The sequence below is a fragment of the Cnephaeus nilssonii genome (genome assembly GCF_951640355.1).
Source record: "Cnephaeus nilssonii genome assembly, chromosome: 10".
Taxonomy (NCBI): domain Eukaryota; kingdom Metazoa; phylum Chordata; class Mammalia; order Chiroptera; family Vespertilionidae; genus Cnephaeus; species Cnephaeus nilssonii.
Window position 1 is genome coordinate 2,830,441 of NC_137081.1, and position 283,318 is coordinate 3,113,758.

Sequence of the window (283,318 nt, forward strand, 5' to 3'; positions counted from 1 at the left end):
GAGCACTCGGGAAGGGAGGAGAGGGGGCTCCCCGGCCTCCCCCGGATGGCGGTCCCTCTGTGCTCTTCCTGAACCCCTTTCCCACACAGCGCCCAGTGCCTGAGGCGAGGAGAGGGGAGGACATCAGAAGCAGCTAAAGGCCAAAGTGTTTCAAAAAGACGGACATCGCAGAGGGGGCACCGGTGACCTGGGAAGGACGAACGCCAACATTCCAGCAGTCAGCTGAGTCTGATGGGAATGTGCACGAACTCCGGAGAGCCCAAGGAGAGAAAACCTAAGTGCCGTGTCAGATCGGTTAGAAGATCAGAAGGTCCTCTTTTCAGCAAAGCTGAGTCTGCGTGGACCGGATCCAGGGAGTCGTTTGTTTTAAAACGGGCGGGAGCTCCGGCGCCTTGGCCCGGCCGCCCATGCGTGTGTCACGGATGCTCCCACTTGTTCTGACAGACGCCGCCCGCACAGACAGGCCGCGCACGGACAGAGGTCTTCACTGCCGTAACCCCCGGCTGTGACCCAAAGGAAGGCCCGTCCCCTCTGCGGGCCAAGGCCTGCTCCATCGGTTAGGACATCAGAGACGCCGCTAACGTCCAGACTCCGTTATCCCGTGGAGAAGGCGATGCCCTTCCCAGCCTGGACATGGGCTCTGAGTTTATAAATGAAAAGACGGCGCCAGCAGGGGGCGCTGCAGGCACGCGGAGCCCCAGGCTCATCTTCCCGTTGTCGACACATCCCTGGGCCTTGGTCCTGATCCCCCGCGGCCCCACAGAGCCTCTCTGTCCCCAGGGTGATCTGACGTGATCCTAAATGCACGCGGAACACCCATCCCGAGTGCCTCCTTAGTCTTGTTTCTTTTCCTTGATCATTTTCCTCCGTGGACTCTCAGGTCCTCCTGGATAATGAATTTATCCAGTTAGCTGTGTTGGCTTTTTCACCTCTTAGAATTGTGGTGGATATTAAATAGTGTCTGCTTCTTTAACTATATGGGATTATATTCTAACAAAACACAAAATTCAAGACTATCCTGAGGGGTTTTCTTAAAGCCTATGAGCCTAGACCAGGCGTCCTCAAACTACGGCCCGCGGGCCACATGCGGGTGTTTTTGCCGTTTTGTTTTTTTACTTCAAAATAAGATATGTGCTGTGTGCATAGGAATTTGTTCATAGTTTTTTTTAAACTATAGTCCGGCCCTCCAACGGTCTGAGGGACAGTGAACTGGCCCCCTGTTTAAAAAGTTTGAGGACTCCTGGCCTAGACCATGTATTCGCCTCTTTTAGAGTCAGTGCGCCCATCCCTGAGGCTGCTAGAATTCTACTCACTGCTCACACTCCCCCACGGTTACTCTGCTGGGTGCATGAAGTCATAGGGACTAGTTCATAAATCCACGAGCAGGGAGGGATTTCAATGCCAGTTTTAATTTCAAATATCCTGTCTATTGTCAAATTATATGTTTTTGCTCTGAAAACATAGTAACTATCCATATAACCTAGAGCAAGCGTGTCAAACTCACAGCTTGCAGGCTGCATGCAGCCCACAATGGATATTTTTGCGGCCCAGCCAATATAACGGTATGTAAGAAACGTTGTAATAAAAATTTCATAACTTAATTTTTACAATATCCTGTTATACATAACTATTAATGATGAACTACAATGTTTGCTAATGACTGATGACTATAATCGTGCTGCATTCATTTCCCTTACACGCAGGCGCACCGTTTCTCTCCACTAATACCAGCAGCGAATATTTTAGCAGCCGATGGCCACGTCATTAGTCTTGGACTGACTCGTTTGGTGTGCGCAACGGGAAATATTTCGCTTTCGGAGAACAAGAAAAATAGGTTTATTTGCATTACTCTTATTAATTTGTGCAGTTATTCAGTGTCTGGTAAGTTAATGTTCAAGAAAAAATACTAATTTTTATTAAAATGTTCTATTTTATGTTAACGATGACTCATTTATTTCAGCCCTTTGTATTGAGCATGTCTCTATCGAAACAAACCTACGCTTCTCTGAAAAATGGAAGCTTTTGTTTTTTGCAGCCACATAAGCTTAAACCTTGTCTATTCATCCCGTGTTCGCCTGTGAGGGTGACATGCTTGACGTACAGAGTCAGGGTTACTCCCAGAAAGTCAGAGACTCCCCAGAGGCCTGTCTTAGAATTCAGTCCTTAGTCTTGTGGGGTTTTTTTTAAGTCCTTGGTCTTTAATCCTGAATCGTGGGACCCTTTAGAACTCCAAAGAGGTTCAGTCTGCCCCAAAGCCTCTCCCCAAACGCCAGCATGTGTTTATGCAAAGCCTGACAACGGCTGCTTTGTGCCAGGAGCCAACGGAACCGAACTGGTGCCACGGAGAGCGGATGGACACGGCACCTGTGTGACCCCATCGTCCACAGGGGCTTCGCAGCCATGCGCTGTGGGTCACGCGGCGACAGAGGCCGCAGCCGTGGGTGAAGGATGTGGACAGGACACGCGTGCACATCAGGGCAAAGAGGAGTGTTCATAGTAGAAAAAGGTCGCCAACTGCTAAACTAAGCTAATCATCCATGTGCCAGAATAAGAAAATAAATCACCTGGGACGCCCTATAACCGGTGGGGAAGCTGCAGGGTTTGAGGGTGTAGACGTAAAGGTTTGCACTCGCCGCCCCGGTTTTTAAACTGATGCCTGTAATGGGGTCATGTCTCCATGTCTTCACCCACGATTTCACTTCATTTTGGGCTCATTTTTATGTGCGTGATCTCTCCCCTCTCATTGTCTTTTGGGAGTAAGTGTCCTGTGAGTTCAAGGTCAAGTTTGGCCCCGGATGTGATGGTTCAAATGTCGCTAACGGAGTCCAAACACAGCGGTCAGGGTTCCCTCCCCGGGGCTGCCCTCCCCGGGTCCCCGGCCGGGGCGCCTGGCCCTGGGACCCAGAAGGTGGGGAGGCCGGAGGCGGCAGAAAGGCCAGCGAGCTGCTCCGCGCTGCTCCCCATCGGCAGGAAGGGCTGCCCCTCGTGTCCCCAGGGCCGTGGCTCCCAGGGCAGCGGCTCTGAGGCGGCCCGGCCTGTCTGTCCCGCAGGAGCCCCGTCCTCCCTCCGCGGGGAGGGCGCTCCTGGGGCTCGGCCGGCGCAGGCTGTGGGGCTGGGAGAAGGCGGCCTGTGGCCGGGAGGAGAGGGAGAGGGAGGAGGGGGAGGCCTCAGCCACGGGACGAGGGCCCCCCCCCCCCTCCCGTGGGCTCCAGGCGCCTTTCTCAGAGCTGCGCTTCCGAAGAGCTGGCCGAGGGGACCTGCGCCCGGGAGGCGTCCGCAGTGACAGGGAGACAGTGCCCCGCCCGCCGGTCAGTCACGGCTGCCCGCGTCGCAGGAGCAGAGGGCACCTCGGCCAGTGGAGCTCAGAGCTCAGAGCTGCGGGCCGGAGCCCGCGGCCGGCCGGTGAGGGGCAGGGACTCGGCCCCACAGACGGCGGTGATGGGCCCAGACACCCCCCTCCCAGGCCCCGCGTCCAGTTCCCGTCTGCGCCCATGGCCTCGGGGAGCCGCTTCCCGTCCATGCTCTGACTCCCTCGTCTCCGTGTGTGTGTGTGTGTGTGTGTGTGTGTGTGTGTCTGTGTGTGTGTCTGTGTGTGTGTGTATGTGTATGTGTGTGGGTGGGTGTGTGTCTGTGTGTGTGTGTGTGTGTGTGTATGTGTATGTCTGTGTGTGTGTCTGTGTCTGTGGGTGTCTGTGTGTGTGTGTCTGTGTCTGTGTGTGTGTGTGTGTGTATGTATCTGTGTGTGTGTCTGTGTCTGTGTGTGTGTGTGTGTGTATGTATCTCTGTGTGTGTGTGTGTATGTCTGTGTGTGTGTGTGTCTGTGTCTGTGGGTGTCTGTGTGTCTGTGTCTGTGTGTCTGTGTGTCTGTGTGTGTGTGTGTGTGTGTGTGTGTCTGTGGGTGGGTGTGTCTGTGTGTGTGTGTGTGTATGTCTGTGTGTGTGTGTGTCTGTGTCTGTGGGTGTCTGTGTGTGTGTGTCTGTGTCTGTGTGTGTGTGTGTGTGTGTGTGTATGTGTGTCTGTGGGTGTGTGTGTGGGGGGGGGTTGTGTGTGGGTGTGGGTATGTGGCCCCGTCTGTCCCCTCTGAGCCGGCCAGGCCCTGGCGATGAACGAGCCCTCCTCCAGGTCTGTGCCCCCAGCACAGAGGACGCGCAGGGCACAGGGGCCGCACCGCTCCCCCCACCTCCCCCGTCTCCCCCCTCCCCTCCCTCCCCCCCCCCCCGCCTGCCTGTTACACGGGGCAGGGGACTGGCCTTGTGCTTTGCAGAGAAAATCATACACAGTCAGCAAAGATCTGCCGCAACCTTTAAAAACCAACCGTACGAACCATCTGCGTCTGCACCCACCGCCTTCCTCCTCCCCCTCCCCCTTCTCTCCTCCCTCCTCCCCCCTTCCTCCTCCCTCCTCCCCCCTTCCTCCTCCCTCCTCCATTGTGACAGCGCAGGCTCACCTCACAGTCTGTCCGTTTGCTCAGAGGAAACATCCCGATTCTCAGCGTGACCTGCACAGCTTCCGCTCGCTCTCCAGCCCCATCTCCTGCCCCTCTCCCTCGCGTGTACCCTTCAGTCCTGCGAGACTGTCATAGGTGCTTTATAAACATGTTTTGGATGAATGGATACATTTTTAAACCGTTTATGTGACAAAATCAGCACCTAGTTTATGACTTCTAAAACTATGGGAAGTTCGGCCGGTGTGGCTCAGTGGTTGAGTGTTGACCTCTGACCCAGGAGCAGCGCTTCTAACTCTGTGCTAAGGCGGGGACCTGGGTCCAGAGCGCAGAGGACCCTCAGAGCGCGGGGGCAGGTCTGCCTGGGTGCCCGGCAGGATCCCGGTGGATGGAAGGGGCGGCCGGGGGCCAATGTCTCCCCAAGGCCCGCGGCGGGAACCGGCAGACACAGGCCGGAGCCGCTCGGGCGCTTTGCTTCTTTCCACCCAGAAGTGAGATCAGCTTCCCGCCCGCGGGAGTCCCATGGCTGGTCACCGGATTCCCGGGAGAGGCCGCGCCTCAGCGTCCGTGGCCATCAGCCAGCGTCCCGGGCCCATTAGCAGCAGCGGCTGCATCAGCGAGCTGGCGGGGCTCGGGTTCCACGGAGAGTGCCCTCGGAGGCTTTACCATCGTCCTCGTCCTCACGGGGCCTCCCAGCAGCATCTCCCCGGCGCCGGCTGGGCGGCCAGAGCGAGTCCTCCAGGGCCCACAGGGAGGTCGCGGCGCAGGCAGTGATCGTCTGGGCCTTTCACGTTCGCCCTTAAAATAGACACGCATCACAGCACATCGCCACCGGCAACAGACTTCATGCCGGGCTGTGTGTGTGTGTGTGTGTGTGTGTGTGTGTGTGTGCATCCTAAAAGTGCGTAATGTAGTTTTTGTGTGTTTATAACTTTTACACACGTGTGATCACTTTGGTTCTGTTCAGTTTTTCACTCGACATGGTCTTAGATCCCATGCTCCTATGTCTGAACGGCATTCCCTTCTCACTTTGCATGAACGTGGTACGGCCCTTCCTTTACTGAGGCCTTCCTGCGACCGTTAGAATCCTGTCACCTTATCCGCAGCCCTCCGCGTCCACATCTTCCCATGCGCTCGCTGTTGGTGTCAGTAAGGGGGACTGACTGTTGTTGTTAACTGCTGTGACACCTTATTTTCATATGTCAGTGTCATGATCTACTTTCCATGTGCTTGTTGGGGTGTGGCTCTGTGGGCCAGGCCTCCGCGTTGTGTGTCAGCCATGAGGAGGGTCTTCCCGCCGTTCCTGGGTGTCGAGGATGCTGTGAAGCGTTCCCAGCACGATCCTGCCGTGCGTTGACCACCAGCAGGAGGAGAAGTCTCGGTCTTGGGAAGACGGATTGAAGTCAGGGAGTAGCTGGATGGATTGGAGGTCAGGGAGTAGCTGGACGGATTGGAGGTCAGGGAGTAGCTGGACGGATTGAGGTCAGGGAGTAGCTGGACGGATTGAAGTCAGGGAGTAGCTGGACGGATTGGAGGTCAGGGAGTAGCTGGACGGATTGGAGTCAGGGAGTAGCTGGATGGATTGAAGTCAGGGAGTAGCTGGACGGATTGGAAGTCAGGGAGTAGCTGGACGAATTGGAGGTCAGGGAGTAGCTGGACGGATTGGAGGTCAGGGAGTAGCTGGACGGATTGGAGGTCAGGGAGTAGCTGGATGGATTGAAGTCAGGGAGTAGCTGGACAGATTGGAGGTCAGGGAGTAGCTGGATGGATTGAAGTCAGGGAGTAGCTGGACGGATTGAAGTCAGGGAGTAGCTGGACGGATTGAAGTCAGGGAGTAGCTGGACGGATTGAAGTCAGGGAGTAGGTGGACGGATTGGAGGTCAGGGAGTAGCTGGACGGATTGGAGGTCAGGGAGTAGCTGGACGGATTGAGGTCAGGGAGTAGCTGGACGGATTGAAGTCAGGGAGTAGCTGGACGGATTGGAGGTCAGGGAGTAGCTGGACGGATTGGAGTCAGGGAGTAGCTGGATGGATTGAAGTCAGGGAGTAGCTGGACGGATTGGAAGTCAGGGAGTGGCTGGACGGATTGAAGTCAGGGAGTAGCTGGACGGATTGGAGGTCAGGGAGTAGCTGGATGGATTGAAGTCAGGGAGTAGCTGGACGGATTGAAGTCAGGGAGTAGCTGGACGGATTGAAGTCAGGGAGTAGCTGGACGGATTGGAGGTCAGGGAGTAGCTGGATGGATTGAAGTCAGGGAGTAGCTGGACGGATTGAAGTCAGGGAGTAGCTGGACGGATTGAAGTCAGGGAGTAGCTGGACGGATTGGAGGTCAGGGAGTAGCTGGATGGATTGAAGTCAGGGAGTAGCTGGACGGATTGGAGGTCAGGGAGTAGGTGGACGGATTGGAAGTCAGGGAGTAGCTGGACGGATTGGAGGTCAGGGAGTAGCTGGACAGATTGAAGTCAGGGAGCAGCTGGATGGATTGGAGGTCAGGGAGTAGCTGGACGGATTGGAAGTCAGGGAGTAGCTGGATGGATTGAAGTCAGGGAGTAGCTGGACGGATTGAAGTCAGGGAGTAGCTGGACGGATTGAAGTCAGGGAGTAGCTGGACGGATTGGAGGTCAGGGAGTAGCTGGACAGATTGAAGTCAGGGAGCAGCTGGATGGATTGGAGGTCAGGGAGTAGCTGGACGGATTGGAAGTCAGGGAGTAGCTGGACGGATTGAAGTCAGGGAGTAGCTGGACGGATTGAAGTCAGGGAGTAGCTGGACGGATTGGAGGTCAGGGAGCAGCTGGACGGATTGAAGTCAGGGAGTAGCTGGACGGATTGAAGTCAGGGAGTAGCTGGACGGATTGGAGGTCAGGGAGTAGCTGGACGGATTGAAGTCAGGGAGTAGCTGGACGGATTGAAGTCAGGGAGTAGCTGGACGGATTGGAGGTCAGGGAGCAGCTGGACGGATTGAAGTCAGGGAGTAGCTGGACGGATTGAAGTCAGGGAGTAGCTGGACGGATTGAAGTCAGGGAGTAGCTGGATGGATTGAGGTCAGGGAGTAGCTGGACGGATTGAAGTCAGGGAGTAGCTGGACGGATTGGAGGTCAGGGAGTAGCTGGACGGATTGGAGTCAGGGAGTAGCTGGATGGATTGAAGTCAGGGAGTAGCTGGACGGATTGGAAGTCAGGGAGTAGCTGGATGGATTGAAGTCAGGGAGTAGCTGGACGGATTGGAGGTCAGGGAGCAGCTGGATGGATTGAGGTCAGGGAGTAGCTGGACGGATTGGAGGTCAGGGAGTAGCTGGACGGATTGGAGGTCAGGGAGTAGCTGGACGGATTGGAGGTCAGGGAGTAGCTGGACGGATTGGAGGTCAGGGAGTAGCTGGATGGATTGAAGTCAGGGAGTAGCTGGACAGATTGGAGGTCAGGGAGTAGCTGGATGGATTGAAGTCAGGGAGTAGCTGGATGGATTGAAGTCAGGGAGTAGCTGGACGGATTGAAGTCAGGGAGTAGCTGGACGGATTGAAGTCAGGGAGTAGCTGGACGGATTGGAGGTCAGGGAGCAGCTGGACGGATTGGAGGTCAGGGAGCAGCTGGATGGATTGAGGTCAGGGAGTAGCTGGAGTTCCCCGTGGGTTCTGAAGCTCTCCTTGCAGCCCCCGCTGCTCCGTCCTCACAGGCCGCCTGCCTGCAGGGGAAGCTGCGTGTGCCGTGGAACCCATGCTCACGGGCTGCGCAGGGTCAGCACCACTGCAGGGCCCGCTCCGCCGGCGGCTGGCATTCGGCTCCACACGCATGCTGCCTGGACGGTGTGAGCAGCGCCGGGTTCCCTATCTCGCAGGCGTTCTGGGGAGTTGGTGTGGTCTGTGTGTCACACTTTAAAATTAAAATCGGATGCTTTCTTATTGTTGGAAATTATTTTTAAACTAGAGGCTTGGTGCACGAAATTCCTGCACTTGGGGAGGTGGGTCCCTCAGCCCGGCCTGCGCCCTCTCACAGTCCGGGAGCCCTCAGGGGATGTCCGACTGCTATGGAGGCGGGAGAGGCTCCCGCTACCTCCACTGCACTCGCCAGCTGTGAGCCTGGCTCAGGGCTTCTGGCTGAGCGGCGCTCCCCCTGTGGGAGCGCACTGACCGCCAGGGGCAGCTCCTGCACCGAGCGTCTGCCCCCTGGTGGTCAGTGCGTGTCATAGTGACCAGTCATTCCACCATTCAGTCAATTTGCATGTTAGCCTTTTATTATATAGGACAGTGGTCAGCAAACTGCGGCTCACGAGCCACATGCGGCTCTTTGGCCCCTTGAGTGTGGCTCTTCCACAAAATACCACGTGCGGGCGCGCACGTACAGGGCCATTGAAACTTCGTGGCCCATGCGCAGAAGTCGGTTTTCGGCTCTCAAAAGAAATTTCAGTCATTGAACTGTTGATATTTGGCTCTGTTGACTAATGAGTTTGCCGACCACTGATATAGGATATCTAAGCATTTCCTCTAGAAAACTTGATAGCTGTCTCCCCCTCCAAACTCCCAACAGACCTCAGCGGTCATTCACGGAAGGGCACACTTACGGGCACGTCCTTTAGGGACGGGTTCAAAGGGTTCAGGCGCATCAAAAATAAGACACTCTTGTTCCGTGTCCTTATTTTATTTCTGTTTACCTCTGGGTTTCTCTTTAAAAATAGAAAGTGTCAGATTCCTTTAAAAATATGTCTCCAGACATTAAAGAATGAGTGTGTGTGCCCTAGCTGGTTTGGCTCAGTGGATAGAGCGTCGGCCTGCGGACTGAAGGGTCCCGGGTTCGATTCCAGTCAAGGGCATGTACCTTGGTTGCGGGCACATTCCCAGTAGGGGGTGTGCAGGAGGCAGCTGATCGATGCTTCTCTCTCATCGATGTTTCTAACTCTCTATCCCTCTCCCTTCCTCTCTGTAAAAAATCAATAAAATATATTAAAAAAAAAATGGGCTAAAAAAAGAATGAGTGTGCGTGTGAAGCTCATTTGGGGAACCACCAGGGAATGCCTACAGTGATCACAGAAACTGAACCTCCAAAGCGTCAGCACCGTGAGCTGCTTCCTCGGCGGGGTCGTGGGGCACAGAGGGAGAGGTGTGCACTTGCCATTTAACTGTCAGCCCTGCATTGAGACCAGAGGCTTACAATACCCAAGGAACGATTGATCGATTGATTGATTGATTTTGGTTTTTGGCTGCACGATCATGTGCTTTGTCCTGGAAGACAGCTCTGAAGAGGCTGCCTGCGGATGAGTAGGGGCTTTCTGACCGTTTATTGCTTTGAAAAATGGTGAAATGGGAGAGATCTGTAATACATCCACAATAAAGAATATCCTCCTATATAGTAAGGAGCTAATATGCTAATTAGACCAAACAGCTGAACGACCTTCCGAACATCCTTCTGGACGCCCTTCCGGACGAAGCCGGGGCTGCGAGGGCCGAGCCCCTTGCACGAATTTTGTGCATCGGGCCTCTAGTTAAAACAGAAAAGAAAAAGAAAAACAGTGTATCGGCTACAGAACTTAGGTGCTACCCAGCTGGCGGACAGACTGAGTCCGGCTCATGCCCACGTGCGTCCCCAGGAGGAATGGCACGTGGTTAGCCATCCGGGTGGTCAGCTGCTGTGAACAAGGTTCCCGGGGAGCAGCGGAGCTGAGACGCCGCCTCGCGGGGAGCGTGCTGTGGAGGAGAAGGGCTGCCGGGCCCTGGCTGAGGGGACGCCTTGGCACCCTGTCTCGGGGGCCAGCCCTGGAGGAAGGGGGCTGGGTCGGGTCCCCCAGGCCGCTCAGTTCATGGGCCCTTTTCACCTTATCCGAAGCTTCCGCTCATCCCTTAGTTTCTTGTCTCTTTACAGATGAAGCAGGACCTGGACAGGACCATGTGGCTTCTCTCTCCGCCCTGGTTGGACTAAGTTTGTGACTTGCTTCACCAGTTCCGCCTTAGGGCAGACTTTTCCTGGCTAGCTCTTCTTCCTGTGGTTGAAGTGATTCGGATCACGCTATTCTTTAACCGAGGAAATGTCTCCTGTACCATGATTCTAGACATCGTTCTCATTACTCCGACTCGAAAAGAGTGTTCAGCTTTTTAAAGCTGGATGTAGCTTTGCCTTCTTAGACCTGGCTGTTACTAATTGTTATTTCATAGCACGTCGCATTATATGGGAAAGTGGCTGACAGCTGTGTCCCGGCTTTGCCTTTAAGTCACTTATCTTACCCAAAATATACACCCTCCAAGACATATCTCCGGGTAAGGACTCGAATCTTTTAATTACTGTGTATCTTAATCTCATTTTTAAAGCCTGCTTGTATCTTACATCAGTTTCCCTCCTTTCTCAATAATCTTTTTAAGCCTAGACTTCAAACCTTGTTTACTCCTTGTTTCTTGATTTGTTGTCGAACCACCCTTGCTCCTCAGCACTCTAGGGGTTCCTTAGCTGCACTAACTTCCCTTTTACACGGTTTTATTTTACCTGCAGAGCTTACCTATGACTCTTTTTCAGTGTTTGCTCCGCCCCAATCTTTTTCCTCTGGCGCGCTGGGGGCTTGGCGTGCACGCTGGCTGTCCTACAGGCCGTCAGACCAGCCTCGGGCTTCATCGGGTTTATCCAGAGAATCCCGTTAGCTTTTAAATCCAAGTCCCTTTTCAGGGAGTGTCTTCGTTCTTTCAGACGTACCTGCTCCTGCGTGTTGGAGTGAGGAACCCACAGTCCATGCGGACAGCTCGGGGTGCAAGCCCCAGGCAAATCGAGGCCTCGGGACAAGCCAGGGGATCCCCTCCAGCGTCACGAGGGAGGCTGTTTGGATCGCCTGGGGCTCTCTCAACAGCTCCTACAAAGCGCACTTGGGCTGACGCACACGGCTGGGCCCCAGCCTGAGCCGATGCTGATCAGCGCCGGCAGCGCCTCACCGGGGCCTCTCCCTGCCGCTCACGGATCGCGGTGGCCAGCGTGGCACCCTAAAGGCGGTTTCTGCTCAAAGAAACGTTTGTGGCAAACTGCCTTTCTATAAACTCCTGAGGGTGATGCGGAGGGAACCGTAAACCCTTTCTCCCCAAACATTCACTCTTGGGGCGGAGGAGGCAAACGAAGGAAGCAGCCTCAGGTCTGAGCCACAGCTGTGCACAGATCGCCTCTGCAAAGCTGGGAGACATACGGCGCTGGATATTCCCGAAGCCCCTCACGATCCTTTTTAACGCAATAGTGTCTCTAATGGTTCAGATGTGTTAGTTATTCCAGAAGTAATTTATGGACAGTGAGGGTACATGGTATACTGGAAAGTATCTGTAATAATAAAAGCGTAATATGCAAGTCAACCGAACGGCCGAACAGCAAAACGACCATCCAGACAACCACGTTATGACACGCACTGGTGCCAGGCCAGCCAAGGCGGGTGCAATTTGATTGGTCGGGGGGCCCCACCATCGCCTCATGATTGCCCTGCAGAGAGAGGCCCTCCGCGGAGCCCTGTGATCAATTGCCCCAAAGAGGAACCAATCACGGGGCTCCTGGACTGCGAGAGGGTGCAGGATGGGCTGAGGGCTCCCCCCACCAGTGCACGAATTTCGTGCACCAGGCCTCTAGTAATTATATAGTTAAGATTTTATTTTTAAAAATTATGTTGTATTAATATGTATAAAAATACTATAGAATCTGAAAGCATTTTTACAGTGTCCTTACTTTAAGAGCTTAATCCTTAGGGCCTGGTCAGGTAGCTCAGCTGGTTAGAGTGTCACCCCGATGAACCAAGGTTGCAGGTTTGATCCCCAGTCAGAGCACACACAAGAAGCAACCAATGAATGAATAAACAAGTGGAACACCAGTAGACCTCTCTCCCTTCCTCTCCCTCTAAAAATCAGTCAATAAATAAAGATCTCTATATAATAGGCTAATATACAAAGTGTCCCCTCAGGAGTTCAACTGGGAGAACGGGAGTTCGATTGCTCGCTATGCCGTGTGCTGACCACCAGGAGGTGGTGTGAAACATGGCGGGCAACCAGTGGTGGTGGCGGGGCACTGATGGAGTGAGGGAAGGAGGACTCAGGGAGGCAGGGAGGCGGAGTGGCAGGGGTGAGGGGAGTGACTGATATGCCCTGATCACCAGCCAGGCCTAGGGGGGGAGTGACTGATATGCCCTGATCACCAGCCAGGCCTAGGGGGGGAGTGACTGATATGCCCTGATCACCAGCCAGGCCTAGGGACCCTACCCGTGTACGAATTTCATGCACCGGACCTCTAGTCTACACGAATAAAAGAGTAAGATGCAAGTTGACCATACCTTCGCGACGCCCACCAGCCAGTCAGGAGTGAGTATGGAAATTAACCCAACAAAGATGGTGGGTTAATTTGAATATGCAGGCGCCAAAGGGCCGGGGGCGGGGAAGGATGCTGGGCAGCATGGGAAGGCGGAAAGGCGGTTCCGGGCCGGAGCGAAGGCCCATTCTTGCACGAATCTTCATGCATCGGGCCTCTAGTAAATAAATAAAAAGCTTAAGCCTTAATAAAGCCTTAGTTTTCACATCTGAGAGAAACCTCAGGTTTATTTTCAGGGCCTCAAGGATCTATGTCATCTGCATTCTAAATATCTCTAAAGGAAATGTAAAGGGTGCGTTCAATCTTATGTGCTTCTCTAACAGAAAAAAATCTTCATTTGGTTGTTACTATTCTTAAAATCCGTAATAAAGTCTCCGGATACATAACTATGTAAGGGCACCTGAGGGTAAGCTACAGAATCAGGACGTGAGGTCAACCCCAGGCAGGAAGTAGGAGTTTGGAATAGTTTCATGGGGAAGCTGAAGTTGGAGATGATTGGAGACACGAGCACGGAGGGCATTGCTCTGAGGAAGGCCCGGGGGACGAGAGCATGAGGCTCCCAGCAGCTGAGGGCTGAGAGGGGCTGAGATTAGATCCTCTGATTCCAGGCTACAGACGAAGTCAGCTTCTGGCAAAGAGAAGAGACTGAGGCAGCAATGACGGTACACAAACGAGAGCATCGGCATCGAAGGGCCGCACAGGGCGAAGAAGCAAGGCTGGTGGTTAGAGGCGGCAGCACAGCCGCGGCGGGAGACGCTCGGCGTTGGGCGCGCTGCGTGAGCGGTGCCCATGCGGGAGAAGCGGTTGGCAGGGCCGGAGACAGGGCTCTGACCGAGCGGGCCATCACTTGCGCCTCTTACTGCGGCTTCCGGAACACAGGGCCAGCACCAACATGGCACACAGCTGAACCTCCCACCCCCACCCCGGCAGGATGCCTCTGTCTTCTTCATGCTTCACGTTCCCGGGACAAGGCCTCCTGTAGGGTTTAAACTTTAAAGGGAGATGGAATTAGGGAGCTGCTGGATGGGGGGGGCGTGTGAATCAGCAGAACTTGAAAGACAATGTGTCTCATTTCTCTCTCCGGCCCTGACACCATTCCCCCAGCTTCTCCCGGAGGAACGGTGAGCTCCAGGCGCTGTGGTCCCGGTGCTCCAGGCCCTGTGGTCCCGGTGCTCCAGGCCCTGTGGTCCCGGTGCTCCAGGCCTGTGGTCCCGGTGCTCCAGGCCCTGTGCTCCCGGTGCTCCAGGCCCTGTGGTCCCGGTGCTCCAGGCCCTGTGCTCCCGGCGCTCCAGGCCCTGTGCTCCCGGTGCTACAGGCCCTGTGCTCCCCGTGCTCCAGGCCCTGTGGTCCCGGCGCGCCAGGCCCTGTGCTCCCGGCGCTCCAGTCCCTGTGCTCCCGGTGCTCCAGGCCCTGTGCTCCCGGTGCTCCATACCCTGTGGTCCCAGTGCTCCAGGCGTGTGGTCCCGGTGCTCCAGGCCCTGTGCTCCGGGTGCTCCAGGCCCTGTGCTCCGGGTGCTCCAGGCCCTGTGCTCCCGGTGCTCCAGGCCTTGTGCTCCCGGCGCTCCAGGCCCTGTGCTCCCGGCGCTCCAGGCCCTGTGGTCCCGGCGCTCCGGGCCCTGTGCTCCCAGCGCTCCGGGCCCTGTGCTCCCGGCGCTCCGGGCCCTGTGCTCCCGGCGCTCCGGGCCCTGTGCTCCCGGCGCTCCGGGCCCTGTGCTCCCGGTGCTCCGGGCCCTGTGCTCCCGGCGCTCCAGGCCTGTGCTCCCGGTGCTCCAGGCCCTGTGCTCCCGGTGCTCCAGGCCCTGTGCTCCCCGGTGCTCCAGGCCCTGTGCTCCCCGGTGCTCCAGGCCCTGTGGTCCCGGTGCTCCAGGCCCTGTGGTCCCGGTGCTCCAGGCCCTGTGGTCCCGGTGCTCCAGGCCCTGTGCTCCCGGTGCTCCAGGCCCTGTGGTCCCCGGTGCTCCAGGCCCTGTGGTCCCCGGTGCTCCAGGCCCTGTGCTCCCGGTGCTCCAGGCCCTGTGATCCCCGGTGCTCCAGGCCCTGTGGTCCCGGTGCTCCAGGCCCTGTGGTCCCGGTGCTCCAGGCCCTGTGGTCCCCGGTGCTCCAGGCCCTGTGGTCCCCGGTGCTCCAGGCCCTGTGCTCCCCGGTGCTCCAGGCCCTGTGGTCCCGGTGCTCCAGGCCCTGTGGTCCCGGTGCTCCAGGCCCTGTACTCCCGGTGCTCCAGGCCCTGTGCTCCCGGTGCTCCAGGCCCTGTGCTCCCCGGTGCTCCAGGCCCTGTGGTCCCGGTGCTCCAGGCCCTGTGGTCCCGGTGCTCCAGGCCCTGTGGTCCCGGTGCTCCAGGCCTGTGGTCCCGGTGCTCCAGGCCCTGTGCTCCCGGTGCTCCAGGCCCTGTGGTCCCCGTGCTCCAGGCCCTGTGCTCCCGGTGCTCCAGGCCCTGTGCTCCCGGTGCTCCAGGCCCTGTGGTCCCGGTGCTCCAGGCCCTGTGCTCCCGGTGCTCCAGGCCCTGTGGTCCCCGTGCTCCAGGCCCTGTGCTCCCGGTGCTCCAGGCCCTGTGCTCCCGGTGCTCCAGGCCCTGTGCTCCCGGTGCTCCAGGCCCTGTGGTCCCGGTGCTCCAGGCCCTGTGCTCCCGGTGCTCCAGGCCTGTGGTCCCGGTGCTCCAGGCCCTGTGCTCCCGGTGCTCCAGGCCCTGTGGTCCCCGTGCTCCAGGCCCTGTGCTCCCGGTGCTCCAGGCCCTGTGGTCCCCGTGCTCCAGGCCCTGTGCTCCCGGTGCTCCAGGCCCTGTGCTCCCGGTGCTCCAGGCCTGTGGTCCCGGTGCTCCAGGCCCTGTGCTCCCGGTGCTCCAGGCCCTGTGGTCCCCGTGCTCCGGGCCCTGTGCTCCCGGTGCTCCGGGCCCTGTGCTCCCGGTGCTCCGGGCCCTGTGCTCCCGGTGCTCCGGGCCCTGTGCTCCCGGTGCTCCGGGCCCTGTGGTCCCGGTGCTCCAGGCCCTGTGCTCCCGGTGCTCCAGACCCTGTGGTCCCCGGTGCTCCAGGCCCTGTGCTCCCGGTGCTCCAGGTCCTGTGCTCCCCGTGCTCCAGGCCCTGTGGTCCCGGCGCTCCAGGCCCTGTGCTCCCGGCGCTCCAGGCCCTGTGGTCCCGGTGCTCCAGACCCTGTGGTCTCCGGTGCTCCAGGCCCTGTGGTCCCGGTGCTCCAGGCCCTGTGGTCCCGGTGCTCCAGGCCCTGTGGTCCCGGTGCTCCAGGCCCTGTGCTCCCGGTGCTCCATACCCTGTGGTCCCGGTGCTCCACACCCTGTGATTCCGGCCCAGAGACAAAGGGCGTCTTATCCAGGAAGCAGCCGCCAGCTCCCTGAGACCATGCCGTCCCCCCCCCCCCCCCCCCCCCCCCCGCCTGGTGCTGCTGCCAGCCCCCCGCCTTGCCGCCCCAGGAGCAGAGACTGGGAGGCGCCCGGTGTGATCACAATGCTGATCGCTGGGGGGAGTGCATTTGTGAGCACATCGAGGCTTGCCTAGCAACCGTTGCCAGCCAAGGGCGCTGGAGCCACCAGCCTTCACTGGCATGTCCTAGGCCCCTGCGTGGGGTTATCCGGCTTCCAGTTTCCCGGTACAGTGCTCCTCAGCAGCTCCGACTCCTGGCTGCTCTGCTTCTGAGTAAGTGACTCGGTAACCCTAACGGATGGCTGTTCACCCGTCGCTGAATAAGCACCGGGCGCTCACTGTACTGGAACGCGCCTGTGGTCGGAGCTTTAATGTTTTTAAAAACCACTGCGGTCCGTTCCCTGTCGGCCTGCCACGCTGTGGCCGAGGACTGCACGTGTTTACTCCCACTCCTGAGCGCGCAGGGTATGGTGGGAACCCCCCCCCCCCCACTCCCCACCCGCAAACTTCCACCGTTTAGCTCCAGAAAGACCATCCTGGCCTCTGTGGTCGCTGCCTCCACCTCCAGCGCTGATGGGTTTCTTTCCTTGTCCCCCCAAACCGCCCCCCCCATACCCCCCTGGCAGCAGGATAGAGGTCAGAGGGTAGCAGCAAAGCAGGCGTTCCCAGAGGAGCTGGGGGGGGGGGGGGGGGAGGTGCCCACAGCCTGAGGAGGGCAGGCAGGCCTGTTCCTGGAGCAGAAACCTTTCTGGGGAGAAGGGTGCCCAGAAGGTGTAGAGGAACGTGGTGAACCCCAGCCTCACGTGGCCCTTCAGCTCTGCCCAGAGCCCGGGTCCTGGCCCAGAGCCCCGTCCTGCCCCGAGGTGCCCCTCACACTCACTTGGTCGTCCATTCACTCCCTGATCGCTGGGCTGCTCGAGTCCCCCTCCCCGGCTCACTCTGTCTGCTGCCCAGTCTCCCACTCAGTTCCACGCGCCCCCCGCCCGCCCGCCCCCCTCGCTCACCCTCCTCCCTGGGCCATTCACACATCTCCAAGGCCGCGGGTTCCTTTACTTACCCTGAAGTCTTGGGTCCATGGGGCGGTTTGCTTTCCTGATGTACAGCAGGGGCACGGGGTCGGCTTCATTTCCCAGCTTGCGGCCCTCTTCCCGACACCCCCTCTTAGCAGCCCCCCGGCTGCTGGCTTTGGCACACGGGGGCCTGGTGCCCTGAGCCCCACACGCGCTCCCGCTGGACTGTGAGTTTCATTAGCCAATCCACGTCTACGTGCGGAGGGCTGGGGGCCCGTACTGCCCTTTATCAGGGTTATTATTCGCTTATTATTTTCACGGGAACTTGAAGATCAGCTTCCCTAATTCCAAGCTGTATTTTTATTGATTGTTCCTGGGTAATTTATAAATGTAAAACACTGCTTTATGGTATTGAGTCTTCCTAGCAAAGAATACAGTGTGTCCTCCCATTTATTCAAGCTAATGTTTGGAAAATATTTATTTTTATTAAAATACAATTGGCATGTGAATTATATTAGTCCCAGGCACACAGCCTAATGATTTGATATATTGTATAGTCTCTTTTGAGGAGTAGCAAGCTCATGTCTTTTAACTTTAATTTTTAAATTGTAGCTGACATTCAATATTATGTTAGTTTCAGTGTATACTGTATTTTTAAAAAATATGTTTTTATTGACTTTAGAGAGAGGGGAGGGAGAGAGAAGCATCAGTGATGAGAGAGAATCATTGATGGGCTGCCTCCTGCACGCCCCCCACCTGGGCAGGTGCCCTGACCTCCTGGTTCACAGGTCGAGGCTCCGCTCTAGGTTCCTGAGAGGAGGGGCGGCGAGTGCACCTGGTGAGGAACAGGAGGACAGGGGGACAGGAGGACAGGGGGACAGGGGAACAGGGGGACAGGGGGACAGGGGGGACAGGAGGACAGGGGGACAGGGGGACAGGGGGACAGGAGGACAGGGGAACAGGGGGACAGGGGGACAGGGGGACAGGGGGACAGGGGGACAGGGGGGACAGGAGGACAGGGGGACAGGGGGACAGGAGGACAGGGGGACAGGGGGACAGGGGAACAGGGGGACAGGGGGACAGGGGGGACAGGGGGGACAGGGGGACAGGGGGACAGGGGGACAGGGAGACAGGGGGGACAGGGGGACAGGAGGACAGAGGGACAGGGGGACAGGGGGACAGGGGGACAGGAGGGGCCTGCAGCCTTGGGGAGGCCGGGAGACGCATCGCTTCTGCCCAAGCCGGGAGGTGAGTCCCCACCCCAAGCCCCCCTTCCCGCCCAGCCCTCAGGCCGCGGGTCATTCCAGGGGGGCGTGCGCCCTGGAGCTGGGTGAGGAGCTGGGCCTCAGGGGGGCCTCGCCTTGGAGCGGACGGGTCAGGGGTCAGGTCCGGGCGGGAGGTCGGTGGGTGCCCCCCGGAGCCGCAGGTGCGCTGAGGGGCGGGGCCAGGGCGCTCACACCGTGGGCCGCCTGCCCCCCACTCCCCGGTGGTACAGAAACCGCCCTCTGGCTCCTCCGCGCCCGCCCGGGGCCTGAGCAAGTCCGTCCGGAGGAGCCGGAACCTGCGGTCCCTTCAGGGCCAGGGACCCGCCGGTCTGTGCACGTGCCCGCCCCCGCCTGCCTCTGGGTCTGCGTGGCCTGTGCACCTGCGGGCTGTGGGCGCGGGTCCCCAGCCTGGGGCACCTCTGGGGGGTCAGGGGGTCATCCCTGGGGGGTCAGGGAGGTCATCTCTGGGGGGTCGGGGGGGTCATCCCTGCAGGGTCGGGGGGGGTGTCATCCCTGCGGGGTCAGGGGGTCATCCCTGGGGGGTCGGGGAGGTCATCCCTGGGGGGTCGGGGGGGGTCATCCCTGCAGGGTCAGGGGGGTCATCCCTGCAGGGTCGGGGGGGTCATCCCTGCGGGGTCAGGGGTCATCCCTGGGGCGTCCCCCAGCAGGCCGTGGCGCTAAGCGGGGACCCGCGGGGAGGAGGGTCCTGTGGGTTCGCGTTGAGCGGTGGCTGCGCGGGGACCTCACCGCTCGGTGCGCGGGGGCCGGCGGAGGAGCTTGGTTTCGGGGAGACGCAGCCTGGGAAGCGCCGAGGGAGAGGAGGGCGCGGCGGGTACTGTGGGGGTGCCCCGGCGCCCGGTCACCCAGCGAGCCCGTGGGCCGGACCGGCCTCCCCGCAGCGGGTCTGGGTCGGGGCGCACCGTCCCGGAGGGGGGCGGGGGGCCCCGGGACCCTCCAGGCCGGACGCCCAGGGACGAGCGGACTTCGGGGTCTCGTTCCCGCGGGGGCCCCGGAGAGTGTTGGGGGGCGTGCGGGGGCCGCGCCCCGGGCTCCCGGCCAGCCCGCCCCCCGCGGCCCCCGCCCCGGCTCCGGGCTCCGCGCTCCGGGCTCCGCGCTCCGTGCGGCCGGCGGGGAAGGGCGGGGACCCGCGAGGCGCGCGGCGGCGGGAGGAGGGGCCGAGCGCGGCCGAAGGACACCCCGTCCTCTGGCGCCCCGGCCCCGCCGCCCCGGCCCCGCCGCCCCGGCCCCGCCGCCCCGGCCCCGCCGCCCCGGCCCCGCCGCCGCGCAGCTGCCCGAGGAGCCGGTAGGTGCCCATCCGGGGCGCGACCGCCGCGCGCGCGTGTGTGTGTCGGGGTGTGTGTGTGCGTGTGTCGGGGTGTCGGGGTGTCGGGGTGTCGGGGTGCACCTGCTGTCCGCTTCGCTGGTGGTGGTTTCCGGGAGACGCGGGAGGGAGTTGGGGCGCGGACCCCGCAGACCCGGTCGCAGCCGCGCGGATTGGAGACCCGCCCCCCCCCCCCCCAGGGCCGGAGGGAGACGCGGGGCCGCCTGTGCGCATGTCCCTTCCGCGGGCGCGGGGTGCACCGGCCGGCAGGTGGTGGGAGAGGGGGCGCCCAGGGCTGCGGGGCGGGGCGGGGCGGGGAACTGGGGCGCAGGGAACGGGCCGCGCCGCCGGCAGAAGCGCTGGTCCTGGCGAAGCGGAACCAGCCGAACCGCCCGCCGCAGGCAGCTCTGGCCCCGGCGCGCCCCCTGCGGGCGGGTCCGGGACCACCGTCCGGGCCGGGCGCCGAGGGCCGGCGGGTGGGTCCGGGCGGCGGAGGAAGGAGCCCTTTTCTGAGGACGAAGCGGCGCCTCCCGGGTCCGCCCGGAGCCCCGTCCCCGGACGCTGAGCCCACGACGGCCTCGGTCCGCGCCCATCACTTCCGTCCTCGCTGCCGTCCAACAAGTTCCTAAAGGAGCCGCCTCCCTGCCCTGCCCTCCCCTCCGCCCACAGCCCAGGCCGGGGGGGGGGGGGAGCTCCCCGCTTTCCCCTCAGCAACCTCGTGGCCGCAGAACCCGTGGCCCCCGACCTGCTGCTCACCGGTGCACCTGCGCCAGCCCCGCCTGTGACATCACCCGCCTGTGACATCATCCACCTGTGACATCACATCACCCGCCTGTGACATCACCCGCCTGTGACGTCACAGGCAGGTTTCTCAGCAGAGCGGGCGCCTCCTCCATCAGGAGTCAGGACAAACATCACAGTCAAGACCGGAAGGTCCGACGTGGCACAAGCACCTGAGTCTCCTTTGCCACCGCCTCTCCCATCCCGAGCTCAGCTTCCCCCGGCCCAGGGGAGACCGAGTCTCCACGGCGCGCAGCGTGGGTGCCTGGAGTCGGCACAGCCAGGCCATTCTCTGAGCGGCAATCGCGTCTCCTTGACTCAGACCCTCTGAGCTACAGCCCCCCGCCCTGCACAGCACCCCCACACTGAATTCAGTCCTCAGTCTAACCCCCATGCGGAGCGCACGGCCTCTGTCCTCACACGGATCACCGGGTGCAATGACGCCGCTGAAAGTTTCTTGAACGCGAACCTTTATTTTCTTGTCTGACTTTAGCCTCCGATCCCGGTTCAGTGTTTTCATCCGGACTGTGGCATCGCCACCTTGTTATCCCCCGTCTGCCTGTCGCCCGCACCCCGCCAGGGACCGGTGACGGGACAGGCCCTTTGCGGGGGGCGTCGGGGAGCCCGTGGCCGGCACAGGGCCTGCTTGGAGCAGTTTTGGAGCCGGGCCCTGGCACCTACCGCTGCCTGACCTTGACAACTCCTCTTCCATGTTGATGAATTAGGTGGGTGCCCTCTGCCTTCAGGGTGCTGGCCGGGAGTCGGGGTGCCATCTGCCTTCAGGGTGCTGGGAATCGGGGTGCCCTCTGCCTTCAGGGTGCTGGGAGTCGGGGTGCCGTCTGCCTTCAGGGTGCTGGGAGTCGGGGTGCCATCTGCCTTCAGGGTGTTTGCCGGGAGTCGGGGTGCCGTCTGCCTTCAGGGTGTTTGCCGGGAGTCGGGGTGCCGTCTGCCCTCAGGGTGTTTGCCGGGAGTCGGGGTGCCGTCTGCCTTCAGGGTGTTTGCCGGGAGTCGGGGTGCCCTCTGCCTTCAGGGTGTTTGCCGGGAGTCGGGGTGCCGTCTGCCTTCAGGGTGTTTGCCGGGAGTTGGGGTGCCCTCTGCCTTCAGGGTGTTTGCCGGGAGTCGGGGTGCCCTCTGCCTTCAGGGTGTTTGCTGGGAGTCGGGGTGCCGTCTGCCTTCAGGGTGTTTGCTGGGAGTCGGGGTGCCCTCTGCCTTCAGGGTGTTTGCTGGGAGTCGGGGTGCTGAGTGCCGAGTGCAGTGCTGGCGGAACCTGGTCGGCTCAGTGGATAGCGCCAAGCGAACAGGTGACGCCGCTGAGCTCAGCACTGAGCGTATCACAGGCTGGGCCCTGAGGAGCGGCGTTCTGAGGACAGGGGGACAGGGGGACAGGGTACCCCTTCAAGAGGAGGGTCCTGAGGACGTTTGGAGGAACCCAGGAAGTCTGCCCGGAGGAGGTGGGCTTCCCCTCGCCTGGAAGGCGTGCCGATTTGGTTTGGGCAGGGAAGAGGGGAGGGGTGCTGGTGGAGAAAGGGGGCAGTAGTGTGTCTCAGCACCCGGGAAGGCAGGCAGGGAACCCACGAGCAGGGGACCGGCTGTGGGAAGGGTATAGCTCGATGGGAGAGGAAATGTCTTTGGATCAGTGAGCAATCCGATAGGTAAGAAGCACGGCTGTACAATGTTTAAGTTACACGTCCCTCTGCTCCCCCTCACACCCCAAACCACTGCACCATCAGCCACGGAGCAGGAACTCGGGGTGGCTCCTTAGGACTGGGGTGTGTGTCTCACGAGAGAATTGTTGAATTTTAAGTAGTGAACTCCCTGAACCCGTGGTCCTGTGACCGAGGGTCTGAGTGGGTTTGGACACTGCTTTCTCGTGTCTCCACATAAGAGTCATGGCTCTTTAAAGTCTCCAGAATTATCTGCACTTCCGCCTGGGACCGGATTCTGTGCCCAGCGCTCAACACTCTTTTAATGCATTATTTACGCCCCCACTTGTTCTAAAATGGTTGGAGCGGTTTCACTACGTAACATGGAGACTGATCTTGAGTGTGTAGGGAAGGGAAAAGCCTGCCTCTACCCTTTTAGACTCATTGCCGGCCTGCGGATCAGCCTGTGATAGACGAACAGGGAAGCCATTTACCCATCTCTGCCTGGGTTCGCACAGGAAGGACTCACACGCCATCCCACCAGCGGTGATCAGCGTGCAGAGGCGGGGAAAGGGGTCTGGCTGGGGGTGGGGGCTGAGGGGAGGTGACCAAACGTGTAATGGACAGGGTGGTTCAGAGCAGTGCTCGCCAGCTGGGGGCCGCGGACCACGGGCGGCCCAAGGTCTGGGAGGCCGGCGGCCGCTGGGTCAGGGAGGCCGGCGGCCGCTGGGTCAGGGAGGCTGGTGGCCGCTGGGAGGCTGGCATAGGGAGGCTGGCGGCTGCTGGGTTAGGGAGGCCGGCGGCCGCTGGGTCAGGGAGGCCGGTGGCCGCTGGGAGGTTGGCGTAGGGAGGCCGGCGGCCGCTGGGAGGCTGGCGTAGGGAGGCCGGTGGCTGCTGGGTTAGGGAGGCTGGCGTAGGGAGGCCGGTGGCCGCTGGGTTAGGGAGGCTGGCATAGGGAGGCCGGTGGCCGCTGGGTTAGGGAGGCTGGCGGCCGCTGGGTTAGGGAGGCTGGCGTAGGGAGGCCGGCGGCTGCTGGGTCAGGGAGGCCGGCTCAGTCTGAGAAAGGAGACAGTTCTACAAAAGGGAGCTGACAGCTGATGTTGGAGAACAAGGGGAAGCAGAGGGCAGCTGCCTTCCGCTCCAAACAGCCCTTCAGGTGGCGGGTTGTGGGGTGGCCAACTCTGTCCCCTTCCAGTTCTTAGTTTGTTTGCTTCTTTACCGCTGAGAGTATTGCACATGTCCCTGGTTCCCCCTTTCCCACCACCACCTGCCCCCTGCCCCCGCTGTTATCGCATTTACGGGCTGGGCAGTGCCTGTGCGCACAGGGTCTCGGGTTGATCCTTTCTTGTCTGCTGAGATTCGTCTGTCTGTCCCATGTCCGTGCCTCTGTTTCTATTTTGTTCATCAGTTTATTGTTCATGAGATTGCACCTGTGAGTGAGATCATGGGATACTTGTCTTTCTCTGGCTTATTTCACCCAGCATCATACTCTCCAGGTCCCTCCCTGTTGTCTCAAAGGGCAAGAGATCCTTCTTTTTCATGGCTGCGTAGTGTTCCATGGTGTGCACGTACCACAGCTTTTTATCCACTTGTCTACTGATGGGCACTTAGGTAGGCTGTTTTCAGATCTTATTATTATTGTAAATTGTGCTGCTATGAACATAGGGGTGCATATATCCTTTCTGATTGGTGTTTGGGTTTCTCAGGATATATTCCTAGAAGTGGGCTCACTGGGTCAAATGGCAGTTCCATGTTTAATTTTTTGAGGAAACTCCGTACTGTACATATGGCTTGAGGATGGATAAAAAGCACACCACACTGGTATGGAACACACTGCCCTGACGTGGATAGAGACAAGAATGGAAGATTCAAGAATACTTAGCCAGGCCGGTGTGGCTCTGTGGTTGAGCACCAACCCATGAACCAGGCGGTCACAGTTGGGTTCCTGGTCAGGGCACGCGCCGGGGTGGCAGGCTGGGTCCCAGCAGGGTGTGCAGGAGGCAGCTGGCCGACGACGGTCCTCTCTCAGCGATGTTTCTAGCTCCCTCTCCCTTCCCCTCTCTCTAAAAAGTCAACGAAACGTAAAATAAAATATGTCGGTAGCTCCCAGAGGGTGACGTGGAGTTGACGGGCGATCGGAGTCGCTCAGCTCTTTACATCCTCGGGGGGTGCCGGCTGCCCTCGGGGACCAGCACGAGGGCCTGTCTCCCTCCTCACCGCAGCCCGGCCGTGGGTCCGCCCACGGGAGCCGCCACTGACTGTCTCCCCGTGAGAACGGGCCTTTGTCTGCCCTGGCCCGGGCCGTGCTGGGCGCCGCTCCTGTGAAGGGAGCTTTGTCAGCGGCCACGGCTCCTGCTCACGTGCTGTCCACGGGGCTCCGCCAGACGGCAGGGCCGCGCTGGACCAGCCCCGAGCCCACCCGTACGTGCTGCTGGCCTCCAGGGAGGCTGGCCAGCCCTGCCCGTGCACCCCGACTCCTGGGTCCCACTAGCAGCGTCGGAGCTAAAGGCCCGGCTGGCTGAGACCCCAGAGTGCCCAGCACTGACCCCTGGGGTCGGGTCCCAGCAGTAACGGAGCCTTCCCGCACCGGCACGTGGACCCCAGCATCACTCCAGCGGAACCAGGTCCCCTCAGCCACCCCGAACCAGGTCCCCTCAGCCACCCCGAACCAGGCCCCTCAGCCACCCCGAACCAGGCCCCTCAGCCACCCCGAACCAGGCCCCTCAGCCACCCCGAACCAGGCCCGCCCTCAGCCACCCCGAACCAGGTCCACTCAGCCACCCCGAACCAGGTCCCCTCAGCCACCCCGAACCAGGTCCCCTCAGCCACCCCGAACCAGGTCCCCTCAGCCACCCCGAACCAGGCCCCTCAGCCACCCCGAACCAGGTCCCCTCAGCCACCCCGAACCAGGCCCGCCCTCAGCCACCCCGAACCAGGTCCCCTCAGCCACCCCGAACCAGGCCCGCTCTCAGCCACCCCGAACCAGGTCCCCTCAGCCACCCCGAACCAGGCCCCTCAGCCACCCCGAACCAGGTCCCCTCAGCCACCCCGAACCAGGTCCCCTCAGCCACCCCGAACCAGGCCCCTCAGCCACCCCGAACCAGGCCCCTCAGCCACCCCGAACCAGGCCCCCTCAGCCACCCCGAACCAGGCCCCTCAGCCACCCCGAACCAGGCCCCTCAGCCACCCCGAACCAGGCCCCTCAGCCACCCCGAACCAGGCCCCTCAGCCACCCCGAACCAGGCCCGCCCTCAGCCACCCCGAACCAGGCCCCTCAGCCACCCCGAACCAGGTCCCCTCAGCCACCCCGAACCAGGTCCCTCAGCCACCCCGAACCAGGCCCCTCAGCCACCCCGAACCAGGCCCCCTCAGCCACCCCGAACCAGGCCCCTCAGCCACCCCGAACCAGGCCCCTCAGCCACCCCGAACCAGGCCCCTCAGCCACCCCGAACCAGGCCCCTCAGCCACCCCGAACCAGGTCCCTCAGCCACCCCGAACCAGGCCCCTCAGCCACCCCGAACCAGGCCCCTCAGCCACCCCGAACCAGGCCCCTCAGCCACCCCGAACCAGGCCCGCCCTCAGCCACCCCGAACCAGGCCCCTCAGCCACCCCGAACCAGGTCCCCTCAGCCACCCCGAACCAGGTCCCTCAGCCACCCCGAACCAGGCCCCTCAGCCACCCCGAACCAGGCCCCTCAGCCACCCCGAACCAGGCCCCTCAGCCACCCCGAACCAGGCCCCTCAGCCACCCCGAACCAGGCCCCTCAGCCACCCCGAACCAGGTCCCCTCAGCCACCCCGAACCAGGCCCGCCCTCAGCCACCCCGAACCAGGCCCCTCAGCCACCCCGAACCAGGTCCCCTCAGCCACCCCGAACCAGGTCCCCTCAGCCACCCCGAACCAGGTCCCCTCAGCCACCCCGAACCAGGCCCCTCAGCCACCCCGAACCAGGTCCCCTCAGCCACCCCGAACCAGGTCCCCTCAGCCACCCCGAACCAGGTCCCCTCAGCCACCCCGAACCAGGTCCCCTCAGCCACCCCGAACCAGGTCCCCTCAGCCACCCCGAACCAGGCCCCTCAGCCACCCCGAACCAGGTCCCCTCAGCCACCCCGAACCAGGTCCCCTCAGCCACCCCGAACCAGGTCCCCTCAGCCACCCCGAACCAGGCCCCTCAGCCACCCCGAACCAGGTCCCCTCAGCCACCCCGAACCAGGCCCCTCAGCCACCCCGAACTAAGTCCGCCCTCAGCCACCCTCCAGGCAGGAAGCAGATGCCAAGTCATCGTGTTGGCAGCCCCGCCAGGACGGCTCCCGTCTCCAGGAAGCCGGGTCTCGTGAGCCGGCCACACGCTCCCTGCCCGTGTCTGCAGTCCCCTCGCAGCAGGCACAGGAGTGGAGTCACAGGCAGCGGCCGGGCTTCCTCTCTGCTCCCCACCACCCCCGAGGGGGAGAAGGGGAGCCGTGTGTTATGGGAGGAATTACCTGCTCTGGGCTTTCATCAGGAACTATTAAAATGGTGAAATGCACGTAATTTCTACCTCCTCGCCTCCGGTGGGTGCAGAAATGAGCCAACCGGGCTCAGTCTGCGGCTTCTGAGAGCTGGTCTGACCCGCCCGCTAAGGACGGTGCGCGCCTGCCCGCCTCCAGGAGGCCGTGTGGCTCTAGAGCAAGAGCTGCGTTCGGTGCGCCGTCGGAAGCTGAGCGGGCACATCACCAGGCCGCGGCCCCGACGGCCAGAGAAACGTCCAGCCTGCAGCCGAGGCCACGCAGTCAGGTCTGACGGCTCCGCAGCACAAAGCGCGCATCCTTGATGCCTGAGATTGCGGGAGGGACGGGAGGGAGGAAGCCAGGCGGCGGCGCCTTCCTGGGCGCCACTCAGCACTCAGGTGTGCACCCCACACGCCCAGCCGCAGGGACAGGCCCTTCAGCCCTTCGATGGGGGGGAGGCCTGGGCGGGAGCCCGCCCTCCTGCAGGCAGGGAGTGGGGATTGTGGAGCCCCTTTCTGTCAGCATCCCAAACAAGAGGAGGAATGAGATATTCAGGTGCGAAGCCTTTAACCTTATTTTAAGTTACTCTGAGCTTTTCACGGGGATAGCCAATTCGGCGGAAAACCAGGTGCCTCGTTTAACCCCTGGGAAGGCGCCGTCCTCTGTCCACCCGAGGGCGGCAGCCGACAGGACAGAGGGCAGCAGCGTAGGTTGGGGGCCCCCCTTCAGGGCCAGACGGTGAGCTCAGGCTCCGCAGGCCCCGGCCTGTCACACCGCTCACTGCACGGCCCACAGAGCGCAGGGCCCAGGGTGAGGCCCCAGAAGCCCCCCTCCCCCCGCTCCCATCAGACACGCCCACCCCCGAGCCCGGGCGGCAGGACAGACGGATGGGCAGGGGCGAGTGGGAGCAGCAGCAGCGGCTGTGTTTCTCCAGAACACAGCACCCCCCACAAGGAGGGGTCTAGCAACAGAAGCTGCACCGAGCGCCAGACCCAGGCCCCAGGCTGAGCCTCAGGCTGACGGCCCCCCTCACTCCACGGCGGAGCAGAGAGGGGAGCAAAGCCAGGCAGCAGCCGAACCGTGTCAAGGAGGGGACGCCGCTGTCCCCGCGGGCACCGCGCAGCAGCCGCCGAGGCTGGTCAGTGTGGCCTTTCACGTCGGGGAAAACCGGGCAGACGCGTGCCAACAAAGGAAACTCAACCACCAGCTCACACGACACGCGAGAACAAACTCAACATGGACACAGACTTCAGGGTAAGTTGCGAACCCAGAGCAGCACGTCGCAGCTCCTCTCGGGGCAGGAGGCTGCAGGGGCCTCCCCAGGGCAATGGGGACCAAGGAGAAAGTGAGCCAATGGGCGGCCCCCGAACACAGAGCCTCTGCCCGGCCACGGCGAGCAGCACAGCGAGGAGGGAGCGCGGGGGGAGGGCGTCGACAAGGACACGTCTGATAAAGGGTTCATCCCCAACATATACGGGAACTCATACAGCTTACCAGAAGGAAGACAGACAACCCAGTTAAAAAACGAGCAAAGGACCTAAAGAGACACTTCTCCAAAATGGACATAGGAAGGCCGAGGGACATATGAACACATGCTCAACGTCACTCATCACCCGAGAGATGCAGATCAAAACCACAATGTGGTACCACCTCACACCTGTCAGAATGGCCATCATCAACAAATCAACAAACGACAAGTGCTGGCGAGGATGCGGGCGGAGAAAAAGGAACCCTCGTGCACTGCTGGTGGGAATGCAGACTGGGGCAGCCACTATGGAGAACAGTATGGAGTTTCCTCAAAAAACTAAAAACGGAACTTCCATTTGACCCAGTGATCCCACTCCTAGGAATATAACCCAAGAAACCAGAAACACCAATCAGAAAGGACATATGCACCCCTATGTTCATAGCAGCACAATTCACCATAGCTAAGATCTGGAAACAGCCCAGGTGCCCGTCAGCAGATGTGTGGATTAGAAAACTGTGGGACATCTACACAATGGAATACTACGCTGCTGTAAAAAGGAAAGAACTCTTACCCTTTGAGACAGCATGGAGGGACCTGGAGAGCATTGTGCTAAGTGAAATAAGCCAGGCAGAGAGACAAGTTCCACATGATCTCACTCACATGTGGAATCTGATGAACAAAACAGACTGATGAACAAAATAGATCCAGAGACATGGGAGCATGGAACAGACTGTGGAATCTCAGAGGGAAAGCGGGGGTGGGAAGAGGTCAACCAAAGACCTTGTGTGCATCTATGCATCCCCATGGAACAGACAATAAGGCGGTGAAGGCCTGGGTGCGGGGGTGAGGGAGGGGGGTTAGGGGACATATCTAAGTTTCAACAATAAAGACTTTTTAAAAATTTAATAAATCTTTATTGTTCAGATTATTACAATTGTTTCTCCTTTTTCCCCCCATAGCTCCCCTCCACCCAGTTCCCACCCCACCCTCTGCCCTTACCTCCCCCACACTGTCCTTATCCGTAGGTGTACGATTATTGTCCAGTCTCTTCCCGCACCCCCACACCCCTTTCCCCCTGAGAATTATCAGCCCACTCCCTTTCTATGCCCCTGATTCTATTATATTCACTAGTTTATTCTGTTCCTCAGATTTTTAATTCACTTGATTTTTAGGTTCACTTGTTGATAGATATGTATTTGTTGTCCATAATTTTTATCTTTACTTTTTTCTTCTTCCTCTTTAAAGAATACCTTTCAGCATTTCATATAATCCTGGTTTGGTGGTGATGAACTCCTTTAGCTTTTTCTTATCTGTGAAGCTCTTTATCTGACCTTCAATTCTGAATGATAGCTTTGCTGGGTAGAGTAGTCTTGGTTGTAGGTTCCTGCTATTCATCACTTTGAATATTTCTTGCCACTCCCGTCTGGCCTGCATAGTTTCTGTTGAGAAATCAGCTGACAATCGTATGGGTACTCCCTTGTAGGTAACTAACTGTTTTTCTCTTGCTGCTTTTAATATTCTCTCTTTGTCTTTTGCTCTTGGCATTTTAATTATGATGTGTCTTGATGTGGTCCTCTTTGGATTCCTTTTGTTTGGGGTTCTGTGTGCTTCCTGTACTTGTAAGTCTATTTCTTTCACCAGGTGGGGGAAGTTTTTGGTCATTATTTCTTCAAATAGGTTTTCAGTATCTTGCTCTCTCTCTTCTTCTGGCACCCCCATAATTCTGATGTTGGTACGCTTGAAGTTGTCCCAGAGGCTCCTTACACTATCTTCAACTTTTTGTATTCTTTTTTCTTTTCTGGTTGGGTGTTTTTTGCTTCTTTGTATTTCAAATCTTTGACTTGATTCTTGCGTTCCTCTAGTCTGCTGTTGGGTCTCTGTATAATATTTTTTATTTCAGTCAGTGTATGTTTAATTTCTAGTTGGTCCTTTTTCATATACTCGAGGGTCTCGCTAAATTTATCGGCCTTTTCTAGGAAATTCTTGAAAAACCTTATAACCATGGTTTTGAACTCTATATCCAGTCATTTGTTTTCCTCCATTCCTTTTGTTTGTGACCTGTTTCTTTGTCTCTGCATTTTCACTGCTTCCCTGAGTTGGTAGAGTAGCTTTGTGTGGTAGGTGTCCTATATGGCCCAGTGGCTCAGCCTCCCCCAGTTACCTGAGGTGGACACTCTTGGTGCACACCTTTGTGGGCTGTGTGCACAGCCTTGTTGTAGTTAAGTCTTGATTGTTGTTGGTGTAACTGGGAGGAATTGACCTCCAGGCCAATTGGCTGTGAGGATCAGCTGTGTCTATGCCAGAACTTCTGTGTTGGAGACAGCCTTATGGGACCAGACTTGCAAAATTGCAAAAGCCTCTGTGCTCAGCTTGGATGGGGCGGAGTCTCAGGGCTGAGCAGACAGTCTTGGCTTCCTGTCAGCCCTGCCCTTGTGCACGCGCCTCCCGACCTCTGCCTTCCGTGGCTCCCCTGAGTTTCCGCCTGACAGTCCAGATTCCCCTGTAAGAATGTGGGTCCCCAGGGGCTTGCCCGGAACTGGGGTTCAGTGCAGTTGGGAGCTTCCTTCTCCCTCCCGCCAGAGAAAGCCAGCCAGGCACTCAGCCGCCCTTCCTCTCTGTGCGTGTGTCTCCGTACCTCAGCCCTTTGCAGCTCCTCTGATTCTCCATGAGCTTTTCTCTTTCCTTCTAGTTGTAGAATTTCCACTCAGCCAGCTTTCTTGTGGTTCTGGATGATTTCCGTTCCTTTAGTTGTAATTTTGAAATTGTTGTGTGAGGCAGCAGTTTAGGTGCTTACCTATGCCGCCATCTTGGTTTCTCTCGATAAAGACTTTTAAAAAGATGGTATGCTTGTGGTGTTTGTCTGCCCCCGGCTTGTAGTCGCCTGTGTAAGACCCCTGCAGAGTGAGACAGTGCAAACACAACCCCCCAGTACTCACAGGAAGTGAAGTCGCCACAGCTGGGGGTCAGCAAGGGCATGCTGTGCCCCAGGAACTTCCTTCACGGGCCGGTGGCCAGAACAGCCCGGAGCCCAGCGCGGGTCGGTCCCGGTGGCCACAGGGAATCTAAGCTAGGAGAGTCGGACTGTGTTTTCCGTGTCATCAGCTTTTCCAGATCTTGGACCAACGTTTTCCTCTTTGGTGACTGGCCACTCCCCTGAGCGCTTGTCCTTGTTTCTGTGGATGAGACAGAGCGGTCGTCTGTCACCTGGAGGACGTGTGCGCTGAGGGCTAAGGGCTGTGCCCCACTGTGTGCTGGCGCCGTGTCTGCGCCCACGCCTTCACCATGAAACGCCTTTCTCTCGACAGGCAGACACCCCACGTGAAGGGGGAAGGAGTGTGATCCAAGTGGCGGGGAGCGCACTGTCGGCGTCCCGTGGACAGGAGCTTCCCAAGATGCTGCTGAGGTAGCCCGGCCTCGAGTCGCCGTCCGCGCAACATGGGCTGCATGAAGTCCAAGCAGACCTTCCCGTTCCCCACCACCATCGAGAGGAGTGAGCCCACCCAGAGGTGTGAGCCGATCGAGAGGTGTGAGCCGATCGAGAGGTTTGAGCCGATCGAGAGGTTTGAGCCGACCGAGAGGTGTGAGCCGATCGAGAGGTGTGAGCTGTTTGAGAGGTGTGAGCCGCGGGTGCCGTCGCCCGTCACGAAGGAAGTGGAGGAAGTGGAGGTGGAGGAGGTGCAGGAGGTGCAGGAGGTGCAGGAGGAGGTGCAGGAGGTGGAGAAGGTGGAGGTGCAGGAGGTGCAGGAGGTGCTGGAGGTGAAGGAACCTACAGGGTCCAAAATCGTGGTGTGCGAGTTCGCGCACCGCCTGTCGCAGGAGATCCTGAGCGGCGCCCTGCAGCAGTGGGTGGACAGCAACGCCAAGTACGCGGACATCCCGTTCATCGAGAGCGAGGGCCTCTGCGCGGCCCAGCGATGACGCCGGCGCGACCGCGGGCAGAGTCGGTGCTAGTTTACATACATGAACCAGAGCAAAGCGTTGTATGAATAAACACATGTGACTCATCTCACGTAAAGACCGGTCCGTGACGACAGCAGGAGGAGGGCCCCTGGTGAACGGTGGCGGCCGCAGGCCCTCTCTGCGGGGGGGGCGGGGGGGGCGGTGCGGGGAGGGCTAGCCACAGGCCTGTGGGCCCGCAGCTGACGGTGCCCAGCGCAGCACCGTGTCTGAGACAGGGCGGCATTGCCAACAGGTGAAAGCGCATAGTGCCCAGGCCCAGGCGGCTTAGGGACGCCCTGAAATCACGAACACCTGCTGCTCTTTTACCCGACGCCCCACGGCAGGGAAAGGATGGTTCTGGAAATGCCTTGGCAACGGTGGTGCTCACGCCACAGTGATCAGAGGTCAGAACCACGTGGCCGAGGATGCCCGTCTCTCACCCAGCGCCCGCGTTAGGAAGCAGCTCCTGCAGGCGAGCCGGAAGCCTGCCCCTCACACTGGCGCTCCCTGGCCGGGCTCGGCGGGCTGGGGTGGCGCCGCGTCCACCAAAAGGCTGCGGGCTGGTTCCCGTCAGGGTACACACCTAGGCTGTGGGTCAGTCCCCGGCGGGGTGACCACTCCACGTTTCCCTCTTCCCCTGCCTCTCTCTCTAAGAAGGAAAGCCTCCTGGAGCGAGGGCTGAGACAAGATGCTGGGCCTCCCCCATCTGTGAAACGCTTCGCCCCGAACCTCAGGGCCCTCGGCCCGCTGGGAGCCGGTGCCTGACTTCCCGTAGGAGCATGTCCTGAGACACAGCTGACCAAGTCCTGGCGTCACGGTTAGTGCACGGAGCCACGTGCGGGACAGACCCGCACAGAACACAAGCGGGGCCTTCGGAGACGGCGACCGGCCCGCAGCCCGACCGGGGCGCGGTGCTGCGCGCACCCAGCTTCCTCCCACCGAGGTGCGGGCAGAGGCGGCTGCGGCTCACGGCACTGCCCTCGGGCGCTCACCGCCGTGTCCAGACTATTCTCGTACTCTGGCTTTCTTGGAAGCTTCCTTTAAAGAGTCAGTGCCGCCTGAGATCCTGGGGACACGCTGAGAGGGAAGGGGCGGAGACACAGCTTGTAGGGACACAGGCCGGGCTCTGGGATGGCCTTGCCCAGACCGGCCCGCTGGGGGAACGGGAACGCTAAGCCCGTGAGGCCCTTCATCAGGTCCCGGGGCTCGTCACGTCACGGAGCCTCGGCAGCGAGACCGGCTGTGGCCTCCGGAGTGAAGTCCACGCGGCGGCCTTGCAGCAGCCAGCAGGCCTCGCTCCCCCCGCAGCTGTGCTGAGCGCCGGCCGAGCTCGGGGTCGGTCGCGTGGACAGAGGTCTGTGCCGGCGTGACGGGCCACCTCTCCTGCCCGGGACGCGGTCACTCACCCGCCGGCCCCCGGCCCCAGCCCTCCCAGCAGCCAGGAGCCCCGCGGAGACAGGGAACTGCGTCCGGGCTGCGCAGGCCCGTCCTGACCGGCAGTGTCCCCACGGAGGAAAATGCGGGTCCTGAGTTTTCACCGACGCAGACGAGAGCCCAGAAGCTGCCGTTTTCCTCCCTCCGCCATCCGCCCCCGGGCCCCGCGCTCAGGCCATTTACACAGACAACACGTTCTGACAGAACACAGAGCCCCCGCCAGCGCACCGCACCGCGGCCGCACCGGAGGCCACCGCTGCGGGCTGGGCGCTCTGAGCACCGCCCCTCCGCCCCTCCTCCGCTCGGTGAACGGGAAAGCCACCTGTCCCCGTCGCTGAGTGTGACCTCTGCACGTGCCACCTCCCCGACCCCATGGCCGTGCACCCCTGGCTCCCGAGTCCTTTCTGGGGGGCGCCGCCCGCCACTCGCAGATCCTGGGAGACGCCCCTGCGTCCGGCCACAGGGGGCGCGGGGGGGGGGGGGCGGCGGGCACAGGCCCACAGCGGGCACCGCGTCGGGAGCAGCGCCGATGACAAGACGCATGAGACCCTCTCGAATAGGACCTCTCAGGCTCCTTCAGACCTTCACCTTTCCATGTTCGGGTTACTTCCTTGTAAGGGGAAAGGGCTGCTAGAGGGACGAATCGTTCGTCACCGAAAAGGGAAAACATCTCTCCAACTGGCGGCACACGCAGAGGAACGCAGATGGCCCCACAGTGAGAGGAGGGGAGGGGGCAGAGTGCGAGGGCAGCACGGACCCAGCTCCCCAGTCTCCCCTGAGGACAGGCCAGTGCCCCCCACGACACCGGCCCGGGGCCAGCACGGGCCAGGACCCCGCAGGCAGCAGAGGGCATGTCCAACCTCATTAGGCCCGGGGCCTCCCCCACCGCTGGGCCTCGCCTCCTCCCGGTCGGTTGTGGCGGGCAGCGCAGGCTGGGTGCGAGCTCCCGCCGCTCTGAGCCTCGCCATTCTCTGCCAGCTCCCCGTGGTTCTGGCTCGCTCTGAAAGCAGTGGTGAGGGGGGTGGAAATGATCTTCGTCCTGAGGAACCATTTCTGTCAGATTGCCTCGTCAGCACTGACAGTGGGCACAGTGAATGCACAGCGTGAGACCGCATCCTGGTCAGTATCACGGACATGGATGCAGAGGAGGGACTGCACTTACACAATCTGAGACATCGAGAGGGAAGACACACTACAAACCCGACCAGCAGTCCCTGAAAACAAGCCCTAAAATAAAACAAATAAAATAAATAAATAAAACAAGCCCTAGCGTAGGCCTCCTTCCCCCTGCGCCTGTGTGGCCACGCGGGACACGCCCGGCTCAGAGGCACGTTCTCCGTCTTCTTGTGCAAAACTCACGTTTTACCAGCCCGTTCTCCCTGGAAGGCTTCGCTATGAAATGGAGTATTTTTTTCCAAATATTTTTGTGGGAACACTTTTTGTAACTACAATAAAAGTCTAGTTGCAACTAACCAGCTGTGAGTTATTTGATTTCAGTAAGCAGATGCCTTTAGCACGGCCACTCCCACACTAACGCCGAGGCCTTAGGATTTCCTGCTTTTCTCACAGACACCGTGAGCAGAACCGCTCACGCACGTGACTGCGGGGCCACGGGTCCGACCAGAGCGCTCAGGACAGATGTCAGCGTGCTCCCTGTCCTGGCGCCTTTATTCCTACTCTGCTCCTCAGGTTCCTGGAAGAAGGTCCTTCCTGCCTAGCACACTGAGAACGGAATGGAAAGCCCGCCCTCTGGCCTGCAACTCCCCACCTATGGAAGGTCCAGGATAAAACCTCTGATGTCATTTTCAGTTCCACCACTTTCCTTTAAAAAAAAAAATATATATATATATATATAAATTTCAGAGAGGAAGGGAGAGAGAAACATCAATGATGCGAGAGAATCGTGGATGGCTGCCATTCTGTTCTTATGACCCTGGAATTCGTAGGGGTTCCTGACGAAGGAAAAACTGTACGAGTTACAACATAAACAAAAGCTGATCTTTAACTTCACATCCTTCTCACCTAGACCCGCAGGCCCCAAGCCTGGAACCCCTGCGTCTTGTGTGCCCTGAACACGTCGTCTTGTCAGCCGTACCAGTTACTGAGGGGTTTCTAAGTGCAAGTCCCGTGTTCACTCCTCCCTCCCGACTGCACTGGGTAAGGACCCATGGCAGGGCCCACACGGATGCTGGATGCCAACTGCAGGCAGCGGGCGGCCCACCTCGGAGCCTGGACTCCCCAGCTCCCACCTGCCGGTCAGCGGGGACCGCAGAGGAGGGCAGTGAGCCCCGCTCTGCCCAGGGAGGGTCAGCGGGGACCACAGAGGGGGGCAGTGAGCCCCGCTCTGCCCAGGGAGGGTCAGCGGGGACCACAGAGGGCAGTGAGCCCCGCTCTGCCCAGGGAGGGTCAGCGGGGACCACAGAGGGCAGAGATCCCCGCTCTGCCCAGGGAGGGTCAGGGGGGACCACAGAGGGCAGAGAGCCCCGCTCTGCCCAGGGAGGGTCAGGGGGGACCACAGAGGGCAGAGAGCCCCGCTCTGCCCAGGGAGGGTCAGGGGGGACCACAGAGGGCAGAGAGCCCCGCTCTGCCCAGGGAGGGTCAGCGGGGACCACAGAGGGCAGAGAGCCCCGCTCTGCCCAGGGAGGGTCAGCGGGGACCACAGAGGGCAGAGAGCCCCGCTCTGCCCAGGGAGGGTCAGCGGGGACCACAGAGGGCAGAGAGCCCTGCTCTGCCCACGGAGGGTCAGCGGGGACCACAGAGGAGGGCAGTGAGCCCCGCTCTGCCCAGGGAGGGTAGGGAGGCAGCGGGCATTGCAGAGGGAAGGAATGTTCGCCTTCCGTTTCCCCAGGGCGGGGAGGGTTAACTGTAGAAAACGCCAAGCTGAGTTAATAATACGGGGGAGGCAACTTCATGAAAACCTTTCTGTGCCCGAGGTTTCTAACGCTATAAAAGGAACACTTCTGTTAGTCACTCCGTCATTTAAATAGACTTACATGGAGAAAAGCCTAGGAAGCATTAACACAGTATCCAAACAATGTCGTGTTTTATTTTGACCATCTGTACGTAAGTTTACTTAGTCAACATACAAACGCCTGCCCAAAGCCGGACACGCGCTCCTTTCGGATCCCGAGACCTCACACGTCCCATCCCAGTCAGGGCGGGCAGCGCCTTCTGCAAACGGCGAGGTGGGGCGGCCCGTCTGGGCGGTGACCCCGAGGGGACGTGCACACGGGCGAGGCCAGCTGTGCCCCACACGCTTGACCTGCGGACACGGACGGCTCGTGACATGCCAGGCTCTGCTCCTTGCCCACTTTGCCCGGCAGAAGCCGCCCCCTCGCAGGCACGTAGAGCGGGCAGCGGCCCGATCGGGCACGAGCCCGTTCGCCAACCTGTTCCAAAACCTCCCGATGCAGTCGCTTCACCACCGCAAGTCGCTGCTTCCCAGGGGCCTGAAGTGACGGCTCACGTCCTCCTCGGTCACGTCCGCCAGGCGGGCCGGCTCCCACCGCGGGCTCTGGTCTTTGTCGATTATCACTGAGGGAAGAGGGGGCAGGTCAGGTCACCTCTCGCTGTGCCCAGGTCTCATCCCCGGACGACAAACCACCTGCTGCACTAGGCGTGGTTCTCCACGGCACGTCTTTCTGCGAAGCGTGAATGTGTGGAGCCCACAGATCCCGGAGGGCAGCCCCAGCCGGGCCCCGCCGGGAACCAGCCTCTGAGCGAAGCCGGGCCCCCCCCCAGCCTGGTGCTGCCTCTCCTGGTAGGCGAAGCCGTGACGGGGCCTCCTGCTGTGACGTGGCTGGGCCAGCCGGGGGCTGAGAGGACAGCAGGGGGTGGGCCCGCCGTGCCTCCCCCACCGGAGGTGAGGGGCATGGCTGCAGGGAGAGGAAGGGGCTCATGCCGACCCAGCGTGGACCTGCCTCTGCTGAGCCCACGGCCACACAGCCCTGAGTCCAATGCAACCGTCACCGGCATCGTGAGAAGCCCCCCCCAAGCCTGGGTGCTGCCATCGGAGTGCTCAGGCAGACCCCCCCCAGCCTGGGTGCTGCCATCGGAGTGCTCAGGCAGACCCCCCCCCCAGCCTGGGTGCTGCCATCGGAGTACTCAGGCAGACCCCCCCCAGCCTGGGTGCTGCCATCGGAGTGCTCAGGCAGACCCTCTCCCAGCCTGGGTGCTGCCATCGGAGTGCTCAGACAGACCCCCCCCCCCAGCCTGGGTGCTGCCATCGGAGTGCTCAGACAGACCCCCCCCCCCCAGCCTGGGTGCTGCCATCGGAGTGCTCAGACAGACCCCCCCCCCCCCCAGCCTGGGTGCTGCCATCGGAGTGCTCAGGCAGAGCCCCCCCCCAGCCTGGGTGCTGCCATCGGAGTGCTCAGGCAGACCCCCCCCCCCAGCCTGGTGCTGCCATCGGAGTGCTCAGGCCGTCCCCCGGAGAGTGAGCGCGAGGCCATCTGCACAGTCCTAAGGGAGGCCCGCTCCCCGCTGACCGCGCGGCAGGTGCAGGTGCGGCCACGTGGGGCGGCCGGGCAGGCGGGCCTCGCTGTGTTCCTCACGGCTGCATGGGAAGCGGAGGGGCTGCACGCACATGGCTGTGGCGGCCATGTGGGCCATGCTAAGACGTGCACAGTCCCTGTGAAGTGGGGGAACATACCAACATACAAACTGTGTGAACTAGACACCGCTTTTGGGGTTGAAGGTAAATGGTTAGAGCAGCAATCTGGGAACGAGGAGGCAGGCTGCCCCCCCGGGAGGGGGGAGGGGAGACAGGCATCGTTGAACGTGGACCCGGGGCTCCGTTTGGTGGCCTGACTGCGGCCCGCGTCAGCACAGGACAGTGATGGTGCTGAACATGAGTCATCACCCCAGCCGCCCTCGGAGCGCACACCGGGGCAGTGCGCACGCAGCAGCCCTGGGACTGCTTCCCGCCAGGCCCCCGAGCCTCGGCCAATGCGTCCGCCGCCCGACGTGCCCTCCTGGCCCAGGACAGAGTAAGAGCTCGGAGTCCATCTTATTCCCAACGAGCGGACGTTTCACCGCAGACACGGCAGCTGCACGGGGCCGCTCCGCCCGCAGCTCGCTGCGCTGCAGAATGACCTGCTTCTCTTCCCTCTCGCCCAGGAGACGTCGGCTCCAGGTGCTGACAGCAAACGTCTCTGACAACCACTCCCCTCATGTGCTAGTTTACTTACTCTGATGACATACTTTATAATTAGCAAATTAACGCAAAAACACCAAACCGTTCTCCTGAGCATAGATGCTCCTTTCTGAATAAAACGGCTATGCTGGGAAAGGAGGGGATATCCTTTCTCTTTAGTAAGAAGTAGATGGATAAAACCTGCATTATAATCAGAATTTAATGCTGCCCAGTTTCAACGCTTTTTCCTTAAAATCACCGACTGTATCTAAAACAACACCTGACTTTTTTAAGTTTAAGAAGGGTTGCTCTCACATAAAATGAAGGCTTTGGCAGCATAACCCAAGCGCCACACAGACCCTCCTCACACAAGAAGCCGAGGCTCTGACCCCATCGCTGGAAATGGGGGGATGCTATTTCACTCGGTTTCCTTACGACCTAGCGACCTCCTCCAGCTCAGCCCCTGTGCCTCGAAGAGGGTGAGCGCCAGGTCACTGCCGCCATGCTATCAGGCCACAAGCTCAGGAAGTTCTACCGGCGGCGCCGTGTTTCCCGAAGCTCCCGGCTCCGAGAACACAGCCGCTCTTCAGGCAGCACAGCCAGTCTCACCACAGGAAAGTGACCAGTAAAAATATGAGAGAATCAGATGTGCAAAGTGCACACAGAGGGAAACTCACAGAAGTAACCGCTATGATTTTTAGGGACATGGCATGTGCATCAAAATTATTGCAAATGTGCCAGGATCGAAAAAAATCAACCACTTGCTTCTTCTAAATATACTGGCTTTGAAGATGATAAGCAAAAACAGGAATAAAAACACTCACATATTTAACTAATTATGTCGTATGGTTTTTCTCCATGTCAGTGTTTCTCAGGTCAGGCAGGAAGGTGGCGGGGAGCGATGGCACTGCTGGGGTTTTGTCAGGCCAGTACAGAAGAGAGGGGAGGGAAGGGGAGGGGGATGGGAGGGGAGGAGAGAGGAAGGGCAGGGGAAGGGAGGGGAGGAGAAGGGAGGGAAGGGCAGGGCAGGGGGGGAGAGGAGGGGATGGCAAGGGAGGGAGGGGGGTAGGGGGGGAGAGGAGGGGATGGCAGGGGAGGGAGAAGGGAGAGGAGGGGAGGGGAGGGAGGGGAGGGCAGGGACTGAGGGCTTTATGTGGAATAAACGCACCCGAGGCTTCAGCAGCAGAATGAGTGACAAGCTCACACCGCCTCTGCCTGCGACTTTAAAAGCAGGTGACCTCTTACATATCAATTAGGGAGCAGTGAGCAGGTCATGTAAATTTTTAAAGCAATATTGGATGCAATGACTTATCTCCCCTATCTGCCAGTTGGTAATTTTTTAACTCTTGGCAATCTGTATAAAAGCCTAATGTTCACTAGTAAGACAGCAACCATCTTGGACGCACAGTGCGCTCACACACTCTGCTCCCAGGAGAGCCGAAGGAGCCGCCACTCACCTGCCCTGACGCCTTCGGGAAAGTCGTGGCCGCCCTGAAAGACAGAGGAGGGAGGGCTGTGAGCGCCCTGCTCCTGGCGCCCTCCACCGCTGAGCTCCCACTCCCATGGCACTGCCTGGCCACAGCATCAGCGACGGACCGACGGTCACCCCTCGACCACCACCCACCCCGCTGCTCCGGTGTCTCCACGCCCGAGTGGCCCGGCCCGTTGGGTTTCCAGAGTCCATTCCCGGAAGTTTCCCTATCAATGGCTTCGTGTGCATGCTCTACAATGACCACACGTTAGCTCGCAGCCTAAAACGCTGACACTGAGACCGGTTCTCACCACACAAGCTTGGCTCAGCCGGTACTCCATGGTGAGCACGTCCTGCAGGGACTTTGAGGACCCCTCTGTGAGCTGCCGCAGCGTGATCTTGAGCGATGTTGGAGACATTTTATTAATTACCTGTTAGGGGAAAGCGTTCGCTAGTTTTAGACCAACAGTTCCTTTGCTGTCTGTAACAAACCAGCTGAGTTTTGGTATAAATCGTGTTATAATGTGCTCAGATGACAGTCCTATCCGCGTGAGGCTCCCCTCCAGGCTAATCCTGCCCACTCGCCAAGCAAGGTTTTCTAATCCATGGGACCAGCAAATTCCTCTCCCCAACCGGGGAAGGGCTAGTGGGAGGGACAGGAGCAAGTGTGCCATGCGCCATCCCGGGGACACCAAAGCCGTGTGTGTGTAACGGTCAGTGAGGGTGAAGACATGCTGTCCCCCGTCCATCCTGGACAGAAAGGGACCCCGAGATGTCGAGGAGGTGGCTGCCCCTCCGCACACGAACGCGGCTACGCCCCTGGGACCCGCCCTGGAACCCGCAGGAAGCACACAGCGCCCCGAAGACGCCGGCGCGAGGAGCCGAGAGGCTCGCGGGGACAGACCCGGGACCCTCTTAAAGTCTGCCCACACCCTCTCTTCTGCAGACGCTTCACCCAGCACCAACGGCTCTCTTCTCCTGCAGGGCCGGGTGTTCCTGATGGACAATCAAAGGAGCGGCGTCTCCCTCGGCCAGGAAGCCTCCGCGGGCGTCCGATCCCACCCCACGTCACGTCACGTCACGTCACGTCACGTCACGTCACTCTGGAGCCGCGCTCCTTCCCAGAGCTCCAGGTGGCGAGTGAGAAGGAAACTCGCACTCCATGTGTGTGGCCCTCGTGGGATGGGCTCGCCAGGACCCTGTTCTGTGGCGGGGCGATCACAGCCCAGAGGAACAGAGGACCGCTGTGGGCGTCCACCCCCCAGCCCCGGGGGGGGGGTGCTTGTAAGGGGGTGCCACTGAACTTCTGTGCTGCTGCAAGGGGCACCAGACCGCCTGTCCGGCCCCGTGCCGCGTGGCTGCTGTCAGCGGAATTGCTAAGTGCACACTCAGCCACGTGGCTGAGAACGGTAACAGGAGTACCGGTTTCTATGTTGCTCTGAAACAAGAGAACCGACGTGAAGGCACACTCCTTGAAATAGAAAACGATCACCTCCATTTATGCAAACATTCCTAAAAGCTGTCAATAACGTGAATGGCCTTTGTGGTGAGGGAGACGGACAGCTGCCGCCTGCTGAGGGTGCCTGCGTGTCTAGAAGCCGGAAAGCGGTCTCAGGAGCCTAGCCTGCCGTCACTTACACAGAAGCGGCGCCGCCCGCTGTCGCTGTCGCTGTCGCCAGCTGACCGGCTGTGACTGTGGGAGATCGCTCCCTCAGGCTGAGAAACTGCTTCGGGCGGGCTCAGTGGTGGCTGGAGATGGGGCCTCCTGCTGGCTTAACCAGCTAACTGCCACTCGTCCAAAGCGGACACCGTCCCCACACGCCACGATGTTTTGAATTTAATTTTAAAAAATCAATTGGCAATAAATATTATAAAAATAAATATATTACTCACAATTCGAGTGTTCTTGAATATTTTCAGCTGAAAATTCTCACGAAAAATGATTTTAAAGTTGCTCAGGGCTGCCACTCAGGGAAAACATTTTTTTTACAGACGCGCGTGTTGTGGGGAAAGTCCACTGCTGGCGTCTACAGGCGCTTACGGCGTACAATAGGTTTAAACAGATTTCTTTCTTTTACTGGAGCCTACAGCTTAGAAAGACCATGTACTGAGCTGCTGCTCATTAGACAGAACTTACAGGTCAACGTCACAGCTGCAAGGTGACCGTCTAATACCCATGTCCCTCGTGCTTCCCCGGGACCGGAGGACCCTGGAGGGAAGCGTGCCTCCTGGGCCCCGTGACGGCCAGGAGCTGCCTCTGGCATCGGCAGTACAAGGTACTCGGGTTCTGGTGAGGTTTTGAGGGAAACAACAACAGTGGGCGCTGCCCGCCCCCCGGAGGCCTCCCTGTCCGAGAGCCCACCCCGCTCCGGCAGTGACCCGGCTTTACCTTCACCTGCTCCAGGGCAAAAGGCGAGCCATCTTGCTGTAAGTTTTCAATAATCTGCTCCACGCTGTCGGCGGAGAAGCAACTGTAGGGAAGGAGACAGGGGATGGCACGTGTGAGAGCCTTCCTCCTGTGACAGCCAGGCACCCGAGCACAGCTCCCTCCCACAGGCGGGGGAGACAGACACTGCTCTCCTTCCGGCAATGTAAACAGGGCCTACATTTTCTCTTTGGATCCTGCGTCTGTTACTTGTAAGTAAACGATATCGAAACTGAAAAAGTGGTGCTTCTAACTGCAGAGACGGCTGTCCTATTCTCCAGTAGTTTCCCTCCTCCTGTTCCTAAGCCAGTCTTCACCTCTCAGATCCTCACTAAACCCCTGGCCGAGGGGCTTGACACATCAGACCTTCAGGGAAGCCGACTTTACAAAGATAAAAGGTAAGTGAATTCAGTGATTTCTAGCCGCTCTTCCCCACTGAAAGAAAAGACGTCTTTCAGTACATGAGCCAGTGCGGCAGATCGCCTAAACGCAATGCACTGGGCTCCCCAACAGAGTGCCAAGAAGCTATTTTCAAAGGTCAGTGGAACAGAGGCTGTGTGCTCTCCACTGCAGAATTAGGTGCGTGCTCAGCACAACGGAATCCATCAGCAGGTCCCACTGACCAGCCCCGGGAGCAGGAGGACCTGGCCTCGGAGTACCTGTTTATCCTGCCCAGGTGCTCCTCCAGGACGAACGCCTTGTCCTCGTCAACCTTGGACTGTTCGGAAAGAAAAATACTGACATTAATTTGAAGTAACTCAAATCTTTTAACAATCCTCAATCCGTTCATATTCAATGATACACTGTGTGACAGGTTATCGCTTTCAGTCAAATTACACCCAACAGGCTCCTGACTGCTACCACTGTGTGTGCAAAGCTCAGACCGTGTGTCTGTTCCAGGCCAGCACCTGACAGGGTCAAAGGCCAAGAGTCCCTGTATTTTTATTTCATATCATCTATGTGGCACATGACCGTTAAGCGTGTCAGGAAGTTCAAGAACCGCAAGGACCTGGGAAGTCCTGCCCAACCCCACGGGACGCAGGCACCCCGCCAGCTCCCTGCAGCCGCAGGGATAAAGCAGTGCCCCCAAGGCCTGGGCAGCTGTGGTTAGAACTTGTCTCTAATTCTGGGCCACAAATAAGCCCTCGTGTTTCTAGCTCTAATTTACCCTCCCCCACCTTCCTCGTCCTCACACGGCAGCGTGTGCCCCTCACAACCCGGGTCCCTCTAATGCTCAAGTTCCAGTCCATCAAGGTCATTCTTGTTTTCTTTAATACGCTTTCATTGATTTTAGAGAGAGGAAGGGGGAGGGAGAGAGAGAGAAACATCGATGATGAGAAACATCCATCGGCTGCCTCCTGCACATCCCTCCTGGGGATCAAGCCCGACACCGGGCCTGTGCCCCGACCGGGAGAGGAACGGGTGACCTCCTGGTGCGGGATGCCGCCCCACCCGGGAGCCGCATCGGCCGGGATCCAGGTCCTTCTTAGCGGCGGACACAGACCTTCGCTGCAGGCGTGCTGAGCCGTGACAAAGCACGGCACGCCCCTCGCGCCCGTCTGCTGGGACACGAGGCTTTTCTAACGGACCGCGGGCCGCCGGGCAGTGCTTCCGGCTGCGCCGTCCACTCGGCACTAACGCTGCCCCGGGGCCCTGCGCCGCGGCCTCCGTCCGCACTCAGGGGCTGGCATTTCGGGCTGAAATCCCAACGTGCCCTAGCCCCACTGCGAAGCCGTGAGTCCACACACACAGGTGCTGTCTCCCTCATGGCTCTCAGCCCCACGGCCTTGAACATAAGTACCTTCCGTTTCTTATTTGGCCTTTTGTTTCAGTTCCCAAAACAACGGTGAGAGGGGTGTCTTGTTTTCCGCTTCCCCTTCCTCCCAGCCACAGCGCTGTGTTAATGAGGGGACTCGGGGAGCCCCGAAGGACGAGGGCTGGTTGCCAGGGGAACCGACCTGGGATTAGAGTTGGAACTCTCAGTCCCCCTAACCCCCCCCTTCCCCCCCCCACCCCGACAGCTCTGCAAACTCCTCCTCTGTGGGTTCTAGAAGGCTGCGTACACTTATTTAATCCACACCCCACAATGCTCACCAGGCCACTCTTCAGTCCCTTGCCCTTCCCCGGAATTAAAACCTGAGGTTAGGATGTTGACAAGGTTACCTTTGTATGATAACTTTCTAAGACATCTGCAATATTTTCTTTGGAAGGAGATTTCAGGGATAATAAATCTTCTTCTAACAGGCTCAACTAAAGGTAAAACAAAATAACAATAATAAGTGGGTATAGGAAACAGATTTGAAACACCACACAAGATACTTCAGAAACCTTATATTCTTTTTTAAATTCCTGTCTTAAATTATGATGTTCTCTTCAGCTGAGCTACTGAAGGAGATTCCCACTGTGGCTGTGCACACGCATTCCCACACAGCAGATGTTGTCTCACGAGGAATGAATAAAGGTGGGAGAGCTGAGAGGAGGAATTGAGACATTTGTCCTTGTTTCCCTCTGGCTACCGGCACGTGAAATGCGTACCACAACCCAAGATCTGAGTTATACGTTGTAACTGACTTGAACTGAAATGATAAAACTCCAGTCCTTCCGTACAGGGAGCCCTTCCTCCCGGCGTTCAGCGCTGGCTCTGTGCTGTTTGACACGCATCACACCTCTCTCTCTCTCCGCCAGGTCCCGCCTCCAGCTCGCCCCCCGCCCCCCGCCCCGACGTGTGCTCATCTGGGCTTCCTGCGCAGGCCCTGGGCTGGCAGTCGGCCGTGACCAGCAAGCTGGCCAAGAGGAGGAGGCTGTGGACCCGCTTTCTGTGCAGCCTTAGCCAGTCCCACCGTAATCCAGAGTGTCCCCCGAGTAGGCAATGGGGTGCCCGCTCTTGTGTCCTGTCACAGCTCAGGGAAGGATGAGACCGCTGCCTACTCAGTGTGACAGAGGGGCCAGAGCGGAGAGAATCTGCAGCTGCAGCCAATGTGATGGGCCCTCCTAGCCATGCAGAGGGACCTTCAACTCTGTATACTTTTCATTTATGTAACATCCCTTCCCCTTCCCCAAACACCCTGCCCCCCAAGACAAGAGCTCATGTGGAGACCCACGTGCTCCCTGAGAAGCCGAGTCCCCACGGTCCCGGGGGAGCGCTGGTGGGATGAGCTGGTCGGGCTCCTCCACCCCCCGCTCAGTGCCATCAACCAGCCCATGGGGAGCTCAGCCAGGTGTCGCAGAACAAACCCCAAATCTCTTGCTCAGATTTCTGAGGCAAAACCGCCGTGAATTGGGTTTTCTGTTACATTTAACACAAGTAGTTTCAACTCCTATGGTGAGACTGCCCCCCATTTCGGAGATGGGAAAATGGGGGGCTAAAGAGGCCACAGGCACCTGGGATTAAACCTGGCTGCTGGCTACCTGTTCCTGGCCACCGTACTAAGAAAACTGGCAACGCTGTTTTTAAAAAAAACAAAGCAACAGATACACTTCAGGCCAAGTGTTTAAGACCATATTTTACAAATGTACCTTTAAATGCATCAGGGAAACTGACAACCAAGAGAACCCTTCAAAAACCTATAACAATAAAAGCCTGATAAGCTAATTAGACCGGACAGCTGAATGACCTCCGGACGAAGCCGCAGCTGTGAGGGCCAAGCCCCTTGCACGAATTTCATGCATCGGGCCTCTAGCGTTTTTATAAAATAAAAGCCTACCATTGTACACGTAACTTTAGATTTTTACATATTAGACTTTCTTAAAGTAGATTTCTGTACAGAACGTAATTATTCATTTAAAACTATTAATGGGAGGTGCCAGGCAAGGCCGCTCTGCATCCAGACCCAGGGCCTGCACCTGTGCGGGGAACCGGACGGAGCGGAGACCTCCCCTGCGGGGAACCGGACGGGACGGAGCGGAGACCTCGCCTGCGGGGAACCGGACGGGACGGAGCGGAGACCTCGCCTGCGGGGAACCGGACGGGACAGAGCGGAGACCTCCCCTGCGGGGAACCGGACGGGACAGAGCGGAGACCTCCCCTGCGGGGAACCGGCCGGGGCGGAGACCTCCCCTGCGGGGAACCGGACGGGACGGGGCGGAGACCTCCCCCTGCGGGGAACCGGACGGGACGGGGCGGAGACCTCCCCCTGCGGGGAACCGGACGGGGCGGAGACCTCCCCTGTGGGGAACCGGACGAGACGGAGCGGAGACCTCCCCTGCGGGGAACCGGACGGGACGGGGCGGAGACCTCCCCTGCGGGGAACCGGACGGGGCGGAGACCTCGCCTGCTGGGAACCGGACGGGACAGAGTGGAGACCTCCCCTGCGGGGAACCGGACGGGACAGAGCGGAGACCTCCCCCTGCGGGGAACCGGACGGGGCGGAGACCTCGCCTGCGGGGAACCGGACGGGACAGAGCGGAGACCTCCCCTGCGGGGAACCGGACGGGGCGGAGACCTCCCCTGCGGGGAACCGGACGGGACGGAGCGGAGACCTCCCCCTGCGGGGAACCGGACGGGGCGGAGACCTCCCCTGCGGGGAACCGGACGGGACAGAGCGGAGACCTCCCCTGCGGGGAACCGGACGGGACGGAGCGGAGACCTCCCCTGCGGGGAACCGGACGGGGCGGAGCGGAGACCTCCCCTGCGGGGAACCGGCCGGGGCGGAGACCTCCCCTGCGGGGAACCGGACGGGGCGGAGCGGAGACCTCCCCTGCGGGGAACCGGCCGGGGCGGAGACCTCCCCTGCGGGGAACCGGACGGGACGGGGCGGAGACTTCGCCTGCGGCCACAGAGCTTAAGCAGGAGCCCAGGGTTCTCCTCCGGCTGCCAAAGCCGGCCCTCAACCACCGCCTGCCTCGTGAGGAGTTCTTCCAACAGCACAAGGTGCACCCGTCCCCGCACTCACCTTTTCAGAATCGACGAAGTGCGTAGCGATGCCCGCTCGGTACACATCTCTGCCTTTCAGCCTGAACCCTGTTAATGCCAGGAAGTAACCAAGCCTTCCTGGGAGTCTTGGCAAGAAATAGCCTCCGCCCACGTCAGGGAACAGTCCTGAAATTAAGTAACAAAGAGACGCAGGGCTCACAGGGAAGCGGTGCATATACCTGCCTTGGCTTTAGGGGGGCTAGCACTGAGGAAAGCACGCACATGAGGAACCTGCTGTGGCTGGGCCAGCGCCGTAGCAGGGACACAGCCCTGGCCCGTGTGGCCCGGCGGGCTGCACATCACCAAAGGCGGCCAGCTCCACGCCCGTCAGGGCACATGCTCAGGCTGTGGGCTCCATCCCTGGGCGGGGTGCATATGGGAGGCAACCAATCAAAACATCAGTATTTCTCTCTCCCCCCACCACCGCCTCCTTTCCTCTCTCTCTAAAAAAATTAATAAAATAAAAAAGGGGAAAAAGAAAACAAAACCAAATAAAACAAAGAGGACATCTGTAATCCTTTCAATAATAAAGATAAATTAAACAAAACAAAAAAATGGTTCTACCAGATTATGCATAGCAGACACAAGATGAAAACCACCCAATGTTTGTCAGTGAGTGAACAGATGAGCAAACTGAACTCTGTTCATCAGATGAAGTGTTAGCTGACAATAAAAAACGGACAGTCTACAGAAAGAGGAGACAGGGTTCCACAGAGCAGCATGGGAACCCGCACACAGCTGGGAGGGGTGCCTGCTCCCGGCAGTCAGACTGGAAGCACATGACGCATGGAGCACTGAGCAGAACACAGAGAGGAAAATAGGTAGCACTCGCCTGGGCGACTGCTCAGACCCTGCATTGAAACCTCCAGAACCTGCAAGACTCAAAAGGGTCAAACTGTTCCCAAATGACTCAGCGTCCTCCCAGAAGGAAGCTCAAGAATATGTATAAGAACGCAAAATACCCAGCACCCAACAAGGTGACGTTTGCCATGTCTAGCATCCAATTAAAAACTGCCAGGCATCTTAAAAAGCAGGGAAATGCTGCCCATAGCGAGGTGATGAAACAACCAATCAAAATGGAGCCACAACTGCCCGGCTGGGGCGCTCAGCTGGTCGGAGCACTGTCCAGTTTATTAGCATAAAGTGGTTCATAATATTCCCTGTTTCCTAACAGTTCAGATCACATTGTTGTTGAAGAAATTAACGAACTCTTGTGTGACACACAGCGCGGTCAAAATAAGTTGAAAGAACAGTAATTGTGAAAATGTGGCGTTTGTTTACCTATTGCAGTTTCTGGCATTGCAAAGAGAGACTTTTCAGTAGCCACCCGGAACAGCCCGTGAACGGAGAGTCCGACTCCCTAGGAAATAAGGCGAAGCATGTTTTAAAACACTGGAGAGAATAAAAACAAATTCATCCGCTCAGAGTATCATAAACAAATAGTCATCTTTGTATTCCACAAGAACTGCTCCAGGAGACGGCCTAAGGGAAACCCGGACCCACACTCTCAGGAGGTCGGGCTGGGTGGCAAGCGCACAGGCTCCCTGGGTCTGCAATAGGTTTGTTTAGCGAAGATGCTTTCCTCCCGCCCTGGCCGTGCTTCTCCTTCCCCAGGCCTCTCGTTCCGAACAGAAGACCTCTGGAGCTGTGACTACCCGGAACCCGAGCGTTCTTCGTGGCACCAACCGACAGAATCGCACAACCGCACAACGTTCTAGGAAGCGTCCGCAGCTTTAAGGAGAATGTTAACACATCTCACTTATGTCATAAGTTTCATCAGTAAAATCAGCAGAATCGTTTTTCTCAGATGCCGTGGGGCCAAGCATGTAACTCTTGAAAACGGTTCCTAAGACACAAGTTTAGAAAGTGAAAAGGCTGCCGCACGCCTCTGAGTTGAGCGTCACTGAGAAGGGCACCTTAACAGGCATCTCTGAATAAGCAGATCTTTGAATAAAATAAATAAGGAGTGCACACGTGATGACAAAGTATCAAAATTCATGTCAGTGTTCACACTGTAACATACATTTCCCATGTTACATCCTCTTCACATTGTTCAGAACTTCCATTAGATTTAGTTCTCATTCTTAATCCTTTCTAACCAGTGTACCTTGTCTTTGACATCACACAGTTAAGTGAGTTAAAACATGTAAATTATCTGAGACAATGTCAAGCACTAGAGTTCTATAAGTGTGAACTCATTGGAAAGGGCCTCATTTCTGATTATTCTAACTTTTCATTACATTTCCGCAGTCCAAACTCAGCCATTTAAAAGCTCTTGAAACTTTTTAAGGAAATATTAAAAAACACATGCAATTTCCTATAAATTCTTTGTACTATATGCCAATCTTATATTTTAAAAGACGATGGAAATGAATAAAATCCTTCAGTTATTACCTATATCCTTCGGTGTCAACATTTACGAAGTCAGTCACAATGTCCGATAGTCTCTGTAAAGGCCAATGTCATGTGATAGGTGTTCTATTAGGACCCGGTCAGACACCTAGGCTAGAGAACCACCATCCTTCAGACCTGCCTGAATCTGGCTGCGTGGATGTCCTACAACTAGGGACTGAAAGCAGCAGCCACCCCAGGCTGGTGGGAGGGGCAGAGACGCAGAACTGGCCGGTCCCACACCCACGTGTGGTGGATAATGGGAGAGATGTCTTGGCTGCAGAGGTCTACCCTGAGAAGCAAAGGGTTCCAGGCCCACACCAGACCGCCGCCTAGGGTTCCAGGACTGGGAAGAGACGTCCCATAACCTCTGGCTGCAAAACCAGTGGGGCTGTGGCTGGTGACACAGAGGCTGCTAGAGTCCCAGGCAGTTCCTCGTGAAGGTCTGAGAGTCTTTAGTTTTTAGTTAAATAAGAAAAAATAATCTTTAGTTATAGCTTCATTTCTGTTCCAACTACTGGATTGACTTTCCATGGAGTACTGATCATTCCTTTGTTGGGTTTCCGGCATCTTTCACATTCATCACCTCAATACTGTTCCTTTTATCCCTTTGTCCTCCACACACACGGCCTCATATTTGCATTATTCAGAGCACAGCCACTGTCCGTGTGAGTGAACGGGTGTCACTGTCCGTGTGAGTGAACGGGTGTCACTGTCCGTGTGAGTGAACGGGTGTCACTGTCCGTGTCAGTGAACGGGTGTCACTGTCCGTGTGAGTGAACGGGTGTCACTGTCCGTGTCGGTGAACGGGTGTCACTGTCCGTGTCAGTGAACGGGTGTCACTGTCCGTGTGAGTGAACGGGTGTCACTGTCCGTGTCGGTGAACGGGTGTCACTGTCCGTGTGAGTGAACGGGTGTCACTGTCCGTGTCAGTGAACGGGTGTCACTGTCCGTGTGAGTGAACGGGTGTCACTGTCCGTGTGAGTGAACGGGTGTCACTGTCCGTGTGAGTGAACGGGTGTCACTGTCCGTGTCGGTAAATGGGTGTCACTGTCCGTGTGAGTGAACGGGTGTCACTGTCCGTGTCGGTAAACGGGTGTCACTGTCCGTGTCAGTGAACGGGTGTCACTGTCCGTGTGAGTGAACGGGTGTCACTGTCCGTGTGGGTGAACGGGTGTCACTGTCCGTGTGAGTGAACGGGTGTCACTGTCCGTGTCGGTGAACGGGTGTCACTGTCCGTGTGGGTGAACGGGTGTCACTGTCCGTGTGAGTGAACGGGTGTCACTGTCCGTGTGGGTGAACGGGTGTCACTGTCCGTGTGAGTGAACGGGTGTCACTGTCCGTGTGAGTGAACGGGTGTCACTGTCCGTGTGAGTGAACGGGTGTCACTGTCCGTGTCGGTAAATGGGTGTCACTGTCCGTGTGGGTGAACGGGTGTCACTGTCCGTGTCGGTAAATGGGTGTCACTGTCCGTGTGAGTGAACAGGTGTCACTGTCCATATCAGTGAACGGGTGTCACTGTCCGTGTCAGTGAACGGGTGTCACTGTCCGTGTCAGTGAACGGGTGTCACTGTCCGTGTCGGTGAACGGGTGTCACGTGTCAGTGAACGGGTGTCACTGTCCGTGTCAGTGAACGGGTGTCACTGTCCGTGTCGGTGAACGGGTGTCACTGTCCGTGTCGGTGAACGGGTGTCACTGTCCGTGTCGGTGAACGGGTGTCACTGTCCGTGTCGGTGAACGGGTGTCACTGTCCGTGTCGGTGAACAGGTGTCACTGTCCGTGTGAGTGAACGGGTGTCACTGTCCGTGTGGGTGAACGGGTGTCACTGTCCGTGTGAGTGAACGGGTGTCACTGTCCGTGTCGGTAAATGGGTGTCACTGTCCGTGTGGGTGAACGGGTGTCACTGTCCGTGTGAGTGAACGGGTGTCACTGTCCGTGTGGGTGAACGGGTGTCACTGTCCGTGTGGGTGAACGGGTGTCACTGTCCGTGTGAGTGAACGGGTGTCACTGTCCGTGTCGGTAAATGGGTGTCACTGTCCGTGTGAGTGAACGGGTGTCACTGTCCGTGTCGGTAAATGGGTGTCACTGTCCGTGTGGGTGAACGGGTGTCACTGTCCGTGTCAGTGAACGGGTGTCACTGTCCGTATCGGTGAACGGGTGTCACTGTCCGTGTCAGTGAACGGGTGTCACTGTCCGTGTCGGTGAACGGGTGTCACTGTCCGTGTCGGTGAACGGGTGTCACTGTCCGTGTCGGTGAACGGGTGTCACTGTCCGTGTCGGTGTACGGGTGTCACTGTCCGTGTCGGTGAACGGGTGTCACTGTCCGTGTCGGTGAACGGGTGTCACTGTCCGTGTGAGTGAACAGGTGTCACTGTCCGTGTCGGTGAACGGGTGTCACTGTCCGTGTCGGTGAACGGGTGTCACTGTCCGTGTCGGTGAACGGGTGTCACTGTCCGTGTCGGTGAACGGGTGTCACTGTCCGTGTCGGTGAACGGGTGTCACTGTCTGTGTCAGTAACGTGTGTCACAGCGACTCCTGCTAGGCTGTGCTTTCACCGGAACATCAGCTCTGCTCCTGCATCTGTTTCCAGTCGCCTGTTCACCCTGTGAGTCTCCGTCTGAGCGGCTGTCTCCTGAGGGCTGTGCTCCCTCCTGTGCGGGCCCAGCCTTTCACGTGTCAGTAAGGACCCGTTCTCTCTGTCCTGTTTTCTCCTTCCCTGCTCCGTCCACATTCAGAGCTGCCGGTCGCTTTCCTTGCCCTTGCTCTGCAGCACTTTGCAGGGGAGTTAGTACCACAGACAACCCCGGCCCCACATCCCCGCTCTCAGGGCAAAACAAACGCGACAGCCAGGTTCCCGCCCGACACTGCTGGCAGCGATCCGGTTACTTATCGTAGAAAAGGGCTCTCCATTTCTTAAAAACAAGAGTCAGTGGGTTCTATTGGCTAAAAGAACTGTTAATTCCAGAAGCTAACACGGCATATAACATAAGTAAGACCTTTTTATTTTGGGTGGAGATAGTTTGAATGTGAGATAAGTGAGTATTGTATCCCAAACTTGCAAGGCTCTACAATCCAAACATAACTTTGCTTCAACGAGTTTTACTGTGTTATATTCATCGCTTCATTTCTGGTTTGTTTGTGTGTTTTTTTAATCACTTTTTGAGAGAGAGAGAGAGAGACATCGATTTGTTGTTCAGTTTATTGATGCATTCATTGGTTGCTTCTTGTATGCGCCCTGACTGAAGACTGAACCTGAAGCTTTGGCGTATCAGGACAGTGCTCTAACCAATGACCTACCTGGCCAGGACCTATTTCTGTTTAATAATTAACTTATTTCTAATACAACACACATAGTAATGATGAGAGTAAAACAGTCTACTTACTCCACCCATTGTAATTCCATGAATAAATGCAACATACGGTTTCTGGCAAGAATCTAAAAGAAAAAGAATTGTAATTAATTACAATGTTTAACATATTTTTCCCCCTAAAAAAAAACACATGTTACATGAACTGAATATTTTCCCAAGGAATTTTTTGCAAGAAATATCAAGGCAGACTCAATGTGTGGCCTGTAAAATGTTCTTCTTAAAATGACAATCCATAAACAATCCTGATCATCTGTTCATTATCATTTAACAACTCAACCCTGCAACTGGAAACAAATGAAAGCCTTGTTTAACTCAGCTCCTGAGAAATATGACTAACAACCGCTTTACAGCCCCTGATGTCTAATACACAGCTGTATTTGAAAGACCATCCCTTGTTTTCTATAGATCTCAAGTAACTGGATACAAAGAGCAGCGTAGCATAAAGAAAAAAGCACGACCAAAGTCGGAGACCCAGACTGTAGTCTCAGCTCTGTCATTAACTGCCAATTCAACTATACTCCACAGACACACTGGCATTAGGCATAAATACACTTACACACACAAGTTCCATGCATATCATATGTGTGTATCATACAGGGTGTCCCAAAAAATGTGTATACACTTTGAATGGTTATAAAGTCAGTATTTATTAACACACAGTTCATTTTCAAAAGTTAAAGAAACTATAGATATGAGTAATTTTTTTGCCAACGCCTGTTTTCAACCTGATGACCATTCTGGTCCAGACACTGCTGATAACGCGAAGCAACGGGGTCACAGACATCAAGGGTCATTTCGTTCAGCATTTGTGTGCCCTCAATTTGTCAGCTGTCACCAGTTTTGTACCATAAACTTGACCTTTTATGTATCTCCATAAAAAGGTCTGGTGGCACTTTAGGATACATTTTCTTTGCTCAAAGCTGAGTCCGACTTCAGCCATTATCTGAAATCTGTTAAACCTGAAAAGGAGTGAAAATTAACTGAGTTGTCGGCTGCTGGTCTGTATACATTTTTGGGACACCCTCTATAGAGCACGTAGACAGGGCTGTAGTAAAGACCTGGAGTGTGGTCTGGGAGGGTAGACTATGAACTAGCGACACCGGTGCTCTGCGGAGGGGTGGCGGCTGCCTCCGGGGAGAAATGCGTGATATGCCAGGGAAGCAACAAGGCAGACGGAGCTGTAACTTTAAAACGTGTAGAATCCTATCTCTTTTACATAAATGGTACAACATCAAGCAAAATGAAGTACGGATGCCTGGCCCCCTGGGCTGGGAGCAGACAAGCACTGACTGTATTATTATCCCCTGGAGTTTAACCTCTAAAGCCAGGCTCTGGAACATCAACTCCAGAGACGTCTCATCCCAAAGTTCTCCAGGAATTGGAAAATGATACCTCACTTTACCCAAAAAACTGGGACCCACGTTTTCTGTTTTCCACGAAAGCCAGCCCTGTGATCAGAATCATGTTTTCATATCGACTGAATGACAAACGGGTGAGGACAGCCTACTAATAGGAAAGTGTGAATTGCTTTGGAATGAGCAGTCCGAATAGTTTAATCAAATTTGACACATAGCATATAAAAGATTAATAAGATTATCTGCTGATTACATTTTTAGTCATTCATACATTAATGCTGCTTTTCTTGATTCCATTCTCAAAGCTCTCAGCAAAGCACATACCAATGGCATTGTTTAGCACATATTCTTCTCTGAAGAAATCCTGACTTATCTTCCGGTCTCCCTTTACAACTTCTGAGATTGTTACAAAAAGAAAGAAAGATTACAAATTTAAAAAAAAAAAAAGTGTTTTCTAATCAGTAGAATCAAATAAAATAAATTTAAAATATTGTAATCAGTAGAATCAAATTTCTAATCAGTAGAATTTCTAATCAGTAGAATCAAATAAAATAAATTTAAAATATTGTAATACCCGGGGAAAACTCTAGAAGGATTTGTTAACGTTTTGAAATTGCCCGTGCCACAGACATGTTATAGTCAGCCCCAGATCCATAGTCCCATGTCAAAACTTCAAGGGGAAATTCTTAAGAACTTCCTACAAAATGTTACACTTAAATTTAGAAGTTATATATTGCTACAAAATGCACTTTCTTTTGACTGTTTTCTGTAGCACCCGAATAAATATTTGGTGGATATACATTTATTTTGGTAATATATATCTGTTTTTTTAATTTATTGATTTGAGAGGAGAGAGGAAGGAGAGGGAGAGAGAAAGAGAGAGGGAGGGGGAGAGAGAGAGAGAGAGAGAGAGAGAGAGAGAGAGAGAGAGAGAGCGCGCACACACACACGGATTTGTTGTTCCACTTATTTATGCAGTCATCGGTTGACTCTTGTATGTGGTCCTGACCAGGATCGAACTCACAACCCTGGCACATCGGGACGATGCTCTAACCAAAGAAGCTACTGGCCAGGGTGGTGATATATGTATCAAGTATACTACACATACACACAGAGCGAAATAAATATATATATATTCCATCTAATTCAATATTTCTGCCACTTTCTTTTCCCCACAAAACATTTACTGAGCATCCACCGAGCATCGTGCACTGTCTTAGGTGCTGAAATGATGGGGACAGCGATATACTGGTAAGACAGCCGCCCTGAGTGCAGCCTGGGGAGAAGACGCTAAGATACAGGGTCGGTGCGATGCTCACTCCAAGGCTGGTGCTGCAGGAGGTGCCATGGAATGAAGGCTTCCCGAAGACACAGTCTGGGCCCAGTCTGAACCACAGAGAGGGATTTCCCAGAAAGTGACGGGGGGGGGGGGGGGGGGGAGAGGGAGGAGTACCTACATAGGCACAGAGGCCAGAAAGAACAAAATCAAGAGAGAAGCAGTTTTAAAGGACTGAAGGAGAAACATAAAAGGAGAAGCTAGAGAGGTCAGTGAGATAGTAAGACCCGTATTGATTAATAATGCAAAAGGAAACACATCTCCCCAAGATGCTGCCACGGCATGCTGCTGCCTGGCGTAACACAGAGGCGCACAGAAAATGCCTGAGTCACCACACTACCAAGTGGTTTCCTTCCTATGGCAGTCGCTGTCATCCCAGCTCCACCGCTGCCTTCTTCCTGCGTCAGTCAACACCACGCGGGCCCTCTCCCCTCCTCACTGCAGTGCTCATGCCCTCCTGTGGTTCAGGCCTATGAGAATTACCACTAACATACAAACTGAAGGGACGGGATTGTCTTCTGTATGGGAAAGTCACACAAAAACTGTTGACTATAGTTTTAAGCTAACTCCAGCCTCTAATGTGATCTTCCTTTAACGTGCTCCATTCTGACTTCTTTCCGTGGTTACTGAGACAGCCTTAACATCTCTGTCATTCTGACGCTCTCCTGATCTATGCCCCAAACTCTCCTCTCCCGTCTCTTCAGTCCCGACCACACTTGCCATTCTCCCAGGAAAGAGGGTCCCCTGCGTTGCATGCTGAAGCTCTTCCACCTCAAAGATCTTAGATTTCCTCCTAAGCTATTCTAATCAATCATTTCCATATGAAATAAAATTAATGACGTTCACAATATCATTTAAAATTTTTTTTCTGCGTGCCCACTCATTGTTCTGAACTATGATCTTGAAAAAGCTAAATTTCCTGTAATTGAAATCCCTGTTTTATTTCATGTAAACTAGACTAATTCTAGAATTTGTAACTGTATTTCCAAACAATAATATAAAGTTAGGCTTTTATGCAAAAATAGTCTAAAGAAGCTAAAAATCAATACATAAGGCTCCGCCCATCTTTAAACTGTCAAGTTAACTACATGAGAATATATTACCTTTTTAAAAATTCTAAAAAGTAACCGAATGATGGAGTAGTGGGAAAGCTTGCTAACACTTTACCCGTTCTGTTGAGGGGCACTCAGGGGAGAGGAGGGGCTTGTACCTCTGATGTCTCCCCCAGCACAGAAGGCCTTCCCACCGGCGCCCTTTATGATGATCAGGAAGGTTTGGGGATCTTGTTCCCACTTCTAAAAAGAAGACAGAATAAGCACAAACTCATTAAGATACGTGCACTGGCACAGACACACACACTTACCTGTGTCTAGGCATACAGTGTATGGATAGCTCACTTTTGCCCCACCCTGTGTATATATCATATGTGATATGTAGCATATCCTTTATAAGGTATGGACAGAAGAACGGATCCCAACTTCCTTTCTTTTCAGACGTAAATTAGAGGCTATTCCAATGAAGGCTGCCAGATGAATACACTTTGTGATCCAAATTTCATGATGGCATCTGATATCTTCGCCGTGACTTTTAGACAAAGGTTAAATATATATATGGACTTAATACGACTACGTGTTACATAAGCTTAGTAATCTAGTGAACAAATCCACCCAAAGGTTGTTGATAAACAGAGCAATCATCTTTCTCGGGCTCTGTCCTACTGACAAATTTGTAAGTGACAGAGTGAAAACACACAGACCAAATCTGAAAGTTGGGGCTGGCAAGGCCAGCTAAAAATTAAGTAGGATAAAAGAATCAAGAGCCAATGTAAATTCAAAGGACTAGAACAATGGACCAATAAAATATTAGTTAACTACAGACAGAAAAACTAACAGAGGCTCTATGAATTCTACACTTGAGAATGAAAGTACAGATGCACAAGGCAGAAATGTAGCTGGACAGGTAGTGGAAATGTGGTGTTTACAGGAACTCTCTTCTTGCTTCCACTCCGGTCCAACTCTGACCGGGAACACTTGGCTTATTTCTGTGTCGCATTTAAGAACATATTACAAGGTATTCCTACAGACACAGCAAAATGGAAGAGGGACTCGTCCAATGAAGAATGAAGAACAGGGGGCCAGGGAGAGCTAGCATTTGTGTAACACCATGTGGCTGACCGTACGAGGTCCACTGCTTGACTTCTCTCCAAGCAATGCGATGAGGCCTAGCGTCCTAGTTCAGAGCTCAGGAGAGTGAGATACATGCGATGAGCACTCTCTGTCGACACAGGCAATAAACAGAAGCCAGCTTTCAAGCACCAGTGGTCCGACTTTGAGTTATGATTCCCCTGCGCCTGCAGTTCACTTAGAATAGAAAAGCTGACGGATGGCCTTCTCCAGAAAAGGCTGGCCACACAGCTAAAAAACAGTGGTCTTCACATCAAAAGGCTGCTGCCATGTGGAAGCGGAGTAGATTTGTACCTTCACACGGGCCCCACGAGGCAGAGCCAGTATCACTGGGTAAAAGGCAGGAGGAATAGAGAGGCAGGACAGAGGAGAGATTCAGAGCCACGGGAAGTGGAGGGGCTGTCTCCTGGGGCAACGCCGCCCTGCCTGGGTGCTTCAGGGGATCCGCAGGGCCAGCGCTGAAGCTAGGAATCGATGGGCTTGGGCGCCGATCCCGGACAGCCCAATGACTCCAAGGGAAAGAATGCCAGAAATGTACTAAAGGTAATTTCAAAGTCAGCGATACAATTGCTGTGAGAAAACGACCAACCTTCAGCTGTGGGTAAATCTGCCGGATCATGTTCAGATTCAGGGCGTTGAGGGCCTTGGGTCTGTTCAGGGTGATCACCCCCGCGCAGCCCCTCCTTTCCAGCAGCACCTCCCCGGCCGCATCCGTGTGGGCGGACAGCTTCTGTGTGAGCACATGAGAGCTTTACATGGAAGCAGCTACACCAAACGCAAACCTCACACAGTGCTCAGGTAACTCCCTCATCACATGGGTAACTGCACACATCTGATAAAGACTGCTAACGTGAAAACAACTACACATACCCCTTACATCTTACATTTTACTTCTCAGTGAAAGGAGTCAACTTGGACGATGAAATACTCTTACATCTTTTATTACTGTATACCAACCAATATATTAGCTACTTAGAAAGCAAAGATGAATACAGAGGGCAAATAATTCAGACTACAGTGGCTACCAACAACTTGGAAAAAGTTGATATTTGAGCTGTGCCTTCATATATGCCAAGGAAAAAGGGGGGTGAGAATGCTACAGAATAGTACATGCAAAAACGTAGCAATGAATATTTGAAAATAAACCTGAGCAGAATAAAGGCTGGTTGAAGAATGCGTGCTGGGAAAGTAGAGAGAATGAGCAGTGTGAAGGCAGATTATAAAATGACAGGCTTCCATGTCATAGTTATGAAGAACTTGCCCATATGCTCACATGAGGGCCTCACACACCGTAACTTAATCCCCAGGTCTCGCTGCTCAGGTACTAGAGTGCTGACTAACGTAACCTGGAGTTAACATTTCAAACTACACAGCAATGCTCAGGTCTCTGCTACACACAACTAGCAAGGCTAACAGCACCACCCACTTCATACATTCCTTTAAGGACAGTGCTTGAAACTTCACGTGGGAGCAATGTGCAATACAAAACTGAGAGCCAGCTTAAACTGGAAATTTTTACCTGGAGAACGAATCCTTACTAACAAAAACCTAATAAAACCCAGAAACCCATATTTTGACAGCATTAAGGATTATCTTTTTTTAAAATATATTTTTATTGATTTCAAAGAGGAAGGGAGAGGGAGAGATAGAAACATCAATGATGAGAGAGAATCATTGATCAGCTGCCTCCTGCACGCCCCTACTGGGGATCGAGCCTGCAACCTGGGCATGTGCCCTTGACTGGAATCAAACCTGGGACACTTCAGTCTGCAGGCCGACGCTCTATCCACTGAGGCACACCAGCTAGGGCAGACACAGTGTTTAAGTCCTCCTCTATAAAATCACGTTGTGTATTTAATGTGGGATTTGGCTGCACATGACGCCTATTTATTTTGACAGTCATGCAGTCTTACATATCAATGTATCAGCCCCACACTGATAAGCATTGGGTAATGTCCACCTTCTGCTATTACAGTGATGCAGGAATATCTTTAAGCATGGATCTGCAAGCACTTGGGCCAAGCATTTTTGGCAGACATTTACAGAGGGTGAGACTTTGAGCAAAGAATATTATAGAATCTTCTACCATTAATGCCACTAGAATGATGTAAAGAAATGGATGATTTCTTTCCTGCTTGAAAAGTTCATTTCTTTCTAAAAACCTGAAAACTACTGGTTCATTATACGCCAAGCATTAGGCCAGTTTTTCAAATGAAGCACAGTATTTATTATCCATAAGCACTCCACGGTGGATACCATTATCCTCACTTTGTATATGGTCAAAAGGAGGCTGAGAGACCAAGCACTCTGCCCGAGATTAAGCGGGGGCCATGAAGCCCAGGCATTCCAACGCGAAGACCCAGGCTCTTTCCCACAGCCTGCCTCAGGCCCCCTCCCACAAGTCATGTTGGTCAAGTCTTGACACTATACGCTGGGAACCAGGGCGCACCAAGGTCAGGTCAGAGACACCTGCCAGTATGTCTCTCCTTCCCAACCTCCTAATCTAACTATGCCAGCAAAACGAAGCCCAAACTCACCAAATGTTGCAGAATGACATTAGTCCTTCTGAATGCGTTAAACCTGAAACAAATGCAGAATACAATGAACACAATAATGTGAGAAGTCACATTTCAATGTACAAATACTATACACATTGCTTTAGTCTCTTCGGAAATGTATTAAAACAAAAAGGTTTCTTTTTTAAAGGTTTAGGTAGAAGAGGGCAAAGGGGGGATAAATGTGACCGCAGCAGACCTGACTGGGGACTGGGATGGTGAACACACAGTATATCGTACAGATGACGTGTTAAAAGATTGTACACTGAAACCTATGCCACCCCAACAAATTATATAAATTATATAAAAAACAATGTCACCCCAATAAATGCAATAAAAATTTTAAAAAGGCTTAAGTCTCACTCATTGCTGGTAGAAACAAATGCACGGCCACTTTGTAAGACAGCTGGGCAGTTTCTTACAAAACTAAACATGCTCTACCATGTGATCCAGCAACTGCACTCCCTGTATTTATCCAAATGAGTTGAAAATATTTTCATACTAAAACCAGCGCCTAAGTGTTTATGGTAGCTTTATTCACAAGAGCCTAAACATGGATGTAACCAGAGGTCCGTCAATAGATAAAAGGATAAGTAAACTGTGGTATATCTATACAATGAAATATTAATAAAAAGAAGTCAGCTATCAGTCCACAAAAGGCAGAGAGGAATCTTAAATCCGTACTGCTAAGCACAGGAAGGCTTTCTGAAAAGATAGGTACTGTTCAGTCCACTAGAGGCCATTCTGAAAGAGGCACAACCACGGCGACAGTAAGAAGACCAGAGGTTGCCGAAACCGGTTTGGCTCTGGATAGAGCGTCGGCCTGCGGACTGAGGGGTCCCGGGTTCGATTCCGGTCAAGGGCATGTGCCTTGGTTGCGGGCACATCCCCAGTGGGGGGTGTGCAGGAGGCAGCTGGTCGGTGTTTCTCTCTCATCGATGTTTCTAGCTCTCTGTCCCTCTCTCTTCCTCTTTGTAATAAAATCAATAAAATATATATTTAAAAAAAAAAAAAGAAGACCAGAGGTTGCCAGAGAGAGGGAAGAACAGGTGAAATACATGCGATGCTTGGGCGGTGAATTCCATTAGCCTGTGTCATTGCCGTGGTGGAGAGAGTAGCTTGATCTTAAATGAAACCAAGATGGAACTCATCCACTAGGACCCACTGTTCAACTGACTCGGAAAAATATTCTCTGCACCCAGATATGCCCAGATGTCCATCACCACGAAAATACTGACTCCTTCATCAGGAAGAAAGAATGCAGTGAAGAATTTGAGTGAGAGGGAGCTTGAAGGAGTTAGGGTTAGCTCCTGCACATTTAAGAAAACACTGTCAAATGTTTAAATAAAAATTACTTTTCTGCCCTAGGTCAAGTGTAATTCCCAGAGACACCCTGTGCAGAGGACCAACAGCAGGCCTCACAGAAGGAAGCCCTGACCTGCAAGTCCGTTCTGTTTGCTCTCTGTAACTGTGCTGGGAACTGTGCGGGGCTAGGATACCAGAAGGAACACAAGGTGACTGGCCCTGCCTTTCTGAACTCTGCCAAAGCACAAGGCAAGATCCTACCCTACAACCATCTCCCTGGTCCCCACCTCAAGGCGGTGGATGCGGTCTCAGGGCACCCACTGGGCCAGGCCAAGAACAGGATGAGCAGAACGCAGACCGCCCGCGGCAGTCCCTGAACAAAGGCCTGGGGCCACACAACAGGAGTCAAGAAGGAAGGCATCGCTTCCCATCCTTAGCAAGAAGTGTGGAACAGACCTTGTCCCAGTGACTCCAGAGGACAATGTCGGCTCACTCACAATCCCCAAAGGGTATGAGCAGCTCTCTTATGCGGGGCAAGGTGGGGAGTGCGGTCTGTGGGGCCTGGGGCCCAGCAGTGTGTCTCTCAGAGCAGTTACCATTTCTCCTTTGTACTACAGCCGTGGGCTCCAAGGTTGTGGAGATGCCCCTGGTTGAGTGATGAAGGCTGGGAGCCAACGGGAAGAAAAGAGAAGACCATAAACTCAGAGTTACTTGGGGGCTCTGAATACTTGAATACAAGTATGAATCGGAATAGAAATAATCCTATATAATAAAAGCCTAGGTGGCATTGCTCGATGCCCTTGTGCAATGTCGTCACAAGATGGCCACCTCAAGATGGCCGCCCTCACGTCATCACAAGATGGCCACCACAAGATGGCTGGCAGTGGAGGGCAGTTGTGGGCGATCAGGCCAGCAGGGGAGGGCAGTTGGGGGCGATTGGGTCTAGGGGAGGGCAGTTGGGGGCTATTGGGCTGGCAGGGAAGCAGTTAGGCGTCCATCAGGCCAACAGGGGAGTGGTTAAGGGGCAATCAGGCTGGCAGGCAGAAGCGGTTAGGGGCAATCAGGCAGGCAGGCAGGTGAGTGGTTAGGAACCAGCAGTCCCGGATTATGAGAGGGATGTCCGACTGCCAGTTTAGGCTTGATCCCTGTGGGGTCCCAGATTGGAGAGGGTGCAGGATTTCATGCACTGGGCCTCTAGTGATTATATAAAATCTGGTAAGGAACTTAGTGGTAGTTTGGTTTGTTTGCTTTCTGCTTTGGTCCAGAGACTTTTGTGATCTATGAATGCAGCGCTCAGTGAGTTACACTTGCATTTGGTAGGTTTTTATTAACTTTCTATGAATGAAATAAAATTCTGTCTCACACATGAAACTGTTCTCCTGTTTACGCACTGCAGGAAGTACTGAAGCTGTTACATAAAACTTGCCAATCTGGCAGCACATCTTTAACCTTGCTCTGGCATTTGGGTACTGGCCTCATGAAGGAATTCAAAGTTGTTCTGACTTAAAGAAGAGAGCACTCACATGTTCTGCTGCTTAAGACAAGTTCCAAAAAGATAGAATTGAGTTAGGTTTTTAAAAAACGTTAGAAATGGTGCTCCCGGGTTAGTTCAGATTGTAAATGTCCATATGAAAACCCTCCTTAGAAAACGTCCCTAGGTAGGCCAGGGTCTGTCACTTCAGCCTGAACTCCGGGAATGACACAGTTTTAAAAGCACTGACTTTAATGACAACGTGTCAGCGCTTTGGACAAAACCCCTGTGCCTGTGCCCACCTCCAGGGCTTATGACTCCACTGGTCTTGGCTGTGACCTGGGCCTTGGCCAGGGGTCCTTAAATTTTTTAAACAGGGGCCAGTTCACTGTCCCTCAGACCGTTGGAGGGCCGGACTATAGTTTAAAAAAAACTATGAACAAATTCCTATGCACACTGCACATATCTTATTTTGAAGTAAAAAAACAAAACGGCAAAAACACCCGCATGTGGCCCGCGGGCCGTAGTTTGAGGACGCCTGGCCTTGGCTGTGTGCAAGTCTGCAGGTGATTCTAATGTGCATACAAGTTGTGGCGTCACCAGGTCAATGCCGGTCAAGGGCACGCACCTCGAATGCCCCGGTTGGGTTGCGTGCAGGAGGCAACCAGTCAATGTGTCTCTCACCTCGATGTTTCTCTGTCTTTACCCCTCCCTTCCACGCTCCCTAAAAAAAAAAATCAATGGAAAACATATCCTGGGGTGAGGATTAACAACAACAAAAAGAGAACAGCCAGTGGTCCAGAGGGGCCACGGGAGAGCAGCGGTGCCCAGAACCGTGCCTCTCAGAAACAAGAACATAACAGCAAGTGGGGTTGAATTCACGGAGCAAATTGGGGACACATCTTGAAACCCAGGTGGGGAGCGTTTTGGTTCATTCCAAAGGCAGCAGGAGGGTGCCTCCCCGAGAGCTTCGGAGCAGAGGACCGGTGAGCCAGACTGATAAGGCAGGCAGTGCGGACCGGCACGGGCGGAGGCACGTCCACCGGCCAGGCCTCTGAGAAAGTGAACCAGTGATACATGTGCGAGGACTGCCTGAACCCTAATCGGCGGGAAGAGACAAGAGGTGGGAATGCGGAGAGCTGCCACAGCTTCCGGAATCTAGGAGGACAGTGCCAAGTAAGTGAAATGCAGGTGCGAAGTAAAGGTTGCAATGCCAGCGGTGCCCGTCTGACCAGCCAGGCGCTCAGGATAGATCAAGGTTTATAAAAATAAAAATTTGAAGTTATCATCAGAGAGAGGTGCTTTATTTGGGAACAAGAACAGAAATGTCCCAGGGCTGAAATGGCACCAAGGCTCGCCAAGCAGGGCACCCGGGGCATGAGGGAGGCCCCAGGGCATGAGGGAGGCCCCGGGCCTGAGGGAGGCTGGAGTTCCCGGGAAATTACCCAACAGCTCAGCCACAGCAGAGACCTAGCTCCCCTGGGAAGCACTCCTGGGGCCCCCTCTTTCTGAATGCATTCGGGGGTCAGCCTGCGGCCCTGGGCTCCCTCCGGGCTCCGCGTTGCTAGGATGACATCCAGAGCCCTACCACTGCCCCAGCTCAGCTGGCAGCTCTGCACCTTGAAGTGGGGGGTGGGAGAAAGCCAGCCTGACCTCTGGGGATGACAAATCCCTGCCCAGGTCGGTCAACTTCGTTAATAAACGTGACTTCCCCCTTTGCCACACAATGTGGATTGGCCCACACTTTCAAAAAATGAGCAGCAATGGTAACATGTGCTGCTTTTCTTAGAACCTACCAGATCTCTCTGTGAGCTGCTCAGAGGCACGGGGCAACTAACTTCAAAGCTTTTAAAAGTAACGAAAGCGATCCTTGGAGTTCTCTTCACAAAGGGCCTGAGACTCGGTCTGCGGATACAGTGTCACCAAGCAATGGCCGTTCTTCTTCGGGCAAACACCCCCGACCCAGCCCCAGTCCCAGTCCCAGCCCCGGCGGAGGCTGAAGACCCGGGAGCTCCCTTACAGCGGCCGCAGCTGCTGCCGGGAGCGCGGGCCGGAGGGAGGGGGCGCAGCCCACCCGCTGAGACGCCTGCCCCCGGGCTCCCCGGCTCCCGGGCAGCGGCGGGGACGCTCGGGACCACCGGCCTCGGAGCCCGGTCCCGCCCCAGCACAGGGCGCCCAGCGAGGCAGGCGTGAGGCCTGCACGACCCCCGCCCCCAAGTTCCTCCGGCGGACCGTGCGCGCCCCCCCACGACACGCCACTGTTGGGCAGGGAGAAAGGGGGGTCCCGGGGAAGGAAGTCCTGCAGCGTCGGGGCGGGAGTCGGAGGTGATGCTTCGAGAAGGTGCTGGCAGCGAGGGCGGGACGCGAAGGCGGGCCGAGGGCGCCCGGGACCGGACGGGGCCTGAGTGTGGGGCCCCGAGGGCGACTCGGAACTTGAGGCCGCAGGGCCCAGGCCGACACTTCCCTCCCGCTAGCGCGCCGCCGCCCGCCGTCCACTCACCTTGACGCGAGGCCCGACATCTCCGCGGCCTGAGCTCCACACACCAGCGACCGCGCGGCCGGGGCGGCGCTCCCACAGGCGCCTCCGCCCCGCGTCCGGCCCGCCCCCGCCGCCCCGCGCCCCGCGCCCCCGCCGCCCCGCGCCCCCGGAAGCAGATGACAGTCCTCCTCCAGGGGGCGGAGCGGCCTCGGGATCTCCCGCTACGCGACGCTGAGGGGCGAGGCGAGAAAGGGGGAGGGCGGGAAGGGGAGGGGCCTGGGTGGCCGAGGGGCGGGGCTAAGGCTGCGGGCGGGGAGGGGAGGGGCCTGGGTGGCCGAGGGGCGGGGCTAAGGCTGCGGGCGGGGAGGGGGCGGGTCTGGGACGGCCGAGGGGCGGGGCTAAGGCTGCGGGCGGGAAGGGGAGGGGCCTGGGTGGCCGAGGGGCGGGGCTAAGGCTGCGGGCGGGGAGGGGGCGGGTCTGGGACGGCCGAGGGGCGGGGCGAAGACTGGGGGCTGGGAGGGACGGGGCGGGGGCGTGGTCTTTGGGCGGCCGAGGGGCGGGGCTAAGGCTGAGGGAGGGGCGGGGCCTGGAACTGAGGGGCGGGGCCTGGGGCGAGGCGGGGCGGGGCGGAAGCGGCGGCGGAGAGCAGACGCGGGCTGATTGGCAGGAAAGAGGTTTTCTCCCAGAGGCTCTTGGGAAAAGGCTTGGCGTGTTCCTTTCACCAGCAGAATTTGACGTGGGGAGCTTTTCTGGGATTTTAACCTCTTTAAATTAAAAATGTAAACTTAATAGTCTTTTCTTTGAGGACTCAATCAGACAGGACATCGATGTAGTTTATTCCTAATCCAGCACAGAGAACTTGCACGGAAGGAAGTCGCTTAATGAGTTAAAAACAGCACCATGGGCCTGTCCACTCTCCTGCGGGCCTCGGGTTTCACCAGAATGACTTGGGAACGCGAGGGGTGGCGATACAACGGGTGTGGGTTAGGACACAAATGGACTTTTGTGTGTAACAAATGTTAAGGAAGCCTCTAAAGGTTGTATTTTGAACGCTTAAGAAATTAAAAGCACTTAATACACTATTCCCTATTAATTTCATTTTCATATCGGTCATGTGATATCCAAAAGACAGATTGTGAAATTGTTAACAGTTCCCAACATAAAGCTAGGCAACCATTCCAAAACAAAATACACAAAAGGAATAAGCAATCGGGATGGAACGTTTGAGATAACAAAGTATGCAATAAAATGATTTGACACACGAGAGTCATCAGGGAGGATCCAACAACAAGTTGATTTTAAGGTCTCCCTTAGACGGCTAAACAAGGAAACATTCAGGAAAGCTTGAGAATGGAAGGAAATGAATCACGGATAATATGCTTGCTCCCACGGGTAACCTTTGTGCCAACAGCAAGAACTAACCCCAGGCCCACCAGCAGGCGCTGGGCGGGAGTGGACGAAGAATGTTCTAAGAATGTTCAGACAAAGAGCAGGGAGAGGCAGTACCGTGTCCCTTCCCTGAACTTTTTGCTCCCGGATTCCAGCCTTCAATTCACCAGAGTTAGGGGGGAACTCAGGATTCACATGCTTCCAGGCTTGTATTATACTTTATACTATCTGGGAAAGATAAGTGTGTGTGTGTGGGGGGGGGGGGAGATAACTCACATTTTATGAAGCTTAACATATAGACACTGTGTGTGTGTGTGTGTGTGTGTGTGTGTGTGTGTGTGGTGTGTGATAGACTAAGGAAAATTACTCAGGCCCAGTGAAAACTTGTTAGAGAAAAGCTTATAGTCCCACACATTGCAACGTTACTGTAAATATACCTGCCTGACTTGTTCTAGAAATGTACCTTTCCATTTAGATACCTCAGCCACCTGTGGTCGTCTCTACCACGTATTAAATTTCCCCCAGTTTATATAATGTAGTAAACTTGCACTCTGACTTAAGAAAAACTCAGAGTGTTAAATATTCCATCACAAATGTTAGAGATTCCTTCCCTACATCTTGCTAAAAATCACAGCTGAGCTTTGTCTTCACAAGCGTTATCTAATCTTTCCTAAGGCGAGCGTCAGTGATTTATATGACTTAATGAGTAAACACAGAAGTGAGATTGTGCATGGGGGGGGGTGGGGGCTGGGACCGCTTACGGCTAAATCAGCTCCAGCCCAGTCCTGTGTGGGTGGCCCACACTGTCACCTCCCCGTGAACCACCCGGTCCGTTTTACACAGGCCTCACAGATGAGCTGTAGGTGGCAGATGCTGCCAAACTCATTGTCACCCAGGGAGCTACGATCAAAGCCAAGTTCACGTTTCTGGCAGCCGATGTCAGGGGCAGCCATGCAGTGTGACCTACGTGACGACAATTGGTGACTTCAATGCTCGTTTATTTATTTTTTATTTTTTGTACATTTTTTTCTTTATTAAGGTATTACATACGTGTCCTTATCCCCTCATTGTCCACCCCCTCCAATGCTAGTTTATAACAGTCAAGGATGTGACTGAGTCCAGGAAGGCTCTGAGGCGGCTATGGTGGCCCCTCGCAGAGGCCTTGGCTAATGTGTCATTAAAATCAGATTTCTAAGGAATATTTAATACCTGGCAAGATGCTCATAGGTGATGATTTAACAACAGTTTTGCCAAACAATATGTTTAGTAACACACAGAGAGAAGATGGAAAGTTATAATCCAAGATGTTATTTCCTTCTTTACATTCACATTTTTTTCAAAATTTCTACAAACTTTTCCTCTTAATGCATTACTTTTATAACCAGAAAAAATAAATTAAAAATAGTTAATAAATTTCCCCTGAAAGTATAAATATTAAAAATATTTTGAACAAGTGGATCCTGGCAAAGAGCTATCCTATTGCTATTAAAAAGGAAATCCCATTGGCACAGTAACCAAAGGAGGATGAAAAGAACAGAAAAAAGGGCCTACAAATAACTGTGGCCTAGTCACTAATGCATAGATGACCTTAATACATGGTATGCTGTTCATTAAGGGTTAGTGGGGGAAAGATGTGTGTTCAGTGAGGGTGTAAAAATAAAATTGGCTAGCTATTTGGGGGAGAAATCAATTTAGAGCTTCTCAAAATAACTTCTATATTATTAAAGACTTACTCTTAACAATCAAATAGTAAAAATATTAGGAGTAATAGAAGTGAATATTGACCTAATTTTGGCCCAGCGGTTGCAGGTTCGAGTCCCGGTCAGGGCACTGGACACTTAAGAAGGATATCTCTTCTAGACTCTTTGACTCTCCAAAGCTGTGTTTTAAAATTGGGTTCCCGGGAGCTGGGGGTCTGCACGGGTGTCCCAACATTTGCCTCAAAGACGAGGAAGAAGGCTCCCCTCACCTGCATGTGACTTTTATCTCATTCACATGTGAGGCTCAATAGAAGAATATTTTCTTAAAAATTCCAAAATGTGAACACCACTGCCCTGTAGCATATGACTTCTCCAATAAAATGCGGTGGAGAAGTGAGGAACCAGAGCGTGTTCCATTCCCAAACTCTGGCCTCGCAGTAACTCAGATGCCTGCTCAGGAAACTTGTAAGTCACTCTACATTCCCTTGAAAGTAGTCAAAGCCTCAGGCATAAAGTCTGAGAACATCCAAGGAAAAAAATGTGTGTCCTAGGATGGTTGCCAGGCTCTTCAATCTAGCCATCTCTCCTAACGAGAACCCACGTCCACTCAGATGTTTCAACAGAAGGTTTTTTTAAAAATATATTTTTATTGATCTCAGAGAAGAAGGGAGGAGAGAGAGACAGAAACATCAATGATGAGGAGGATCATTGATCGGCTGCCTCCTGCATGCCCCCCAATGCGGATCGAACCCACAACCCAGGCATGGGCCCTGACCAGGAATCCAACTTTGACCTCCTGGTTCATAGCCAATGCTCAATCACTGAGCCACATTGGCCGGGCTCAACAGGATAAATTTTATTCGGTTAGAATTGGGGTTTGGGTTGGGTGAAGGGAAACAACTCGACATGGAGATGACAGGAGACCTGGAGGTGTTCCGGCTCTTACAACGGCAAGAAGCTGTTACCACCAGTAGGGCCGAAGGCCTAAGGCCAGGGAGTCAAATCAGCGAGCCGTGCGGTGCGGGGGATGCTGCCTGTGCCTTCAAGGACGAGAGCAGGAGAAAAGGTGGGAAGAAATACCCCGACTTTTCTCCTTCACCCCCCAGCCTCGTGTTGGTGGTTTCCATGGGCTGGTCCGACCTGAAAGTCAGCTGGCCGGAGCCCAGAGAACAGAACCCGCGCAGCCCTGCCCCTTGGGGCCCAGTCTAGCAGGAAGCCTGGAGAACGCTCCGGCAAAGAGCAGGTTGGGAAGACCAGCATGTTTATGATATGCAGTAGGGGGGCCCACAGGCCCCAAACCAGAGGCAAGCGTAACTACACGAGGGATTAATCATTCCCCAATTACATACATAATGTGCCGGAAGCCAATTCCAGCATGTCATAAATGCAAGAGTTTCATCAAAAGGTGGATGGAACTTGGGGACTCAGCAAGGGCTGAATCACATATGTTATTGCCTGTTGGAAATGGCTGAGGGCATTTCCCCAAACCTGAAAAGGATGCATAAACGATTAGTGGCTGCCAGACAGCTGAGGACATTTCAATCTGCATGGTATTGCCTCCTGCTGGCCAAACACCTGAACAGCCATAGGCAGTTTCCCCCAATCTAACAATGCCTACTGTGTACCACACCTTGGCCTTTGATGTGTAAGTCTACTTTGCCTTAGGACAATTTGTGTTAATAAAAAGCAAGGGGTCCAGAGAGACAGAAGAACTTGGTTCCTTTAGCTAAGCCTTCTCTGGCTCCCCAAAATGCCTTCCAAAATTATGTTTTGTCTCTGGACTCTTTATTAATTTACATGCAGCGCCTTCTCCAGATTCCCAAACCCTTCTAGATGCTGGATTAAGACCCCCAGCAATAATGGTACTCACAAGACCAGTGTGTGTTTGGGGAACGCAGAAGGGAGAGTGACCAACTCCATCTGGGGGAGTACATTCAGAAAAGGTTTTCTCACATTGAAAACTAAGGTACTTTGTTGTCGCCCAAGCAAAGTTTCTCTTATTTTTGCTTGAATGCAAAAACAATACGTAGTCACTCTAAGAAACGCAAATACACAATAAAAAAACACAAATATTTACAGTCTCGCTCCCAGCCTGAGACCTCGATCAACATCTTAATGTGTTTGTATCTTTTAGCTCTTATTCTATGCGTATATACACGTACGATTATGCGGTCTTTGGGATGACAACACATTTGTTGGTAAACTGTGTTTTTCCACTCAAATCACAAATTCTCATGCAAGAAACATCATCTGTAACTTGTTAAAACTTTTAAAGAACTTGTTTCCGTCCGGTTGACATGACTCAGTGGCTGAGCATCAACCTATGAACCAGGAAGTCACTGTTCGATTCTGGGTAAGGGCACATGCCGGGCTTGCTGGCTCCATCCCCAGCAGGGGGCGTGCAGGAGGCAGCCAATCAATGATTCTCATCATTGATGTTTTTCTCTCTCTCTCCCTCTCCCTTCCTCTCTGACATAAAACAAACAAACAAATAGACTTGGTTCCTCCTCTCTGGTAACTCATTTCTGTCTTCAGACACTTACCTTGCTCTCTCTCTTGGCAATTACCAAACGCACTGTGGGTGCATGTTCCTGTGGTCTCTCTACTCTTTGCACACACTCCGCCCACAGGCCATTTTCAGACCACAGCCCTCCAGCTGCTAACAGCTTTCATAGTTTTTAAAGATTAAAAAAAAAAAAGGACACACGTAAAGAGGAAAAGTAATAGAGACATATGTGGCCTCAAAGCCAATATTTGTCAATCCCTGTATTATGAACTCCAAGAAATGCTATTTTTGAGTCAAAGAATGTGAACTTTTTTGAGGCTTTGACTGCGCTCTGCCAAATTGAGGAAACATTGAAGCAACTTCTGCCCTACCCTGGCCTGGCGTGGCCATTCGCCAGGCACCTGCCCCGGGGGTGGGGGGGGTGGGGGGGGTGGGGAGGGTGGGGGGGAACTGCCCCAAAGGTTAGCTAGCGCTGCCGCTGCCGTTCTTCTGTTCTCAACCTGAGCTGCAGAGCGGTTTAAGTTTTCACTTCCCTTAAAAACAGCGCTGGCCATTTTCTTCCTCGGCTTAACTAATTTACATTTTTGCCCACTAAAAGACAACAACAGCGTATTTCTTTCTTTGTAAGACCTCTTTACTATATAAGGATGTCACGCTCTTATCTTTTATATAGATTAGGCAATTTTGATGATTTTTTACTTACCTTTAATTTTATTTAATGGGTCTTTTTGACGAAAGAAGTTAAAAATTCTATAGTCAAGTCTGCCACTTTTCTAATTTTGCTCTTAATTTCATGCTTACTTTGAGATTAAAAGCAATTCACTTATATTTTCTTTCTTTTAAAATAATTTTTTTTTTTTATTTCAGAGAGGAAAGAAGAGGGAGAGAGAGAAACATCCATGATGAGAGAGAATTACAGATCGGCGGCCTCCTGCACGCCCCCCACTGGGGATCCAGCCTGCGAGGGGCCTGTGCCCTGACGGATGGAACCGTGACCTCCGGGTTCCACGGAGCCAGTGGGCAGGTTTTCAGCACCATCTCCTCGCCCCGGGCTTCCGTCTCGGGTGGTTTGGAGAGATGCAGGTGAGAAACCCTGTAAAACAGAGCTTTCCCCCGTGCAGGCCCGGGAGGGGCTGCAGACAGGGCGTTCTCTCCCAGCCCAGGTGGGGCCCCCTCCCCCCAACGCCTGCAGCAGCCTCGCCCGCGCACCGGGCTGGGCCTGCACGTGACCATCCCCCGGGTGTGCGTGGCGGGGCCCCGGTTAGTGGGGGCCATGCAGGGTGACAGGCAGCCTCCCCCCACCCCGCCCCCTGTCCCCGCCCTTCCCCTCCCAACTCTGCTGCCCCGCCCCCCCGCCCCGCCAGTCCGAGCCCCACCCCCAGGTGCAGCCTCCTCGGGGGCACTGGGTGCCGGATGGAGGGCTCCGGAGAGGGGGTCCCACCCAGGACCGCTCACTGGCAGGGTGGCGAGGCCCACACCCGAGGGGGCGAGCACCCCGAGACTCAGCATTTCCATTAGAACCAGGGACCCGGCCGCCGGGCAGGAGGTCCCCCTTCCCAGCGCCCACCCCTGCCGGCCCCCCCCCCCCAAAGCGCACAGAAGGCGGGGGGGGGGGGGGGGGCTTTAGAAGCGAGCTGGGCCCGGCCGGCGGGGCGCAGGGGTGGAGCGTGGACCTCGGAACCAGGAGGTCAGGGTTCGTTCCCGGCCAAGGGCGCAGGCCCGGGCGGCTCCGTCCCGGCGGGGGCGGGCGGGGGGCGGTCCAGACCGCTCTCCTCGTGGACGTTCCCCCCCTCCTCTCTGACACCCATAAATGTAGGTTAACACTGAATAAAGCGGTCGGGGCAGCCCCCCGCCCGGGCAAACCCGGCGGATCGGGGACTGGGCCTCCCCACCCCGGCTCCCCGCTGACCCCGCGCCCCGCTTGTGACGCCTGCGGGCGGGCGTGGGTGCCCCGCGCCCCGGGAGTCTGGGCGGCGCCACGCGGTTCCGGCCGCGGCCCGGGGAGCGGGGAGCGGGGAGCGGCCCGGCGGGGGCGGAGGCTGGCGAGCAGCCGGGCGAGGCGGCCCGGTCCCTCCCCTGCGCCCTCCGCGCCCTCCGCGCCCGCCCTCCCCGCGGACCCCGCGCCCCGAGGCCGCCCCCCGCCCTGCGCCGCCGCCCCTCCCCCGCCCCTTCCGTTTCTGGGGGCGGCGGCCTCCGGGCCCCGCATCCGCGGAGGCGGCGGGTTTCCTCCGCGCCCTCGCCGCCGGCTCCCCCCTCCCTCCCGCCCCAGCAGGCGGCGCTCCGGCGCGGACGCAGGTGAGTGGCGCGGCCTGGGGCTCCGGTCCCGCCCGGCCCGCGATGACCCCCGGGACCCCCGGTCCCCGCGGCGAGGCCTCCGCCCGGTCCCTGCAGCCAGCGGGCGGAGGAGCCCGCGGTCCCGGCGCCGGGCGAGGGGAGCGGAGAGGGGAGCGGAGGGGGGAGCGGGCGCCGGTTTTACGGGTCCCTCCTCTCGGGGCGGAGGGGGGTGCGGGCCCGGATGGCGGGGCGGGGGCGCGGCCGCCAGGCGCCCGGCTGGGCTCTCGCTGCGCGGAGCGGTGTCCAGGCCGCGCCCTGGCCCCGGAGGGGACGTGGGCACCGGCCTGTGGCAGCGGAGTCCTGGCTCCTGGCTGGGCTCTGCACCGGGAAGGCGGGCTGTGCGACGGCAGAGCTGGGGCCGGAGCCGTGTGTGTGTGTGTGTGTGTGTGTGTGTGTGTGTGTGTGTGTGTGTGTGTGTGTGGTGGGGGGGAGCAGTGGGCCGGAGCCGTGGGGGGTTGGGGGGGGGGCAGTGGTCCTGGGTGTGTTACCACATCCGCCAGGGAGACGCGTGAACCAGCTGCCAGGTCGGTCGGAGATGCCAGGTTTAAAGCCAGTTTGAAGCCAGTCCTGAAGGTGTCCACGGCGAATGGCCTCTCAGAGCAGCGGGCTGGGCTGCGCGGACGGCCCACGGACCTGCATCCCTCCTGTCCACGGACCTGCATCTGTCCACGGACCTGCATCTGTCCACGGACCTGCATCTGTCCACGGACCTGCATCCCTCCTGTCCACGGACCTGCATCTGTCCACGGACCTGCATCCCTCACGCCCGCGGACCTGCGTCCCTCATGTCTACGGACCTGCGTCCCTCCTGTCCACGGACCTGCATCCCTCACACCCACGGACCTTCATCCCTCACACCCACGGACCTGCATCCCTCGTGTCCACGGACCTGCGTCCCTCACATCCACGGACCTGCATCCCTCGTGTCCACGGACCTTCATCCCTCACACCCACGGACCTGCATCCCTCGTGTCCACGGACCTGCATCCCTCACACCCACGGACCTGCATCCCTCGTGTCCACGGACCTGCGTCCCTCACATCCACGGACCTGCATCCCTCCTGTCCACGGACCTGCGTCCCTCGTGTCCACAGACCTGCGTCCCTCACGCCGAAGGAAACAGCTTTTGGCCCCTTTCCGCGGTGCGTGGCTTTGAAACCCAGGAAACTGATAGGGATGGCGCCGCGCAGTGACCGCAGAGGGTGGGAGGGTGACAGTAGCCCCCGAAGTGCGGGGAGCGACCTGGTCCTCACCCTCTAAACAGGGACTCTAGGGGGAGGCAAAGGCGGTGGATGTTTATTGTTTCAGTGCATCCTTACTCAGAACCCCTTTCACTGTCTAAAAAATATGTGTTTTTATTGATTTCAGAGAGGGAGAGGGAGAGAGAGAGAAATGTCAGTGATGAGAGAGAATCATTGATCGGCTGCCTCCTGGATCAAGCCCGTAACCCGGGCATGTGCCCTGACCCCGACCAGGAATTGAACCCGTTACCTCCCGGTTCATAAGTTGACACTCAACCACTGAGCCACGCCAGCTGGGTCCTCGTAAAGATTTTTTAAAAATACACAGAGCAGGTGATAATGGGCGTCCCTGCACACGCCAACAACACAGTGACCCCAGCTCCCAGCTGCCAGGACCACATGTGCAGTTCAGTGAAAACTGAATAGGAAAACCAAACAGAACCCCACAAAACCCATAACCCCAGGGGCCCCCCACGCTCCTGATGGCAGGCAGGCTGATCACCATCCGGGCCGGCCGACCTCTTCCCTCCAGACCTCCCAGAGGGGCATCCGGGGAATCTCCGGTCCCTCCCTTCACTCCCCTCCCGAGGAGCACAGCCGGGACCCCGCCCAGCGCGCGTGGGGCAGCGCGGCCTCGGGCTCAGGTGCTGCTGCTTTGCGCCCTTAGCTGTGCCTGGTCGTGAAGGTGACATGAATCACATCGCTCAGCTCGCTTCTCTCCTCGGCAGTGTGTCCCCGTGAGGTTCGTCCCTGTTGTTGGCCGGGCAGGGATTCTTTCATTTTCTCTGTTAATTCCGTGTTGTTATTGACCGTGATCTGGGCCACTTCTAGGGTTGGGTTCCCGCCAGTGATGCTGCTCATACACGTCTGTACTCGCTTTTGATGCCCACGTGCATCCGTGTCTGCCCGGCACAGGTCCGCAAGGGAGACTGCCGGCTCACAGGTTGTGCTCATGTTCAGCGAAGCGCACCCCGCTTTCCGGCGTGGCTGAGACAGTGAGTCCCAGCAGGGGGTCCACACCCACGCGTGGAGTTTTCCGTCTGAAGTCCTATTTGATGTTAAGTTGCATTTCCCTGATTCCTAAGGAGGCAGACTCTCTCTCCCTGTGCTTCCTGGTCGTTTGATGAACCTCATTTCTGAAGTTGCTTGTTGGAGTTTCCTGCCCTCGAGCTGATCCTGAGAGGGGAGTGGACGTGAGGTGTAGACGGCAGAGGGAAGGCAAGTCGACCAGACGGAACAGCACGTGCCAATGAAAGGCGTGTGGGGAGCGTGAGAGCACACGGACAGACAGTGGGAAATCGGCTACTGCTACGAAAATGCTGGATTTAGCCGGAGCCCCGGACGTGACGACAGCCGTCTCACACAGATCAGGGTGCAAGGACCGCGGAAAGTCCAGGCGGTCCCACACGTGCTGCTGGATGGCTCCGAGAGATGCCTGACCACGTCTCTGAGAGCCGAGCGGGTCTGCACGCGGGAAGGACGGCGTCTCCCAGCAGCTCCAAGGCGCTGTTTGTGAGTCCCTGGAGATGCTTGCGCGACAGCAGCCCTGTGCTGGGGCACGCGTGGCTGGGGCACGCTGGGAGCTCCTGCTGGCAGTCGCACCTCCCCCCTCCCTGGCCGCTGCGGAAGGTGAGCAGCCTGAGCCCGTGGATGCTCCCCGCTCCTCCTGCGGGGCAGCCTCCGTCCCTCGCCCCACTCCCTGAAGCAGCCCTAAGGTGGGGCCCCGGGGAAGGAGGCCGAGGCCTGGGCTGCCCGCCCCACCCCCCCCAGGGCAGGGGGAGCTAAATCCAGCCTCGGGCCTGCCCACCTGAGACTGCCGGCCGCTGCCCGGAGAGAGGGCACAGCCCCTTCGTGTGAGATGCCCAGGTGCTGCCTGGGTGCCTCTGCTGGCCTCAGGCCGCCGACAGGGCACGGCCCCCCCCAGGCCCCGGGGCTTCGCAGGCGGGAGGAAGGCCGGGTGCAGGGGGTGCACAGTGGAGGGGCCGCTGGAGTCCCGGCGGCGTGCAGGCTGCAGAAGCCGTGGTTCTCCGTGGGAGGGATGCCCACGGCACCGGACCCCCTTCCCTGCTCCGAGCGCTGCTCACTGGCACTCCCAGGCCTCCCGCCCCTGTCCCTGCGCAGAGGGCACCCCGGCCCTGGCCCACCCCTCTCCAGCACTGGGCACCCCCAGCCACAGATCTCCACACAGCAGCCTCACAGAACACCCCCCAACGGGACGATGGCCCTCCAGATCCCACGAGGCCTCGCCCACCGCCTCCACCCGGGGCGTCGCCGCTCCGGAGCCAAGGTTCCGCCCGACGCCCAGAAACTGCGCCATCAGATCTGGCCGCACCCAGGAACTCCATTCCACCCGCTCCGAATCCAAGGAGGGCCCCGCCTCGGGGATTTAGTGGGCAGAGAGGGCAGTGACCACAGCCAGCGGCTGGCCTCGCGTTTTCTCGAGAGGGCGTGGGACTGGCTCCGGGTTTAACAGCCACCGCTGTCACCCGTGGGCTCTCGGCCAGGCGCTGCGCGGGGCCTCCCCCAGAAATGTCTCGCTGGCCTCCACAGGGTCTCTGCCAGGGGCGTACTCTCGCCACTTCACCGGTGAGGAGGGAGGCGCAGAGAGGGCAAGTAAGTTACCAGGTGCCACGCAGCTCGTTCACGGCGGGGCCAGGGTTTGAGCCCAGGTTTATCGGATTCCAAAGCCCCCGGCTCCCCACGCTGCTGTTGCTCACACCTGAAGTGCGTGTACATGATGCAGAGATGAATCGTAAACCTCTGGTGATCGGGCGAGGGGACAGGATGGTCAGGAATTAGGAGAATTTTATCTTTGTGGAGAGATGGGGCTTTCCAGAAAAGCCTTCAGGGCCCCCCTCTCCGCCCCCCTTTCCCTGACCTCCTCCAGCTGAGAGCCTCTCTCTCCACTGGATGTGAAAGTCCCACAAAAGCGGGAGGCCCTTCTGCGTGACGCTGTGGTGGGTGCACACGTGGTCTCCGACGGGGAGGATATCACTCCTCCAGCCTCTCCCGCTCGGACCCGATTCGCAAGAGGCTGTCACGAAGCAGGGCTGACGCGGTGGCTCCGGGTTCGCTGCATCCGCGATGACTTGGCGGTGAGAGCGAGCCGTCCCACGTGGGGAAGGCCGCTCACAGTTAGACGGACCACCCACGTGGGCAGAGAGCCCTGCCCAGCTCCCTGCGTGGCCGGAGAGCGGCTGTGCTGGGCTCGCCAAGGTTCTCAGGCCCCTGGGTCCGAGAAGGGCATCCCCCTCGCGTTCGTCTGGGGAAGCCGTGAGCCCAGAATCTCAGGACGTGACTGGATGCGGAGACAGGGCCTCAGGAAGCAATCCGTGAAGTGGGGCCACGTGCGTGAGCCCCGATCCCCCGCCCGGTGCCTTTATAAGCAGAGGAGGCGCACCAGGGGTGTGAGCGCAGCGCGGAGAGGCCACAGCGAGAAGGCGGCCGTCCGCAGGCCCCGGGAGCCGCTCAGGAGACACCGGCCCCCAGCGCCTTGGTCCCGGACCTCCGCCTCCAGATCCGTGAGACACAGACCCTGGTGTTCAACTACCCGGTGGTGGCATTGCGGGGGCAGCCCGAGGAAGCGATGGAAGGGAACTGGGTACTGGGCAGAGCTGAGCCCTCCCTCGCCCGGAGGCCCCACAGCCGGAGGGGGGGGGGGCCGGGGGGGAGGTCAGTACGTCCGTCCGCAGTGAGGCCCAGGTTTCCCTGGGAGGACAAGGGAGCCGGGTGTCAAGTAGCGATTTCCAGGAGTCAAACAGCAACCGCTGCTCGGTGTGTGCTCTGTGCACCTGGACCAGGGATCGAACCCAAACCTGGGTGTGTGCCTTGACGGGGAGTCAACCCCGACACCTTCCGGGGGATGGGACGATGCTCCAGCCAGCTGCGCCGCCCCGGCCGGGGCCAGAGCCCTGTCTTAGGTTGCTTTCCTCTTAGCATGACAGCGGTAACATGGTTCCGTGTTACCTGTTCTCCAGGAACGTGCCTCTGAGGACCACAGAGCAGTCTACCGCACACGTCACCCGTGTTTAAGGTTATTTTCAACTTGCTGCTGTCAACGGCCATCCTTCTGGCACTGAATAGGGTCCCTCCATTCCGACTTCCTCACACGCCTCTAGGCGGGCCTGGAGCTGAGGGCTGGAGGGCAGGGCATCTCCAGGGACCCAGCTGCTTCCCGCCCCTTCTGCAAGAACGGACGGACGGACGGACGTGAGCGCCACGGGCAGCTCCGGCCGCCGCTTCCCTTCGCTGTCCTCTCATCACTGTTGAGGCTGGACATGGTTCTCGGGGTGGCTGACCCATACTCTTAAGAAAATAGCATTTAAAAAGTTATTTAGCAAACGTGTTTAACGCAAACCAGCTGTGGCAACTAACCATGAACCTCGCCCGCCGCACCGGGGGGCTCCTGGCGGCTCGTCCTCCGCCTCCTGATGGCCAGGAGGCGGCTTTTACAAGAGACAGCGGGCGTCCGTGATGATGGCAGAGAACACAGCCCCGCCTGCTGGTTGGCCTTGTGTAACCTGCAGTTCCTTGCCCTCCCTGAGCGCCAGGTCCCTCAACGTTAAGGCGTCCTGACAAACCCCCCACAATGAGCTCATGGTGAGAGCAGTTACTGACGCCTCCAATCCCATGTAGCGCCTCCCGAGGGGGAGAGCTGCTGCTCTCCTGCAGGCTGGGCCCTCGAGGCGGGCGGCCTCTCCCAGCCTGGAGGCCAGAACTGCTCAGGCCCCAGCAACGCGCGTGGTTTATGTTGCCGTGTTCTCTGAACGGCTCCTCGCTGGAAGAGCAGACAGATAGGCACAGTGGGGCATTTTTAGCTGGAGGGGCACCGGGGGCGGGACGGGGGGGGGGGGGGGGGGGGCTGGGAGACTGCCTTGGTTGCCGGCCCCGGGCGTGGCCTCCGTCTTGCGGGACACACAGTGCTCAGGAAGTTGCCCCAGAACTGGTAGGACAAGTTCTCTCCAACCCCCTCCCCCGTCGGGTAAACGCAGAACCCTGCTTCCATCCCGCAGGTGAGCATCCTAGGTCCCTGCGAGCACTTGGCTTCCTTTAGCCTGCGAGCGGCTCCCCTGTCTGTCTGCTGGGGTTTACACGTAGAACGTAGATTCCCAAACACCTTCTGGCACCGGGAAGTCAGTCCTTGGCCAAATGGATTTTCGAGACTATCAATATATATTTTTAAATATTTAAAAACAAGTTTCTGCCTGACCGGTATGGCTCAGTGGTTGAGTGTTGACCTAGGAACCAGGAGGTCAGGGTTCGATTCCCTGTCGGGGCACATGCCCGGGTTGCAGGCTCCATCCCCAATGGGTGTGTGCAGGAGGCAGCCGATCAGTGATTCTCTCTCATCACTGATGTTTCTCTCCCTCTCCCTTCCTCTCTGACATCAATAAAATAGATACAAACAAACAAACACAAGGTGCCGCCGTTGGGTGAGGTCCGGGTGGGCAGCAGGGGCCGCAGTGGTAGCCGGGAAGGTGTGCTCCCGGGCTAGTACCTGTTCACTGTGCGGTGTTCCCACGAGCTACCGCAGACCCGCGGCGCCCACCCCCAGCCTGCCCACCCTGCAGCCTGCCCACCCCCAGCCTGCCCACCCCCAGCCTGCCCACCCCGCCGACTGCCGTGCCCACCCCCGGCCTGCCCACCCCGGAGCCTGCCCACCCCGGAGCCTGCCCACCCCGGAGCCTGCCCACCCCCAGCCTGCCCACCCCCAGCCTGCCCACCCTCAGCCTGCCCACCCCCAGCCTGCCCACCCCGGAGCCTGCCCACCCCCAGCCTGCCCACCCCCAGCCTGCCCACCCTCAGCCTGCCCACCCCCAGCCTGCCCACCCCCAGCCTGCCCAACCCCAGCCTGCCCACCCTCAGCCTGCCCACCCCCAGCCTGCCCACCCCGCAGCCTGCCCACCCTCAGCCTGCCCACCCCCCAGCCTGCCCACCCCGCAGCCTGCCCACCCTCAGCCTGCCCACCCCCAGCCTGCCCACCCCCAGCCTGCCCACCCCCAGCCTGCCGTGCCCACCCCCAGCCTGCCCACCCCGCAGCCTGCCCACCCTCAGCCTGCCCACCCCCAGCCTGCCCACCCCCAGCCTGCCCACCCCGCAGCCTGCCCACCCTCAGCCTGCCCACCCCCAGCCTGCCCACCCCGCAGCCTGCCCACCCTCAGCCTGCCCACCCCCAGCCTGCCCACCCCGGAGCCTGCCCACCCCCAGCCTGCCCACCCCCAGCCTGCCCACCCTCAGCCTGCCCACCCCCAGCCTGCCCACCCCCAGCCTGCCCACCCCGCAGCCTGCCCACCCTCAGCCTGCCCACCCCCAGCCTGCCCACCCCGCCGCCTGCCGTGCCCACCCCGCAGCCTGCCCACCCCCAGCCTGCCCACCCCCAGCCTGCCCACCCCCAGCCTGCCGTGCCCACCCCGCAGCCTGCCCACCCCGCAGCCTGCCGTGCCCACCCCGCAGCCTGCCCACCCCCAGCCTGCCCACCCCCAGCCTGCCCACCCCGCCGCCTGCCGTGCCCACCCCGCAGCCTGCCCACCCCCAGCCTGCCCACCCCCAGCCTGCCCACCCCCAGCCTGCCGTGCCCACCCCGCAGCCTGCCCACCCCGCAGCCTGCCGTGCCCACCCCCAGCCTGCCCACCCCCAGCCTGCCGTGCCCACCCCGCAGCCTGCCCACCCCGCAGCCTGCCGTGCCCACCCCCAGCCTGCCCACCCCCAGCCTGCCGTGCCCACCCCGCAGCCTGCCCACCCCGCAGCCTGCCGTGCCCACCCCCAGCCTGCCCACCCCGGAGCCTGCCCACCCCCAGCCTGCCCACCCCCAGCCTGCCCACCCTCAGCCTGCCCACCCCGCAGCCTGCCGTGCCCACCCCCAGCCTGCCCACCCCGGAGCCTGCCCACCCCCAGCCTGCCCACCCCCAGCCTGCCCACCCTCAGCCTGCCCACCCCCAGCCTGCCCACCCCCAGCCTGCCCACCCCGCAGCCTGCCCACCCTCAGCCTGCCCACCCCCAGCCTGCCCACCCCGCCGCCTGCCGTGCCCACCCCGCAGCCTGCCCACCCCCAGCCTGCCCACCCCCAGCCTGCCGTGCCCACCCCCAGCCTGCCCACCCTGCCGCCTGCCGTGCCCACCCCGCAGCCTGCCCACCCCCAGCCTGCCCACCCTCAGCCTGCCCACCCCCAGCCTGCCCACCCCCAGCCTGCCCACCCCGCCGACTGCCAGCGGCCAGACTGGCGGCGCCCGCTCTGAGCCGCTCTCTCGCTCTCTTTCCCGCAGGTGGGCGCCCTCACCCGCTGGGCGGGGCCCGGGCCCAGCCATGTCCGCGATCCTGCGGGAGCTGCTCCGTGTCTCCGAGAAGGCGGCCCACATCGCCCGCGCCTGCCGGCAGCAGGACGCCCTCTTCCAGCTGCTCATCGAGGAGAAGAAGGGCGGGGACAAGAACAAGAAGTTCGCCGTGGACTTCAAGACCCTGGCCGACGTGCTGGTGCAGGAGGTCATCAAGCGGCACGTGGAGAGCAAGGTAGGCCGGGCCGGGCCGGACGGCAGGGGCCCGCCTGTGGCTGTGGCTCTGTGGGCACAGCCTGCCCCCTCCTGCCCTCCCCCGAAGGACCAGCACCTCGGGTTCAAATAAACACTCCGCTGTGGGTTTGAAGCCCCTCATTCTGACTGTGACACTTCTAGAATGTTCACTGCAGGACAGTTTGAAAATACAGGAGAACAAATAAGGAAATAAAATCAGTCACCATGCTCAGAGCTAGAGAGAAACAGACCTTCCCATTTATTGAGTTTCTTTTTGAATAAGTAGTACACATTCTCGGGAAAATAAGCAAATATCATCCCCGACTAGAGAAAACCACAGCTGTTTGGCTCCGTGTTGTTAGAATGTTTCCCTCCCATGTGTATGCGTGTGCATGGCACATATCACTTATTTCAATAGAAATGAGAAAATACTATTTGATAACTTTACAAAATGGTTTGATTTATTAAGTCTCACTTTCTGACATAATCGTGTATCTAATGCTGTAGAATTCTGGAGACTTACAGTCTATTCTAGTAGAAAAATGTTATTTATAACAGTGATTGTGATTCTAGTTATTTTAAACTGATTGGGGGGGGGACTGTATTCATAAATACTGATAATCACAACACTAACAGACACTTATAAATGCTTATTGCATGCCAGACACTGCTCTAAAGGCTTACTTAACTTCTCAACTCTTATAACAATTTTATGAAGAACTAGTAGTAATCCCGGGGAGTGGGTGAGAAAAGACTGGCACAGAGAGGTTAAGTCACTTGCCTGAGGTAACACAGCAAGCGGATGGCCGGGCCAGTTTTGAGCACAGGCCACCTGGCTCCAGAGTCTGTGCTCTGCCTTGCGGTGTGGCCTTCTATAGGATCGAATGATTACATCGTCAGGAGGACAGAGCACTATAAAGCATTGGACTAGTTCTCTACGAAATGCTCCAATATAGGAATCGGGAAGAATCATTCACTCTCTCATCATTGATGTTCCTATCTCTCTCTCCCTCTCCCTTCCCCTCTCTCTAAAAATCAACAAGAACATTTTAAAAAGAGAGAGAATCATTTAAGTGAATTCCTGACCACAGGAAGGAAGTACAAACAACCCTTTGAATCCTCTACGAACTGCACTTCTCCGTGCCCTGCGATACCTGCCCCAGTGCCTAAATGGGGCAAGTTCCTCTCTGGTCCTGATCGGGACAGTTGTGGCAAGGGATGGTTGAGCAACTGGCCTAGAAAAGTACCGGCATTCAGTTTGACGGGTTAGTGTTTGCCCTCAGCATTAGAACACGTCCAGGCAGGGTTCGCTGAGGAGGTATGTGCCGGGACTTGAACGGATAAGTGAGGCAGCCTCAGAAACGGGCTGTAGGCGGGCGGGGAGCTGGGCCCAGCCCTGGCGGACGCGCCCTGTTCTTCAGGATGGGATTGGGCCAAGCGGTCGTGGGCGCTATTAAGGCTCCTGCCCGCCTGTGAGTGGCTGAGGCACGTGTTTGAAGCGTTCCTTGCCTTCGTTCCCGGAGAACATCACTCAGATCAGAAGTCAGCCCGTGTGTGGAGGGAAACGTCTCTTACTGGAGAGGCAAAGGTTTCGGAAAGCTTCCTGGTCCTACACAGAGAAGGGTCTTACTTAGCTCTATTTTTAATTTTTTTTTAATTGATTTCAGAGAGGAAGGGAGAGGGAGAGAGTGAGAGAAACATCCAGGATGAGAGAGAATCATCGATCGGCTGCCTCCTGCACGCCCCCTACTGGGGACTGAGCCCGCAACCCAGGCCTGTGCCCTTGACTGGAATCTAACCCAGGGCCCTTCAGTCCACAGGCCAATGCTCTGTCCACAAGCCAAACCGGTTAGGGCAGCTCTATTTTTTTTTGTTTTATTCTATATTGATGCATAAACTACTGGTTCATCAAACATTTCCCTTGTTTGGCTGTATCACTTCCAACCCTGAAGGTGAGCGAGACCTCCAACAGGTGCAGGAAACACACTTGAAAATGGGGGGGAGGGGGGAGTAATGTTATCTTCTAACCCCTTCTAGCCAGTCTCAAGTAAAATCTGCGGTGCTTGATCAATGACGCTAACGTATATAAGCGACGAGGGTGCTATTTAAGAGCCAGAGTTAAAATATTTCCTTTGGAAGCATTCTAACCCTCTGGCGCGTAAGGAGATAGATGCAGTTTCTAGAAATACTTGTGCAGACTCACCAGCACAGAAGGGAGCCAGCCCTCTCCCATGACTTGCACTTTTTCTAAGGGCAGAGGAGCAGGGACGTCTTAGCAAGTTAAGTGCCGAGCCACGCTGACCTCACTGTGTGATGCTGAGGTGGGTTTCTGGAATTGTACACTTCTAAATGTCAGACCCAGTTGTGCCGTTTAGTTTGAAATGGAAAATGGAAACCTGTTCAGAATTGAACATATGTGTGGGGTTTTTTATTGTTCTTGCTTTGGTTTGTTCTCATACCCTCTGCATTATTCAGTTTCCAGGCTTGGAGGAAAAAATTTTTGGAGAAGAATCCAATGAGTTTACTAATGCTCTGGGTAAGTATACCAATCCTCACGTGTCGTTGTAAGTTTTAGTGAACGTATCCTATCCTAATTTCCAACTTACATTCTAAATGGATGTTTGGGAGCCTTCCGTGTAAACGACCATATATTCGAATATTAAGCTCCATTCAGAATTTCAGGCCATTTAACTTAGGGAAATAGGGTGTCTTAGACGTAAATCTGTGGCATTTAAGTAATGTATGACTTAGCCTTTTTTAAAAATATATCTTTATTGATTTCAGAGAGGAAGGGAGAAGGAGAGGGAGATAGAAACATCAATGATGAGAGCGAATCAGTGATTGGCTGCCTCCTGCATGTCCCCCACTGGGGATCGAGCCCACAACCCGGGCATGTGCCCTTGGCCAGAATCGAACCCGGGACCCTTCAGTCTGCAGGCCGACGCTCTATCCACTGAGCCACACTGGCCAGGGCTTGACTGAACCTTTTGTAAAGTTGAGTGGTCCTTTGGGAATCTAATGGGACTTACAGATGCCCCAGAAAGATGTGCTTCTTCTCAACGGGGCCGACAATTTCAGGCCCAGGGTCTAAACTCAAAACCCACCCATGGACCTCCTGTGATTCTGGCCGTGGGCCGGTCCGGGGCCACAGATACGGGCCTGCTGCCCTCCCCGCACCCGAGTGCGCAGCCTCCTCCCCCACCCCGCTGTGGTCCTTTCCCCCGACACTCTGGAGATGCTGTGACTGTGTGTGTGTGTCTTCCCACCAGGAGAAACGATCGTCTTGAGACTGTGCCCGACGGAGGAGGAGATGGCCGAGCTGCTGAGCAAAGTCCTGAACGGGAACCAGCTAGCGGCCGGGGCACTGGCCAAGGTCGTTCATGAGGATGTGGCCTTCGCCGACCCGGCCCTGGATTCGGTCCAGGTCGCCATTCCACAGGACACTTTGGGAATCTGGGTGGATCCCATAGGTCAGTGGAGGATTTGCTTTCATTCATTTGTTCTTTTTAGTCATCGTTGGGTTTGTGTGTGTGTGTGTGGGCGGGGGGGCGGGGGGGAGGTAGGGAGCTTAGAAGAATACAAACTGAGTATAGTTTAACTCTCCTGGAAGTTTAAAATCTTTACAGTTTGAAAGTGATCAAGAAGAGTTGGGTAGGTGTTATGACATGTTGTTATAAACACATGCATCTGTCACCTGTAACAGATATGTATACGTGTTTGTGGATCTGGGTGGGGGTGTGCACACACACGCGGGCACACGTGCAGAGCTGAGTCCCTCACCTCTGAAGGGCGTCAGGGTCCAGGCTGTACATAGGAGGGAAGAGTGAGTGGGAGCAGCCACACGTCACGGGGCACACAGGCAGTCACGGGGCACACGGCTGCAGCGGGCACCTGCCATGCGGCACCACACGCCGGGTCCTCAGCCTCTCAGAGGGAAACACAGCCCAGGTTCGGTGAGATCGCTCCCTGTGTAACCACTTCCTGCCGATCCAACGAAACGAGCAGTCAGCGCCGGTGCAGGCCAGGCAAAGCCCGTAGGACTCCCGAGCGGTCAGTATTGGAGGCCTGTGGACACGCCACCCGTTAGTGCTTTTTTGGGTCACGACTGTGATAGAACCAAAATCTGTAGCTCATTGATTATTGGGTTGTGTGTGTGTGTGTGTTGGTTTGTTTTCAATATATTTTTATTGATTTCAGAGAGGAAAGGAGTGAGAGAAAGAGAAACATCAATGATGAGAGAGAATCATTCATCGGCTGCCTCCTGCACACCCCACACTGGGGATCGAGCCCGCAACCCGGGCCTGTGCCCTGTCCTGGAATCGAACCGTGACCTCGTGGTTCATAGGTTGATGCTCAACCCCTGAGCCGTGCCGACTGGTTCCCATCTCTTCTGAGGGTTAGAATGGGGGTGGGGGGGGGCACAAACGTTCAGACAGTCGCAGTTATTAAGTGAGAAGAAAGGAACGCTGTAGGACAGAGTTCACAGGCGTGCTCATCCTCATTCTCTCCGCCATCGTGGCCTGAACCCCCTTTCAGATTCCACGCATCAGTACATCCAGGGCTCGGCCGACGTGGAACCCAGCCACGGCGTCTTCCCCCGGGGCCTCCCGTGCGTCACCATCCTCATCGGCGTCTACGACCTGCACACGGGGCTGCCCCTGATGGGCGTTGTCAACCAGCCTTTCGTGGCGCAGGATCCCGCCACCGGCAGGTAGGGGGGCGCTCGGGGCGCGTCTCGGTTTGTGGAATCTGTCACCTTAGCTTGGCTTGTTGCCGAGGGGGTCACTCGTGTGGCGTTCCCAGGACATGACACACCGGCCAGTCCTGCTGGGGCCTGCGTGTTGGAGGCCTAATTTCACTGGCCCGTGTGACGGGGCTGGCAGGGGCTTTGAAAGGAAATGGCACGTGGGCGGAGTCATGGCTCTGCTTTGGGAGAGAGCAGTCCTGTCCCCGTTCCTCGAACCCGTTCAAAACCAGGTCGCTAGGACGGTGCCCGCCCTGCCCGCTGATGCGTGTGGAATGAGAGGGGCTGTGCTTATACTACAGCCCGTGGAACTGTGACCCAATTTTAGAAGAAATTCAAAACCCAAATGTGAAAACCACCCAGTGAAAAGATGAGCAGTTCTGGCCGGGATCGGAACCTGCCCCTGGGGTGCTGTCCCTGTGAATGTGAGGGCCGCCTCGCTCCACCCTCCCGCAGAGCTTCGCGGGGCTCGGCGGGGCGGGCGCCTCCCACTGGCCTGCGCTTTGGGGTCGGCTCCAGGGCGCGGCAGGGACCGCTTGTCTCCTGGGGGTTCAGTTTTTATTTGTGTGTGTTTTTTTTTAAAATCTACTTTCACTGATTTCAGAGAGGAAGGGAGAGGGAGGGAGAGACATCAATGAGGAGACTCACTGATCGGCTGCCTCCTGCCCGCCCCACATTGGGGATGGAGCCCGCCACCCGGGCCTGTGTCCTGACGAGAATCGAACCCTGACCTCCCGGCTCACAGGTCCACGCTCAGCCACGGAGCCGCACGCAGCTGGTTCCGTGTTCTCCCTGAAGTGGGTCACACTGTTGGTTAGGGCACGTGTTTTCCTGAGCTTGGCGTTCCTGGGCAGCTGAGCATTGTCGCTCTGCAATAGTCACGAGCTAACCTCAGGAGCTCTGACGTTCCCCTCCCCGCCGCCTTCCTCCCCGCGAAAACGTGTTGGTTCTCCCTGCACGGTCACGACGGGATTAAAGGGCGCCGGGCCTGGGCGCAGGCGTCACCCTGGCCTAGACGTGTCCCAAAGCTGTCAGCGGCACAGACACTGCGTCGGCGGGCGTCCCCCAGCACCGACGGGGCGTCACCCGTGGAGGAAGGACAGGTGCGAGGGCCGTCTCGCTGCCCAAAATAACGCGTCCCTCTTCCTTGGCGTTCAGGGGAGGCGAGCTTGTGAGTGAGCAGAGAGGAGGGTAAGACAGCGGGAGGCGTTCCCTGGGCAGAACCATGTACAGGACCGTGCACGCATGCAGATGGAAGACAGACGACCTGTGTTCAGCTTCCCCTCTTAGCCCTGAGCTGCCCACGCGGCAGTAAAGCTCTGCGTGTCCTCGAGGCCCCGAACCCCACAGATAGTCCGCATCGCCCCGGGTCGCTGTGCTGATGCCGGAAACATGCAGGCAGCGCGGAGAGGTGACTCAGGAACGAGTGAGCTCCGTGGGGTCTGTCTAGGCTGAAGGGCTTGGGGATTCGTTACATTAAATACATTTTTTTCACATCGTGAGGTTGAAAGCAGCACGGATAATGAAAGGCAAATGCGAGCCCGGCCGGCGTGGCCCATGGTGGAGCGTGGCCCACGGTGGAGCGTGGCCTGTGGTGGAGCGTGGCCCGTGGTGGAGCGTGGCCCGTGGTGGAGCGTGGCCCATGTGGAGCGTGGCCCGTGGTGGAGCGTGGCCCGTGGTGGAGCGTGGCCCACGGTGGAGCGTGGCCCGTGGTGGAGCGTGGCCCGTGGTGGAGCGTGGCCCGTGGTGGAGCGTGGCCCATGTAGAGCGTGGCCCGTGGTGGAGCGTGGCCCTGTGAGCCAGGAGGTCGGGCCTGGGCCGGGGGGCTCAGCCCCAGTGCGGGCGGGAAGGAGGCAGCTGATCCAAGGTGCTCTCATCATGGATGTTTCTCTCTCTTCCTCCTGAGATCAATACAAACGCATTAAAAGTTGTAAAAAGCCGGTGGGATCTCGCCCTGCACTCACCGGAACTTTCCCCCCCCCCAACTGCAGGTGGGAAGGACGGCGATACTGGGGCCTCTCCTACATGGGGACCAACGTCCACTCCCTCCTGCCCCCCGGCTCCGAGCCGCAGACGGGCCGCCCCGGCCCCCAGGCCGAGGACACGGGCCCCCAGGCCGCGGGCGCCCCCCGGTTCTCCGCCGTCATCAGCGCCAGCGAACGGGAGACGGTGCGGGCGGCGCTGGCGCGGGTCTGCGGGGGCCGCGTGCTCCACGCCGCGGGGGCCGGGTACAAGGGCCTGTGCGTGGTCCAGGGCCTCGTGGACGTGTACGTCTTCTCCTACGACACCACCTTCAAGTGGGACTCGTGCGCGCCCCACGCCATCCTGCGGGCCATGGGCGGCGGCATGGTGGACTTCCAGGGCTGCCTGGCCCGCGGCCCCGCGTCGGGGCGCGAGTGGCCGCAGCTGCTGTACCACGTGGGCAACGAGGGCGCCAGCGGCGTGGACCACTGGGCCAACAGGGGCGGCCTCATCGCCTACAGGTCGCGCCAGCAGCTGGAGGCATTCCTGGGCCTCCTCGCCCAGCACCTGGCGCCTGCGGATGCACCTGCACCTGCACCTGCCCCTGCGGACGCACCTGCGGATGCACGGGCATAGACACCTTTCTCGGCCGTAGAAGCCCAGCTGTGCCCCTGGGCCCCACGTCTCTGTCTCGGGAAGATAGCTTTGCCTCTGGGTGGTCAACATGCGCCTCCCTCCCTGGAGGAGTGTTTTCCACTCTGTGTTCATAGAGATGTTAATTTCTGTAAATAAACCAGTCATGCAGCAGCGCACGTGTGAAGTGCTTGTGGGGTGGTGCTGTCCGTGTTGCCGCAGCGGGGCCTTTACACCTGGAATCTGATGCGTAATAAGTTCATGTGCTTTCAGCAGCATTCCTGTTATAAGAAGGAAAGCCTGGAGCCTCCTCTCCCCATCTACACACACACACACACACACACACACATACACTCATACACACTCACACACACACACACACTCACATTCACACACAGTCACACACACACACTCACATTCACACACACATACACACACTCATGCACACACACACACACTCACACACACACTCACACACACTCATGCACACACACACACTCACACACACACATTCACACACTCACACACACTCACACTCACACACAGTCACACACACACTCACATTCACACACACATACACACACTCATGCACACACACACACTCACACACACACCCACTCACACACTCACACACACTCATGCACACACACTCACACACACACTCACATTCACACACACTCACATTCACACAGTCACACACACTCACATTCACACACACATACACACACTCATGCACACACACACACTCACACACACCCACTCACACACTCACACACACTCATGCACACACACACACTCACACACACATTCACACACACACACTCACACACACACACTCACACTCACATACACACACACACATTCACATACTCTAATACTCTTACACACACACACCCTCCCTCTCTCCACTCCTCTCTCTCCAACCCTCCCCTTGCACACTCCCCTTGCACACTCCGTTCGCAGGTGAGACAGAGGGACCGAGCAGCGGTTTCTGCAGTGTTTGCACGTGCCACACTGAAGCCAGAGGGAGGCACAGGACTAGCTGCTCCTGGGCCCTCAGTGCCCGGGAACCATGTCCTGGGACCAGAGCCTCCGCTCCCCACCCCTCACCCCCACACACATCTGGCAACAGAGCGCAGTCCCGGAGCAAGTGGGAGGCCAGCCTCCGTTCACCGCCACACCCTGTGACCTCATCAGCCCTCTGCTCAGCTCTGGACAGACCCCCCACACCCCCCAAATGACAGGGATCTTTTCTTGAGCAAAAATTGGACATGGCTCTTTAAAACACCAAGCAGAGGTACAGGCACATACACATGGTCCCCGGGGGGGGGGGGGGGGGCTGGCTCCCTCCCTGCAGCCCCTGACCTGCCCCCCACAGGCCTCCCTCTCAGCCCGCGTTCCTGCCACCCTGCGCCCTCTGGCGGCCAAAGTCCATTTCTGCAGCATTTTCTTTTACAATTACAAACGCAAAGAACAAACTTAACAGTATTTTGTTGCATACAGCAACTTACTTAGTGACAGGGTTATCGTTTTTAGAGCCTGAACTGTGCTCTGTGGTTGATGGTGGACTCTCCCTCTGTACAGGAATGGGTAAAAGTAGGTTTACAGTTGTGAGTGTGCAAAACAGAATTTATTCTTGTTTTATTTATTTGAATTATAACTGTAAATCTACTTTCCCCCACCCCAAGTGTTCTCACCATTTAATGTTTAATTTTACAGGTTGATTTTTAAGTCACTGAGTTCATTCCTCACAAAACACACTGTGAAGGAGCAGAAACGAGTCTTGCTCCTGCATACGCACCAGAATGGAGAACTAGGACACAGTTCCGGAAAAAGCCTTGGTGCCTGGCCGGGTAGCTCAGTTAGATCATCCTCCTGACACACCAAGGTTGCGGGTCTGATCTCAGGTCAGGGCGCAGACAAGAATCAACCCATGGATGGAGGGAGAGAGATTTCAACACACACTCACACTCACACACACTCACACACACACACTCACTCGATGAGAGAGAATCATGGATCGGCTGCCTCCTGCACGCCCCCCACTGGGGATCGAGCCCACAACCCGGGCATGTGCCCTGACCGGGAATTGAACCGTGACCTCCTGGTTCATAGGTCGATGCTCAACCACTGAGCAACACTGGCTGGCTAATTTTATTTTTTAATTTTTTACAAGAGTTATTAGAGGCAAACTGATGACATATGCTGGGGAGCAAGAAAGATGGCAAATGCTCTCCTGTAAACTTCCACCAGTCTCCACCAGGTGTCTCTAGCAAATTTGCATGGTCACCTAGGGGACATTAAAGGCAAATGATGGCCAATTCTTGTCTTGGCTAACTTCTTGCAATGGGTCACTTTTAAACGACATCATCCTATTTTAAACACATCATTTCCATTAACTATTGTGTTTTAAGTTTTCTTTTCATTACATGCATTTTACTGGAAAATATGGGGAGGTAAAAAGGAGGAAAACCCACCATCCAAACACTACTGCTCTTGATATTTAGACAATGTCCCTAAAATTGTTTTCCTTCTAAGCATAATAGAATGAAAATTTGAGCCACCGAGTGGGAGAAAATACTTATAATCTGGCAAAGGACCTGTATCCAGAAGATATAAAATACTTCAAATCAACAAGAAAAAGACAGAAAGCCCAACTTAAAAATGACCAGAGACTCTTTACAAACGAGAGTATTTAAATGAAAAGGTGGTCAGCATCACTAGTCCTCAGGAAAATGCATTAAAACCACATAAGGGTACCACTGTTCCCCCTTCCGCCCCCCCCCCCCCCCAGCTAAGATTCAATCAGTATCATTTTTGTGAGAATTGGAGCAAGGAAAAGTCTCTTACAACGCTGGTGGGAGCCTAAGTTTATATAATTTAGGGAATATTTGGCAATATTTCATAAAGCTGAGTATGCTTATTCTGTGACCCTTTTCTAGGAACATACCCAACAGAGAGCATGTACGCATCCATCCAAAGACACGCACAAGAGTACCCACAGCAACACCGTTCATGACAGAGAGAACCTAAGCACTAAGCCAGTGCCCAGCGCAGGGGGATGCGCAGACGTGTCCGGCCCACTGAAACGGAATGAGACCACACGGATGCCCCTCCCACGCGTGATGCTGAATGAAAGAAGCAACACACCACCCCTACTGCGTGCTTCCGTGTGCACGATGCTCAAAACCAAGCCGGACTAATGGAATGTGCCGTCGAGGGCCCCTCCAGAAATGTGCTGCTTAGGAAGTGTCTGTGCTAAAGGGAGCTGCCTGGCCAAGATGACGCCCCTAATCCCGGGCTGGGCGTTAGCGCCCTCGCCCCCACGTGGGGTAGCTCTGAAGGGCCATCCTAGCGTCAGCGCTCACTAGGGAGACAGGTGGAGACTGCAGTTCAGCCCAGCTCCAGCCTCTGCCCAATCATGGTTCTTTACTCCGTCTTCCCCCTCCCTTCCCCTTCCCCCTCCCTTCCCCTTCCCCCTTCTCTCCTCTCCCCCACGGATGGGTCCCAGCTGCATGGTACCCTCGGGGTCGGCTTCTGTAGGAACCTCCTCTTCCAAGTGAGAGTGGTCGGTGCTTTTGGGGAGGTAGTGAGTGGAGAAGGGCAGAAGAGAACTTTCGGGGTGCCAGTAATGCTCTACCAGTGGTCGGCAAACCGCGGCTTGCGAGCCACATGCGGCTCTCTGGCCCCGTGAGTGTTCTAACGCCACTTCTTCAAAATAGGCTCGCCCAGGCCGAAAACCGACTTCTGCGCACGGGCCACGAAGCTTCAGTCACACTGGACGTGCGCGCCCGCACGTGGTATTTTGTGGAAGAGCCACACTCAAGGGGCCAAAGAGCCGCATGTGGCTCGCGAGCCGCGGTTTGCCGACCACTGCTCTATACCTTGATGGCAGACACACAAGTGTGACTACTTTGCAGTAATTCATTTCGTTTACTTACTATTGGTATGTTCTGTTTTTTTTTTTTAATAATTCTTTATTGATTTCAGAGAGGAAGGGAGAAGGAGAGAGAGAGAGAAACATCCATGATGAGAGAGAATCATGGATTGGCTGCCTCCTGCACGCCCCCGACTGGGGATTGAGCCCGCAACCCAGGCATGTGCCCTTGGCTGGAATCGAACCCGGGACCTTTCAGTCCGCAGGCCGACACTCTATCCACTGAGCCAAGCTGGCCAGGGCGGTATGTTCTGTTTTAATGAAAACAGGCACAGTAGGCCCTGGCTGGTGTGGCTCGTTGGTTGAACATGGTCCTGAACATGAGCCCCAGTCAGGGCACGTGTCCGGGTTGCGGGCTCGATCCCCAGCAGGGGGCGTGCAGGAGGCAGCCAATAGATGATTCTCTCTCACATTGATGTTTCTCTCTCCCTCGCCCTTCCTCTCTGAAATCAATAAAAACATATTTTTAAAAGAAAGACCACTATTGGCAGTTTAGATTTTAAAAAACCACAAAACTAAACTGAAGGTCCTTCTACCCAACTGCCTGACTAGTATCCTGTGAAAGTGTGAAGGTCAAGAGGACAGGGAAAGGCTGACGAGCTGTCAGAGGTGGGCGGGAGCTCAGGTGGCAGACGTGTCCCAGGAGGCCTGGCTGAGGCCCCGGAATAGGGAGACGTGGGCGGAAGGCGGGGAGATCAAAGCCGGGCCTGTGTGCGGGCGGGCTCCGTGAGGGTGCTGACGGCGATGATGCCAGCGCCTTCCTTTTGATCACTGTGCTATGGCTGCGGAGGACGTTAGCATCAGAGGAAGCTGGGGAGGGGAGCTCTCTGTTCTATCTTTGTAACTCCTCTGTAAGTACGAAATTATTTCGAAACAAAAGATTGGGGAAAAAGAAGACTGACAATACCAGGTGAGGGCACGGAGATGAAACGAGAGAACCCACAGGAGAGGTATAAATTCTTCAACCGCGCTGGAAAACTGGTGTTAACGAATAAAGGTGAACGCGTATATAGGCTGTGATTCAGCGACGGCACTCACTCCCAGGTGTACACGACAGAAATTCACATATGTGTGTGCCAAAGAACGTAAATAATCCAAATGTCCATCAGCAGAAGAATTAAAAAAAATATGGATTGGAAATGAAATAACCACAACAGCAGCGCTTAAAGGCACACCAGCCCCCTGCACACCCTTCCCGGCTGCACGGCAGCAGCTCCCACGCCAGGCTGCCCACGGAGCACAGGTGTCTGCCTGGCTGCTCCCGCCTCCGCCTGGTCTCCAGCCTCACCCCCCCCCACCTCCCCCTCGCCCCCCACGCGCAGCTCCTCCTCTGCGTCATCGCTGTCATCGCCGCTGCCCCGGGCTGCTCTTCTCTTTGGGGAAAGGCCTCCAGGCGCCTTCCCGCCTTCCCGGGCCTCTGCTCGGCCTCAGAGCCTCCTGCTCCTTCCCAGAGGCCTCCCCGCCTCCGATGGGAACCGGTCACCGAGTTCTCCCCGGTGCCCGGCGGCTAACTGGCTCCCCGCTCCGTCCTCCTGCTCCTGTGGGGCCGGCCTCAGCTGGCACCCAGCCGCGGCTGGCCACGTGCAGCTCCGCATCACGTAGACTCTACATGTAGGGACCTGGCTGTCCCGTCAGGAGGGCACGAACAGGCGGAGTGGGCAAGGCTAGGGCTTCCCTTCGGGCGGGCCGCTGGGAGTGCACGCGGTTCCATCCCGGACGCATCGAGGAACCCGGTGGTCCTTACGTTCACACACACCAGGTTCCGCCCGTGTAACGTGGGATAACTACGTATCTGTGAGTTCTTCAGAGGGCTCCATGAATACCTGCGGAAAGTGTGTGAGCAGCGCCGGGCACAGGGAAATCCCATGCACGTGTGAGCTGCTGTTCTTGCCGACAGTAAGGCGTTTGCTTTGTAGTTTAACAAGGATCATTTCAGCCGCCCGAGGGGCTCAGGTGGTTGAGAACCCTCCCGGCACCGATTCCGTGGGGCACACCTGGCTGTGGGCTTGGTCCCTCGCTGGGGAGCGTACAGAAGGCAGCCGAGACTGCTTCTCTCTCACACGGAACTTCCCTTCCCCCTTCCTCTCTCCGCAAGTCCTTGGGTGAGGATTAAAAAAGGGAATAACCGATTCTGCCACAGCAGACAAGAAGCACAAACGTTAGGAGGAGAAGGGACGTGAAGGAAGCAAGCAGTTGGTGAGCCACAGGAAGGCTGGTGGGTCCCGGTGGGCACCACAGTCAGCCCCTAAGGACGCAGGCGGCACTCCGAGGCGTAGGCCCCTCCCTGGCCACTCACCTACACGCTGCCCTCGGCTGAGACGTGCAGGCTAGGCCTAGTCTCCAGGCGACCTGGGGACCCAGAGCTGTGGGCAAGCTGCGCCCGTCTCCCCGCACCGAAGCTCGCGTGGACTGTGGCACCAGGCGCCCTCATCTGCCACGCCCCTCGCTCAGCCCCAACCCTGGTCCCTGCAGCCACACCGTCAGCACAGGGAGGGGATGCAGGAGAGAGCCAGAGAGAGAGAGGAGGGAGGAGGGAGGAGGGAGGAGGGAGGAGGGAGGAGGGAGGAGGGAGGAGGGAGGAGGGAGGAGGGAGGAGGGAGGAGGGAGACCGGGGCGTGGCAGGTCGCTGTGTCTGTCTGTCTGTTTGTCTGTCTGCGTCTTCTCTGAGCTTCACTGGGAGGAGGGCGGCTGCCTGCCGGAACCACGCGTGCCCTAACAAGGGATTAGAACACGCCGTGGCGTGGCCTTGAGGCTCTCCTGTCCTCTGTGAAACCATCGCAGCTCCAGTGGGCAGGCCTGGTTCCCCCTCCAGCTGACAGTCAAGAACTACCGTTGGGTCCCCCCCACAAAAACACACCCTCAGCCCCCCAATCCTTCCAGCGTCCTGCCCACCCCCCCACCTGCAGGCCAGAGGAACGCGTCAGCGGCTGTCTTCCCGCCTCTGCCTTTCGTTCAAACAGGCGCCTGTGGAGGCCGGAGGGTGAGCCGGATGGCAATGCTGTTAGGACGGCTGCTGCCGGGTCTGTTCCCTTCACATCACGTGCGGGACGCGCTGGAGCCCACACCAGCCCGAACCCCCCTCTCCGAGCCCCACACCCACCCTAAGCGCCTCCGGGGGAACCCGAGCCCCCGCCCCCCTTCCTGGCTGCGCTGGGGTCACGCTGGCTCCAGGGGAGGCCCTGCCACCTTGTCATGTTTCCTCCCTTCTAAAAGAGAGGCCTCCCCCCCTCACATCTCATGGTGTGACTGTGGTGCAGAGCGTAACCCTGGAGATGAGAGGCAGACTGTCCCTGCGCTGGGCAGTCATTCTGGAGTCACATGGTGCCAGCCGCTCATCCGGGGACGGGGGGTGCCCTGCCTCTGCTCTTGGGGGTATGGTCACAGGAACACCAGACGCTTCCTGTGCCGGCCGCCTGTTACTGCTGTTACTGCGGCACACACACACACACACACACACACACACCCCATCTCTCTCTCTCTCTCTCACACACACACACACACACACACAGCCCATCACACACACACACACACACCCCATCTCTCTCTCTCTCTCTCACACACACACACACAGCCCATCACACACACACATACACACACACACCCCATCTCTCTCTCTCTCTCTCTCACACACACACACAGCCCATCACACACACACACACACACACACACACCCCATCTCTCTCTCTCTCTCTCTCTCTCACACACACACACCCCATCTCTCTCTCTCTCTCACACACACACACACACACAGCCCCTCTCTCTCTCTCTCTCTCTCTCTCTCACACACACACACACACACAGCCCATCTCTCTCTCTCTCTCTCTCTCTCTCTCTCTCTCACACACACACACACACACACACACCATCTCTCTCTCTCTCTCTCTCTCACACACACACACAGCCCATCACACACACACATACACACACACACCCCATCTCTCTCTCTCTCTCTCTCTCACACACACACACAGCCCATCACACACACACACACACACACACACACACACACACACAGCCCATCTCTCTCTCTCTCTCTCTCTCACACACACACACACACACACACACAGCCCATCTCTCTCTCTCTCTCTCTCTCACACACACACACAGCCCATCACACACACACACACACACACACACACACACAGCCCATCTCTCTCTCTCTCTCTCTCTCTCTCTCTCTCTCTCTCACACACACACACACACACAGCCCATCTCTCTCTCTCTCTCTCTCACACACACACACACACACACACACACACACACACACACACACACACGCCGGCTGCAGGAGGCCGCCTCCCCCCTCCCGTCGGTCTAACCAGAAACACAACGGAGTGACGCTCTTGCCCAGCACCCAGGGGGCCTCCCCGCCGGGCGCCCGGCAGATGCCTGGGGAGCGCCCTCCCGCCGGAAAGGGGCCCGGGCCTGGGCGCACGGCTCCCGGGGCCGCTGTCCCCCCGCCCCGCCCGAGGCCGCTCCGGGCAGCCCAGGCCGCGGCGAGGCGGGACAGAGCCCGGGGCAGCGGTCCGCGGAGCGAGCAGGCGCCCCGAACCAGCGCCGGACCGCGGCTGTCAGCGCGGCCGCCCTCCCGGCCCTCCCCGGCGGGGCCGCGCTCAGGCTCCCTCGGCCGTCCCCGCAGCGGGGCCCGGGGGCGGGGGCGGGAGGCGCGGCGCCGACGTCCCCGCCGCAGGAGGCGGAGCGCGCACCTGGCGGCCGGGCGGAGCGGGTGCGGCGGCGGGAGGGGGAGGGGGAGGAGGGAGGCGCCGGGGCCAGCTCGGGCTCGCCGCTCCGATCGCCGCGCCCGCATCCCTCGCCGCGCCCGCCCCGCCCGCTGCCGCCCCCGCGGAGCCGCCACCCGCCGGAGATGGTGCGCGACGCCCCGACGGTCGCCGCCCGGGGGCCCCTCGCCGCCCCGCGCCCGGGGGAGACGGCGCCCCGCGCCCCCCGCAGCTGAGCGCCGCCGCCGCCGCAGGTGCGTCCGGGCCCCGCGGGAGGGACGCGCTCGGGGAGGGCGCAGGGCGGCGGCACCCAGGCCTCCCGCGGGGACCAGCCGGGGTACCCAGGCCCCCCCCACTCCTTGGGGACCAGCCGGCGGCACCCAGCCCCCCCTCCCCGCGGGGACCAGCCGGCGGCACCCAGCCCTCCCCACTCCTTGGGGACCAGCCGGGGCACCCAGGCCCCCCCCACTCCTTGGGGACCAGCCGGGGCACCCAGGCCCCCCCCACTCCTTGGGGACCAGCCGGGGCACCCAGGCCCCCCCCACTCCTTGGGGACGAGCCGGGGCACCCAGGCCCCCCTCCCCGCGGGGACCAGCCGGGGCACTCAGCCCCCCCGCGGCGCGCACCTGCTGTCGGGGGAGGGGACCGAGCAGGCCCAGCGCGGAGCGAGCGGGGTGTCTCCTCCCAGCCCCGGCCCGCCGCCCGGCCCTCCCTCCCTCGGGGTGGGCTGTCATCTTGACGGGGTGCTGGGGGCTCCAGCCCGCACCCCGCCGCTGGGCGCGGGCAGCACTTCCGCAAACGTAACCGGAGCCGGAGCCGGAGGAGCCGGGAAAACAAAGGCGCAGCGCGGGGCCTGGCGGGTGGGGAGGGCTGGGCCCCGGATCCTCCTGGGTAAACACCGGAGAGGGGGAGGCAGAGCCGGCAGCCCCAGCCACCGGGAGGCCACTGTGTGAACAGGAGGAAACTGACAGCGCCTGCTCCCCGGGGAATAGCTACAGAATCATGAGGATGATGATGATGATAATAATAATAATAATAATAATAACAACAACACCTCTCCCCCTCCCCACGCCGTCCCGGCAGCAGTGCCCCGTGCCCCCCGGCTGGCCTGCCGTCCTCGGAGCCCCAGAGGGTGGTGGGGGCCCTGCCCGGCGGCCCCTGAACCTAAGGGGCTGGTGGGGCCCGAGCGCAGCTTCCCCGCATTCCCGTCCCCCCGCGGGCACAGGTGCATGAACGCCGAGGGCGGGCACACCGTGCACTTGGCCTCTCCCACACACATTGGCAACCACAGCATTTCCCTTCACCCAAACATGTTTAACAAACGCCTCCCAGAGCTGCTGGGACGGACAGACCTCGCCTGCTGCGGGCGGAGGGAGCCCAGGATCAAAGAGCCGAGGTTGGATCCCAGTTGGTAAACAGTTGTCTGCCCAGGGGCCCTGCCTGGCCCCGTGCCTGCGCCTCAGTTTCCCCCTCACTGTTCTAGAAGTTTAGGATACTGAGGAAATCTAACCCAGTCTGACCTCAGTCTTCAGGATGGATGAATGTCAAGGGGGGTGAGCATGCGATTGACCGTCAACATGTGACAAGAGCAGACGCGCATTTGGTAGATCCTGTCTGCAGAGCATCCCCTCCCAGGACAGGGCACCTGGCCAGCTAGGGGGGCATCACTGAGGCCACTGGCCAGCTAGGGGGGCATCAATGAGGCCACTGGCCAGCTAGGGGGGCATCAATGAGGCTGCTGGCCAGCTAGGGGGGCATCATGAGGCCGCTGGCCAGCTAGGGGGGCATCACTCAGGGCACCTGGCCAGCTAGGGGGGCATCACTCAGGGCTGGCCAGGGAAAGGGGGGACAGGAGGCCGCCTCAGGGGGAGGTCAGCTGTGACGCTGTGGCTGCCGGTCATCAGTGGACAGGGAGACATTTTCAGTTACTCGGGCATCAGACAGCTGTGTGCATCACAAGCTGGAAGAGGCAGCTGCGTGGCCAGCAGGAGGGGGAAGGCGCTGGGGAGTCGGAGGAGAGAGGGTCGTAGCTCAGGAATTGAGCGGTGCAGCACGTTTACAGTAATTACTTTTAAGGCCCTTGTGTCTATGCAGTCAGGTGACTATAAGCCACGCAGGCGAACTCAGCCAGGTGAACAGAGAGAAGGCGGCGGGTCCCCGTCTGGGCCCGTGTGCCTTCGTTCACGGATCAGCCGCGGTTACCAGGCCGGGTGAGCCCGCTCTGCGGACGGCTCCGCCTCGGCACTGATTTCCAGGTCTCTGTGCGATGGGGCTCCCCCGTTCTGTGGACCCGAGGGGGAAGCTCAGAGGAAGGAACGTGCACAAACCCCGCCATCAGGGAGGGGGTTTGATTGGAGCCCGGGGCTCTGGCGCCGGAGCCCAGGGGGCCCACACGCTGCCCCTGCTCTCGCCCCCTCCACCGGCCCAGCCTGGGCTTCTCGTCTTTGAAAATGAACTTCCCTCCCACGTCCGTGTGTCGCCCAAGCTGACATTTGTCTGTGAGATTCGCTGTGTTGAAAGCGCATCGACATGAATGCACATGTGTTTCCCCCGGGGCCGCTCCGTTCTCAGGCCGAAGGCGAGTGTGGGACCGGACACAACCGGAGATGTAGCCAGAGCCAGGCCGATGGCTTTTCCGTCCTCGGGTCTGACAGTCAGCGCTCTGGTTCCGCAAGCCGCGCGGGGAAAGGAGAAGCGGTGATGTGCGGGTGTCTGCGCTGTGGTCAGTGTCGGGCGAACGCAAGATGGGCCATTGAAGGAGGAGAGTGAGGAGAGACTGCATGCCACGCTTACACCGCACACAGCACCCCGAACCTCACTGTCCCTGCACCTCACTGTCCCTGCACACAGCACCCCGAACCTCACTGTCCCCGCACACAGCACCCCGAACCTCACTGTCCCCGCACACAGCACCCCGAACCTCACTGTCCCCGCACACAGCACCCGCACCTCACTGTCCCTGCACCTCACTGTCCCCGCACACAGCACCCCGCACCTCACTGTCCCTGCACCTCACTGTCCCCTCACACAGCACCCCATACCTCACTGTCCCCTCACACAGCACCCGCACCCCACTGTCCCCTCACACAGCACCCGCACCCCACTGTCCCCGCACACAGCACCCTGCACCTCACTGTCCCCTCACACAGCACCCCATACCTCACTGTCCCCTCACAGCACCCGCACCTCACTGTCCCCTCACATAGCACCCCATACCTCACTGTCCCCTCACACAGCATCCGCACCCCCACCCCAGCACCCACAAACCTGCCCCAGCACCCACCCCCCCACCCCAGCACCCACAAACCTGCCCAGTGCTGTATTCTAGGCCCTCTGCGCGTGGCTGCGCTGTGGGGTGCTGATGGCGGGCGGAGGGGCGATGGGCATGCGGTGGGGAGCTGGTAGACCGGGCCGGCTGCTTCTGCGTCTGGGAAGGGGTGGGGTGAGCGGTGATGGCGGGGAGGGGCGGCCTGGGGTGACGGAGGACACGCGTGCTCGGAGGCGGGTGGGGCTGGGGGAGGAGGAAGGAGACGCTGAGTCCCGGCGGCCGGAGGGAGCGGGCGGCTCGGGGCTGAAAGGAGAAGTGGGAAGAGGAACCTGATTTGTGGTCACGGTGCCAGGAGAGTGGTGCGGGCACTGCCCTGCGGGGAGGCCCGGGCCGGCGCTCAGTGCCCGGCAGTCACGGCCGCAGGCGGGCTCCCGAGGACTCCGAGCCCCGCACACGGGGGGCAGGTCCCCGAGTCTGTGGAGGACTCACCCTCACAGCGGCTCGGGGCCGTGAGGGACCAGGTGGGGGGGACACACCGGGCCGGACAGACGGCCTCTCGGCGGAGCAAAGCCACAGCCCACGGAAACAGCAAACCTCGCAGGGAGGCCCGGCTCTGACAGAGAAACGCGGGCCCGTCCACGGCGGCTCCTGCGCTGTTAGAGGCCTTCCCGCCTCTGCTGTGGGCGTCCTGTGGACGTGGTCCCTAACATAGGCCTTCCCGCCTCTGCTGGGAGCGTCCTGTGGACGTGGTCCCTAACATAGGCCTTCCCGCCTCTGCTGTGGGCGTCCTGTGGACGTGGTCCCTAACATAGGCCTTCCCGCCTCTGCTGTGGGCGTCCTGTGGACGTGGTCCCTAACATAGGCCTTCCCGCCTCTGCTGTGGGCGTCCTGTGGACGTGGTCCCTAACATAGGCCTTCCTGCCTCTGCTGGGAGCATCCTGTGGACGTGGTCCCTAACATAGGCCTTCCCGCCTCTGCTGGGAGCGTCCTGTGGACGTGGTCCCTAACATAGGCCTTCCCACCTCTGCTGTGGGCGTCCTGTGGACGTGGTCCCTAACATAGGCCTTCCTGCCTCTGCTGTGGGCGTCCTGTGGACGTGGCTCCTAACATAGGCCTTCCCGCCTCTGCTGTGGGCGTCCTGTGGACGTGGTCCCTAACATAGGCCTTCCCGCCTCTGCTGCGAGCGTCCTGTGAACGTGGTCCCTAACATAGGCCTTCCCGCCTCTGCTGTGGGCGTCCTGTGGACGTGGTCCCTAACATAGGCCTTCCCGCCTCTGCTGTGGGCGTCCTGTGGACGTGGTCCCTAACATATGAGGCCTTCCCGCCTCTGCCGTGGGCGTCCTGTGGACCTGGTCCCTAACATAGGCCTTCCCGCCTCTGCTGTGGGCGTCCTGTGGACGTGGTCCCTAACATAGGCCTTCCCGCCTCTGCTGTGGGCGTCCTGTGGACGTGGTCCCTAACATAGGCCTTCCCGCCTCTGCTGGGAGCGTCCTGTGGACGTGGTCCCTAACATAGGCCTTCCCGCCTCTGCTGTGGGCGTCCTGTGGACCTGGTCCCTAACATAGGCCTTCCTGCCTCTGCTGGGGGCGTCCTGTGGACGTGGCCCCTAACATAGGCCTTCCCGCCTCTGCTGGGAGCGTCCTGTGGACGTGGTCCCTAACATAGGCCTTCCCGCCTCTGCTGGGAGCGTCCTGTGGACGTGGTCCCTAACATAGGCCTTCCCGCCTCTGCTGTGGGCGTCCTGTGGACGTGGTCCCTAACATAGGCCTTCCCGCCTCTGCTGTGGGCGTCCTGTGGACGTGGTCCCTAACATAGGCCTTCCCGCCTCTGCTGTGGGCGTCCTGTGGACGTGGTCCCTAACATAGGCCTTCCTGCCTCTGCTGTGGGCGTCCTGTGGACGTGGTCCCTAACATAGGCCTTCCCGCCTCTGCTGTGGGCGTCCTGTGGACGTGGTCCCTAACATAGGCCTTCCCGCCTCTGCTGGGAGCGTCCTGTGGACGTGGTCCCTAACATAGGCCTTCCCGCCTCTGCTGTGGGCGTCCTGTGGACGTGGTCCCTAACATAGGCCTTCCCGCCTCTGCTGGGAGCGTCCTGTGGACGTGGTCCCTAACATAGGCCTTCCCGCCTCTGCTGTGGGCGTCCTGTGGACGTGGCCCCTAACATATGAGGCCTTCCCGCCTCTGCTGGGGGCGTCCTGTGGACGTGGTCCCTAAGGCGCAGGTGGAACCAGACGCACCTTTGGGAGGGAGTTGGAATAAAAGAGTTTGTTGTTAAGCTTTCAGAAGGGTGAAAACGACACATTTTAGTTTCCTTTCCTAAATAATGAGGCTCCCCTGTGTGTGGAAGGTGGAATGGTGAGTGAGTGGCTAAAAAAAAGCTGTGGTACATGTACACTGTGGAGCACTGTGCAGCTGTGGAAAAGGAGGATCTCTGACCCTCTGAGACCGCGTGGAGGGACCTGGGGAGCATTGTGCCGAGTGAAATAAGCCAGGCAGAGAACGACAAGTATCCCATCATCTCACTCACGTGTGGAACCTAATGAACATAAAGCGCTGAGCAACACCACGGGCCCAGAGGCATGGAGGCATGGGGCAGACTGACCGATCTCCGAGGGGAGCGGGCGGAGACGGGCAGAGATGAACCAGAGAACTTGGACGCGTCTGTGCACAGCCCTGGACACAGACAGCGGTGTGGTGAAGGCCGGGGGTGGGGGCGGGCTGGGAGGAGGAGGTTAAGGGGTGGGAACGCGGAGACATCTGTAATACTGTCCACATGAGAAAAAAGCCCTGTAGCAGGTTCTTCCAGCTGTTTCTGCTGGCGTGCAGGGTGTGCAGACTTCAACTCAGCACCGCCCCTCCCGCCCCCCCCAGGCCTTTCAGGAACTTCAGGGTCAAGGCGCCCGGCTGTCACTCGGAGCTGGTGCCTTCAGCAGCGCTCTTTGCACAGCAGGCCTCAGGGTGCTGCGGGTCGGTCCCGGCCCCCGCGGCCAAGCGAGGACCCCATAAAGCCAGGCTCAGGATTTTTGCTGGCGGAGGGCTTGCCTTCAACCCGTAAAAAAAAATAAGAAAGGCAGCGTCAGAGGTGCCAGAGTTGGAAGCGCAGTGACATGAGGCGTGCCTGCGTGTATTTTAACAGTGATCAGTGTCCACTGAAAAGTCACCCAGGAAAAACATTAAGGTAACGTCTACCTGTACTTCTCAGAGAGAACCCCCAGTAACATTTTGGTATTATTTTCTTCAAGTCTTTTTTAAAAAAGGATATTTGGTATGAAGGACATAGATTTACATATATAGACTCTTACGTTACATAGAAGTTTGTGTCCTGCTTTTTTTCACTCAATGCAGTGGTCAGCAAACCACGGCTCGCGAGCCACATGCGGCTCTCTGGCCCCTTGAGTGTGGCTCTTGCACAAAATACCACGGCCTGGGCGAGTCTATGTTGAAGAAGTGGCGTTAGAAGAAGTTTCAGTTTAAAAAATGTGGCTCTCAAAAGAAATGTCAATCGTTGTCCTGTTGATATTTGGCTCTGTTGACTCGTGAGTTTGCCGACCACTGGCTTAGACCTTTGTTTCTCTTACCAGCATTTTGCAGTTTTCAACACACAGTCCTGCAGGTTTTGCTAAGGTGTCACTCATTCTTTTAGCAGTTGTAAGTGGGAGTCTGTTTTACAGGTTGGTGTCCGGTGCTCATTGCTGGTAGACGGAAACACAGCTGACGTTGTGTACGTTTGCCTTGTATCCTGTGACCTTGTTGAACTCACTCACTGGTTCTAGAAGGTTCTGGAGATTTCCTGGGATTTCCTCCATAGACAGCCATTTCAAATAAAGACAGTTTCTCTCTTCCCTTTGGGCCTGCACGACTTCTCTTTCCTTCTCCTTCCTTCTAGCGCTGGCAGGGGCGCCAGCACCACGTTGCATTAGCGTGGTGAGGACAGAGTCTTGCTCTGTTCGCTGCAGAGAGAAACAGCACTCAGTCTTGACCCACTGGGTGTAACGCCGTCTGCGGGTCTCGCCAAGGTGAGGGTCGCCTCCGTCCCTGCTTTTCTGGGACTTCTCATGAATGACTTCTTCGTTTTGTCGGTTGATGGGACCCTAGTTCTTCTCCTCGGCATCTTGATGTGGTGGTTTTCAAATACTGCACCTTGAACGGACCCATCTCGGTCACTGTGTACAGTTCTTTTCATATATTTCTAAATTTTCTGTTCTAATATTTTGCCGGGGATTTTTGCATCTATATTTATAAGGAATATGGTTCTGTAGCTTTCTGCTTGTTGGGCTTTTTTCTGAATGCAGGGTTCTGGGCGGACAGTTCTTTTCTCTCAGCACTTGAACAGTATTGGCCCCTTCCTCCTGGCGCCCATGGTTTCTGATGAGAAATCGTGGGTTTGGGAGTTGTTTTTCCCCCGGTCGGTAAGTTGTAATTCCTGTTCCGCTGCTTTCAAGATTTCATCTTTGGTCTTCACTTTCTCAAACCGCAATCCCGGAGAGCGTTTCTGGAGAAGCGTGTGCAACGTCAGCCACAGGACCTGCTTCCTCACCACTGAGTCCTCGGGGGCTGAGCACCACGTCCTGGCGCCAGTGTTTCTCCTTCATTTGGTTGGAATGGGGAGCTCCTCTCTGTTTTTCTCTAGAAACTGAATGGCTTTGGCTACCTTGACTTCCTAAATATTCTAGACTTCCCAGTTCGGTGGGTATGTTTGAGCAGTAAGACCCAGAGACTATAAATACGATTTGTTTTCAGTTCCCCATGTGGTTCAGACACAATCCCTATCCTTCGGACATTTTTGGTAGGAATCCGTGAAAAGATTCGAATGAACCTGAGCCATCAGCCCGTCGCTGGGAGACGCGATGCGTCAGTCAGTGGCCAGAAAGAACCCTTGGAAAGCTTTTGGAGTCAGTGTTATATGGCTGCAGGTGACCCACGGGGAGAGTCGCTCCCAGTCATCCTTGGCTGTCGTCCGAAACTCCTCGGCGTCCTGCGAGATGGGGCTTCATCTCACAGGCTGTCAGTGTCATCCCTAAGCCGCCCTGTCCGTTTCCCGTTACAGATCCGCCGTCACCGTGTGAGGTGGTCCTCTCCGATGGTGACGAGCCATGGCGGCCGACGATAAAGTGGCCATCCTCACGGATGACGAGGAGGAGCAGAAGCGCAAGTACGTGCTCGCCGACCCTTTCAATGGCGTTTCCGGGGAGCAGGAGCCGCCTCCGCGCGAGACGCCCTCCTCCACGGCCACAGAGGCCGCTCCCGAGGAGCAGGTGGACTGGATCGAGAGGCACTGCGTGAAGATCAACAACGACCTGCTCGTCTCCAAGGTCTTCTACTTCTTCTTCTACGCCGCCTACGGCTCTCTGTACCCGCTGCTGCCCGTGTACTACAAGCAGCTGGGCATGTCGCCCAGCCAGAGCGGGCTGCTGGTGGGCATCCGCTACTTCATTGAGTTCTGCAGCGCGCCCTTCTGGGGCGTGGTTGCGGATCGCTTTAAAAAGGGCAAAATCGTCCTCCTCTTTTCTCTTCTGTGTTGGGTTCTGTTCAACCTGGGCATCGGATTTGTCAAACCCGCCACCCTGAGGTGTGTCCCAAAGACGCCCCCCACGGCTCGCCCCGCCAACGCCAGTCACCCGCTGACCCTCCTGCCAACGAACTCTTCCTTCGTCTCTCCCGTGACGCCGCCCCCGAGGCCGCGGGAGAGGAGAGACCTGCTCCCGACTGGTGGGCCGGCGGCGGGAGACACGGGGCCCAACGCCACGGTCACGGAACCTTTCACCTTCCCAACGGCTGCCCACAGGACCAGCGCGCCCACTCTGCCGCCGCACACAGATGGCGGGACGGACCTCGGTAAGGACTTGACCTGGATCCCAAGCACTGGAGCCCCTGCCGCCCCGGGAATGGTAACCAGGGAGACCACCACGACCATGGTCGCGACCACCAGAGCTCTGCCTTCTGACCAGGGCACTCTGGTGTACGACCAACAGGAAGTGGAAGCTATCTTCCTGGTGATCTTGGTGGTTGTCATCATAGGGGAGTTCTTCAGTGCCTCCTCCGTCACCATCGTGGACACGGTGACGCTCCAGTACCTGGGCAGGCACCGCGACCGCTACGGGCTGCAGCGCATGTGGGGCTCCCTGGGCTGGGGCCTGGCCATGCTGTCCGTGGGCATCGGCATCGACTACACCCACATCGAGGTGCTCGTCCACGGGAAGGGGTGCCGGCCCCCCGAGTACCGCAGCTACCAGATCGTCTTCATCGTCTTCGGGGTCCTCATGACCGTGGCCTTGATCGTGGCCACTCAGTTCCGGTTCCGCTACAGCCACTTCAAGAGCGAGGACGGTCGGGGCAAGGAGGCGGAGGCGGCCCCGGCGGAGAGGGGCAGCCCCACCGAGTCCTCGGAGGAGGTGCCGGCCGCGGGCCCCGCGCAGGCCGCCAGCTTCTGGGACCTGATCCGCCTGCTGTGCAGCGTGCAGTACGGCTCCGTGCTCTTCGTGGCCTGGTTCATGGGCTTCGGCTACGGCTTCGTGTTCACCTTCCTCTACTGGCACCTGGAGGACCTCAACGGGACCACCACCCTCTTCGGCGTGTGCTCCGTGCTGAGCCACGTGTCCGAGCTGACGGCGTACTTCTTCAGCCACAAGCTCATCGAGCTCATCGGCCACATCAGGTAGGAGGCTTCCCGTGTCTTCTAGCTCCTTGGCTCTGGCGGGCGGGTGTGGTCATCGTGCTGGGCGGGCACGGGGCTTTCTGTTGCTTTCTCTTTAAAAAGAAGTGAATGGAAGGAAGGAGCCTCTCTGGACTCCCCAAGACAAACGAGCAGAACGTGCGCTCCTCTCAGCGGGGAGCCCGGGAGGGCGTGCTCCGAGGCGTGGGGGCGCAGCTCCGGGACGGTCACCCCGGGGCCTCCAGGCCCACCCCCTGCTCCCCTCCCCCACGCGCGGCACTAGCGGAGGCGGCGGAAGGGGATAAAGAGGGTCCTGTCTCCTCAGCCTTCAGTGACCCTCGGCCACCCGGTGTAGAGGTGTCTGCTCGGCTCCGTAGCCTGAGCGCGGCCCCCACACCCCCACTTCCTGAGAGTTCGCGGAGGAAAGCGCGTCTTATCAGAGTTTCCTGATTATGACATGCGTTTCTGGGTTTTTATCTGCCACGAACACATGGGACATTTAAACATCCTCCTCCCACTTAAAATTTTCCAGGGAGTCCTTTTGGCCAAAACCACAAAATGCCCGGTTCTCCTGTGTGTGTTTCTCCCCCGAGGTCGGTCTGGAGGTGGGCGAGCAGCGCCCTGCTCCCTGCGCCCGGCTCCACCGCGGCCAGGCCTCACGGGGGGTCGGGCACGGCCGCTCCTGGAACTGAAAGTGGCCGTCACAGCAAAGGCAGCCGTGTGTCTGCGTGTGCAGGCCGGTCTGCATCTGCCGTGCCCGTGAGAAGCCAGGAAAGAGACACGGACACGGACACGACTTGAGTAACACTGATCTCTCTTCTTGTCATTCCCTTTGACTCCCTGAAGAGAATATTTTACAATTTAAAGTTTCAACCTAGAACCATTCTTTCCCCCAAACAACTGTACTTTTTTTTTCCATGTTTGGTTTGGTTTCGCTTTGGGCGGCTGTGCCCCGTCCCTTCTTTCTCAAACCTTTGACCCCCTCGTTGTCACTAAACAAAGCCAGGCCCCGTGTGGGTGGCTCCCAGACCTAGAGTGCCCGGGCACACTCCGGGGGCCAATCTGCAGACCGTGTTGCAATATTAAGGACGTGGGATGACCTTGGCCTTGGCCAGGTCATGCGTACGTTCTCCGAGTTGTGTAGACCCGTGGTCGGCAAACTGCGGCTCGCGAGCCACATGCGGCTCTTTGGCCCCTTGAGTGTGGCTCTTCCAGAAAATACCACGGCCTGGGCGAGTCTATTTTGAAGAAGTAGCGTTAGAAGAAGTTTAAGTTTAAGAAATGTGGCTCTCAAAAGAAATTTCAATCGTTGTACTGTTGGTATTTGGCTCTGTTGACTAGTGAGTTTGCCGACCACTGGCGTAGACAGTTCTCAGACTGGGTGCCGGAGGGCCATCCACTTTCGCCATTAAAACCAGCCCTTCATTTCCGGACAGCGACCCAGCGCGGTCTGAGCAGCGACAGGAGCGCCCAGATGCCATCATGTCATCCGTCAGCGGGATTACCTGCATGTTGACGCGGTGCAGAGTGTGTGTGTCTGGGTTCTCACGTGCTAACAGCAGCTTCGTCTCTGCCTGGGCCTGTGGTCGGAGGCTCCTTTCTCCATGATAAAACCCTAGCAGGTTTGCCGTAATTGGGTAACTGCATGAGCTTACCCTCGTGCTTTCCTTTCCTGGGCATTCTGAGTCACTCGTCAGTGGAAGCCTCGGGCTCCCTTCGCTTTCCTGGTTTCGTGTACAGCAGGCAGCTCCCTGTTCTTGGAGATGTGGGGGGAAGTGGTCACACCGCTCCCGGGGCCTGCTGGGATGCCATCCATTTGTGATCACTACCTCTCTTGCATTTCAATTCCGTCCATGAAAATGTGTTATCGTAACTACTTTTTCAAGGATTCTGATCGCGTAGTGAGATTCTGCCCACGGGTTCAGGTAGAATGAATATGGGTGTGTTTTTCTGGTGAGGATTTCGGGAGCCCAGTCGGGTGGTGGTGGTTGACATTGGGGGTTTGACAGTGTGGTGGTGACAGTTTGAACTTTTCATTGGGGAAATATGTTACATTAAATAATCGATGAGAAGTTACCTTTCTGCGAATTCACAGACTTTCTGTTCCCGATGGGTCATGAGGAGGGAGCTCTCGGGGGCTCCTACAGATGCAGGTACTTTTCACCATTCTGTGACTGTCCCATGGGGGCTTGTTTTTAGGGGCCAGCACTACCATGGAAATTGTAAATATCCGAATGTCAGAAGTGGATTTTCCACAGATTCTTTACAGAGATTCATAGTAAAAGTTCATACCAGAATAGTTTTTGAAAATACAGTGTCCACTTTTGATCCACTTAGCATTTGAACAGCTCTTGCTGTGTGGGCCCAGTTTTTCAGGGACTAGCCTGTCTATCCGTGTAAACACACACACATGCACACACACATGCACACACACCCCCAACAGAGTAAATGATTTCTTTGATTTTGGCCTTGGATTTTGCCCTTCTCGGGACGTGGCTTTCTCAGGCAAACAGGACAGTGCTTAGTATTTCCACTAAAAGAGGTATAACTTCTTTTGACTTGAAATCACAGGCTTTGGAATTCACAGCAAGTACATGTGTAGGCTAATCCCTGTAAAGAGGACAACTAGCCATCTTTCACCGGAACATAAATGCCTCGTACGAGCGTACGTGACACCTCGCCGGGTGTCTCAGCAGCTGTGAGTGGTGATCAGACACGTGGCCAGTAACCACGGGTACACCTGTCAATCACTGCTCGCCAGTATCAGGCCCTCACCTCTGGTTTCCGATTTAACCTCGTTTGCATTTTAGGGGACACGCAAACCTACGCAGTCAGCTCTGACCTCGCCGGGAGGCCCTGGCACTGCGGTCGGCGTGGCCATGCCGTGTCCGCGGGAGGGGTGATGTTAACCACGCCCGCCGTTAGTTATACTTGAGGCGCTACGTGCCCACACGAGCTGGCCGTCGGCCTGGGCCGGAGGGAGCGCAGGCTGCGGGAGGCCCCGTAGCGGGCGGGGCGCACGTGTGTGCACTGAGGAGGGGCGGTCGGACCACAGAGGGGGACACGCAGCGGGGCTCGGGGGGGCTGCGTGGGGAAGGCGGGTTTGCGCTGCCGTGACGGATCTGAGAGGCCGTGGCTATCATTCCTTTTTCTTCTTTTGCTTCTCATCCTCTCTCCCTGGCTTCTATCCCGCTTTGTGCCGTTTGTCATCCCGCACCCTCCGGCCCTCGGGCCTCTCCTCGCCGGGCCGGGCAGCGCCTGATGCCCACGGCCTCTGCCTGGGCTCCCTCCGGCGGGTGCTGCCCGCGGGCCACCAGGGAGTCCCAGCTCCGGCACCCAGACCCTCCCACCGGCTCCCGAGGGTGCGCCGGGCGCCCACACTTCCCGGACCCCAGCGGCTCCCGGTGCAGCCGGGCTGCCGGCGCGGTTCCTGGGTAAGAGACAAAAGGCGGGTGGCCTGAACCAGCTCTTCCTTCCGCCCCGTTTCTAAGGGAATGTGACTTCTTCCTTACACACAACTTTGACCACAATAAAAACGGTGGAAAGACTCCGTTTTCATAGGAAATTGGAATCATTAGTTACACATGCTCTAAAGGAGCCGGTGTTACTCTGTGCTGTGGAAAAATCAAAACCCTGCGTGTTTGTTCAAGGCAGGCTGGAAGAATTTAGGCGAGAGGGCCCCCGATGATAGGACGCGGAGATGGGCACTGGGAGGGGGGTGGGAAATGGGGGGCTGAGGCCAGGGGGTGCGGGAAGGAGGGGCCCCAGCCGGGCGCAGAGCCGGGGAGGCCGTGGGCTTCACTTGTTTGCACTTAACTGCGGTGCGTGGGGCCCACCGAGTGCAGGCCACGGCCTGAGCTGCCGCGGGCGACAGAAGCCGAGGGGAGGGATGGACTGGGAAGGTGAACCTGGCAGAGGGGTCTGTACGCAGAAAGTGAGGTGGAGACCTCCACGCATCAGCGTGGGCTCCCCGGGATCCCAGAGAAAACTCAGAAGATTCAGAACTGGGGAGCCCTCTGCCTGCAGCGCTGGGTCTGTTTAGCTTGGAGTCGGACCGTCCGGTCGGAATGTCCAGCACAGCTGACGATCGTAAGCCTGAGCTTGATGGAGACGAGAGGGCTGGGGGCACGGGCTTACCCAGGAACCCGGAAAGATCGACAGGCAGGCGCCGCGGGAGAAGAGAGAGGGGCTGAAGATCAGTCACGCTGTCTCCAAGCTCCGACGCCCACGTTCCCGGTCCCGTTGAAACGTGGCCTGTGCGTCTTGCGTGGAGCGAGCGCCCTCAGATGGAAGCGTGCTCTGTTCCGAGGGGTCGTGCCGCACGCTGCTCACTGTCCCGGGCCCACGCCCCGCTCCGGTGCCGCCGCCTGAGCGGCCTCTGAGTGTCAGTGGACTGAAGACTCAGCAGGGAGGGAGGGCAGGGACGGGAAGAGCAGTGAGAGGAGCAGAGATGGGGGCAGAGAAACGTGGAGAGGGGCCAGGGCTGTGCTTCCTCGGGGGGGGGGGGGGGGCTCCTGTGCTCGTTCCCGAAGGGCCGTGTGCGCGGTGGTCACCGTGGGGCGCGCTCCGGCTGCCCGGCCAGCACCCGGCTCTGTGCGCGAGCCTGTGGCCTGGGACACGTGGCACAGTCTCTTTTGTCCTCTGTAAACAGAGAGCCTCCTAGTGCCTACCTCCTGGTCTCCTCTGAGGGCTGAGCGAGATAAAGCACAGCAACTGTTCAGAACAGGCCTGGCGTATCGTAAGGGCTCAGTTCCTTCTTTTTTATTTTGCTATTGCTTTGTCAGCCTTCCGATCTGTTATGTTGATCGTACCTACAAGACCCCTGGAACTGGGTGAAAACACAGTGACTTCGTACAGTACCAGAAGCGTACAGATCGTTAAGGCTGCCAAGTTCAAACGATTGTGCCTCTCACCAACATTCCCCCTCAAAAAACATCGTGGTCCGTTTGCCATTTCCTCCCCGACCCTTTCTGACGCTGTCGATCGTTTAGGTCCTCGGTCGTGCCCTCGCTCAGGGCTTCGCGGCCGTGAGCTGCCATCGCTGGAGTGGCTGGCGTGCGGGCGGTGGTAGTGATGCTGTTATTGCTTTACGTGGGTAGATTTCTGTTTGTCTGTGCCTTCCCCGCTGCCTGCGGTGACGCTGATATTCCTTTGTACAGGGACAGCCACCGAGAGCTGCTTCAAGTACAGATTCTCGTTATTAAACTATAAGCTGTAGAGTCTCAGAAACAGGAGAGTTATGATCGAGAGCTGAAAGGCTGTAATTTGTTTTCCGCAGCCCGCGGGGAAGAACATCTTTGCGGAGAACTGTGTCTCCCTATGATGTCATGGCTGCCAGGCTGAGTGGCGAACAGCGGCCTTACTGTTCGTGGCGCTATTCATAGTTCAGGACAAAAGGCCGCTGTGGGAGGAGGGGCCGTGCGCCGGGGAAAGCAGTGACCAGTGTCATGTTGGGCTGGCTTCTCGGCTCGGTGCCCGAGGCTCTCACCAGTTAAGGAGCAGGGCTAATCCGAGGGGATGTCGCTCCTGTGGTTGTGCACCACCCTTCTCACCATCCCACAGTGTGGCTCAGTGGTAGAGCATCGTGACCTGTGAACCAGGAGGTCACGGTTCGATTCCCGGTCAGGGCACAGGCCCAGGTTGCAGGCTCGATCCCCAGTGTGGGCCGTGCAGGAGGCAGCCTATCAGTGATTCTCTCTCATCATTGATGTTTCTCTCTCTGTCTCCCTTCCTCTCTAAAATCAATAAAAATATATTTAAGGGGAAAAATACATAATTCACTATACAAACTCAAAATCTACAGAAATATATTCTTTAGACAATGAAGGGCCCTGTAATCAGAAATTTCCAAGATAGCCATCGATCGTGGTTTGGTTTCTGTCTCCTTCTCGGTCTGTGTATGTGCTAACGTAACTAGGAGCGGGAAGCGCACACACACACACACACACACACACACACAGGACACTTGATGCTACACGACCAGGAAGCACTGCTTTCAGAGACCTGCCCAGAGGCTCTCAGCAGCAGGTGTGTAGAATGTCTGGGGCCTTCTCCGTTGTTTCAGAGACTGGCATTCGGCACGCAGGGGTCAGGGACCCCAAACGCCCCGCGGGAATGGGGCCCCCGGGGGAGAGTCATCCCGTCCGTGACCCTTGTGGCCACGGGAGAAAGGCCTTTCAGGAGAACAGCTCTTGCTGCCTTCATCGCTTATCAGCGCGTTTGAGACTGTGTTAAATGTTGTTGCTGTGACTCTCTGAGTACTTGAGCAAGGCAGGCCCTCTAAGTACCCAGATAAAGCCGGCACAGCCTTGTCCCGGACTCCCAGGCCCTGTGCGCCTGCAGCTGTGGCCAGCGCTCCGATGGCAACGGAGGGACAGAGCCGGGGAGGAGCCAGGGGAGCTGGGAGACCCTGGGGAGGTCCCCCGGAGGGATGGTTCCTGTCACGGGAGGACTCCCACGGGCAGAGGTGCCAGGCAGAGGGGAAAGGGAGACGTGGGCCCTGGCTCCGCCACGTCCAGCGAGGCACCTGGTCTGGGCATGAGGCATGGCCGTCCCAGCCCCAGGGTGCTCAGGTCGTGGGCCCTGTGGCTACGTCTCCCTCCATCTGGCTGCTCTGCTACCATTGAGGCAGGAGACTGGGCCATGACGGTAGCTCAGAGAATGCCAGCTATGTTCTTTTTAAAAATATAGGTATATTTTTTATTGATTTCAGAGAGCAAGGGAGAGGGAAAGAGAGAGAGAAACATCGATGAGGGAGAATCTTGGATCGGCTCCCTCCTGGGATCGAGCCCGCAACCCGGGCATGTACCTTGACCGGGAATTGAACCGTGACCTCCTGGTTCATAGGTCGACGCTCAACCACTGAGCCACACCGGCCGGGCAGCTCTGTTCCTTTTAAACCAGCCAGGCCTGGGAGTGGGGCACCAGATGGCAGGAGATGCCACCACGAGGGGACAAGAAGGGGGGCGGACAAGCGATGGTGGAGCGTACGGCAGGCGGCAGGCCTGTTCTGCTGGAGGGGCAGGGCACCCCGAGGGGCGTTTGCGGTCACGTGGCATCATGGGAGCTGGCTGGGGCGGGCTGGGTATGAGAAAACAGGGACTTGTCTAGACTAAAGTGTAACTCTCTCACAAGGCCTAAACCTCCTATTTTAATGACTTTCTAAAGAGCTTGGAGGGAGGTGTTCTCCTGCCTCCTTCCCCAGACCACAGGCACGTCCTCTCACACGGTCACGGCAGGGCTCGGTGCCGGTGCCGGAGATGCGCGTCATTCCGGGGGGACCAGCCGCGTACACCCCTGGGGTCCACGGTCAGCCCTGGTCCCCGTGCTCCCTCTGCCTGTCCTGCTCCTCCCTTCTGGTGTCCAGTGATCTGTAACCGGGGTGCCCGGACCTGCAGGGACCGCCAGCCGTCTCTCTGCCCCCGACATCACTTCCCCACGACGCCCTCTCGAAAGGCCTCTCCCCAGATGCAGTTATCGCAGGCGCGGGGGTTTAGGACTCGGGCCTTCAGCATATAAATCCACCCCAGGACGGCGGCTCACGCGGCGGGTTAAATACTAAATACTCCGCTCGGATATAAAGGGATTCGCGGGTCGCTGAGGTACTTCCCAGCGGCCTTTCCCAGTCTCAGAGCAGAACGCGGCCTCGCTCTCCGCGCACGGGCCTGCCCTGGCCACTCCTGAAGCCGCGGCTGCCCCGGGACGCTGGCGAGGAAGGAAGGCGAGGACGCCTCTCTCTCTCGAAATTCTGCAATAAAACTGTTTCCAGAAAACAAAAGGGTCCTGGTTACTCTCCTTTAAATAATAATAACGACAACAACAACGAGGCTGCCATGTGCTGAGTGCCCATTTGGGGCCACTCCCTGGGCGACAGTGATCTGAAGGAGCCCGCAGAGGAGGTGCCGTCCCTCCTGGACCTGAGGACGGGCTCGGAGAGAGGGAGGGACGAGCCCGGGTGCTTCTCACTGGGCGTTTGCTCCCTAAGGCGCCCTGGGTCCCAGGGCCGCCGCGATCAGAACGATCAGAACTTGGGGAGAAGCGAAGGAGACATCGACTCAGAGCCGCGGGCTGGGTAGTGGCCACGGGAGGCCCCGGGCCCAGCAGTCGGGCCCAGCAGCTGGAGTGCGCGCACAGGTCTGGAGGCGAAGCCAGTCTGTCCCTTAGACGGCTGGCGGACCCGGGCCGCTTTCGGCTGGGACTTTGGGCTGGACTGAGCAACCGTTGGTCGTCGTGGTAACCCTGACGCAGGATTGGGCTCAGAAGGATGGTTCGGGAGAGGCGATGCAGACACAAGGACGGTGTATTAGCAACGTTCCTACGCTGGGAACATAGGAGAGCATTCCTGCAAGCTGCCTGGGATGAGCCCGCGGCCGCCCCCCCGGGCTGGGCCCCGGGCGATCGCGGAGTTTTCCGGGGCGCCGTGCCCGCTGCCCAGAGAGCGTCGCCGCAGTGCCCGGGCCTCGACCCCGGCAGCTCTACCAGTTCCCTGAGCAGAGCCGACGGGCAGCCAGAGAGATGCCCGAGCCAGGCCGGGGCTGGCAAGCCGCAGCATGGCCGTGTCGGGCCTGCTGTTTGTGAATGGCCCGGCCGTGAGCCAAGGATGGTCTCTGTACCTTTAAGGGGTTGAACAGAGTCACAAGGAGAATCCCTGTGACACTGGAAAGCAGGTGAGGCTTACATGTCAGGGTTTACAAGTCAGATTCTGTGGAAACAGCAGTGAGGCCGCTCACGGACTGTGGGTCTGTGGTTGCTTTCACACCACAGCAGGCCCAGTGGGTGAGGAGGCCCAGGCCCGGCCCGCTCACTGGTGGCCTGTGCGGGAGGGTGGCTGATCCCGGTTAGGCCGGGTCGCGCTCGTCCGCAGAGCTGGCTTGGAACAAGGAGGAGACACAGGTGTGTGTAACCGTGTGCATTTTGCGTGAATTTCCTGTGGGCTCTTCTTCTTGTTTGTGTCCTAGAGGGACCCTGGGTGGTGGATCGTTAGCAAGTTTGTGGAATAGGTTTTTTATCAAAGAGGACCGAGACATAGACTTTCCCCTCAAAACAGACAAGTTCAAAGAACGTCATGTCCACAGACTCTAACCCAGACCTTTCCCATCCTGAGCGCGCCTCAGTCCCTGACCCGCTTCCCATCCCATTCCCACCCCAACCTTTTTTATTTTATTTTTTTTCGCCTTCTCCCACCCGCCTGTCCCCGATCTGCGGTTAATGCCCGCTGAGCCTCGGCGCACTTCCTCTCCCTGACCCGATGTTGGAAAAGGACAGTATTTATAGGAATGATTTGAACATAAACACAGTTGCGCGCTAGAGAGGAGGAAAAGACCAGTGATGGTCGTGTTGGTTTCTTTCTTTTACCTTCTGGTTTCCGCCCTCCGGAGTTCAAACAGGAGAAGCTTTGAGGCTGGGAGAACCCACAGGACATGGGAAGCCGCCAGGACAGAGAAGCCCCCCTCAGGCTGTGTTTCGTACAGAGAAGCGCCCGCCCGTCCAGAGCGAGCGCGTGTGGCCTTAGGTGCTTGGACACACGCCGCCGTGGGCCTGGGCTGAGTGTGTTTTTCCTCGTGGTTTTGGTGGTGCTGGCTGCGAGGGGGAACGCAGCAAGTGGCTTCATGCTTTAAAAAAACAGGCAAGGAACTAAGAGGAAAAAGTTTCTGATTCCCACAGTTTATTAGCCATCGCTGGCTGGCAGCTTGGATGACCTTGAGAGTGTCCTTGTGAGGAGGCTTGGTGTCTGGGGGATTGCCGCGAGGCCACGTCCACAGTCACGCTCCCCTGTCCTTCCTGGCCCGCCCCTCGTGGGGAGGTCGCTCCTCCAGGCGTGTGCCTCCCCCCCCCCCCCCCCCGCCCGGAAGGAAGCCACGTCACCGCAGCTGGCGGGGTGCCCGGACTAGCTGACAGCGCCCCCTCCTGCACTGATGGGGCTCAGGAAGGATGTCGCCCTCACGCTGGCCAGTGTGGGAGGCCGAGGGCCGATATGTCAGGAGCAGTCCTCTGCCTCCCGAGGAGCCCTCGCTCCCCGGCTCAGCCTGGAGGGTGGTCTGGGGGATGCTCCCCCCCCCGCCCCCCCCCCCGGCTCAGCCTGGAGGGTGGTCTGGGGGATGGGCGGCTGGGCGGGGACAACAGAAGGGACACCTGCGTGCTCTGTATCTGACCCCGGGCCCCACTGACTGTCCTCTGCGTCCCCAGGGTTCTGTACATCGGCCTGGCCTGCAACACGGCGCGCTACATCTACATCTCCTACCTGCAGAACGCCTGGACCGTGCTGCCCATGGAGGTGCTCCAGGGTGAGTCCCCCACTGCCCCCCGCCCCCCCACCCCCCTCCACGTCGGGCTGTTCCCTGCCCGGTGCAGCGAGGGGCCTGCACAGAGGAGCGGGGCTGCTGCTCTGTCTGATCTGAGGGGTGGCTAGGGAAGAGGTGGCCTCCGTGGCCCTGGGTGGAGCCAGGCAGAGCTGGATTGACCCACACCCTGCGATTAAACAAAGGAAGAGGAACCGAGGATAAACTCCTGTGGACAATGGCTGGGCGTGGACATCCGCGGGTGTTTTTTAAATTAAATGGGTCTGTCTGGTAGAGATCTGGGTGGTTTGTTTTTGTAGGTTAACGGCACTTAATGAGTCACAATTATTTTATAGCTTCGGCTATTTTTGTCACTTCTAGCGATTTATAACTAAGGCTACGCAGGCCGTGGTCTCCCCTTGGGCCTTTGCCCAAGCAGCCGCCCTGATGGGTGCCTGGATGCCCGCTTCCTTCCGCAGATCTCTGGGAACGCCTCCAAGGCGCTTTCCTTGGGGTCAGGAGCACCGGCGCCTCCTCGGAGCTCACCGCCGCGTTAGCTCGCCTTCCCAGGCGATGCCCCGAGAACCCCTGGCAGCGGTGGGCCAGGCCACTGGGTGGTCGGCATGACGAGGAAAATAAAGGCTCGGGACGAGGGCCTGGGACTGAGGTCTCCTGGGCCACTCACTGTACTGCACAGTCTCCGATGACCTACAGTTTCCTTAGCGTAGAGATCGCTGAGGTCATTTCCCCGACCCCGAGGGCGCAAGCGCGGCCCCACCAGCATAACGTCTCCTCATGAGGTCCAAGATGAACCACTCGCCATGAGCTCGCCCCTGAGTGGCCTGAGGTGACCTCTCCAGCCCCCACAAAACCCACTTGACCCAGAAACCCCCCCAGAGTCATGGGATCCAGAGGGTCAGCTCTTCGTGTGAAACGGAGTGTGAGCAGAAATGAGGTGTCGCTTCTAACTCCAGCCCATGAAAGCCCCAGCGCCATCCTCTCCCCCCACCTGCCGGCGGGAGACCGAGCCCGCAGCCTGGCCCCCGAGTGGCTGTAGCAGAGCTGCCCCTGCCCCTTAGACGTGTGCGAGCGACAAGGAAACATCTAAAGCAGGCGTCCTCAAACTACGGCCCGCGGGCCACATGCGGTGTTTTTGCCGTTTTGTTTTTTTACTTCAAAATAAGATATGTGCAGTGTGCATAGGAATTTGTTCATAGTTTTTTTTTTAACTATAGTCCGGCCCTCCAACGGTCTGAGGGACAGTGAACTGGCCCCCTGTTTAAAAAGTTTGAGGACCCCTGCTCTAAACTAAAGCCTGAAGCAGCTGGACCCCAAGGTCTGCCTGTCCCAGAGCTGCAGGCACCCGGGCCACACATTCCTCCTCCCCTGCCTGCTCAGGGCCTGTCGGTTGGTTGGCTGGTAGGTTGGCTGGTAGGTTGGTTGGTTGGCTGGTTGGTTGGCTGGTTGGTTGGTTGGCTGGTTGGTTGGTTGGCTGGTTGGTTGGCTGGTTGGTTGGTTGGTTGGTTGGCTGGTTGGCTGGTAGGTTGGCTGGTTGGTTGGTTGGCTGGTTGGCTGGTTGGCCGGTTGGCTGGTAGGTTGGCTGGTTGGCTGATTGGCTGGTTGGCTGGTTGGTTGGTTGGTTGGTTGGCTGGTTGGTTGGTTGGCTGGTTGGTTGGCTGGTTGGCTGGTTTTAGGAAGAATCAGTCTCTTACAATGTTCACCAGGCTGACCTTCAGGGCTCTCTCTGCCCCGCCCGCCTATAGCTTCCCCTGCCCCCCCTGCCCTCCCTCATAGCTTGCTACCCCACCCTCCTGCTGATCCGTGATCTGGTAGTTATGCAGTCGGTCGTTACGCTTCACGGCGTAACGGTCATTTATATATTACATCTTTATCATATAGGATGGTTCTAGGTCACTCAAATGTCAGTGTGTCCCCAAACAGCTAAGGGCCTGGCAGCAGGTGGAATGAAACGCCTCTGCTTCTGTAGGCGTCGAAGAGAATCCTGGGAAACCCCAGCTATGGTGAGGAAGGACTGAGAAGTTCAGCTCCTGTGACCTGGTCTTTGAGAGCCATTCCTTGACTGGCCACTCAAACTTCTTTGTGAAGCACCTGTTATATGAGTTGGTATTGAATGGTCACTCACAAATGCCAGTAGCTTTGTGACAGGAGCCAAGGAAAGGTTAACACATGATGTAAGGAGAGTCGATTGGTGTGCCTTTGCTGCTGGTGTGTGTGTGTATGGGGGGGACTGGCATCTTTTTATTCTTATTGTTTTATCCACCAACTTAGTTATCTCACACTAAAGGGTTTAAAAAATTGTAGCTCTGCCCTAGCTGGTTTGGCTCGGTGGATAGAGCATTGGCCTGTGGACTGAAGGGTCCCAGGTTCGATTCCGGTCAAGGGCATGTACCTTGGTTGCAGACTCCCGGCCCTGGTTGGGGGCATGTGGGAGGCAACCACTCTGTGTCTCTCTCACATCCGTGTTTCTCTCTGTCTCTCCCCCTCCCTTCCTCTCTCTCTAAAAATCAATGGAAAAAAACATGTTCGGTTGAGGATTCATTATAGGCCACTGACTAAATTTGCACACTTATTTCATCAAAGGGAGGATAATCGTCGACTACTTTTCCCAGCTCTCTCATAAAAAGTCAAGTGTATGACCTATTTCACCCCCAAATCTGAGAGGGAAGTTGATTCAGGGAGCACAGCTGTCCAGACTTCCGTGCTTGTCTTACAAGTAGGAGAACGGGGGAGGGTTTTTGGATTTCTGGACGGCTTTTGCATTCTTTTAAAAGCAGAGGACCAGACAGAACTGGAGTGAAAACACGGGCAGGAGTTTCTGATTATCAACAGGATCGCGAGAAGGTTGCCTGCTCACGTGTAAGAGCAAGAACCGCACGTCTCCCGTTGTCCTTGGTGCCCAGAGGGGATGTTACCGACCCAGGCCCCTCTGTGGACTGTTTCCTGTGGCCAGTTTCCTTCCCAGGAAAGGATGTGGACCCTCCCACGTACATGACAGTGGGAAACAGGGTATTTCGAGGAGCTGCGTTCCACGGCCGCCCTGGACGGTGTTGGAGCAGACAGGCCGAGCGGCTTCCGTTCTTCTGCTTTCGGTCGAGCCTTTTTTTACCGCAGGCCTTCCTGCTCTCCCTTCAGTCAATGCCCTGAGCTGCTTTCCAGGATGCACTGCCCATATCTAATCAGCCTCAGAGAGCAATAAGGAAGCCCAATTGGAGAAGCCTTTCACATCTGCCCCGCAGTGCCAACCAGCACACCCTCAGAAGAGCTTCAGAGCATCCTGACTGAGGCCAGCCCTGGCTTTCTGATCTCAGGAGACTCCAAGTTTTGGGGAAACCCTGAGATTTTAAAAAGAAAAGTGGAAACCCTATTATTGGGAGATTCTGTGTGTGCCCAAGCCTTCCCACTTAAGAGAATAGCTGCTAAAATTACATTTGATCTAAAACTATAGCAACCACGCGTTTGTTATTTCTGGGGTCACATAAATGCGTAGCCCATCTTTCTCTACGCGGCAGCCCTGCGATTGGTTGCCGACATGGACTCAAAGACCCATCCAAGGGTCTTTGCAACCATTTGGTGAGGTTTCAGGCCTTTAATGATTCATCTTTTTAAAAAAATATATATTTTATTGGTTTTTTACCGAGAGGAAGAGAGAGGGATAGAGAGTTAGAAACATTGATGAGAGAGAAACATCGATCAGCTGCCTCCTGCACACCTCCTACTGGGGATGTGCCCGCAACCAAGGTACATGCCCTTGACCGGAATCGAACCTGGGACCCTTCAGTCCGCAGGCCGACGCTCTATCCACTGAGCCAAGCTAATGATTCATCTTTAAGACATGATATCAAAACCTATGTTAGAAGTTACTGTTGAATCTCAATGAATTTTGAATAAATTCCTTTTAGTTCTTGGCATGTTTTTGAGTTTTTTCCTTAGTGTTGTTAATGAATAAAAACATATGTCTCTGAAAAGAAATGGCATCGACAGCATCTTTAATAATATATTTAATAATACCACCGTGCCAGCTTTTCTAGTTAAGATCCCAGGCAGGCACTGCCCAGTTCTGAGAGACTGGAATTGTTCTGCCCGGTAAAGCAAATATTTTATTTGACTTCTGTGGAAACTAAATAAGCGTGCATACTACCTTAGTCAGCTAGCCCATATTTCTGGTTAAAAAATAACCTCGTTGAAATGATGCCTGAAACATACGTAAGCCTGAGAGAAGCTGGTGTGATGTCCTCCTGTTAACTGCAGGGCGTGCGATCCAGTGTGAGGGGAAGGTAGTGTTGACTCCATAGGATCTAGTGAGCGAGGGGGTCCGGGACGGGGAGTGTCTGCCGGCCACTGTGACCCCGCCCTGCGGCTGCTGGGTGTGACGCCGCGTTACTTGGAAACAGGGACCCTTCGGGGTGTCGGGGTGTTGCTGCTGCAGATCAGGAGGTGGAGCGTGTTAGACCAGGGCGGGTTCTTTCGTCACGTCACCCGACTGTTCGAGTCCCCATCCATCCCAGGAATCGAGTTTTTCCGGTTTGGCCGGTGAGGCCAGTACTATTCCTGGCCCGGCCTGGGCTGAGCGCTGCTCTGAAAGGCTCTCCGGTGGCTCTTTCCTGGCTTTGCCAGTGTCTGCACCTGCTCTGCTGATCGGTGCTCTTGAATGCTTGAGGGCAACTCCTGCAGGACCCCATCCTCTCTCTCCTCCCCGTCCTCTCTCTCCTCCCTGTCCTCTCTCCCCTCCCTGATCCTCTCTCCTCCCCGTCCTCTCTCCTCCCCGTCCTCTCTCCCCCCCGCCCCCCCCCCCCCCGTCCTCTCTCCCCTCCCTGATCCTCTCTCCTCCCCGTCCTCTCTCTCCTCCCCGTCCTCTCTCCCCTCCCCGTCCTCTCTCCTCCCTGGTCCTCACCTCTGGACCTCCAGCCGCCTCGGGCCCCCAGACTGTCCACTCCACCTCCTCACCCCAGGGCCCCTCCTCTGCCTGAGGCCTTCAAACCCTACCCAGGCAGTAAGCGGGGCTCCTCCTTCTCCCTCCTCGCAGGTTGCTGTCCTTGCTGCTGATGTCCAGTATCTTGGGGACAATAAATTCCCATGTTTTGTCCAGGTTTTGGTTGTCCAGGAGCAGACTAATGTCAGATTAAGTCTTAAATTTATATTAATCCTTCAGTTCAACTTTCCAGAGCACAGGCTAGGAGTCTCTGATGATAGCACCTCCACGCGGATTGTTTCTCAGGGAGCAAGTCCCTGACTCAGCCTACCAGAACCGCGTGGTTTCTCATCCCTCCCGTTTGTGAGCCTGTCGTGTTACCACCTTTTTATTACATTTAAAGCAGCTAAAGATTTAAATCCACACACTGTGCAGCTGCTCTCCATCAAAATGACGACCAACTCCCCCCACACCCGTTATCTCTACTCTCCCCTCCCTCCCAACAAATGGTGACGATCTAATGATGAGGCATTGTGAATGGAAAACAAACGGGAATTATATGTGAAAATGCATAAAACTTGTTACATCCCTTTGTTAAGAACCCCGCCTGTAGAATGCCAGGCACTGGACATAATCTAAGATACATAAAAAGCTGTATCTCCAACAATGTTCATCATGTTGCTAATTATAATGAAAAAAGTGGGAAATAATCTTAATGTCAATATAGGTGCCCAATACCCAAAATACATAAAGAGCTCTTACAACTCAACAGCAAAAAAATCCAAAACCCAAAAAACAACCTGACCATCGAGTTTGAAACAGCTAGCAGAGGATCGGAACCGTCATTTCTCCAGAGAAGATACACAAATGGCCAATAAACCGAAAAGAAAAAAGGAAAAGATGCTCAGAAGTCACTGGGGAATGCAAATCCGAACCCCGGGAGACACCCCCCCCCCCCCCCCCGCTGCTGTGGTTATAAACAACACGGACCGTAACGAGAAAGCCGGGCTCTTGTGCGTGTCGGGCGCGGAGAAGGGCGCGGCGCCTGGACAGCTGGGCGGCCCTCGGCGTTTAACCACTGGGACGCCGTAAGCGTCTGTAGACGCAGCGGTGGGCCTTTTCACTGACATTCAAAACACCGAGGCAGTTAACCGGTTAACGGATTATTACCCACAGGACCTAGTAACCCCGCTTCTGGGAGCTCATCCCCGGGAACACAGCGGGGACTCAGACACCGGCACCCAGCGGTCAGAGCAGCGGTGCTCACAGCAGCCGGAAGGCGGCTACAACCCAAAGGCCCACCGCCAGGCGGTGAACCAAACGTGTCCCCCGTGCACCGGAGTGTGAGCCTCAGAGGGAAGGCATTCGGGACGCCCTGCAGCACGGAGGGACTCTGGCGACATTGTACTAAGGCAGTGGTCGGCAAACTCATTAGTCAACAGAGCCAAGTATCAACAGCACAACGATTGACATTTCTTTGGAGAGCCACATTTTTTAAACTTAAACTTCTTCTAACGCCACTTCTTCAAAACAGACTCGCCCAGGCCATGGTATTTTGTGCAAGAGCCACACTCAAGGGGCCAAAGAGCCGCATGTGGCTCGAGAGCCGCAGTTTGCCGACCACGGTGCTAAGGGGAGTGAGCGGGCACAGAAGGACCAGCGCTGCGGGGCCCGCTTACACGAGGCACCGAGCGCACTCACATTCTCAGCGACGGAAAGCAGGATGGGGGCCCGGCCCGTGTGGCTCAGGGGTTGAGCGTCGACCCAGGAACCAGGAGGTCACAGTTCGATTCCCAGTCAGGGCACATGCCTGGATTTCCGGCTCTATCCCCAGTGGGGGGTGTGCAGGAGGCAGCCGATCGACTAGTCTCTCTCATCATTGATGTTTCTATCTCTCCCCCTCTCTCTTCCTCTCTGAAATCCATAAAAATATATATTTTTTTAAAAAAAGAAAGAAAGTAGGATGGGGTGCCCAGGGCCTGGGGCAGTTCCTGTTGGATGGGGAAGTTTCAGTTTGGGCTGAAGTTGTGGAGATGGAGGGTGGTGAAGGCTGCACAGCAGTGTGAATGTACTAATGCCACGAAGGATGCACTTGAAAACGGTGCCGGTAAACCCTACGTTACGCATGGGTAAACAGAACGTCTCTCTCACAGATAGATGTGTGTGACCTAAGTGAGGGGCTCCTGTTTGGAAGGGGCCTGAGGCTGCTGCTCACCCGTCCCTCCCCCTGCAGGCGTGACGCACGCGGCCATCTGGGCGGCCTGCATCTCCTACCTGAGCGCCGCGGTGCCCCCCGAGCTGCGCACGTCGGCGCAGGGCATCCTGCAGGGCCTGCACCTGGGCCTGGGGCGAGGCTGCGGGGCCATGATCGGAGGCGTGCTGGTCAACTACTTTGGTAAGAACGGCTTTCTTCCTCCCTTTCTTCTGGGGGGACACGTACGATTTTTCAGTGACCCCTCCGTGAACTCTGATTGCTCCTGAAGACGGCAGAGGCGGGCTCCGGGGCACAGTCCCTCCGGCTCTCGTGGGTCGTGACTGCACACCGTGTCGTGAGGGCGAGGGCAGCGCTGTCACCGGGCGCGCCCCGACCACAGCCAGGGCGAGGCCACACCCGCCTCAGGGGCCCAGCGAGGCCTGAGCACAGGGCCGTGGTTCGCAGTCCGCGCCCCGGACGCCGCCGGGAACGCCCAGCGGAGAAACCCACCGTCGTTAGTCCACGCTGAGATTCGAACCGGGACACCCGCCTGTGCCGGCTCACGTGTCCGCCCCGTCGGACGCCCTTCGGAAACGCCGGGCTGGGCCGGCTCATGTGTCCGCCCCGTCGGACGCCCCTCGGAAACGCCGGGCTGGGCCGGGATGAGGTCCTCTGCTCCGGGCCCCACCGCTCAGGCCTGTGCGGGAGGGGGGCAGGGCGGCCTGGGTTTGGCGCTGCCTGAGCTCCAGCCACATGAACAGGGCGGCGCAGTCAGGTCGGCGTCCTCACGGCGGGGAGAGCACCAGGAGTTTGATGGTGAAGGCTCTCAGTCGTTCATAAACGCAGTTTTAACATTTGACCATGACAGGCCCAGTGCCAGCACCTGGGCCCCCTGACACCCCCTGGGCCCCCTGACACCCCCCGGGCCCCCTGACACCCCCTGGACCCCCCGACACCCCTCTGGGCCCCCTGACACCCCCTGGACCCCCTGACACCCCTCTGGGCCCCCTGACACCCCCCGGGCCCCCTGACACCCCCCTGGGCCCCCTGACACCTCCCTGGGCCCCCTGGGCCCCCTGACACCTCCCTGGGCCCCCTGACACCTCGCTGGGTCCCCTGAAACCCCCTGGGCCCACTGACACCCCCCCTGGACCCCCTGACACCCCCTGGGCCCCTTGACACCCCCCTGGGCCCCCTGACACCTCCCTGGGCCCCCTGACACCCCCTGGGCCCCCTGACACCCCCTGGGCCCCTTGACACCCCCCTGGGCCCCCTGACACCCCCTGGGCCCCTTGACACCCCCCTGGGCCCCCTGACACCCCCCCTGGGTCATGTGTGTCCCATTCTATGACGCTGTGGCCATCTGCCGCCACCTGTTCATCCCACGCTCTGCTGCCTTGTCCTGAACTTGCAGCGAACGCTGAGTTTTGGGGAAGGGCTGCCTGCCTTCCCTGGGGCTCCCCTAGAGCTCGGCTTGTTTCCACAGGGGCTGCTGCCACCTTCCGGGGAATCGGCATGGGCTGCCTGGTGATCCTCCTGCTCTTCGCCCTGATCCAGTGGCTGGCAGTGCCGGACGAGGAAGAAGGTAGACCTGCCCGTGCTTTCCTGGGGTCTACAGGGTGAAGCCACGGGAACCCACACGGGCCCCGCGGAGCCCAGAGGTGGGGAGAGGCCCGGGGACTGGGCTCCCCGGTGCTCCCAGGGACTCCTGCGGACTGCGGACTGCGGGGTGGGGGCGGGGCGGGGCGGGGGGAGCCACCACGGTGCTGAAAAGAAGAGTGGTCATTCGGGCAGCCGGGCGTGTTGTGTTGTTTATTGGAAGCCTTGGTTTTACGTTTCTCTCGTACTCTGAAGGTACGTAAAATGTAAACCCAGTAGACGGAAGGCTACACAGTAAGTGTGCTACTAGGGATAAGACGTACTATTGATCTCCATGATTTTACCTTCCTTCGAAAAAAAGGCTCGAAACCTTCACTTTGAAGTTTTCCCTCAATTCGGTATGGCTTCATTAAGACTGTTATACAGAAAGACACTTACAGCAGCTATAATGTTTACATGAGAACAAATTTCCAACTTAAAAAAATGTTTTTATTGATTTGGGAGAGGGAGAGAGAGACAGAAACATCAATGATGAGAATCCCTGATGGGCTGCCTCCTGCATGCCCCCCACTGGGGATCGAGCCTGAAACCCCAGGCATGTGCCCTGACTGGGAATCGAACCCTGACCTCCTGGTTCATAGGTTGATGCTCAACCACTGAGCACACAAGCTGGGCAGTTTTCAACTTTTTTAAATCAACGTCTTTCCTTTTTCTTTAACGAAGGCCCCAGTAGAGGAGACATTCCCGCTCAGCCTCAGGTCCGCTCAGGCCTCATCTTTGGGGTCCTCTCCTCGGAGTGGCGTTTGCCTCAGGCCCCTGAGGGGCCTCTGTTAGGAACGCCAGCTCTTACAGAAACTCCGGGGGCAGATCTTAATTTCAGCCAGCTCTCCAGAAAGGGAGACCAGTGCTAGGTCTTCTCATGCTGTTCTTTCTGACCTTCACGGGCTCACGCCTCCCACCAGCCTGGGTCTCAGGCCTGCGTCGAGGCCGATGAAGGCAGCCGTCCCAGGCCTTTCCGTTTTGATGCTTACTTTAAGGGGCAGGCCTGTGCGTGGGCCTGAGCCCCCCGTGCTGAACCCGGTGCCCACAGAGGTGATAGCTAAGGTGGACGAACAAGACATTTCGTAAACAAGTAGACGTTAGGTCGATTAAGTCCTGCAAGAGACCCTGGAAGATGAACCTCACACTCCTTTGCTCTTTGATGAAAACTTACTCGGGAAGAAAGACCAGTACTAGCTGGTCCCCTCAATGTCAATACAGGTGCCCGTAAGGGGTCAGCACCCAAAGTCCATAAAGAACTCCCACAACGCGGCGGCGAGTCCGCCGAGCAGCAGCCCCGGGACACGGCGCTTGGGGCTGCCACCGCGCTGCGGGGTCGGGGTCGCCCGCTTATGCCTGTGTTTGTTCAAGGACGTAGAAAACGCTGCACAATGACTCGAACGTCACTTTCTCTCCAGACAAGACCATGCTGGCGGAGAGGATCCCGGTTCCATCCAGTCCTGTCCCCATAGCAACCATCGACTTGGTACAGCAGCAGCCGGAGGACGTCCTGCCGCGCGTGGAGCCGCGCCTCCCGCCCAAGAAGACCAAGCACCAGGAGGAGCAGGAGGACGCCAGCAAGCCCGCCTGGGGCGTCAGCGCCTCCCCCTGGGTGACCTTCGTCTACGCCCTCTACCAGGTCAAAGAGATGATGCAGCTTGCCAGGGAGAGCCACTCCTCGGAGATCCAGCCTCTGCAGGTATACTGCGCCCCTCAGCCGCCTCCTCCCCTGCTGCCTCCTCCCTGGGCAGGCCTCCTCCCCTGCCGGCCTCCTCCCTGGGCAGGCCTCCTCCCCTGCCGGCCTCCTCCCTGGGCAGGCCTCCTCCCCTGCCGGCCTCCTCCCCTGGGCAGGCCTCCTCCCCTGCCGGCCTCCTCCCTGGGCAGGCCTCCTCCCCTGCCAGCCTCCTCCCTGGGCAGGCCTCCTCCCCTGCCGGCCTCCTCCCCTGGGCAGGCCTCCTCCCCTGCCGGCCTCCTCCCTGGGCAGGCCTCCTCCCCTGCCGGCCTCCTCCCTGGGCAGGCCTCCTCCCCTGCCGGCCTCCTCCCCTGGGCAGGCCTCCTCCCCTGCCGGCCTCCTCCCTGGGCAGGCCTCCTCCCCTGCTGCCTCCTCCCTGGGCAGGCCTCCTCCCCTGCCGGCCTCCTCCCCTGGGCAGGCCTCCTCCCCTGCCGGCCTCCTCCCTGGGCAGGCCTCCTCCCCTGCCGGCCTCCTCCCTGGGCAGGCCTCCTCCCCTGGGCAGGCCTCCCTCCTCTGCCGGCCTCCTCTCTGGGCCGGCCTCCTCCCTGGGCAGGCCTCCTCCCCTGCTGCCTCCCTCCCTGGGCAGGCCTCTGTCAGCGGTGCGGCTGCGGGTTTGCGTCTGCGGGAGGTCTGCGGTGGGCTCGCTGCCGTGACAGGCGCGTAGCGGAGGTGTGTGCCGCGTCCCAGAGGTGTGCCTGCCGGAGCCGAAGCACGCCTTCTGGTTTTGTGTTAATTCCCAGCATCCATGGCTCTGCGGTTCCGAGATGCTGTGGGCGCGGCTGCGGAGCGGGCCCGGGGTGTCGGGGAGCCGTGGTCATGCTGACCTCTGGCTGCGAGGACATGCACTCGGGGAAGGGTCGGTCTGCCGGGGCCTCCGTGACAAGGAAAAGGGTGATGTTCTTGCCTGAGAAGCGTGGTCTCTCCTGAGGGGAGTCGACTGCGGTCGATAAAACTGGGGTAGCTGACGGCTCCAGCCCGCCTTTGGGGTGCTGAGTGTGCCGTCTGGGGCAGCCTGGCCGCGGCGATGAGCCCGCCTCCGTGTCGGCGCCTCCCTGCCTTTCGCTCGGGTCAGTCCCGGCAGCGGCATGTGGAGCGTGGCTTCGGGGGGCACAGAGGAGAAGAAAAGGGCGAGGACTGAAAAAGGAAGAGCGACTGGGCAGCTTCCTTTTCAGAGATCGGAACCATCCTCATCACACCCGTGAGCCGGCACCCAACGTCTGTAATTTTTTAAAAAATATATTTTATTGATTTTTTACAGAGAGGAAGGGAGAGGGATAGAGAGCTAGAAACATCGATGAGAGAGAAACATCGATCAGCTGCCTCCTACACACTCCCTACTGGGGATGAGCCTGCAACCAAGGTACATGCCCTTGACCGGACTTGAACCTGGGACCCTTCAGTCCGCAGACCGACGCTCTATCCACTGAGCCAAACCGGTTTCGGCACGTCTCTGTAATTTAAACCAGACGCCTCGGCCCTGACTTGAGGCCGGGACGTGAGTGAGGCCGGGATGTGAGTGAGGCCGGGGTGTGAGGCCGGGACGTGAGTGAGGCCGGGACGTGAGTGAGGCCGGGACGTGAGTGAGGCCGGGATGAGGCCGGGACGCGAGGCCGGGGGGAGGACGGCGTTGGCGGAGGCCGTTTTCGCTGCTCGGGCACTCGCTCCTCGTTCTCATGGGAGCGCCTGAGGCTGCAGGCCGTCCCTCTGTGGCGTGTTCACAGTTCCTGCAGTAAAAGCTGCTGGTCTGGCTCCGTCTTGGGAAGAAGCCATCACTAAGATGTCTTCCATTTTGGAATCAATCGCAGAAGTAAAGCTTTCTGTGGGCGCCCAGCTGTGAAGGGAGAGCCGTGTGGTCGGTTTAAGGCGCGTGGCCTGGTGGTAGAGCGAGCGTGGCCTGGCCGCGGCAGCGAGTGTCCCCCCTCCCGGGTGCTGTGCTGCGTGGGGTCCCCCCCTCCCGGGCGCTGTGCAGCGTGGGGTCCCCCCACTCCCGGGTGCTGTGCAGCGTGGGGTCCTCCCAATCCCGGGCGATGTGCAGCGTGGGGTCCCCCCCCTCCCGGGTGCTGTGCAGCGTGGGGTCCCCCCCTCCCGGGTGCTGTGCAGCATGGGGTCCCCCCTCCCGGGTGCTGTGCAGCGTGGGGTCCCCCCCCTCCCGGGTGCTGTGCAGCGTGGGGTCTCCCCGCTCCCGGGTCACTGTGAGCGGCACTTCGGGACCCCCAGCGGGCAGGCCCCTCCCTGCAGGACCTCCTTCCCTGCGTCTCGGGAGGAGGGGGGGTCCTCTTCCGTGAGGCCAGCGGGTGCTCGGGTGAACTGCGGGGTCTCAGCAGGAGCCCCCGCCATCTGTGCGGACACAGCCGCGCCCCGGTAGTGGCGGGCGGGTGTAGTGACGGTCCTCTGCCCACGGGCCGTCCGCTCACGGTGTTTGTGTTTTCCATGCGGCTCTGGCAGTTGCACCCGGGAAGAGAGATGAAAGGTAAGCCCTTCTCTCCTCCCCACTCCTGCCCGCGTGGTCCCCGGAGGCCTCCCGGGCCCGCACCTCCCGGGGAAGCGTGGGGAAAGGGTGCTGGGTGGCGTTGCTGGCACCATAGCCGCCTCCTTCTCCTCCTCCCAGGGGACCAGTGAGAACCGGGGAGACTCTCCCGCTGCCGGAGCCCGGCCCGGCCCACGTGACATCCCCGCCAGCGCGCCCGGGAGCCAGCCGTCCCCGCCATCGCCTTCGCCATCAGCCGCATCCCCCACGCAGAGCAGCCCCGCCCAGCCCGGCTCCCGCCCGCGTGCCGAGGGGGGTGGGGGCGCGCAGGCCCTGCCCGCCACTGGGGGCCCCTGAGGGCCCTGCCCACCTCCCCCTGCACGGAACGGGCCTCGTCGGGACCGGGAGGCGCCGGAGCCCGGCACACGCTCCACCTTGAGCACCCGCGCCACCCGCTTCTGAGTACCTGCCCGTCAGCGCGGGCACACGCCTGGCAGCTACGGCGCCAGCGGGACGAATGGGGCTCCCGGGCTCCCGTTCTGGGCGGGGGGGTAGGGGAGAGGGAGGCCGCAGTCACACCAAGTGGAGGGGGTTCAGTGCGCACGGAGGCGTGTCCCCCTCGTTGTTACCCAGTTACTTGGCTCAGTGCGCACGGAGGAGACCCCGCCTCGCTGTTTCTCGGAAGGAGCGCCGTTAGCATTTGTACGACAGAGGATCCCGCGAGCAGGAACAGCCGCAGCGTCTGTACGTTTAGGAAAAGGAAGGGGAGTCCTGGGAAGCGGCCTCGGGGTCCCTCCGAGCCGGCAGGGACGTCTGTCGGCGAGGAACGCGAGGACAGCAGCGAGTCCCTGAGCAGGGCACCTCCCAGACACCCCGCTCCGTGTCCCGGGCCGAGACCCGGGGAGCTGGCCACGGAGAGGCCGCGCGGCCCGACCGCGCTGTCCAGTTCAGGGATCCAGGCTCGGCGCGGCGGGCGGGTTTTCCTCAATCGCTGAACTCCAAGGGTTTCCTTGAGAAGCAGTACTATTTCCAAATAACAGTATACGATGTAAGTGCCTGGGGCGGGGACCACGAGTAAAATTACGTAACGGGTGGGTCTGCGCTTTGGGGGGGACAGTCAGACACTGGACGTGGCTGTGAATACACCGCTGCTGTGGACACCCCGCTGCTGTGGGGACCACGGCCGCTGGCGCCTGCCAGGCTCGCTGCTGCCAGGGGAGCCGAGGTCACGGGAAGCTGGGAGCCGGGGAAAGGGGGCCGCTAGGGAATGAGGGCCAGTCCCGCGTGGACAGTCGCTGTCGGGGAGCAGAGGGGGGACGGTCAAGAAGCGCCACTCGCTCACTCCCTGGCCCCGTCACACGGGTCCGCGGTAGAGTGAGAGCGCTGCGTGACCTCTGTGTCCGCCAGACTGCATCGGGGGAAGGCATTCCACGCCTGGGTGTCTGGCCCCACAAAACACAGCTTAAAAGATAATAAGGGAAAGAAGTGGAGTTAAGCAAATAGTTATTTTTGCACTTGAACTGAGACGTACTGTACCGTAGGCTATCATGACGCATCGTAAGTGACCTTTCCAAACCCGATGTATTTATTACGCTTATGTGACCACAGAATAAAGGCGCGTGCGGCGGGCGGCCTCGCCCGGGAGTGCACCGTGCGCGCTGACTGATCCGTGTCTCGTGTTTACGGTTCTGGTGTGTTCGCTGGAAAAGCTGCTGCTTGGGGAATGCAGTTGCTATGCCGAGATAAAAATAAATACCATTTTTAAACATTTCCTAAATGGTCACGATGGGCCACACCCACGGAAGAGCTTCCCCTGGAATGAGTCAGAGGGTCCCCGTCCCGGTCCCGTGGCCTATGGGAGCCGTGGCCTCCGGCCGTGGAGCAGACGCCTGCCCCGTGGTCTGTGTGCCGTGCCGTCCTGTCCCCCAGGTGCCACGTAAAACAGATGGATGTGAATTCACATTAACTGTGATTGAGTAACCCCTCCGGAGACTTCCTGCGAATGCCCGGGGCCTCCCGCCCAGGTTGGTAATCACCGCCTTCGTGACCGGCTTCAGACCGTCTCCTGATTGGGGGAGGGCGAACTGGCCACGGGGCGGCTGTGCGTGGCTGCAGAGAGGTGAGCTGCTAACGGTTAGCCATCCTCGAAGCCTGAAGTGGAACAGACCCCTCTCGGGCACGGAGCTCCGTCCGCCCGGGAAAGCCCGACCGCTCACGGAGGCAGCTGTCACCGGCCACGTGCGCGGCCACCGGCTCGGGCTCCCCTCGGATTTGCACTCCCCGATGCGGATGGGGGCGCTGTGGGTGCTGGGCCGCTACTTCAGCAGTGTTTCTCGCAGCCCAGCTGGAGTGAAGCAGAGACTCCTGGGAAAGGGGAACCAGCCCGGCCAGCGTGGCTCAGGGGTTGAACATGGACCCCTGAACTAGGAGGTCACAGTTCAATTCTGGGTCAGGGCACAGCCCGGGTTGGGGCTCAGTGCCCAGGAGGCAGCCGAGCCATGATTCTCTCTCACTGATGTTTCTCTCCCTCTCCCTTCCTCTCTGAGATCAGTAAAAAGTTTTTATTATTATTATTATTTTTAATATGTTTTATTGATTTTTTACAGAGAGGAAGGGAGAGGGATAGAGAGGCAGAAACATCGACGAGAAATATTGATCAGCTGCCTCCTGCATACCCCCCACTGGGCATGTGCCCGCAAGCAAGGTACATGCCCTTGACCGGAATCGAACCTGAGTCCGCAGGCCGACGCTCTATCCACTGAGCCAGACCGGTCAGGGCAGTGAAAAGTTTTTAAAGAGAATTTAGAGAGAAAGGGGACCGCACCCACCGGTCCCCTAATGTGCTGAGGAGGTGATCGGCTCTTCCCTGTCACCGTCCCCGTTCACCAGGCGGTCTCTGGGGCCAACACAGCTCAGATACGGGGTCAAGGTCACAAAGCCAGGCGTCGAGCTCCAACCCGACGCCAGCAGGCAGGTGCCCCAGCACCCTCGCCCCCCAGGATGCATGGGGGCCGCACCTGCTTCGTTTAGAACAAGCCAGAAAGCACCTGGCCTGAACCCCTGCCTCGCGCCTGGGACCGTCCGTGTGGCTGTTTCCACTTGGGAAATTGGCAGGCGCCGAGGAACCCAGCACCTCCCGCTCAGCTCTGTCGGCGGGGAGAGGGTTTGGCAGAGAAAGCTCAGGTTGGAGGGACTGAAGGCCCGTGCCACGGGAGCCAGGAGGGGCGTGGACTGTGTGTGTCCTGGTTAAAAATATTTAATTTTTCTAACTTGCTTTACTAAAGTATTGTTTGTGGTGGATGCGGGGTCGCGGGGAGCGGTCCATCACCCAGGGAGTTGAGAAGCACCGTGTGGACACCCTACGAGGCACACGTGACCGGCCGGTGCACGGCACCAGCAGGTGCAGTTACCCCTGAACGGGTGAGCTGTGGGCCGCTTCCTTGACTGACTGTTTAAAACCAACAAGGAAGCAGCCAGGGCTCGGGCGCCGACACGGGGGCTCCAGTCCTGTGCCCACACTTCGGCTCCGAAGGGTCTTCAGCACCTTCTGCACCGCCGAGTCTCTCCTCACCGCAACATGGACGCGGCACCAGAACGGGAGAGATGTGACGAGGTTCAAACGAAGAGGCGCCCCGAGTGCCCAGGACAGAGCTGACGCCTCCCCTAACCCCGACCCTCCCCCTCTCCATCACTGCTTTTCTGGAAGATGGGCCAAAACCAAACAAACATCCCGTCCCAATTGTTTTTTTAAATATATGTTTTTATTGATTCCAGAGAGGAAGGGAGAGGGAGAGAGAGAGAAAAACATCAATGATGAGAGAGAATCTTGGATCGGCTCCCTCCTGCACACCCCCTACTCGGGATCGAGCCTGCAACCCGGGCATGTGCCCTGCCCAGGAATTGAACCTGGGACCCTTCAGTCCGCAGTCCGACGCTCTATCCACTGAGCAACACCAGCCAGGTTCCCCCCGGAGCAGCTACCCCGCGGAAGGCACCTCCTAAGGTCTCTCCTGGTGAGCGCATCCTCATCCCTCATCTCTGGTGGCTCATTAGGCCGCACATTCAGGGATCAGCAAAAACGTGCCGTTACCGCAAGACAGCGAGGCTCCAGGGCCGCGGGAAGGCTGGATTGTCACACACCTCGGTACACAGCTCGCCACCGAAGGGGCGTTGGGTGTTGGTCGAGAACAAAAGATGCGAAAAGGCGTAGACACCGAGAGGAAAAGGCGCTCGGGGCCTGTGTCAAGGAGGGGCGGTCGTGCCCACACACGGGGTACCGTCACTTCGGCGAGGTTAGGCCCGGGGGTGGGGGTGCATCACGTGTTGGTTGATGACACTGACATGTGAGTGACAGCAACCTTTTCCTTCCTGCTCACCAAGCAGGCTCTTACCGTGTCTGACCCCTGTAGGTTGCCTTCTGAGAGGGGTCTGCTGGTCCTATGGGTTCAACCGTCTATCCTCACGCGGTCTCACGGCTGCTGGGGACCGCACCTGGGCAGACCACGTGGGCTGGCTGCTGTGAGCAAGGTCTTCTTCAGGGCAATGGCAAAGTGAGGGTCCTGGGTCACCGCCCAGGGGCACAGCCACCCGGTTAGCTCGCCAATGTCACACCCAGTGGGGTGGCTCGGGAGGCAGCCGGCTCCTGGCGTCGCCTAAACATACCTCTCGCTGCGGGCTTCTCCGGACCCCACGCCCAGCACGCCAGAACGCACAGGCCCCTCCCACCCGCTGGGCAAAAGGCCGGTTTAACAGCCTGCACTCTCCCTCGGGGACAGTCACATGCAGGGTAATGGAAGGTCCTTCTTCGTCTCTGCACGTCACCTCAGGTTTTAATCGTCCACGTGGTTAGATGTGTGGATGTAACCCATCATCTATTCTAACCTAAAATCTCAAATCTGTGACGTTTCTAGATTTTTTTTTAAAAAGTCAGACATTCAGACATCCTCCTAAAGTCAGACATTCAGACATCCTCAGTACCGGCTAACCACATAACTAATTCACAAAGCCTTTCTGAGACGTGTAAAACGTGTCTTCAAACCTTTCAAAAACGGCGCGTGAATGGCATGCCGTTCCAGCCTGGCCGCCTGCGGACGCTCACCGGCACTGCTTGGTGTCAGAGCCCCACGGCTCAGGACAGGGAGCTGGGGGAGGACCTGGCCCGGCAGCGGCCAGCAAAGGGCTCCGGGAGGCCCCCAGGCACCTCTGGCGGCCGGAGGCACGAAGCTCCCCCCGAAGGACAGCTGCTCCACTGCGTGCCCAGCTGCCCAGCTGCCCGGGTACAGGCCTTGAAGCAAAGGGAGGAAGGAGGAGGGAGCTGGGGAAGGAGGGAGAAAAGGGGAGAGAGATTCTTAGGGGAGCGAGCCACACAGTGCCTATGGGATTAGAACCCTGAGCAGCACCTAACGAACCCCAAATCAACGAACACAAGGGAAGGGCACCACACATCACAGGCTTTAATGGTTCAGCTTCTCGGCACTCACACAGACACGGACAAATCCACGGTGTCCTCTCACGCCCTGAAACCAGCACCCTGCGGCACACTGCTCTGCTGCTCTCCCGTCCGCTGTTTCTATGGTGACGTTACCCCAGCGGGGTCAGCACCTCCGTGCCCGGCACAGGCAAGGCCCGGGGTCTCCTGGGGACCCCAGCGGACTCCTCACACGCCAGTCACACGTGTATGGTAGGAGAGGAGCGTGGTGAGACACACACTGATGCATCTGATGCCTGCGTCACCAGCAAATACAATTACAACACATCAGACCGAACTGTAACAACACTTAGGAAACATCATCATAAATCTGAACAGGAGACACTTTGACTTTTAAAATCAGAGGCTACTGCCCAGCCGGTGTGGCTCAATGGCTGAGTGTAGACCCATGAGTCAACAGGTCACAGTTGGATTCCCGGTCGAACATGCCTGGGTTTAGGGCTCGATCCCCAGTGTGGGACGTGCAGGAGGCAGCTGATCAATGATTCTCTTTCTCGTCGATGTTTCTATCTCTCTGTCCCTCTCCCTACCTCTCTCTCTAACAAATCAGTAAAAACGTATCAAAAATAAATGAAATCAGAGGCTGTGTGAAAGCAGACTGAATTTAGTGCCTCTGACAGAAAGAACAGAGCTCCCAATGTGACCTGGTGTCTGGCCACCCTGGAGGCTGAGGCACTGCCTGGAGGGGCGAGAGCATTGGGAAATCCATCTACAGAGTCCCCAGTGGGGAGCCGGCTGCTTGTTAGGCAACAAGTGAGACCAAGGCTCCGCGACCTGGCTCAGGAAAGCACCCTCAGCTCTCCGCACACCCCCGTGACCTCTCCGGTGAAAGGCTGCTCCCTCGATGCCTCACAGCAAAACAGCTCGCGCTTGCTGCTTAGAGTCAGCTTAGCGACACCGAAACCCTGGATTGCTTTGCCACGTCAGACCCGGATCCTTTCTTAGTCCTCGTGGGCCTCCTGGGCTCAGGGCCCACTCAGCACCCACAGTTAGTCCCTCCTTCCCCTGGAGCCTTCACAGGATGAGTGGAGAACAAGACTTGCTCTCTGTGAGAGACCACAGATCTGTTCTGCAGGGAATACAAAACTAAACCGTTTTAAAAATGAACCAGTCAATGCAAAATGTCACGAGAGTTAAAGGCCTCCGGTTTCAACACACAAAAAATATGAAAGTCATTCTAATCTGATTCTACCTATAAAAGTCTTACCAAAACTTTAAAATATAACGGTAGGAAATGTTTCTCTTCATCACAGTTACCAAATAGCTAGTGGGCTGTTATCCTAATATATAAAGAGCCAGGGTCCGTCACGTCCTAAACGACCAGATGGATGACTGAACACCAGGCTAGGGTCCCGCGGCCCCGCCCCCCACCATGAGGTGGCATTGACTGGGGAGCGGGCTGAACTGCTGACCTCTCGGTCCCTCCCCTCCCGTCTCCTGCATTCTCGGATCGCAGCATGGCGAACAGGGAACCACAGTGAACGGAGCAGCGGGCGGGACTGGGGAGCGGGCGGAATGGCGACCTCTTGATCCCTCCTGCCGGCCGCAGGCTCCGGGGAACCAGAGCCATGCTGTGATCAGGGAACCACGGCAAACCCAGGTGAGTGGCAGCGGGGTGGGACTGGTGAGCCGGATGGAACGGTCCCTCCCCCGGCCCTCAGACTCCAATCGCAGCTTGGCGCAGGGGAACCACGGCAAGCCCAGGTGAGTGGCGTCGAGGACCGGCAAGCGGCAGAAGATGGCCTAGAGACCCTAACCGCGCACGATTTGGTGTGCGCTGGGCTTCTAGTTAAATGTAAGAAAGTCACCGATCCAGTGAGGCCCGGCCTTGAGGAGATGGCCTCCTCGGCCTCACTGCAGCTGAGTGCGGGCCGGGACACGCTGCTGCGTCCCCGACCTCAGCGCCTCCATCGGTAGCACTTTCTCAGCACGCGAGCCAAGGAACACTCGTCTCCTGGAAAACGGGTCTGTGGTCAATGAAGTCGGAAACTGCTGCACACGATTCCTCCCGGGTCACGTGGGCGCCAGCGCGTTCACGGCCCCGAGCAGTCCTGCTGCACTCGGCGTCGAGCGAGCTGACCGAGAACCCCTTCCTGAGCAGCACGTGGACGCTGGGAGCACGCCGGCCGGTCTCTATGTGCCGGGAGCACTCCAGGTCGGTCTCTGTGTGCCGGGAGCACGCCGGGCCGGTCCCTACGCGCAGGAGCACTCCAGGTGTCGGTCTCTATGCGCTGGGAGCACGCCGGCCGGTCTCTATGTGCCGGGAGCACTCCAGGTCGGTCTCTGTGTGCCGGGAGCACGCCGGCCGGTCTCTACGCGCCGGGAGCACTCCAGGTCGGTCTCTATGTGCCGGGAGCATGCCGGGCCGGTCTCCCAGCACCTGCGCTGGCACCAATGCAGCCTCCGGACCGACACAGGCTCTGGGCTGAGAGGACGCGGAGCCCGGTGCTGACAGGCACTGACCCAGGCTCGCTGGCCCGACGGCCAACGCAGTCCCCTTGTTCCGAGTGGAAATCTTCCCTCAGGGAAGTGGCCGCAGCAGGATACGCAGCAGGCTGGCCGCGAGCGACCGTTCTCTCCATCAGCGCAGTCCTTTCCCTGCGCCTGGGTCTTCTCCATGGCAACGTCCCCTCGGCTACTGACCACGTCCTGGTCCTGAGTGACATGCAGGGGCAGGTGCAAGGGCAGAGGAAGGGGGCGGGGCAGGGGCAGGGGCAGAGGAAGGGAGTGGGGGCAGGGACAGGGCAGAGGAAGGGAGTGGGGGCAGGGACAGGGCAGAGGAAGGGGGCGGGGCGGGGGCAGAGGAAGGGGGCGGGGCAGGAGAAGGGGGCGGGGCTGGGGCAGGGGCAGGGGCAGGGCACTCAGGCGGCTGCCCCTGCCCCGGGTGAAAGGGCTGCGCCTCCAGGAAGGTGCCCCCCAGGCTGTACTGCTCCTCATGGAGACGCATTTCTTCTGGCGACAAGTGGCTTCCTCCGAGGACGAAGTCCGCGAACCTGTTCAGTGTGTGTGTTTAAAGACAGTCGGTGTGACCACGGAAGGTTTCCTGGGAAGGAAGCAGTTCCCTGCTACGTGTCTTCAGGGACGTGCACGTGGCCTTCCCACGGGGAGGTGAACGGGATGGCTCCTGGGGTCCTTCTGGCCTCAGGGAGAGGGCGGGGGGCAGACACCAGCCCCCGCGCTCCAACACCACTGCTCTCTCCACTCTCTTCTCCCGAGTCTGGATTTGGTCCTTATTTACTGTCCACACTTCCCCTCCGATCTTCCCCTGAGAGCTCGGGGTCTGAATGAACCCCCCTTTCTCTGAGGGCACGGGGTCTGCATGAACCCCCACCTTTCCCTGAGGACACGGCGTCTGCATGAACCCCCACCTTTCCCTGAGGACACGGGGTCTGAGTGAACCCCCACCTTCCCCTGAGGACACGGGGTCTGAACGAACCCCCACCTTCCCCTGAGGACACGGGGTCTGAATGAAGCCCCACCTTTCCCTGAGAGCTCGGGGTCTGAATGAACCCCCCCTTTCCCTGAGGACACAGGGTCTCAATGAACCCCCCTTTCTCTGAGGGCACGGGGTCTGAATGAATCCCCCCACCTTTCCCTGAGGACACGGGATCTGCATGAACCCCCCACCTTTCCCTGAGGACACGGGGTCTGAATGAAGCCCCACCTTTCCCTGAGGACACGGGGTCTGAATGAAGCCCCACCTTTCCCTGAGGACACGGGGTCTGAATGAAGCCCCACCTTTCCCTGAGGACACGGGGTCTGAGTGAACCCCCACCTTTCCCTGAGGACACGGGGTCTGAGTGAACCCCCACCGTCCCCTGAGGACAGGAGTCTGCATGAAGCCACAGGAGGGAAGCAGAGGGGAAGATGCGGCCGAGAAGCCTTGGGGTGAAGTCCAGCATCACTGTCCACACCACAGGAGAAGCAGGGCCTCAGCTCCCCCCTTCCCTGGGGGAGCCGCCTTCCCTGGGGGAGCCGCCTTCCCTGGGGGAGCCCCCTTCCCTGGGGGAGCCGCCTTCCCTGGGGGAGCCGAGGCTGCTGCTGTGACCCTCGCGGTTCGGCCGGCGCCAGAATGCAGGGTGTGCACCAGCGTCAGGGACCCTCGCGGCCACTCCAACCCGGGCCGGGCTGGGCTGAGCGGGGCTTACTTTCTCGGCGCCTGGAGCCGGGACACGGCCAGCCAGGATGGGAAGTCGGGCCGGCGGCAGGCCTGGCGCAGCTCCTCCAGGGCCCGGGCGGTCGCGGCGTCGGCCTGCTCCTGGTACTCCTCCTCGGTCAGGTACCTGAACGCCGGCCTCCGGGACCTCAGCCACTTCTTCACGTTCCTAGGACAGCGCATTCGGCTGCTCGGCTCCTGGCCACGTCGGTTATTCAACTCGACTCCGAGGCTTCGGAAATACATTTCTTGGACAGCAGTGGGCATAGTTCTTCACTGCCTTGGTATCACACTACACACGCTAAGCATGTAACATGCTTTCATGCTGCTATCGCGAATGTGGCACGTAGAACACGCAGCGCGGGCCTGCGGGCACAGTCCCCCCTCTGGACCATCCTAATATGACCTCATACCCTCATGTGGCTTCTGGGGGGCAGTTCCCATAGAGATGTTCGCGCATCTTTCTTCCCGGGACCGAACGGCACAGCCCGACAGCCCAGGCCCCGCTTCCTGGGGCGTGCCGGCTGCGTTTCCGGGGCGCCGAGAGGCAGGCCTGTGAGGGTCTGTGCAGACTCCCCGCCCACCTTCCAGGCCGAAAAGCAGGGGGCTGTGGCCTTGGCCTCGGCCCAGCGCGGTGCCTGCCCCAGAGGGAGTGCGCGCACAGGGCGGCGTGCCGGTCATTAGACCGGCTCTGGCTCGCCGCGTGCTCGGTGTCTTGGCCAGAAGTGCTTTCCTACAGGGAAGCCCTAAAGGGAGACTCAGACAAATACTAATGACAACACAAGGGGCCTTAACGTCATTATCATAAATGAGCTTCAAAAGGCTTAAGGCCGCTCACTGTAATGGACCCGAGCGGCCCCCCCCCCCCCCCCCCCCGCCCCGAGTGAGCATCCCGCACAGCGGGTCCCGAATGCATTTCCTGGGGAGCGGACCTGAGCCTCTTCCCGTGAAGACCCTGGTGGCTGAGGTGCCAGCCCGGGCACGCTGGCATGGCTGCCGTCTCCTCTCTGAGCACCCCGGCCTCTGAGGAGGAGACGGGCACAGGCGCCCCGAGGCCGCCCACCGTGGGGACCGGGCCATCCCTTCCCCGTGCGCGTCCAACCCGCTCCCAGGACAAACCTGCAGGCGGCGAGCACCCCTCCCCGCGGCCGCCAGACGAAAGGAGACAGTGCGCATGCAGTGCTCAGCGCAGCCCGAACCCGTCAGTGTCCGTAAGGACAGTAACAGCCCGCTGCCCGGGTTAGAAACATGACCAAACAGTCCTCTGGGAGCTAGGAAGCACTCCAGACACCAGGTGCCGTCTCTCTGGTTCTTTATTTCGCCTGTAAGTACGCTCCTGTCTTCCCCTCGCCCTTCACGTCCTTCACGCTGTCACCCCGGCCGCGTGGCGGGAGGCGGCCATGTGCATGTTGGCGACGTTCATGATAACGCACCGCAAGGCTGAAAGGCCCCGTGCGGCCACATCCCCTTGGCTCCTGGCGGGGTGGGGGGTGGTGGAGGGGAAGAGGAGGGGGGTCCACCCTGGGCCGGGGCCATGAGCAGGGCCTGGAGGAGGGGAGTGGTCAGCCCCCCCACCGAGGGCCTCCGGTCACTGTGGGGCTCCGACCCCGGCAGAGCCGTCAGCCAGCCTCAGCCCCTCCCACCGGCCCTGCCGCTCAGCCTCCCCCACACCCTCTGCACAGGCTCTGTCCTGACCCGGCCCATCTGAGCCCGGGACATCACCCACACGCAGTCACAGATCCATAAACACCAGCTCCGTCTCCTTCCTGACAGCCTCGCTCCCTCGTAAATATTCATTAGCTCCTCTTCCAGCCCGGCCTCCCGCCAGGTCGCCAGGTCCTCCTCACCGCCGCCTCCGGCCTGGACCACTGCGCCCTCTGAGGCCTGGGCTCCTGCCCCTGCCCCTCCCCCTCCCCCACCCTTTGCCAGACACGATGGGCCACACCCACTGCCTGTGGGCGTCCTTGGTCTCGGCTTTGATTTTTGCTTGTTGAGTATTTTAATTTTCAGATTAGTTGGCAACATTTACAAATCACAAGAACTCACACTCTCATCCACATTCCTAGCTTTTCTAGAAAACCAGGAGACCTGGCAAGGCGGGGCCCACCCTCCCTCCCATGGGCAGCACTCAGCTCAGGCCGAGAGGTCACGCCCCTTCCGATGAGCTGCAGTGTCACCCGGTGACCTTCCCGGTCCTCACGGCCCCCACGGCCTCGGCCTGCTCAGCGCCCACTCAGCACCTGCAGCCCCAGCACCGGGGTTCAGGCCGCCTTAGGCATCCGCCAGGGGGCGCCGACTCAGCCGCACTGGCTTCCTCCCCGCACTGGGCACGTCAGACCGGACTCTCCCCGCACTGGGCACGTCAGACCGGACTCTCCCCGCACTGGGCGCGTCAGACCGGACCCTCCCCGCACTGGGCACGTCAGACCGGACTCTCCCCGCACTGGGCGCGTCAGACCGGACCCTCCCCGCACTGGGCACGTCAGACCGGACTCTCCCCGCACTGGGCACGTCAGACCGAACTCTCCCCGCACTGGGCACGTCAGACCGGACCCTCCCCGCACTGGGCACGTCAGACTGGACCCTCCCCGCACTGGGCACGTCAGACCGAACTCTCCCCGCACTGGGCACGTCAGACCGGACTCTCCCCGCACTGGGCGCGTCAGACCGGACTCTCCCCGCACTGGGCGCGTCAGACCGGACTCTCCCCGCACTGGGCGCGTCAGACCGGACTCTCCCCGCACTGGGCGCGTCAGACCGGACTCTCCCCGCACTGGGCACAGCAGACCAGACTGGCTGCAGGGCCTGCGCTGCCTCCACGCCTGTCCTGCCCGCCTCCTCGCCTGTCTCCCGACGTGCCCATCAGGGCTTTGTCCCCATCGGAGAGCCTCCCGACGCTCAGTCACCTGTCTGCTCTGACTCACGAAGACCCGGCCCAGTGCCAGCTCCTCCGGAAGTGCTCCCGATGCCCGGTGCTGGCAGGCCGGCGCTCGCACCTCGTGCGTGACAGCGTACGCCTCGGTCTCAGCAAGCACTGCGCAGGGCAGGGATGCCTCATCTGTGCACGACATGCAGGCAGGCGCTCAGCCCACGCGGCCACCGCCCGGGGAGGCCTCACAGCGCCACCTCAGCATCACGCACCCTCTGAGCTCCCAGGAGGCCGAAGCCTCGCTGTAAACCCGAGAAGAGAGAGCCCACATGCCATCCATCTCCCACCCTGAGGACTCCTCTCTGACCCCTAACGCTTATCTCCTCAGCACCACGAATGCCTCCGCAGCAGGTTTGGCTCTAATGCAGGAAAGTCCAGAATGAAAAATGAAAGTAGACACTTCAGGCACCCCGAGCCCGGGCCTTCTGTCAGAGTCGGGGAGCGGGGGGGGGGGGGGGGGGGGGGGGAAATGACACGGATGACTGCCATCCCCCGCGTGGGCTTGAACCTCCGGACAGCAGCGAGAGCCACCTCGGGCTCGCTCCCTCCCTCCCCTCTCGGAGGGACGCTCCAGGTGAAAGGGGTCCGTGATGAGATCACACACGCTATGTCCAAACGTCCCCCCAAACCATCCACCGAGCCAGAGCCCCACGTGCCAGGTTTACTAGGAGAAAGGAAGACGCGCCCGGCACGTACCTGAGCGCTCTCGCCGGGCAGCGCAGAGCCCGGGGCAGCAGCAGGAGGCCCACGGCGGCCCAGGCGGCCCGGGGCACGGGGGCGCCGCAGCGGGTCAGCGCCAGGCCCAGCAGCCGCAGCGTCCACGCCAGGAGGCGCTGGCTCCTCTCCTCGGCCAGGGGCCCGCGTCTGTAACAGGCAGCGAAGCTGAGGGACCCCACTGCCAGGACGTAGCCTGTGGGAGCAGAAGAAGGCGGCTCGTCTCACTCCGAACTTGAACATTTATGGTAAAAACCGGCAGAGGTCTGGCTGGCGGCTCAGTGGTTGAGCGTCGACCTATGAACCAGGAGGTCAGGGTTCAATTCCAGGTCAGGGCACAGGCCCGGGTTGTGGGCTCCATCCCATGTGGGGCGTGCAGGAGGCAGCCGGTCCATGATTCTCTCTCATCATTGATGTTTCTCTCTCTCCCTCTCCCTTCCTCTCTGACATCAATAAAAACATAAAAAACCAAAAACGACATAGCCTTGACTGAGAGCTAAGAACATACCAGAAAACCTTCCCTTTCGTTTTCTTTCTCCGATGAAGTAACATGGAAAAAGGCATGTAAGGCTCGTTACTCCCTCACGTGAGGTGCTGGCTGACGGGCTGTGAGTCATCATTCTCGGTAAAGTGAGGGCGCAGAATCGTCAGTGACTATAACACGTGTCTAGTTGTCAGCCCAGAGTCCTAGCACCGTGGTCGGCAAACTGCGGCTCGCGAGCCACATGCGGCTCTCTGGCCCCTTGAGTGTGGCTCTTCCACAAAATACCACGGCCTGGGCGAGTCTATGTTGAAGAAGTGGCGTTAGAAGAAGTTTAAGTTTAAAAAACTTGGCTCTCCAAAGACATTTCAATCGTTGTGCTGTTGATATGTGGCTCTGCTGACTGATGAGTTTGCCGACCCCTGTAGACCTAGGACAAGCGTCCTCGTGGCGGCCGTGGTCGGGGTAAGCCTCAGCAGAGGTCACAGCTGCAAACCCGACTCTTTCCCAGGCCCGGGTTCCGCGGACAACGAGGGACGGAGATGCTCTCGTCCGGGGCGGGTCCAGCGCGCACGCGGGCCTGTGCGGCCACCAGGAGCGTGTCGTTTGCGTCTGAGCGAGCCCCGATGTCCCGTTTAAAGGACATGCAGGCGAGAGAGCAGCGCAGCTGACTTGTACCGCAGGGGTAACCGGAGAAATCCAAAACGTGGGACACCCTACAGGACGCCCGTGGTGTCTCAGGAACCACCGTGACGGAGAACAGCTGCGGGGATGGAGAGCCTTACGGGGCAGAACGGACCCAGAACGCGATTCCGGGCTGCATCTCAGCGGACACGCACCAACCAGCGACGCTGTGCAGGGAACGTCAACATGGCCTGGGCAATAGGTGATTTTATGTGATTCTCAATTGTTTTTTAGACTTGACACTTACTGGACTATAGAGGAAAACGCTCTTGTTTTTTAGAAGTGCTTAGTGAAGTGTTTAGGGGACCATACCATAATGTGGGTGATTTATTTTAAAAAGCACTTTAGCATAAGGAGAAACAAGAACTGAAAACATAAAATCTTAACATGGAACAGAACAGGTATTGCTTTTGATTTGGGGGCATAGACATGTGTGAGAAAGCTGGGGCCAGGTGTCAGAAGGGACCCAGTCCTCTCGTCCCCACCATCTCCCGATTACGCCGGGAGAAGAAGCTGCTGTTTTGGTATCACGGAGAACAAGGGGCTCCCTGAGGCCTCCCTGTTTCTGGACAGCCGGGTTTCCATTCGTCACGTACACTGAGGACGGCTCACCTTTCGTGCTGAATGCATCCAGACAAAGACCTAAAGAGCCACATTTCACAGAAACGTCTTCATCACAAGTTAGATGTGGTCAGAGCGCCTGTAGTCAAAAGGGGCAAATCGTTTTTGCTCTTTTGAACATTAGGATAGACCAGTGGTCGGCAAACTCATTAGTCCACAGAGCCAGATATCAACAGTACAACGATTGAAATTTCTTTTGAGAGCCACATTTTTTAAACTTAAACTTCTTCTAATGCCACTTCTTCAAAATAGACTCACCCAGGCCGAGGTATTTTGTGGAAGAGCCACACTCCAGGGGCCAAAGAGCCGCATGTGGCTCGCGAGCCGCGGTTTGCCGACCACTGGGATAGACACCTAAGAAGGATGTCATACGGGAAGGGTATAAAATGAGATCGAATAATGAAATGACGTCACCAACTATGGGAATAAATAAAACACGGTTTTACGCAGCGCTGCTTGGTTCCAAATGAAAACCTAGAGGCCGGAAACAGCTGCCAGGAGAAGGCCTCCCGCGGTGCTTTCCAGCTTCCCCAATCACAGAATGTGTCTTTTCTTTTTTAAATATATTTTACTGATTTTTTACAGAGAGGAAGGGAGAGGGAGAGAGAGTTAGAAACATCGATGAGAGAGAAACATCCATCAGCTGCCTCCTGCACACCCCCCACTGGGGATGAGCCCGCAACCAAGGTACATGCCCTTGACCGGAATCGAACCTGGGACCCTTCAGTCCACAGACCGACGCTCTACCCACTGAGCCACACCGGTTAGGGCTAGAATGTATCTGAAAAACGTTACCTACCTACGACATACATCCTGTGCTCACACCACAGCCACGGCAGGTGCTCCATCCCCTGGCACACCATATACACTGAGGCAAACCAACAACCAACCATGACTGCCCCAAAGGTGCTATACTGCGTGTGGAGAAAACAAACGCACAGTGTTCGGTCATTCGCTCTCAGGACAGCAGAAGCAGCCCGCCAGCCCTCTGTACGGGACACTTCTCTCCACAAACCGCGCTGCCGTCAACTCGGCCTAGGTCTGATGAAAGGTGCGGCCGGGCCCAGCAGCCCTGGCGCCCTGGGAGCCGCCGGGATGCAGACCCGCAGGCCCAGGACCGGAGCCGGGCAGGGCAGGGCAGGGCGCGCGGAGCCAGCACGCACATTGCTGCTGGAGCAGCGGGAGCCAGGGAACCATTTATCTCAATGATGCTGGCCGCACTCTTTAACCCTTTGCACTTGCTTGCTTTTTTCTCGATTCCTTTATTCTAATGCTAACCGTGTCGAGTCACACTCGACATCCGAGTGCAAAAGGTTAAGCAGAGGAAGGGCCACATTATCATCGTGAGCTAACGTTCGCGTCTCCTCGCTCTGCTTTGGGGACTAATAACATCGCCGCGACCGGCAGATGCAGCGACGCTGCTCGTCACGGCGCGGGCGGCTCGGCCGGGATCAGAGAGATGCTCTCTGCATCGCATCGTCCCTGGCACCCACAAGGGAAACCCATCACCCCGAGAATGAACACGTCACCTAGAGAATGAAAGGTCTCCAAAGAAGTGTCCGCAAGACGTACTGTAACCACAGACGGCAATAAAATAAACTGGACTCTAGGAAAGGTGCATCGTAAGCCAGGCTATGCAACGCAGACACGCAGCTTGAACGGGGAGCCATCATAACCAACGTGGGTCCATCTGCCCAAGCTCCGTGCCCACAAAGACCCCGACCTCCGCGCTGGCTCAGGGCACACAGCATACCGACCTCGGGGATGGACCTTCTCGCCAGCAGCAGCAGGAAGACCGGTGTCATCAGCACGCCCAGCGCCGTCCCCGAGCAGTAATAGAAAGCAGGGCTTCTGTCAGGACAAGCAGACGGCGCCGTGTCAATGCCACGCCACGCTGTCCGCAGGGAAAACACGTTTAACTTGACGCCGGAAGAAGAAAAACTCGGGAGGCGGCTTGAACGACGCCCCGTGCTCTTAAAAAATGGAATCTCTGCCCGAAACGTATGGTAAATAGCTTGCCACGAACTCAGAACACAATGTGTGCGTTACCTTCTGTTCAGAATCGGACCCGACAAGAATGACGGCGCCCCCGTCGGGTGGCGGGCGGGCGGGCCGTGCCTGAGCCTCAGCGGCACCCACAGCCTGAGGAAGCGCTGGCCGGGCCTCAGTTTCCCGGCCGGGGGCTAAACACCCTCCCGCCAGCCTGGGCCCAGCTCCTCGGCCAAGCGTCCCGCCCCGCGCTGCCCCGCCGCGGCCGGTTCCCGTGGGTGGGCCGTGAGGGATGTCACACACCTGGTTATGCCCCAGGGAAAGGCTCAGCCATAAGCCACGCGTGGGGCAGCACTAAAGAGTGAAAGTGACTGGGAAGAGACTCGGTTTTCACAGGGAGGCTGTGAGGAACAAAACACCAGGAGGAGAGGTTTGCCAGATGTTTGGTCAAGTCCACCTTTGGCCTCGGAGCTGCAATCGGGGCGGCGGCCTCTGTACGGAGAGCCAGGCGTCGGCACAGCAAACCCGGCGCCCGCCAGCCCCGCCCGGGGGACGCGTCCGGTGCCGCAGATCTCCTTCCCTCTCACACGGGGCACAGAACACAGAGCTCCCCGCGGATGAATGGGTGCAGAGGAGCCGGTGGTGCCGGCAAACGCCTGTGAACGCACTCAGACGTGTCCAACCATCGCTCCACAAACGACTGCTCCTGCTCTACAGGCCTTTCAAGCTGGAGCTTCAGGCCTGCTGTTTGCAAAACCTGGAGCAGAAGGACCCTCACCCCGGCGTGGACCTCCTTGGCAGGGCGCCACACGGCCACGCCCTCTGGGTCCCCACGTGAAGCAGGCGCCACGGGTGCTTACCGACTCAGGCGCGCCGCGGAGCGCAAGAGGGCGATGCCGGCCACAAACAGGAGGACGAGCCTGAGATCCACAGCTGGAGCAGAGAAGACACGCAGAACACGGACGGTCAGCGCGGTGGGAGGGACAGGAAACGCCGACCTCCCGACGTGTCACTCGGAAAGACGGGCCGGGAAAGCCGGGGAAGCAGCGGGACTCACCGCTGCGCGTCACGTGCACCGAGTGCCTGCCGGCCGGCCTCACGGAGAAGCACACATTCCCCTCGTGTGGACGGACGTTCACGGCTATTTCGTGAGACTCGCGCAGGGTCCAGAGCGTGTGGACCGCGCACTCGATGGCAGCGAGCACGGTCTCTGGGTCCCGGCAGCCGTGTCTGTCCGTGATGTACACCAGGCTGAGCGGGCCGGCACTGGCGACCTTCACCTGTGAGCGAGAGCGCGGCTCCGTGAACACAGGGGCGAGCGCGCCTCAGAGCCCCGAGCAGAGCAGGGCCCGACGGGCTGAGCGAGGGACACGCACGTGCACGTGGTGGGTGTGGAGGCCACGGGCGCACCCCCACGTTGGGAGTGGATGTTTGTTCCCTGAGTTGTGGCTGATTCACCTCCTTCTTCTAGCGGGTGACTGGGGCAGAGACGAGAGAGAGGAGTAGGTGGCCAGCTGGTATAAACCCATCAGAAGAGGGGTGACCTCTACCCTTTTCCCCGGTGACTGAGAAGTGCGCCCCCTAGATCAGCTCAGACGTAGCCCCAGCGTCTCTCTGCACCACCTCCTGAGGGCAGAGCCCAGCCTCAGGGCCCCCCACGGCTCACAGCACCGCACCAGCCACAGCCACGCGTTGTTACATGGCAGCCTTGCTGCAGCCTTGTCTGCCCGTTTCTCCTCCCTGCCCGGGGGTGGGGCGAGCCCGAAGGGGGCATCGGTGGCATCACCCACTGCCTGCCTCCCCTCCTCGTGGACTTCGCCCCGCGCCCACGGTTGCGCTCTCTCCAGTGCCACCTGCGGTTACCCAGCTGGGGATTCACCATACACACTGCACTCACCGCGCCCCTCCCCGTAGGCTGGCCTCCCGTTCTCCGAGCGCCTCTGGTGGTCCTGTCCCCCCCAACCTCCACGAATGACTCCCACGGCCACACACTGGACCTGTCAGCCCCCAACGGAAGCCCCTGACACAGGCTGCCTGCCCTGCATCGCCCGGCCGACCACCTCCTGTCTTCCCAGCATGCCCGTTGGCGCTGCACCCAGCAAGCCTTGGACCCCACCATGTGTCGGGCATCTCCCCCTGCTCCTCGCCCCATGGACTCAGCCCCTGCTTGTCCAGCTGAATTCCGAGGCGGTCATTAGCGATCATTCCCTCGCAGGGACCTTCCTTGTTTTCACGCCCGCACAGTCCAGCCCCACCTAGTCTATCCGAGCACTGGTGCCACCAGCTCTGCTGCGAAGCACACGGTGGCCGCCCCGCCCCGCCGAGGGCCACGTGGGCATCGGAACAAACACGGCCACGGCAATGGGCAGGGCACGGGGGCATCGGTAATACTTTCAACAATAAAGACACATTTTAAAAATAAATAAAAATCATATTATTTTCACTTTTAAAAATAAAAATAAAGCCATCATCTTTTTAAGGAGCTTGATTCAAAGTCAAAGAAAAGTAAACCGATTCCCTGTTGTCAGGTAAGATTTAAAAGCGCGCTCTTACCTGCACGGTTGACCATATGTATTTCCACTCGGTTCGGGGGTTCTGATGGTAGCAGTAACAGTCTGATGCAGAAGTTTCAATTACATCCATTTCCTTCAAAGCTCTGCACCTCGGAACTGAAAGTGTAAAAGAAAACATATTTCCTCAATATTTAGTTGCCCAGAATCTTATCTTTTTTTTTCTTTTTTATTCACAGGGACATTGGTAGCTGTTTTTATAATCTATGACCAAAAAAATTCTTCTCTCTGGTAATTAAAGGCAACCCAGCAGGAGACAGACCAAAGTTCCAGTCCAGGACTTCGACGACATTGGAGGACACGCTGCGAGCACGGAGAACACGCTGCGAGCACGGAGAGCACGCTGCGAGCACGGAGAGCACGCTGCGAGCACGGAGAGCACGCTACGAGCATGGAGAACACGCTACGAGCATGGAGAACACGCTATTAGCACGGAGAACACGCTACGAGCACGGAGAACACGCTATGAGCACGGAGAACACGCTATGAGCATGGAGAACACGCTATGAGCACGGAGAACACGCTACAAGCATGGATAACATGCTATGAGCACAGAGAACACGCTGCGAGCACGGAGAGCACGCTGCGAGCACGGAGAACAGGCACGCCCTCCGCCCGAGACGGAGAAAGGGGGCCGAGGGCCGGGCCCAGGAGGCGGAGAGGCCTGTGAAGAACCGGAGACTGAGCTGCGGGCAGTGAGACAGAAGTTGGCGGGGGGGGGGGGGGGGGGGGCGGGGGGGGCGAGTGTGTGCAGGGCACCGAGCTGAGGGACGCGGGCGCCAGCCCTTCGCAGGACGGCGCGGAGGGGACATCTCACCACCCGCAGCGAGAGGCCGGCCGTGGTCCTCTCGGGCCTGAGCCGGGCAAACCACGGCCACCTTCCCCGAGGGCCGGTTCCCCGTGGGCCTCAGACTGGCTCCTCAGTCATCGGGTGCTTTAACTCGTAAGAGCGAGACGATGCCCCCGAGGAGCTGTGAGCGGTCCGAGCTTAGGAGTCAGCGCTCCGGTCTCCTCTCCGCCGGGAGCCTGCGAGGCCGTCTGCCCGCCTCCTGCTTCCAGAGCCGCCCCGTTTCCCCATAGCCTGGCCCGTCATCTGCACAGAAACGTCCATCGCAGCGCACGACCGGCCTACGTCAAACCCCCACGGGCTTCCCCCGGACCGGACCGTAATAAACCCACCTCCCCTTCCCGGACCTGCTCTCCGCCTCCCTCCGCTGCCTGCCCACCCCCCTCCGGCCCTCCAGCGCCTCTTTTCCTCCTTGCTGTTTCCTCGTGTTCGGCACCTGAGAGCACTGGGTGCGAGGGCACGCCCAGGAGCAGGAACATGCATGTGCTCTGCATGTCACCCATCGTCAACCAGACGGGGAAGTGCGAACGGGGTAGGTCGCCCGGACTGCTGACCCCGAGAGAAACCCCACTAACAAGCATCTGCAGGCTGCGCCTCCCCAGGAAATCTCGAGTAGCCTCTGCTCTTGAGATACACCTGATGTCGAGCTCAGACAACCCCTGGGACATGAGAGACCCTGTGTCGGCGCTGCACGGCGTCCTGCGGCTGCCCGCATGACCCTCCCCCTAAGGCGAGTGCATTTCCGTCAACCCGCCAGAATTCCTAAATACCCAGGAGGCGAGGAACGCCCAGCCCCAAGAAGCCACACGCCTGGCTCCAAGGGAGTTCCTGCGAACCTCGAGGCACAGGCTCGTTGGACGAGGCCTGAGAGGTGACGTGTGACAATCAGGACTGGTACCGTGGCTGGCCTCCCGCCTCCCTAGAGAGAGCCAGACCTTGTATCTCCGATCAGCAATTTTCAGCCCATGTGCCGCCAGGGGTTTTTAAAACACGCCACACCTGACCACTCGTCAGGGGCCCGGGCCTCTCTGCCCGCAGACTGTCAGGTAAAGAAACAGCAACGGCCACACAACAGCCGTCTCGTGCGAATGCAGCGGCGTGCACCTGTTTTTTGTTAGATCGGCAAAAACGATGTTCTGTGTGCCGCGGGATTTCGCCATCAGGTTGTGTGTGCCGTGAGATGACCAAGGTTGAAACTGCTGTTTCAGATTGTTAGTCCCAGGCCTGCCCTCCCTCCAGGGAGCCCCTAGAAATTGCATTGCTGTTTCTACCGCCTCTGTCGCCACCTGCGGGTGGGAACGGGAAGTGCAGCCAGCCTCGCGGCTTACGGAGCTCCATGGCAGGCTGTGAGCCGCGTCTGTGGGCAGGTGTCTCCGTGGAAGCGGCCTCAGCCTCCCCTGGTCGCCCCACTAGGACGGGACCTGCTGGCCCGCAGTAATGTCAGCAAACCCCTCCCAGGGCATCCAGAACTCGAAGAGGAGTTCCAGGGGCCCCTGAACATGCAGCAAGAATCCTTCACCTGGAGGGGCAGCTACCATGGAGAGCCGCGGCTTCCCCTGGGGCTGGAATCCGTCTGCACCCGGGAGGGTACCCCTAACGAGGTGTCTGCTCCCTCAGACCCGAGTCAGATCGGGAAACGTCTGGAAGCATGGGCCGTCCCAGCTCCAGCTCATCTCCCAAGCTCTCGGAGGATCTGGGGACCGGCCCGGATGCCATCCTCACCCGGCTGCCCAGCAAGGCAGCGTCTAAGCCGTGAGTGAGCGCCGCCCTCTTGCGCTCCCCAGTCCCTGGCAGGCTCTCCGATCCTTTCAGTCAACCTGAGTGGACTCGGTGATGTTCGTGCCCCACCTGCCGAGACACAGCACCATTACTGACATCACCAAAGGATTCGAGTCAGGATTACTTTAACCAACGAGATTCTTCGTTCCTTTTGAATGGCACCCACTTTATAAATACTGAATTGGTCTGTCAACAGGGACAGCTGCGTCTCCCCTGCTTTGACTGGTAACTTTAAAACCCCTCCTTTGTGGTTTGCTGTCATGCACTACTTCTCCTACGTGTGCGAGGACATATTTAAGTTAGAGTCTCATCATTCATAAGAGAAACATATTCGGTCAAACTGGAGAAAGGGGCAGGTGGTACTGAAGCCTACTTAGAGAGCAGCCTACAATAAGAAGCACAAACGCTCCCCAAATCTTAGATCCTCAACAACCTCCGACAGAGAAATATTTCCGCAGTGTTCCTCCTGAAAGTAACTTCACATGGTCCTCACACGAGAAAAAAAGTATCTTCAGGTGGAACTAGACCAGGATCGTAAAACCACCGACTCCACTCCCATGTTCTCCATTCGGCCTACCACGGCTCCTCTTTGGGGCAGGGAAGGGAGGCAGAAGAATAGGACAAACAAAAGCAAAACCCACCGAACCTTAACTCCGGAAAGCTGACACGGAAAAGGGGTTTCTGGGTGTTACACTGTCAATTCACACTGTCAGAGGAGTTAGCACGGAGCGCCCAAGTCACAAAGGTAACTTCTCGGTTCTACTAACCCCAGTTTTTTTGTTTTGTTTTCTAACATGACTTGAATATAAATCTTGGTATTTTATGTCTCCACGAACATGCGTATTAGAAAATGAAACTGAAATTAGCACATGCTAATGTGTATTCAAGTATGATCTTCATTTCAAGCACTCATTTTCCTTCTCCCACAGATAAATCGGAATACTGCTAACGAGGCCTGAACTTCTCCCCAGGATACTGCGTGGTTTCTAGGAACCTCACCCACGGCTTGCAAACCACTCGCAGCCCTTCCTCTCGGCCAGACCTGCCCCTGACGTGACATCAGAGAGGGTGACAGAGACTGGCCTCCGCCTAGACTTCCTCCATTCCCGGACGGGGGCTGTGTGTGTGTGTGGGGGGGGGGGGGCGGGGGGAGATGGAGTTTAGAACAGGAAGTGTCCTCTCACCTGTGTGATGAGAGGAAGTACCAGCTGTTTGGCGTCAGGCTCCTCATGAAAACCAGTGCGTTCAGAGCAGCAGCAGCTCTGGACACTGCGGTCCAGGCCGCAGCAGCGTCACTGGGACACAGGCCCGGCCTGCCCGAGTGGCGAGTGGCGCTGTCAGGCACACAAACTGCCCTTCTTCCGCGCGATGGGCTAGACTTCCTGCAAGACCCAGGCCGACGGCAGCTCGGCGGGCCTCGGTTAACACAACAGGGAAGTGAGCTGACACCTAGTCGGGGACACAGAATCTGAAACACACTGTGTCCCTGAGACACACAAAGGTGCGGGCGGCGTGGGGAACCATTCAGCCACAGCACACCCTCCCACTGATGAGAAAACGACAGTCCATAAGCTTCTGTGCCGGGCCTTCTACAAGTGGGTGTGAGCGTAAAGACTGAACTGGAACTTGGCTCCGGGGTGGGCCCAGGGCTGTGGATAATATCCCGGCCGCTGCCATGCTCAGAAACCCTCCTTCTTGGCGGTACGGTGATCGACTTTTTCACCAGATGACTAGCATACTGGTCACATTCCTTACCGAGCCTTCGTTTTCTCTTCTGTAAAATGGGCTTATAAATGTTACCTACCACCCCCTACGCAGGACTGCCGTGGGGATTGAATAAAATGCCGTCAAAGCGCTGCCTGACACAGTCAAGGCCAAACACAAGTCTGTTCAGTGCAAACTGGTGTAACGGTTCCCCAAGGCGATCCCCAGACCTCGCAGTTGGCAGCTGTAACAGACTCTGATCATGGACCCCATCCTCAGACAAGGAACCCGGATTTATGGGGGGGAGGGGGGTCCCAGCTACAAGTCCTCACGTGGCCGAAGCGCTGCGAGCACCGGTGGGCAGGGGTCCCAGGAGACCTCACGGGATGTTACGGAGAAAAAGGACTGGGGGTGAGCGGCAGTTCGGAGCCAGAACCCCGACTTCAGGCCGGGACCTTGGGGTCCCCGCACAGACGACCCACCGCCGCCAGCAGCCACCTTGTGCCCCTGAGAGCCAGGCCCCGCGCCGGCCCACCCCCGCCCCCCTCCCGTGCGGAGGGGTCTGTGTGCGGTCACGGTCACGGGGTCACGGGGTCACGGGGTCAGAGGCTGAGGCCGAAGGAGCCCGACACCAGCTCCCGCCTCGGCGGCTGCGGACGGGAGGCCGGGCGCACGGCCCCTGCGCTCAGGCCGCGGCAGGTCCGGCCCGGGAGCCGGGAGCCGGGAGCCGGGGAGCCCGGGAGCCGGGGAGAAGGGGGCCGGTCCGCCGGGCCAGGCCGCCACGGGTGCGCCCTCGCGGGGCAGGGGAGCCCGCCCGCCCCCCTGGCCTCCCGCCCGGGAAGGGGCGCCCGCGGTTACCTGCCAGCGGCGCCCCGAGCGGCTCCTTCGCGCGCCCCGCGCCCGCGGCCAGCAGCGCCCAGGGCAGCAGCCACCACGGGCCCGCGCGCCCCCGCATCCCGCCGGCCCCCCGCCCCGCCCCGCCGGCCCCGCCGCCCGGAGCCGCCGCCGCGCGGGGTCAGGGGAGAGGGCGGGGCGGGCGGGGCGGCGCCCTCGGCGGGAAGGCGAGACCCCGCCTCCCGGGGCCGCAGGACCGGCCTCCGCGCGGGGCTTCCGGGGCCTCCCCCGGGGCGCGGGGCGGGCACTGAGGACCTCCCGGTGGCGGGGCTGCGGGGCGGGGCCGCGGGACGGGCACTGAGGACCTCCCGGTGGCGGGGCGCCCCCCCCCCCATCCTCACCGCCCCGGGGCGGGCCCTGCAGCCGCTTCCCCCGTGACGAGTAAAAGCGGTTCCTTTCTTTTCCCTTCTGTACCACGCAGTCACCGGTTGGCAATGTGGATGCATAAATAGCCTTGTAGGTCTAAGCTCAAAGACACACATTTCAGTGTAAAGAGGCCGGAAAAGTGCCCACCAATACCACCCCCCTTAAGATGGCCTCGTGTTTAAGAAGAAGAAGAAGAAAAGGAACAGATTGGTGGCCCCAGGGGGGAGGGGGCATCCTGGGTGAAGGTGACCAAAGGTCATCAGATCAGTAAGTTCTGATGTGAGGCTCACATGGTGACCGAAGTGAACAATACCGTACGTTATATTTGGAAGTTGCTGAGAGGAGGTCTTAAAAATTCTCATAAGAAAAAAGCTTTGGTAATTATGTGAGGCGGTGGATATCAACTTACTTTGATGACCATTTTGAAATATAGACATCTCAAACCATTATGCTGTACACCTAAAACTAAGACATGTCCATTATATCTCAATAAAACTGGAAACATAGTATAGAACCATCAATACTAATATGGATAATTAGTATAGAACGTGCAGCCTTGAATATTATATTGTACTTAAAACAACAACAACAGCAAAACAGCAGACGCCCCTTGGGCCCTGGAACCCTTTAAGGTGATTCAATGTCATATTAAACATTTACTAGCTAAAAGGTCATTTCCTCTCTTCTAACTCGCGTCTCCTGCTGAAGTATCTCAGAGAACCCCATGGTGGCAGTAAGCATCCCCTACAATCGGCTCCTTTTCCCTCCAACTCTGAGTGGGACTCCCTGTCCCTGCTCCACAGAAAGGTTGTGAGGCCGGCAGTTACAGCCGTGAGCAGAGCAAGGACATGGACCAGTACAGGCCACCAGGGTGGACAGCCCACGGGCCTAGCAATGGACAGTCAGCTGTAGGGTGGGGCCTCGTCCCAGGTGACCTTTCCTCCCCTCGCATGTGGATGGTCATGTGGTTGGACCCCTGACCTTTCCCCTGGAGACAGCATCTGGGCCTCAGTTGTGTGCCAGCCCCAGGCCCAGGAAAGCAGCAGCACCAGCCCAGCTGCCCTCGGGACCAGCTGCCCTGGATAATGACCCCACCCGGTGCCGGCCAATCAGTGGAGCCCACAGCCTGAGAGGACTCAGCCCTGAGAGGACACCCCTGGAGAGTGCTGACTGTCTATGGAGATCTTCCCCTGGGCCTGGGCCTCCCCTAACACCTCCGCCCTGAAACCCTCAGGACAGGACCCAGTCTCTCTTCCTCCTGGGAGCAGGCCCATGCCTTTACCTCCCCCCCATCCATCCCCCTAGGAAGCTACCATTAGCTTCCTCACTCCAAAGCTCCTAGGCGCTTTCTTTACCTCCACAACCTGTTTCCTCAGCCCTTTCTTTTGCCAGTTACGTTTCTCCCCCTGTGATTTACCTGATACATGTTCTCCTACAGGGTGGGCCTTGCTCTGAATTCTTTCCCAGCCAGGACCCACGTACCCCGGTTGCTGAACCCGGGTTTGGTCTGACCCCACGGGTCAGGGTCAGACCCCTGGTGCCACTCCCGCCGCCTATAATTGGCCCAGCTGCCCTCAGACTCCTGGCATCATGCACGCATCGATGCACAGCTTTTAGAAAGTTCAGGGACCTCCTTGTTGAGGACTCTTGGATAAGGTGACCAGATCGTCCCGCTTTTGGCGGGACAGTCCCGATTTTTAACAATTTGTCCCGCGTCCCACGGCGTTTTAAAAAAGTCCCCATCTGGTCACCTTCCTCTTGGAGGAATGGTTTTTACAAGTAAACGGATACTCCTTGAACTCTGACCCTGCAGGGTGTTTCCGGGGAAATGGCAGAGCCTGAGGTGTTCCTGCCTCTTGCACAAAGGTTTTGTTTTTTTCCCCTAAACCACAGTAATTCTGACTTAGCTTGGTTTTGGATGTACTGTCAGCGTAGGTAGCTAGTTACTGATATGAGAAAAACAGTCATTAACGTAAGGAAGAAAGCAAAGGGAACTCAGTGATCTTAAACTGGGAGGCAGAAGCAGCAACAGAGCAGGCTTTCTGTCCAGTTCACTGGTGAACACGCATTCACAGTCCCTCCAGGGCCGGCCCAGGGGACAGTCCTCCCACTGGGACGGAAATCTCCCGGCCTGGGAGCCGGAACTGATGGGCAGAGGACTTCCTCCCCAGGGTGAGGCAACAGGAACTAGATGATGCCATGAAACCTGTGGACACGCCGGGGGAGTCAGGTGGCGAAACGCAGGGGAGGCCCTAGCCGGGGAACAAGGGGAAATCGGATTGGTTCAGGTCGGGGAAACCCCGTAGAATCGACTGGGAGGAGGGCCCAACCCAGGCCTGGGAAAATTAGGAGTTTGGGTTGGATCATTTGAATGGTTCTGTGTCCTCTACCTGAACCACGAAGACACCTGGAGGGTTAGCATGAGCCTCTGGCCCTGCTTCTAGAGCCTGCCCACCCTCTAGGCCCCCCAGGGGGTATTCCTTCCCGTCATCCACAACAAAATCTTGTCGCCGCAAAAGAATCTGTTACATTCACCGGCTACAGTACTATGGAAAGTGGAAATAAAACGAAACCATAAAATACCCCAAAGAAGGCAAGAATATAGGGAGAAAGAATGAACAAATAGAGAACAAAAGATGGCAGGTTTAATCCAATCACATCAACAATTACATTAAACAGAAAAGTCTCCAAACCCTAATTAAAAGGCAAACATTGTCATACTGGAAAACCTTATTTATATACTATTTATTAGAAATACACCTTACGTGTAAAGATATACTTATTTATATAGATTAAAAAGAAAAGGATAGAAAAACATGTTCCAAATACCAATCAAAAGGAAATTGAGTGGGGCCCTGGCCAGGTAGCTCAGTTGGCTGGAGCATCATCCGGATACACCAAGGTTTTGGGTTCAGTCCCCAGCCAGGGCACATAAAAGAAGAAACCAATGAATGCATAAATAAAGTGGAGCAACAAATCTGTTTCTCTCTCTCCTTCCTCCAACCCACCCCCAACCCCGCCAAAAAAAAAAAAAAAAAGAAGCAAGTTGAGTGGCTATTGTTGTGGAGCGAACGCAAGTGAACGACCACTGGAGTCCAGACCAAATTAAAATTTATAGCCGGCCGGCGCTGCTCTGCCTTTCTCCACGAAGGGAGTCCAGAGAGCAGCCCTGACCCTTTGTGCAGGACTGCTTTTAAACCCATTTACCACATCTTGTTTTTGCAGAGTAAGTAATTTAAGACAAAACAGTTTTTCTTAAGTAATGTCAGGGTCATGTTATTGATGACCATGTTATTCACAGGGTCATCCTGTTCCCAAGAAAGCTGACAGTGATCTATGAAAGAAGGCCTACGTGCTTGGAAGGGGCCATGAGACCGTATCTCAAGGCCTGGCCTGGTGCCAGCACTGACAACTCTATCTGGGCCCCTCCTCCTCCCGCCATCCTCCCCACCCCCATCCGGCCCGATCGTGCACTGGGCCTCTAGTAATATAAAATAAAATCACAATTGTACAAAGAGCTTTAGAGTACTTAGCCAGTACTGTGTGCTAAAGGTGTGAACAGGTGAGCACCCTGCCTAAGCTTCTTGTGGTGACAAAGACACCCGCGAGAAGGAAAAACACAGGAAGACAGAATCAGGAGGGTGGTCAGAGTTAGGAAGACCTGTAGGTCCTTTGACATCCTCATGGAATATCGCTTCCTTCTCTTGAGAAGCAGATGGGATGAACACACTGATCATTGCAGTCTATTGTCCTTAAATTACACCAGCATTTGTCTATCTCTTTCTGGGACAGGAACTACTAGTAAACTAACTACACTAAACCAAACCCCATGTAAACAGGGCACCTGCAAAACTTTTGTAGGGAGCCTCCTAGGGCATTATGCGGACTTGCTTTCTCTGGCTCCACTAGAAAACAGAGGAAAGAGTTTGCCCACCAGCGGGTCAGTAGGGTGAGCAAGTTGTCGTTGGGCTTGCCATTGAACTGACATAAGACGATTGTAACTGGATATTGAGACCAGCCCAGACATCTCACACCAAAAGGGATGAGTGAAAAGGACAAGATTCTTTTCCTTTTTGGAGCAGTTGCCCACTTGTGCCTACAGGTGTTAGCTGTGGACTTCTGATAAACACCCGGGTCCGTGTCTACAGCAGAACGCAGCACTGATGCTGGGGGACCTGATCTCTGAGGTAGTGGAGAAGTTGGCATTCTTACCGGAATGCCAGCGGTGTGGGCAATAAGTACACGTACAGCATTGGGAACAGACTCCCAAGGCACACCCTGCAGACACCGGCTCAGTCCCTCGGGGCAAGAGCCCAAAATGTGCCTTAATATTTACCCAAGTGGCTCAAAAACATTGAGTTTTACCAGTTGCATGCTTGACAGGAAGGAGCATTTTAGACAAGGTTGTAATCCCAACTAAAATACTGTGTGTGCATTTTAAAGTAATTCATATGGCTGTAATATGACATGTTTTTATTGAAAATAAGACCAATGTATAATAAAGAGCTTCCTTTAAATTACTTTCATGACCTAAGTGCTTTATTTCCATTTAACCATTTCCACCTGGTATGAAAAAGATTGCGAATCAATTTCCAGCCTCTGCATTTTTTATTTCTAGAGTTCTTGCTCTTCCTAACTAATTAACTTCCCATGACTGCCATGGGATTACAACCAGTCATCATGAATCAGAAGTAAAATTCAGTTCACGTCAGAAATTATTTAGGAGCTTTCACGTGGTATCTAGGTAGGTGAAACATTTAATTAAACGAATTAAAATAGTCTAAGTTCCACTATTTGGGTTCTTTCGTAAAGATTTGGTCTGTCACTGCAGTGTTACCTGCCGATGCCGTAAAGATTACAGGAGCCACACGCCATCATTCCTTCCTTTATACAACTCCCACTGCAGTACTTTCTCCCAGCTTGGGGGCCCTCGTCTGTCTGGGCCCCCTCCAATTCCACATCGCTCGGTTCCTAAGGAGCCTCTGCCACGGTTTCCTCTGCAGCCAACACACCCTTAAGAAACACGGTTTCTCAGTCGGTTATTCCCAACAACCTAACCCCTCCCCCGCCCCCACACACACTGGATTAACTTTTGTTAAAATAGTTTATAGTAAGATAATTATATTTGAAAGTGTTCTCTTTTCTTTCAGGGAAAACTATAAACTGCAGATATCCTTTTTATGTAAACTCTTGTGTGTGTGTGTGTGTGTGTGTGTGTGTGTGTGTGTGTGTGTTAGTCACTTACGGGCAATGAAAAGGATGTGTGTAGCCGAAACCAGTTTGGCTCAGTGGATAGAGCGTCGGCCTGTGGACTGTAAGGTCCCATGTTCGATTCCGGTCAAGGGCATGTACCTTGGTTGAGGGCACATCCCCAGTAGGGGGTGTGTAGGAGGCAGCTGATCGATGTTGCTCTCTCATTGATGTTTCTGACTCTCTATCCCTCTCCCTTCCTCTCTGTAAAAGATCAATAAAATATATTTAATAAAAAAAAAAGAGAAAAGGATGTGTGTATGCATCGGGAGCCCTTCCCTTCAGTTAAAACAGGGATTTCCCCCTCTCCCTTTCAGTTCCTGACCACGTTCTTCAGAATGTCCCCAGGGCCGCAGTCTATCCAGAAAACTCTTCAATCTATTTCCTCTCATGTGTTTTTGGAAAGAACTCACGTAGTTTTTAAAAGGGGGCCTGTGGGGACTGGGAGATGGAGATGAGTCTCCTACCTTGTTCCTCTGCCGGTATGCCCCCCTCCTGCCCCGCTCTCGCTCTCGCTCTAGGTCCGATCTCAGTGACTGTTTCCGGTGTGCTGTCTGATCTAGTCTGTCTGGCTGATCAGAACTGGGCAGGGTTTTGACTCGCTTTGTTTCCCAGGATGGTATTGTTGGTCTTGGGCCAGGAAAGAAAGGATAAGCAACTGTTGGGAAATTTATAAGGTTTGTTTAAAATAAAAATAGTATTTTATTTGAGTGAAGAAAATTGACACAAGTCTATCTGTTCTGAACTGTTTTAAAAATCATAATTTCTAGATTAGTCATGTTTGAACAGAGATTGTGAGGAGTCCAAAGTGTAAATAATTCAACTAATATACTTCTAATTTCTGCTAATGTTGTTAATCATATTTTGCCTCTGAAGTCTTTCTGCCTGAAATTAGATATATTCTTCTTATATTAAGCAAAGTCTTAGATGGAAAAGAATAGCTGTGACTTAGTTCATCTCAGTAACTCCCTCTTCCCCTCCCCCTTACCTGTGTTTGCTGTGATTAAAAGCCCTGCCCTAGGACAGGCCCGAAGTCTGCCGGTATCATCCGGGCATGTGTTGGGATGTTTCCAACGACAAGTAACAGAATTTCCAGCTAAAAGTGTCCTAAACGATGAAGACGCTTACGGCGTCAGGTGGAAGGAAGCGGGGCCGCGGGTCAGCGCGGAGGCCTGCTCAGCCTCAGCTCTCCACTCCCCCACGCTTGCTCGGCTTGTTGGCTTTTGTCTGTGAGCTTCTCCTCCTGCCGTTGCTCTGGTGCTGTGTCCTCACACCGCTGTGACCAAAGGCAGGGCAGTGGCTCCCCTTCCATCACGCCCTTGCACAGGGAAGTAAAGCCGTTCTTAGACTCTCTCACCGTCGCCCCTCAGCAGACTACACTGAGTGGCCAGATTATTCTGACCACCCCATCAGTACCTCGTTGGGCCACCTTTTGCCTTCAATACTGTGGCAATTCTTCTTGGCATTGACTCCATGAGATGTTGACAGGTGATGCGAGGAATCTGACACCATGCCTGATGAATAGCACTGTCCATCAGGCATGGTGTCCATCAGTTCTGTGAGATTGGATGGTTGTGGAACCAGCTGCCTGATGGCTCTTTTAACTTCGTCCCACAAATGCTCAATTGGATTGAGATCTGGGGATTGTGGGGGCCACCTAAGCAAGGTAAAGTCTCCCTCATGTTCTTGAAACCACTCCTGCACAATACAAGGTAGGCACATTGTCTTGTTGGAAGAAGCCATCTCCACTGGGATACGCCCGTGGTCGGCAAACTGCGGCTCGCAAGCCACATGCGGCTCTTTGGCCCCTTGAGTGTGGCTCTTCCACAAAATACCACGGCCTGGGTGAGTCTATTTTGAAGAAGTGGTGTTAGAAGAAGTTTAAGTTTAAAAAATTTGGCTCTCAAAAGAAATTTCAATCGTTGTCCTGTTGATATTTGGCTCTGTTGACTGAGGAGTTTGCCGACCACTGGGATATGCCATCAACATGATAGGATGAACTTGATCAGCAATGATACTTAGGTATGTTGTGCTATTCAGACATTGTTCCACACCAATTAAAGGGCCCAAATCATGCCAGGAAAACATGCCCCAAACCATAACACTGCCCCCACCAGCTTGAAGCGTTGTACTCATGCATGTGGGGTGCATGCTTTCATGCTGTTTCTGCCAAATTCTCACTCTGCCATCCGCACGATGCAACTAGAAACATGATTCATCGGACCACATGACTTTTTTCCAATGCTCGACTGTCCCATCCTTGTGTTCCTGTGCGAATTGGAGACGTTTTATCTTGGTAACTGCAGACATCAAAGGTGTTCGAACAGGCCTTCAGCTTCCATATCCCATAGGATGCAGGGTACGGCTAATGTGCCTACAAACGTCAGGTGGTCATAGTAATCTGGCCACTCAGTGTAACCCTCTTGCTGCTCCCATTGGCAAGTGACTAGCGCTGGCCCTGGAGAGCGGGGGCGGAGTGGGTGTCAGCCTCTACAGGGAGAGGTCAGTGTCAGAAGAAAAAACTGGAATCGAACTAAACAGGAAGGAAACACTAAGTGGCATATATATTATCTATCTATCTATCTATCTATCTATCTATAGGTATATATGTGTTTGTGTGTGTGTATATATATATATGTGTGTGTATATATATGTATATATAAAATATATATTATATATACATATATACATAACACTGTATATACATACACACATATATATGTATACATATGTATATATATGTATATATGTATATATAATATATATTTTATATATACATATATATACACACACACACATATATATACACACACACACACACATATATATATATATATTTAATTGATTTTAGAGAGAGAAAGGGAGAGGGAGAGAAGCATCCATAAGAGAAACATGGATTGGCTGCATCCTGCACGCCCCCTACTGGGGATTGAGCCCACACCCCGGCAGGTGCCCTGACCAGGAATCAAACCAGCGAGCTCTCTGCGTGGGGCAAGGCTCACCAAGCCACACTGGCCAGGGCGCCTGATATGCTGGACCGCTCACAGAGCCATCACAGGTCTGAAGATGGTAATCTGAAGTTTTATGCTGCCTTGAAAAATGACTTTTATTTGTTATTCTAAACTTCGATAAGTGTGTTTTCTTTTTCGAAATTTACACCTGGACTCAAAATGGCAGCTGCTTCTATATCAAATGCGTATTCTGCCTCCTGTAGACTTGTTTAGTGGACCTGTAATACACCTTTACTCTAAAGGACTCATTCCCCCAAATGGCACGTGTTCTATTCTCATAATGAAGAGGAGAAACGCCCGAAAAGGAGGACGGCTTACCAGGGGAAAGGCGGGGTGATGGGGATCACAGAGGAAAGGAGGGAGGGGGAGAAGAGCGGTGACTCATCGGGATGGTCTCTGTGAGCGTGAACTAGGCCACTGCCCCTCGGCATGATGGGCCGGGGAAGCCATTAAGACCCGGAGCAGGCAGAGGAGCGGGGAGGAAGGCGCTCCTCGTTCAGGCATGCACTTTGCAGGTTGGAATCTGTCTGTCCTGACCACATTGTGGGTGTGTCCCTGGAATTGCAGGTTCATGTAGGCTGGTTTGCACCCCTCCCCTCCCCTCCCCTCCCCGCCCCCCGCTCCTTTTTTCCGTTTCTGTTTTCACTTAAACATCATTGCCTAACAAGGATGTTTAAAATAATCCATCTACACATTTAAGGCTCTGAACTTGTCTCAGCAATCATGAAAGTATGGCTAGAATAGGTCAAGGAAATGTTTAGGCTCTGAGTTTCAAAGGCCAGACCCTCCCAGTGATTGGGGCTTTATGGAGATGTATTCCTCTATGTAAAATCTAAGCCTACTTTATATTAAAAGGGGGGGGGGGCTCACCTAAGCCCCATAGTATTCATTGGATTTGATTTTTTAGGGTTAAGAGGTTACTCTTCCTGCCTCCCATCCCACCCGGTTCTGTGTCCCCTTTTGCTGGTTTTCCTCTTTCTCTTTGCTCGGTCTACTAATCCGGAAATGCCCCTTTAAGTGCTCATCAGTCTTGAATAATACACATGAGAGAATCTCGCTGACATTCTCTCTTGGTTGCGATGGCTACCATTTATGTGAAATATTTTTGTTACTTTTAATCATATCTATTGTAAAGGAAAAGGGTTAGAAAACAATACAAAATAAATGTATACCCTAATGCGTTATTAAGACGTCCTTACAGCCAGCACCCATAGGAAGCTATTCCACATGCCTGAAGGTCAGCCTCCGTTTTGTCATTTCTGCCTCCAGCGATGTTTCAGGCTCAGTGTGCTCTAGGACCCACGTGTTCATCTTGCTGGGGGTCCAGGGCATCGGCAGAGCTCTCCACCAACAGCAGGTTCCAGATGATTCCATGCTTTTCCTTCCGCTGAGCCAAACCAGCTAGGGCTGCACTTAAAATTTTTTTAAAAGATTGTTTTGGCCCAGCCAGCGTGGCTCAGTGGTTGAGCACAAACCTATGACTCAGAACGTCAGGGTTCGATTCCCAGTCAGGGTATATGCCCAGGTTGTGGGCTCTATCCCCAGTAGGGGGTGTGCAGGAGGCAGCCGACCAATGATTCTCTCTCACCATGGATGTTTCTATCTCTCTCCCTCTCCCTTCCTCTCTGAAATCAATAAAAAATATATATATTTTTTAAATTGTCTTGGTGGCAGCATGGAGGAAGGGTGGTGGGAGAGAGAGCAAGATCACTCAAAGTGCAGATAGGTCAGGATGATTGGGGTATAGAGCAAGGCAGCGGTTTCCAACTGCCCGTGAAAGTGGACCGCAGACCAGGTGGCTCACGCGGGAGTTTCTGTCCTTCAGGCTGTAGAGGCTGGTGGTCTGAGATCCAGATGTCACCGGCTGGTGTCCTCGGAGGCCGCCCCTGGGCTCGCAGACGGCCCACTTCCTCCCGTGTCCTCACCTGGTCTTCCTCGGTGTGCGTGGGTCCCAGTCTCTTCTGTGACACCAATCCGGCTGAACAGGACACCCGTAAGACCCCGTTTCACCTCACTGCTCCCTTAGAGGCCCTGCCTCCAAACAGAGCCACCTCCCGAGGTCCTGGGGGTCAGACTTCGACATAGTCGTGACGCTGTACACTGTGCCCTCGGGCGCTTCCTGTCTGAGCGTGGGTGGAGGTTCCAGACAGGGATTCCCTGCTCCCGCGTCGGGTGACTGGCCTCGGCTCTGCTTGAATGAATTGTCCCAGGAGAGAAGGTGCGGCTGCGAGAGGATGAGGGGAGCAGAGAGAATCCCGACCCGGAGCAAAGGGGGGCAGGCTCCTCCTGTCACTCACATGAAAATGCTTCTCAGCGAGCCCCACCCTGTTCCGTGGGGAACGCCTGTGAGGTGTGCACGTGCTCTGCCTGCCTTTCACCGGAGGGATTCCGATTTCTGATTTTCAAACACACTAAGCTGACAATATCGGGCCCACACAAATACAGTATTTCGGTGCTTAAAAATAGCCGGGAGGAGGCAAACTGGTATTTGGGTTCCTCCCACCCAGAACTCAGCCCAGGACGCTGGAGTTGGCAGGACGATGTCACCGTGGCTACACCTCCCACACGCACCTGGGGGGTCAGCGGGAGAGCCACTGAGTCCAGGTAGGTCCCTGGAGCCGACCGACGGGTTCACTCACTCATCGACTCGTGGGCTCCTCCCTCCCTGGCTCTCTGAGTCGCAGCCTGTCACTCAGGACACGTGTTGTTCATCAGGACGATTTCTGTGCCCCCATTTCACCCTAACGTTATGGGAGTCTCTGCTCCGGCCTCAGTTTTTAGAAGAATCGCGTTTGTAGTTACAGAAGGAAGGACGGGGTGCCTTTGGCTGGCCGGAGGGAAGGGGCCCTTTCGGCTCCTGTGGGCGGAAAGGCGGAGCGCCTCAGCCGGAGCCTTCGGGCCCGCTCCCTGCACCTGCGGCCGGGCCACTCCTGTGCGCGGAGGCGCCTCAGAGACCCCCCTTCGAACCGCATCCGAGCTGAGACATTCTTCATCCATGGCAGGGGCAGGGTGACCACCAGCCACCAGCCTCAACAACACAAAAGTCACTTTTTTTAAAATTGAAAAGTAATTCTTTAAAAGCGTAATTTCAAAAGTTCAAAACAGCTCTGTTCGATGGCATTATCAGAAACCTTTGCTTTTTAAGTTCGAGTCGCTAATGAATGATTTCCTGATGCTCTTTTGTATGGCTCTGTGGATATCTTCTTAAAACCTCCACATTTGCAAATGGCTCTGTGCGGTTTCTCCTCGGCCCTCATCACCCACACACACCTGCCTCCCCCTCCGCTGCCTCCCGGCCCGGCCCCTCCCCCGCGCACACCCCGGGACCTGCGCCCCCTCTCCGCTCCGCTCTGTCCTCCCACAGAGCCACTCACTCATCTTCCTCGTCACCGGACAGACCTTCACCCTCCCACTGCTCAGCAGCTGGGGAACAATGGTGGCTTCGGGAGGGAGGAGGCAATTGTTCCAAGGCCGGGGTGGGGTGTGTGTTTTCATTAACAAGCTCTAGCCACAAATGAGCAGCTGATAAGCAGATCTCTTATTATGAGATTATGTTTTCAAAACTCCCCCATACGCAGTAAGTGGATTTTCTATTTCCGAAAGCTGTACCAACGTGTATGTGCACGTTTCTGAGTGTGGTGACTTGTTTCAGGCAAACAGATGCCCTTATCTCTTGTCCAAATGGAAATGCTTTACTCACACGTCCAAGTGAGCGGGCACCGAGACCACGGCGCACCGGGTCGGTGATGGGAGTGACAGCGTCTGGACCAGCAGGCTGCCTGCGGGAGCCCACTCGGGAGTAAGGGCAGCTCCGCAACGCCCTGCCCGGCTCCCCGCTGTGGGCAGGCCCGGCGCGGTGGGGAGGCCGGGTGAGGTGGGGAGGCCCAGGTGAGGTGGGGAGGCCTGGCGAGGTGGGGAGGCCCGGGGGAGGTGGGGAGGCCCGGGGGAGGTGGGGAGGCCCAGGGGAGGTGGGGAGGCCGGGTGAGGTGGGGAGGCCCAGGGGAGGTGGGGAGGCCCAGGGGAGGTGGGGAGGCCCAGGGGAGGTGGGGAGGCCGGGTGAGGTGGGGAGGCTGGGTGAGGTGGGGAGGCCCAGGGGAGGTGGGGAGGCCGGGTGAGGTGGGGAGGCCGGGTGAGGTGGGGAGGCCCAGGGGAGGTGGGGAGGCCGGGTGAGGTGGGGAGGCCGGGTGAGGTGGGGAGGCCCGGGTGAGGTGGGGAGGCCCAGTGAGGTGGGGAGGCCCGGTGAGGTGGGGAGGCCCGGGTGAGGTGGGGAGGCCGGGTGAGGTGGGGAGGCCCAGGGGAGGTGGGGAGGCCCAGGGGAGGTGGGGAGGCCCGGTGAGGTGGGGAGGCCGGGTGAGGTGGGGAGGCCCAGGGGAGGTGGGGAGGCCCGGTGAGGTGGGGAGGCCGGATGAGGTGGGGAGGCCCGGGGGAGGTGGGGAGGCCGGGGGAGGTGGGGAGGCCCGGTGAGGTGGGGAGGCCCGGGTGAGGTGGGGAGGCCGGGTGAGGTGGGGAGGCCCAGGGGAGGTGGGGAGGCCCAGGGGAGGTGGGGAGGCCCGGTGAGGTGGGGAGGCCGGGTGAGGTGGGGAGGCCCAGGGGAGGTGGGGAGGCCCGGTGAGGTGGGGAGGCCGGATGAGGTGGGGAGGCCCGGGGGAGGTGGGGAGGCCGGGGGAGGTGGGGAGGCCCGGTGAGGTGGGGAGGCCCGGGTGAGGTGGGGAGGCCGGGTGAGGTGGGGAGGCCCAGGGGAGGTGGGGAGGCCCAGGGGAGGTGGGGAGGCCCGGTGAGGTGGGGAGGCCGGGTGAGGTGGGGAGGCCCAGGGGAGGTGGGGAGGCCCGGTGAGGTGGGGAGGCCGGATGAGGTGGGGAGGCCCGGGGGAGGTGGGGAGGCCGGGTGAGGTGGGGAGGCCCAGGGGAGGTGGGGAGGCCCAGGGGAGGTGGGGAGGCCCGGGTGAGGTGGGGAGGCCCAGGGGAGGTGGGGAGGCCCAGGGGAGGTGGGGAGGCCGGGTGAGGTGGGGAGGCCCAGGGGAGGTGGGGAGGCCCAGGGGAGGTGGGGAGGCCCGGGTGAGGTGGGGAGGCCCAGGGGAGGTGGGGAGGCCGGATGAGGTGGGGAGGCCCGGGGGAGGTGGGGAGGCCGGATGAGGTGGGGAGGCCCAGGGGAGGTGGGGAGGCCGGGTGAGGTGGGGAGGCCCAGGGGAGGTGGGGAGGCCGGTGAGGTGGGGAGGCCGGGTGAGGTGGGGAGGCCCAGGGGAGGTGGGGAGGCCGGGTGAGGTGGGGAGGCCCAGGGGAGGTGGGGAGGCCGGGTGAGGTGGGGAGGCCCGGTGAGGTGGGGAGGCCGGGTGAGGTGGGGAGGCCCAGGGGAGGTGGGGAGGCCCAGGGGAGGTGGGGAGGCCAGGGTGAGGTGGGGAGGCCAGCCTCTGCTGCTGGTGTGTGTGTTTTAAGGTCTTCCCCCAGCACCCTCACCTGGATGCTGCTATGTCATCACTGCAGCACTAGAGAGCAATTCCGGAACCTTCTCGGTACTTAACGTGTGAAGCATTGGGAAGATATTGCTGGAGTTTCTTCCCATTCGTGGCGACCGCCTTTATCTTTTCCCGGAGCTCGGATTACGTGCCACAGCCTGGGAACCGTGGGAACCGTGCTCAGCGTGTTGACCCGCTCTCACGGGAGGCAGGGCCCGGCGGGCTGTGAGGGATGCTCGGCTGCACTTGTCTGTCGGTGCTGCTGTGTGGCTGCCTCGGTGTCAGGGCGGATGTGAGCGCCCCGGGAGGCTGGGCCCCTTCTCCCCCAGGACCTCTCTGAGGGGGCGCCCGGCCCCCGCGGAGGGCGCTGAGTCCACGGCTGGAAAACCGCCTCCTACCCCGGTCATTCCTGTGGTCGGCGCCGAACCTGAGGCGCATCGTGTTCTGTGTTTTATCCACCAGCATCGAACTCGTTATTTGGGAGAGAACTGCTCTTTCCGTCAAGTTTCCGCCATGCTGGCTCTGCTCGCCTATGCACGCGTCCCTTCCTCTCGTCCATCACGTTTCCTCTTAGGGCGCCTCCTGGCCCAGGCCGCAGGGACAGCGGGGATAGGACTGCGTGACGTTTCTAGTTGCTGGCCTCTCGGTGAAGATGGTGGCATGAACATAGGTCTACAGCTCCTCTCAGTAGAGACCGAGAGAGGGGCTCTGATGGCTGAGAGGCAGCAACAAACATTTGATGGAAAAGAACGGACAATGGGGGATGCTGGAAATAAGACAAAGGCTCAGGACTCACCAGATTTGGAAGAGCCTGTGGGGTGGGGGGTGGGTTGCAAAGCATGAGATAAATCAAAAGCTTAGATACAGGATAGCCAACTACTCCTGTGCCCCCAGGCACAGAAAGTCCGCGGCCAGGCTGCACCGCCTGCCCCAGGAGGACGGGCAACGGGACGATGACTTCCTGGAGACACTCAGGGGGAAAGGCTGGAGCATCCGAGAGACCGGGCCTCATAGAAGCCATGGGCAAGCCTGGGGATGCGAACAGCTCGATGTGTTGGAAGTCTACAAGGTAATGGTTGGCCTGTGCTCTCTCCCCTGCCCCACAATCAAAGCACTGTCAGTTAACCAGCCAGCTGACCTCGAGGCCAGTGTCTTTCAAACCGTGGGCCGTGAAATCAGTTATGATTAGTGGACTATGGAATCAGTTTACTGAGTCAGAACCAACACTGTCATGGGCTGGGTTCCCCAGGAAGCAGACGCTGAGACAGAGTTGAGCTCAGAATGTTTACGGGGCATGCCCTTGGGACCAGCACCTGCAGAAGGAAGAAGCGGGACTGTGAGTCAAGGCCCAAGGACCTTTTCGGCCAAGTCCACAGGGAAGACTGAAGCTGGATGGCTCTTCAGAATTGTCCCCAGTCAGGCCAACATGGCCAGGCTTTTATCCCCTTTAGCCTTGATTTGGGACGAAGGCCTTTAACGAGGTGACTGAGTTAAAATGAGGCCCGCAGGGTAGAGCAGTAATCCACTGTGATGGGTGTCCTTATAATAAAGGGAAGAAACACCAGGGGCGTGCATCCACAGAGAAAAGGCCACGTGAGGTCACAGCCAGAAGGTGGCCATCTGCAAGCCAAGGAGAGAGGCCCCACTAGAAAACAACCTGCTGGCGGCCTGGCCCCGGACCTGTAGCACGCAGAATTGTGAGGAAAGAAAAGAACTGTCTGTTGTTTGAGTCACCCAGTCGGGGTATTTTGCTATGGCAGCCCTAGCAGACTAACACATCCCCTCTCACTGGCTGTGGCCATCCCAGGACGTGTGACCTTGGGCGTGGCAGAATGTATTGAGAGATTTACATTTCTGGAAAAGAATGGGTAATTAATTGTTGACAGGTAAGTAGCAAAGTGAGCATACAAATAAAATAAGAAAATTATCAATTCCAGGGAAAGCAATTATGTACCAAGAAACTCAATATAATCATAGTATATTATGTGCCTCGGCCTTAAATGATATTCACTTAATTATGTAAACACTGAAGAGTGATCAGAGAAAAACATGATAGAACTATATTGGGAGAATAAGAGACTAAATCCGTATCTTCCTTCCATAGATAAAATCTAGAACCTTGAAAAATCACGTCGTAGCAGTTAGAAGTGTGGCGATAAAGCCAGCAGACCTGGCCGGCCTAGCTGAGCGCGTGGCTCTAGGGCAGTGATGGGCAACCTTTTGAGCTTGGTGTGTCACACTTCGCCAAAAAACTGAGCATAACTCGGGTAGTGTGTCACTTTGAGGAAAAAACATAATTTCGCAAATGTTCCATCCTCAGGATGATTCAGCAAATGTTTCATCCTCGGCATGCGGCCGCCTCAGCGGCCACGTGTCATCAGAAATGGCTACGCGTGTCAGTGCTGACATGCGTGTCATAGGTTCGCCATCACTACTCTAGGGAATGGCAAGGAGCTCACGCGTGCTCCCAGGCTGTGCAGGGAAAGGCGCTGCTCTTTCTCTTTCCGGCTTTGAAGAGATGTATTTTGGCCTCTGAACTTAAATGCAGATGTCAACAACTCTAGAAAGGAAAATGACTATATGGGCATGCTGTTTTTGAGATGGGGGGGAACCACCCTGAAGGCTAAAGGGTAAAGCTTGAAAGTGGGCGCCTCTGTGGGAGCAGGAGTGGAGTCGATGGCACATGCACCATGAAACCACGGGATTTTGTAGATTAATTTGAAGGGCTAAATCCAGGCACGTAGACACGTAGGAAGGCCTTTGAATTTTAGTCCTGCTGCTTGTAGGTTCCTAATCTTTAAAATAAAGAGTTCATGAAAAAAACACACTTTGGAAGCTTCTGGTAGATTGAAAATGATTAATAAAAGTTCCCTTTTTCCTCTTACAAACAAAGCCAGGCACTAGTTTTCAGTGGCATAATCTCATTCTTTGAACCCCTCTCTGTCCCTGGATTCACAAGACCCTTCCGTTACACCTTGGGTATAAAAAGAATACTCAGTGTACATGTGAATAATGAAGCCATCTGAGAAATATTCTATGCGAAATAAGCAATGTGTAATCCTTTGTGTAATCCAACCAACCACGCAATGAGTGCATCTTTTCAACAATGAAGTATAAGGCACAGTTCGCTCACCTGGCTTTTCTCAAGCCTGAATGATTATTGAATGGGTTCCGGATTCAGATTTTACCTGCTAGTAACTGGAAGCAGTCCGCCAGTTGTGGAATGCCGTTAGAGCTGGGCTGCGGTGAACAGGTTAGGGGTGGGGGACTGAGGCACTGAGCCCCCCATTTCTTGGAATAGGCAGACAGCCGGATCAGCAGCCTCTGGCCAAGGCCACCTGTTTGCAGGGTACTATACAACGATTGTTTCTTTTGCGCTCCGTCATAAAAACGGTTGGAAAACACTGCCTTAAACAGATGCCATACAAACCCACTATAAGAATCGATACCCATTGAAGCGAAGTCTTCTTTAGTTACTTCCTTCTGACATTTACAAGAGAAGCAGTTAAGTTAAAGTCTTTAAATGACATTTTGATGTTCCACACATCTGAATGGAAAATAAGGGAGCTTAGATTTCATATGAGTTTAGTTTAAGTTCAGCTACTAGTAACTTAACAGAGACCCCAAGATAGCAGTTTAAACAGATCATTACTCCTTCCTGCGAAAGGACGTCTGGAGAGAGCTAGCCCAAGGCAGCAGTGGCTTCCCACGGAAGATGCCACCGCTTTCAGCTGCTGCTCTCAATTGCTAAGGCGTGCGTCTCAGCTCAGGAACGCAAGCCAGCTCATCCCCTCCCCAGAAAGCAGGATAAAGGGGGAGGAGAAGAAAGGGGAGCCCTTCTTCGAGACGCCCCCCAAGTCACCATCCTCTCTCCATTTAGGTCTCACTGGGAGGAACTTAGTCACATGCCATGTAGCTGCCGACGTGGTTACATGCTGTGGTCCTGTGGCTAGGTGGCAGCATGTCCAGCTTAGAACAGGGGTTGTATTGACTGAGAGAAGAATGAACAATTGCTCTGTGAACAGCAGTCTTTACAGTCTGTTTTAGTAACTGCCATGTAATTCATTTCAAACAAAATCAATCTGTCAACTAGTTATTTTATCTACACCGCTAAAAAGGCTGACATAAGCATTAAGGAAGCCCAATGAGCAAATTCATTATTTGAAGTCTTGATTATACGTTTTGTTAGATTTGATGATTCATGATTAAGGCAGTGTAGCTAACAGGACTTGAGAGGAGTAAATGAGTGAACACGGGTAATACATGCTAATACACTTAGAATAGTGTGTGGAAATACTAAGTGCTCAACAAATGTTAGCTGTTCATGCTACATCTTTCACTGAAAGTAAAGATATATGAACCTGGTCACATGACAATACCTGGATTCAGGGAGGCTGGGAACTGTGGTCTGTGCTCGCTGTCCTTGCCGCTTAACCGGGACGTGGGCTCCATCACTAAAAGGAAAAAGGGCAGAACAAATATGGGGTGTGTTAGTCTTTGTCACACAAATCGATCACACAGCTGCTTTATAGTAAGAACAATTGCATTGTGCTTATTACTTAACATTATAGCAAAAGGTTGTTTTCATGTTACTACATAGTCTTCATGATTATAAAGTTACTAGTGACCCAGTGCATGGATTCATGCACAATGAAAGGAAATTAATTAGAAGGTGGCCGGCGGGGCAGGACTGGGCGGGACTGGGCTAGATGGGTTGGACATGCCCTGGAGCTAACCTCCCGTGATCCCTCCCCAGCATCTGCAGAGTGAGCGGAGTCCCTCTGGCAGGTGGGGTCCCTCAGTCTGGCCTGTGGGGATCAAGCTAAAACTGGCTCTACAACATCCCCCAAGGGGTCCCAGAGTGTGAGAGGGCACTCTACAAATTTGCTGTCTTACAGGGTGTGGAACGCAAATGCAAGTGTGCAGTAAGCCAGATTCAGGACCAACAGTGCCCCAGCAACAACATAACCCACAGCCGAAGGTGGAATCACGTGGCCCCGCGAGGAATTGGGCTCCCTCCTCTCTGGTTTTGGGGTGTGTCACCCGAAAACCACCGCTGCCAAGTCACTGCAGCTCAGCAGCTCCTGCATTGAGCATCTGCCCCCTGGTGGTCAGTGCACGTCATAGCAACTGGTCAGGAGGGACACTCAGCATATTAGCCTTTTATATATATAAGACTAGAAGCCCAGTGCACGAATTTGTGCACAGGTGGGGTCTGGCCGGCCTGCCCTGATCAGGGCCGATTGGGCTGGGCTGGCCAAGGGTAGGGCACGTGGGAGGTTGGCTGGCCAGCCCTGCCCCAATTGGGGGGGGAGCAATCAGGGGTGGAGCAGACCAGGGGGGAGGGGCCACAGGCGGTTTGCCAGCTGGCCCTGCCCCTGGTCAAACTCCTGGTCGAACTCCCGGTCGAGGGGACAATTTGCATATTAGCCTTTTATTAGCCTATCTGATAAAAGAGTAATATGTAAATTAACCATCACTCTGTGACAAATATGGCAGCGCCCATAGTGAGGGGAGGGGAGGGGCCTTGGGCCGGAAGTGGAAGCCAAGAGCGCGGGGAGCACTAGGAATGTTGGGAATCATGGTTCTGGTGGCGGACGCGTTGTGCGATCTCCTAGACCAGTGGTCGGCAAACTGCGGCTCGCGAGCCGTGGTTTGCCACTCTGTTGACTAATGAGTTTGCTGACCACTGTCCTAGACACTTGGGCAAAGTGAGCCTGGAGCAAGTTACTGTTGTGGGTGGGGATGGAGGGAGCGCAAAGGTGAGAGACATAAGTCAGAGTGTCGAGGAAAAATTAAAAGGAAGATAGCCTGCAACTTCTAGGAAATCTCCACCAATGGAGCAAAGAAAAAAAAATAGCTCTATTATTCTGTGAGCACCAAACCAGACTGGGCTGGGGTCTCACACAATTCGCTCATATGATTGCAAAGACAGACAGAAACTTCACTCTTTCATGTACCCAGGCAGATACAATGCACGACATGCACGTTTTCATGGAAGAGGACGTAACAGCACCGTTTGCTATACACCGTTTGGTAAGTCACCTTTTTGGTGGCCATCTGTGTTAGTTAATTGCCATAATCAAGAGTAAAAATTAAAACTTTTCTATCTCTATGACAAGCAGGCCCTTACAACTTGGAGCAAGGCAACTATCTATAATAATAAAAGTATAATATGAGAGGCAATGAAGCAGGCAGGCAGGTGAGTGGTTAGGGGCAATCAGGCAGGCAGGCAGAGGCGGTTAGGGGTGATCAGGCAGACAGGCAGAGGAGGTTAGGGGCAATGAGGCAGGCTGGCGAGCAGTTAGGGCGATGAGGCAGGTAAGCAGAGTGGTTAGGGGCAATCAAGCAGGCCAGCAGGCAAGTGGTTAGGAGCCAGCGGTCCCGGATTGTTAGAGGGTGCAAGCAGGACTGAAGGACTGCCCCTCACCCCATGCATGAATTCCGTGAACTGGGCTTCTAGTATAGGATAATTATAATAACTCATTGGGTATATAATCAATACATTCTTTAACTCTTCCTATTGTCAAAAATGTAGATTCTTTCCAGTTCTACACTATCATAAACGGTGCCACAATAGATCCTTTCACGAGTGTAAGTTTTTCGTCTTCTTGGGATGATTCCCTTCGGATAAATTCCCAGAACTAGATTTCTTGGGTCAAAGGGTGTGTGAACAGTTTATGATTCTTAATGTTTTTATTCTAAATTGGTTTCTGAGAAGGCAGTACCAGTTTGTTCCCAAAGAAAATATGCGATTTTTTTTTCTACGAATGTGGAGAGGGAGACATATTCACATAGCTTTGCGGGTAGAACAGTTTCAGTTTTTAGGTCTCACTGGGTTTGAATCTCTTATTTTACCAATTCCTACCCGTATGGGAGGCAAGTACTTACTCGCCCTGGGTCACAGATGTCGTGTTTTAAAATTAAAAATATTTCCCCCATGAGGTTACATAGCCAATCACTAGGGCTGTTGACAAATAATCTCTTTTATCTTCTTCTATGCACATGTTAGAAAATGTAATTCCTGCTCCCTTGAAGACAGACGTGGCTGTGTAACTAGCTTCAGTGGGAGAATGAAAGCAGTGTAACGTGTCAATTCCAGGCACACATTTTAAGAATCTGGGTGTGATTTGCCACATGCTTTATTCCCTCTGCTCTGTGATCGGAAGTATTCTGGACCAGCTCTTTAAATGAGTCCTAGAATAAGGAAGGCACAAGTGGGGCCCCAAGCCGACCTATGAGGAGTCAGAAAATGGAGTAAAAAATAAATATTGGGGTTGGCACTTTTTTAAGCCACTGAGACTTTGGTATTCTTTGTTACCTCAGCATAACCTCGCCTACCCTGACTGTTGTAGGCATTCTCAGGATTGATAAAATAATATGCCCTTTATGATAATAACTAGAGGCCCGGTGCATGAAATTCGTACACTGGGAGGTGGGTCCCTCAGCCTGGCCTGCACCCTCTCACAGTCCGGGAGCCCTCAGGGGATGTCCGACTGACAGCTTAGGTCTGCTCCCCATGGGGGGAGTGGGCCAAAGCCGTCAGTTGGACATCCTTAGCGTTGCCACGGAGGCAGGAGAGGCTCCCACTACTGCTGCTGCGCTCGCCAGCCGCCGTGAGCCCAGTTTCTGGCTGAACAGTGCTCCTCCTGTGGGAGCGCACTGACCACCAGGGGGCAGCTCCTGCATTGAGCATCTTCCCCTGGTGGTCAGTGCATGTCATAGTGACCAGTCATTCCACTATTGCGCTGAAACCGGCTCTCCAACATCCCCTGAGGAGTTCCAAATTGCGAGAGGGCACAGGCTGAGAGATCCCACTGGTGCACAATCAGGGCCAGGGAGGGACACAGGAGGTTGGCCAGCGGGGAGGGACCATGGGAGGGCTCCAGGGCATGTCCAGCCCATCTCGCTCAGTCCCGATCGACCGGACCCCAGCAGCAAGCTAACCTACTGGTCGGAGTGTCTGCTCCCTGGTGGTCAGTGCATGTCATAGTAAGCAGTTGAGCAGCCTTAGCATATCATTAGCATATTACGCTTTGATTGGTTGAATGGCTGACGAGACAACTGGACACTTAGCATATTAGGCTTTTATTATATAGGATTACTAGGGTTAATTCAGAGTCCTCTATATGCCAGGCATTTGTGTACGTTACCTCTAATCTTCAGAACAACCTTGCCTATCAGGAAGGCTCCGTCTTACAGAGGAGAAAAACAAAGCTCAGAAGGGTTGGTGTTTTACTTAACATCCTCCAGCGAGCAAGTTGCAGAGCCGGGATCCACCCCTGGTGTGTTTCTTCCCTCCTTTACCTTTCCCCCTTGTCTTGGAAAGTTTATGGCATTACCTTTTACTATTTACATCACTGTGTGAATTTTCTTTACGAACTTCACATTTATTCCTGCAACAAGACCTGGGTTTTCTCAAACTTATTGCAAGATAAACCGAAACTGGGTCAAAGCACAGGTGCTTGCTACTCAAGCCCCTGCTTGTTCACAGAAGTAACCCCATGAACTCAAGTACCTTTACACTGTTCTTGGCTTGATCTACCTGAGAGCAGGTAAGACTTACCGGCTTATGAAAGGGGAAACATGGTTCAAAATTGGAGTGGGATGAGTCAGAATGGAATGAGTTAGATGTGACTGAGTAACTTCTCAAACCCAACGTTACTGCCTCTCTCTCTTTTAACAATTTTATTAAGATAGAATTCACATACCATACAATTCAGCCACTTAAAGTTACAACTCAATGGCTTTTAGTGTATTCAGAATTGTGTATCCATCACACCAATTGACTTTCGAATATTTTCATTCCCTCAAAAACGAAAATTCCACACCCTTTAGCTGTCACCCCAACCTCGCCGCCATCCACCCCCGCTCCACGCCAAGCTCCAGGCAGCTCCTTTCTGGACTCTGTCTCTTCACAGTGGCTCCAGAATGTCAGTCTCCCGCCATCCCCAGCAAACAGCCCTCTCCCCACCCTGCCAAACTGTGTTCCATTATTTATTCTTATTTTTTAATCCTCACCTGAGGACATGCTTTTTCTTTTTCTTGATTTCAGAGAAAGAGGAAGGGAGAGGGAAGGGGAGAGAGAGAGGAACATCGACGTGAGAGTGAAACATTGATCCGTTGCCTCCCGCATGTGCCACAACCGGGGATCCCCTGGGGACTGACCAGCAACGTGGGTATGGGCCACGACCACTGTAATAACATAATTTATTTTTTCTGAACTTTTTAAAATTACTTTACTAAACTTAGAATTACTAAAGGTTAAAAAAAAAAATGGTTAAACTTTTTTTGAGCTCTCATCTGTTCCTGACCCGATTATCCAGTTTGAGAAATATTCAAAATCCTTTCTTCTCTTTCATTGTTCTCTTATAAGCCTTTTCCCAGCTGGTTAGTGCCTCTCACTCATTCTACGAAGTGGTCAGATGAGACTGAATTAAAATTGCTCTTACATGAATCTGGTTTTCAAAAGGTGTTAAGAGAAAGGCAGAAATTGAAATTAGTGGTTAAAAGAGTACTCAAGATCACCTGTGAATTTTAGGGACTTATACTCACAATTACGGTGAAGAGTTTCTGATCTATATATATAAAACCTTAATATACAAATAGACAGAATGGTGGAACAACCAAACAACAGGCCGCTATGACGTGCACTGACCACCAGGGGGCGCACTAGGAACATGGTGAGCGTTGGCTGCAGCGGGATGGTGGAGTAGGTGAGCGGGGGCACCAGACCAAGGCGGGCACCAGTCACTGTCATCGGAGCAAGCCTCTCGTGGTTATTGAAAATTCTTTGCTCCCATGCACCACGGTCCCGCTGGGTGCTCGCACCCACTGCCGGTGCCTGGCATGGGTCCCGATCGCTCAGCGCCATCAGTGGGTTCGAGCGGCGGCTGCTGGCCCAGGTCACCCCTGAGGGCTTCTCCACCTCCCCCTGCTCCTGAGGGGCAATCAGGGCAGCAGCCATCACTTGCACCCACTGCTGGCGCCGGCCCCAGTCACTCTGAACCATCAGTGGGTGTGAGTGGGGCTGGCGCCGTCAACGTGTGAGAGCAGTGGCAGCGGCAGGACCGGGGCTGCCAGCAGACAGGGGATGGGGGACGCCGTGGGCAGGGTGTGGAGGATGGGCCGAGACCCGCCCCTGTGCCCACCACAGCCTCGCGGCCCACGGCTCCTTTCAAGGTGCATGAATTCATGCACTGAGCCCCTAGTTTTTTTATAATGCTCATGGCCATGAAAAATTATTGACAACTTATTTAATCAGGTTGTATTTGTTCCCGTGAAACTCTTGTTATCTGAACCAAACGGTTGGAAATAATGATTTCTAGCACTAGCACAAGCTTCCTAGGCTTGCTGATGGAAGGGCGTCCTGGTGCTGGTGAATTTGATATAAAATAACACAGGAAACAGCACAAGGCAGCTGAGGTTGAGAGGATGAGAGAGATGGGAGGCATAGATGAATGGCTCCCGACGAGGAACAAATGCATGAAACGTGAATGCTTAGACACCCCTGGAGACGGTATTTCCACAGCACCCTGGATTGGGGTGAATTAACTAACTTATGGGGGGGGGGGTCTGGCTCTGGCCTCGACGCGTGCTGTGCCGACTTGTTTGCTGTGTGCTTTGGATGTGTGTGGTGACAGCACCCTGTTAGGTTCTGGTAAAACCCAACCCGAAGTTCTGTGAAGCCTGCCACGCGAGGCTGAATAAGCACATCCTAGAGCCATAATATACATTAACACTGCTGGGCGTTATGGCAACGGAAACACAGCGTGGAGGAGCAGGAGTGCTTAGAGGGCAACGGCTTTATGGGAAGCAGGCCCTGGGGGCGGGGGCGGACGGGAGCGGCTGGAAGAGGTTCGTGGGGAAAAAGGAGGACCTATGTAATACTCACCAATAAAGCTTTTTAAAAAACACCAAGCTAAAACACACATTTATGTAATGTACTTAAATATGAATTTATATTAATGTAAACCTACAGTTGTATGCATTTATGCATATAGAATAAAAATAATACAATATGCCAAAAAAAAAAAAAAAAAAAAGCAGGCACTTGGCAGGCAGAGCCCAGGACAGGCCTTCTCTTTACCCTCTGGGCTCTCATTCTGCCCCAGTTAGGACTGCCCTGTCCTCAGGAGGCGTCCCTTCAGCAAATGTTTCTTCAGCGACTACAAAAGGAGGCCGAGCTCGAGAGAAATACCCTGGAGAGAGGGCAGGCCCTCGCCTGGAGGTGGCGGGGAAGCACCGGCTGGGTGTGCGGATCAGAGTCCAGACGCCTGCCCTGGTGGGAAAATGGAAGACAAGAGTTGAAAAGGAGTACGGGCACAAATTTATAGCTAGTAGGACTTTATTCCTTGGAAAGCAGGGACTCACTAAATGTTTCCATTTTTAAAAAATATATATTTTTATTGATTTCAGAAAGGAAGGGAGAGGAAGAGAGAGAAACAGCCATGATGAGAGAGAATCATTGATAGATTGCCTCCTGCACGCCCTCTACTGGGGAGCGAGCCTGCAACCCCGGGTAGGAACCGAACCATGTTTCATAGGTCAACGTTCAACCACTGAGCCATGCCAGACTAATTTTTTTCTCATTTTAATGTGAAAAGGAAGTGATCAGAGTTTCTGGCTATTTATTCATCTATTCTTTTGTCCCGTCGATATAATCTTTTTCAGATGGTAAATTGTCAATGAACAAAAACAATTTCTATCTTGCTTGTTTAATGTCCAAATCAATGTGGAAGACTATGCTTAATATTTAGTTCATGTAAACAGCAGCTGTTATTAAAAATTCATGTGTTCTTAGTACGGAAAGAAAAAAATACACCCCATTGTTCTTAATATTTATTCAGCTAAACTACCATCTGCATCACCAAAGAAAAAGGAGAAGCCCAGGCAACTGTGGCAAATCATTTGCCCAAGAAGACCGCTTTCTACTCCCACTGAAGTTATCGGGTGCTGTCAGTTATCAGCGCATGGAGGTAAACTGACCATCTCCTCTATTTCATCGACTTCCCATTTCCCCCAACATGCATCTGTATGTAGATTCCAGGGGAGTAGCATATATTTAAAATAGCTGAAGTTCTGGTTAAACATAATCAATCTTATTCCCCTCATATATATGTGTATATCTGTATCTATATCTATGTCTATATCTATATCTATATCTATGTCTATATCTATGTCTATAATTGATTTCAGAGAGGAAGGGAGAGGGAGAGAGAGAAACATCCATGATGAGAGAGAATCTTGGATCGGCTGCCTCCTGCATGCCCCCTACTGGGGATCAAGCCCACAACCCGGGCATGTGCCCTGACGGGGAATCGAACTGTGGCCGCCAGGTTCATAGTGCGCCCTCAACCACTGAGCCAGGCCGGCCGGGCCCCCCTCCTTCGTTGTCCTGTCTGTCCTCTGTGGGGTCTCCTGGCCTGAGTAACCTGTCATACAGACAGGATGCCAGGTGGTGGCTTTTCACCACCCCACCCTGAGGGCCTGTGAAGAAGGGATGGGAAAGCTGCAACAGTGAGAGGGAAGGAGGGAGGATGACTACCCTAGGGCCTCCTCTGTTGGTTCCCCTGGGAATACAAAGGGGGGGGAGGGGAACAGGAGTTTTCATCGTTTCCAGAAATAGGACTGACTGCCAGCTCCTTCCCACCCTCCGCGGGAGCCTCGCTGTGGGTGAGGAACAGGCAGGCACACGCAGGCTGACTGCCTTCCGGCTGGTGACAGCTCGGATTCCAATGTGCAGGACAGGGGCCCGCGCCAGGTTCCCGGGCCAGTGAGCAGGGCGCAGAGGGGGGGGGGGGGGGAGCTGGGTGAGGCTACGGAAACCACACAATGAAGCAGAGATAATGAGGGGGGAGGAAACTGGGCAGCAGATAGGGCCCTGGGGGGCTGTGAGGAGGCTGAGTGGAGGGAAGGCTGGGGTGCCTCGGAGCGCGCTGTGGGCTGGGCAGAGGAAGTGTGGGAGCCTGTGTGTGCAGAATGCACTGGGCAGGGCTGCTGTGCGGAGGGGGAGGGTGTGTGCAGCGGGGTGTGGGTGCGGGGGAGGGAAAGGAGTCAGCGGGAGGGACCTCGTGGAGTGCCAGGGACACCTTTCACAGCCGCCAGAGCCCCGTCTCCGTGGTGGGAGCGGCCCAGGTCCCCGTGGTGGACTCTGGGGCAGATCCGACCGGGCCGCCGGCCAGCTGTCGGGCCCACGAAGGGAGGGACCGCTCTGGCTCTCACCACACCCCACCGAGATCTTTCCCAGGAACCGATGTTTTTCCTGGTGTGTTATCACAGCGCTGGTCCAGAGCAGGGATTCTTGGCAGGCGGGCTAGTGAGCAGCACTGTAAGTTACGGAGGAGGAAATCCTTTCTAGTCCTGCTTCTTCATGGGCTTTCTGGGGGCCTTTGGACCGACTATTCCATTTCTGTGCCTCGGTCCCCAAGTTTCCCAGCAACAAAGAGACTATGTTAACCAGCGAAGAACCAACAACTGCTGTGAACCATCATGATAAAGACCAGTGGGGGACAAATTCTAAACCAGCATGAGAAAGAACTTGTACTAATTAGAACTGTTCAAGCCCAGAAGAGGCTGCTGTAGGAGGAGGTCTCTGTCCTGTCTGCAGGAGTATTCAAACAGAAGGAAGAGGCCGGTGGTTGGGTGTTTAGGGGGAATTCCCTGAAGAGTTATGCAAAACCTCTGAGATGTTACGATTCTAGGACTACACGGTGCTTTAAGCAATACAGAACTATTTCAAATATTAAAGTGCCTTGAACACATAAGGTAGTATAATGATCAACTAACGAAGAATGTCTGGTGTAATTAGCACTGTTCATGGACAGGTTGTATGCCTGGTACATAAATGCAGAGAGAACTTGGGGCTCCAGTCTCCCACAGGAACCCCGAAACCAACTGAACACAGAGACGAGGGCTCTGCGATGGAGCAGGGAGAAGCAGTTAACAGACACAGGCTGGCACTCATCAGTCGTCCCTGAACGCCCTGTTTCCGTGAGCGAGCCAGTGCAGCGTGGCGCGGCGCTGAGAGCATGCGGACGTCTTCTCTCCGGGAGACAGCTTTCAGGTGCACCCGGTTCCGATGCACGCTGGGTGCGGGTGGGAGGAATGTACAGAAGTCCGCAGAGCTTCCTTAGCTTACGGGAACCCTCGGTAAAGCTTCTCGAACATGACTGTGCATTTTAACCCCCCGGGGACCTGGTAAACGCAGATTCTGCTTCAGCGGGTCTGAGTGAGGTCTACGGTTCCACATGTCTAAGAGGCGCTGACGACGCCTGTCCGTGGCCCCTCGGAGCAGCGGGGCCGTGGAGGAGCGCGGGAGGGAATTCTGGGTGCTCATCTCTTCTCCTGGACACTCACTGCAGCAGGGAGGTGAGACTCAACACTGCGCCATCTATGGAGTCACATGAGGAAACGTGTACAAGGGGAGGGGTTGAGGCGCATCTGAAAAACAATTTGGCTCTTTTCAGGGGTGAGAGGAGGGAATAGGAGATCTGTGTGGGCTGGACTGGGTGTCCTGGCGGTGGTGGTACTGTGGTGTGCTGGGTGAACGTCAGGGACTTCCTGGGAATCCCAGATACACTGTCAAGTAGACAAAGCCTGTTCTAGGTCCTCTCACCTGCTGGTCTCTCCCTTCTCAGAGCACGCCTTTCCCCCAGAGCGACTCTCACCTCTTCTCTTAGGACTTTGACCCCACCTGGCTGTGGGAGCCTCCCCGGGGAGCGGTGCGCTCCTGGGAGCCAGGGCCAGCGGCACACAAGGCGCTTCTCCTCCGCGTGTACCCAGCGCCGGGGGCCTGTGGACGCACCGCCCGGCCTGCCCTCAGTGAGGAGCGGCCGTGTCACCGCTGAGACGGGGTGGCCGGGGAGGGAGGAAGTGGGTGCTCCCTGTGAAGCCGGAGGTGGGAGGCACAGCAGGAGGGAGGGGCTGGTTCTGCAAGGCCACTGGCATCCGTGGAAACAGCAGCTGAAGAGCTGGGAGAGGAGCGATCCGGACACGGAGCTGAACAAAACAGCCCGCGGCTCCGGGGCCGGGCTGTGTTCAAACAGTGCACGTGTCAGCGGACGCCCGGGGGTCACCTTACCGCCCAGGACCACACGTTTCAAAATGTGGCCAGCTCAGGTTAAAGTCACAGCGGAGTGCACGCCGCCACCTGCTGATACAGGGACGCTGCGCAGTCGCCCGGCCCTCGGTCACCGGGAGCACGTTGGGATTGTGGGTGCTGATTTCCCCGAGAAACCTGGCGGCTGGGCCGTGCCTTGGCGGTCGGTGGTCCCGGCACCAAGGACGTTCTGAGGACAAGCGTGGCGTCCTCCCCGGAGGCGCTGGGAGACGCCGCCTGTGTGTGTCTAACGATGCTCCAGCCGCTCCCCTGAGTCCCACAAGCCGCGTGTGTCTGAGCTGCTTTACCCTATTTATATCTGTGGACCACGCAACATCTTGAGGGTAACGAGTTCCATATGTTTACTACCCACTGCATAGAGTAATGCCATCTTTTATTTATCTCTAACTGTCACGGGATTGCTCGGTGCCTGGAGTTCCAGCACTGGGACCGGAGGGCGTCCGCAGCCCAGGGCGCAGCGGGCCGGGCGGGGCTGGCCGGTGAGGAAGGAGCGGGCACCTAGGCACGGGGTTGAGGGGCACGGGGGGGGGGAGGCCTGGGTGCTCCCTCGCTGGGGCAGAGGCAGCCTTGGGCGGGTGCATGAGCCGGTGCACAGGGCACAGCCGACTTCGGTCCCAGTGAGGCCCCCGCCCGCCCCTCCTCCTCACCAGGCCCTTGCCCGGCGCCCTGGCAGGACACAGCTGGCACAGGGTGCCCAGCAGCCGGGGCGTCCCCACAGAACAGTGTGGGCGATGCCCCGGGAAGCAGGTGCCCCGGGAGCAGCACTGCGCACACGCTGGAGGCTGCCCACGCCCGAGAGACTGGCCCTGATCTGCCAGCACCAGGGCTGGGGGCCAGCGGTGGGTGAAGTGGGTGCAGCTGCCGTCACGACCTCTGACACCGCAGGTGCTAATGGGACCAGCAACTGAACCGTCACCAGCGTGTGTGCCGTCACTCAGCGCGCCTCTGCCCTCGGGTGTCCACGGCTTTCATCGCACAGACAACGCCCTGCCCACGGGGACGCCGGGAGCCCGGCTCCCGCTCTGCCTGCAGGGTGAGCGTCCGCTGCCACCAGAGGCGGCTGGGGCCCGACCAGTCCAGCCTGAGGCCGGAGCACAGCTTCCTGCCGCGATGTGGGCAGACGCGCAGCCCGCAATGCCTCTGGCGTCGAGGAGAGGCCGCTGCCTCTGACCGCCTCCCACCAAACAGGAGGCACGTGGGACGCTGAGTCCCAGAGACCGGAGACCGGGTGCCTCATGAGGGTGCGGCTGGCTCTTGCCTTGGGCTGAAGTGCGGCCGGTCCTCGGAGCGGGCCGCCCGACAGGCCCTGGAAACGTCCAGGAAGCGACCACACGCTCGCCTGGGGCTGTGACTGCTGACCGCTGCCCCAGGTCTGTGACGGAGACTGCTGGCTGGAGGCAGCCGCCACCCAGAGGGGTGCCCGGGGTCCTGGGTCCATGCCCTCCCTGTGCAGCCGCAGGAGCGCCTGCGGGAAGGTGGCCGCCAGCCTGGCCTGGGCTCTCACTACAGCTGGCCCCGGCTCCTGCAGACTCGCTCCTGCCCCAGATAGACCCCTCTGTCCCCAGGGAGGGAGGAACGCATCACAGGGCGTGACTGCACCGCTCCGGCCCATGGGCGCCACTTGACCTCTGACCCCTCAGGGCTGTCCATGGCCCCGCTGCCGGGGATGCGTTTCCAGGGGATGGTGTTTCTCCTCCCCTCTGATCGGCCCACTCTGGCCTCAGCACGGTGGCCGCCCCACGGCCCCAGGTGGAGTGCCTGGCTGTCGGCCCGGTGCAGGCTGCTGTGGTGGCCTTTTGTCACCAGCTACTCCGCAACCGGCCGGCAGTCGGGCATCTGACGGGCCTTCCCTGCTCCTGCCCCGCGGACACCGGGGCTGGGTGCTGAGGTGGCCTCCTCGGCCCCCGCTCTGCCTCCCACTCCAGCTCCCCTCTCCCTCTTGGGACAAGGCAACTGGGTCAGCGAGTGCACTCTCCCCAGGAGGTCCTTTCCTCCCACTGACCCCTGGGGACGGCGAGGGTGCAGGGGGAGGAAGGTGGAGTTCTATCAGGAAATGCATGACCCTACTCTGTCCATCCCCAGGCACGATGCTTTCCTTCTTTCCCCGGCAACCCGGCCAGCCTGGCTGATTCATCTACAACCTCTGTGAGCAGTGAACTCTCTTGTCACTGACTGATTTCAATATTCTCGTTTCTTCCACCAGAACACACGCCGCCGGGGCAGGTCAGCTTGTTTATGTGTACGCAGAGGACAATGCGGACGCCTCGCCGTTCCGGACACCATCCCCGCCCTGAACAGCAGCCTGGACTACAGGACAGCCGCCCAGCACAGAGCCCACAGCGGTGGTGCCAGACGGTGCCGGTGACTCTCACACTCTCTTGTGGACTCGGCAAGATTCTGCCAAGAACATGTGACAAACAATGGGGACGAGTGGGATCCAGGCACCGTGTGTTCCCTGCGCGTCGCCCTGCCGGGTAAGAGCTGCTTCCTTTGCCAGTTGCCATCCCGCGTGTGGGGCCCACGGTGTGATTCCCGCCGGGGGAGTGTGCCCCCGATGGCCTCTCCTCAGGGGGTCACATGTGGCCCACAGAGAGCCCAATGGCAGCGGGGAGTGGAGGCCGCTCCGGCAGGGCCGCCTGTTGGAGCTGCTGCTGCTGAGAGCGTGAGCATGTCCCAGGGGGTTGCTGGGAAAGTGCCTCTCATGCGTCCTACTGTGCTCAGCCCCACGCGGTGCGATTCCAGGTCAGGAGGCTCTGATCCTGCGGGGGCATGCTGGCTCACAGTGCCTGTGTGCAAGTGTGTGCGTGTGTGTGCATGCACGTGTACACATGGCCTTGCAGAACCTTTCAAGCATTCCGACCAGGCAGTGGAAGAGTTGTTTTCTCACGTAGTGAGGAGGGTTTCTGGGGTTCCCATAACGCACAACCTCGGAGGTCTTCGTATCAGTCAGGGTGCGGCCGTTTCCATACGCAGCGCTTCACATACTAGCATCTTCCCGAACACACGGTAGCTGCTGCTCATGGAAGCTCCATGAGGCTTGGGGGCCTGGAGACAGAGATAGTTCAACGACAGGCCTCGTCCTGGCCGTGGGCCACTGGACACGACACGTTATTGCTGTGAGGGAGTTTGTGGGCGATTCGGCAAACGGCTCTGGAGTGCCCACTCTCTGCAGGTATTGGATGAGACACGGAGAGCACACGGATGCTCCCATGTCTGCCCATGAAGAGCTGTAAGTCCGGGGGGTGGGCAACCATGAATAGGCCTGTAAACCAATCGTTACTCTACATGTGGGCATGTATACAAGATGTTACATGAAATGCAGAGGAGGAAATGACTAATCCTGCCTGGGATTAGAAAAGAAAATTGAGCCCGACTGGCGTGGCTCAGTGGTTGAGCATTGATCTATGAACCAGGAGGTCACGGTTCGATTCCCGGTCAGGGCACATGCCCAGGTTGCAGGCTCGATCCCCAGTGTGGGACGTGCAGGGGGCAGCCGATCGATGATTCTCTCCCATCATTGATGTTTCTATCTCTCTCTCTCCCTCTCCCTTCCTCTCTGAAATAAATGAAAATAAAAAAATAAAAAGAGGACAAACATTAAGATAAATTGTGTGCTTTGCTTACATATTTCAGGTGGTGATTATAGTGAATAAAGAATAAGGTTTGGCTGAAACCGGTTTGGCTCAGTGGATAGAGCGTCGGTCTGCGGACTGAAAGGTCCCAGGTTCGATTCCGGTCAAGGGCACGTACATTGGTTGCGGGCACATCCCCAGTGGGGGGTGTGCAGGAGGCAGCTGATCGATGTTTCTCTCTCATCGATGTTTCTAGCTCTCTTTCCCTCTCCCTTCCTCTCTGTAAAAAATCAATAAAATATATTTAAAAAAAAAAAGAATAAGGTTTGCATAAACTCATCTAAAGGAAGCCGGGCTTACGCCCCATGCCCCGGGATCTCTGCACAGCAGCGCAGAAAAGAATCCTCTAGAAAAGTGCCTCAAGCCTGGGATGCTTCCTATTTATTTTTATTTTTTTAGATCTAACTCTCTCTTCTGTAGAAAAGCACTGCCTGCTTGTCTTTCCATCTTTTCTTGCGAAAGACAGTATCACTGGAGAAAACTAGTTAGCCACGTATTTTCGCCTTCGCCAGAAACTTGTATATGCCACTAACTCCCCTGATGGGACTGTGCGGGTATGGCCACGCTACCAAAATGTCAGGGGCGCTGTCTTTGTGGGAGGTGAGGGAAAACAACTCGATGTGGAAATCGGGAATACGAATGTATATGAATAGACAAGTGACATTTATAGATCCAAATATACCCATGAATATACACAGTTGGCATCAAGTCATTAAGCATAAAGATGCTGTGGGTGTTTACAACCTTTTTTTTAAAAAAAGGTATTATTTGCATTAAAAATATGCTTTCTAATTTCCAAAATAGTGTGTGAAATGAATTAGGAAAGTTGGGTTAAACAATAAAGGGAGGGAAAATGGGGAAAGTATCCATATAAATAGCGCAGTCTGTGTTTTCTCAGCCTTTAATATAGCATATGGAGGAAGATGGACATTGTTTTTCCAATTCGGGCTCTGCTCGGCTCCCCGTGTCAGTTTGTCCAAGCCCCTTCCTCTCCCCGAGCCTCCGTCTCTTATCACCAAAATAAAGCGAGAGAGAGAGAGAGAGAGAGAGAGAGCAAGGAGAAGCCAGCACCACTGTGCCATGCACCCAGCTAAGCAGTCCCCATGTCCCACCCAGCCCCAGCACTCCATCACTATTACTGTTTAAAACATCTTGTGTTATTGTGTACAGATCAATTGTGTGGGCCCCTGCTATTTTCCCCTGCCCTTTTGTTTGCTTGTTTGTTTGAAGGATGTTGGTAGGTCGTTTTGCTAAATGGTGCCTTATCTGCTTAAAATTTCTTGTGTGGTATCTGCCAACATGACTGGAATCCCCAGCATCTAGGAGGTGCACTTTGAAAGCCTCGGGTGCTGGTGGAAGTTTTAGTTGAGCCAAAACCCTCTTCAAGGGGGTTTACTGTGGCAGGTGACCATTCATAAGAGGAGGTGGTGGCCTGCCTCAGAAAGACTGGCAAAGAACACACGTCTCAAGCTGTGGCCAGAGAGAGAGGGGACGAGATGGACAAAGAGAAGTAAGTGTGCTATATGGTTTTTTGAGAGAGAAGGTACTTGCCATAAGTGACCAAGGGAATGTGAAAATAAAACTAGGCTGAAGTCCCCTCAATCTGTGAATGCTAAATAAAGACTCCATTGCTTACCTACAAACAACCCAAGGACCTTAATGAGAGCTTCAAGGGACTTAGTGAGACTTTCAAGGATCTTAGAATTTCAAAGACATGAAAAAGGACCAGTCAGAATGAAATATACACTAAATGAAGTAAAAATTATTTACAGGGATTACGCAATAGAGTAGAGGATTCTGAGAATCAAATCAATGATTTGGAATATGAGGAACCAAAAAAACACCCAATCAGAAGAGCAAAAAGAAAAAAAAAATCCCAAAATAGGAAGATAGTGTAAGGAGCCTCTGGGACAACTTCAAGTGTACCAACATTCGAATTATGGGGGTGCCAGAAGGAGAAGAGGGAGAGAGAGAGCAAGACATTGAAAACCTATTTGAAGAACTAATGACAAAAACATTCCCCTACTGCCCTAGCTCAGTGGTCGGCAAACTCATTAGTCAACAGAGCCAAATATCAATAGGACAACGACTGACATTTCTTTTGAGAGCCAAATTTTTTAAACTTAAACTTCTTCTAATGCCACTTCTTCAAAATAGACTCGCCCAGGCTGTGGTATTTTGTGGAAGAGCCACACTCAAGGGGCCAAAGAGCCACATGTGGCTTGCGAGCTGCAGTTTGCCGACCACTGCCCTAGCTGGTTTGGCTCATGGATAGAGCGTTGGCCTTCAGACTGAAGGGTCCCAGGTTCGATTCTAGCCAAGAGCACATGTCCAGGTTGCAGGCTCAGTCTCCAGTGGAGGGGGGGCCGGGGGCATGTAGAAAGCAGCTGATCAATGATTCTCTCTCATCATTGAAGTTTCTATCTCTCTCTCCTTTCCCCTTCCTCTCTGAAATAAATTATAAAATAAAAAATAAAACATATCCTCAGGTGAGGATTTAAAAAATAAAAATAAAAACTTACCCTACCTGGTAAAAGAAACAGACTTACAAGTCCAGGAAGCGCAGAAAGTTCCAAAATAAGATGAACCCAAAAGAGGCCCACACCAAGACACATCATAATTAAAATGTCAAAGGTTAAAGACAATGAGAGAATCTTGAAAGCAGCAAGAGAAAAGCAGTTAGTTACCTACAAGGGAGCTCCCATATGACTACCAGCTGATTTCTCAACCAAAACTTTGCAGGCCAGAAGGGAGTGACAAGAAATATTCAAAGTGATGAATAGCAAGAACCTACAACCAAGATTACTCTGCCCAGCAAAGCTGTAACTTAGAATTGAAGGTCAGATAAAGAGCTTCACAGACAAGAAAAAGCCAAAGGAGTCCATCACCACCAAACCAGTAGTACATGAAATGTTGCAGAGTATTCTTTAAGAAGGGGAAGGGGAAGGCGAAGAAGAACGAGGAGGAGGTGAAGGAGAAAGAGAAAAATATGAACAACCAATGGCAATGGCAATGAATACATATTTATTAACAACTGAATCTAAAAATCAAAATAAATGAACAAAATAAACTGATAAATACAATAGAACCAGAGGCATGGAAACATGGAACAGACTGACGAATCTCACAGGGAAGGGGTGGGGCTGGAAGAGATTAACCAAAGAACTTACATGCATACTAAAGGCCCAGTGCATGAAATTCGTGCAAGAGTAGGCCTTCCTTCCCCCGGCTGCCAGCACCGGCTTCCCTCTGGCACCCAGGACCCGGGCTTCCCTGGTACCCCTGGCTTCATCTGGAAGGTCGTCCGGAAGGATGTCCAGTCTAATTAGCATATTATGATTTTATTATTATAGATTATTATAGATATGCATTACCTATGGACACAGACAATAGGGTGGTGAAGGCCTGGGGCAGGGTGGGAACTGGGTGGAGGGGTTTAATGGGGGGGGGGGAGGAGGGAGAGAGACATCTGTAATATTCTCAACAATAAACATTTCAAGAAACAGAGATATATTCCCCAGGAAAAATAAATAAATAATGCCCACGTATAGCCATTGTGAAAATATACAGTTAGAACTTTTAGGACAAAAGGACAAACTCATGGGAGTGATCCATCCAGTAGAATCCTAGGCCAAGGCACAGCCACAGTTCTAAAACCTCGGGATAAAATAAACGATCCCCCTCTTGTTTACCACTTGCTTGCTGCAGAACTTTTACTTGAGGGACTGGGGTGGAGCAAAGAATTTTTAAAAATCCATTCTGCACTTTCCTCACATCCAGTGTGGATGTTGAATTTCTTTACTGGAACTGCTCATCTGTAAGATACCAGCTGATGTGGGATTCAAAGGCCTTTTAGGGTTCAGCATGGCTGTGTTCTACTTGTGTGCCAATTCTGCACACAGACTAGTACGCACACCGCCCCATTTACAGCTCCAGGCCGGTGTTTCTCATTCTCTCAACGGTTGATATTTGTGGCCAGATAATTCTTATTGTGGGGCTGTGCTGTGCATCCCTGTTCTTAGCAGAAACTTTGATACTGAAAACTATTCAATATCTGGTAGCCAACAGCACCCCGTTTCTCCCCAGACCACCCCTCCCTTGCAGCTGTGATAACCAACTATATTTCTAAACATTGCCCGATGTCTCCTGGGAACAAGAATCCTCCTGGGTTGAACAATCACTGCTTTAGGCTGAGACGAGGACCTTCAAGGACGGAGGAAGGGAAGACTCAGAGAGAGGGAGGATAACGGCTTTCTCAGGATCCAGAAATTCGTCCTCAAAGTTCTCTTCATGGACGTTATCCAAAGAGGCTTACGCGCACTTTTAGGAAACTGGTTTTGATTCCAAGCAAGCCAATCTTATAATAAATATTATTTTAAACTGGAAGTTATAGCTGCTCTTCTGCGGATGTCTTAATGGACTCAAGATTTGTCTTGAAGAATGCTATGGATTCATCCACTGTTTTCTTAACGTGTGGCACTGCCGGCTTTCCCCTTGGCACAGCACAACTGATGTTTTGCTTTCCTCCCCCAAACCTTGCAAACTACTTGGATACGCTGCTGGAAATCCAGTTTAGCAGGATACTTTTCTTTTTCCTGTGGTTGTCAAATTGAAGAACCCACGTTGTCTACTAGGTAGGAAAGCAACTATTTTACATCTAAACGTAGTTGAGGCACAGCTTCCTAGATCCATTTTCCCATGTTGCCACGCAGGCTGGAAATATCCTGCTCCTGGCAGAATCGTACTTCGCATACAACAGTGACCACTGAGCAATCTGATGACCAAACCTCATGCCTTAGGAATGACGAGGAAGTCATACACCTTCTTCTGAAGCTTAAGGACACGCCTTATCCACACCTTCGCTTGACTTGATTGTGCTCCCCGACATGGAGTAACGTGACACATGGTGAGGTTGGCTGCTTGTGTTTTGGTGGTAGCGCCCCACGTCCCCGCCTTCTACAACTTGTTTCAACCAGCATCTACGGAACACTCACTGTGGGCATAGGTGTGTGCCAAGTGTAAGCAGATTTTATTTTCACAGTAAAATGAGATGTATTTATTTTAAAGCCGTGCTGCAGTGAATGTTTTCCCTGTCATTTTGCTATCGGTGAAGATTAACTAACACAAAAGTTATTGGTTTCCATCTGTAAATGCAAGACAGAAATCAAGAAATGGGAGAGAAGAAATCTACAAAAGATCAGCTGGGCTTTTATGAAGCCAAGCACCTCGCGCTGTAGGACTGAAAGACGTGGTGAGAATTGTTTCCTGTGGCTTTGCTACTTGTCACCAAGAAGACCAAACAAACAAACAAACAAGCAAAACGCACCCAAAATCAGGAGCTCTGAGGCCCAGCCTTCATTTTCGCCTGGATAGAAGGCAGGCCCAGAAAAATGTCACAGGAAAAACTCTTGAAACGTCCATAATGTCAGGTGAGTTCTGGGGGAAAATGTATACTTTCTGGCCTGTAAATCATTCACCGTATTTCCCCATATTTGCTACTGATCTGTTAGTAATATGTCAAATAGCAGTAAGTAGGAATAGCATACATATTGCTGATGCGTTTGAACGTGTTTAGAAGTGCGAGCTTTAGCTGTGCTTGCCTTTGGCTTCGTGGCTGTTAGCAGGGCCTCCGACCTGCGCTGCTTTACTGGCTGTGCGGGAGCCCGTGAGCCATCCCCGGATACAGGTGCCCGCAGCTCCTGTGCCGCAGGGACGAGCTGGAAGCTCTCCGAGAGGGGGTGTCTGGGACCCATAGCAAGCGTGACAACGACGGCACACGGGGCCTGTTTTCAGGGCCCCTTAGGCACGCGGTCTCCCAAACTCACCCACATCCTTGAAGCTCCTCCACCCCGACCCCAGTCCGTGCCCTCTCTCCAGGCCCGGGAGAAGTGCCTTGGGCAGGAGTCAGATCCTGGCCCATTCCCGCCCCAGTGAGAGAGCCCGCAGCGGCAGGTGGCCTCTCGCTCTCCCAGGGCACAACCCCCCCCCACCCCGCCCCTCGACTGGGAGGGGTCCAGGCACCTGAGCCTTATAAAGTACCTGCCGAAGGTTTCTCACCTCAGCTCTGCGTGCCACAGCAAACAGTACATTCACCACCGTTAACAAACAGTACTATTTAAAGACATCCTCTCTTGCTCTTCTCATTCCTTTCTTTTTGTGTGGGTTCTAATTCTTGTTTCTTGATCATTCTTTTCTAGGAAAGGGGTTAAAAGCTAATTACTAGATGTCGGCGAAGGAAAGGAGGCTCTCGAGATGGGTGTGAGCGAGGGGCTGCCCACGTGAGTCCGGGTGCTGCCGGGAGAGGAATTTCTGTTTGGCACAGGGATGGGTGGCCGCGACCGCGGAGCCAATAGACAGTAGCGCGTCCCCTGGCGCTGACAGCGGAATTCCTGCTCGGTAGCCTTCCTGTGACGGCCGCTCAGGAGGGAGGGAGGAGGTACAAGTCCCCGCTGGGGCTGGATTGCCCCGCACACACACCAAAATTCGCATCTTGAGCCCTGACCCCCAGATCTCAGAAGGGGACCTCATTTGGAAGTAGGGCCATGGCCGATGTATCTAGTTGAGACGAGGTCATACTGGACGGGTGGGGCTGTGACCCACCATGCCCGGTGTCCGAAGGAGAAGGGAAACTCGGGCACCGTCACACACGGGAAGACCACGTGCAGACGGGTTATGCTGCCGCGAGCCGAGGACGCTCCGTGTTCCAATCTCCCCTCCCCCCGTCATTCCTCCCTCCCACCAAGACAGGAAAGGACCTCATGTTCAGCATTTTTCCTTGTAAATCCATCAATCGGTGGCTGTTTGGAATCAGGGCCTTCGCTTGGCTGTTTCCCTGTCACAGAAGGGAGGGCGTGCTGCTCTCTGGAAGGACAGCAGGTGCGAACAGGCAGATGCCGAGGGTCCTTCTGTCCAGACACAGGCACCCCCTCGCCTCCCCCCCCCCACCCTTTCCCCTTTCCTTCCTAGGGCGTGGGTGGGAGGGGGCACAGACAGGGTCACCTGAAGACCATCCTAACGGTGCGATGATTTCAATCCTTCGAGGGCGACTAGAGGGCGCCAATTAGAAAAGGTGGCCACGGTGTTCATCTTGCCCCGACACCTCCTGCTGGGCCCGGACAAGGCTCCCGTTCTTGACAATCGTTTCTCCGCAGATGGCAGGCCCACCTTGCCTCACCCCAGGCCCTTGAGGCCAACAGTCTCTTCCCCGGGGGATGGGGAGAGGGTCAAACACTCAGGCCCAGAGAACCAGGCCGGGAGCACGGGCTCAGGTCCCGAGGGCAGACACTGAGCCCAACAAGCTGGCACTGAGGACAGAGTGAAGAACAAGGAGCAGACTGAGTCCATGGCACTCACATCAGGGACGTCACTAACACTGACCTTGGTTATGGGTGTTGACAAAAGGGCAAGATGAGAAGAAAAAACACAAAGGTAATATTTATGTCTAATTTTATGTAGTGCAATGATTCAGTATATAATAAAATGTTAAAACTTCAATGTGAAAATTAAATCCTACTTCAAGTTGTACTTGATGAGAGCAGTACACTCTGACATAAATACGGGGCTCCTTAACCGGGTTTCCACTGCACGGGGAGCGGCTCGCACCCCAGACTCCCGGCAGGGCGGCCTCTTCCGCACGCCGCCCACAGCTCGCCTTGGCTCTCATGGGCACAGGACCCACGTGCTGAGTTCCCAACCCTAAATTCTGACACTTCTCGTAACAATTTCTCCTTAATAATCTTAACTGTGTACCATAATTAACTTTTAAAGATTTATTCTTTTCTAATTTTTTAAAAATGTATGGACTTGAGAGAGAGAGCGAGCAAGAAAGAGAAACATCGACTCGTTATTCCACCCATCTATGCACTCACTGGTCGATTCCTGCATGCGCCCTGGCTGGGGATCGAACCCACAACCCTGGCCCATCGGGACAACGCTCCAGCCGAGGCCTGTAATTCAGTTTTGTGACATTTTCCCTGCATTTTTAGAGTATTTAAATATGGGGTTTACAACCATTTGTAAACGGCTGAGCCTATAGTTAACCCACTCCACTTCGTTTACATTGAAGCCCACCACCCAGGGCCTCGTCGCCTTTCCAGGGAGCCTGTCTTTCTCGGCAGCACTCCCGAGAAAGTGGTCTCTATTCGGAAGAGGGTTAGGGCAATCCGGAGGAAAGAGCAAAAGACGGATTTTGTATTCTTGCACCCCGTCCTAGTCCTTCCGTGTTGAAGATTTCAGAACTTCCCCGCTCCCACTCCACAGTGTCCCACTCACCGGCCCCGTCGGAGAGAGGAGGGCCGTGCACGGATTTGAACCGTTCCGCCTGCACAGGGTCCCCACGGGCCCCGTCTGGTTTCAGGGTGCCACTGCCCGTTGCTTCTCCGGCCCTGTTTGTCAAGGCTGCTTTCTCAGCCTCAGAGAACATCATGTTCCTCCGGGGATTTCCTCAGAATAAACCCCAGACACAAATTCTCTGGGAAAGAATAAGATGGCACGTTTTTCAAAAACAAGTGTTGATGTTTCCTTTAAGCTCGAGCTTCGTTTCTCTCAGGACAGCTGGGGTGGGAGGGGGAGGGAGGATTGAATGATGTCTCGGGTTGCAGTTCAGCCTTCTTTGGCCTCATCACTATGATGATCGCTATTAAGTTCTTAGCCGACATTTCTATGATTCAATCTCAGAAATGGTTTTTAGAGTTTCATGATCATCTCCTTAATTGTTTCTGTCTTTCAGGCTTTTACTATGAAATTAGCTACTGTCCTTTCTTCAAACTGCCTGAAAATTGAGACTTAAATTTTATTACCAAGTAGCTGAGTGGAACAGTCCCCTCCTGGGATTCTAAGGGAGGCCCTGCCTCCAAGAGATGCTGTCTTATCAGAGAGCCGGGCCAGAGCCCAGGATCCAGAGCCGGCCCAGAGCCCAGGATCCAGAGCCGGCCCAGAGCCCAGGATCCAGAGCCGGCCCAGAGCCCAGGATCCAGAGCCGGGCCAGAGCCCAGGATCCAGAGCCGGGCCAGAGCCCAGGATCCAGAGCCGGGCCAGAAGCCCAAGACATGAGCGGCTCTCCCCCTTGCTCACAGCTTATCAGAGGATAACGCACCGAGGTTTTGGCAGAAGCATCCTGCCTGCCCACTGCTTCGTCTCAGTGTGTACTCAGTGTGGCCCGAATTACGTATCAAGTCTCGTCTCCTTTTGTCTACCAATTCTTCACCTGTTGCCAAGTGTCCCAGGCAGTTATTTTGTTTTAAAATATATTTTTATTTATTTCAGAAAGGAAGGGAGAGGGAGAGAGAGATAGAAACATCAATGATGAGAAAGAATCATTGAATGGATGCCTCCTGCACGCCCCCTACTGGGGATCAAGCCCACAACCTGGGCCTGGGCCCTTGACTGGAATCGAACCTGGGACCCTTCAGTCCGCAGCCTGACATTCTATCCGCTGAGCCAAACCAGCTAGGGCGGTTCCTTAGTTCTTACCATCAGTTTCTAAGAGTTCTCGGGCTCTCCAGGCCAGCACGGAGCACTACTAATGTACCTCTCACAGCACTCAATGGCAGTTCATGAGAAACACCCAAACTCCCCAAGGAGCCCCCAGAAATGGATAGCATTGTTGTGCGTTTTCATGTGCCCATCCCTTTTCCCCACCGTCCTTCCTTCCCCCTCTTCCTCCAAGCAGAAGCTATTAGACGGACAAATGATGTCACCTGTAGAGAAGGAGTAACACCCAGCTACCTACCTTACAGCTTCCTCTGTGACTAGGTTACAGTTTCACTTAAAGCAGAGGCTCTTTGTTCCTTTAAAGTTCTCTTTATCCCTAAAATTCTTGCCTAAAAGGTTGGGACTTGGAAGAACTGAAATAAGCAAAGAATAATCTCTTCTAGCAAAGCGGGCAACGCTGGTTCTCCATTCAAAGAGCAAAACTGGTCTTGCGAAGACTCACAGCGAACCATTTGTCCCTTGGCTCGGAAAGCAATGGGGTGGACCTCAACGATCCTTCTAATGTGATGGTTGGTGTTGTGACTGTGATTGTCACACGTAAACAATGCAAGGCAGAGAAGCATCAAGGCTGAAGGGTGTGCAGGGGCAGGTCCAGACACCAGGAGGCAGGTGGTGCTTCTCTTTTGCCACAAAGGGAAGATCCATGTGGCCGCCACGGTCGGTACCTGCTGGTCCCTAGGCATTACACGGAGCTAACGGCAAGGGGCTACAGGTTGCAAGTGGGAGATGAGTACTGGCCATAGGAAACAGGAAACTGGAGACCGGTCACCAAAGCCGTTCCGTTCATTGTGCCGGACTGTGCGTCCCTGGCTGGGACTATGTTACCTGGCTGGCCAGTCCTGCATTGGCTCTCTTGGGCTTTAGCTTCTAAAAGGTAGCACCTAGCACCTGTCAGTGCTTATACTGTACAACTGACAGTGCTGCATCACCGTCATCTTCAGCGTCACCACCATCACCACCAAATCAGCAGCTTTCCCCTTGATGTAGACCTGTCCTCCTTCCCCAGCTTCCCGGAACTACACTCTCCGTGGGACTTGAGAATGTACTCTCTTCTCAGAAGGTTGTTGAGATGGTTTTCGGGAGTTGACACCTTTACTGACTTTCTGCAGCTTTTGTCTAACATTCCTAGCATACATGCATTGGAATTTATGGGCAAATGTACTGCGTCCTACAACCATGAGGATAGTATGGAAGGAAGCTATTAGATTTATCTACCACAATCATTTGTTTGTTCTCATTGGTCGGAGGTAAGGAGGAATGCTTGGGGGCGGGGGGGGGGGGTAGGAAAAGAGATAGAAAAGTTGCTTCTGCAACATGCAGCCTTTCCCAGAGGAAAAAATAGACAACCTGTCTCTAGTGGTCATTATTTCCACACCCTATTACAGTATTGAAAAGGACAGGAACTCCTGAGAGAGCTTTCAGATCGCATTAGTTTTCATAGTTCAGCCCTGCCCATCAATGGCATTTAAAGAAAGTTATACAGGGGACTCCCTCAACCTGATAAAAGTCATCTACAAAAAGCCCACAACATCATACATGATGGAGAAATACTAGATGCTTTCCCCTTAAAATTAGGAAAAAGACAAGGAATATCCACTTTTGCTACTTCCGTTCAACACTGTACTGTAGGCTCTAGACAGATTGAAAAGGAAAAAGCAAAGCTATCTTTATTTGATCTAGTATATAGAAAATCCTAAGGAATCCATTAAAAATAATAGAATAAATAATGTTGAACATTGCAGAATATAAGATCAATATACAGATATCAATATATTTCTCTATATTAGTAATAAACAATGTGAAATAGAAGCTAAGAAACAATATCATTTATAGCAGCATCAAAAGGAATAAAATAGAAATAAATGTAACAAAATAAGTAAAAGATTTTTACACTGAAAACTCTAAGACATCATTGAAATAAATTAAACAAGACCTAAATAAATGGAAAGACACACCAGGTTCATGAACTGGAAAACTTAATATTGTTAAAATGGTGGTATTCCCCAACTTCATCTACAGATTGGATGTAATACACATCAGAATCCCAGCTGGCTTTATTTTTTTCCAGAAATTGTCTCACACTTCCCTATTTCAAAACTTACTACAAAGCTATAGTAATCAAGACAGTGTGGTAGTGGCATAAGGATAGACATGTAGATTGATTAAATAGAATTACAAGTCCATAAACAAACTCTCACTTTTATGGTCAATTGATTTTCTATAAGGGAGCCAGCCAATACACTCAAGGGGACAACTAGCTATCTCCATGCAAAAGAATGAAGTTGGATCCTGACCTTGCAGCGTATAGAATAATTACTTCAAAATGGATCAAAGATCTAAATGGATGAGTTAAAAATTACAAAACCCTTAGAAGAAAACATAGGAATAAATCTTTGATTAGGCAATGGTTTCTTAGATATGTCACCAGAAACACAAGCAATCAAAACAAAAGAAGACAGGCATCATCAAAATTCAAAACCCCTGTGTTTCACTTTTTCAAAAAAGTGAAAAAACAACCCGTAGAATGGGACACAACATTTGTAACTCACATATCTGATAAGGGACTTGTATCAGGATATATAAAGTATTCTTAAAATTCAATAATAAAAATAACCCATTAAAAATAAGCAAAGGACTTGAATAAATATTTCTTTAAAGAAGATGTACCAATGACCAACAATCACATGGAAGATGCTCAACATCATTAATCATTAGAAAAAATACAAATCAAAACAATGAGATAACGCTTCACACCCAGTAGGACGGCTTATCACAAAAAATGTGGACAAGGAGGTAAAGGAATGTAACCCTTATTCTTCGTTGGTGGAAATGAAAGTGACACAGTTTATTCAGAAGACAGTTTCAGTTCCTCAAACAGTGAAACATCGAGTACCATCTGACCCAGCAATTCTCGTCATCGATATCCACCCAGGAGACTTGAAAACACACGTCCACACAAAACCTGTGCATGAATATTCATAGCTGCATTATTCATAACAGCTACAAAGGAGAAAGACCCCAAGAGATTTTTTTGATATCTCTTTGAGTCACTAAAGTTGAAGTTAAATGTATCCTAACACCCCCTCCCAGGAATATGTCTGGGATTGGTAATATATCCTTATTTTTTCAGATTTCCTTTATTCCCAATGTACTCTGACTGATCATTCACAAAAGGATATATTAAGCTTTAAAGATTTCCAAACACCTCTGGGGAGGGAATTTGTACAAGTGTTCACATGTTTCTATTTTAAACAATTATTTATATCTGCAGTACTTTTGACATTTAACAACTGATGAATGGATAAACAAAATGTGATATATATACACACACACACAAGAGAGTATTATTTGGCCATAAAACTAAATGGTGATGGATGACCCTTGAAAGTATGCTGTGTGAAAGAAGTCAGACACTAAAGGACACCTATTGCATGATTCAACTTACATAAAGTGTCCAGAATAGGCAAAGCCACAGAGACAGGAAGGAGATCAGTGGTTGCCAGGGGCTCTGGGAGGGAAATGGGGAATGACTGCCAATGGGTTTCTTCCTGGGGTCATGGACATGCTGTGGAATGCATACTGAGGCACAGCTTTGTGAACATACGAAAAACACTGAATTGCACATGTGGAAAAGGTAAATTTTTGGCATGTGAATTACATCTCAATAAACCTGTTATTTAAAAAAAGAAAGGAAGAAAAAGAGGAAGAGAAATAAAGAGAACAGTGCAGAAGCCAATCTGGGATGGTTTAGGTCACGTCACCCCTGACAGCGTCGATGCCACCGGCTCTTTGCATTGATGAGCTTGTGTTTAGCTGTGCTTTTCTTTTCTTTTTTAATTTTGAGGCTTCAATCCAAGTCATCCAGCCAAATAGATTCTCAAACATGTGTTTCCAACGTATCTGAGCCCATGGCCAAATGATTCACATTCAGATAGGAAATCATAACCAAATTCATTTTTGTCAGAGATGAACAGACAGGAAGCCTCTAGAGACCCAAATACTTCTCTTTTCAAGCACGGTGACATATGTATAATTATTAAATTGCGAATAGGCCCCATTTAGTGCCACGTTAATATTCTGAAAATAATAGAAAAGGTAGAATGAATAACAAGTGGAATGAAACACACAGCGACATTCAAATGTCCCTGAGGAATGCCCTGTGTATTGCCATGTTAACAGTATATTAAAAAGGAGCGGTACCCGTGGGTGTGCCATGACTCTGGGTAGCGAGCCAGCATCCCTCTTTCGAACTGCTCAGAAGGCTGTATAGCACTTACTTCAGCAATTGTCCCCACACCCTTGTGGGTGGCCAACACCGTGCCAACAGCACAGTACAACCCAGGTCAGACAGCCCAGGGACACACAGTTATGACGTGAAACTTAGAGCACAGGAAGGTGTGAGGTCTGGGTGGTGCATCTAACGATGCCTCAGCACATCGGACCCAAAGGGCGTCTTCTTGGACCAGTAACCTCTCTGACAAATGATGGCTTTGAGATCCCATTGTGCTGGATTTTCCAAGTGTGTCTGCCATATCCTAAACAGATGGTCTGTACCACACAGTATGATTGTTTTGGATGGTAACAGGAATCATATGGCTAACACTTTCTAAAAAAAAATCCCACTGGATTAGATATTGAAAATTGGACCTTGCTATTTTTTTTTCACTTGATATCCTGTTTTATTTCCAGAAATGCATAGGAATACTGAAAATCTATATAAAGAGTATTTTTGAAGTGAATGAATAGCTACATTTGTTACATGGGATACAATCTGAGAATTTTAGAAGGATCTATAAGACAAGAGATGCTTCTTTTAGGTGGCAAAAATGGCAAGGCCAAGAACATAGTCAGTTTCACTTATCTGACATTTGGGGCCTCAGTTTCCTCATGTGTAAAATAAAAGTCTTGACTAATCTCTTGGGCCCCATGTAGCTATTTGGGCAGGGACGTATGTGTGAGGACAGCATCCATCTTATTGACCAGCGTATCCCCCAGGCCTGCACAGGGCTTGGAAAATAGGATGCACTCAAAATGTTTTTATTGATTTCAGAGAGAGGAAGGGAGGAGGAAAGAGAGAGAGAAACATCAATGATGAGAGAGAAGCACTGACCGGCTGCCTCTCCCATGCCCCACACTGGGGATTGAGCCATGACCTCCTGGTTCATGGGTCCACCCTCAACCACTGAGCCACACAGGCCGGGCTCAAAAAATACATTTTTAATAAATAATGTCTACAGTATTTTGTTTTATAAGATTTTCTTTGATATCTCTTTGAGTCACTAAAGTTGAAGTTAAATGTATCCTAACACCCCCTCCCAGGAATATGTCTGGGATTGGTAATGTATCCTCATTTTTTCAGATTTCCTTCATTCCCAAGGTACTCTGACTGATCATTCACAAAAGGATATTAAGCTTTGAAGATTTCCAAACACCTCTGGGGAGGGAATTAGTACAAGTGTTCACATGTTTCTATTTTAAACAATTATTTATAGCTGCAGTACTTTTGACATTTAACCATTAACATCATGTTTATGTTACATCAACGCTTACTTCATTGTTTTTCCTTTAAAAGTTCTTTAAAAAAAAAATTGAACATCTTCTCTGGGTTTATTTCCCTCATCTCCATTAGTTACCAGTGCTGACTCTAGTGTTTTCATTGCCAGAGTCCTGCGGGAAACTTAGAGGGATGACCTATTTGTCCTTGATTTTTGCTTCCAAAGATGCACAACCAAGGAATAGGAACTCCTTATGGTATGCATACATTTGTAGGGCATCTGTCTCTGTCTCTAACTCGACAAAAATGAAAAAAATAAAGTTACATGTGTCCTTCGCACATTTAAAAGCCAAAAATAGATTTAGACGTACGTTTTTCAATCCATGTGACAACCTATTAAGCAGAATGAAGCAGACTGCTGGGGCCCAGCCGGCATGGCTCAGCGGTTGAGCGTCAACCTATGAACCAGGAAGTCATGGTTCCATTCCCGCTCAGGGCCGATCCCTGGGTTGCGGGCTCGATCCTGAGTGTGGGGCGTGCAGAAGGCAGCCCATCCATGATTCTCTCTCATCATTGATGTTTCCATCTCTCTCTCCTCCCCTTCTTCTCTGACATCAATCTTACCTTATAATAGACAAATATGCAAATTGACCGCACCTTCGCTACACCCAAGCCACGCCCACAACCACGCCCACCAGGAAACCGTTGCAGGGACGTTGGGGTGTGGCGGAGCCCAAGGCCAGGAAAGCCTGGGGCGGAGGCTTTCCCGGCCTTGGGCACCAGCGGGGAGCCTGCACGGATCGCAGGAAACCACTGGGGGTCGGCTCCTGTGATCGGTAGCAGGGACGCTGGGTGCCGAGCCCAAGGCCAGAAAAGCCTGGGGCGGAGGCTTTCCCGGCCTGGGGCACCAGCGGGGAGCCTGCACGGATCGCAGGAAACCACTGGGGGTCGGCTCCTGTGATCCTTAGCAGGGATGTTGGGTGCGGCCGAGCCCAAGGCCACCGCCCAGGGCCAAGCCTGACCCTGAAAGAAGGCAGAAGGCGGTGGTCACAGCCAAGGCCTGGGTCCCTGGTGCCGGCAGAAAACTGGTGCAGGCAGCCAGGTGAATGAAGGTCTATTGCACGAATCTTCGTGCAAACGGGCTACTAGTAAAAATATAAGAAGAAGAAACCGCCTGCCGGGACGGGGCCACCGCCACCTGTCCTGGCACTCGTCTCCCAGCTGGGACCCTGCTGCCCACGGCCCCCCCAGGAGCCCACCTGCTGCTCCCGGGGCAGCTGCAACGCCTCGTGCTCCTGGTTGTCCTTAAAGTCACAGTGTCCCTGCCTGACGTTGGTCTGGCTCCCCTGGCACCACTGAATTCCTGCACATCATTTCCTCCCTGTCAGACTCTACACCAGGGGTCCTCAAACTTTTTAAACAGGGGGCCAGTTCACTGTCCCTCAGACCGTTGGAGGGCCAGACTATAGTTTAAAAAAAAACTATGAACAAATTCCTATGCACCCTGCACATATCTTATTTTGAAGTAAAAAAACAAAACGGCAAAAACACGCGCATGTGGCCCGCGGGCCGTAGATTGAGGACGCCTGCTCTCCACCCTTCACTAACTGGAAGGGCTTGGGAAAGAGGCTGGGACCAGCAGGTCCAGCTGCAAGGCATGCTGGGCAGATTCAGCCTCCTCTTAAAGCGGAGGTCAGGAGCAGGGGTCGAGGTGCCCAGAGAGATGGAACCGATGGGGGAGGCCTGTCTGTCCCTGCTCTCCACCCTTCAAGGAAGGAGACCTCCAGCGCTTCTGAGAACATAGAGCCCAACAGCATACCACGCGTTCCACTAGCGTGGGCTACCTGCAGGGCGAGCAATAGTAGGTTTACAGTTGTGAATACGTGAAACACAGTTTATTCTTGTATTATTCTTGTATTATTATTATTTGTTTAAATATATTTTTATTGATTTCAGAGAGGAAGGGAGAAGGAGAGAGAGATAGAAACATCAATGATGAGGGAGAATCATGAATCAGCTGCCTCCTGCACACCCCACATTGGGGCTCGAGCCTGGAACCTGGGCATGTGCCCTTGATCAGAATCGAACCCTGGACCCTTCAGTCCAGATGCTGACGCTCTATCCACTGAGCCAAACCAGCTGGAGCTGTATTATTTTCCACACGAACAACTGTAAACCTACTTTTGCCCCACCCTGTATGTGTATAATACACTTTTTTTTTTTTTAAATAGAACATCAGTTCTGTAATGCCTGTTACCTCCGCCTGTTATCACATAAAATAGTGAGTGAAGAGCATCCCCCGTACCTGAGCCCGGCTGACCAGTCTCTCTCACAGAAGTCTGGAACTGAGACAGAAAGGCTCACCTCCGTCTGTCCTGGTTTCTCCGACAGAAAGCTGTGTATGGGCTGCGGATCAGCAGTGTTGGGGGCTGTGTGCCCCGAGGCAGTGAAAACATCTGCAGAAGAGAGAGGGGGAACAATGAGTCTACAGAGAGAAGAGCGCGCTTCCTGGCTTCTGCAGGCTTCCGGCTCTTGGTGCTGGTCCCTCAGGAGACTGGGCTGCCTCCACCCTTGGCCTGAAGTTCATTATTCTTATAAGCAATGAAAAGTCTTTCCTAAAACATTGACTTCACAAGTTTCCTGATAACGAGCACAACCATAATCCTTTGGTCAAGGTCAGTTGTCCAAACTCTCAAGAATCTGAACTAGAAATGAGAACCAGGAGTGATCATATGACATCCCCGACAGTAGAAGGTTTGTTTCTGATCCAGGATGATGCAGAGCCTCCCTCCTAGCGGCGCCTGACCCTGCCAACTACCCCTTCCTGGAAAAAAGGAAAAAAAAAGAAGAAAAAGCAATGCACCAAGTGCCTGCTGGGCAGCGGCTGTATGCTCCGTGCCAGGTCACACGCGCAAGGTTGGCAAGCCCTCAGGGGCACTCCCCCTGCCTCCCGGGAGCTGTCAGCGTGTGGGGAGCTCAGGTAAGCAGAATGGACCACATTCCCCGATGCAGCCGGTGAAAGAACCCCGTCTTCTTCAACATCGCTCCCAATGAGAACCTCAGTGCTGATGACGAAATGGTATACTCCTTGGCACATTTTATTGGTTTAATATTTCAAGAGGCCAAGCATGATGGTCAACTACAAAAATCTCAAGAATTGTAAAGGTCTGACTGACTTAGGTTCTTTCGAAGATGTTGGGTGAGAAAGAAACAGTGTCTTCCAAGACACTTACATACCCAACCAGGTGTCTTGCACACAGTTAAACTGCCCGCCGCTGGTTGTGTGGATCAGATCACACAACTTTAATGTGACCATGCTGAACCAGGCTGTCTATGCGGAGAATATGGCAAAGTCCTTTTTGTCAGGGAAACAAGCCTTACTGAGACAGTCAAAGGTCAGTTATAATATCAAGTTAATTTTATAAGGTTAATGCATGGAAATCTGTATATTAATATCTTTATGACTTTTATATTGATTATGCACCCAAGTTCACATATTGTGTTTTTAAGAAACTTGGTATTTGGAATAGGACTTATAAAAGTAACTTTATCTGAATATAAATTAACACATTTGTTTTAGAATATTTGGATAATATAGACCAATAGTGTATGGCCTAATTCACAAAAATATTTTATTGCTATAGTCATAACTTTCATGTTTATAATTAACTAGAGGCCCAGTGCATGATTGAATCATGCACGTGTAGGGTCCCCTACACGCTTTCGCTTTTCGCGGTGGAGCTGGGTGCCTATTAGCTGGTGCACCAGGCACCCAGCTCCCCGACTTTTGATGGTCCGCGGCCGCTGAGGGGGGCTACCCTGCTGTTGAGAGGCGCAGGGGGCGGGAGTCCCACCCCCTGCGCCTCTCAACAGTAGGGTAGCCCCCCTCAGTGGCAGCGGATCCGTGCCTCTCACTGGCCAGATAGGCCACTCCGAGTCCCGCCCCTCAGCCTCCCTCCGCCCAATCGTGGGCATAGTGGAGTGATGGTAATTTACATGTTACTCTATTATTAGATAGGATTTCTTAGATCTTTACTTGTCCTATTGACAGGAAGTCTAATATAGATTCTCCCCGAATTGTCTGAAGACCCTGGGGCTCAGTCCAAAGGGGACAGAGTGAGCTGTTCCCAGGGCCAGCTCTAGAGAGAAAAGGTCTGGACCCTTTCACTGGCACAGCCCAGCGGTGGTGGTGCCCTTCCTGGTTCTGGCCCCTGCCTGGGGGGCGGGGGGAGGGCATGACCCGGGGTCTGCAATTAGGGCTCTCCCCAAGTCCCTCACATACTCAGCGATAGTCACCATCTTCTCCGAAGGCACAACTTCGGGCCAAGGTGGCTGGGACCTCAGGAGCGTCCAGCTTAGCTGCGTGCCACGCTTCCTCCAAGAATGTCTAGGCTCTTACGTTCATGCCCGAACACCACCCCGTTCCGAATGTCTTACGTTCATGCCCGACACCACCCCGTTCCGAAAGGTAATTTCATTTTAGGGCTTCATTGCTCTTCTCGGATGAGGGGCTTCGGTCACGCTACCCTCATAAATCTCAAACACGGCAGGGAAGACTACCTGTCCCCGCCTTTACAGATGGTCAGAGGGCCACACTCACAATATCCAACTCCTTCATTGGGGATCAGTTTTGTGGGCACCGTCATATGTGGTCATTGTGGCCACTGTAGACTATGTTGAATATTACAAATTAAAAATTTAAATTACCCATAATCCCAACCACAGATGTTGGGTGGAAGGATTCTTGTCCTCACTTACCGCCCTGAACCCCTCTTGCACTGCTCTCCCGTACTCACCCGTGACACAACAACTTGGCCAAGCGGCTGCTCTCTGAGAAAACCCTCCTCTCTCTGCCCACTGTGCTTCCTTTTCCTGGAATGCTTTCCTCACTCTGTGTGCCTGTTGCTCTTTCCCTCCAAGGCCCAGACTGCACGTACTTCTCTCTTAAGGTGAAGTGCTGAACGCATCCTCCATCCACTCCGACCACACGCTGTACCTCTCTAAAAGCACTTCTATCATTAGGTCCTTGTATTGTTCATATTTTTGCAGTCGTCTCCAGCCCCGACTAACCCGCAGGCTTGAGAGTAATTCTTACTTGAAAGTATGAATTTTGTTTTACTCAACTTTTCATCCTCCATGTTAACTGGTGCAATGCAATGCCTTTCTTGCAAATAGTACGTACCGAGTAAATATTTGTTGAAAAATATATGTATGCATCAGCAATAGAAAGACGATGTATCAATTTAGTTAGCCCAGTCACATTCTTTAAAATCAAAATAATGAGTATCAGTGCCTATTACATGTAAGATACCAGGTATTTATTTCAAACTTTCCTTAAATTTATTTGGGAAAAGTTCAGATATAAAATATTATAAATCATATAATACCCATACATCCACTATCCATATTAAGAAAGAAAACATTGCCAATATAATTAAAGTCCCATGAAGCCCTTCCTGAACATATCTCTTTCCCTCTCCACCATTGTGAGTCAAATCCCAAACTTGGGAATGACTCTTTCCAAGTATTTATTTTATATTGTAACCATATGACACATGCATTTATACTGTGTGTTTCCTGAATTATTTTAGAATATTCAATTCTGCTAAGAGAAATAAATATATAGAGATAAAAAATAAAACTATGAATCAAAGAAAATAGAAACAGAAAATCCATACAATATGTTAATAAGAATAAGTAAGTTTCCTGGCCAGCATGGCTCAGTGGTTGAGCATCACCCTATGAACCAGGAGGTCACGGTTCAATTTCCGATCAGAGCACATGCCCGGTTGCAGGCTTGATCCCCAGTGTCGGGTGTGCAGGAAGCAGCCGACCAATGGTTCTCTGTTATCTCTCTCTCTTTCCCTTTCCCTTCCTCTCTGAAATCAATAAAAGTAGATTTAAAAAAGAGGATAAGTTGATAACCACGGAGATATGTTAGCCATAGATAAAGTAAGTAGAGCGTTTGTGTAATGAACATAATTAGAAAGAGATGGGAAGAGCAAGGGACACCTAGTAGTCATGATACACTAAATATGAATGAGGCTGTGAATCATCAAATATTCATGGCACACCAAAGATACGTGAGAATTATAGGCATTCACTAATTAAGAGGTCTTATTGGGCCAAATATTGCGTCCTCATATCCCCTGCACAAGGAATGCCAAATAAAATCCATAGTTGTTCATGGGGCTAATTGGTAAGTGATGCATTTTCTCCCAAGCCTATAGAGCAGTGGTTCTCAACCTTTCTAATGCCGAGACCCTTTAGTACAGTTCCTCATGCTGTGGTGACCCCCAACCATAAAATTATTCTCGTTGCTACTTCATCACTGTAATTTTGCTACTGTTATGAATCATAATGTAAATATCTGTGTTTTCCAACGGTCTTAGGCTCTACAGGTCGCAACCCACAGGTTGAGAACCGCTAGCAGGGTCGCCTAAGACCGTCGGAAAACACAGATATTTATATTACGATTCATTAACAGTAGCAAAATTACAGTTATGAAGTAGCAGGGAAAATAATTTTATGGTTGGGGGTCACCACAACATGAGGAACTGTATTAAAGGGTCGCGGCATTAGAAAGGTTGAGAACCACTGCTATAGAGTAACTATGTTTTGACCCTAGGCGCCTTCTACATGTTGGGCCACTTTGCTTAAATCTCCATTCTGGTCCTTGCAAGCATACCCTTATCAAGGAAGAGAGACAGGACTGAGGACTCAGGCAACGCCATCTTTCATCCTGCGTACACCACATCTCACATGTGTTAACCTATCCCGTCTCTTTCACCTTGCTTCTTGCTGTGTGTTTTCAATTGAGTTAATAAACCATGTGATTTAAGCACATCGTTTTGGTCTGTAAGCTTTTCTGTGATCTCTTGGATAGCTTGCCTGTTATTACACGTACAGACTTCTGTTGCAGCAAGGTAATTTCCCATACAACAACAGTACTTGCAAGTTTTCAACCTGGATAAAAATTGCATCATATTTTCCATATTCATCTGTAACATGGTTTTTTTTGCATCATATTTATAAGATTCTTCCATGAAAGGTATGTAGATCATTTTTAAAAATATATTTTTATTGATTTCAGAGAGGAAGGGAGAGGGAGAAAGAGATAGAAACATCAATGATGAGACAGAATCATTGATCGGCTGCCTCCTGCACGCCCCACACTGGGGATCAAGTCTGCAGCAGGGCACGTGCCCTGACTGGGAATCGAACCTTGGTCAATGCTCAACCACTGAGCCACACCAGCCGGGCTAGATCTTTTTAATTTATTTTCATGGCTATATCCATTGTATAAATAGATCACAAATTGCTTATGAAATTCTTCTCTTGATCTAATGTAGGCTGTTTCTGATTTTTTACCATTGTAATCAGTGCTGCTGTAAATATTCTTGTACATATCTCCTTGGTCACATGTAAGAGAGTTGCTCTGAGGATAACCTACAAGTACACTTTCAGGGTCAAAGGGTATGCACACCTTTCACTTGACTAAATCTTGCCAAGAGTACATGAGTCCTGGAGAACCAAGTTGGCGGCGTAGGCAAATGCCTGTACTCACTGCCTCCCACAACCACAGCAAAATTACAACTAAAATACAGAACAACCATCATCCAGAACCACTGGGAAGCTGGCTGAATGGAAGTCCTACAACTACAGAAGTAAAGAAGAAAGCACACTGAGACTGGGAGGAAGTGCGGAGGTGCAGAACGGGCTGGTCCGGCACCCAAGTGTGTTGCTTTTTTAATCAGGAGGGAGATCACCTCTGTGGAGACCACCTGAAGGAGCAAGGGGTCCCAGCCCCACACCAGACCCCTAGCCCAGGGTCCCAGAGCTGGGAAAAGAAGTCCCTATGGGCAGTAAGAACTACGGGCTGCAAAAAACAGTGCGGATTGGGGCTGAGTGACACACAGGCTACCGGAGACCCAGCTGTTCCTCTTAAAAGGCCGGCACACGAACTGAACTTACAAGCTCCCGCTTCCTCTGAGCTCCAGTGCTGGGTGAGGCTCTGGGGGACCCAGACACATATGAGGAGAAACTGGACTGTCTGGCATCAGGGCAGGAACTTGCAGGCGTTTTCTTCCAGCAGTCATTGTTCCCGTGCTGGGACCTCCCCGGTCACAAGGCTGACTGGCAGCCATTTCTGTTTGCTCTGTCCTGGTGATTCCCTGAGACCCCACCCCAACCAATTTACAACCCCACCCAAGCTGTGGGCAATTGCTTTTGCATATGAATGGCCTGTCCTTTCTCATGCTAAAAACCTGTCAAACAAGCTGCAGCTGGGTCAGGGAGCCCTAAACCTATCAAAAGGCCCAAGACCCAGCTAGAGCATCGGCCTGCCTTGCTTCACAGCTGGGCCTCGTCTGGGCACTTCCAAACCCCATACAAAGAGGAGGAATCTGCAGATCTCTCTGTAGCTTCAGCTGGGTGGCCCCAGGCAGTGGTTGACTTTGCACCTCTCTGGAGACCCAAGAGCCAGTGTACCCAGTGGTCAGTGTCAGACCATACCAGATTACAACTCTTCACATCCATCAGTGACACACTCAAGGGGCAGACTCAATGAGCACCAAAGCCCCACTGAAGCAAGTCCTGCCCCATAAGAATGTCTCCTGCACAGCAGCTCTCCCACTGTAGTCGCAGCTGGTCCCCACAGCCAATTGGCCTGGAGATCAATTTCTCCCAGTGACACCAAAAGCAATCAAGGCTCAACTACAACAAGACTGTGCACACAGCCCACAAAGGGGTGCACCTAGAGTGTCCACATCAGATGACTGGGGAGGCTGAGCCACTGGGCCCTATAGGACACCTACTATACAAGGCCACTCTATCAACTCAAGGAGACTTAGCAGCTCTATCCAATACACAGAAACAAACACAGGGAAGCAGCCAAAATGCAGAGACAAAGAAACCTGTCACAAATAAAAGAAATGGAAGAAAGCAAACTACTGGATATAGAGTTCAAAACCACAGTTAAAAAGTTACTCAAGAATCTTCTAGAAACCTCCCAGGGACTTAGTGAGACTTTCAAGGATCTTAGTGAGAATGCAAAAAAAAAAAAAAAGAAAGAAGAAAAGGACCAGTCAGAAATTAAGCATACACTGACTGAAATAAAAAATAATATACAGGAATTCAACAGTAGACTAGAGGATCCTGAGAATCAAATCAATGATTTGAAATATGAGGAAGCAAAAAACACCTAACCAGAAGAGCAAAATGAAAAAGAATCCAAAAATATGAAGATAGTGTGTAAGGAGCTTCTAGGACAACTTCAAGCGTACCAACATTCAAATTATGGGGGTGCCAGAAGAAGAGAGAGAGCAAGACATTGAAAACCTATTTGAAGGAATAAATAATGACAGAAAACTTCCCCCACTTGGTGAAAGAAATAGACTTACAAGTCCAGGAAGCACACAAACTCCAAATAAGAGGAACCCAAAGAGGACCACACCAAGACACATCATATTTAAAATGCCAAGGGCTAAAGACAAAGAGAGAATCTTAAAAGCAGCAAGAGAAAAACAGTTAGTTACCTACAAGGGAATACCCATAAGAATGTCAGCTGATTTCTCAACAGAAATTATGCAGGCCAGAAGGGAGTGGCAAGAAATATTCAACGTGATGAACAGCAAGAACCTACAACCAAGATTACTCTACCCAGCAAAACTATCATTTAGAATTGAAGGTCAGATAAAGAGCTTCACAGATAAGAAAAAGCTAACGGAGTTCATCACCACCAAACCAGTATTATATGAAATGAGGAAAGGTATTCTTTAAGAAGAGGAAGAAGAAGAAAAAGGTAAAGATAAAAATTATGAACAACAATGTGGCAACAAATACATGTCTATTAACAATTGAATCTAAAAATCAAACGAATAAAAAATCTGATGAACAGAATAAACTGGTGAATGGAATAGAATCAGGGCACAGAAATGGAACAGACTGACGATTCTCAGAGGAAACAGGGTGTGTGTGTGTGTGGGGGGGGTGGTGTGGGAAGAGATTAGACAAAGATTTTACATGCATGGATGCATTACCTATGGACACAGCCAACAGGGTGGCAAGGCGGGATGGGAACCAGGGCCTGAGGCAGGATGGGAACCAGGTGGAGGGGACCTCTGTAATAATCTCAACAATAAAGATTAATTTTTAAAAAAATAAAAAGAAGTACGTGAGTCCCTATATTCTTAATCCTAGCCAACACTGTGTTGCCAGACTTTAAAAGTTTTGCTGATCTTGCCCTGACTGGTTTGGCTCAGTGGATAGAGCATCGGCCTGCGGACTGAAAGGTCCCAGGTTCGATTCCAGTCAAGGGCATGTACCTTGGTTGCAGGCACATCCCCAGTAGGGGGTGTGCAGGAGGCAGCTGATTGATGTTTCTAACTCTCTATCCCTCTCCCTTCCTCTCTGTAAAAAATCAATAAAATATATTTTAAAAAAAAGTTTTGCTGATCTGGTGAATGGATGCACTCTGGTTATAAAGAAGTTAATAACCATGGCAACTAAAAAGCCTCATGGCATTTCCTCCGTGCCTTCAGTCATGAGGGAAAAGTCTGTGCTAACTCGGTGTCAGATTTGTGGACTTTCCCATTCCCTGTTTAAGGCCAAGTAGTTTCCTCTTTCTCTTTCCAACTCTGTGAACACTGAAGAAAAAGCAACTTTGCAACAAAATGTGTCATCCCCCGCGTCCCCTCGGGATTAGGGTTTGGGAGAATACCATGTCCGTTGCTTTATGTCACAAAAATATCCCTCTGATTATAAAGGGCACAAGAAAAAGAGTTTAGCCGCATCCCTGCAAATCTGTCATCACTAAGCACATGGCATAATGATGGCGGGTCAGGAGCTGAACAACCATTACTCATAGGCTGGGAATGCCCTCATTTAAAAATTCTAGAAAGTTCTTCCTTGCCCAAGAATATCTCCTCCGGGGCTTTGTTCCGTGCCTTAAGTTCAACTATTAGAAATGAATGCACTTGGGTCAATCTTTTTCCTGTTTCAGGAATCTCCAAATGAAAACACATCTCAAGTAATACATTAGTTCTTATAACCCATTAGCACCTATTTGTCACCACGCCTTCAAGAGCACATCGGGGAGGGGACCCAGGGCATGCAGATGCTGTCCGGTGTAAGACTGGCCATCCTCAGCTTCCTCTCCCTCATCCAGCGCAGGCGGACAGGCAGAGCTTTTGTTCTTAATTTCTCGCTTAAACCTTTTGGGTGACTCCCCACCAGCCCCAGCAGTGTTCTCAAAGTGTGGTCCAGGGGTTCCTTGTGGCTTCAGCTCCTCTAACGTAATTGTTTAAAAAGGCAGATTCCTTATCCTAGACCCGGCTTCCTCAACCCGAATGACTGAGCGTGCGGCCCTGCAATCTGTGTTTTCAAGAAATTACCCAGCTTGACTTTTTTAAAAACTTTTTTTTTTTTAACAATTGAGAAGACTAACGCACATGAAAAAAAGCAGTGGAAAGATAAACATGCAGCACAGGAAGTTCTTACAGAGTGGGCATCCGTGTAACCACGCCGCGGACGAGAAAGAGAGGCCTGAGGGCACTTCAGAAACCTTCCCAACCACCTCCCCCCTCCCTCATGTTGCTCTGCTGAGGTCTAACACTACCGGCTTGATGCTGGAGACGGAACCACAGTGACAGGGTGAAACCCACGCTGCTGGGAGTGTCATACGAGGCCATTGCCTAACTTGCTGTGTCATTGGCCCTGTACTCGCTGGAGATGCTCCTCGTTCCTGAGTCTTTCTGTTAAGGTCATCCCTCAAGACCTGTCCACTTGTCACTTTCTTTTTTAAAAAAAATATATCTTTATTGATTTCAGAGAGGAAGGGAAAGGGAGAGAGAGAGAAACATCAATGATGAGAGAGAATCATTGATTGGCTGCCTCCTGCATGCCCAACACTGGGGACCGAGCCTGCAACCAGGGCCCCCGACTGGGAATCGAAATTGTGACCTCCTGGTTCGTAGGTCGATACTCAACCACTGAGCCACACCAGCCAGGCCCACTTGCCACTTTCTTATAAGCCTCATGACTTTCACCTGTGTCCCATCCAAGGCAGAACCATCGCTCTCTCCACTGTGTGACCAGGAACCTCTGATGATGTGGAGCAGCTGTGCTTTTACAGTCCATTCCCCTTTCTAGACCAGAAATCAGGGCCGAGAGGTCTCCTTTAAAATTCTCTTGAGTATACAGGCTTCGTCTGTGTCGCTCGGTAGGTGCTTAATAGTTGAACAAACAAATCATCTCCAAGCATGCACATCTGCAGACAAGTGGCACGTGCAACCTGAACACCTCCAGGTCGGTTTGGATCCGATCATGCTCTTCCTTGTCGGGAAACAAACTCAGACGTTAGGAGAACGCGGGGCGCCTGAAAGGGAGGCGAAAGCAGGTGCAGGCAGTGGGGTGGAAAAGAAAAGGGCAGTGGGGAGCCAGAGTGACGCTGCCCAGATCCCGGGGCCTGCAGAGAAAGCAGCGCGGACTGCTCCAGGCAGCACGGGGGCGGGGGGGGGGGGGGGGGGCTGCCTCTCCTGGTCCTCCCTTCTTTCTCAGATAGGACCCCTAGGAACCAGACCACTGTGCTGCGTGGGAAGCCTGGACTGTTCCGACTTCTTCACATCGTTCCCTACCTCTAATTATCCCCAGATTGCCCGTGTGCTGGTGAGTGCCCATTCTTGCTTGAGAAACGCCACCTTATAAGAAACCTGCCTGTTTCTTGACCTTAGCACACAAGGAAGGTGGCGCGTTCAGTTCTTCAACTCCTACCCATCCACAGTATGCGTGCGTGGGCGTGCAGGGCAGCAGCGAGGCACACAGAGGGCCTTGTGTGGCTGCCCTGGTGCTCAGAGGATCTGGATCAGAAGCATCTGGGCAGCCTGCCACGGGGACCTTCGCAGCAATGCAAACAGTCCTGGCACAAACGAGCCTCGACTGTGAGGCAAACTGAGAGGTTGGAAGAACAGGAAGGAGAATGACTCAAAATGGATATAGTCCAGAAAAGATACTGTAAAACAAAATTAACATCAATCAAATCATGTTCTGAAAGAGAGCCTTTGCTGATGGTTGAATCTCAGGGCTGGGGAGAGGGGTGCTTTGATTGAGTCTGGAGGTGAGCAAGGCCAGCAGGGAGCCCACACTCTTGGGAGGTGAGCAAGGCCAGCAGGGAGCCCACACTCTTGGGAGGTGAGCAGGGCCAGTATGGAGCCCACACTCTTGGGAGGTGAGCAGGGCCAGCAGGGAGCCCACACTCTTGGGAGGTGAGCAAGGCCAGCAGGGAGCCCACACTCTTGGGAGGTGAGCAAGGCCAGCAGGGAGCCCACACTCTTGGGAGGTGAGCAGGGCCAGCAGGGAGCCCACACTCTTGGGAGGTGAGCAGGGCCAGCAGGGAGCCCACACTCTTGGGCGATGGCTGTGCTTGTGAAATAAGGAGAGCTGAGCCCCGCTAGCGCCGTCTTGGAGACAGCGGCTCCTCTGTCTCCCCCTAAAGACCACAGCGGCCTCCAAAAGGGTCTCCAGCAGCACCAACCAGCACTGCGGTCGGTCTGGTGGCAAAACAGGACCAGTGAGAAACAGTGACATCAGAGGCTGGCCTGACACCAGTTCTGTCGCTGTTTGGATGTGGGAGCCCAAGGAACTCTGAATGACAAAGCCACTCTGAATGACAAAGGCTTGGGATTGGGCAAGTCCCTGGAGCAGGGGCACCTGCAAGAAGACAGAAATGGAGGCATGCTTGAACAACTAATCAGAAAAATAAATGGCTGTATTCGTAACGACAACTTAAAGCAGTTCAGGCAAACTTTATCTGTATCTATCTGGCAGGTGATTGACTCCCAACACACGTGGGTTCTACAAGACTGGTTACCTACGAGGCCTCAATTTATTTGTTGGGTGAGTTCCTGATTTTTGTTGTCCTCTTCAAACAAGTAGATAGATATAGTACAATTTTGTCTTAATTTTCATTTCATTGTAAACCACTTTTAAAGTAAGATCTTTGTTAAAAATAACATTAAAAAATTTCCTGATTTTCACACTAATGCATATTTATGGTTGAAATTTTTGAAAATTAAAAAACCATAAAGAAAATAAAAATTATCTATAGTATCATCAGCCAGAGATAACTACTGGTAACATTTGGTAAATTTCCTGCCATATTTACTTAGGTAGAGAGATTATAGATTGTTCTGCTCTGTTTTGACCAATACTATTTTATCATGAGCATTTCCCAACACTATTAAATATTAATTGAATATATTCCATCATAAAGATGAAATATAAATCAACAATCATAATTTTTTAAATATATTTTATTGATTTTTTATAGAGAGGAAGGGAACGGGATAGAGAGTTAGAAACATTGATGAGAGAGAAACATCAGTCAGCTGCCTCCTGCACACTCCCTACCGGGGATGTGCCCGCAACCAAGGTACATGCCCTTGACCGGAATCGAACCCGGGACCCTTCAGTCTGCAGGCCGATGCTCTATCCACTGAGCCAAACCAGTCAGGGCAACAATCATAATTTTTAATGTTTTAGTTTTTCAATTTATAAATCAAGTTGTGATAAATATTCTCTTCTTAGATGTTAATAAACTTTGGATAATGTCCTAGAAGTGAATCTGTTGGACCAAGTCATATGAACATTTTGAAACTCGTGGTTCAATTTACCAACTGCCCTTCTAAAGGTTGTGACCAGCAATTTGCATAGCAGCCCCTTACCTTACCAACAACAGGGACATTTGGGAACTTTTACCTAAGGAACATATTTTATGGTTGGAAAGAACTCTCACTCTCACTAATAGAGATTGTTCTTAGAGGAGGAGGTAAAAAATATAGCAATAGATGGAAAGATCCTTAAAATGTTTGACTACTATATATTATCGCCAATCCTGGGCCAGCTGATGAGTCACGCTGTCTAAATCTGGGTAAGCACAAAAATATAATTAAAACTGTAAACATGTTACTTGGCAGTAGTTATATGTGAACAGAATCATCCTCAATTTACTTTTGTTTCAATAGCCTTACATCTCTCATTGGACAATACAAGCACTGTCCTTTCAAAGTATCTGCTCTTAGAAGGCAGCAGAGTTGAGTAATTTGTGGTGCCAATTAGCTCAACTCATTATTAACATACTCAATTTCTTTAGATCTTGGCTGGCATGGTGAAAGCACTTGGTGCTTTTGAACCCATTCTACTTGTCTTCCTTTCCTGATGTACACCTGCCCCTGACACGTGCACCACTTGCTCCCATCTAACTGAAGGGCATGCGCAGGCTCTCCGCAAGTGAGGACAGGCTGGCTGGCTGCTGTTCTCTCCCCTTCGTCCTGCGGATCTGTCCCAGCCACTCCATCCCAGCATTGCCACCTGTCCCTGTCAAGAGCACCCTTTCATGGCCCAGAAGAATTTATGTGACGATGATCTCTTCTCTGCCTCTTCTTTTTCCCTCTTCTGGACAGTCCTGCACTCGGGTGCTTTTTCTTTGGTTTAGTACTTCTCCCTGAACAGTCATGTCCATTGTAGTCCGCTTCTCACGAGTGCTGTTGTCTTCTCTCCATCCTTTGATCTCTCCTCATTTTCTTCCAACTCTTGCCCATTGATTCTAAGAAAGACTCTCCTCCTTACATGCTCTCTTCCTCTAGCCTTGCTCCCTTTTAAATATATATATATATATATATATATATATATATATATATATATATATATATTTCCGAGGGAGGAAGGGAGAAGGAGAAAGAAACCCAATGATGAGAGAGAAACATCGATCGGCTGCCTCCTGCATGCCCCACACTGGGGGATTGAGCCTGCACCTGGACATGTGTCCTGACCAGGAATCAGACCATGACCTCTTGGTTCATAGGTCGACACTCAACCATCTACATTTGAATATTTTAAATCTACAATATACATCTAAAGCTTTAAATTTCATATCGCAAAATGTGAGGATTTTAAATTATATTTCTGGTAATATGAATATTGAACATAACTCAGTTAATTGCAAGGCCTCCACCACATAGAGCAGAAAGCCCATTAAGTGTAGAATTGTTCTGAGGGAATAACAGAACAAGAGAACAGAATTATACCGCACCGTAGACCTTGTAGGTCATAAACCATGCAATTCTTTCTCTCTCCTAAGAACATTTTAAGTCAATTACGAGTTCTTTTGTTTTGAATCACTGAAGCATTTTAAAGTAATATGCCTTTCTGAAAGTAGTAAATTAATGTTCCTTCAGTGAAATTTTCACTCAAATGTCAGAACCACTACCAACTTTCTACATTATTAGTTTTACTAAAAACTTTTTTATGCACTCACAGGATGGAACGGAATATGGAATAGACACCATCACCGTTCTTACAGGACGGAATGCTTTCCCTCTGCAAACCACGAGGCTAGCAGGGGGAGAAGACTGTGTGTGTGTGTGCGTGTGTGTGCGTGTGTGCGTGTGTGTGCGTGCGTGCGTGTGTGCGTGTGTGTGTGTGTGTGATGGGGGTGGTGTTTTTAGGGGAGGGACGGGTGACAAAAGTGGTAAGAGATAATAGAATCCGAGTTGTCTCCGATACAGGTGAAGGCCTCTTTCTGAGCAGCCATATTGAATAAAGTGCTGTCCTGTAGACATACACGACGGGATGCCTACAAGCTTAATGTTTTATCTTTTCTTCATTTTCCTTCCTCCCGACACCTGCCCCAGCACCAAAGGACACTGAAGACGACACAAAGTGGGCCAAGAATGCCATTCTTTTGTGTGTGTGTCAATCCTCACCCAAGGATATTTTCTCATTGATTTTTGAGATTAAAAGGGAGGGAGGGAGACATAGATTGTCTCCCTGATTTGGGGGCGGGGGGCAGGGGCGGCAACCAGGGATCAAACCTGCAACCTAGGGATGGAACCTTCAGACCTTCGGCCCTTGCATGCATGGGCCAGTGCTCTAACCACTGAACCCCACCAACCAGGGGCAACAATGCCATGCTTCCTGTGGCAAACATACTACCTAAATGTGCTTAGAAAACAAACCAACCAACACGGAGAGGGCTCAGCGTCTCCCTGCAGAAATCACAGCTGGAGGCAGAAGAAACAGTGTCTGCCCCGACACCTTCCTCTCAGCCTCGGTCAGCAGCGGAAAGACAGACAGCTCGCGGACAGGACTGGACGTCCTTTGTCCCGAGGCTGGAGACTAGTGTCCTGGGAGGCTCAGTCCAGGCACAGCGACGCGTTCCGTGACGTGTGAATCACGGATGGCTCATCCTCGCGGAAGGAAGTTCTTTTTCCCTCGCGGCTCATAACCAGCAACGTTTGCACAACATCAGGAATCCAGAGGAATAACCGGAAGAGAAGCGCTTCAGACTTCATTGCCTGACAACTTGACTTTATCTTCCCAAGAAACTGTCTTTGTTTTATAGCAACTTTCTCGTCAGCAGGACAAGATCCGCAGGTGCCAAACCAGGACAACGAGGCGAAGACAAACTTCCAGGCGGGATTTCTTCAGGAGATGAATCTGGCGAAGCAAACGTGCTTATTCATTGGGAACATCAACACCGCTACCTCCGACAGGACGTTTTACTAACGCTGGAGAAAGGCGTCAGTGTGCATGTAGGCCGTCCCCCAGAAAGGATGCACACTGTGAGTGTAATCATAAAGGCGGTGCGTATTAAAACACACTTCATTTGCACTTAACAGCTATCCGCTAAAAATGTAGACATTTTTGGGGGACATCCTATATGTCCCATTGTGGCATTACTCATTCCTATAACGTTTTCACAGAAAGGAGAGAAAAGAGGCTCGGCACTTTAATAAGATCTTTTTCTCTCAATGTTATCTCACCACCCAGTGCTCCATCCAACACAGAGATGTGGTAGGAAGAATTCCCATCTCACAGCACGCCTGTGTCCCCGGAGCCCAGTGGGCCTGCCGGGGGGCGGCCAGGGTGTGGGCGTGGCCGCCTGCAAAGCGGGGCGCTTCCCTGTGTGCTGAGCGGACTCCCCCTGCATGTGCGCTGGTCTCCGGTTTACCGAAGGCTCTCTGCCCTCCCAGCACACGGGGGGGATTCTCTCACTTCCCCATCTCTGCAAAGAAAGGAGGGATGGATGTTTTGGCAGTTGTCCGGGCGCATTTTTGGAGTGTTTTCATACTCTCTTTGGCCAGAAGAGTTCCTGCGGGCTACGCTCCACACTTGTGTACCGTGCCGGGGGCGCCCCCTTTAACGCGCCCAGGACGGCCCCACCGGCCGCCTCCACACCGGGAAACAGCAGGCAGGCTTTGGGGCGGGTGGTCAGGTTGGAATTAGGGTGCCAGCAAGCAAGACACTGGTCCCCGCGGCTCCCACTCGGAGCCAGGGTTGCGGTGGGGAGGGGGCACCATGGGCGAGGCAGGTCCGCTGTGAACCCCGGTTTCCCACCAGCGCCTGCACCTGCGCCCCGGGCCGCCCACGCGGGCGCAGCCGCCTTCCCGGGCCCGGCCTCCGGAGGCGAGGACGGGGGCGCCCCGGCGCGCGGATCCGTGGGCCCAGCGCGCTCGGTGTTTGTACGTTTCAAGCCTGTCCCGGGGGGAGTCGGGTTTGGCGGGGTTTGCTCTTGGAAATACTATATCGGGAGCCGCACACACACAAAAAGAGAGAAAAGTCTTTTTCTTTCTATTGCAAACCTTCCCGGTTCCCTCGGCAGCTGGAGAGCAGGCCCGAGGCGGCGTCCCCTCCCCGCCGCCCCCGCCGGAGCCGGAGCCGGAGCCGGAGCCCGAGCCCGAGCGGGAGCCGCCCCCGCCGCCGCCCCCGCGGCCTCCCAGCTGCCGCCGTGTGAATGGCCGCCCTCCGGGGCCGCGGCGGGGGCGGCGGGAAGAGGCCGTGCCCGGCCCGGCGGCCGCCACCCCCCCCCCCCCCCGCGGCGGCCCACGCCGAGCTCTGCGTCACTCGGCCGCGGGGGCGGCAGCCGGAGCGGCGCTGGTGGCGGAGCGGAATCTCCCGACGTGACAGCGCGGGGGCGGCGGCGGGGGCGGCGGGAGGGCGGGCGCCGCGCGCAGGGCGGAGGGAGCGGGGGGAGGAGGGGAGGGAGGCGGAGGGGGAGGGGAGGGAGGCGAGGGAGCGGGAGGGCGGGCCCGGCGGGGGAGGCGCCACGGCCGCAGCCCGCGCGCCCCGGAGCGGAGGAGCTGCCCCCCGCGCGGCTGGGCCAGAGCCGTCGGGGCTGCGGGCGGGAGGCGGGCGATCGGAGCCGGCGGGGAGCTGAGCGCGCGCCCGCCGCCGTCCCTTCCCCCCTCGATGGGAGCGGGGGCGTCCCGGCCGCCGCCGCAGTCTGTGCAGGGAGAGCCGGGGGCCGGCACCTCGGAGTCGGGGCTGAGCAGCCTTCGGGGGAGCGCGCGCCCGGACCGCTGGCCGAGTACGTACCGACCGCCGTCCGCGGGTGCGGGGCGCGCGGGCCCGGGGGGAGCGGGGGGGGACGGGCGTCCGTGGGAGCAGGCCCCGCGCCGCCGCCGCCGGGGGGAGAGGGCGGCATCCGGCTCGTGTGGGCGATTCCCGGAGAAACGCGGGGCGCGGGGGCCGCGAGACGGGGACGAGCCCGGCGGCGGGCCTGACTTGGGCGGCTCCGCTCCGGGGAGCCGGGGTGCCGATCCCTGCCCGCCCGGCGGGGTGGGCGCGCGGAGCCAGGGGCGGGGTGCGCGGGGTGCGCGCCCGGAGGCCCCCCCGGGCGGTCCCGGCGGGTGTGTGTACTTTGGGAAGTCCGGCGCGCACCGTCCCGGTTCGTCCCGGGCATCCTCGCCGAGCGGCGCTCTGGAGCGGAGGGAGTTTGCGGGAAGTGGCTGCAGAAACTTGGCACCGGGCGCCGGGAAGCGGGAGGCTCGGTGTGCTCGCCGAGGGCGAGAGTGGAATGTGCAAACACGTGGGCCACGCCAGGCTGGGGCGCAGAGGAGTGCGCCTTCCTCGGGGAGAAACTGCGATGCCATCCCAGGTGCAGGGTGCGCAGCCCCGGCTCCCCGGCTCCCCGGCTCCCCGGCTGGGCAGGGGAGAGGGCCCTCGGCCAGCCGCAGAGGGCGGGGCACGGAGCCCCGAGGAGGAGGGTGCCTCTCGGGTTCGCTCTGCGGCGGGGGATCGGAGCATTCCTTGACCTGCGTGTACTGCACTGACCTCTCGCACCAGCAGACCTCGGAAGCGTTCAAACTTTGGGGCTAGCTGTCATTTTACAATCTCATCCGAGTTAACCTGTCGCTACCAGTTGGTTTGCCAGTGACGTGTCTGCAAACTTGCAAACGTACGGAGTGCAAAGATCAGAAGCTGCAAGGGAAACTCAGGTCTTGTTTGAAAATATTTTGGCAGTTTTAATAGGTGATATTAGATTGCATAGGAACAGAGGAAGGAATTTAAAATGGATTAGTCACGTAGGAAATGCTAGGCTGTTTTGTTAGAAAAGTGTGCACGCAGTGAATTACCTCCTCAGGTCTTCACTTTTTGGAAGTTCCCCCCTGTGAAACAGCAGACGATGACATGCCATAACGTATGTGTGGGTTTCAGGAGAAATGCTGGCAGGGAGGATGCACAGGATTTACTTTCTTTCGGGTGGAGGCCGGTGTCTTCCTGAAGAGTTGAAAGAGCTGCTGCTAATCTAGGTGCCAGGCGAGTGGCCCTTGGGTGGGTTCAAGGCCATCCTTTTCCCTCCGTTTTTCGGTTAGAAAGACATTAAATATTGTCCTCTCATTGAGTTTTTAAAATTATGTTGTTCTTACGGGTGTTAATCCTGCACGTAAGGGTCCTTATAGGTGTCTGACAAGGTCAGCCTTCTTTATTCTTGTTTGAGTATAAGATACTGGAAAATTGGGTCTGGAAAAAAAATTATTTCAAGGAACCATTGAAAGGTTTCTTATTTTGATTTTATTTTTAGCATCTTGCACAAAAGTTAACATGCCATCTTGGTATTAGAAAAGTGTTTTCCTTGGCTATTATGATTTCCTGTTATATGTGAATATCAATAAGAAGAATAGGAGTAATAAAAACACTGAGGCGTACGTTTTATTTTATTTCATTCTGTCTCTGATTAAAATGACAAAAATCCTTAGGAATACTATAGCTGATATAAGGAAATATCAGCTTATATGTCTAGTAAATAATTTGCTGTGTTTAATAAATACTTTACATCTTGTGTTATTTCAGAATTATTGATAAAATTGAGTAATCTCAGCTAAATTAATTTTAAAATTTCCTTTTCGTGACTAGTAAATAACATCCATTGTTCTATAGGAAAGTTAATAGATCTTCATTCTCCTTGTTTAGAGAATAAGTTAAAGCATTAGATATTTTTTCTTTTTTACAAAATATTTTTATTGATTTCAGAGAGGGAGGGAGAGAGAGATAGAAACATCAATGATGAGAATCATTGATGAGCTTGATGAGCCCACAACCTGGACACGTACCCTGACTGGGAATCTAACCTGGCCTCATGGTTCCATAGGTCCACACTCAACCACGGAGCCACGCAGGCCAGGCAGATGTTTTCCTTTAATACCACTTTAAGGCATATTGGTTTGTTACTAAGGATTCTGGGGCTTTGCACTGTGGGTTCTTTGAAATAAGAAATTACATGTATTACAAAATGGGGGTTTGAAACCTTTGAAGAATTTATTGCATAAACTTGAAATATTTAAAGCAAAAGATGGTTGGATGGAAATAGAAGTATGTCGGGTTTTTGTGCCTGTTGACCCAGACACTGTCCTAAGACTTAGGCCTCATCTATTCCGTTGTAATAAATCTAATTGTTTTTGTTTGTGCTGTTCACGGGCATTATTGGAAATGAGAGCTCTGTAAAAACACCTTTAAACGTGAATCTGTATTCTGGATGCCACAGAAACGTGATATGTTTTATTTTCATGGAAATGACCATTTTATAGTATGTTTTGAACAGTTTAAGATCTTGCTAATGTATAATTAACTTGCGTACATACATTTCATTGTGGAGTTTTTAAAATGTGTTAAGGAATAAGTAATACCACTCAAGCATAACATGTTTGCTAGCCCCTTTGCTTTGGATTTATCTTGCCTACTTCTTTTACTCTTTTTAGTAGAATGAAGAATTGCACAGTTATATTAAATGCAGATTTCCTTTCTGAACTGACATGTTCAAAAACTAGTGCAATAGAATATACTCTCTTAAACTTAATGATGGAGCAAGTGGGAACTTAGAGAAGTTGATGCTGGGGAAAACAGTAATCCTTGTCTTGTCAGAATTCTCGCAGCTAAAAATACCGTTAAGCTTTCAGATAGTTTGTCATTTCTCAATATGTTGTATTTAGGAGGCTGCACATTAATATAAACAGTATGTTAATTTTATGATTTTTAAAGAGAACTTTCTGGAAAAGATGAAATTTAGATATACTGTGTGTATACTACATGATCGGAGGCCACGTATTGTGTGATGAATGAATGACGTGGCTGTTGGTTGTTTGAAGAATTTCCAGCCATATTGTATGATACTGATATTTACCTATTGGTATTATAGTTAGGTTAACATATAGTTATGGCTTAATTGCAAAATAAATCTGATTTACTTCTTTCTAATTTTGATAATTTTAAACTTACACTTTCATTAGAACTTTAAGGGGTCTGAAAGAATTTTTTTTCCATTCAGAATTCAGAAAAGAATCAATAGAGAAAAATATTTTAGGTTTCCCAAATTACCATTAATTTTACTAGAAGCTAATGTTTAATTCATAGCTATGACAGTATTAAAACCCAAAAATATCTTGATTTAAGATACATCACTGCATGCTTACTAACAAGTGCCTCTGGGTAAATCATTTGGTACTTGAAACATACACAGGAGGTTACTACCTAGGCCAGTGGTCGGCAAACCCCTTAGTCAGCAGAGCCAAATACCAACAGGACAACGGTTGAAATTTCTTTTGAGAGCCACATTTTTTAAACTTAAACTTCTTCTAACGCCACTTCTTCAAAATAGACTCGCCCAGGCCGTGGTATTTTCTGGAAGAGCCACCATCAAAGGGCCAAAGAGCCGCAGTTTGCCGACCACGGACCGAGGCCAGCCCCTCAGTCACGATGTAACTGAGCCACGTTGATTATGTTGGCGGAGCTCTGGGCCGAGGAAGAAGTGAGAAGAACCCACTTCCTAGGTGTAAGGCCCAGCCTTCCCCAAGCCAAATTCTTCTTGTAACCCTTTCAGCTGCAGCCTTTCAGTGTACCCAGTGCCCCTTCTCCCAGGCCTTCAGGCCACCCTCCTCCGAGGGAGCGAGCGAGGGGGCACCTCAGGGCCCTCCAGTGTAGTCTCTGCCCGCAGCGCGCCTGCCCTCCCTCACCCTGGCCCTCGCTGTCTTTCCCTCCGCTGGTGTGCTTCTAGATGTGGAGAGGAGAACAAACCGGCGGAACTAATTCACCTTAATCTGTAATGACTCAGAAGCTAACTCTTCCCGAGTTTTTTCACATTTTGTATGGGTCTGTAAGAGGTTGCTGTTAACAGGTAATTTTAAAGTAAAAGTTTCAGGCAGCATTGGGAGGGAGGAATTTATAGTTCTCTGCGTAAGTAAGCCACATCTTACTGGAGTTAGCCCCGGTTTCTCTCCACTCCTGGGTGAGTGTCTCTTTGGAATGCCATAGATTTCATAAACGTGTGCGTATATACACACTATGTGTGTGTGTGTGTGTGTGTGTGTGTAGATATAGATGCGTGAAATATCTATATACGTTTCCTACATCATGAAGAGGAGGATTTAAGAGTGGTGATTATGAAACCATCTGAATATAATGATCACTTATAAGACTGATATTTGTTGTTTGGGGATAGTTTGTACTGCGTTTTAATTTATAGGAACCATAAAGAGAAAGACCTAGGATCTCTCATGACTGAAATTGACTTTTTAAAATACGGCTGGGGCTGGACTGTCATATGTATATTATAGCACTAACCAGGTGGAGTTCTTATATTTGGGAGAGGACCCTTCGATCTCTTGGGGAAGATATCCGTGCTATGGGAGCTCAGCATATAGCCTGATAAGAAAGAGGAAGTCTTGAGGATGAGAGCATGAGGAGGGCTGTAGTTTGTAAAGTAGCAGGAGGTGCTGTTCTTAGATTGCTAATTCACTGGGACACCGATCCGAAGGCATCCCTTTTGGATATGAAAGAAGCTGCTGGTCAGAGTCTAACTCAAACATTGGGTTTCACGTAACAGCAGCCTTTATGGAGACGATAGTGAACACTGTGCTAGGAACAGAGGGGGACAGAGGATGAAAGACCACGTTCCTGCCCTCGGGGAGCTGAGCCCTCACCACTCCTGCTTAGTCCTTGAACCACAAGGAAGCACTTGATAGGCTACGGGAAGCCACTTCCCCGACATCCTCCGCGCTGGGATGTGGGGATTCAGGGCAGGACAGAGGCCTTGCATGGTCACCTGGGAAAAGAACGATTCCTTCCTTCCTGCCTCGGTCTGTTCCAAGCTTCAGCCTGCGTATGGCCCCACAGCTCACTCTCAAAACTCGCCCGTGACTACTGGCCTCTCTAACCTCTCCGCAGCTTGACACCAGTCCTTGAAATGCTTTCACCTAGACTTACACGGTGTCTACCCTCCCTTCCCTTGGCAGTTCTTTGCAAAACTTTAATTCAAAGTTTTAAATTCGATCTCTTTTCTACTGTCTTTTGATATTCTCCCTGGATGAGCACATCCACTCCCAAGCTCCCGTCACGGCCTCTAGGAGACTGCCCTCCAGATTGCTAACTGCAGCTGGAGGAGGGCCCCGGGCCCGGGGCCGGGGTCATTGCCAAGTGCTCTCAGATCCAAGTGCACACAAGCGCTGGCTGCGGAGTCAGATGCCTCTCACGCAGGTCCAGTTTGCAAATGAAAAGTAAGCACGTCATGACTTAATAAAATATAGTCTCTTAGTTAAAAGTATAACCAAAGTCATAGTAGTCGTCATATGCATTCTCAATCAACAAATACTACAAGTAGAACTAGCAACGAATATTTGCAACTTTGTATTTAAAGTGATTTTCTTACCTGAAAAGTTTGAAAACCATTAGCTCAAAACATTTTTCTGATAATTCAGCATTTCAACTACTACTTGGGGATTATCAAAATCTCAAAATGGGTAAGTCCGAAAGCAAGGATGTTTATCTTACCTTCCTGCCTTCTTCCAGACTCCCAAATTTATTCTTTCCAACTTTATTTCTCTCGTTGCACCACTACTCTCCCAGTTTCCTGAATTAACGGAAGTGGGGTTGCATCTTTGTGTTTTCCTCTTCCTTCCGCAAATCTGCGTGTCCTTAAGCCACAGCATCACCCTTCTTCTTTCTCTGCCCCCAAAGCACCGCGTTCTAGTTCTCAAGCGTCTTGTCCCAACAACTCCCTCACCTCCTCACTGCAGTGTCAGCTTCCATTTCCTCAAGCACAGGGTGGCTCTTCGCTCACCTGTGCCACGTCTCCCCTTAGAGAAAGAAGTCCAAACCGCTCATCGGGGCGTCCCAGGCCCACACCTGCCTTCCCCGCTCGCTCTCTGGCCCCTGTGATGCCCCTGCGCTCCTACCCGCCAGATGCACTGAGCATTCCTCACACGTGCCTCCTGCTTCCCCGCCCCCAGGCCAGGCAGCCTTCTCCCCTCACACCTCCGAGGCCTTTTCCAAAAAGCCGCCCACACCCGTGGCTGTGGGCATGCTCTCCTCTGAGCTCCACAGAATGCTCTCTCTCACTGAAGTCTGCCAGCGACTGAGCTGGTCCTGGGGATTCAGAGGGAAGGTGGGCTCGCCCGGAGAACAGTGAAGAGGGAGGAGACAAACACACTTCACGCTGTGACGGATGCTGTGAAGTGGCACACGGGAGGAGACATGAACTGCCGAGTGGATCTGCTGTGCTGCCGGCTCCCTGTGCAGAGTGTGTGAGGAGAGATGCAGTTAGATGCAGGCTTTCTCTTGATGCATTTGACCTTCATGTTGAAGCATGAATAGAGTTTGTAAAAACAGAAAATCTCACCGTATAAAAATTTTCTTTTACATTAAATCTAATTAATATATGAAGTGGTGGGTGTTTAAAGGATCACAACACACTGTTGTAGGACACTGAAGCCTTCTCCTGCTGCCAAAGCTCAGGGAGAAAACTCCTTTCCCAGCAGGCAGTGCGGCCTCAGGAAGCCCCTGGGCTCTGAGTTCACCTCCTTCGCTGTCAGCTGGTATCCTGACTTTGGAAATACACACTTGGTCCTGTCGGTCCTTACAGAGCTTTATACTCACAACTACTTTCTCACCAGCACCGAGCGTTTTCTCCTGGGAACTAGGGAGTTTCCTTTATTTCTGGGTAAAGATGAGAAAGGATAAACAGCTGAAAATGAATATATTCTAAAATCGTTGCCTTTTCTCAGAAGAATAAAACCAAAGTTTGGGTCTTTAGTTCTCCTTTTAAGTTCCTTTTTAGATTTTATTTGCCTAACATTTTTTTCTTATTGCTCATAAAAGGATTCAAAAACTCCATTCTAGATTTTCCCAGATACTCTTTCCTCTATTCCATAACTTGGGGGAGTACATAGGATGAGATAGGTAATTGATGATATCATAACCTTGCAAAGTTACAGCCCTCTTGTAAAAAGGATTTGGTGTGTGTGTGTGCGCGCACATAGGTGTGTATGCGTATTTGTGTGCTGTTGACTTGAGAGCCTGTGGAGCTATTGCGTTAGGGGTGTGATGGGAAATTAAGTTCCTGTCCTTCCGCCGTAGGCAGTCCCTAGAAGCCTTTGTTTGGTGTAACGGTGGGAAACAGAATTGAGCTCGTGTCTGTCACTCCTGAGAGCTGCGTTTTTGTGGGTCAGTTCCCAGCTGGGTGATACTCGGGAGGGGAGGGCCAGCAGACCATTCCGTGGGGACGGGAAGATGCAAGAGTGTCCTTGTCCAGTGGACCGAGGTGACGTGGTTGTGAAGGCGGACCTTAAGAGCCCGGATGATCACAACAGAGAGGAGTGTGTGGTGCCCAGAGGGGTTACTGAACAGGGGTCTTCTCGTGGGGTTTGCCGGAGAAGTCTCTCGGAAAGTCATCAGTTCACATGGCAATACCCCTCTCCAAGAAAAAACCTTAAAAGTTGAGGAGTCCTAGCTGATCAAAGCAGATTGTGGGTGACCAGGGGTTGCAGGAGTGGGGCCTCCCAGGAGCCAGCCTAGCGTGGCAGGGAGAGGCGCTCTCCCGGGAAAGGGTGGCCGAGACGCGCATCCAGGGGCGCATTCTGAAGGATGGCCTGGAGCACGAGGCCCAGGTTTGGTCTGGCATTCCTCTGCTGGCCCCCTCCCCAGTGGATGAGGGCTCCGTACTGTTTGCACTGGAGATGGAGCTTCCATTTCCTCTGCATTCTTTTCGCCTTCTGTAATTCTCTCCAGAGGCCGCAGGGGCCTCCCGTCCTAAGAGGGTGCGTTATTACAAGTTTGCTTCTCTGAAATGGAAGTACCGGCCCACACCTTTGTATGTGGGAGGTCTCCAGGCAACTGTGAAGGCTGCGGAGAGGTCAACAAGTGCTTTGCCGGGTCTTGTTCTTTCTCTCTAAAGGCGGCTTCTCTGTCTTGCGTGGCTCTGCCCTTTCCGTCTCCTCCGTGGCTCTGTCTTGGGCTCTCTCGCCCTCCCTGGTGTCAGCCTGTGTCTCTGACCCGTATACGCACTGAGACCCCAGCGCTGTGCCATGAAGTGCAGTGTGTTTGGAGGACATCCCGTCGTCCTGATTTGTCTGTGTCCCCAAGGCCTGTCACAGCCTAGACTCTCCCGTCGTCATCCATCGCTCCTTTCTTCCTGGGACGTGAGCACGTAGGCCGAAGGAGCACCAGGTCTTGTCATGGATTGTTGGAAGGCTTCCTGCCTTTTTCTCTTGTTCCTAAGATACCGTCTCTGTCTTCTCGCCTGCAGTTCATCCTGAAGGCTCTCGCTTCCTCTGCCTACCAGACTGATGTGGCTGGTTTTTCTTTATAGAATGGGACTCACTAAACCTACCTTGCCGGTTAGACATAATGAATGTAACGTACAGTGTTTATCATATTGTCCGGCACAAAGTAAGCATTCAGCGAATGGTGGAGTACTAGGCTTCTTACCTCCTGGACTGGAGTATCCCTCGCTTCCCCTCGGTGTGCACACCGTGGACGCGGCGAAGTGAGTAGTCAGAAACACGCTACGGCGCCCTGAGAACCTGGGTTGGAGGCCCTAGACTTCTGCTCAACGAGCAGTGAGCTCACAGGCAGGGCTGAGCCTTTGGCTTTCTCTCTTTAAAATGGAAACAGGCCCGTGGGGTTGTGGGGAGAGCAGAAGGAGATGACTCTGTGCAGGGGGCACGGTTCCTTCACAGGCCGTAGCTGTGCTGATGCGTGTGGCTCTGCACTTCCCACCCCGCATGCCCAGATCCCAGAGTGGCTGCGAGTCCTGGCTGAGGAGTCTGGGGCCGGGTGATGAGTCTCTCCCCTCTTCCCTTCAGGCTAAGCACCGGCGCCGGGATGGCTGCGGCCTTGCCGCGGACGCTGGGGGAGCTGCAGCTGTACAGAATCCTGCAGAAGGCCAACCTGCTGTCCTACTTTGACGCCTTCATCCAGCAAGGCGGCGATGACGTGCAGCAGCTCTGCGAAGCCGGGGAAGAGGAGTTCCTGGAAATCATGGCCCTCGTGGGCATGGCCAGCAAGCCCCTGCACGTCCGCAGGCTGCAGAAGGCGCTGCGGGACTGGGTCACCAACCCCGGCCTCTTCAACCAGCCGCTCACCTCCCTGCCCGTGAGCAGCATACCCATCTACAAGCTGCCGGAGGGCTCGCCCACGTGGCTGGGCATATCCTGTGCCAGCTACGACCGGGGCAGCGGCGCCCGGGAGCCGCACGTCAAGGTGCCCAAGTGCGCGGCCATCACGTGCGTGCAGAGCCCGGGCCCGGGCAAGCCCGACGGGGCGGGCAGCTTGGCGCTGCAAGGGGTCGGGGAGTCCAGACTCTGGCAGGGCCCCCACGGCACGGAGAGCGAGCACAGCCTGTCCCCCGCCGACCTGGGCTCCCCCGCGTCCCCCAAGGAGAGCAGCGAGGCCCTGGACGCCGCCGCCGCGCTCTCGGTGGCCGAGTGCGTGGAGCGCATGGCCGCCTCGCTGCCCCGGAGCGACCCGGGCGAAGTGAAGGAGCTGCTGAAAGCCAACAAGAAGCTGGCCAAGATGATCGGCCACATCTTCGAGATGAGCGACGAGGACCCCCGCAAAGAGGAGGAGATCCGCAAGTACAGCGCCATCTACGGCAGGTTTGACTCCAAGCGCAAGGATGGCAAGCACCTCACGCTGCACGAGGTAAGGGCGGTGGGGGGTTGGGGGGCTGTTGTGCTGCTGGGAGAAGAGCCGGGGACAGCGCCCAGGGGCCCCCTGACAGCAGCGATAGGCGGGGAGGTCTTCGCCAAAGAGGCCGTGTCTCCTGTGCTGGGGTGTTTTCATGTGGAGCTCAAACATGAGCTTCAGAACTACAGTGCAGGGTAACTTAGAAAAATGTCAGAATGTAAACAGTGAAACCACCAAGTCTTTGCATTTACAAAGCAGTTTTTTTTTTATCATTAAATAGGATTTAAATGTGACCATTCATTTAAAAAAATTTTTTTGTAGACATTCTTTTAGAAAAAAAATTGTGGAAATAGCAATTTTCAGCTAGCGTAGAAAGCCAATTAGATGACTGTTGGAAGAATTATTATAACTTCGGTTTCATTTATCTGGACTTAGATTGTTTTGGTTTGATATTTGGCATTAAAAGTCCTCGTTGTTTTCTCCTCCTCGCACTCTATCTGGAACTGCTCCGCTGTGTGTGAGATGCATATGTATCTCTTGCATTTGCTCCCTTTCTCTTGTCCACCTGGCCAACACACCGTCTTAAGATTGAGCTCAAGCATAAGCTCAACTCTGATCCGTTTGCCTTCCGTCCCAGTGACCTCTCCCTTCCATGTTTGTCCCCACATACACTTCTGTCGCAGTAACGCCAGCTCTTAGTGTGCTCATTTGTACACTGCTCTGTCCCTCTCAGTCTATGTGGGTTTCGTGAAGGCTGAGAGAATGTCTCATTCATTTTATGTCCTCAGAACCTAACATACCCAACCAATGCTTGAAAAATAAATGCATTTTCAAAACTTTAGGAAGATATTCTATAGTTAAAATTTTAATAGCCGTTTATCCTTTACAAGAAAGAAATAAGCCCTGTTTGAAAATATGTTCCGTTGGATGCAGAATTCCATGTTAGAAACATGAGATCTTTCCCCCAGTACAGACTTGTACTGTAACAATTAAAAAGAATATATACTCAGGCAAAAGTAGTCAGGTATTGCAAAGGATGTCAAGTGACTGAATCTGTAAACTTTGAGATACTTTTCTTTACATATACAAATATGGGATCATATTTTGCACACTGTCCGCCAAGTTCCTTTCTTTTTAACATTTAACATGCACACACAGTACAATATACTATTAGATATTTTTTAAGTCAGTACACACAGAGTTACCTTATTTATGGGTTGCATGTTTTTCTATAGACTATATGCCAACATCTAAGATTATGGGGGTCAAAGGATTTATAAATTTAATATTTTAGTAGATACTGCTAAATTACCTTCTAAAAGCTGCAATAGTTTACATCTTCACTATCATTATATGCAAGTGTCCATTTCTCTACACTTTTGCTAATATTGTGTTTATCATTCTATTTTAGATTTAAAAAAATTGTTTTCAATTACAGTTTGCATTCAGTATTATTTTGTACTAGAGGCCCAGTGCACGAAAATTCCTGTACTCGGGGGGTTCCCTCAGCTCGGCCTGTGCCCTCTCACAGTCCGGGAGCCCTCAGGGGATGTGCTACTGAAGGCCGCAGCCTGGCCTCCCTCTGTGGGAGGCGTTCGGGCAGGCGATCAGGGGACGGCACCACCTCCATCACCCCGCTGCTGCCGCTGCCGCTGCCGCCGGCCTCCCTCTGTGGGAGGCGACCAGGCGGCCGATCAGGGGACAGCGCCAGCGGGCGCAGCCCCCCCCCCCCATCGCCCCTCCGCCAACCCTGGTCGCTGCCGCGCCCCTCACCCCCCATCGCCTTCCCTTCCCTCTGCCCGCTGGCATGCGCCTTGGCTGGCCTGGCACCACCTGCTCGCCAGCCCCGCCCTCCGCTGACTGGTCGTTTGCCATTCGGTCGATTTGCATATTACGCTTTTATTATATAGGATTAGTTTTAGGTGTAGAGCATAGTGGTTTACAAAGTGTTCCCCCCAATATTTCCAGTGCCCACGTGGCACCATAAATAGTTATTACAATATTATTGACTATTATCCTTTTAATCTTTGCCAGTCTAGTTAGTAGAGGAAAATTTTTCATTGCTCATATTTACTTTGCTTAGTGAGGATAAATAATATCTTTTAATATGTTTTACAGACATTCAATTTTATGTTTATACTAGAGGCCCAGTGCATGATTTAATCACGCACCTGGTGCACCAGCGGGCTGGCTGTCCGCCGGTGCACCAGGCCTTCCGAAAGCCTCCGGCGCGGCGGAGGCTTTCGAAAGGCCTTGTGCCGGAGCAGACAGCCGGCCAGCTCCCCCGCTTTGGCTTTTGATCGCGGGGGAGCTGGCCGGCTGTCCGCCGGTGCACCAGGCCTTCCGAAAGCCTCCGGTGCAGCCATGGCACAGACGCTGAGCTCGTGGCGCCACTGGCGCCGCGAGCTCAGTGTCCTACTGGCCCAATCAGCTACCCCGGCCACCCTGAGTCCCGCCCCCTGCGCCTCCTGCTGGCCCAATCGTGGGCGTAGCAGAGTGATGGTAATTTACATATTACCATTTTATTATGTAGGATTTTTGTTTTAATATTGAGATTGTTTGTCTTACCAGTAAAAAATTGATTGGTAAGAACAATTTTAAACATATTAAATTTTTGTCTTGTGTTGTAAACATTTTCCCAGATTCTCATTTGTCCTTTGACCTTCCAGACTGTTTGCCCTGTGGAAGTTTAATTTTATGTAAGAATCCCTATTGTCTTGTGTGAGTTCAGCAGTCTAATTCCCCAGCCCTTCCCCAGTCTAGAGCTATGCTAATTAACTTAGCGAGATAATATAGTTTGGTGTCTGGAAAGGCAAGTGCCCCTCCAGTAGTCTTGTATTTCAGTTTGTATTTTTTCAGGTGATCTTATCCATTTCTCCTTCCAAATGAAATTTTTTAATGCATTTGTCACATTTTCCAAAAATTTCTGGTGGTATTTTCAGTATAAATGCCTTAAAAGTACAGATTAATTTGTAAAAAAAAAATTTTTTTTTAATGACATATTTACAAAACTCCCATATAGTGTATGTATTTACTCATTTAGATCTTTTATATTCCTTGGTAATTTTTAAAGTTTTTAATTCACATAAGTTTTGCATATTTCTTTTTAGGTAATATACTATGCATTATATATGTATGTTAATGTCTATATTATATATATATATATATGTAAATTTAATTCATTTATATAGAATATACAAATATCCTAATATATAAAAAGCCAGGGGCCGTCGCAACCAAAACAATTGGATAGACAACTGAACAGCAGGCTGCGTGGGGCAACCAGGCTGGCAGGGTGGCAGTTGGGGGTGACCAGGCCAGCGGGGGGGGGCAGTTGGGGGCGACCAGGCCAGCAAGGGGGCAGTTGGGGGCGACCAGGCCAGCAGGGGGGCAGTTGGGGGTGACCTGGCTGGCAGGGGGGGCAGTTGGGGGTGACCAGGCTGGCAGAAGGGGGCAGTTGGGGGCGACCAGGCCGGCAGGGGGGGCAGTAAGGGGTGACCAGGCCAGCAGGGGGGCAGTTGGGGGCAACCAGGGGGGGCAGTAAGGGGTGACCAGGTCAGCAGGGGGGCAGTTGGGGGCAACCAGGCTGGCAGGGGGGGCAGTTAGGGGCAATCAGGCCGGCAGGCAGGTGCCAGCCATCCCGGATTGTGAGAAGGATGTCCGACTGCCGGTTTAGGCCCAATCCCCGGAATTAACAAAAGTACTTAATCACAGTGAACCTGTGATTTGATCTATTTTGGGCGTATCCTTTTGCAGATGTTATGCCTTATTGTTGCCATACAATAACTGACTCTCGAGAACTTGTAAGTAGAGCTAGAAAGTACATTTAGTGTTATAATTTGGAAATACCTGGACACTTTCACTACCTGTGAACCAATAAAAGAGCCTATTAAAAGGCTATTATGGTTGTCAGTATTAGAAAACAAAGAGCATAACTTGTTGGCAATTCTATTTCATGCTTTAATCCAGCTTTCATATAGTTTTTAAAACAGCAGATGAAACACTAAGTTCGTTAAAAGACCTGTATTTTTTATTAGAGCAGAAGTATGTTAAAGAGATGACTTTAATAAACCAAATCGACCTCACATTTTTAAAAAAGAACCCACTATAACCTATTTTTAAAATACCCAAAACGAATAATTTCACACTTGGCTTTGCTAAGGGGCTGTTTGCTTCTTTAGATAAAGAGGTACAGATGGTATTTAAGTAATAAAACCGTGGTGGTTTTCCCAAAATAAGGGGACACTTAACATGAATGCTAGTAGGCTGAGATGTGGGGTGAGGGCTTTGGAAGATGTGACTTGTGTTTTTGAAACTTACACCACTAGTTACTTGCAACTCTAGTATATGAATCTGATCCAATATTATAGTTCAGGACAGATGTTTATAAATCAGAATTTTTTCTTAAAGTAGTAACCATTCAAAAGCTTGGTGGAAGTTATGAAATCCTGAGGGAATTAAAAGGAAGTACTATTAAGTGTGCCTTTTAGATATTACGATAATTTCACATTTTTCACTTGACTATTTAAATTAAGAACGATTCTGCCCTAGCCAGTTAGGCTCAGTGGATAGAGTATCGTCCTGTGGACTGAAGGGTCCTAGGTTCAATTCTGGTCAAGGGCACGTATCTCAGGTGTAGGCTCGATCCCAGCCCTAGTTAGGGACACATTAAGGAAGCAACCAATTGATGTGTCTCTCTCACATCGATGTTTTTCTCTGTCTCTCCCCCTCTCTCTAAAAACCAATGGGAAAATATCCTTGGGTGAAGATTAACAATAAAGTAAAATAAAATAATAAAAAAATAAAATAAAATTTTTGAGTTTTTCTAAATTCCTAAGATTGACAAATATTACTAGTTCGTCCTCAATTTACAAATAAGGAAACATATGCTTTATTATTAATTCACTGTTGGTAGTATTTCTGAGAGGGCTTTTTCACATAAACCCTAAGGACAATGTTCTTTTAATCTTTCAAGTGGATGAAAATAAGGAGGTTATCTCCATGTGAAAAGATCTTTTTCCACTCCCACAATTGTGGAATGAATCATTGTTATAAATACTTTTTTATAAGCTGAATAATCAGTGCTGTCTTAGGAACTGGACAGGTACGGCCTGGTTATGGGAGTCGGATCATGAAGGTAGTGTGAGGGGCTGAGGCTTAGAACCACCCTAATTAGTGGTGTAAGGCATGAGCCCAGAAGCAGTACTAGAAAGAAGTCGAGGCAGGCAGTGTTCATTCCATCCATCCAGAAACGTTCAGCAGCGTACGTGGTCAGCTACATGAGCAGTGTGTGTCAGATCTTAAATCCGGGGTAGAGGAAGAGGGGCAAACTACAGGCTGGGAATAGCAAGGCAGCAGAGAAGGCGGGAGCTTGTAACATTCAGAAATGTAAGTGGGTAGACAACTTGGAATGATAGAATATTTGTCAGCAGAGAGCAGTTCCCAGCCACCGGGCTCTGGAACTCAGAGAAACATATGCTTATTTAAGCTGTGATGCCAGAGTTCAGATGCCAGATAGGAAGGGGACGAGGGGCTTGGAGATAGAATCAACGGGTACGGTGTAGATCTGGTGGAACGTCTACAGGAATTGGAGTGCCAAGCACATGATTAGGACAAGGATGAGGGTGCCAAGTTTAGGTCCGTTTCCATTGTAGTGTTGGGAAGTCAAGGCTGAGTGTTCCAGAGCAGTTCAATCATCTTAGTTTTGACAGAGGAAGAATGCTGAATCTGGGAACCCCACAGACCGGACCACATTTATTAGTAAGTTATGATACTTTATTCTGAACTCCCAGCTTAGAATGGATAGATTTCAGCATCTAATTCTTAAAAACAGCTCTGGCCAGCATGGCTCAGTGGTTAGAGTGCCGGCCCATGCACCAGAGGGTCGTGGGTTCGATTCCCAGTCAGCACGTACCTGGGTTTTGGGATCGATCCCTGCCCCCTGGTCAGGGAGCATGTGGGAGACAAACAGCCAATGTGTCTCTCTCACATCAATGTTTCTCTCTCTCTCTCTCTCTCTCTCTCTCTCTCTCTCCCATCCTCCCTTTTACCCCTCCCCCCTCCCTTCCACTCTCTCTAAAAATCAAAGGAAAAAATATCCTTACTCCTTGAGTGAGGATTAAAAAACAAAACAAAACAAAACAAGAAATGTTAGCCATTTCCTTTTGATCGTTTATAAAAATGGAGTATAGGACTTTTAGGATAGTCTATTTCTTTTTGAGTCACTTTTAGTGAGTCACATTTTTCTAAGAATATGTTTATTTCATCTAAGTTTTCAAACTCACTAGCATAAAGTTGCTTATAATTTTTAAGACCTAATATTATTTGTACACTTAAGTATTTTCCCTCTGACCAATCATGCCAGAGATTTGTCAATTTTCTTAATCTTTCCAGGCAGCTGCAAACTAGAGCCTGTGGGCCAAATCTGGCCCACCTCCTGATTTTACAGATAAACTTTTATTGGAACATAGCCATACCTATCTATATATATAAAAGCCTAAGCAACCAAAGGACCGGTCACTGTGATGCGCACTGACCACCAGGGGGCAGACACTCAATGCAGGAGGTGCCCCCTGGTGGTCAGTGCGCTCCCACAGCAAGAGCGCCACTCAGCTGACCAACGGGCGCCAGAGGCAGGGCTCACGGCTGGCAAGTGCTGCTATGGCGGCGGCGTGAGCCTCTCCCAGTTGGGACTGACAGCAGGCGCAGCGGGGTCAGGATGAGCAGGAGCAGCAGGCAGGAGCGGCAGGCGGCTTTGGACTGCTGGTTTCCGCCTGATCCCCACAGGCCACGGCAAGGGACCCCACCGGTGCACGAATCAGTGCACCGGGCCTCTAGTTTGTTTATATCTGTGGCTGCTTTTGAGCTGTGATGCCAGAGTTCAGTAATTGTAACAGACTATTTGGCCTATAAAGTCCAAATATTTTCTATCTGACCTTTTATAAAAAAAAAAAAAAAAAAGCTTTCCAACTCAGTCTTTTTGAAGGAGCAGCTTTTGGCTTAGTTCAGTGGTCGGCAAACCACGGCTCGCGAGCCACATGTGGCTCTTTGGCCCCTTGAGTGTGGCTCTTGCACAAAATACCACGTGCGGGCGCGCACGTACAGTGCGATTGAAACTTCGTGGCCCATGCGCAGAAGTCGGTTTTTGGCCTGGGCGAGTCGATATTTTGAAGAAGTGGCGTTAGAACACTCAAGGGGCCAAAGAGCCGCGGTTTGCCGACCACTGGCTTAGTTGATATTCTTAGTTGTGCCGTGTGTGTGTGTGTGTGTGTGTGTGTGTGTGTGTGTGTGTGTGTGTGTTTAGTTCTATTTTCTTACAGTTTATTTTATTGTTCTTTTCTAATTTAAATTGTATGCTTAGTTCATTAATGTCCAGCTCTTCTTTTCTCAGTAAGCAATTAAGGCTCTAAATTCTTACTATTTATTGTATTAGCATTGTTTGAAATTTTGCTATGAGGTTATTATTTTCCCTAATGATTTCTAAGTGAATTACATTGTAGTTAGAGAAAGTGGTTTGAATGCTGCCAACCCTGTAACTTTTGTGGAGATTGTAGTTGTGGCCCATATGTAGTGAGTGTTTTTATGTATTTCTGCAGTTGTGATAGTGTTCTGTATTTGTCTGTGTAACTCTGTTATTCAAACTTTCTAGTCTTACTTTTCTTTTTTACTTGCTCTGACAATAACTGAGAGTTGTGTGTTAGTCACCTACTGTGATTATGGAGTTGTCTGTTTCTCTTTGTATTATGCAGTAACCTTATTAATCTTTAATAATGCATTTTGCTTTAAAAATTTATTTTCTTTGCTATTAATATAGATACATGTGCTTTCTTTTTGTTAGTAATTGCTTGTTAGATCTTTTTTCTATCCTTTTACTTTTCAGTCATTCCTAATCCATGTTTTAGAGACATCTCTTATAAATACCAATAGTTGGTCTTTAAAAAAAAAAAAATCCAGTCTTATATTCTTCATCTTTTAACTAGAACATTTGGTTCATTTACATTTATTATAGTGACTAATATTTGAATTTATTTCCATTGAATTGTTTTGTATCTCTTCCCCTTCCCAACTCTTCATATCTCATATTGGCCATCTGGAATAAGTTTATTTTAGCCTGAAGTGCATCATGTAGAATTTCCTTAATGAATGTCTGCTGATGGCAAACTCTGTCCTTCCCCACCCCACTAGAAATTATTTTTATTTTGCCCTGATTATTATTATTATTATTATTATTATTATTATTATTATTATTTTAATCCTCACCCCAGGACATGCTTATTGACTCTTTAGAGTGAGAGGAGGGGGGAGAAAGATAGGAACATTGATGTCAAAGAGCAACATAGATTGATTGCTTTCCCAAATCCTCAACCTAGGTATGTGTTCGAGTGGGAATTGAACCTCCAACCTCTCTGTGAAGGGTCCACACTCCAGCCGAGCCACACTGGCCAGGGCTGCCCTGATTCTTAATTGACATTTATCCTGGGTGTTCTGTATTGTCAGTTATTTTCCCTAGTAATTGGAGATACCATTTCCTTGGCTTTGGTTTTCTTTGTTGTGTTTAGAAGTTAATGGTTTTCTGACTATTGTCTGTTTTTGAAATCTTCTGTTTGCCTCTGCCCCAATTTCTTCTCTCCTTCTGATTTCTCAGTTTTCCTGTTTGTTTGTTTGTTTTCCTGTATGTAGTACCCTTTAGTCATATTTTCAGCTTTTGTTTCTTTAAATGAAGTCTTTAAGGGTCTGATCCTGTTACCTGTTGTTTCTCCTGGTTTTTGCTTTTGATGCTTTGGGGTTTTTCTTGGTGTTTTATGATTTCTGTCTATGAACTCATTTTTCTTGGAAGTGTGGGAATGCTTTGAGGCCTCGGAGGAAAATGGATTCTCCTAGAGGTTATTTGCTTTTGATATTACCAGGCATCTGTACTCTGCACACTACAACTCTGGGACCCTTTGAAAACAAAATCACAGCCTCCGTAGTGTGAATCAGGGCTGAAATCTGAGGGCTGATTTGAGGTCAGGAAACCGCAAGGGAGATCGCTCTTCTCTCCCACTCAGTAACAAGGTTCAAGACAGGTAATTTCCCCTGCCCTGTCCCTGGGGGTGCAGGTGTATTTCCGAGTCAGCCTTCCATTGGGTGTATAGTGCTTAGTGACTTCAGCTTTATGGAGGAGAGGTCTTAGCTCCTCACCTTTGATGGTACTGGGTGTTCCCTCCACACTCTCTTTTCCTCTCACCACTCTTCGCTCCGCTCTCACCAGCCCCACGAGGCTGTGAAAGTTGAAGCTCAAGTTCATCTGGTTTAGTAACTGTCCCTAATGTACTCCTTTGAGATACTGTCTTCATTCATTTTGACCTGAATCGTCCTTACTGCCTTACTGGCCCACTGATGTATTTAAGGTCATGTTCTTCCCCTCTGTCTTATCCAGAAATGTTAGTTATCTGGGAGAGGGGCCAGTCGTGGTACCGAGCTCTCCGTGTGCTGGAGTCAACAGTCTTGATTGCCGTTGAGCCTCCCTGTCACCCAGCATTCACCCGGCATTTTATGCTGACGACACTGAACCCAAAGTCACAATCATTTGATTGTTAAAGGTTATAATTTTAACTCCCAGCAAAGAGAGTTTTTAAGTCTGGTTATGATAGAAAGCTAAGTTTAAGAAAATTTTTACATGAAGTTATGAATGGAATTTTGGTATTTTTATCCACGGAAAGAGGAAGCGGAGGAGTAAGCAAAACAATTAGGGAGAATATCTTATTTCATACTTTAACAAAATTAGAAACTTAGAATTAAAAAAAAAAAATTAGCATTGTGATCCAGTCTGCGACTACTGTTTGGAAGTATTTGTATCATTTTTAAAAATAGAATCGTTGTTGATTTAATTATTAGTGCCTGGGGGCATGTAATCCATAAAACATTGACAGAAAATACGTTTTTGATGGGGAAGTTTGGTGATCATCTTCTTACTACAACTTGGACTGAGCTATAGTTAGTTCTCTAGCCTCAGTTTTTACCAGAAAACTCCCTGAGAGCCTAGAAAGTTCAGTCCACCTTTCTGGTTTATTGGAGCCAGAATTCAGTAACAAAGAACGTTGTGTTTGTTTTTCTCAGTTCCTGGTAGGATGATGGAAGGAATGCGAGAGCATGGTTTTCGGTTTATATTGAAAAGCTTTTTTCCCTGGTTGTCATACTCATTTACCTCCTGTCGATACCTTCACCTCTGAGGTGGCGATATGGCCCTGTCGGGCCCTGAGGAAACTGAGGCTCTGAGTTTTTACACGTCCAGAACCCCAGCTGGTGAGTGACGGAGCAGAGCTTACCTCAGACCTGTCGGCCTGCAAATCCTCTTCTCTTTTTGCCCCCAATCATGCCTTGAATGAGTATATTTCTTGCTTTTAAAGTAAGTCTAATATTAACCCTTGGCAATTCCCTACATCTATTTAAATTGACAAATTATGTGAAAACCATTTTTCTAGCTTATAAAACAATTACAGGTTTTGAGTTTTGGGTAACATTTGCTATTTTAAATTTTACTACGGGGTGTTTGGTCAACTAGTAACTCTTATTGGCAATGTTTAACTCTTAGGTGGAAGAATAGAATTAGGTGACTCTCAGTGATTGTAGTCCTAATTTGTGATAACTATTCTAAGTTATTTGGTAGATATTTAACTAAAATCATTTAATTTTTCTTCCTTCAGGAATTTTTATGTCAGTTCACATTGAGAAAAAATCTTCTAGACCATGTACACGCACTTTTAGTTAGGGGAATATTATCACCTTAACACATAGTCAGATCCCTTGGTTTTTCGTAAGAAAAATGAGCTGCAGGACATCTTTTACTTTCTATTTTGATTTTGCTTATTTTCCATAAACACTCACACCTGACCAAAAATAAATAAAGCACGTAAACAAGTAAACCTACGGCGACTATTGATTACTTTGAGTTCTGAGAGATGATAGATGCTTGATTTTCTTTGGAAATTAGGCATTAGGGCTAATTAGGAATAAAGACCTTCATGATTTTTTATAAATTCTGATTTCATTATATAATGATATGACATGCTTATAGTCTATTCTTGAGTGAAATGTTTTATATGTCGATAAACTGAAATACAAATGTTTCTAATTTTAAAACTGTGTTGATATGCAGCTCACGGTTAACGAAGCGGCTGCTCAGCTCTGTGTGAAGGATAATGCTCTCCTGACAAGAAGGGACGAACTTTTCGCGCTGGCGAGGCAGATTTCCCGAGAAGTCACCTATAAATACACTTACAGAACCACCAAGTAAGTTTAACTCACTGGCAGCACTTTTGCATTGTTTGAGAGAAGTAGAGCCGGAAATGCCAACCAGTTGATAGTACATAAATGAGCATTTCTGAAAGTGTGATTATAGTTCTATAGAATTAAGTAGTAAAGTGACTTTTCACAACATGGGCAGCCCGGCTGGCGTGGCTCAGTGGCTGAGTGTCAGCCTTCGAACCAGAAGGTCACGGTTCGATTCCTGGTCAGGGCACAGGCCTGGATTGCAGGCTCGATCCCCAGTGTGGGGCTGCAGGAGGCAGCCGATCAATGATTTTCTCTCATCCTTGTTGTTTCTATCTCTCTCTCCCTCTCTCTTCCTCTCTGAAATCAATAAAAACATTAAAACAAAACAAAACAAAAAACATTGCCAGTGTTTTTTGTTGTTTTGTTTAATTCTGTTTTGTCTTTCTTTAAAAACAGTAGTTGCCTAGCACTACGACACTGTTCTGGTGGGTTTTAGGCATTCTCTCATGCAGATGCTCGGGTTGTGAGTGTGATGATGGGGCTCAGTCAGTCAGCATTTACAGACGGGTTTGTACACCACTCACTATATGACATTGAACTCAGAGGAAGAAGCAGATTAGTTCCTCTTGCAAGGTGTTTGAGGTTAGCTGAATAAGTAAAAAGAATCCATTGACCAGGATTTAAGGGAAATGGGAACATGCTTTTATTACTAGCAAGTGGAATATGGAAGATGTGCTTGGAAAAAAAACCAACTAATGTTAAAAAACAATGATGGTTCTCAAATGTAATGTAAGCACTCCTCACCTGAACTCTAAGCACTGTCTGGGGGTGTCGTACCCCTCGACTCTGCCCCCTTGGTTCCCCGTGGTCTCTGGTTCCCAGGGCCCATCCTTGGTGCGTGCCCCTGCTGCTCTGCGTGCGTGCAGATGGCCACCCACGTGCCAGTGACGGAGCCTGTGCTGAAAAGCCACATCCTCAGCACCTGCCCGGCCCTGACCAATCTCAGTCTCTGGGGATGCAGCCTTGGAATTCAAACGACACGCCTCCAAGTTTGAAAACCCCCTCACAGGCATTGTCGTCGCCATTGCTTTTCCTAACTCAGAGCGTTTCCCGCCACTGGAGCTCACATATTTACAGGGACAACAACTGAAATTACGCAGACTAAATGAACAGGGTAAGAATATACAGCAATATTATAGGGTTACTTACAAGATTTTTTTTTTTGGAGTTGGCTAATCAAGAGCTGACTTAGTGATTTTTTAATTTTCTTTACTGTATTATACAAAATTTTCCTTCTGATTGATTTAAACAGTTTTCTTTAATCAAAGTAATGCGTGTCCATGATTAAGAAGTCATATAGTGCACAAGGTTTACAATGAAACTCAGCAGTTCTCCTGCTCACCCCTTTCTCGCTTTCCCCTTCTTAATATGGCTCCTAGAGGCAACTACTTTCAACAGTTTTTAGCTGTTTTATTTGTAGTATTTGTATTTCTTTTTTAAGTTAAATATATTTCAAAATACATAACACTTCTACATAATTTAGAAGACAAAAGTATGTAAATAGGTAATACAAAAAAGTTGCACTCCCATTCCTGTCTCATTTTACCTTGTTTTTCTCCTCAGTGTAGATAGCTTTTTTTTAAATATATATATATATTTTATTGATTTTTTACAGAGAGGAAGGGAGAGGGACAGAGAGCTAGAAACATCGATGAGAGAGAAACATCGACCAGCTTCCTCCTGCACCCTCCCTACTGGGGATGTGCCCGCAAACAATGTATATGCCCTTGACCAGAATTGAACCTGGGACCTTTCAGTCCGCAGACTGACGCTCTATCCACTGAGCCAAACCGGTTTCGGCTGTAGATAGCTTTTAAAATGTTTTTTTATATCCTTGCAGTGTTTGTTTATGTACATGCAAAAAAATATAAATATAGTTTCTCATTTTCATCTTTTAAAAAACACACACACAATAGGTAGCATGTGTCTACATTATTCTGTATTTTGCTCTTATTTTAACACTAGAGGCCCCTGGGGTCCCTCGGCCTGGCCTGCGGGATCGGGCCGAAACCGGCTCTCCGACATCCCCTGAGGGGTCCCGGATTGCGAGAGGGCACAGGCCAGGCCGAGGTGCACAATCAGGGAAGCCAGGGAGGGGCAGCAGGAGGGCTCCAGGGTGTGTCTGGCCCATCTCGCTCAGTCTAAATCTTCTGGACCCCAGCAGCAAGCTAATCTTCTGGTCGGAGTGTCTGCCCCCTGGTGGTCAGTGCACGTCATAGCGAGCGGTTGAGCGGCCTTAGCATATCATTAGCATATTACGCTTTGATTGGTTGAACAGACGACCGGGCACTTAGCATATTAGGCTTTTATTATATAGGATGTCTTGGAGATCTTTCTCTATACATATTAGTACATATACATCTTCCTCATTATTTTTTACATTGATGTATCATGATTCATTTACCCAGTCCCCTATTGACGGATACTTGAGTTGTTTCTAGTCTTTTTCATTATAAATAACACCTCAGTAAATAACATTACGCATATCTTATTTGATATATTCTGCAGTTTACGTTTTTGACATTTTAACATCTTTTATATCAGGAGTGGGGAACCTTTTTTCTGCCCAGGGCCATTTGGATATTTATAACATCATTTGCGGGCCATACAAAATTATCAACTTAAAAATTAGCCTGCTAGTTTTGGTCATACATTTAATTAACTCACCCCAGTGCCTTGGCAGGGCCAGGCCAAATGATTTCTTGTGCCTCATACGGCCTGCGGGCCAGATGTTCCCCACCTGTTTTACATGAAAGTATAACAGAACTGATGGCTCACCATGTTTAAGTGGCAGTAGTAGCTCATGTATGTGGAGGGCCCCTGAGGGCTAGGTCCCAGCAGAGGGATCTCTAGGTCAGGGAAGTGCATTGTTGTGTCGGTAGGTAGAGAGAAAGCTTCTTAATCTCATGTAGCTTCAAGTATTCATCTTAAATGGCCATTGTCCTTTTGTCCTAAATTGTTTCTACTGACCCATAAAGGGATATTATGGAATACAATCCTCAATTTTTTTTCCTTTTTCATTATGTGATAATCATTACATACTTATTGAGTACTTTCTGTGTGGGGAATTCTAAGTGGTGGTCTTTAAAAATGTATAATACAGTTGCATCTGCATATTTCAGTGTTAATTTAGAAATGAAAAATCTAGTTTTCCTCATTTCAGTGTTCGTTATGCATGTCTTATTTTTGGTGTCAGGTTTCAGGATTATATGTTTTGGTGGAAGTTTATAGATAAAGATGTCTCTAGAATAAAATTTCTTCTCAAGTTTTTCTCTCTCCCCCATTCCCCTCAGGTCAAAATGTGGAGAACGAGATGAATTATCCCCGAAGAGAATTAAAGTGGAGGTATGATTATGTTATTTTCTTTTTTTATGTTAATAATGTTTGCTTTAGTAGTTTAAAGTAAAAAAAAAAAAGGATGGTCCCATAAACTAGTGAAAAATGTGAAATATAGTATCTTAAAAGCAATATATAATTTTTTGCTTTGACGTATCTATGGTCATTTGAATTAGGATCCTAAGGAAGTTCTTAGAAGGAAACAACAATGATAAGATTGATGTCCAGTTGGTTTATCAAAGGTTGATTTGTAAACAGGTGTTTTTTACAGATTTTAAAGTCTACAGGTTAAACTATTTCTTTTTTAATCTTATTTACAACATAAGTCACCTTATTAAGTATTTTTAAAGGAGCTAAGATTTCATTTCTTTACATTAACTATAGAGGGAAATGACAATTTAGTAGGTGCAAATTATAGAGACTTTACTGTAATTAAAGCCTCTTTTAGGGGACGTGTTTGAGGCTGTCCTTCTGATTTTAGACCTGCCAGTGGGAAGGTGGGTGGTGAGCAAGAAAAATGTGCTTCTCTTCGGGCTCTCAGAACTCTGATGGTCTCAGAACTCTTGTTCCTTAATTTGGATCAAATGCAGTAGTTCCCCCCGCACCCCAGCCATGGTTTCACTTTCCATGGCTTCAGTTACCTGTGGTCTCAGTTTCCCACCGCCAGCTGCAGTCCAGAAATATTAAATGGGAAATCCCAGAAAGAACAATTCACAAGTGTTAAATCCGCACCATGCTGAGGAGTGGCCGAGATGTCGCTCTTTCCCGCCCGAGAGGTGAAACGTCCCTTTGTCCAGAGCACCCGTGCTGTGTGTCCCTCTGCCCATTAGTCACTAGGCCGCATCGCGGTGCTTCTGTGCAAGGAGCCCGTACTGGACTTAATAATGAACGCTGAGGGCAAGAGGAGTGAGGCTGGCAGTTCAGATACGCCAAAGAGAAGCAGTAAAAAAAAGGCTTCCCTGAAGTGAAAAGGCGAAAGTTCTCAACTTCATAGGAAAGAAAAAAAATCATATGCTGATGTTGCTAAGATCTACACTAAGAACAAATTGTTTTACCTGTGAAATTGTGGGTAGGAAAAAGAAATTCGTGTTAATTTTGCTCTTGTACCTTAAGCGGCAAACGTTATGGCCACAGTGCGAGATAAGTGCTTAGATAAGATGGAGAAGGCATTAAACTTGTGGGTGGAAGACAGGAGCAGAAAATGTGTTTCAATTGAGGGCAGTGTGTTGCAGCAGAAAGCACCGAGCCAACACGAAGACTTCAGTAAGGGATCTCCTGAAATGACGGGCACCAGCCATTTACTGCAAGTAAGGGATGGTCACACAGATTGCGGGCTAGTTTAGGCTGAAAAATATACAAATTACTGGAAAGAGAGGGAAGAAAGGGAGACCACATTCACATAACCGTTACTACAGGATATTGTTATACTTGTTCTTCTTTCTTAGTAGTCATTGTTCATCTCTTACTGTCCTGATTTATAAATTAGACTTGATAATGGGTATGTGTGTGTAGGGAAACACAGCATGCAGGATCCGGTGCTATCTGCTCTCAGGCACCCGCTGGGGGTCTCGGGATGTGTTCCCTGTGAACAGGGCGGGGCTGCTGTACTTCCTTAGGCCCAGCCGGTGGCAGAGGAGTATTTTGAAGTCCAGTGGCACCTTCCTTGTTTTCTTGGGTAGGAGACAGGGTTCGGTGCTCGGAGCCACCCATTATTGAACTTCAAGTTAAAGCAAATAAGCTGTGTTTGACCACCCTAAGTATCTACCATCAAGTTACCCTTCCTGAGCATCTGTTTGTGTGGGAACAGTCCTTCGTTTATACCAAAGCCACGGTCACCCTTTGAAAACACAAATCCTTCTGTGCGTACATCTCTCCAGTGGCTGTCTACTACACCTCGAATAAAATCTACACGTTTCCCTGAGGCCTCTAAAACCCTACATGATCTGCCTCTGACTGGCGTCCCTGACCTCATCTGCTACCACAACCCTTTTTGTGTCCCAGCTACATGGACCAATTTTCTGTTCCTGGAACATGCCAGACTCACGTGTGCCTCCACATCAGCTATCTCTACCTAGATCTCAAGATAGGCACTTGGTTTCTCTGACTCCACGGCCTCCCTTTCTAAAAGGAACACCCTTACCCCAAAGTCACATAGGCTCGTTCTCATGGTTTGTTAATTTGTTTTCCTACCACCTCCCAGTATCTGGAACTAGTATATATTTGTTTTAAATTTATTACCAGTCTGCACCATTAAATGTGAATAGAGCTTTTATCTATCTATCCAGTATATGTTAGTACTGAATGTAGAACAGTGACTTACACTTGACAGGCACTTAATAAAATCTGCTAGATGAAGTAGCTATGGATAAGCATCTTTGACTTCTAAAGTCACCAAAGATAAGAGCACAACATCCACCTGCTGCCTCTGTGAGGACCGAGCCTGCCATCAGGCCTGCGCCCTGACCAGGAACCCATCGGCAGCCTTTTGGTGCCCGGGACGGTGCTCAACCAGCTGAGCCACACGTGCCAGAGCTGAGCTTCCTTTTAGTAGCTTGGAGTATTGGGTATAGCAGTAGATGTGGCCCTTCTGTTCCTTTAAAAATATTCCCCTAGAGATGATGGAATTAGAGTTCTGTATGGTTGGTTGGTTGATTTACTGCACGAAGCTCTTTGAATAGTTTTGAATTTAGAATTAAGACAATCAGCCCGGCCAGCATGGCTCAGTGGTTGAGCATCGACCTATGAACCAGGAGGTTATGGTTCGATTCTGGTCAGGGCACATGCCCGGGTTGTGGACTACATCCCCAGTGTGGGGCGTGCAGGAGGCAGCTGATCAATGATTCTCTCTCGTCATTGATTTTTCTTTTTCTCCCTCTCTCTTCCTCTCTGAAATCAATAAAAATATATTTTAGAATTAAGATAATCAGTGTTTCCTTTACTGTGAATGATAGTCCTAACCTTTCTAAATAAAACATGTGACTAATCAGTCCCAAGCTTCTTTAAATGCTCTTACAGACACTAAACTCTTGATTTTGTTTCCCAGAAATAAATAGGGACTTTAGCTTTGAATTTAGGACAGTAGTTTACTTTTTTTGTTGTTTTTTATTATTAAATATATTTTTATTGATTTCAGAGAGGAAGGGAGAAGGAAAGAGAGATAGAAACATCAATGATGAGAGAGAATCATTGATTGGCTGCCTCCCGCATGCCTCCAACTGGGGATCGAGCCCCTAACTTGGGCATGTGCCCTTGGACCCTTCAGTCTGCAGGTGTCATGACGCTCTATCCACTGAGTCAAACTGGCTAGGGCTGTTGGTTTGTTTTTATTTTTTTTTTCTACTTAGTTTTTTAAAGGCACTCATGTATTGTAGGATATCAGTATCTCTTCATTGCACGTGTGTGTTGTATATATGTGTGTATACCTACATGCATATATAGTGTTATCTAGAGGCCTGGTGCACAAATTTGTGCACCAGTGGGGTCCCTCGGCCTGGCCTGCGGGACTGGGCCGAAATTGGCTCTCCGACATCCCCCAAAGGGTCCCAGATTGCAAGAGGGTGCAGGCCAGGCCAAGGGACCCCACCGATGCACGTTCAGGGTCAGGGAGGGATGCGGAAGGTTGGCCGGCCGGGGAGGGACTGCGGGAAGGCTCCAGGGCGTGTCTGGCCCGTCTCACTCAGTTCCGATTAGCTGGACCCCAGCGGCAAGCTAACCTACCGGTTGGAGCATCTGCCCCCTGGTGGTCAGTGCACATCATAGCAAGCGGTTGAGCAGCCTTAGCATATCATTAGCATATTATGCTTTGATTGGTTGGAGGACTGGACACTTAGCCTATTAGGCTTTTAATATATAGGATTCTTTTTAAAATATACAATGTTGGCATAAGTCGTTGCCTACATTTTTCTGTGTACTCTAAGTCAAATTAGAGGTGCTAGAACTGTTCATTTGGTTTGGGAAGCTGAGGCTGAGGTAGTAGTATGGGCTTTATAGGGTCACTACTATTCCCCTAAGACTTTTCCACGTATTAGTGCTTTGTTTGTATCTCACTTTTGTGTGGCTGCTGAGGAGGGGGGAATTTCTGGCATGAGAAGAGATTAGGGAAAGTTCTATTGAGGCAATATCATTTGAGCTGGGTTTAGAAAGAAGGGTAGGATTTCAGAGGGAAGGAATGTGGGTTGGAGGTGGAGGGGCATTACAAAGATAGACTAACATGGGCAAAGACAGAGAGGTAAGAAAATACTGTGAGTGTTTAGAGAACATTGAGACCAGTTTGTCCAGAATATATGACTGACACAAAGGACTTTGTAAGTAAAACTAGATTTTAGAATTCTTTTACATACTTGTTAATCTTGTTTTATTTGAATATTTCTTTTGCGATTCTTAGCTTCCTGGTTCTCTATTTAACAAAAGTAATAAAAAGATAAGCTTAGCTTGTTGTAAAATACAACAGAGTCCTAATTACTGGGCCCAAATTAATGAGAATTTTTTTTGTCTTCCTTTTTGTCTTTATTTTTCCAAAGTCCTTGACAATGACGAATGAGCATACATGCCAAGTTGCTGACTTTTTTTCATTTTAAAATTATAATTTTTACAGTGAACAAAAAGAAATGTAATGTGCAGTCGATAAAATAGAAATGACATCGTAATAGACACGTGAGGGGAAGGAAAACATTTTCTCCCATGCCGTTACCAGCACATTGCGATACACCAGGGAGCTAAACCGGTGCTGTGCTCCAGCTCAGTCAGATGTGTTCTTGCTGCCGAATGCTTTCTGTTCCTGATCTCTGCGTGAAGGGTGGAGTGGAATGAAGTTTTTAAATCCTTGCCTGGTTTTTCTCATTATGTGATGGGTTGCTCCCCTTAAGGATCGTTAGCTGTTATTTGGTTGTTACTGTTGGTGGTGGTGACAATGGGTGTGCATGTGGTGTTGAAGTGTAATTGCTAGAAGGCATGCGGAGACCCGGAGGAAGACGCTTGCTCGTGGGGAACCTGAGGGGAACGCTGACTTGGAGTGAGCCTCTGAGGAAGGCTCTTCCTCCTCCCTGCTAGCGGGCGAGGTCTGGGCATGCTTCTCCTGCCCGGGCTACCAGCACAGCTGCCCACCTGGGGCGGCCGCCCTGTGTGCGAGTCCTCTCAGCAGACATGAACATGGGTCAGACCCCAGGTCTAGCTCTGGGGCCCTGGTGAAATAGCTACTTGTTATTGAATCTGTTACGTGCCTGTCCCTCTAGGCATTTGAAAGTCATTGTCACAAGCCTTCTGGTCTACCCCCTACGGAGGCTTTATGATTTCCACTTTACAGCCCAGGAGAAGCCCAGAAAGGCTCAGGAACCTGCCAAGTTGCCACACTGCTGCCTGGTGGCAGAGCCGGGCCCTCAAATCTAGGCCTGACTCCTACACTTCAGAGCAGTGGCCATGCACTTCGGTGTGAAAAACGCTATTGGAATTATACTTCCCACGGGTGCGCCATGAAGCGCAGAGTGCGCGGAGGAGAAGAGCGGCAGTTACCGTCTTCTTACCCAAGGAAGCTTATCCGGGAAACAGTGACAGGGTTTGAGGAGAAAACTTCATATAAATTACAGCACAAGTAATATAAACAGCATAAATTATAAAAACTTAACAATATAAATGTAAGGCATTACCACTTGACACACTAATTGTTTTGAGTGAGGAAAAGCTGTGTTGGGAAGATAAATAGAAAATAAAAAATGAGCTTGATTTGTTTCTATCGTACCTATGACAGGAAGGATTTAAGACAGCTTGACAACTGGTAAAGGAGATGAAAAATCAAGAGGCAAAGGCCCTGCCACTCTTGTCTCCACCTCGTTTTTTTGAAACATTCGTTAAAGGTGGACTCAGCTGCTAACCTTTTTCATAAAGGACACGTTGCATCCCATGAACAGACCCTGTCATTGCCTCCAGTGTTACAAGTGATAGCTTAGGAGGAGGGAAGAAGATGGAAAAGCCACTCAGGACCGGCGTGGTAGCTGACTACATGGGCTGTTACTGTTCAGATCTCATCTGTGAGTTCTGTTGTTTCACTGAAATTGCTGGAGACGAGGCAGAGAGATGGGAGGTGACCGAATTCTTGATCCTGTGTGGGCTGGGAGTGCAGAGCCATCAGAGATAAGTGGATGAAAGAAATGAAGTTTGTTAATCGAGGCCAGAAAGTCAGAGACTTGGGGCTTAAAGAAGAAAGCCTCAGAGGAAACATCTGCCAGCAGCTCCCGTGGGTGGGGTGGGGGAGGGAGGGAGCCGAGGGAGGGAAAGAGGATCAGAACCCACCTACGCTGTTACTAAGCTTGTTGAAGAGGAAGCTGGTCTAATTTGATGTCGATTCTTCCCCTCTGGATCAGAAAACAGAAGCCTTACAATCTGCTATTCATATAGAAAGTGTGAGTAGAGAAAAGGAAAACGCACGTGTGAGGCTGAGAACATCTGCTGGAGCGAGTCAGAGGCGGCTCGGCAGTAACTTGAAGGCAGCTTGCTCGCGCTCAGTGGGGAGGTGGAGGGGTGGGGGTGAGAGTAGTGAGGTCACACACAGCATCCCACCCTGCATGTCCTGTTTTCTCGGTGCTCAGACGCAGAGGGAGAGCTGTGGTTAACGGCAGCAGCCAAGAACAGGACCTGAAGATAAATGGCTCATAGCATGGTACTCTGGTTTCCTGGGACAAAGCTTGAGAGACATAACAGAAGTCCTGCCCCACACAGAATGCGAAGAGTCCGCTTCTTGGGCCTGGTCTCCCTTCCATTTCTGAGTCATTCCTGTTGGGTCCCTGGGACCGCCTTCATATGCCATGAGTGACAGCTCCTCCACCCTGTGGTTTCCCACCACAGTGACGCCTGCCCGAGGCTGTGGGCGACCACCAGAAGGCCCGACTGCTGGGCTCAGGTGTTACTCATCTTTATTTTCATGAGGAAACGAAGGTTCAGGAAGGTTAAGGCACTCATTCTGGGTCACAGAGCTACTAAGGGGTGGACCTGGAACATGGACCCAGGTCCTTCTAATTCCAAAGCGCCATGGCCTGGCGGTGAAGGCACAGGAGAAATCACACGCGACCTGGAAGAATCCTTCAGAAACTCAGATGGAGACTATTGGGTAGCACCTTAAAGAAAACTTACTTTGGATCTTTACCACGTTACATTTAACAAAATAAATTCCTGATGGGTTGGAGAGTTAAATAAACACACACACACACATACACACACACACAAAATAAACAAAACAAAAAATAAAGGCTTAGAAAAACTAGAGGGTAGATTTGAATATTTATCAAATCTCTAAAGCAGAATGCTTTTCTAAACTTTATAGCAATAGAAGAAATCACAAAATAAAACACAATTATATGCAACTACAGTATATAAAATTTAAATTTTTGAATATCAAAACAAAAATATAAATTGGCAAAAACTGAGAAAGCAACACCACCCAGTGCTGGCCAGAACTGTCATATATTCTTACTAGAGGCCCGATGCACGGAATTCATGCAAGAGTAGGCCTTCCTTCCCCCGGCTGCCAGCACCGGCTTCCCTCTGGACCCGGGACCCGGGCTTCCCTCTGGCCGCTGGCAGGCACCTGGACCAGGGCTTCCCCCATGCCCACCTGCCACAGCCCGCCGGTCCATGGCGGCTTGTCTCAGCCCTCACAGCCCTGGCTTCGTCCAGGAGGTCGTCCAGAAGGATGTCCGGAAGGTTGTTTGGCTGTCTGGTCTAATTAGCATATTATGCTTTTGTTATTATAGATTATTATAGATGATATGGCAACCAGTTAAAGGCCCCTGTAGAAAGTATGTGGAAAACATAAAAATGTTCATCTCTGCAGTAATTCCACTTCTGGGAATCTCTGAACTATGTGAAATGCTATTTCCATGGGAAGATTTTTGCAGTGTTTTTCAAACCAAAAATAAGGAACATAATCTAAATGTCCAATATGGGGATAGTGGTTAAGTAAGCAAGTCGCTAGATGAAAAGTTATATGCAGAGTTATATAACCATTATTATCATTGATCATGAATTCTGCCTTCCAATGTAAAATGATGTGGATGTATAAATCTTTTTATCTTTTTCATTTATGCTTTTATTGAGGTTACAACGCTAGAATTAAGGTAGTTGTACCACACAAGACTGAAATGAAACATTGTACATTGAAATCTTAAGATGGTTGTCTTTGCTTTATTTTCTGAGCTTTAGATCTTATGTTTATTTATTTACAAATTCTAAGTAAAAAAGGACTCATTCTTTGATCTACAGGATGGGTTTCCAGATTTCCAGGACTCTGTGCAAACCCTCTTCCAGCAGGCTAAAGCTAAGAGCGAAGAACTCGCTGCTCTCGGTTCCCAGGTAACATAAGCCACCAGTTCACAGCTCATAAGAATAGCTGTAGGTTGAAACGTAAACGGCTGCTTCAACTGGCTCCAGTTTTAAGCATCCAAGTACTGAATTAATTTCTGGTTCTTAAAATGTCATCCGATCACAGCTGTGTCAACAAGATAGCAATAACAACTTGGTTTGCTCTCGGTTATGAGCAGAATCTTTTTGAGCAGAATCCGATACAGTGATACTTATTTATTCTTCGTAGTTTTGTAGGAAGTAAAATAGATTCTCTACCTAAGAAAACCCAAAGGAAGTGATTTGGTACCAGTAAAACAGCCATGCTGACCATGTCTGTGTGAAATACAACTCTGAGATAAAATAGTACTAGTTTTCAATAAAATATTAATAGTCGACTTTGTAGCTTTTGTTAAGTCATTTCAATTAATGTGTAATAAAAGTTGTTAAATTAATATGCAGCTTCAGGTACTTTTGCTATTATTTCATTATGTACACAGAAATTAACATTTTAAAACGTCATTTCTGCAGACAGCACCTTTTGGAAAGTACTGTAAGTTTTATTCCTGCTAATCTTCTCCCCAGTGACTGCTTCTGGTTAGATTTAGAGGTGCCAAGTTTTGTTTTTCATGTTGAGGATGAAAAATACATTTCCCACTCAGAATTCTTATTGAAATTTTATCAGTTAATTATTAACAAGTTCAAATGAATTGAAGTTATGATTTCTTTTGATCTGATTTATGAGCATTCAGAAAAATAGTAAAAACTTGTATCCTATTCTATGAATTAATATATTTCACCTATTGATTTTTACCATTGTGAATCAGGATTGTTTGTGAATGATTTTATACAGCAGTTTCCTTATGTTACTCTTTTATATAGCATGGTAATGATTCATGTCTATAATTTTTAGCACTTTTTTATTGATTTCATATAGGAAGGAGAGAGAGAGAGAAAGAAACACCAATGATGAGAGAGAATCATTGATCAGCTGCCTCCTGCAGGCCCCCTACTGGGGATCAAGCCCAAAACCCAGGCATGTGCCCTGACTGGGAATTGAACCGTGACCTCCTAGTTCAGTGATGGGCAACCTTTTGAGCTTGGTGTGTCACACTTCGCCAAAACACTGAGCATAACTCAGGTAGTGTGTCACTTTGAGGAAAAAACATTATTTCGCGAATGTTTCATCCTCAGGAGCAGCAAATGTTTCATCCTCGGCATGCGGCCGCCTCAGCGGCTGCGTGTCATCAGAAATGGCTACGCATGTCAGTGCTGACACGCATGTCATAGGTTCGCCATCACTGTCCTAGTTCATGGGTTGATGCTCAACCACTGAGCAACACTGGCCTGGCTCAAGTCTATATTTTGACTATTACTCTTTAGCAAAATATCACCAATACACTGTTCTGAATATCGCATATATGTAATTCTACAAAGAGAAGGAACTTATAAAACACACACAGAGATAACCTTATATTTTAGCCAACTAATTGTGAATTTGAAAACATGTCTTTATGATTGGTTGGAAAATACTGCCATTTCATTCCATGACGAAGGTGAAGATCCTCGTTGGCACTGATGTTTTTCTGCATAATCCGCATTGTTTAATTTTAGGGAAAGTGTCTTCTTTTTCTAGACAGCCATTTTACACTTTCTCCCCCAAAATACTGTCATCATACCAGAGTCTGTGTAGCGCCAGATCCTAAAATAAAAATGCCGAGATTTCACCCGTTAGAAGCAGCTTCTAGCCTAGCAGACGCTGCTGCTGCACTGAGGTTCCTTTCCCAAAAGCCCTTCCAGAGGACTCGGCACCTGGGAAAACAGCGCTGAGGTTCTTTTGCTTTTGAGCTGAACTGGAATTCTCTCTGTTGGATTGAGCAAGAAGGTTTTCTTCTTTTGCATACTTATGGAACATGTATGCCACATGAAGTGTGAACTAATTTTAATGAATTCTAAATATATCTGCGGGAGTCTGAAGTTGGCATCTCCAGACCATTAAAAAAACCTAGAATGTTTTGGTTACTGATTGTATTTTTGCTTTCTCACTAGCAGCCTGAGAAGGGAGTGGCGAAGCAGATGGAGTTCCTGTGCACCCAGGCCGGCTGCGAGCGGCTGCAGCAGGCCGAGAGGCGGCTGTCCGCGGGGCTGTACCGGCAGAGCTCAGAGGAGCACAGCCCCAACGGCCTGGCCTCCGACGGCTCCGACGGACAAGGTGCTTGCTTAGCCCGGCCACACCTTCAGGTCCTGCTGTGGTGCACTTCAAAGAGACACAAAACCTCGCTGGTTTTTAAGTCTTGATATTTTTAAGAGATCATCTTACAGATTCTCTGCCAAAATTAATTTACAAATTGTCCCTTTTTCAAAAAGGGAAGGAATTCACTCTGCAAATTTAATTTTTAAAGTTGTGTGGTGTTTTTTTTAACCTTATCATCCCTAAATAACAGCTGCACGTAGAGCTGATCTGTATTTTGTGAAGGGTGGTGGGAATGGGAGATGTGAATAGTGCAGTGTTCTGGGTACCCACAGGGGGATTGGCTTCAGGTCCCCCTGCAGATACCAAAGTCTGGATGCTCAGGTCCCTTAGATAAAAGTGTGGTATCTACATATATAAAAGCCTAAGCGACCGTTATGACTGAACGACTGGTCACTACGATGCGCACTGACCACCAGACACAGGCGCTCAACACAGGACCTTCCCCCTGGTGGTCGTTGCGCTCTCACAGTGGGCGCGCCACTCAGCCAGAAGCCAGGCTCATGGCTGGCGAGCACAGCAACGGTGGGGGGAGCCTCTCCCTCCTCCGGGGCAGTGCTAAGGATCAGCGAGTCGAGCAGTAAGGAGCAAGCAGGCAGTGGTAAGGAGTGAGGGGTCCTGGATTGTGAGAGGCATGTGCAACTGCCAGATGTCCGACTTACAGGGATCAGGCATAAACTGGCAGTTGGGCATACCCCGAGGGGTCCCGAATTTCAAGAGGGCGTAGGCTGGGCTAAGGGACCCGCAGCCCCCCCCCCCACACACACACACACACACATTCCCCATGCACAAATTTCATGCACTGGGCCTCTAGTTTGCATATAACCTACCTGCACCCTCCCTCCTGTCTACTTTAAATCATCTCTAGGTTACTATAATACCTAATATAATGGAAATGCTATATAAATAGTTGTTACACTCTATTGTTTAGGGCAGTGGTCGGCATACTGCGGCTCTGTTGACTAATGAGTTTGCCGACCACTGACCTAGACTCTCGATTCCAATAATTACAGGCTGTTGTTGTGATTAAGCCCCTATCCCAGTGGTCGGCAACTCATTAGTCAACAGAGCGGCAAACTCATTGCCGACCACTGGTTTAGGGAATGATGACAAGATAAAAAGGCTTCACGTGCGCAGTACAGATGCATCCATGTAAGCCGAACTACATACTACATGTCAGCAACAGCATCACCTTTCCCCCGCCCCCAAATATTTGTGATCTGCCATTGGTCCGCAGATGTGGAACCCCGGATGCAGAGGACTGATTGCGCTGACCATTGTTCTCAAAGAAGTGGATTCCATGGGGGATCTCTATCACTTTTTAAAGATGGCAACTTCCTATTTCTTATGGCTGAAGAGCAGATTTGTCTGTGGAATGTGTGACGTTTGGTTCCTAAGAGAATGTGGTGAATGCTTCCTAAAGGGGACAGAGCACAGAGTGTTGAGGAAACGGGATAAGAATGGAGAGACTTGAAGCCGTCCTGCCACTCTCCGCTTCACTGTCCCGCAGGCCCTCCGGGAGCCTTGTGGGTGTGCCCTTTGGGAAGTGTCCTCTTAAACGCTTAGGCCTAGAAAGCTATGGTTTATGAGTATTGTTACCATTTTAAAAACTACTTCACTCTTTTCTTATTGGCACATGAAGAAAATCTCAGGTCATTGTCATCCACTCATTCAACACGTGTGTTAGTGTCTCCCCTGTGCCAGGCACACTCCTAGGCACCGAGCTGCAGCCGGGAGCAAGGAAGGCCTGCCGCTCGGGGTCGCACCAGTGGAGGGAGAGCACAGGATGCAAGTGCGGGACAGGGCCCCTACTTTCGCATGGCGGTAGTGCGTGAGCAGAAACAGTCATTGTCTAGGGCCTTTTTTTTTTCATCCTCACCCGAGGATATTTTTCCATTGATTTTCAGAGAGAGTGGAAAAGAGAGGGAAAGACAGAGAGAAATATCTACATGAGAGAAACACATCAATTGGTTGCCTCTTGCATGAGCCCTGAACAGGGTCAGGGCCGAGGAGGAGCCTGCAACAGAGGTACGTGCCCTTGACTGGAATTGAATCCGGGACCCTTCGGTTTGCAGGCCAATGCTCTCTCCACTGAGCCAAACTGGCTAGGGCTAGGACCTTCTTTTTTATATGTTACTGTTAAACTTTTCTAGAGAGTGATTACTATTGTCAAGAAGATAAGATTTCCTTCTGAGTGGGAAAGCCTTGTGAAGCATCGTCTAACTGTTGAATAAGGTATTACCGTGTCAGCAGGTCAGAGTGGTGAGGAGAACGCTCTTCCCCTTTTAAATGTGATGGAAACTTAATAGTTGAGGTCTTGTTTAACCTCTCCAGTCATCCTTGACAGTGAAGACTTCAGAGTTAAGAAGCAAAAGCATTCATGAAAGATTCTGATGACTAATTTGTCACACCAGGATAATTCAGTGGGGGTGGCAGTTTGCTAAGTGTGATAGATTTAGGTTTATGACAGGACTAGAGGCCTGGTGCACAACATTTGTGCACTGGGGGGTGGGTCCCCTCAGCCTGGCCTGTGCCCTCTCGCAGTCTGGGACCCCTGGGGGATGTCCGATTGCTGGCTTAGGCCCGCTGGCAGTCAGACATCCCCCGAGGGGTCCTTAGCACTGCTGTAGAGGCGGGAGAGGCTCCCACCACTGCCACTGCGCTTGCCAGCCATGAGCCCGGCTTCTGGCTGAGCGTGGGAGTGCACTGACCACCAGGGGGCAGCTCCTGCATTGAGCTTCTGCCCCCCTGATGGTCAGTGCGCGTCATAGCGACCGGTCGTTTTGCTGTCCAGTCAATTTGCATATTAGGGTTTTATTATATAGGATATGTTTGGTATATAAGGCATTTTCACCATATCTGTGATAATTCTTTTTTTTTCCACAGATTTGCAATAGGTTTTGTTGTTATTGTTTTTAATAATAACAGTTGGCTTGAGCCATCTCTCTCTCTCTAGTATTTATTATGTAGTTCACGATAGGCCATGGCAAAATGGTTGCACTAATAAGAAAATGCCTGACAGAGGGGATGTATTATATACCAGAGGTGAGCGCTTACTCAGAATCTCAGTCTTTTGTTTAGTTCGTGATTAGCTCTTAAAAATGTCTGGCAGAATTGTAAACTTGGGACTAGTAAGAATTACCATTTTCCTCCTCTATTCTTTCACAACCTATATCTACTGTTACTGGATTCTTCTGTGCCTATGGACTTTTCCTTACTCCTTTCTGAAGGAGTGTTGAGGCTGTGGAAATTATTTTTAAGAAAAACCATGGTGTGTTTTTAATATTACTCACGCTGCTTTCTTTTTCTTTCCATTAGGAGAAAGACCCTTGAATCTCCGAATACCTAACCTACAGAACAGACAGCCCCATCATTTTGTGGTGGACGGGGAGCTGAGTAGACTTTACCCCAGTGAGGCCAAGTCCCACTCGTCAGGTGAGAACGGGATATGATTAGAGAGAAACACTGAATAAAGAATCTTTAAATTCTGTTCTTCACCTCCCACTGGAGAGCCCTAACAATGTGACTAGTCAATTTTTCTCCCCTTGGAAGTAAAAGATGGCCATCATAATGGCCAGTCTTCTTGAGACCATGGTCTTCCAAAGAGTTGACAGGGAATAACTCAGGAAGGTTGAGATGATTTTTTTAAAATACATATTTTATTGATTTTTTACAGAGAGGAAGGGAGAGGGATAGAGAGTTAGAAACACCGATGAGAGAGAAACATCGATCAGCTGGGTATGTGCCCGCAACCAAGGTACATGCCCTTGACCGGAATCGAACCTGGGACCCTTGAGTCCACAGGCCGACACTCCATCCACTGAGCCAAACCAGTCAGGGCTTGAGATGATTTTGATTAGCTATTACACGAGTGGTGACTCGAATACAAAATTTTATACCGAATTATAATTGGCTGGTTTGAGTTTCGTAACTGTCTTTTTTCTGGCCTTTCACAATATGAAGTTGATGGATTCCATGTTTGCTCTTTGCTGAGAAAACCTGTGTATCAGAAGCTAAACTTGCCATGCAGATACATCGTGGGGATGGCGTTCATAGTTCGGAAGTAAACTGAACTCCCTAAAAGGATGAGCTGTTCCTTATTATAGTTAGACTAGAGGCCCGGTGCATGAAATTCGTGCATGGGAGGGGGGTGTCCCTCAGTCTGGCCTGCACCCTCTCTACTCCGGGACCCCTCAGGGGATGTCCAACTGCCAGTTTAGGGGACGACTGGCTCCTAACCACTCACCTGCCTGCCAGCCTGATTCCCCTAACTGTTCTCCCCTGCCAGCCTGATCCCCCTAACTGCCCTCCCCCGCCGGCCTGATCCCCTTAACTGCTCTTCCCTGCCAGCCTGATCCCCCTAACTGTCCTCCCCGCCGGCCTGATCCCCTTAACTGCTCTTCCCTGCCAGCCTGATCACCCCTAACTGCCTCTGCCTTGGCCCCGCCAACATGGCTTTGTCCGGAAGGACATCTGGTCTAATTAGCATATTACCCTTTTATTAGTGTAGATGTTTACATATTCTTGCCCAAGTGAAGTGAGTTGGGAAGAGTTAAATTGCTAGAGACGACACCATGCAAAGGAATCATTCAGTCTCTAAGCTAAAGTAACGTAAGGAGTCACTTGAAGTCAGGTGCTTCTTCTGTAAAACAGAAATTCTTTCACCTCATAGAGTGGTTATGAGGACAGACAAGACAGTGTACATGTACTGCCTGGCTGATAGGAATTCAGAAAATGGTAGCTACTATTTTTATTACTCTCTTTGCTGAATTTAAAATCTACTTCTTTGTATAGGGAGGGTAAATTCATAAATGGAACCACCTAATTTCAGATAAGCTATGAGTATTGGTTACCTTTCCAGATGTGTGTGTATTTGTGTGTGTGTGTACATAGCCCCCAGTATTAGTACTTTGTATAACTGTTACATTTTATTGTCATTCTGTAGTGTTTGTGTGAGATTCAAATAACTATACACACATAACTCTAAGGAATTATTCCTTAGGAATGCGTTTTCATTCTTTTATTTCTGTTTCTCCCACTTAAATGTTTCATGGCTAAGAGAAACTTTTAAAAATAGTTCCATGTTTAAACACAAAAGATGTTTTTCTGTTTCTTTTTTTTTCATTGATAGTAAATATTTTGGCTAGTAACTTAGTTGTGTATGAGTGACTGGTTTTATTTTATGTATTTTACTTACCACATTGGACCAAGCATTAAATGAAAGTCAGTATGTTTTGTATGATAAATGTGTTACGTGCACTTGATGACTTAACTCTCACATCACCCAAGGAGGTATTATCCCCAGTTTATAGATGAAGACACTAAGGCTTAGAGAGAGGTGTAACTGCCCTGAAATGGATACAGCTAGTAATTGGCAGAGATGGAATTTAAATATAGAATCCAAGCTCTTCACAACTCCCTATAAACGTTAAAGTTTTATATGGAATTGCAGCATTTGAATTATTAATACAGTTTGCTGTGGACTTTGGGGGCTTGTTTTGCAAGTTTGTTTGAGTTTGTTTTGTGATCCACTGATTTAAAGTATCATACTCTTGGTGTTTCCCTCTTTATGCAGAGAGCCTGGGGATTTTAAAAGACTACCCTCACTCCGCTTTTACTTTAGAGAAGAAAGTCATCAAAACAGAGCCTGAAGATTCAAGATAGCTGTGATTTCCCACTGTTCTCTGGAAACGGCATCAGTTTTAAGGATAATGCTCCATCATAGAAATAAGCCTTAATAACCAATGTTGCCTCATTCAGCTCAAACAGATTTCATAGCCAAAGCGTAAGGACTGACACAGTGGTCTGGAAGCCAGGAAGACAAAGCAACAGCCACAACCGAGAAAATAGAATGTTGTAATAGAAATATTGATCCATTCACATTCCTGTGTAATTCATTTTATGTGGAAAGGCTTACAAAGTAATATTGTAAGCATTTATTTAAGAATGTACAATGTATTTGTGTAATTTATAGAAGTAAAATGTAGATGTTGAGACCTGTTCGGTCCAGTAGATATGGATACAGTTTATTTTACTTGAAATTTCATTGTCTACTTTAAGCGTATTTAGCGTAAATATTATATGTCAGAGTTTAGAATCTTTGCAGTCATAAAGAAAGTTTAAGTAATGTAGTTATTGGCCAGGGTAGCAGTGACTTTGGAGAAATGGAATTTAGAAAGCACCTGGTTTAAACCAAGGGAAATATTGTGGATTTAATATTAGATGAAACTGATTTTGTTTAGTAGGAACTGTGTCATTTAGAGTAGTAAAGTGTCATTTTTTGCTGGCTTAATCAGGCACATGTACACACTTAATCAGTACCGGAGTAAAGTTAAAAAGACGAGAAGCACAGAAGGCAATCTTTCTTAACCTAGTTGCCAGATTGCATTATATGATCGCTACTTAAGCTGTGGCAGACATAGGGAGCTGTTACTGGGACAGAGACCTTGAAACAAGTGGACCGATGTGTACAAGCCTCGACTTAAACATTGCTGTTTCTGAACGTGTGAAATAGATTAAGACATAGTAAGTTAACCCTAAATGTGACCCGGATGGTGACTGTTAACAAAGGCTGTAATATAATAAAGGAAGTACCGTTTTATGTCCAGAAGCTCTTCTCGACGCTCTGCAGTTGGGGAAACCAGACTCTCCCGGGGGGGTCTCCCCACCCAGCCCCTCCCAGGAGGGGACAGTCACTACATCCACATGTGCAGGCATGTTTCTGTGGCGGTTTAGTTGACATACTCGTTATTTATAATTTCATTTTTGTACAACTTTCAGATTTGTGAATGCAGGTTTTTTTTTCTTAAAATTCATTTTCACTTGAAAGTCTGTTTTAATTCCCCCTATTTAATTAATGGGCTGTGTGCATATACGTGGGGGGGGGGGGATGTGCTTCAATGTTCATAATGTCCTTGCACACTTATGAGAATTTCACATTGGAATTCCTACTAAGAAAACAAATACTACTATTAGAAAGTCACATTTTTCCTGTTGGTTTAGGAGGAGAAGGTATTAGACAGCTTTACCTACTTCCTCCAGATTCATCTAAACCCGATATTGCTAAGAGGAGCATTTTGACTTGGAAGAGGTGTGGTTTTTGTTTCAGTTCTGCTCTAGGTCATAACTGCATAAAAGTATTAAGGCATAATCTGTTAGACTACAACTCCTCAGCCCAGTGCTAGCTGAAATGACTGTGCTGGAGTTGTGTTCACTGTCACAGGTACAGCTGCTTTTTCACTTTGGTTTGTAGACTGGCTTTCCACAAAAACACCAGTGAGCAGCGCCTGTCCTATCAGAAGCTCCCCTCCCGTGTTTTCATTGGACCAGAGCATTTCCCCCCTGAAGAGCTTTTTAAGGACCTGGCAGCTCTGTTGCTAGCTTGAGGTTGAGTACTGTGCTTGTCTTGTTCGCTGTGTGTAGAAATAGTATGAGTACGATTTAAATAGGTTATTCAGTTTTTAATATTAGCCATAGAACTGGTTAGTATCTCAGTAGTTTCATGAAACGTTTCCTGTATTCTAATCTATTTTGAGAAATTGTGTAGGTTTTTTTAAAATTGTGTCTGACAGTTGAAGTTTGTACATTTTAATAAGCAACAATTTTTAAAGATGCTGTAATCTTCCAACTAATATTTATCCGTCTTTCATGGCCAAACAAACTGCATCTTTAAATCCATAAGTAAGTTTCCTTAAGTATTAGACTTTTCTGGTCTTTCAAGCTTAGTGATAAGAGGGAAGCACAAGAAAAATTTCAGTAGAATACGGTTTTTATTGTATAAACACTAATATATTAAATTTGCTATACATTGAAGCAAATAATATATATTTTTATTTGAATTGTATATATGAATTGGATGTTGTAACAGTTTGGTGTGTTTTTCGTTGTGTTAGAGGTATTTTCACTGAACAAGGTCAATTGGTTACCTCGGTATTACAGCCAATACAGCCCACGGGGCCACTTCTCCCTCCGTTTGCGTTGTACTTTATTCTGTGAAGTCTGCGTGTCTGTGACTCAGCTGTTGGTGAGGCGGGGTGAGTGCCCCCGCTTCCCGTGGCAATAAAGGTCTTGTGCCTCACACATGTATGTTTCTAGAACTTTCTGCACAGCACTGTCCCCGACAGGCGGATTGGCTCCTCTGCCTCCCTCTCTGGGTACTTGGTCTGGGCTTGGGACTTAGGGGTCAGGGGCTATGTCTCAGTCAAGACTAAAGGTCATTCTCCACTGCCCGTCACGTCCAGAAAGTGATGTGGCCAACAGGTGCTCAGTCGACTCTGGCCTGTCAGAGAGAATTTGGTTTGTCCTCACAAGCAGTTTACAAAGGCATTTAAAAAACGATACTGTATTTAACCAACCAAGTATTTAATAAGCGAGAGGAACATTAGGATTTAACATTTATGATACACTACTGTTGAAAGTGTTACGGTGGCTTGGCTTCACTATTACAGGCTACTTCTATGAAAGTGAGCTAACCTGTGGTAGAAAATTAGCAAAAGCTTTGCGACGAAGATCTAATTGATGCGCTTCATAGATTAAAGAAGAGCTGCAGTGTGTCCAACACTGTGCTAGGTGCTGTGGTGAGGGTGGGGGCCACCAAAGAAACATAAGACATGATGTTTGCCCTTTGACAACTCAGTACCTCGTAGGATTATAACCAATACTGCTCAGATGAAACTACCGATGTTTGTGTGCCATAGACTTGGGATGGATAAGGAGCTGACACTTAAGTGCATTCGATGTTTCTGGGCACTTGGCAGGTGAAAGAAAGCACAGTGAGTGAGTGAGACTTGGAATAGAGGGACCAGGATGGAAATATTAACACGAGGCTACAGGGTACGATTTAAAGCCATCATGGTGGTGCATTTCACTCGGGAGGCCACTTAAAAGAAAATCATTGCTGTTTTATTTTAAAGCTGAATGCCAGTTAGATCTTCTTACCAGGATAGTCATTCTTTTGATAGTCTCACTGAACTGTCACAAGACAGGAGAAAAAATAGGCTTTTTCCTGTCCTTAATTAGTGAAACCACTTGGGTGAAAGCTTTAGAATGCTAGCACCTAGCAGACCTTTACAATTATAGTAGACTAGAGGCCCAGTGCACAAATTCATGCACAGGTGGGGTCCGGCTGGCCTGCCCTGATGGGAGCCGATCAGGCCAGGGGGTGGGGGCGCAGGCAGTTGGCTGGCTGGCCCCACCCCCTGGTCAAACTCCCGGTCAAGGGAAAAATTTGCATATTAGCCTTTTATTATATAGGATAGGATGGTACTAAAGATTTAAAACCTAACTAGGCATGCACGGAATTTCCTAGCATATTGCCTGCTGGTTGGCTACTCAAATGTTTAAGCATTATTGACACAATGCCCATTTTGCTTATGATACTTAATACTGAGTCTTCAAGAGAAAATGAACCAGGGTACTAACCTAATGAAACTAGGTCTATCTCTTATGGGAAATGAATTCCGTTAGTGAATTGCACAAGTGTTCTGTGTTTGTAACAGTTTGAAGCATATGACCAAATATGGCAGCTGCTATTTAACTCAAAACCACCTAATGGTCCAGCTGTGTGCATGGGTTTATTTATTCGTTACTATCTTAGGGTGTCTTCGTAAATGAGAGTCTCAAGTGGGCCTGCAACGTTAGTAAAAGAATGATTGAATGTCCAGAAATTTATTTTTGTTGTAAATATGTTTAATCTCAGAAACCTTGCTGTTACATGTAGGACTCTGTGGGGTGACCCTTATTCTACCCAGAAGTCAAAAGCTGAATGGTAGGGCTAAGGTTTTTTAAATTCATTATTTTGAGTATGCAACAGTTGCAACTTTAAAACCTCTTTTCTGGCGTCTGTTTCTGCTGACCTATAAAAACCAAAAAAATAAAAACCACCTCAAAGGTGTTTTTTTGTTTGTTTGTTTAGAAAAAAATCAGAAATTTATTCTTCACGCTCAACTTACAAACCTATAAGTTTAGCAGATTTTATCCACCACTTTTATGGGAACAATGAATAATGATTTGTTCCATTTACAAAATTGGTTAATTAAGCTCCTTTCTTTATTCTTTAATATTCTTCCTGTGTTTTAAGGGCCAGGAAGTTTTTAGTTATTAAAACAATATCCTGTTGGATTCTGGGTCTCCTGGCTGTGTCTGTGGTCACAGCTCCCCAGGTTATTCCTCCGCTAGCTAAACAATGCCCTCCGAAGGGATCGCTTCAGCAGTGCGAAGGTTCCATCTTCACACTTCCTCTCAGGTGAAGGAAACTCAACCGGGGAACACTGGCAGTGAATCGCACCAAGTCCTCATCCTGGTTTTACTTCAGCCTTCCAATAAAAGGTTTCGTTAGGGTCCTTTTTTGTTTATTGCCTGTTCAAGACACTTGAGTGAGAAAGCGCCTCTGTCTAGTTTTTTTTATTATACAACTAGAGGCCCGGTGCACGAAATTCGTGCACGGGTAAGGTCCCTAGGCCTGACCAGCGATCAGGGCCGATCTGTGGGGTGACCGGTGGGGCGATAGGGGGGTCCCCATTAACACCCACTTTAGCTGGCCCGGCACCGCCCACTTGCCAGCCCCGCCCCCCGCCACCTCCCTCTGCGTGGTGACCAGTGGGGCAATTTGGGGGGCCCCCACTGGCACCTGCCTTGGCTGGCCTGGGGCCTGCAGGCTGGGGGCAGCTCCTGCATTGAGCATCTGCCCCCTGGTGGTCAGTGTGCGTCATAGCAACCAGTTGTTCCATTAGTCGTTCTGCTGTTTGGTCAATTTGCATATTAGGTTTTTATTATATAGATTGCTGTCTATAAATTTTTCAATGTTATGTCTTGAAAGAATTGACTTCACAATCTGGGAGCAACAGTTAATTGAATGCCGCCATCAAACAATGTCGCAGAATGCAGGTTAAGTACATATAACACCGCTTCACGATGGTAGTGTACACACGACTGTTAAAACCGCCCCAAAACTGTTCCCATCAACAGGTTTTGTGAGTTTCCTGGTAGTCCCAACCATTTGGCATCAACCCAGGCGAGTGTTGCTGTGGGTGAGCACCGATGACGGTGTAAGTTAGACTGTGCTTCAGACTGACACATTCTGAAACCTTGTGAGTCATCTTCGCATTGAAAGTTTGCACCTCATACATTTATGTTGAAGTACCAGGTTCACCGCCCACACACAACGCTAAGCAAGCACGGCGTTCTCGCGTAACTGTCACAGACACCCCCTGCCGACGGGTCACTCGGCTCCAGTCTGTGGGAAGACGTGTAAGTAGCACACACGTGGGTGGGATCTTACCGGGAACTGGCTCAGCAGAGGCAGTTTATAATTTTCTGAGGCTACCTGCCGCCCTCAGTGTGAACGGTTAAACCAAGCATCTGTGGTCTAGCCCCATGCCCTGCTATCTGTTACCCTTCCCAGCAGACACAGTGATTGGTTTGGTACCATATCCTCAGTCTGGAGGCCCTCCAGATCTCCTCATTTTAGTTGTTTCCAAAACAATACAGTTGACCCTGAACAACACTAGTTTGAACTATGTGGGTCCACTTATACACAGATTTTTTGTCAATAAACACTAAACGTATTTTCTTACAATTTTCTTCTCCCTACCTTTATTGTAAGAATTCAGTGTATAATGCATGCAACACAAAATATGTGTTAATCGACTATGTTATCAATAAGATTTCCAGTCAACAGTACGCTATTAGTAAAGTTTTTGAGGAGTCAAAAGTTCTATGTGGATTTCTGATGACCGGGGTCAGCACCCCTAACCCCCATTTTGTTCAAGGGCCAATTGTACACACTTTCTACCCCCAGATCCCTGACAACATATTGGAGGGATGTTTCCCATCAACAGGTAAATCAGATTGGATATCCTCTTCCTTTCCGAGTTCAGCCAATTTTTCTGTCAGAAAGAACATGCTGCCCATGTATTGATTGAGTGAATTTCTCTTGCATGCAATGGCTAACTCTCAAATTAGACCACGTCTTTCTGACTTGTACTCATGAGAAGACAAGACAGCTCATATAATGGATAGACAGATAGCACTTAACTCCGGGTACTTAAAAAGCAACTTACACTTTTTTAAAAAAATTAGCATTTCAAAGTGAAATAATTTGTGGTTACCTAATTTATTCAAAGAGAAGAAAAAATATACTTAAAAGTGAGAAGAAATAAGGATCTCACTTCCCAAGATTGTAAGATGGTAGTTTACAGGAGAAATAAGTCCTTTCTTCTCTGCTCCCTTATTTAAAAGACGAGAACTAGTTCTTTGTAAAGCAGATGACCTCAAGTGCAGGCTTCTCCTCTTCCTGCAGGAGTGAATGTAGAGGGCTAACTGTCCAACCTCCCCTTCCTCGCCCTGGACCGACGGCTGACATTTCATCCTCTGCAACTCCAGGGGGTAATTCTCACCCCGTTTTGCAGAGGAGAACACAGGTCTCGGGCTGGGCAGTGAGTAACACACCGCCAGCAGGTAGCGATGGGCCCGTCCACTTGTTTGATGCCAAGGTCCATGTGCACCCTAATCTGTAAGGTTTCCTTGGAACCGAGTGGCCTGCACCGTGTGAACATTTACTAGTACACTTGAACATGCAGATAAAGCCTCACTATAGTCACATATAGAAAGCACGAGGCTCTCTGTGAGTCTTGATCACCGGTTAGTTGATAGTGGTGTCTAGATTCCAGCCGACACTCCTCAAGGAAGTGAGGACCGCGCCACGGCCACGGCAGGTCTGTGCGCAGGGCAGTGCAAGGATGCGGCACTGCTTGGGGATGAGCGTGTGCGAAAGGCCCGGGTAAGAGAACAGAAAGGTCACTTGTAGGTACCACTGGGAAGTTGAATGGACTAGAGCAGAGAGTTCAGGTAAATGAATTAGAGATGAAACATCCAGAAGAGAATGCCTACCAGAGGAAATCTTTTGAAACGCAAAGTTCTCATTTAATTTGGGAAACAATTAGAAGCTTTTGAAGAAGGGAGTGAAATGGTCCAAAAATGTTTGGAATGTGAGGACCAAGTAATACAAATTGGATCCTTAACATAAGGGCTTCCCAGCAGCTCCCACAGGGCTTGATTCTGGCTCTGAAGGAGGAAGAAGCATCGGGACGATTTAAAAGTGAGAAGCGACTGTTGCAGTGCCCAGCCTTCAGGTGGTCAACCTGAACTTGAGCTGTGACAATAAGGACCATGGGGAACAAGAATGAAGGCCATTCATTCATTCATTCATTCAGCCAACATTTGCTAAACCATCTGCTTAAAAATATCCAGGCACAACGAACTGGAGATACAAAGATATCATCCCTGTCCTCAAGGGACACTGTCTAATAAGAAGTCAGTGACTGTTGATGATGAAGTGGCAGGAGTTGATAACAGGTAAAGTATGTGTCTGGCCATGGGAAAGGAACAGATTGACCAATGAGATAAACACCACCCATGCTGTGACCTTTGGGAAAAGGAGAGAATACTAGCACCACTTTCCAAAAGAGAACTTAGGAGGAGAGAGCTTGGTATTCAATAATACTTGGTTTCGGAAAAGTTCGGTTTGGGGGTGTTGTTGGTTTATGTGAGTAGAGTTGCCCAGCAAGAAAGATTGAACCAGTGACAATGTAGAAGGTCTAAGCTGGAATTGGGGTTCTTGAGAATTTGAAATCCTCTTCCTAGAGGAGTTGCAGATAAATTGATATTCCATGAATAAACCTTAAAGAATCCCCTGATTAAAAGGAGAGGTGAGTTTTGTGTGTGTTGTTTAGAGGAAGGAGGGATTCAGTGAAGGAAACAAATTAGCTTGATTTCAAACCATGGGTCATTTACCTTCATTTACATCTTCAAATTTTACCCACAAATTATTTATTAATTAAAGTGGGGAAAAAAATAAAAAAATAAAGTGGGAAAAGCCTAATTTTACAATCTAGTCTGTTCTGCTTTCCTAAACTGAGAAAATTTCTAGAAAAAGCACCTGTCCTTAAAGCTCTCAAGGCTATCTTTACTGTTATAGTTGTGACCTAATTAATCCTTTTCACAAACCAGCAAATTTGGCGTTATTTTTCTCATTTTAGGAAAGAGAAAAACAGCATCGATGTAGGAACTCACTGATATGCTACCCAGAGAAGGAATCAGTTTGCAGGTGATAATGGTTTCAGCTTTGGTTTCTGTCCTTACTGTGGAAGGACAAATCAGACCGTACATTTAAGAATACAGGTTGTGCCAGCTCCTTCGTGTGGGCCATTGTGAGGGCTCCGTGAGACGACTGTGGAAGGCCGAGGAAGCAGCAGCAGGAGCACTGATAGCTGCAGATAAATTCAAAATCAAATGCAATTATTGTACTTTACCTGGTTCTTAAATGCGGGCCTTTTTTAAGATAGAGAAATCATGTGTTGTTTTGTTAAAACATTTTTTAATCAAGGATTTTCTGATACAACAAAAATTATCATCACTAACATTTTTAGGCTCACCTGAAAACAAGGTAATCATAGGACAAATTAAGGGCTGATCCCTGCACTTGAGGCATTTGTCATATAAAACTGCATGATTTTCCGAACAAATGCCAACAAGAGAAGGAACTACCACCTGTGCCTCCCCCAGACCTAGTCTCTGCCTCTCACAGGCGCGCATGCGGGACACGGTCCCTTAGCAGCCATCCTGGAGGTGGTGCTCCGTGCTGAGTGGGGACGACGAGCTTGGCTTGTTGAGTTAATCTCAGTGGGGCTGGGTAGGATTTACTTGAAAACTGGAGCCTGGAGATCAGGAAAGCCTGGAGCTCAGGTCAAGACAGGGTCACAGATTTGGGAATTATGGGTGCCTCATAAATTGCAGTTGAAGCCATGGGAGTGAATGAGAATGGTAAAAAACAGAAGACAGTTAAAGATGGCCTCCTGGGAAATACTAACTCATGGAGCAGGCAAAATGACAAGTGCTGCCAAAGATACTAAGAGAGGAAAGTGAGAGGGGAAAGAGAAGGAGAAGGCGGGGGGGGGGGGGAGAGAGAGAGAGAGAGAGAGAGAGAGAGAGAGAGAGAGAGAGAGAAAAGAAAAAAGAGAGAGAGAGAGAGGTCCTGGAAGCACTGAGTAGAGGTCATCAGTAATGTCAGTAAGAGTCCAGTAGGATGGGAGCTGGCTGTTGGACTGTGACACACTAAGGAGGTCATTGTTAACCTTTAAGAGAGGGCTACCAAACACAGTAATTGGGAAGAATAGTTAATGTGCTTTTTAAATGCGATTTGCTGATAAAAGTAAACAGAAAGAGTATGAAAATTAGTAATGGATCTGCACCTCTTATTCAGATCAAAGGATTGCCTGTTCCTTGCTAAATACCACATCCCTTGTTCATCATAGAAGGTTAGACAGATTTGCTGAGAGCTGTTTGGCACGCCCACGCTCACTAGGGAAGCAGAATTCAATGCACCTAGAAACCTTGAGTGCCTCCTCCCACCCCTCTCACATCTGTGTCTCCAAAGGCTGGAGTAGAATCCATAGCAGACCACAGCAGAGCAGATCTGTGTAAAACAAAACATTTGTGGGGCTTTTGTTTTCTTTTCTTTGTTTCTCTACACATTTCAGTTAGAAAATACTGATGATTCTTGACCCAGGCCGGCCGGCCACCCAGATAAACATCTGGCTGTTTATAACTTTATTTTCAAACACTACATTTATTTGATCATTGCTAATTTCCAGTTTTTATGGCTTCAAAAATAGGTAGCAAAAATCAAGAATGAAGAGAATGTTTAGAAGAAAACAATAGGAATTTACTAATGAATATATTTTTTAAAGATTTGAAGTATGTTTTAACTTCTGAAATGTACCTGTTTTCTTCATGCTGTGTTAAGGGTGACTTTGAGATATGATTAGAACACCCTACCTAGTAGCTGTGGTTCGGCCTAAACATATTCTCCCTCATCTCACAAAAATGATGAACTTTGATGACTTTAATTCCATAAAAGTAAATTTGATACATCTGTTCTTTGCTTCTGCTCCCAAAAGAGTGACTGTATAGTCTAAAAGGAATAGTACAGTTTGGGAGGATAGAATCTGCCCAAACTCAAAGAACATAGGAATTAGAAGTAAAGAGCTACAAAAATTAAAATTCTAGTAGCCGACAATTCCTGAGCTAAAGTACAAGGTAATTAACTTATTTTTTAAAACTTCAGTAAAGGAAATTAGGCTAATTAGCCTTATTCTTTGTAATATGCTGTTTTTAACTTAGTAAAAGTAGCTTTCAAAATTAACTTCCAAAAAAAAAAATTAACTTCCTTCTCTCCAAGTCTCTCACAAGATGTCCATTTCATGCCTGTCTGTCTGCAGATGGGGTACCAGAATCCCATGAGTTAATGTCACCACCTGGGCTGTGGTACACATACTGATGGAAGAATCGGAGGAACTTTTTCTACTGAAAGAGTGTATGATGTTGAGTTCACCTGCTCAAGTCTCAAAAGGAATCCAGGTCCCCGGTGTTAGAGAAAATGGCATCGTGGGGGGAATAGTGTAGGTAAGGAATGCAGCTAGTAATTTCTAACTGTATTCTATAAGCAACAAAAATGCATTCCCGTTTTTGAGAAGAATCCTCATCTAACTTTTGGTAAAGAAATGGAACTCTATTCCAATGAGCAGGCTGGCTTAGAAAGATACATATCAGATACCTGAGAGGATGGTGAGCTTTGCTTGGGCATATCATGCTTTTTCCATTCCATCTGCATCTCAGAGAATCCAGTCCTATCCTTTCTTATGCCTTACAAGTTCTTCTCTGTGGCTAAGGCCTGCGTCTCCCAGCTGTGCCATTGACCACTCTTGATTACTCCTAGTAATCTATGCAAAGGGTTCAAGCCCCTCTTGGTATTGTGTAACACTAGAAATACCCTTGGAAATATACAGTAAGAACACACAGGTAACTGTGTATAGCTAGAAAAATGTAAAGTGTGCTACTACCACTTTAATATTTAACTGTATTATTCATGATGGTTACTATGCATGTTTGAAGATCCATAAAACTGATTTTCTACCCACTGGGTAATAAGTGGGCTTTTTAGAACCATCGGCCCACAAACAGATCTCCTGAGGGGCCTGAGCGCACACTTCCCTCCGGATAATCACCCACAATTAGTGCAGATCCTTTCAGATACAAAAGTTAAGCCGTGAAATTAGGTAACTATAAATAGCCGTGCTTGTTCAAACTGAAGGAACTGAGCTGAAGACGACAAACCCTTGCCCAAAATAACTTGGTTCTGTCGTTGCAAACACTGATAAGAAAAGGTTATAGAATCACCAGATGGGAATAAATCTTAGTCTAGTGCAAATTTTTTTCCAAACTAGACTGGATCCAGCCTTCCAGAGGGACAAGAATCTGCCTTGCGTTAATCAGCCATGTCAAGGAGTCTCCCTGGAACAGACTGAAAAAGAACTGGGAGTGCTTGTGGGTGTCCCTTACCTACTGATCACACCTGTGCAGTATCCCTTCCCTAGGAGGTGGGAAGTGGGCAATGGCTGGCAGGTCCCACGGGCTGTGGCCATGCTCAGGCAAAGCATGTCTTCTTACCTGTGGTTGGGATAGTGGAGGCCCGATGGCAGTACCAGAGAACTTGTTCTGAAGAGGCTTCTGAGATGTTAAACCTGAAATTGGGATGCCAGTCTATGGGGAGACCAAGGGTGAAGGTATAGAACTAAAACAGAGCAGAATCAAAAACCAAGGATCCAGAAGAGCCTGGGTGGATGGGTTGGGTCTCTTTAAAAAAATATTTTTCTGTGACTATGAGGTGTGTGTTTTTAATTAATCTACTCCTCAACCCTCCTCCCCTCACCAATAAAATATCTATATATATAAAACCCTAATATGCAAATAGACCGAACGGCAGAACAACCCAACAACCAGTTACTATGATGTGCGCTGACCACCAGGGGGCGCACATGGAACATGGCGGACATTAGCAGCAGGTGGCAGAGAGCAGAACATGGCTGGCATTGGCCACGGCAGGATGGTGGAGCAGGTGAGCGGGGGCGCCAGAACAAGGCGGGTCGCCGGTCGCTATCATCAGGGCAAGCCTCTGGTGGATACTGAAAATTCTTTGCTCCTGTGTGCCGTGGTCCCACCTGGCACTCGCACCTGCTGCCAGCACCTGGCTCCGGTCCTGATCACTCAGCGCCATCAGCAGGTGCAAATGGCGGCTGCTGGCCCCAATCGCCCAAGGGCTTCTCCGCCTCCCCCTGCTCCTGAGGGGCAATTGGGGCAGCAGCCACCACTAGCACCCACTGACAGTGCCGGCCCCACTCACACCCACAGCTGGCGCTGGCCCCAATACCTCCATGCTGTCAGTGGGTGTGAGCGGGGCCAGCGCCGTCAGCACATGGGAGTGGCGGTAGGAGCGGGGCTGCTGGCAGACAGGGGACCGGGGGCCCCCGGGGAGGGGCCGGGCAGGGTGTGGAGGATGGGCCGAGACGTGCCCCTGTGCCCCCCACAGCCTCGCGGCCCACAGTTCCTTTCAAGGTGCATGAATTCATGCACTGGGCCCCTAGTAAGTAATAATATATAGGCTTTAAGGCTCACAGAAGATCATATATATGATGGCCCGAATACAATGTCTGGTATTGGGTAATGACAACACAACATTCTAGGGATGTTTTCTGGGAATCTAACGCTGAGGGCAAAGTGTCAAGGACCAAACAAATAATAATACATGAACAGGGATCAGACATCCCTTTCAGGACTTATCAAGAAGTGGCTTGAACTGGCTCTGCCTCCCCAGCCTTCATCTCTGTCACCTGCTTCCAGTCCCTAGAAGCAGACCAGAGCCAGGAGGAAAGAATTCCAGGAAGTTGCCTGTACTCTTGGGGTGCCACATTGTGAAAGATGCTTTTCCTGCTCCCTTCTCACTCACGAATTGGGTGTTTCCTTATATCATAGAGAGGCTGGTCTCCCTCTGTCCAATCTGATAAGTGGAAGACAATTAGAAGGAGGAGGCAGAGCAAAGAAAAGTAGGGGAGTGCAGCTTCCATGCCCAGCAGCTAGCATTTGGTCATGGCCACGTGATTTTTCTCACCGGGATCAGAGGGACACGGTGGAAGACGGCCAAGCCTGAGGCTCTCTCACCGGTATCCCACCCAAGAGAACTTGCTGCCAGGAACAGGAATTCTGATAACAAGAAACACTGGCGTGAATCACCACAAGTAGGAGCAGATGGTGGAAATGGTGATGTGGGAGGCCCCCTGGGGGCTTTGGGAAGTTCACCAAATGAGGGAGCCAGATTTGGATGCCTGCCACAAAGAGGGAGCCAACAGCCAGCCATCACTGGCCAGAGGGGCCTTTAACACCCCAGGCACATAACGTGTCTGTCTCTCCTGTCTGTCTCTCCTAGCCCTACACAGAGAGGAAGATAGCAGGTAGGAGAGGAGGGTGTCCGAGGAGCAAGGTAGCCCCTAGGCACTCTAAGTCCCTCCTGTGGGGGGAACTGGCCAGGCCTGGGAAAGGGGACATACTCAGTGTATTACAGTAAGACTGAAGATGGATTTATTAATTTATTGATCTTTAAAGGAGAGGGAGAGAGAGATCAAAACATCAGTGATGAGAGAGAATCATTGACTGGCTGCCTCCTGTACACACCCCACTGGGGATTGAGCCTGCAACCCAGGCATGTGCCCTGACCAGAATCGAACCATGACCTCCTGGTTCATAGATCGACGCTCAACCTCTGAGCCATAGACTGAAGTTTTAAATTAGACTAGACTGGATTCGGTTTTTTACCCCCCAACGTGACGGGGACTTTAGAGACCTGCCCAAGATGTTGTCAGAGGACACACAGGGCGATTGTGAACACTGCAGAGTGTGGGCAGTGACTGTAGGAAAATAAAAGCATTTCGTAGTTGACCCTTCTGTGAACTGGGCTTGTTTGATAAACCAGATGCGGTAGCTACTGTTTTCATTAACAACCAAGTAGCAAGGGGCAAGACTGAATGATGGAGCTTTGGGGGAACGCACTGGTCATGAATCACTGTGGTTATGCGGGTGGGGTTTCCCCTGAAGAACGGAAAGGCTCCCTGCCGGCTGTCCTCAGCAGAGGTCAGTGCTGGGGCAGGAAATGAGCATGCTGGGCCCTGGAGTCTGACTTCCTAGATCTCCCAGGCAGGGGGCACCCTGAGGCCCCGAGGTGCCCGCTGGGGCCGTGAGCTGCCGGGAATAGCAGGCTTCCTGCTGCAGGGGAGGGAGCCTGTCCCAGGCGCTGACTCATGCTGTGCTCGTTCCCATTCGCTGTCCCTCTGCCTTCACTAAGATTTGATCAATGTCTCACAAATTTTGGCTTCTACTCCCCTGAGGGATTGTGGGAAAAAGTCCTCAACCACACTCTGGGAAAAGCAGTAGAGAGGAGGGTGTGATCCTGTCCTAAGGCCGCAGTGGTGGGGGCGGCAGCTCTAGTGAAATGAGCTTTGCCCAGGAGTGACCCTCCCACAACAGCCGGATACTCGAGGGACTGGCCTCTGACACACATGACAGGGAACCCCGAGAGATTCCCAAGATTCCCAAGCTCAGCAGAGGACACTGAGGGGAACAGGGTGTAATTTATGTCAATAAAACTAGTGGGAGTCACGCCACATAGTTTGAGTTAAACCATAATTAGAGTTATTCAACAATGGAAGGAGCTCCTTGTCACTACAAGTGTTTAAAGGATAAATATTTTCCATTTAGGGAGTCTTCTAAGGGTGTTCCTGTGACATTTATTTATTCAACATGTATTTATTTTGCATTTACTGCATAGAAAGAGTTATGCTAAGTGCTTTACAATCTACTTTAATAACCAGTTTTATAGATGGAGAACCTGCGGCTTATAAGTTAAATAAGTTGCTGAAGGTCTTAACAGCTACAAAGCAGTAGAGATAGATTGTCTAACTCTAAACACTACCTGTACTCCTCCAAAGGTGAGTAGACTAGTTGAGCACACTAATCTAGTGGGGAAGGCTGAGAAATCCTATCTAATAAAGAGGGAATATGCTAATTGACCCCCACGTCGTCGCAAATATGGCGGCACCCACGGGCAATAAGGAGGGAATATGCTAATTGACTGTCCCACCCTCAAAGATGGCGGCACCCACAGCCAATAAGGAGGGAATATGCTAATTGACTGCCACACCCTCAAAGATGGCAGCACTCATAGCCATAAGATGGCAGTACCCAGTCCCCTTAGCCCCCAGCCACCCAGGGCTGGCCCGAGGCACAGGCAAGCCTTGGATGGCAACTGCCTAGACGCCCAGGGCCACCCAAGGCTCAGGTAACCAGGGCCAGCCAAGGCTTGTGCTGCCGGCAGTGGCAGCAGCAGAGGTGTGATGGGGCATCGTTTTTCCCTCATCGCTGGGTCGCCTCCTGCCCTTGAGGGCTCCTGGACTGTGAGAGGGGGCAGGCCAGGCTGAGGGACCCCCCCTTCTAGTGCATGAATTTTCATGCACCGGGCCTCTAGTTATAGAATAATTCACTGATGCAGATATGCACAGACAAATAACATGACTTAGCATAATGGAAGGAGAAGAGTGAAGTGGAGGGGATGATCAGGAGACAGGTGGCTGAGAGGAGGCTGACATTCCAGACAGAGGGGCCAAGAAGCAATGCCCACAGCAGGACACATCAATATTTGTTTAGTAGTTGAATGACAGCATGGACGAAGTCCCTGAAGACACACTAGGTGGGAGACTGCAGGCATGTCAGCATGGGATGCAAAAGGAAAGGTAAGGCGTGCCAGTGAGGCTGCAGATATCATGGAAGGTCACGAGCCAAATGGTTTAAAAATACAAATAAAAAGCCGCAGCAGCTGTGGAGAGAGAGGAAATGTTTGGAGGTTGTTTTCCAAGAGTAGACTTTGGAATCTAAGAGTTCTGCTGTGGAGCAGTTCCAAATGATGAGAAAATGAATGGGGTCACCGAGGAGGTTGGCTGTACCAAGCAGGTGGTGAAGGTCACTGGAGTTCAAAGAATGTCCCAACACCTGAGGCCAAGCAGATTCCTCACTACCCTAAGCACCTCTGGTTCTAGTAATTACTTGGCCTTTCTTGAAATGAATGAGTTTGTGAAATGCTTTAGTATTATTGTAGCCAAGCTGGTGGCCTCATTAAAAGTTGCTATTTCACTCAGCTTTCACAAATACACTGCCAGGGGGTTACCATCAAAGCCTCTATTTTTGCAATTAAGCATTTCGGTTTTGTGCTGTGTGGACAGAGTGTTTGTTTGTGACCCTAACACCCCAGAACTCGGTGCAATGAAAACATACAGATCCGGTTCACTGGTCTGCATGCAACTGATCAAGCTCACATATGTGTTACCATAGGAAACGGATGGGCTACTTGGCGTTAAGGGTGCCGGCAAGCAGCTTAGCGGGGGCACTCTGAAAGCCCCACCGGCACAAGCGGCACCTTCGGTGTCTGTAGAAACCGTGAGAAGCTTCCCCCGGTTCTACGCATCCTCTCCTCGACACCTTCCTGGTGCATGAGGCACAGGTAACCACCCCCCCATAACCAGTCCCCCGAGCCAGGCTCTGCAGACAAAGCACCCCGAGCACTGAGGGACGTTTTTGCCTTCGAACAGCCGGCCTGGTGGAGGCCATGACTTCTTGCCACAGTAACCCCTGTTACAGACTGCTGTTCTGTTAAAGAAAGCCAAGATCCCAACGATGTCTAAGAAACGGTTCAAAAGGGTTCATGCCACATGTAATCATGACCGCTTGAACTTTTGCCTTCTCCCCAAAAAGAAGATAGCGTAGAAACACAGAAAGATAATGAGTCACACTGAGAAAGCCAACAAAGGCCATGATCATCCGCAAAGGCCATGTGACAGAAATCGGGGAGTCTCTGACAACTAACTCCAGGGCTCTTGTCCCCTGCTACCTGCTTCTACCCCGCTCCAGGGCCCCGGGGGAAAGAGGTTCTGGGCTTCACAGAATCCCCATAATTTTCTGTATCTTCAGGGTGAAACTCAGAAAGATGGTCCCCGAGGGACCCCATCCCTACCCAGTTTGTCTTGGAAACAACCCTTTACTGTGCTGCGTATCTCAGGGCCACACCCCTTCCCTGCTGCTCTCTGGGAAAGGTCACGTTGGTCTGAACTCTATCATTTGAAAAAATACATGTTCTCAGCCTGTAAAGAAATGCCTTAAATTGCTCCTTGTGGTGCATGTTCATGGTTGACTTACAAAGGGCTGGAGACGACGGGGGCCTGCGAGGCTGGAAGTGGAAATGCTGACGGCTCTCCGCCGTCGGCGGTGCTGACAAGCATCTGCTCACTTCCATCTCGCAGATGCAAACACGAATCTTGCACTTCTGAGTTTCTGTGGGCTTATCGATGAGGGAGACAACAGATGTGCTGACCTCACTGGAAACTCCCTGGTGAAAGGACCCTTCCTAACGTTTTGGGTCTGCAGGCTCTGATAACTCTCACCGACCATCAAAGCAGGGCTTCCTGACCAGGGTAGCCGTGAGAACAAGAGAAATGAGTCTTCTCCCTTAGCCACATGCTCGCTCGCTCGGGAGGAAGAGGCCGCAGTCAGTGAGCAGGTAAATGCTTGCCGGTGTTCAAGACGAAGGGGCCGACCCTGACCGGGCAGAGCAAAGGCCTCTATGCGTGGCTGGGCGTTCTCAGTCTCTCCTGCCTTCAGACAACCCTTCCTAGAAACTTGGGATGAAAACTCCCACGATTGTGCTTCCTCGTGGTATTTCCAAAACCAACAGAATCTCTCATCCAGCAGGATACTGGAATCCCCAAAGCAGGAATGGGTCCTGGCAGACCTCCACCATCTCCTGGTTCATTATGTCTGTGTCTATTTAGTCTCTAATTTGCTAGGGATTCTGGCACTTCGGCCCCAAATAAAACAAAATGTTAATTTTTTAACACTGAAACTTCTCCAGTCTCAGGCTTTGGTTCTGTCTTCTAAAGAGGCATCTGACGGTGATGCAGAGGAGACATGTGGGGAAGTGGAAAGAATGCTGGAACTCGGGCTCATCAGCACGCGGCCCCCATCTGCTGCTTACTGGAAGTGGAACTCTGCCTCATCCCGTAACCCTGACGCCCCAATTTCCTCAGTTATAAGAACTGTCACTTGGCCTGCCGAAGTTTCCATGAGACCAGAAGACGTAATAATTGTAGAGAGATTTGAAAGACATCAAGCAAAATAATGTCTGAAAACCATTGAGTGGACTAATTTGGAAACTGGACACTTGTATTTAATGGACAGGATGCTTCCATCTGCTACCAGGACAGATTCCTTGCTCCTGGACAAAGCATTTCAATGCAGAATTTCTCTAAGTGTCTGGTAGGGTTGGTAATAGGGTTTAATCATAGTGAATGGCTGATCAATAAAGTTCACCATATGGTCTTCTGGAGAAAAGTTAGGGATGTTCTGAGGGCCTTTAGGTGCCAAGATGTTTTAGAAATATCCTGTCCTATATATCCTATAGCTTGTCTTATATACCTACTAGAGGCCCAGTGCACAAATTTGTGCATGAGTGGGGTCGGGCCAGGCTGGTCGGGGGGAGTGTCTGCAAGCAGTTGGCCAGTCAACCCTGCCCCCTGGTCAAACT

General features: G+C 53.4%; 6 protein-coding genes across 13 annotated transcripts; 4 read left to right on the forward strand and 2 right to left on the reverse strand.

Moving 5' to 3' along the window:
• The first annotated feature begins 19,561 nt into the window (after nt 1-19,561).
• LOC307106477 (small membrane A-kinase anchor protein) lies at nt 19,562-33,866 on the forward strand. Its single transcript, XM_079783065.1, has 2 exons — nt 19,562-19,689; nt 31,389-33,866. The coding sequence occupies exon 2, from the start codon at nt 31,519-31,521 to the stop codon at nt 31,999-32,001; it is 483 nt and encodes a 160-aa protein (XP_079639191.1). The 5' UTR covers nt 19,562-19,689; nt 31,389-31,518; the 3' UTR covers nt 32,002-33,866.
• A 2,609-nt stretch (nt 33,867-36,475) lies between these two features.
• HIBCH (3-hydroxyisobutyryl-CoA hydrolase) lies at nt 36,476-65,976 on the reverse strand. Of its 3 annotated transcripts, XM_079782320.1 has the most exons (15): nt 65,866-65,976; nt 60,572-60,614; nt 58,624-58,764; nt 57,062-57,146; nt 54,840-54,911; nt 53,173-53,225; nt 48,680-48,758; nt 47,379-47,524; nt 44,650-44,736; nt 43,146-43,204; nt 42,451-42,532; nt 40,373-40,492; nt 40,048-40,081; nt 36,846-36,990; nt 36,476-36,718 (listed from the first exon to the last, which is right to left on the reverse strand). In XM_079782320.1, exons 1-14 carry the CDS (start codon nt 65,883-65,885, stop codon nt 36,875-36,877), a joined length of 1,137 nt encoding a protein of 378 aa, XP_079638446.1. In that variant the 5' UTR covers nt 65,886-65,976; the 3' UTR covers nt 36,476-36,718; nt 36,846-36,874. The 3 variants fall into 3 exon arrangements, with proteins under 3 accessions (XP_079638446.1, XP_079638445.1, XP_079638447.1); XM_079782319.1 differs by having other exon boundaries at nt 36,476-36,990; XM_079782321.1 differs by lacking the exon at nt 54,840-54,911 and having other exon boundaries at nt 36,476-36,990.
• Nucleotides 65,977-73,418: 7,442 nt separating this feature from the next.
• INPP1 (inositol polyphosphate-1-phosphatase) lies at nt 73,419-90,032 on the forward strand. 2 transcript variants are annotated; one of them, XM_079782303.1, is made up of 6 exons: nt 73,419-73,734; nt 82,277-82,520; nt 84,995-85,055; nt 85,789-85,989; nt 87,056-87,230; nt 89,255-90,032. In XM_079782303.1, the coding sequence occupies exons 2-6, from the start codon at nt 82,317-82,319 to the stop codon at nt 89,859-89,861; spliced, it is 1,248 nt and encodes a 415-aa protein (XP_079638429.1). In that variant the 5' UTR covers nt 73,419-73,734; nt 82,277-82,316; the 3' UTR covers nt 89,862-90,032. The 2 variants fall into 2 exon arrangements, with proteins under 2 accessions (XP_079638429.1, XP_079638428.1); XM_079782302.1 differs by lacking the exon at nt 73,419-73,734 and adding an exon at nt 74,708-74,915.
• An 8,487-nt stretch (nt 90,033-98,519) lies between these two features.
• On the forward strand, nt 98,520-136,586 carry MFSD6 (major facilitator superfamily domain containing 6). Its single transcript, XM_079782746.1, has 7 exons — nt 98,520-98,767; nt 106,828-108,435; nt 118,618-118,715; nt 125,873-126,034; nt 127,320-127,418; nt 128,890-129,170; nt 131,812-136,586. The coding sequence occupies exons 2-7, from the start codon at nt 106,874-106,876 to the stop codon at nt 132,025-132,027; spliced, it is 2,418 nt and encodes an 805-aa protein (XP_079638872.1). The 5' UTR covers nt 98,520-98,767; nt 106,828-106,873; the 3' UTR covers nt 132,028-136,586.
• Nucleotides 136,587-139,793: 3,207 nt separating this feature from the next.
• NEMP2 (nuclear envelope integral membrane protein 2) lies at nt 139,794-175,059 on the reverse strand (the record flags this gene model as incomplete). 4 transcript variants are annotated; one of them, XM_079782748.1, is made up of 9 exons in its annotated part: nt 174,985-175,059; nt 151,286-151,401; nt 149,790-150,012; nt 149,593-149,665; nt 148,501-148,594; nt 147,543-147,657; nt 144,940-145,153; nt 141,307-141,483; nt 139,794-140,151 (listed from the first exon to the last, which is right to left on the reverse strand). In XM_079782748.1, the coding sequence occupies exons 1-9, from the start codon at nt 175,055-175,057 to the stop codon at nt 139,794-139,796; spliced, it is 1,443 nt and encodes a 480-aa protein (XP_079638874.1). In that variant the 5' UTR covers nt 175,058-175,059. The 4 variants fall into 4 exon arrangements, with proteins under 4 accessions (XP_079638874.1, XP_079638876.1, XP_079638873.1 ...); XM_079782750.1 differs by lacking the exon at nt 174,985-175,059 and adding an exon at nt 161,730-161,751; XM_079782747.1 differs by lacking the exon at nt 174,985-175,059 and adding an exon at nt 156,491-156,622.
• A 48,383-nt stretch (nt 175,060-223,442) lies between these two features.
• NAB1 (NGFI-A binding protein 1) lies at nt 223,443-269,210 on the forward strand. 2 transcript variants are annotated; one of them, XM_079782751.1, is made up of 8 exons: nt 223,443-223,707; nt 232,754-233,591; nt 244,714-244,847; nt 248,183-248,234; nt 256,476-256,565; nt 258,603-258,765; nt 262,123-262,239; nt 264,380-269,210. In XM_079782751.1, exons 2-8 carry the CDS (start codon nt 232,773-232,775, stop codon nt 264,466-264,468), a joined length of 1,464 nt encoding a protein of 487 aa, XP_079638877.1. In that variant the 5' UTR covers nt 223,443-223,707; nt 232,754-232,772; the 3' UTR covers nt 264,469-269,210. The 2 variants fall into 2 exon arrangements, with proteins under 2 accessions (XP_079638877.1, XP_079638878.1); XM_079782752.1 differs by having other exon boundaries at nt 258,606-258,765.
• Nucleotides 269,211-283,318: the final 14,108 nt, after the last annotated feature.

Bases quoted from the DNA above. Each gene is read 5' to 3' on its own strand.
- INPP1 (XM_079782303.1), top strand. From the start codon at position 82,317: ATGTCCGCGATCCTGCGGGAGCTGCTCCGTGTCTCCGAGAAGGCGGCC. The intron at 82,521-84,994 runs GTAGGCCGGGCC...TGCATTATTCAG, and splicing joins AGCGGCACGTGGAGAGCAAG to TTTCCAGGCTTGGAGGAAAA. The intron at 85,056-85,788 runs GTAAGTATACCA...TCTTCCCACCAG, and splicing joins TGAGTTTACTAATGCTCTGG to GAGAAACGATCGTCTTGAGA.
- NAB1 (XM_079782751.1), top strand. From the start codon at position 232,773: ATGGCTGCGGCCTTGCCGCGGACGCTGGGGGAGCTGCAGCTGTACAGA. The intron at 248,235-256,475 runs GTATGATTATGT...TTTGATCTACAG, and splicing joins CGAAGAGAATTAAAGTGGAG to GATGGGTTTCCAGATTTCCA. The intron at 262,240-264,379 runs GTGAGAACGGGA...CTCTTTATGCAG, and splicing joins GGCCAAGTCCCACTCGTCAG to AGAGCCTGGGGATTTTAAAA.
- LOC307106477 (XM_079783065.1), top strand. From the start codon at position 31,519: ATGGGCTGCATGAAGTCCAAGCAGACCTTCCCGTTCCCCACCACCATC.
- HIBCH (XM_079782320.1), bottom strand. From the start codon at position 65,885: ATGTCGGGCCTCGCGTCAAG. The intron at 60,615-65,865 runs GTGAGTGGACGG...CATTTGTTTCAG, and splicing joins ATGTCGGGCCTCGCGTCAAG to GTTTAACGCATTCAGAAGGA. The intron at 48,759-53,172 runs GTAAGTAGACTG...CTTATTTCCTAG, and splicing joins ATGGAATTACAATGGGTGGA to GGAGTCGGACTCTCCGTTCA.
- MFSD6 (XM_079782746.1), top strand. From the start codon at position 106,874: ATGGCGGCCGACGATAAAGTGGCCATCCTCACGGATGACGAGGAGGAG. The intron at 126,035-127,319 runs GTAAGAACGGCT...TTGTTTCCACAG, and splicing joins CGTGCTGGTCAACTACTTTG to GGGCTGCTGCCACCTTCCGG. The intron at 129,171-131,811 runs GTATACTGCGCC...TCCTCCTCCCAG, and splicing joins CGGAGATCCAGCCTCTGCAG to GGGACCAGTGAGAACCGGGG.